Source organism: Vigna umbellata, chromosome 3 (genome assembly GCF_029865625.1).
Source record: "Vigna umbellata cultivar VRB3 chromosome 3, Vumbellata_1.0, whole genome shotgun sequence".
NCBI lineage: Eukaryota > Viridiplantae > Streptophyta > Magnoliopsida > Fabales > Fabaceae > Vigna > Vigna umbellata.
In genome coordinates this window covers 20510580-20714602 of record NC_142167.1, presented here as the reverse complement: position 1 = coordinate 20714602, position 204023 = coordinate 20510580, and the positions used below count along the sequence as shown (strand labels likewise).

Below are 204023 nucleotides of genomic sequence, written 5' to 3'. Positions count from 1 at the left end.
GATACTAATCACTAATCAAAGTAGTTAAAATTAATATCACTGTTAGAATAATGAAGAGTTCACATCATAACGCCACAATCAATAGGTTTTCCTTTTTACAAAAATATAATATAAAGATATTAGCTTAATTAGTTCGTTAAGGACGTTATTAAAATATCATTTTTTAATTTTTTTTTCGTCTTCGATTTAACATGAGCACGTAGCAATTTATCATCTCAATATTTAGGTTATAAATGGATTTTGTTTTGTTAAAAATCATAGATGATGATGTGTTAACAGAATCTGATTCTTTAATTGTTTTCTTTTTTTTGGAAAATGTCATTTTTATTGTCAATATCTTCTAGAATTCACAACAACTATTCACCTCATAATATATATGAAAAGTTCACCTCATAATATATATGAAACAGTTTTCTAATTCACTGATATACTAAATCTTATGAAACAAATTTTTAAGAAACGTTACGATTTTTTAAAAGATTATTTTTAATATAAAAAGATTGACCAATGATAATTTTTTTAATATACATATATAATTTTTTTTTGCTTTTTTTATATATGAAATTCAAAATATAAAATAATTTTTGTGAAGAAATATTCGAATTCATTATTATCCGTCTATATTTTTACTTAATTTTTTATAATAAATATTTTGTCCAATTTAATCATAAATTTAATATAATTTTCTTTATCTTTCTATTTTTTTATTTTTAATAAAATACTTATATATTATTTGAAAAAAAGTATACTTCAAACCAATTTCCTTTTAACGAACCCAAATCTTAAAATTTTATCTTCTTTTAATCTCAATATTTTCAATTTATCTCTAAGTAAGCTGTTTTCAATGGATTCAAATCAAAATTCTTTGAATATAAATCGGTGGTTTATTTTCATGAAAAAATATTTAAGTTCCCGGTAAACCAAATTGCAAACAATTTAAAATCCACAAAAGAATCCAAATTAAAATATGGAAAGTTTTCAACCCATATTCTCATCTCATCCCTATAAATTTTCAGCATATATTTGTAAACCGCACCAATTACCATGGTTCATCCTTTTAAATCAAAGGTGTTTTAACTATGTTTTATCTTTCTTATATTTCAAGCATCAGCAAAAAGTATTTATCAAAACACTGATCAAAATTCTATTACTATAATCCAAAATTTTATAAAAAAAAAGTTACTAATAAAATATTATGACACGAGCTTTTGGTGAGACTCGTTAAAACAATCAGTTTTATTGCTTAAAGTTGTTTGTAATGGAAAAGGAAAATGAAATATATTACACAAGATTTTTGTTCGAGTCTAATCAAGCATTCCCGATAATACTAGCAAATGAAAATACTTCATTCAAGTTACACAAGAAATTAGGTGATGACAACTAATGGTTCGAGCTTTTGCAAACATTCTCAAACAGCAACTTGTCCTTGTGAAATAGTCAAAAGAAAAATGCCATAAGTTGTACAAAATCTCCATGCCCAAGTAAAACGGGCATTAATATCAGACTGCAGGAAGTTGTCACCAAATTTAAGGATTTAATTTAAAGCAATTGAAATCGTCCGACAAAGCATGGTAGCCAATACCTGAGTGCTACTATTTTTAATGTCTGTGTCTACTACGGTCCCGATCTCGTCCATAATCTCTGTCTCTGTCAACATAATCCCAGTCTCGATCTCGATCTCTTCCCCTGTCCCTGTCTCTGTCCCTATTCCAACTGCTTTGCCTCTCTTTGTCACTTCGCTCTCTGCTCCTGCTCTCCCCATCATTACGTTCTCTTCCTCTGTCTCTACTTTCTCTACCATCCTTGTCTATCCCTGTCATTGGTATCATATACAACAAGAACACGGTTACTGCCGGTCCAATCAATTCATTATTTCATATTAACGTCTTAAACGATTATATCAACAAGTACATCCTCACTAATTTGCATATCCACGTCCCAATAAACCAGGAGAGCTTAAAAAACATGGCAATATCAAATGTATAAAATAGTACAAAACTAATGACCAGCTCATTATAATAAACCATGAAACCTGATGCGTACAATGTAATAAACCATGAAACTTGATACGTACAATGTAATAAACCATGAAACTACTACATAAATAGATGCACCAAGACAACCAATAACCAGTTTGATTTAGTATGCAGGATCAGAAAGCAAAAAGTCAGACAGTTAACTAGTTGCATAGGCCGAAAAGGAACAATGAAAAGATATAACTAGAGAAAAGATAAATTATATGCAACTATAATTCTAAGAGAACATGCAACTCTAATTGAAAACGATAATTCCATCAGACCTATAACTATAATGATTATCCAGAAATGTATGTGTTATGGAACGTGTGGGGGAAAGAGTGCAGGTGGGAGCTTCACTAGCTCAAAAAGTATTAGTGCAGGTTGAGGTTGCTATATAATAATAAATTATGGAGTGCAAGCACTCTAGATATGCAGTAATACCTAGTTCTTCAACCTCCCAACCAGCACGTCCTGAACCAGGAAGCCCACGCGCAGCTTCAGCTTGCTGTGTTTTGGCGCGGAATTTTTTCTTTAGATTTCCAAATTCATCATACAACTCCCCATCATCCTGACAGTAAAAAACAGATTATAAGACAAACGTGGTATTTAAGACAGAGGTAGTATATGTTACTCTCAACCAATCTTACTTCAGCTTCCCTCCTACGACGTCTGGTTTCTTCTATTTCTTCTTCATCAAGCTCTTTGTAACCTCCACCACGTCCTCCTCTGTTAATCAGACAGTATAACCTTAGGAGAATATTTGAAGTAACATTTTAACTAAAATACAAAATATGATTGGTAAAAAGATACACAAAATTGAAGTATCAACTTCAATGCAACATATGAAAAAACAAAGGGGCAAATTATGATGAAGGAAATCCAACATTTTCAAAAATGGAAAATAGTGGTTAATCCATGCTTAAAGCATGTATACTTCAGTTAATTTTACAACTAAGTCGAACTTTGGTTGCCAAGACATCATAAGTTGAAATTCTCCCAGTCTCCCAAAATGAAATACTTCATGATATTTCACATGAAACAACACCATGCAAGACATTCTACAGGGACAGACCTCACATTTCATTGTACGGTGCTTTTATGCTGTGAAAAGATCGTAAACATCTGCTGATATTTTAATGAATGAAAGCCGTGCTACATTTCTATTTAAAAAACAAATTGGTGACTTTGTGTACTTCGATATAGAGAAAAGCATGATGCAATAATTTTCTCCTTGCCCCATGGACACTGATATACAACTAGGACACAGCCATAATCATGCAGAGGCGGCATCAAATGATTATTCAATTTTCCACACACGTACAAATTGCTAAATGAGATTTGAACAGATAAAAAATAAATAATATACAGGCATCAGCAACCAGCATTTATATGGCTATACTAGACTTCTAAAATTTAATTTCTAAAATCTGACTGGATTAAAAGTGCAATGCCACAAAATGACAAGGGCAATGCTCAAATGATATATAAAGAGACAAATCAAATTACATTTGTACATAATGCGTGATAATGTGTACATCATAATTTGCCTTCAAATATAACTACCACATTATGACATGACATGCATGTTTGGTTTACCTTTTTTCTGGAAAAATAATTGCTTGCTTTTCAAAAGTTCTAGTAGAAAGCTGGCAAAAAAATGATGATTTCTCTAGAATAAGCTGAATCAATCATGCAAACAAGTATCTATCTATCACAACGGAAAAAAAAAAGCATTTTCTCCATAAGCCCCTGTGTACTTAATTAGAAATAGAAGGCATAAAAAAATCAAAAAATACCTTACACCACCCTCATTATGCCCAGGCTTATTTGTATTGCAAATATTACATTTAGTCCGCTTCGCCCAGTTGATATTGCCACACCTAAGAAAAAAGAGCATGATAAAGGCAATTCATTACACTAATTTTATTTTAAAAAACACAAAGTGTACACAAGTGACATGCAAGTTGAAAATCAGGTATAAATACCTCAAACAGGTGTTAAGTAAAATATGACTCTCAAGAAATGAAGAAACTTAGTTGATACAAAAATTAGTAGGGACGGAACAGAAATTATTCCATAAACCATAGCCAACAAGTAATGAATACCAAAATCACAGAAGTATGTAATGTTGCCACACATTATTGTAAGAAATGGAATTAAAATTTATGAAAACACAAAGCCAATCACCACAAGGACCAAGTAAGGACAGGTTCAAGAGCTGGTGTTGCAACCTAAACCCAAGAAAGGATTACAAAATAGTCAAAGAAATTAACAGTGATTATTTTCAAATAAAACCCCATGCCAAAGTTCTAATCTATCGTTTTAGTATCAACAGTCTCTTGAAAACCAAATTGTCCATAGCAGTAGCATAATGATCTGATCTCTTGTGACTCGAGTTTGGAAATGCCACCAAAGTAATACTCGATCAAATGATGGTTGCTGGACTGCTTTAAAATTGACAGACAACTTGAATAGCAGCAGACAGGATGATATATTTGGCTGGAATGTGATAGAATAAGTTAAGACAAAAGCTAACACACTCAGGAATAGGATCATAAATGTGGGTATAGCTAATTTATTGCAAATGTTTAACAAACCTCTTGAATCCAACCAAGTGCAAAAGAAGGATTTTTTTATTGCGTCAATTAAACAGGAACTGGTAACTTCTGTTTGGGCCCTCATAATGCATGCATATAGGTTAGGTTTGTGTACCCCATGCACATAAACATACATTTTACCATAAAAAATCAATTTGAAGATGTTTTAAATTGTTTGCTAACAGTTCTTCAAAAATAACATAACACAAAAGTAATCCAATTGATGTAGCTAAGCAGCAAGTTTTGTAAAATTATTAGAAAAGTGTATGTGTTACCACTAAAATAATGACATTCAAATGTAAACAAAAAAGTAAAACAAAATATTTATAAGGAAATCAGATACAAAAGAAAAAGCACACAAGGCCAATGCAACACAATCATACATTGGACAGGGCCAATCATTGGGACCAAATAGTCCTCCACCAACTGGCCGGCCAACACCCCCTGGTTCTTGTCCAGCAGCACGTCCCTTGCCACGGCCACCAGCCCCTGAAATTCCAGAAGCACCAGCAGGACGAGCAGTTCCACAGCGGTTACACGCACCACGGAAAGCAAAGTTCACATTGGAGCAACTGCTATGACAAGAAAGTAATGTTATTCTATCTGCACTAAATCATCTAAAATGGCTGAATAAGTGAGTACAAGAGCAAGAAAGAGCTGCTCACCAATTTCATATCACAGACCTTGTATTCGGACACAACCAATCGCCATCTTGTTGCCATGCTTTGCCTGAAGGATCATTTTGGCCTCTACCTCTTCCACTACCACCATTAACATCCTTGGTAGTTTCCTCTAATCCAACAACAGTACCAGCAACTACTGGTTCTACTCCTGCTGAATTATAAGTTTGATCATCCTTGTTTTTTGACTCTGCTATAAAAACGCCAATTATATTGCCATGAAAATCTTTGTTGTTAAACCATTCAACAGCCGCTATAGCAGCATGTGGATCTTCATACGTCACAGTAGCATCTCCCTTTGGTTCATTAGTCTCTTTGTCTCGATATAACCATATTTTTGGTCTCCCAGTACGTTTATCTTTCTGCATAGCATGAATTATAAATGAAATTGGACTAAAAGTTGCAAAACATAATGCAACACAGAAAAAAAAAAGGAGAAGAAAGGGAACGAGACAGAAGTGGAAAAAAGGGCAAATCAGTTATGAAACTGAAAATTTTAAACTATTCTCAAGTAAACCTCATTTTGCAAGGACAAAAACCAAAATTCGAATTCAAATGAACACTCATTACATAAAAATATAAGATTCCAACCCAGCCAAGGTAAAAATATTTATCATCTTTCTTTGAGTAGGAAAACAGTTTTGAAAACATGATAACGTAAATTTGAATGATTGGCATGCTTGATGCAGAGACCCCATACCTTCACTAATCCAATGGTGCCAAAATATTCAGCCAACATATTTTCGTCGGTCCCGTAGGGCAAGTTGCATACATAGACAGACCCATTCGAAGGAGCTTGTTTTCCAGGATGGGTTGCCATGGGGCCTTAATCTCATGAAACAGAAGCAACCAGAACCGAACCACCAGAGCTCTGAAAAAGGAGCAAGCCAAGTTAGTTTTCCTTACGCACACATACGAATAAAGACGGTTTCCCGACCAGTAATTGACTAACCTCTGAGGAAAACACAAAAGCTATCACAACCCTAACCTAACCAAGACTATTCGAGAAGTTCGACAATTAAGTGAACAAAAAATTAAAATTAGTAACAGATATCGGATTTAAGGGATGAAATTAAGCAATATGATGAAAAACTTCAAACTAGTTTTTCCAAAAAAAAAAAAAACAGCGTGGTAATCGAAGGGGCGCAAATCACAGGACAAAAGGCATGATAAGAGATTGTTGAGTTGAAACGCATGCTTAGGGAAGTTTCGTCAGGCTGAAAATTCGTACAGTGCGCAAACTCGTAACATGATAACAATTGAAAAACAAAACGGTGGTGTAACAATCGATAGAAAAAGGTGAACGTGGAAGAAAAATGAGAATTGAAAGGTTTTGGTCGAAGAAAATGAAATTATGGGCAAATGAACGAATAGAGAAGAATGATAGAGAAGTGAAATGCTCGTACCCGGAATCGGAGGAAAGAAACAGCACTGTGTTGTGTTGTTGGTTAGATCTGCGATTTATCGCTTCTCCTCACTCCTTCAACACTCTCACTGTTCCTCTTCTTCACCTCCAATGCCAATCCTTAATATCTTTTTTTACTCACTCCAAATTCTTTATTTTTATTTTTATTTTTATTTATGTTACTTTTCGTATTTCGTATAATAACAAAATTTGGTATTAAATTTAGGGTAAAGTAATATTTATCTATTTTTTAAGTTAAAAATAAAATAGAAGAAAAATAAACTTGCTTTCGTCTACGATGCTTAATAAATTATCATTAATTGTGTTCAAAGTAGCTATTTATAAATAATATTCATGCTTTTATTAATTTAAAAAAAAATATTTTTTCGTACTTTATTTAGTGATTGTAAAGGAGTAGAATATGGTATTTTAGAATTCACGGTAATTTAAAAATGATAAAGTTTATTTATTTTAATATTAAAATAATTTATGAAAATAAAAAAATTATAAACAAATTTTATTGATTTAAAATACATTATTTTTTACGAATTATTTTTAGTGTTTTTTTATTTGTTTTTTTTATTTTTCTGATTGAATATTCGAGACCAATTAATTCTGTTAATCAAGTAATTAGTTATTTTTTCTTTCTTTTATGATTAATTGTTTTTGTTATATAGATGAGGTTTTTTTGTTTACTTGTGTTTTTTGAATCATTGATATAATTTTTTATTTATCAATGATTCTTGTGATAGGTGTTAATCATTTTGTGATGTCATTTTATGTAAATAGAACCCATGTAAAATAGAAGGTGTTTTAGACAGCCAAAGTTGTTAAAAGTTATTTTCACACGTGATAAAAACTAATTGTACTTATTTTAAATTAATCTATTTGGTTAATTATATGTGCTCGTGTTGAATTGCGATTTAATATAATATGAACTTTTGATTAAATATGCTTTAAATATGTGTACTTACGATATGTTTGAAAATATTGAGTTTTATTTGTGAGTTATAATGCTTTTTGATATTCTTTAATTATGTATTTTCACTAGTTTTAAATAGACTAAATATAAATAACAGTTTAATACAAACATAAAAAGTATAAAATTATTTTAAAGTTAAAACATTGTTGGAGTCGTTTAACATAGTATTATTTTCTCGTTACGAGGTAGTTTTTTATGTACTGCGTAGAAATGAGATTGAAGTTTTAATAGTTTGTTTTTTTTTTGTTTTTTATTTAAATCTTAATTTTGGTATGATAAATTTCAACCACTCATTACTTTGAATGGAACTTTATTCAAAATTATGGAAAATAAAATTCACTTTGACAATATTTAGTCATATTTTTGCATTTTCCAATGATGTTCACTATTTTTTTCGTTTGATAAAAATGAAACGTTGTAAATCTTTTTCTTGCATTGAGAACATGTTTTTAAGGTTGAAAAAAAAAACGAGGGTAAAATGTTGTCTAAATAAAAAAAACTGTTAACTTCTGCGTTAAATATTTAACTTTTACGAATTTGTTATCACTTCAAAAGATATCTTACCAATAGATATTTATGTATATATAAACTCATATTCAACTCTTTTTTAATCGATGTGGGACTTTGTTTGTACTCCAACACATAAGTCTCATTCGTTTATGGTGATAGTTTAAAGAGAAATAGAACAAAAATCTCTTATCTATTGTATAACATTTTTTAGATTTGAATTGTTTATAATGTATTTTTTTTATAGCCAATTATTTATAATGTATGATACAAAATATATCTATTTAATGTCTCGGTTTTCCTTTCGTTGGAATTAAATTAAAAAAAAATGTTATTAATTTGTATACAAAAACAAAGGAAATATGTGCAACACAATTGTATAACCACTCTACTGCTTTAAAGTATTTCAAACTTGATATCAAACAAAACGTAACATAATATATAATCTATGTATTGTAATATTTCTCATAAATTACATTAATCACTTAGTTTTATATAAAATATAATTGTATTCTAAATTATAATAAATAAGATAAAATAAACTAAAAATAATTTAAAACTTTAAGTTTTAAATAAAAAATAACAAAGTAAAAAAGAATCTATGAAAATAATCACTTAGTATTTTCAAATCATACAATTAACATCATGGAAATTCTTGTAACTTATTCACATTCTAATAACCATAGTCAAACCCTGGAACAAACAGATGAATAGGCTAGTATCATGAAATCATGTAGATTACTTAACCTCCTAAAAGCTATATTTATAATGTCTACAAGTGACTCTCCAATCTATTATTGACACTCTAGATTTGAACCTGTGAAGTCTCTCAAGTAATAATTTGTATCTATTTGCTTTCAATAACTAAAAAATTCAGAATAATCTTATGACAACCTTTATCATTTATATACCTCACATTAAGACACAAGTGATAGTTTTCCTTTGTAGAAAAGACTACTCTTCAAGTCATTCCATTTGTATCGATCCAAAAGAAAAAGAAATACAAACACTATAACGTACATACAATATTTACACACACTTCATACATTATATTATTATTGTATGGTCTTAAATTATCACATCGTCGTGCATATAACTTTTTTCCATCCAAATTCATCACATATAATTTAATTTAATTAAACATTAACATGATGCTGTTTAATTTTTGAAATAGATGAAAATGAAAAATGAAATCGAGACTAGAATAAAGAGGAATGAAGTTTTAAGAAAGGAAAAGCCGAAGAACGAGAAAAATCAAGTACCACTTGTCTTCTTTCTCTCCCAATAGTTAAGAAATGTAAAAGTGTATATGATTAGAAACCAACATTACACTAAAATCAGATATAAATAATTTTATGATTTTATTTTAAATAATTTATTTATTTTGTAAATATTTTTATAATAAAAAATATATTAAATTTTTAAAAACATTCAAATTAAAAAATAGATTAACTTTTTTTAAAAATATCACTAAAATTAATAAGATAATTATTTAAGTTTAAAAAATATTAAAAAGGTAAAATTGGGAAATAATGTGATAGAAAAAAAAACCCTTTATTTATAATATATATATATATATATATATATATGGGGTTTTACGCCTGTTTTTCAATTGGTACATTTTAGCAATGTGTATCGGGTTTTAGTAAACAAAAATATCCTTATATACCATGGATTCTAAGTTTTAAGGTTAAGGGTATTTTAATAATTTACTAAAAAAAAAAAAAAGAAACCCCCCAAACCCTGAAAAAAATCAGAAACACCCTACTGTAGCCCCAATTGAAAAAAACACTTGCCCTTAAACAATCTTACAAAAAAATGATTTTATAATGAGTTTTGATCTTATAATTTTTGTCTCATCTAATTTTATCCAATTTTCAGAAGCATAAAGGAATTGGTAATTGACCTGGAAAACATCAGAAATACTTGTTGTTAAACAATTTCTTACAAAAAATGATTTTATAATGAGTTTTTATTTTATAATTTTTGTCTTATATAATTTTATCTAATTTTCACAAGCATAATGACATCAGAGGAATTGGTAATTGGCCTGGAAAACACCAGAAACACTCGTTGTTAAACAATTTCTTACAAAAAATGACTTTATAATGAGTTTTCATTTTATAATTTTTGTCGTATATAATTTTATCTAATTTTCACAAGCATAATGACATTCGAAAGAATTGGTAATTGGCCTGGAGGATTTTTTTAGAGATGATGATTCAACATATGCAGATGATGAAATTAGAGAAATTAGTGAAGATGGTGAAATTGAAGAGATCTTGAATGAACCTTTGCCTGAAGGTGAATATATCAATGACTCAACTCTTTACAAAGGCAAATTGTTTAAAGGCAAGTGTTTCTGATTTTTTCAATTGGGGCTACAGTAGGTATGACAGAGAAAAGGTTGGAGTGAGAGAGATGAGAGAAAGGATTGAGAGGAATGAGAGAGGTCAGTAAGGTTTGATTGCATGTAATGTAAATTATAAATGGAATTTTTGTAAAATAATTTAATTTACGTTTGATAAATGCGATTGTTTTTAAGAACTTTGTTTGTTTCAGCAAACCACTCATATGATCAGTCTTTCAAAATAATTGATTTAAATAACAGTCTTATTTTTGTAAATAACAATAAGAAAATATTTCATTTTACAAACTTTGTTTATTTGTAAAATTTATGGATTTAGTAATACACCCTTTTAAACGAAATATTTAATTTTCAGTTACTTTTTCTCAGCTAGTTCTTCTACAGTCTGAATCCCTACTTTAAAAGGAGAGATGACGTGAATCTCATTTAGGATAATTTTCCCTAATTTAATTTAATATTTTTTTAGAAAGTGAGTTAGATCTTCTCTCCGGTGTGAGCTAAAAAAAAAACCCTGGTAGAAGAGAGGAGTTCCGCAACTTCCACAGGTAAAGGCAAAAACACAAAGCAAAAAACATGAACGTGTGAGTGGGGGCGCCAACAAAATGGATCACAGAGCCCAACGAACTCAGAAACCCTAACCGAGTCATCCATCAGTCATATACCCGAAGACGGTTCAGAATGATTGATGGTAGTGATCATGCAACAGCAGCAGCAACAACAGCAACAGCAGAATCCTTCTGCACTGGTGCCGCACTTAAAAATTCCCCAATCCTCCACCTCCACCGTCGCCGCCGCCACCACAACCCCCGCCGCCACTTCCATTAGGTCGCCTTCCTCGCAGTCGCCGCTCTCCGTCGTCGCTCCCCTCCGCCAACCCCCGCTCACCTCGCATCCCTTGCCGGTTACGGCGGTGGAGTCTGCTTTGACGGCGGTACCGACGTGTCCGCTGGTGAGAGTCCGCCTCTCGGACATTGCCTCCTATGACGGGGCACCGGCGGGGTCGTATCTGAGAGCAATGGAGGCGCTGTGTGGGTCTCTGCTGCGGCACAATGCCGCGTTGATCCAATTGGGGAGCGAGGACACTGCTCTGATGCGATGCGGCTTGGAAGGTGCACGGTTGTTTTTCAGAAGTAGGGCCCAACTTGGTGTTGGAAAGGGTAGCCGTGGGGTTTACATGTACAGAGCAGGAAGGTATAAATAAATTTCTCCCTTGGCAATTACAGTAGACGGACATAAGAGAGATAAATTGAGTTGAGGTTCCTCAAATAAGCTAAAATGAACTTATCTACTCTGTCTTTGTTTGGGTGAACTCCAGAAGTACTTGTAGGGGAAGATTATGTAAGCACTTCTTTGTAAGATTTACTTATACATAAGTTATGTTGAAGAAGTTCTCTTACATTAGTTTTTTCTTAAAAATGATTTTGACTTCTGTACAAGTTAATTTAAATTTATGCACAAGTTAATTTCAACTTTAGAAGTACATCTCCTAAAAGTACTTGTGGGGAACCTTATTTAAATAGATCCTCTAGCTTTTTGTTTAATTTAGATTTGATGAGAAAGTTTCTGCGAAAGTTAAGTGCTTCTAGAGAAGTTGATTTTGACATACCAGGGAAGCTTAATTTTATAAGTGCTTACAAGCTTAAATTAATTTTTAATCTCTTCATGAATTTAGTGCTCAAATGTCTCTTGCATAGTTATTTTTTTTTATTCAGTGATTGTGATGGAGAAGTTTATTCAGACAGGGTACTAGTAGTTATTGCTTGATTGGTCTGGAGCTTTGGTATTTTGACGGAAAATTATTGTTTTGAGATGAATTTTGCTTAATCCTTTTTTGTTACTTATACATAAGTTAACTTGAAGAAGTTCTCTCACATTAGTTTTTTCTTAAAGATGATTTTGACTTATGCACAAGTTAATTTTAACTTATGCACAAGTTAATTTAAACTTAAGAAGTAATATTTAGTTTTTTACCGTCTCCTAAAAGTACTTGTGGGGAACCTTATTTAAATAGATCCTTTAGCTTTTGTTTAGTTTAGATTTGATGAGAAAGTTAGGTGCTTCTAGAGAAGTTGATTTTGACATGCCAGGTAAGCTTAATTTTATAACTGCTTACAAGCTTAAATTAATTTTTAATCTCAATTCATGAATTTTGTGCTCAAATGTCTCTTGCATAGTTATTTTTTTATTCAGTGATTGTGCATGGAGAAGTTTATTCAGACAGGGTACCAGTAGTTATTGCTTGATTGGTCTGGAGCTTTAGTATTTTGATGGAAAATTGTTGTTTTGAGATGAGTTTGGCTTAATCCTTTTTTGTTACCTTTATTTTATGGTTTCAGGGCTTTGGAGGATTGGGATTATTCTCCCCCCTGCATGGCTGATATTTATCGATGCATGGGAAAGGTGTCTCGATCTGCCTTGAGTGCCATTGCAAGATATTTACGTCTTAGAAGCGAGTAAGGAACATATATTTTGATGGATTGCCTTCCATTTTTAGTTTAATTGTTTCGTTGTTGTGTATTGGCTTATTGTTCATTTCTTTCCAGTTTTTTTATCATGTGTGTTTGTTCACAAGACAGATTTGCTTTGTGCAGCGTTTTTAACCATTTGCTTGATGATTCTCCGTTGCCTGCTAATGAGGTGTCATCGTCAGTTCTTGTTGCAACATACTCAAATTCTTCTTTGCAAAATGGAAGAGGTGCCATTGGAGGTGGTAAGCCTACCATGAATGGTGAAGTTGAAAAGGGATTGTTGACGTTGATTTCTTCTGACACTCCTGGTCTTCAGGTGTCTTTTACATTGTTTTGTATAGATGAACAAGTAGAGAGTGCAAGTGTCTTAGTTCGATAAAGAAAAAATAATTAGCTTTAGGTCCCACAAAATTTACTCTCTCGTGCCATTGTCCAATATTTATTTTCTAACCGTTGGGCAATTTTGTTTGGTGTCAAGTTAAAGATTGGTGGGTTTATGAGTTGATTTATCTTCCCAGTTTTATAAACAATCTCTGTTTTCTTCTCTAGATATGTGACCCCAGTGGGCGCTGGTATCTGGCAGACAGTGGTTCTGGGCCTGGAGATCTTTTACTGATAACAGGCAAGGCACTTAGTTATGCTACTGCTGGTCTACGACCTGCAGCATCATATAGAGCTTCTCCTGATTATTTTCTGAGTCCTAATGGTGGAGGAAGGTACCAAATATAACTATATATATATATATATATATATATATATATATATATTTAAACGTTTTGTATTTGTGGTTGATAAGATTTCGAAGGAACTTATTCAGGTACTTTCTTACGCTTTGTGTAGGACTTCTCTTGCATATAGACTCATGCCACTGGGCAATGCTATATTAGATTGTTCCCCAATAGCAGCAGCTGGCCATATTATTCCCCAAAGTTATGTTCGAATTTCTGTAAGCCAATTTATGGATGACCTTGCTGCTGAAGAATTGATAGGCAGCAGATGTGATAATGCTGATGTAAGTTATCTCTCCTACTATTTTATTTAATATGCATAATGGAAGTCCTCCCACACGGGTCATGATCTGATAAACAAAAGAAGATTCTAACCATAACATATGGAAGTGTAAAGTGGTACCTTTCAAGATACCGAATTCTTTTTTACCCAAACAAATACTTCAGATATTTGTAAAACTATAAACTAATCAAAATCTTGTCATTCATATTCTTGCCAACTGTAAGCTGCAAAAACCACTGGAGTTCCTCTCTATCCAGACCCACCGAGATTCTTTCTAATATGAAATATCTTAACAGAAAGCAGAATACAGTTTACAGCAAATTAATCTAAAACAATGTCTACACTTCATTTTCTTTTGTAATATTGTTTTCGCTTGGATTTTACTATAATATGCCTAATAAAATTTTTTGCAATTCAATTTCAATTTTCTACACAAAATGTGGAATATTAAGATCATTGGATTACGCTGTTGCTACTTCCGTGTTTGTTTGCCAGTGTTCTTCTGTGAGACCAAAACTGAAAATTAAGCTCTTGCAATGGGATGGTATACCCACACACACACACTAGTCCTTTGTGTAAGCTGTCCTGTGTCCTATGCCTAGTTGCTGACTGCATTGATCTTTTAAAGTAATTTGAGTGTAGTTCTCGTGTTTCACTTATTTGTAAATGAAGTTTACATGTCTAGTATTTTTGTCTGTAAGCTTGTTGGCATTGGAAGATCTGGTTAACCATTGAGGCCAGCTAATCAGAAAATTGTAATGGTCTTGTTCTTGTGTCCCTGTCATTTATAAGAGCTCTTGCATAAGTAATGATTCTTCTCGTAAAACTTCTAGCACTATTTCCCTGTTTTTTTTTTTCTTTTTTTTTTATGTATGTGGACACTTATAATCCTTCTATTTTCAGGTTGCTGCTCAAAACAGTATGAACAAGGAGCCATCATTAAGAAGTGTTCTATCAGATCCTTTATCGTAAGTGTAGTTTACCACATTAATATCAACTCCCCAACTGATTTAGCAGTTTGTTTGAGAGGCATGATATTAATGCTATGTTGCTATATGATTTGTTATTAACGCTGTTGTTGCATGAGATGAGAGAGAAAAGTTTGAGATTCAGATTGGAGGGAAAGTCAAAGGAAAGAAGAGTTATAATGTTTTTGTCTGTTTAAGTCAGCTATTTTTCTCTTTTTCCTTTCACTTTCTCTCAAACCAAACAAAGGAAAAACATCGTTATCCATGTTTTCTTTCTCTTTTTCGTTCCTCCCACTTTTATTGCTTGCAAACATATAGTCTCACAGATCTTTCTAAATTTCTTGAAAAATAAAATAAAAGTTGCTATAACATGAAAGTTTATTAAAACTTAAAAGTTAATAAATCCACTCTTTGACAAATACATAAAAGCATTATGCTAAGTTTTATAATGGTCGTGTGTAGTGTAATTGCAGAAATACATGAAAGTGACACCATGCTGTTTGAGCATTGTATGCCCAAAGCTTTGGCATTGACTACTTTTTTTTTTTTTTTTGAAATCTTATATTCTGAAATTTGATGTAGTGCACATTTCCTCTGTTTATTGTGATTTGTGTGCAATAAATTTAACGGTGTAATATACATGATATTATCAATGGCATCAATCAAAATTTCACGATATAATATGGAGAAGAGAAATTGGTCTTTGATATTTGACTTTCCTATGTTGCACAATGAAGCTATAGATAACACTGGATTAAGAAAAACTGCAGAGTTGGAATTTGAAATTTTGGGTTGGTTTTTAAGTCACTTGACTTGTTTGTTACAGCAATTTTAATTGTGGATCTTTTAATATCTAATGCAAAATTTGTGTTTTTTTGTTAGCATTTTCTGGTCATATGTTAAGCTTTTCTTCTCTTAACTTGCATTTTGGGCTATTGCCTCATTTTGCGTCCTTTTCATTTATTATGATTATGTTTAAGGATGTACTAAGATCTAATCTAACTCTGATATCTATTTTCCTTTCCTCTTCCAATTTTGTTTTCCAGTGGCACATTCCTTGAAGATGCCATGTTTGTCTCATGTGGACATTCTTTTGGTGGTCTCATGCTGAGGAGAGTTATTGAAACAGTAAGCAGGACTCTTTCCTATCTCTGTCTTCTAAAACATATATAGGTTATATCTCTGCATTAAGAAATATGGTCCATTGCCCATGAAAGCCGCATTTATGCATTTGAACCATCTGTGGACATAGTAGGACTTACTTGCAAGCAGTCAATAGCAGCATGAACATGACGTGATACTGGCATAATGACACAATTGCACATGTTTTTCTTGATACTTGCTTGAGTGCAAAGATTAAGTCTATGATGCTCTCTATATAATAATTTGTAGATGTTAGGAATAAAAGGTTGGTCTAAAATTGGAATTGATGGGTCAGCTGCTTACAATATTGTGAATAATAGTCATGAATTCAGTGTACTGAAGAGAATCACTAGTTAATACTTAGATTTGAAGTATCTGAAACCTTGTGAGTTGTGGAAATTATGGAGCTGATATAAGATTGTAGAATCTTTGACAAATCTATTGGTAGTCACAATTGCATACAGATACATCCAGCAAATATCAAAGTTACGGGAACATCCCAAGTTAATAAGCTTAAATATTACATTGGTCTTCTAAATGTTAACATTTAATTTTTATAACAAAATGTTAACTACTTTAAGCTAATTAACGCTGTCAATTTTGCAATCAAATCCAGTATCAAATTCTACCAGATTATGCTGTGTATTTAAACTTGTTTTCTCGGTATTTGTACCTCCATACATTTTGTATTCTGATTTTGGTTGTACTAGCATCGTCTCGTTTTTATTACTTTTCATTCTCATTATGTAATTAAACTTTTAGATGGGGAGAGACAAGAATCATACTTACAATTATTGTTTCTGTCACAGTCCAGATGTACTCTCTGCAATACAGAAATTGAAACTGGTTCTTTGATCCCTAATCTTGGTATTTTCCATTTTCTTTTGTAGTTTATATCTTATCCATCTGCACTATATACACTAATACACATGTTATATATAGCCTTATTTCTGGTTTGCTATATCTTTTTTGTGCTTTTTGCTCACTGCTATATATTTATTTAGTTTTTGTGACAAAGTAATTTGAATTCCTTTTCAGCTCTTAGAGCTGCAGCTGCTGCTGTCAAGCATGAGGATGAACGGAGGTTATTTCGTAATGCTGCTCTTCGAAAGCGGCGGAAAGAAATGGGTGACCAAATGGATTCAATGAGAAGAGTAAACAGGGTATACAACTTAAGATCATGTGATTCTTTTTCCTTTTCAACCAAAATATTAGCAAATGTTCAAAGAAAAAATAGTGGCAGAAGAAAACATTCTTATATCTTAGAATAAAAAGTAGTGTCATAAGAAAACATTCTTATGTCCTAGAAGCTATACATTAAATGTGAGACAACTTACAAATATACAGCGACCATTTTTACTTAACAGTGATTAGGAGACATCTTAAGTTGACTGTGTATGGTATGATTTGCCTAGAATGATGAAGTGTTTTTTAGCTTCTTTTGTTGGTGCGCTATGTTTTATATACTACTTCAACAATGTCTAAGAGAAAGCATGAGGTTGACTGGAATGCGATTGTTCCAGAAATGTACTTTGTAAAAATGTTATTCAGCTTTTGTTAGTTCCATTTCTTAAAATGATATTTAGAAATGTCTTGTTTTATTCAAATATTCCAGATTTGAGATTCAAATTTTACAGTGCTTTTATTCACTAAGGTTATCGAAGGTTTGATTTGAAATTTAACAGTAGGGACTAGATAATGCCATCTTTGTGCAGATATTTCTTGTTTTCATATCTTATGTTCTTTATTAGTGGCAATTTCTTTTTGAATTCCCTGCAGTCGGAGAGAATGGAAAAAGTGTCTCACTGTTTTTCTTATATTTAAAAGATAATAAAATGTAAGATAAAACAAAATTTGGGCCACTGGATTATGAATATAGGAGCTTGCAGTCATATAGCCAACCTGTGGTTATGAATATAGGAGCTTGCAGAGAAAATGGTTGGAGGAGTGAAATAACACTTGAGATTGAAACTGTAAGATAATCCTAGCTGCAGACCTAGGTACTGCTATATATATATTAGACACAATATAATGATGATAAATAGGGTAAATATTTTAACAATAACTAAATTACCAGTTTGGACAACTGGAAAAGGATATTGGAGAATTGTGAGGGGGACTATAAGAGGAAAAAGGCAGGGGTGTGACTGGAACTTGAGGAAATAATCATATAAGGATTTTAGTGGGAAGCAGAGGCTTTTGGCATGGAGGAGTGGTTGTGTATCTGGTTTGATATCCTGTTTTCTGTGTTCTTCTTTGTTTGTCTTTTCTGATTTTGTTCTAGAGAATATCTCTAGTATATGGAGCTGAAGTGCATTTTTCTTAGTGATACGTTGAATATTAAGTTCTATCAGATTACAGTTGGGGTTATATTTTTATCGGCATCAGTATAGGACAATTATGACCCAGAAGCACTTTTTTCTCAGAAAATTTAGGACAATTATGACCCAGAAGCTTGGAATTGTGAGAGATTGTATATCGGATGTGCAAGTGGTTTTTTTTTTTTTTGGCCCCTTTATTTCGCAATTCGTTCATCTGATGTTGGTTATTCGGGTAATCTGAGAATTCAGGGCAGGTAGTGAACAAGCTTTATAAGGGTATAGCTTATAAGCACATTTACAATTTCAGCCCTTTAATCTTTATCTTGGTCTGTACCTTAAGTGACGACCCTATAATTTTCTTCAACTTGCTCCTATTCTGGGGTTCACTATGGCATGAGTGTAGGTGGTCTTAACTAAAACCTTTATTTGATATTTAGTTTAATGCTTACCAAATTTCTATCTTCTTGCCATTAAGTTATTACTATTGTAATACTTCTAGATTTATAATATAACTTATAAATTGACTGACTCAAACCCATCAAACAAGTAGTGTGGTGTAGAAGCAATAATTAAATATGGTTTCTGATATTTTCAGGAGAAAAATTGTTTATTGACTCTCAAATGTTTCAGGAAAATGGAGATTATAGTGCTCCTGATGGACTTCAGCGGGGGGTGCAATATCCATTTTCGGTAAACGAGAAAGTTATTATTAAGGTAAAAGTTTTCAGTGTTATAATTTCAATTTTTTGGCAATTAATATATTCAAGGGTCAGTAGAATAATGAACAATCAATTTCCACAGGGTAACAGAAGAACACCAGAAAAATTTGTTGGGAAAGAAGCTCTGATTACATCTCAGTGTCTCAATGGCTGGTGAGTTATCAAGAATGAACTTGTTAAAGTGTCTGTAGGTTCGATATAATTTGTGATATAAGCTACCCTTAATGTTGAAATGTTTAAATAAAAGCTTTACTTGCAAACTACATAATTATTAGGCTTCTTTTTATGCCTCGGCGAATTTTCCCATTTAGGTGTCCAATGGTATAGAGGTTTTTGCTTGGTTTCATTGTATCTCATGCTGTCTTCGTCACCAACCAAAATCACCGTCGCAGGTTCCTCGGTTTATGGATAATTGTAAGGATGCTGCAGGAAATAGAAAAGGGTGATGGCAGAGGAAAGAGAATATTCAGAGATGAAGAGAGAAAATTTCAGAGGGAATTTTTCTGTTATCTATTGTCCTCCCCTCTCTATTACAATACTGTATTATATATGCGCTTGGCTCTGCCTTGCAGTACTGATCATGTGCATATAACAAATAAAGGAAAAATTACAAAATAATTCCAATCATTTCTTGCTAACCGAATTCCCCTTCTTACTGGTTGCTGGACACGTGACCATATAATCCTTTAGGTAACGTGGCTGTTTTATGGTTCTTTTGACTCTCTCCTCTAACGGTTTCTCAACAGCTGGAGCTGGAGTAACAGCTGTGTTTGGGCTTCTGGAAGGAGTGAGGGGAATGGGCCCTTCAGCCCTTACATCTCCTCCTGGTTCGAGAAACACCTTGTCCTCAAGGTCGAATTGTTGTTGAATCTGTAGCCAAGGTTCCCAGCTTGCTTCCTCAAGAGGTAGGCCTTGCCACTGAATCAAGACTTGAATTTTTGGAGGAGAATTAGAATTATCCCATTTCCAATCCAGAATGGCAGCTGGTTCTAACACAGGCTGATTATCCTCAATGTCAGGTGGGAGTGACAAGGGGGAAGAAGGTAGTGGCCCTTTGTGAGGACGAAGGATGTTAACATGGAAGACGTTGTGGATCTTGGCAGTAGGGGGAAGGTCTACTTCATACGCAACCTCGCCAATTTTCCTCGTGATTTTGAAAGGGCCAAAAAACCGTTTTGTAAGTTTCCCATGGGTAGTGCCTGTCACAGAGGATTGACGACGAGGGCGAAGACGAATATAAACCCAATCATCTACCTCAAACTGTAAGTCTCGTCGGTGTCGGTCTGCCCATTTCTTCATTGTCGCTTGAGCCTTTTGCAAATTAGAGGCAAGCTTTTGAAGAATCTCAGCACGGGTGGAGATTTCGTGTTGCACCGCTGCATTAGAAGTTTCTTCTGGAAGGAAAGGAGGCATGAGTGGGGGCTTGCTACCAAACATTACCTCAAAAGGTGTGAATCCAGTTGACGCATTGACTGAAGTGTTGAAACTCCATTCTGCCCAAGAAAGAAACTTGCCCCAAAGGGACGGCTTGTGGTGGACAAAGCAGCGAAGGTACTGCTGCAATACCTTGTTGGTGACCTCGGTTTGACCATCCGTTTGGGGGTGGTAGGCAGTTGACATACGCAACTTAGTGCCACTTAGGCGAAACAGTTCCTGCCAAAAATGACTCAGGAAAATGGGATCACGATCAGAAATGAGGCTGTGTGGTAAACCGTGATGTTTGCAAACTATGTCAACAAATAATTGTGCCACATTGGATGCGGTGAAAGATCTTGGGAGCATTCCAAAATGAGCGCCCTTAGAGAACCTGTCCACGACAACCAGGATAGTGGTGAATCCCTTGTAAGGAGGAAGGCCAATGATAAAGTCAAGTGAGAGATCTGCCCAACAGCGAGAAGGGGGGGCAATTGGTTGAAGTAAACCAGATTGGCCGTGTGTAGGGAGTTTAGTTTGCTGACATGTGATGCATTGTTCAACAAATGCCTTAACATCTCTGCGAATGGTGTGCCAATGGAAATTAGTCATTAGCTTACTCAAGGTCCGTGAAATCCCCGTGTGACCAGCCATTGGAGTGGAATGAAACTCGTGTAGTAAGAGTGGAATGAAAGAGCACGTATGAGGTAGCCATATTTTGTCTTTGAAGAAAATGAGATCCTCCTTTAATGAAAAAAGAGGGAAATCTTGTGGGGCAGCCGTGATCTTGTCTCTTAGAGTGATAAACTCGTGATTACTTTGTAAGGATGATTTGAGATCGGACAAGAATTTTGAATGTGGGATAGACAACACCATAAGCGAATTTGTGGCTGGATGAGTAGAAGCATCAAGTCGAGAGAGAGCATCAGCTGCTGCATTGCTTTTTCCAGGTCGATATTGAATTTCAAAGTCAAAGCCCAACAATTTGAAAAGATACTTTTGTTGCTCCGGTGTGAGAAGTGTCTGAGATAACAATTCCTTAATGGATCGTTGATCTGTTTGGATGACAAAATGGCGACCTAGGAGGTATTGGCGCCATTTCTGAACGGCAGTAGTTATGGCACACAATTCGCGTATATATGTGGAGGAATTGCAGAGTTTAGGACAAAATTGCTTACTAAAATAAGCAATTGGATGACCCTGTTGTGAGAGAACTGCCCCCATGCCTATTCCTGAAGCATCTGTTTGAACAGTGAACAGAGAGTCGAATTTTGGAATAGCCAAAACAGGTGCAGCTAGTAATGCATTCTTCAGATGTAAAAAAGCCTCAGAAGCTATATCATGCCATAAAAATTTATCCTTCTTAAGGAGCTCAGTGAGGGGATGGGCAATGGATGCATAGCCTGAAACAAATTTGCGGTAGAACCCTGTAAGGCCAAGAAAGCCACGTAAGGATTTGACTGTAGTAGGGGTAGGCCAATTCCTTACTGCGACGAGCTTTTCCGGGTCTGGTTTAACACCCTCATGGGAAACCATATGCCCAAGGTACTGGATGGATTGGTGCCCTATAAAACATTTGTTTCCCTTGAGTCTAAAACAGTTTGAAAACAGTAACTGGAAAGTGGTCTCCAAGTGGCTGACATGCTCAGAGAGAGTCGCGCTATACACAAGGATGTCATCGAAGAACACTATGATGAAGCGGCGTAAATGAGGACGAAATAAATCGTTCATAGTAGCTTGAAAAGTGGAGGGTGCGTTACATAAGCCAAACGGCATTACTCGAAACTCGAAGTGTCCATTGTGAGTTCGGAATGCAGTTTTCTCAGAATCAGCAGGTACCATGAGTATTTGATGAAAACCCGAGAAAAGATCCAACTTAGAAAACCAGGATGCATGTCCCAATTCATCGAGTAATTCGTCGACGGTGGGTATTGGGAATTTGTCCTTAACGGTAGCCGCATTGAGGGCCCTGTAATCCACGCAAAAACGCCACGTGCCGTCTTTCTTTTTGACGAGAAGGACTGGAGAAGAGAATGGACTGTTGCTTGGTTTGATGAAACCGGAATCCAGCATTCTCTGAACTTGGGTTTCAATTTCTTGCTTCTGGAAATAAGGATAGCGGTATGGTCTCACTGATATAGGAGCTGTGTTTGGGTTTAATGTAATTGAGTGGTCAGTGGCGCGTGGTGGAGGAAGGGCAGTGGGAATGGAGAATAATGTGTGGTATTGGGAGATTAGGGATTGTAGTGTAGGTTCAGGTGAGGAAGGAATGGGTGCACTTGAAGGGGATGAAGTTGTGATGATTGGAGGAAATGGAAGAGGGTGGGAGTCCATGGTGAGTTGAAAAAGGGCTTCAACCCTATTAGTGGATTGTAAACGTCGGAGCTGGTTGGCTGAAATGGGTGAGGGATTTGGACCCGGATCCCCTTGTAACTCCACAAGTTTGTTTTTCCAATTGAACCGCATAAATGGGCCGTTATAGTCCATCACAAACGGGCTTATCAATGAAAGCCAATGAACCCCAAGAACCACATCAGTGCCAGACAATTCAAGTGGGTACAAATCAATAGGAAATTCCTGTTTGTCCAAAGTGAGTAGAACACTGGGACAGAAAGTAGAACATGGCAAAAACTCACCATTACCTACCATTACACGTAATGGGCTTGGTGTGGGTTGTGATGGTAAACGGAGGAATTGGGCTACTTTGTGTTGGATGAAGTTATGTGTTGCCCCACTATCGACCAAAATCTGGACAGCATAACCTTGTATGGATCCTGTGACCCGAAATGTTCTAGGAGTCCATTGACCCGAAAAGGCATGAAGACTGATGAGCCCCGCTTCTTGTGAGGTGTCCTCAACAGCTATCGAGTTCTCAGAAGAGAGACAGTCCTCTTGGTTGTCACTGTCGAATGCGGTGAGGAGTAGAAATTGCGGTTTGCATTTATGGCCCCGTGTGTAGCGCTCATCGCAATTAAAACAAAGGTTTTTCTCTCTGCGGGCCTGCATCTCTGCCTCAGAGAGGCGTTTAATGGGAAGTTTGGTGGGTGGTGTGGGTAGTAGAGGAGGGAGAGGTTTAGGTTGTGTATGAGGGTTTGTGGTCAAGGGCGGAGGAGGTATGGTTGTGCGGCCGAAACGGTTGGGTGGTGGAAGGGAGGAACGAAATTTGTCTTCATGTAGTTTAGCTAAAGCAATAGCATGGGGTAGATCAGGGGGTTGGAAAGCGGTGACCTCGCGGCGGAGAGAAGGTTTCAAGCCAGAGAGGAAACAACTTAGGTAAAAGCTGGGTGGATAATCAGAGATGCGATTGGCCAAAATTTCAAACTCGGATAGATAATCTTGTAGGCTTTGAGTCTGGGTAAGCTTGCACAGATCTGCAATGGGGTCATCGAACTTAGAGGGAGCGAAACGCAACTCGAGAGCTCGTAAGAATGATTCCCAAGATGAAAGCAGTTCATTGTTAAACATCCATTGAAACCAAGCTAAGGCTTGACCCTCCAGGTAAAAGGATGTGATCTTGATGCGTTGGTCTGTTGGTGTTTGGTGATAGTCGAAGAATTGGTTGACCTTGAAGATCCAACCAAGGGCATCGGAGCCATTGAAGATAGGGAGGTCGAATTTTAAGGGGCGGGTAAGAGAGGGGGAGTGGGTTTGGTGAGGTTGAGTTTCCAGTATTGTGGTGCGGTTGGCGATATCGTGGAGGGTGTTGGAAAGGTTAGCATGGGAGAGTAAAAGTTGTTCAAGCTTTATATTTAATTTGGTGAGCTCATCATGGGGAAGGGAAGATTCTGCCATGGAGTAAGGGTCAACGAAAGCACCAATGTAAGGATGCTGCAGGAAATAGAAAAGGGTGATGGCAGAGGAAAGAGAATATTCAGAGATGAAGAGAGAAAATTTCAGAGGGAATTTTTCTGTTATCTATTGTCCTCCCCTCTCTATTACAATACTGTATTATATATGCGCTTGGCTCTGCCTTGCAGTACTGATCATGTGCATATAACAAATAAAGGAAAAATTACAAAATAATTCCAATCATTTCTTGCTAACCGAATTCCCCTTCTTACTGGTTGCTGGACACGTGACCATATAATCCTTTAGGTAACGTGGCTGTTTTATGGTTCTTTTGACTCTCTCCTCTAACGGTTTCTCAACAGCTGGAGCTGGAGTAACAGCTGTGTTTGGGCTTCTGGAAGGAGTGAGGGGAATGGGCCCTTCAGCCCTTACAATAATATACTTGATATCTTAGATTGACTTATAAAGTTTTTGTATACCCGTTTGAAAGCAAACAGTCTCAATCAAGTGAATCAACTCTTTATTTTCCTACTTTTCTGAAAGTTTTTACTCTGTTCCGATATGCCGTTTTAAATGATCGAATGTGAGCGGCCTTGATATCCCATCTAGTTTTAATAGCATTGTAGCGTTACATGTATACATTTGAGACAATTATAATGTTCTATTTCTGAACGTGTAGAATATTATTTAGGTTCTGCGTGGGGGATTTTGCCATTTATAATGTTTTTTACACTTTTCATACTTAATTTCTATCATGTATCTTATCTACTTCCTGTTCATTTTTTGCAATATTAATTTGAGCAGGAAAAGAGTGGAAAAGTAAAATTCTCATTTAATGTTGAACTTTGATACCAGGTATTTGCTCAAGATTATTGAAACTGGAGAGAATGTCCGCCTGCAGTACCGTTCTCTTAGGAAGCTCTTAACAGCGGACCAGTGTCCCCCACAACCAATTCAAAATAGTAGCTCTTAAAATGGATTTATTATTATAGGTTTTCTTTCTTTTTTCCTCCACCAGAAAAAAAAAAGAGAGAAACTTTTGTAGTGTTTGAAGCAAAGAATGACTTGTCTGGTCTTGATCTGTGATTGTAAAGAGGTAATATGACTGGTCCGGCTCCTTACAGCGCGTGATAGAGGTTTATGTAACTTTTGATGTATCAACGAGGTTATTTGTGTAGATGGTAATGCTAGGTCGGCTTATAAGTATTGTAAAGAAAGCAGGCAAAGATAAATTAGACAGAATGTAAATTGTAGCTGTTATTGAAATGGATCATAAGTTTAATTTTTTGTTGCCATAATTCAGTTTTTGTAGAATGAGTTGTTTCTGTCTTCTGTGTTTTAATATCTACGAACTCGAAGCTGTGAATACCTAAATTCTTATTTTATATCACGCAACTTAACGTGGACAATTTTTATAATTTGGATTGGAATCTATCGAGAGTAGTCTGCTCTTATTTTTTTGCTGCTGAAAACTTTCTTTTAGGAAAATTTTCGATAAAAGTATCTTTGAAAAGCGTATTCTCTATCAATCAGTTCAATGTCAATGCCTATATTCACTTACTGACAAATTATTCAAACTCTACAAAGGAACGTGCTTACAAAACATTAACAACCATTAAGATCAATATACCCCGTAATTTGAAACAAGTTTGTTATAAATTTAATATGAATGTTTTTCTTACATTAACTAGTATGAATGCTTTTCTTATATGTACTAATTTTACATCAATATGAACAATTGAAAAAAGAAGGGAAGAACCAAAATTATTGTTGCCTAGCCCTGATGCCAAGTTGCCATCAGAAACGTTAGAAAATGCATCTGGAGATGTTAAAATCCAAGTATAATAAAATTCCAAACTAACGAAATTCACAAAAAGTGGTGGTCCTGCGGCTGTGGACTTTTCCCAAGCTGTATCTGAATCCAGTGACTAGCTTAAACTCACCAATGCTTTCCATTCTATTTGTAGATCCACTCGTTGGCACGAGCACCTGACTCATCCATATCTATAAAAATGCTTACTGCCTGCAGCAAATAATTATATATTACAACATGCACATACCAGTTTTTCTTGTCTTCCCAGCCAAAACTTATGTATAGGATTATTGTCAGTGTAAAAAAACAAAAATCTCGATTCAAAATTGCACATCCTTCGGAGTTTTTCATTTTTTTATAGATCTTCTTATTTATTCATTACCAGTGAGCTTTGCATCGAGCAGCCACTGTTTTATTGTTTTTGTTATGTGTGTCTTCTGTCTTTTCTAAGGGTGTGTGTGTGTGTGTGTATATATATATATATATATATATATATATATAATCCTTTCACCATACAAAATCTAGGTAATAGTATAAAAAAGAAGAGCATAATTTTACCTTCCCTATTCGAGGTCGTTCCTTTGACTTTTCTAGGCTGTTCCGAATATGTGAGACAGCTCCCCAGCATTTCAAGGTGTTTGCAACATCGTCAAGCCTCAAAATATACTCTTCTTCAGTCAATGGGAAAGATCTCTAATAGAAAAACGATATTGGACATACCGAAATACATTATTACGTGGATAACTTCATCGTATACAACCACTTCCATAGTAATACAAAAAGCTTTTAATAACCATTTACTTTAGAGCACAACCAAATGCATGGTTTGAGTACTAAAACTACTTTATACCAATACTATCTATGAAATTGAAATGGTAGAAACTTTTGCCTCTTTTTCTTCTGTGCCCCTTTATAAACTAATATAAGGCATAATAAGCTGTTTTCATTTGATTATTGCAACATGGTCAGCTTGAATGAATTCCCTCAGAATTAGTTAGTGTGGCTGTTGGGTAAGCGAAAAGTGCAGGAACCATTCTTTATGCAAGAGAAGTCAATAACAACATCAACTCATTATGACAAAAATTATAGGGAAAAAAATTGTGTCTAGTATTTTCCTTTTTCTTTCTTCTTAATATCCAATGAATCGTACATTTCATTTTTTGGAATCTACTCAAGTCATGTATTTATGCCAAGAAAACACTGGATAATACATAGCACAAAAGTTCAAATACCTGCTCCATGTACTTCCACATTACATTCATTGCAAGGAGATTTCTTCCCATGAATTCCTAGCATAGAAGATCAAACTATGTCTTAGTTCAGCAATTTATCCAATTTCAAAGAATCAAGCAAACACCAAATAGCTGATATAATGCTCCAAGGACTTCATAAGTAAAATGTGAAAGTAGGAAACAAACATCAAATACGCATATGAAGTTTCAAGAACAAGGACAAAGATATAATTTGAAGGAAACAGATAATGCAACAAAATTCAAGAACAAGGATGCCAGTAACTTCTGAAATTGGTTCATACATGGCAGGTAAGCATATCCAACTCTTTTAACAATACAATTTCCTTTCTCCCACTCTAAAGGAAGGTGGGATGGAATGAACCTACTTTTTAATTAAACATACTGCAGGATATAATTATTAATTACAAGATTCAACTCTTTACCATCAGAATTTTTTCAACCGCAAGCATTTTAACAGATAAATAGAAACATACATGCTGTAAAGTGAGAAAAGGTGGAAATGTGCACTGTGATTTGATCCCTATCTGCATGTCTATGAACAACACCACCATGCATGTTTCAGTATTTCGAAGTGTATGCCTGATAAACAAATGCAATCTGGATGGAGTTGACAAGAGGATATATCAGCTCGTTAATGGAATTTTTCCTGTTGGCAATTCTATGCAAGAAAAAACAGCAAAATGCTATTACCAACTACGTGTGCTGGATAATTCTCTTCATTTCTCAATAATTGTACTTCGGAATAAAAAAGCTATTATATATGTTGCATTTGTCATGCAGGACATGAAAATCTCACACACAATTCCACCTGTTTAGAAACTTACCTTCTTTATCAACTGAACATCATAAGACCTCCCATATTTGTTCCTAATGAGAGTAGCAAGGTCAAATCCACTAAAAGTGGAATCATCTCTTCCAACTATTTTCTCGAGGTTCTCTCTAAGAATTTCACTGTTCACCTGATGCATATTTCAAAAAGAGCCAGAATCAGATGTAGATACAGTAATGGAAAGTTAATACTTAATCATTATTCTTAGGACTGAGTCTGGATTTAATCAATTGGAAAACAACTCCTACATAAATGTAAATTCATCAAAACATAAAATCAAGGATACGAGAAAGAATTTGCTTAAATATACAACTATATTCCATAAAGAAAACTAGAAAAAGGAGAATGAGGTAAGAAATATAGGAACTAAGACAGAAAGGTTGACAAATTAAACGATAGAAAAACTGTATTTCTAACATATAATTTCATGAGTAATGATACTTTAGAGGAACGGAAAAGAATGAAAAGGATAGAGGCAAAGGAAGAGCAAATGCTTTAGGTGCCAACATGTTGAAATAGAGTAGAATGTAATGAATTACATGTATAACAGAAAACTGAAAAGTGTACATACTCCACCCATTTCACTGTTCTGGGGTTTGTTCTTATCAATTTCATCTGAATCAGAGGCATCCATATTGTTGCTTCCTGAACTGGAAAAAATGGGTCTGCATTTTCTGGCACTGTGACCATATTTTTGAGCATGGTATCCAACATTAAGCAAGTCCAATCCTCTACAAAATGGAGCCTTATTAATGCTTGTTTTGTCAGGATGATCTTGAATTCTAAGGGGCCAAGAACACTGGTGGGTGGACATAATGTTCATCGTGTCCTGCACTGGCTGTTATTCAAAAATACATGGAAAGAGGGAAAACTGTCAGCAGACACAAAAAAAGAAGAGAACAGACATACTTGTTTTCAAATCTAAACCCTACACAAACTTCTTTTTCTTCTTTTTTTAGACAAATGACAAAATGGGTATTTAAAAGTAGATCAGAAACATCATGAAGCAGATACAAAATTTGATAAGACCAGTTGACGATTATAGCAACAAAAGGCAGGGATAATAGTAGACAGACAATTTTTCGTCTGATCAAATTGACCAGCTTATAAGCAGGAATTTAGTTAACTAACATCATCCTGACTCCGATTAAAGAGATCATCTTATGTTTTTCCCAAATTCTACTTTAAAACCAAGACAGTCATATTACAGATATGAATAGAAAATGCTAGTTCGATATGGAAAGTTAATATGTTTTGGTCTTTTCCTTTCACAAGGCAATACTAGATTTCCAATGGAAGATTACAAAAACTCTGTAGTACAAACCAGAAATAACACCTATATTCCTTTACATCTACATGTGGTAAATCATCAATAGCTTTATCGAACATGTAAAGTGCATGTAGAGAGCAAACCTGGTAGTGTTCGTGAAAGACAGAAAAACAGAAATGTTTTTTAAAAGGGTTTGTGTTTGTTGGTGTTGATGGAATATTAACAAAAGCTTAAAAATGTTAATGACCTGAGAGTGTGAAAGAGATAAACTAAGAAGAACATAATGTGGATATTGAAGGTTGTTCTGGAATTAAGAGAACAAGCACCTCACGTTTTGGTTGTAAGCAAAGCCAACCACAAGTTGCCATGTGCAAACCTCGTGGTTGCTTACGCATTCCTAACACTGCACGGGAAAAAAACATGTCTTACGTTTAATAAGGAGCCACGTCTCCTCACAGTCACGCGCCTCCACGCCACAACATATTATTTTGCCGAATGATATTTTCACACCAAAAAGTAAGTTTTTAATTATTATCTCCAGTTTCGCTGGACAATGTTAAATTAGTCTATTCTTTAAAAAATGCGTCAATTATGTCTTTACAAAATGCGTCAATTACGTCCTTACTTATTTATATCAATACTTCCACCTCAGTACGAATTTAACGGAAGAGATTTCATTGATATAAATTTTATTAAATAAGGACGTAATTGACGCACTTTTTAAATGATGGACTAATTTGACATTGTCGAACAAAACTGGAGACAAAATAGGGTATTAAGCCCTTAAGAATTTAAGGATGATTTAAGTTTCATATTTCATATTAAATAAAAATAAAAAAAATCAAGAAAGTAGAACATCATATCTATAAATTTATTATCTTAAAATTTTGAATTAAAAATAATGTCAACATTTTTCATTTCATGATAATATTAAATTTAACTTTTTTTTTCTTGTGATTTCCTTTTACGGTTTTTTTATGATAATTCCACTCCTATATTAAATTGTCAAATAGTTCTTTGTTTGGATCAGATAATTTTTTTATACATGAATTTATCCATTAAAAAATCATTTTAAATTAGGGTTAAATATGTTTTTAGTCCCTAAACTATTGGCCATTTCTGGTTTTCGTCCCTCTTCCAAAGTAAGGTACACTTTAGTCCTCATACTTTTCGAAACTTTGGTTTTAGTCCTCCAAAACTAACACCGTGAAAAATATGCTGACGTGGCTAACGGTAGACTGAGACACTTTTTTTTTTTCAGAGTTTATCAGCTTTTCTTCCTTTCTCTCTCCCTCGTCTCTTCCTTCAATTTCAAAACACAACAAAAGCCATGGACTTTCTGCGAACAAGCTTCAGAAACTTTTTGGCATCAAACAGTGGAAGCTCACATTCGTCAGGTTTCCACCTCCATTTGAGGAAGTCCCTGTCGGGTCTCCCATTCGTGAAGCAGTTTGGGGATATGGATGTGCTGCTTTTCTTTTAGGTCTGGGTGGCGGAAGATGTTCACTTGCTCCACTCTTCTGAACTTTGAGAAAGTATTTCTGTGCATGACTACGTATCTACAAACCCAGTAGAAATTATAATTAGTCCTTAAGCTAAATTATAGTGAATTTGGATGAGGAATTGAAAGAGGCATTCAAGTTTTAAATGGATTTAAAACCATATAGCATATCAAAATGAGTTACTTGGATATCAAATGCAAATAAAATTCATAATGCTGGGAATTTTAAAGAGGTTTTATTTTCAAGTAAAATGAAGGGATTTCAAATTGTTATAATTATGGAAATTATAGAAATAAGGAGTTGGTCTTATATAATCAGGAATATAGATTATATATGTATTATTAGGAATATTTTTATTTATTTACAAATCATATCTTTGTTATTAGAGGATATCAAAGCTCCTCTGTTTATTGTATTGAATTACTCTTTTTTCAATATAAATAAAGCACCTACGATGGCTTAGAAACACAAGGTTTCAGCTTAATGTTTCTCTTTCCCTAGAGTTTCACACGAATAACATCTAAAATAAAAGCATTTTGTAGTTCCTCTTCTCTATCAGTGTCACTGCAAACTCTCATCTCTGACCTTTCTTTCGTATGTGCTGTCCATGCTGCTCCTCCCTTTCTATCCCTTTTCTAAGCATCTCTTTCTCTGACCTTTTGAAATTGAAGGAAGAGACGAGGGAGAGAGAAAGGAAGAAAAGCTGATAAACTCTGAAAAAAAAAAAGAACTGTGTCAGTCTACCGTTAGCCATGTCAGCATATTTTTCACGGTGTTAGTTTTGGAGGACTAAAACCAAAGTTTCGAAAAGTATAAGGACTAAAGTGTACCTTACTTTGGAAGAGGGACGAAAACCAGAAATGGCCAATAGTTTAGGGACTAAAAACATATTTAACCCTTTAAATTATTACTTAATAATAAATGTGATGTTTTTATTATATGTATAATTATTTAGATATCGTATTAAATAAATAAGTTACCTCGACTTACCAAACAACACAATAGTTAAGGAATGAGAAACAAAACTGAAATTTTTTGGAAACTTTAGGACTAGAACGAAAGAATAAAAATTATATACAAAATTAGAAGAGACACCAAATGACACTTTAGTTTATTTTGGTCGTAGCCACTCTTTATAAAAAAAATAAAAAAAAAGCTTAATAATATACATTTCATAATTATAATTTTAATGAGAAATAATAACTTTGGTAATTTTATTTTAACTTCACTACAATTAAAATATTTTTTTATATTTTAGTAATTATTGTGTATCTTTATTACAAAAAATAATATGAAAAAGTAAAGATAAAATAATTTTACAATTTTATATTAATATTAATATTTTCTTTAATAAACGTATCATCCTCACTAAATATTAAATGTGTTAATTTACACTGATGTAAATTTTTATATAATTAGATGTAAATTTTATTCAACCATTTTACAAGATTAAGTTATATTTAAAATTTTACTTTAAAAAATTATTTTATAAAATTGAGTTGAAAAGTAAAATCATATTTAACCTTTTTTTTATCAAATGAAAAAAAAAAAAGAAAAACATTTAGAAAATAAGAAGTAAAAAAAAGTCTATTATCAAAATATATTAAAAAAAAAGTTGTTAACGAAAAAATAGCGAGCGAACTCTCGTTATTGTTGTGTGCAGGATTATTAGGCGGGAAGAGGTGTGCTTTGAGTGAGACTGAGAAACGGTGAATTGAGTTTTGAAGAGTAAGAAGAGAAATGAAAGAGAAAGAGAGAGAGGAAATTGAAAAGTGGATCGAGGGAGATGAGAGTGGAGCGGAGATGCTGAGCAGAGTGAGCAGCGTGCGGCCGTTCGTGTTTCCTCCGCCGCTGCATAGGGTTCCTCTCCGCGTCGGCAACGTCCTGGAGCTTGTGGGACCCTCGCCCTCCGCCAAAACCCAAATTCTCATTAACGCCGCTATCACTTCCGTTCTCCCCAAACCCTACGGAGGCCTCGACCACTTGGTCCTCTTTCTCGACCTCGATTGCCGCTTCGACATCACGCGCTTCTCCCAATTGCTCATTCATCGCATCACGCAACACGGAACGGATTCTTATGATCAGTCCTTGTACCATCTCTGCATGGCCCGTTTTTTGTATGTCCGTTGTTACGATAGCTTTGAGTTTCTTCACACTCTCAGGGTAAACCATTTTTCACTTTTATCATTTTGTATGCTTTTGTGATACAAATCATACAATTGAATTGTACTTTTGCATTGCATTACCTGTACTTCCTTGTATCCTAATATGTTTGTTTACCCGATACTCGGCATAAACTTTAGGTTTTAGATGTACGTGCATTTTTTAAGTCCAGAATTGTAGAACTAAAACAGATTATAAATTACATGACTAAATCTAATTCAAAAGTAATTCTTAGGCAGGGATGAACACTGCCCAACTTGGCTAGCTAGCCCAGCCCAGAGGTTGATTTGGATGCGTACAATATTTATTATAAATTATACCATAATTTAAGTTTTATACTTCTTTCTATTTTATGATTTAGTTATACATACTGATACCATCTATATATTACATTCAAAAAGTTGGGTTGACCCGGTTTATTCCATTTATTTTTGGGTCTTGATTGAATTTTGTTTAAATTTAAATAGATGATATACTCAAAATTTGTGGTCAGATTAGGAAAATGATAAGCCGAACCCAACTCTTGCTCACCCTTATTTGTAGGTAGAGACTACTCTTAAAGATTGTGGAGGTATAAAATCAAATGAGTAATATTCAAAGTTTCACATCCACTAGAGATAAAGTCGGTTTTATATATTTCGGCCTATTGGAAGTCTCATATCGACTAGAAATAAAGTTAATTTTAGAGTATATAAGTGAATACAAACTTAATCTTATAAGCTAGTTTTGTAGGGTTATGTTAAGTTTAAAGTCTAACTCTTAAAAAGTAATTAAACCATTTTATTATAACTGTCATCTCTTTCTGCACTACTACCCTAGTGTTATTATTACTTCTGTTAATGTATCTTATTCCTCTTGTTTTTCAACAGACATTGCATTGTCGTTTAGAGAAGGAGAAAGAAGTTCAAGGAGTTGGTGTTCACGTGCTCATGATTGATAGGTTGGTTTCTTGCTTTTTTCTTGAATTTGTTATGATTTGTACAATAAAGCTGCTCTTATTTTTGGGTACCTTTTCTATTTGTCGAGTATAGTTGGGATCTTTCACTATAAAAAATCATATTGTTGGAGTTTTAATGTGACAGTTATTTAAAACTGTTGCTTTTACATTATAACACAACTGTTAGAGAACTGTCATATTTTTCATGTAAATTATGACATTTTTAAGTGTCAATTTTTTAATTGTTATACTATTGTTGAAAAGTATGACATTTTGTAATGTCATGTTTTGATAAATAATTATTTATACTAGAGTATCCTTGATCCATAGTGCAAAGAAGATGGAACGATGTAGAAACAAACACTGAAAACCTCAATGATGTTGAAAGAGAGGAAAGGAAGAAAAGAAACAAAACTCCTTTATTGAAGCGAATGATACCAAGATACAAAAAGGTATTCAACTCACTGAAAACAAATACAAAGAGGATATATATAGAAAAAACAGAAAAGGGAAAATGTGTAGCAGAGGAAAAGCGCTAAGCAAAAAGCTAGACACTTAAGTGTAAACATCAGAGAATGATTTTGAATTTGTTATCATTCAACCATATTTTTCCGGTTTCTGATTTTCTAGTTGCATCTATTTTTTTTTATTCTGGTCAAAGTCAATTCTCCTCTTTTTCCATCCATAACTGTTACCACTTACACGATTTTTTTAGTGTTTATACTATTCTTAGGTGGGCTGGCTCATTTACTGTAAAACATAAAAGTCTTTTCTTTTCTGTGGTCTCCTTTGATATATTGGAATGCCATGTGAATAACTTTTCACTCTAAAAATCCGGAGATATTGTGTATAGTTGTGGGGAATGATGCGGCTGTTTCATAGGTTCCAACTGTTATTTTCAATGTTGCTGCATCGCTTTAACTATGGTGGCATTGGCTCTGAATAAATTATGCAATGAGTAAACTTGGACTGAGTGAACTGTGTTTGGCAGCATCGGAGCTTTTCATTGGATGGATCGTGCATCAATGTTCTTGTCTCAAAGAGAAACCAGCAAGTAAGTTATAGTTATGTTGGTATTTCCTAGTGGGTGGTGCTGTGTTTCGGCCTCATGTTTTAAAGTTCTCAGAGCATCAATTTAATTCTGAATTATCGGTCTCAAATGATCAAATTGTCCCTCTTTAACTTTCTTAAGGTGTGAAAACTTGTAGATACAAAGCAAGGAGAAAAAAAGTGTGTATCATTGGTTCAGATATATGTTGATTTTAATTTGCAGATATCATGTGATGCAGAAAAAAACTTTTCCTTCAGACTGTGTCAGAAGCTGTAGTACAGAATATTAAAAAACTTCTTCAGGTGCACCCTATGCTTATTATGGCCACAAAGTCAGTGATTTTTGGGAATAGATATTCTACAGCTTCAAATGAGGTCAAAGGGTGAGTTCTATAATGGTTGTGGAATTTAAAACATGATCCTTTCAATTTCTGAAGAGAGAAGCTTGAAGAACTCTTGAATTTCACCTAAAATCTTGTATGATCAGAAAGATATCTTTAGATTGGTTCAAGGAGGTTGATTTTGATAACACCTTGCAATATGTGGAAAGCATAAAAAATTATTAGTAGAGTTGTGGGTTAAGGAAGAGTTTATCCATTTCAAGGGTTATTAGTGGAGAATCATTGTAATTGATTGGCTGCTATTAATTATTAGGAGGCTGGTCATCCGGTAACTGATTGAGAACAACACCGCCGTGTACTTTATCCTCTAATATAAATGTTGGAATGGATTTCTCATATTTTTGGAGCAGGTAATAGGTGTGGTATAGTTTAGTTAACCATTGTATTAGGGGTTTAGCATTCATTCGGTGGTGCTACTCCTCCTTGCATGTCTTATGAGTATTATAGAGATAGACATGGTCTTCTACATTTTAGGTTTTCCTAATGGGTTTGCTTTGGTCTACTTACTTTTGTATTCCCCTTTCTTTTTTTTAATAATATCAGAATTTTGCATATAATTGGTACAGGTTGTAATGTTAACCTGCTTAGGATTATAACCTGTATTGTGATGCAAGAACGTTCTCATCTTTATTTTAAAAAAGTATTTGTGGTCTCATAAGTTTCCTTCCTTTTTACAGTGTCCTTTTATCTCTTATAAGTATGTTTCTCATGCCTCTATTCCCTTATTTTCTCTCTAATATTTTTCAACACATTGTAAAGCCAAGATAATTTAGTGAAACCCAATCGGCTGTCATAGTTTACTTGTCCGGTTCTTTGCATTTGCAATGTCCCAATATTTTTGTATCCTTGTTTTGCTATTCATTGATCAGCCACTAATAAAACGTAGGCTGTATCATCTGTTCTAATCCCAGTTGTGCTTCTTGATTTTTGTATGATGATACCTATAACAGGAACATGGAAGAAAGATGTTCAAAAAATATGACAAGAAACCATCAAAATTTTCAGTATCGTGAATACATGCCATCTGTCTGGCAGGTAGAAGTTTTGCTACTAGTATATCATTTACTTTTGTCATGCGTGTCCCATTACAAAAATCTACTAAGATCTTATATTTTCTAGGTGAAGACCTAAAAATGAAATGATATATGAAATATCAATTAAAAATTATAGAAGTGGAAGGACACTAGAAAATAATAGTAGTGGTGGGAGAGATGGGAAAGGAGGAGAAATTGAGAGTAATTATCCGAGATATTGATTTAACAATTATATAAATAACCTGACGCCTTGTATCTGGCAAGCCTCTTATATAAAATAAAGATATTCTTAAACAATTTCTGGGAAAAGTTTACGATAGATAACTACCCACAATTATCTTTATTCGTACTATAGATAATATATTCTAACAGGACCTGGATGTGAGACTATCACTGGTTTCTGCTTTTGATTATAATTTAATTATGTATGACAACATTAAATGTGAAAGCAGTTGTTTAGTTATTAAATTTCAGGTGCTGCTTCAAATAATCTTCCCTTGTACTTTATGTTTATTTATTTGATGAAATAACAGTTGTTTACAGAAAGAACCTTTTCTAAATATTGAGTATGAATTAAAAGTGAAACAAATTTATGAACTGGCTGCTGTTATGGCTTCTCTAATGCATTTTATTTTCCTGGATGGAGGAAAGGGGCCAAAATTAATCCCTAATGCTTTCTTTTTGTTAATTTCTAATGTGTGCTTAATTTTGAAATTCAGTCTTAAGATTTCTAATTTGATACTGCTTCTTCAACTGTCTCAGTCCTTTGTTACACACAGAATACTTGTCCACTCTTCAGGTTTGGATTCCATTGTTACTTTTTTAATTGAGAATTGCTTTTGTCATCCGCCATGATATCAGCGTATTCTTGCCTTTCAGATGAGCATCCTGGTACAACCAATCATCAAAACTCCTCAGCCTACTTGTTGGAATGGTTATTGCCAAAATTGAGTTTTCCAGACAGGATTGTAGTGAAAGATGTAAGAACATGATGTGTGGATCATTGTTTTTGAACAACTCTAATATTATTAATTAAACTTGAGTTTTTTGTTGGACTTAGTTTTTTTATTTGTCGAGCTTGTAGGCTGGTGTCTTTGTCCAATCATAAGTACTTGTTGCGAAAGGATGTCTATGTAATGATTATCCTTGCAGTGGCAGGTAACTAAATTACCGTGTCAAATCTTCTGAACTTTCTAAGTATATTATCGCTATCATTATTACTTTAGTAGTCCTCATACTTATTTGCTTTCAAATTTTGTATTGTTTGTGTTATATAGTTGATGTAGTACAGATTCACTACAAGAACAAAGTTTGACTTCTTGACTGGAAATATTATAACATAGATGGGATCAAATCAAGTTTTGTGAAGTTTACCTGTGATTAATTTTATATGTCGCATGAGAAACTGAAGAGGAACTCCGTTCTACTTAGCTATTCCAGAAAGAATGACCATTTTTCAAACCTATACAATGGGACAAAAGCACTGGGACAAAAGCACTGGCTGAAGATATTTCATCAAACATCAAACATCAAACATTTTCTATAACATAATTATTGTGCAAAGTTCAATCACACCAAATACTGGAAGCTTCAAGGGTTTTCTGCTGATGGTGACTAATTTGTACTCCTGGATAGCATGAACTCATGCTTGATAGTTGAACTTCATTTGTCTTCCATATCCTTTTCCTGCTTATTTTGCTTACATTTTTCATATGTGCGCTACTTATCAGCATCTGCACCGTTGAAATTCTGATGCTTCATAATTCATATCATGAGTATTTTGGAAGCAAATATATTATTTGTTTAGGAGAATATCTTTCTATTGTTATTTGGTGAACTCCTTAAATAAAATTACTTTTGTGTTTTTATGTGATCATTGCATTGTTGTTAATCTTTATACGTACCAATTATTCCTGGCTTTGTTTGTTATGTGCTTTTAGGACATAGAGAAAATGATAAATGTTGAATTGAGAGGCTGAAGTTCATCCATATTTGAGCATATTTGCAAAAGATGGGAAATGATTGCAGTGATGATAGAATTTCCATATGCCCCACCATTCTTATATTCTTTTGGAAGGAAAGGAAGTAGTTTGGTGGGCACCACTCACCACATACTTACATCTCATTCATTCTATTGATTTTTTCATTCTTTCTCATTGTAAAAGCCAAAGGAAATTAGGAAAGGGTTTTCTTTTCATACTCTTTTGGAAGGAGGGTAAGTAATTTTGTGGTCTCCACTCACCACATATTTACATACACTCCAACCATTCTATTTGCGTTTCGTTCTTTCTCGTTGTAAAACCAAAGGAAATTAGGAAAGGCCTTTCTTTTTAAGCACTCAATACCAATCGTGAGTGATAACTCCTCTACTTTTGTCTATCTTCTTTCCTTTCCTTTTTCCCTTTGTGGTATAACCAGAGGCTAACAACTTTAGGAAACAAGGACAGCCAGATGAATTTTCTTTCTCTACAAACTAAAAGGTAGTGGGCTATTTTACAGAGTGCAAAGCTAGAAGTTTGACTAAAACTGGAGCACTTTTGGATTAAAAAGGGTTTGTTCTGAAACATATTATCATTCAGAACTGTTAACATCTCTTCCTGCACTCTTTCATTATTGTTTTATTCCTATTATTCAGAAAATATCCCAAGCTTACAGATGGATTAAAACAACGAAGTCCGAAGCAATCAAAACTTTACTACCCTTAGAACGTAATACACAATAACATTATTTCTCTTGTTCGCAGAAAACTATCCAATAATATTGATGTATGCAACGAAATCTCTACTATTTGATTCCATGTACGGCGTTGAAATTCTAAAGCAAATAGAAGATAAAATTACAATTACAGCTTTTTACAATTCCAGAAACACTATAATATCTTGGATAGAGGTGGAGAGTTACACAAGATGAAGAAAAGACACTCAACAAAATCTTGGTGAGGATGAAGAACGAGGAGGATCAAGCAAGATCAACTTCGATACGTGACCGTTCATTTCCTTATGTAATTTCGCAAGTTCAATTACTCCCCATTGCATCTTGTCTATGTTGTGTTCCATTTCTTTCTTCTCTTTGGTGAAGCTGTTTCTGGTTTTTTCATTGTACAAAACTAATTGGGAAGGTTTCACTCTTGGACTCTCAGTTACATAGTCAATTGTTGGAACCTTTGATTGTTGAGAAATAAGAGCCTGCATTGCAACCCTGGGAGGTATTCTGGGGTTCTTGGCCAGATCTTTACTTGCTTCAAAGGTGAGCTTGGTGTAATTAAGACATCTACACAGTCTCGATCTTTCCTCAAATGTGATAATTGGATGAGCCTGCAAATCATTATCGGTTCAGAAAATAATACTTAGTAGTACTAGTCAAATACGGCAGTATAAAAGAAAGAACAAAATTTTATGTAGCAGCTAATGCTGTCATGTTCAGTTGGAAGCAAGAATTCAGAATATTGAGATGAATGAAACTTATGAATAATAGTTTTTTTAATCATGAACACTCTGTATATTAACAGTGCAAAGGAAATATATATTATCATCTATTAATAGTATATTTTCCATAAATTTTTATTGTAAGGCAATATATATACATATTTATTTATTTATTTATGGTGAGATTGTATAAATTAAAATCTTTTTTCACAGTAATTTCCTGTTCTAAATTACTTATGGATTTGGGGATTTATTATTATAAATGGGGTTCAAGAATTTCCAAACCCGATCGCATGCCTTGACTTTATTAGATTTTTTCCCACTCCCCGTGTTTTGTAACAGAAAACAACAACAAAAAAAGCCCAATATACGGATTAAAATATTTTTAGCATGAAATTTTTACACTACAGCATCCAATATAATATAATATAATATATTTTTGCAATTGAAGCTCCTGATAATGACAGTTGATGCTCTTAGAAAAATGGGGGAAATAATTTGAGAATCTAGAGAAATGTTTAAATAAGATTGTATGTATCCTGGTCCCTTCCTTCTTCTTTCTTTCTTTCTTTTTTGGTTGATTGCATATGGCACATAATACAGTCATGTGTATACGTTTATATAATAAAAAGAATATGTATACAAGTAAGTATAATAAAATTAATTAAAAAGAAAAAAAAACAAATTGAGAATAAAATAATAAGGGATCTTTATTGTTTTTTGTACAAATTTTAGTGTCAGAAAGCAAAATAAAAACTATATATTGTACCATTTTTGTAGTTATTTATAGAAAAACTGAAATAAAAACCAAAAATTTGCTTTCTCAAGTAAAACAATCATCTCTTTGATCTTTTTCATTCCTATGATCATTGAGGAAGATGATGCATATGAAAAGCAAGGGAAAGGGTATGTGTTATTCACCTGAAGATAGATGTCAATGGCTTTATAGACTCCATCATAACAATCCCTTGCTGAGTCTGGCAAGCATTCTGCTACTCCAAGAAACTTAGAGATCTTGAGGTTCTGATCAGGGGATATCTCTCTCAAATACTTGTCAATTAATCTACCAACCCTTTTCAGTTTCTGTAAACACATTCCATCATCAGAGCCATTCATATCAACAAATACCTTAACCAATCTTATCACCAAATTAATATCATAATAAACTCCCATGTCATGCCCAGAAACCAGAAGATCATCCAGTGTAGCTTGCTCAATCACCCCACCAATCAGTTTCTCCAATTCTGTTCTAACATCTCTACCCAGCCCAAGCTTTGATACAATCCTTAAAACCCAAAAAAGGCCTCTGCAAGAAAATATCTCTTTTCCAACTGATATGACTCCATAAGTTGCAGTTTCTGCAAGAGCAGCATATTCACTGTTGTTGCTGCTATTAACTACTCTGGTTTGAGTAGCTAGTTTCAGATAATGCAGCAGAAATCTTGTGAGGACTAAATCTTTGTTATCAGCTTTGTATGCTCCTATAGCCTGGACAAGTTTCTCGATGATATTTGGTGGTAAAGTTGCCAAATCATCAAACCACCATGCCTTGCGTGACAAAGTTGACTTTATTTTTTCTGGGGTAGTTTTCTTGGATGAAAAAGAGAATCTTTTAGCAGAATTGGTTTCTGGTGAAGAAGATGATGATGATGCTGAAGGTGAGGACATGAGGAGGTTTGAATCTGAATTCTGCACAAACTTGGCTAAGACACTGATGATCTTCTCCAAAAGACCATAACCATCTGCATATGCATAAAACCGCTCGCAACTCTTGAGAATCACAAGTGTTTCACTCCATTTCCAGTTGAAGATTCCCTGGAGAAAAGCTTCTGTTTGCTGCAACAGATTGTTGCTGAGTACCTCCTCAGTCATTCCAAGATAAACAGCACAACAGTGTAGGAGACACACATTAGCTTCAGTGATTTGTATTTTTCCATTATTGTAACAGAACATTGAAACTAGCTCAAACCCTTCTGGTCCTCCAGGAAAATCATTGATCCTAATCCCCAACTCCTGCTTCACATGACCTCTTCTCTTTCTGTGATTCAAGATTTTCTTCAACCCTCCACAGTATTTTGAAATAACCTTCTGCAAAATACATAAACCAGAGTCAGATCACCTTACACAATTGTATATTCATTCGGATTGAGTGTTGACAACAACTAATGTTTATAGTTTTCCTATGAAGTATATCAAACTAGAAAGCATATAAGTGAATACCTCTTTCAATAGAAATATCTGCTGACCATCGATGTTGATTTGCAAGTCACAAGGCTTCGGCATGGCTACTTCTGCATTGAAGGAAAACAGATAAAAAAATTGTGCTTTTGGATATGATTATGCACCCCTTTTGACAAAAGAGAAAGATAAATCTTGTTATCATCCTACAGTGGTCTGGTTTTATGTTATTATTCAATATTCTAACCCAAATAGGTGGTTTAATTTTTTATATGCTGCACAAGCTTGCATCATTCCCAACTCACCCAATTAAACTATGAACAAGTTTCAGCCACAACTCTGCAACATCATTCATACCCTTCTTATTAACTTCAACCTTGCTTCCTCATCTCTCTCTCTCTCTCTTTTATTGTTTATATAATGATTTTGTTTATTATTAAATACACTTTTTGTGCCGTGAGTGTACAGTGTCATTGATAATGTTTTAGTTTTGGCTATTTTATGACAGATCCCATGTACATGTCCCCATCTGTGACAAATTTTTGGTGTTATTGTAAACGTGGAGGCACAGGAGCTAGGTAGCTGATACCCCTATGTATTTATTTTCCTAATCTGCCCTATTGTTCCATGCAGTGAACAAGTTGTTGTAGCTTGTGAAATAATTGAAGAAAATCACATAAATGTTTTGGTGTATGTGTGTTGGTGGAAGGAATAGCAAAAGCTTATGTGAAGATTTTGTCTGGTGCAGAAAACAGTGTTTTGAAGTGAAGATGTGGTAAGCAAAGTATATTTGCTGATATTTTAGTATTTCACATTTGTGTTTGTCACATAATGCAATTTGAGTTCTCTGCTTCATGCTTTGGTAACACGTGAACATGTACAACCATTATGGTAGTTAATGATAAAGATACTATACATCTAATATCCAATTACAATGACAAAAATGTTATCTTACCATACTTTTACTCACTTTTTTAATGTCATTGAGAAGTTTCTTTCTTTGTTTATTAGCATTTACTATCAACTTAGATGTTTAAAACTGGATTTTAACAAATAGCATTGTAACAACCTCATTAACAAACTAATGAGTACTGAGTAGTTTATTTTATTGTAAAATGATTAAATATATTTTTGGTTTCTTAACTTTATGAGAAAATTGGAATTAGTCAATTTTTAAATTTTTTTATTAATTTAGTTTCTCTTTTCTATAACTACATGGATTTAATCATTTATTTGACCGTTTTAAATGTGTTTCTCACTTAATATTAAAGTAAAAATGTGTTAAATGATGTAAATAAATCAAATATTATCATAAATGTGTTTGAAATGTCAAATAAATCTAACAGAATTTGGTTAGAATGATTAAACAATATATTTCTAAAGTTGGTAGACTAGAATAAATAAACGTTTTGAAGAGAGATTAATTTTTTTTTTCTAAAAATTAAGGACACTTAATAGTCATACCATTTGGTTAATAAAAAATTAAATAGTGAATATAAGAAAATGAGCTTAAGCCTAATTCAACCCCACAAACCATCTTATAAGATAAGGTTTGCACCTCACTTATATATTAATTTATCTCTAGTTGATGTGAGACTTTCAACATACTTAATTAATTTTTTTTAGTGCCAGATGAACCATCAAAATTTAATTAAAAATTCTCAAATTTATCTTGAAATCTACTTAATCTTTAAGATATATCAGTTTTTTTGTTGTTATTCAATATTGTCCTAAAGAATGTAATTTTTGTTCAATTTAGTCATTTTTGCAAACGGCGTTTAAATCGTTAACGATAGACAGTTCAGGTGTGCACAAGACTAATGAGATGACATTTAACTACTGCCACGTCAAAAGTAGAGTCTTCGTGGCAGCCCCTTTACCACCTCAAAATTAGGGTTCTACATTTGGGGGAAATCTTCCTGCGCCGCGAGAAGAAGGAAAACGTTGCTTGCGATTTTGCTTCAATGAGGATGATTTCGTGAATTGTGCGGCTCATGATAGCATGAAGAAGACGAACCTAGTTGTGTAAGAAAGCACTCATGGTGGCCGATGGAGGCAAGCAGCGAGTTTCTTTGATTTGGGATTTTCTGGATTTCGTTGTGGTTCTCTGCAGGTTGGAGAAGATGATGGCCCTAGAGCTTTGCGCGACAGCAACAAGGATTGTCGCGTTGACGATAAAGCTCTTGATTTGGATTATTCATGGCTGATGTGCGAGAATGAAGATTTGAATGGAGTTCAAGATTAGGGTGGCTTGCGACATTATTGACGATGAAGACTTAGCGGTTTAGGTGGTGCGATTCAGCTTTCTCTGTTTCTGGGTGCTTGTGTTTGATTTGCAAGTACAAGATGCTGACAGTGGCAGCTTGAGAAAATCCTGTAATGGCGGAGGCACGAAGGTGATCTGGGTAGCGCGGCGGCCTGAGGAGAGTTTCGTGGTTTGGGGGAGATCGCGACTTTGATGGTAGTGGCCATGGAGGTTGCGCGTGATGGCTGCCATGGTTCTTTGCAGGTGCGACTTCACAGCGGCATGATGACTTTGGATGAGGTTTGTGGTGGCGGTGGCGTTAGGGTTCAGTGGCGGTGCTAGGGTTAGGTGACTAGAGAGAAAGTAGGGTTTCAGTATCTGTTTAGGCAAAAGGATGAAGAAGATGGTGACCTGACAGTAGTTAAATGTCATCTCATTAGTCTTGTGCATACCTAGACTATCTGCCATTAACGATTTAAACGCTATTTGCAAAAAGGACTAAATTGAACAAAAATTACATTCTTCAGGACAACATTGAACAGAAAAAAAAAACTGGGATCAAATCGAACATACCTAACAAAAATAGGGACCATAAGAGGTATTAAGCCTACTTTAAATTTAAAATTACTACAATGATATTTAACATTTTCAACCTTAAATTTAAAAACATTATTTTTTTAAATTAACAAGATAAATAGGAATTGAGTATGTACGGGCAATGTATATTAAAAAGAACATTAATTCTCTTTTGATATTTAATACAGAAAGTTTGATAAGAAAAACCTCCCATAAAATTGCTGTCTACTCATGTACGTACGATGAGAAAAATAAATCATGTCTAATGTGAAAGAAAAAAAAAATATATATATATATATATACACTAAAATGGTAAGTTACCAAAATTATTTAATTTTATATATAAAAATTATCATGTATTGAAATTTCAAAAGTACTTTTTGGTTGGTTTATTTTCCTTTTGTTTTGAATAATTGAATTAGAAACGTCGGTGCCTCCTGCCAAACTATTAGGCAGCAAAGAAAGAAAATGCAGAGTACTTTTAAATATATGGTACAATTTATTAATTAAATTAAGAAAATAGAATAATCAATCACGGGTTTCTCTCCGACCGATGCAACGCATCTTTCAATATTCAAATGTTTTAGATATATTACAAGTTTTGTGTCAACTTGCTCACATACAAAACATTTAACGATAATTTTTTATTTTTTGTAACAACAATTTTTAATTTTTTGTTGTTTGTTAGCAATAATTATTATGGCTTAATCCATTTTCCGGAAATTAATTATGTTATTTTAGTTCGTATTAGATAAAACAAATGTGTCCAAATATGAATTATAGAAAAACTGGTATATTTATTTTAGTATAAGACTGAATTAGAAAAGTATAAAAATTTGCACTAAATGTTTTATAAAATTCATGAACTTTTTTATATTTATTTATTTTAAATATTAAAAAAAATTTAAAAAAAAGGGGAAAAAAGTGATACGTTATGATTTTTTAAAAAATAGGTAAAGTGAGAACTTTTTATTGGCGGTAACCAAATATTTTCAAACTATGTCCGAAAGAGATTTTGGATTTGTCTGGTTTTCTGTACGTAAAAGTCAATTTTACTAAAAGAAAAGAATTAGAGATAAATTGTTTAATGTATTACGAGGATGTTTTAAAAATAAAATAAAAAATAAATAGGAAAAATTATGGAAAATGAGGAATATTTAAATTAATATTATTAATTGTATTATATTATATTGAATATTAAAAGAATAACAAAAGTATTTTAATTTTTTTCAATTTATGGAAATAAATTATTAAATTGTAACATGGATTCTTGCCTTCTTCACTTGAAAATTACTTCCTGCGATCCATCATTTTCTTGCAGAAAGTTTTGATAGGGTGAGAAAAGAAATTTGATGAGGTGAGGAAGTAATTTGCCTTCTCACTTTTCTGTCGGATTTGTTAAATTCGGGTCTTGTTTATGGGTCCATTCAGCTGTGAGTTTTTTCTCTTCTCGATTTTAGTATGTTATGATTTTTAAAAGAAAATTTGTTCTTGCATTCTCATTTTTTTTTTCTGCATTTTATATTTTTCAAAATTCTAATTATAGTCCGATTGTAATTATAGTTTTAGATTATATGATATTTAGATATTTTAGATTATATAATACACAATTTAAAAATATTATTGTGAAATGCCATGCCAAAATAAATATTTTAGCACGATCCAAATTGTGAAAACTATCATTATGAAACTCATTAGTATCTTAAGAGTGCTTCTCCTTGCACTTCACTGATCTTACCCTACATTTTTCTATTTTTCTATTATTTCAATTGTACTCCTGTCAGAACCACATAACCACAGAAAATCTTTTGACTGCTGTTTGTATGTGGTATTTGTATGTACTGTTTGTATGTGCTGGGATGCATTTCTGGATTGGAAGGGATGAAGGTCAAGGCCTTAACCGCAATGGTTGAGAGGACACCGTGCTGGGTTGGATGCATTTCTAGGTTTGATAGAATGAAGGTTTGGATTTGATACATTTTTAGGTTGGATTGGACAAGATCGAGTCAATACCTAGTGGTTGAGAGCACGCCGACGAGCAGAGGTTGCCGCATTTGGAAGTGCAGTTGAACATCCACCATAATCGCAATTAGAAGTGCGATTCATACCGCGCTGCAGTTGGAACTGCGGTATCCGCACTTGGAAGTGCGACTCATTTAAACCACAGTTCGATCTGCAGCGAAGGAATTTTTTAATGCTCCTTCTTTTTATTTTGATTTACTATAACGTTTTTCAATTTGATTTGTTTTTTAAATTTTTATTAGTTTACTTAAATATTTAATATTTTGAATTTGTATTTTTTATATCTGATATTTATTTAAATATTATTTTTAATGTAATTAAATTTTTTTAATTTCCAAATTTAAATACGTTTGTTAATTGTTTGAATCTATACTTATTTATTAATATTTTATTTTTTAATATGAATTATTATTTAATTATTTATTGTATTTTTTTTGTTTTTGATTAGTTTATTAATTTAAATTTAATTCATTGTATTTTATGGTTTTCAATTAAATCATCATTACACTTTTTTATATTTTATTAAATGAACGGTTAATTTGGAGGTGCAGGTAAAACAGACAAGGTGTAGAAAAAATCACTATCCTAATTACATGATCAATGAAAATCGAAAGAAATAAAATTTTATTTTTATTTGTTTTTATCCTTACTTTTTTCTTTTATTTTCTCTTAATATATATTTGTTTTCTTTTTACTTTGATTCATTATTATTGTTTTTTTTTTCTTTTTTAATTTTGTAGTTCAACAAAAAAATTAAACAAATTATTTTTCAAACACCAAAACTCATGTAAAATCCAATAACAAAAAACATAAAAAACAAATAACTTTTTCAAATCAAAAGTGGAAAGGTACAAATTAAACGAAAAACACGAAAATTTAAAAACTCAAAGAAATTTGATAAATCTTCACGAGTTTTACTTTTTGCAAAGTCCTAAGAAAAATAAAATCGAACAAAATTTCAAAACAGGATGCACAATACAAACATTTTTCTGTGTTTTCTTTATATAGCAGAAAAATTAGAATAAAAAAAATTCAAATCAAAACCTTGTTATTTTAGTAGATAATACAATTCGAATGCAAGATGATAAGATACTATCGTAAAAAAAAATCATTCTGAATATGTACATAAAAGACGTCACAATTTAACAGATAGATAAAACAATAAAGATTCAGCATAATAAAAATCACATTTAGAAACTTCACAAACTTCATAATCAATATATCAATAAGTCAAAAAAATTCGCAGTAAATAAATTCATCATTATTAAAAATAATAGTTATTTGAAAAATCCTCCTAATGAAAATTATTTTTCATACGATCATCTGTTTATATATATTTAGTATTCTTATATATAAACATAGATATTTAAAACACTTAATAAATTAAGAGAAAAAAAAAGTCTAAAAACATTGAATCCCAAAATAATTTGAGAATTAAAAAAAAATATTACAATTATTTTTAACGATCTAAAACTATTTTATAATTATCTTCATAACATAATATTAATGTATCAATGCCCTTAAAATTACAAATACTCCTCTCGAAATTCTACTTTATTGAATAAACAGATTAAATAAAATAACTATTCTCAGTTTATATGTAAAAGAAGAATTATTATCATCAGTGTGTATTTCCTCACACTTTTAACATACAAAGAAAAGTAACACAAAGTGGTGGAATTAGATAAAAGTGAAATTAACCAATTAAAAAAAAACTTTGAATAACATAAAATAAATTAAAAAATAAAATTTTATAATGCTTAACATAGCAAATTTTGTAACAAAATATAAACTAAAAACACTTAACCAAAAACTTAATTAAGACTACATTAAATCATGAAATAAGTAAATAAATGATTTATTTAAATAATTTGCAAGTAGTAAACAAGCATAGTTTAACAGCAGGGACAAAATAGTCACTTTACATAGCTGCATCTCCGTCTCCGTCTGTAGAAGTGTGTGCATAACATAACACAACATTGACATGCGATCTCAACTGTAACGTAACAGAGCTTGAGCCACCTCGCCACACAGACCAACGCAACAATGGCATCGGCCTTCGTCAAGCTCGACGATTCCCCTATGTTCCAGAAACAGGTATTTTTTCCCAATTTCAATCACACTTTTCGCTTTCTATTGTCCTTCAATTTTAGCTTCGCTTCAGATTTGCCGTGCTCACAACACTCCTTTCTTCTACAACATTATGCTCTGCACTTGGTTTTTCAAGATGATTTGTTTTCCCTTTCCTTTCCCTCCTAAATCTTCAAATTGCTGCTAAGACAAGCTTGGATTCAGAGTTTACATATGCCTTTTTGAAAAATACTGTCTATGCTCTGTATGATTAGTTACTTTAGGGATTTGATTGGAAGTCGTGGAGTGAGGCTTTAGTTTGGGATTGCTTTGGAATTTCTGTTTTTGTTGATTTGGATTTGAGCAAGGAAATGGGAATTTATACGAGATTTCTCTGAAAGGTAGATGTCTTCCACTGACACTTTTGTAGGATAGATTTGTCTTCTTGGCGCTTTAAGATGCTCAGCCAATGTCCTTATATGTGTGTGTATATGAAGACGTATTCTTCCTGTTGTTGATGTTGTTCCTTTTGTGTCCAGCTTGTATATTCCTTAATGTTTACTTTGTACTTCTTTACTCTCTTCAATTTATGTAACTTTTCCCGTTTCTCCCCGAAGTAAGTGTGTGCATATGCATTTCCATTTATTTATATTGGTGAAGATTCTTGGATTAGTAACTCTCTTGGAAAATTAGTAGTTCATTACCATTTTTGTCAATATGATTTCTTGCTTAATTTATTTTTATCTTCCATGGGACAGTTATTTTCTCTTGAAGAAACAACTGATGAGTTACGGGATCGATGCCAGAAGCTATACAGTGGGTGTAAGAAGTTTATGTAAGTGTTCCAGGGCATTCCTATATAGAGTGTTGGATCTATTTTTTATTTACCGAGTCAATTCTACTTTTTTTATCTGTGAATGTCTTTCTTCAGCACAGCTGAAAAAAATATAGAGACGCTTTTTCACCTCTAGTCATGGTTATTCCTAAGGGATTGCTATTGCTGATCACATATGCTAAGGAACTAGATAGCTCCGTTGCATATGTGAGCTGTGTTGCCTCACCATTATCTTTTAAGTTGTTTGACACTTTTTAATTGGTTTACTAATTTAATGCAAATGTGTTTGAACCCAAAATTTATGTTAACTACCAAACTTGGCCATGAACTTGTATATGTTGAAAATCTAACTATAAATGTTCATCGAGTTTAATTAAATGAAAAGAGTTAGTTCTTTTAAAATAATGATTTTTCATCAAATTGTAACTGTGGATGGTTATTGATTAGTGAGTGTGGTGTGGTAGATAAAAGATGTGTCTTTAAACATACAACCACATTTTAATAGAAAATTTCACTAATCAATTTTTGCCTAAAAACCATATGTTGGAACCACATCAGCGGGACATTATTAATTCTTTATTTTGTAATTCCTCAGGACAGCTTTGGGGGAAGCATATAATGGAGAAATAACCTTTGCTGATTCATTAGAAGCATTTGGTGGTGGCCAAGATGACCCTGTTAGTGTATCGATAGGAGGTTGTTGAAATTTATATTCATTTTTTGTTTTGTTTTCACTTCTATATTCAAACAAGCCAACCCAAAAAGTGCTTCTGAAGCACAAACTTTGACATGGACACTGGGAAAACAACACTCTATGTGTATGTCAAATAAATTAAATATAAACAACCTTAACTAAAAAAATAAAATGATCTTTTTATCATAATAAGCCTCACCATGACTTTATTTTTTTTTAATATTTTATTTTACATCAAAAGCTATTTTTTCTGAATGTTGTAAAAAAACTAGTGTCCTTGAAGTGTCCATCTGTATGGAGGTGCATGTGTAAGCTCAAGTGTCGGAATTAATAAACAATGATTTTATAAGAAAATACTTATTGAGGAGTGTTGAACATATGCTGGAGCTCCATATATTCTGGTCTGGGGCCTTATGATAACATAATAAGTGGGATACCTTGTATCATGAAGACAGCTTTGACCATCTACTAAGTGTAAGGTGTATTTTTCTTTCCAACTGTTTTTTTTTGTAGGTCCTGTCATAACTAAGTTTATTACCACATTGCGTGAGCTAGCTTCTTTCAAAGAGCTTCTTCGTTCACAGGTAAGTCCATTAACCAGCCACAGTATTTTTCTCTGTTAATAGTGACGAAGCTACTTGTTACTTTAGGTGTTTTATCTTGAAGGCAATGGATTTTTGCTCTTCTTATCGTCCTAAAATTTTTCTAAAATAAACATTAAAAGAATCTCATATTTTATCTCACTTTGAAGTTAATCATAATCAATTGACAGGATATAAGCTTGTTTAATGTATTGAGTGCCCATTTGCTGATGTTGTTCAAAGATTTTGTAATGATAGTATAAATCATACGTTTATCATGTATATAGTAGTAAAATGATAATTATGTGACCTTTTCTCTGTTTCCCCTTTTACATTGTTTTGCCTGTGTTAAGATACACAAAGAAGAGAATTAGTTAACATAGTTAGAATATCCATGAGTTAGTTACTTTGAGGTATTATTTAGATATACATAGGAAAGGAGAGGAAAGGGGAAGAGGGGTGAATTTTTGTAGATTGAGCTTTAGCTCTTTGTGAAGGGGAATTCTATTCAATAAAAAACCTTTCTTTTTCTTTCTCTTTTCAATTCTTGGTTCCTAACAGTCTGTGAATTGTGTCATGTCAAAAGCAGGCTAATTTAAGAAAAAAAAAGGTTAATAAATTAAGCAGTCCATTCCTCTAGAACTCTAGAAAAACCAAATGGAACACCAAGAACAGTTTCCATATTTTGAAAAACTGAAACAGTTTGTAAATGACAACTAAACCTATGGAAGTACACCAATGAAGAATAGTTTGAAGGTTTAATCTTTGTGTGTAATAAAAATCAAACTTTTGTTGGAAATTCTTTCCTTGTTTAAGGTTTTCTTTTCATGAATGTTTGGTTGCATAGTAAAGGAAAGAGAAACAAAAATTAAAGTGCAACACATGGTGGGCAATTTCCAAGGCCGTCTTACTAAATGTCTTTTGGCATAGATTTTTTTATTTGAGTAATTAGGTGACAGATTTCTTGTATAGGTAGAGCATGTGTTAATTGACCGGCTGACGGAGTTTATGAACATTGATTTGCAAGATACAAAGGTATTTATTTTTCTAGGTTACTGTTTCTTTCGTAAAATTTCTGTTTTACACAAACATTACATTTATAGATTTACTTTATGCTTGTTTGTATCAGGATTCTCGTCGTCGTTATGACAAAGCTGTCCAATCTTATGATCAGGTATTGTTTTCACATTCTTATGATCAATTATGCATTCCTTGTGATGTTTAGAAATTCTTACTACTGTTCAATGCTTTTGTTGTACAGTGTCTAAGTGATAATCCTTTTCTTTTTGTGATGCCTGAATATGTTTTTTCGTGATGTCTGATTTGGGTATTCACCCTATATATTACTCATTGTTGCTGCTGTTGAAGTCGTTAGTTATTTATTAACTTTTAGGATTCCTTTTACGAGAGTTGTTCGGATGATTTTAGTCATTTGATTGTTAAACTTGTGTTTGTATTGGTTCATAATTTTAGACTTTAAAGGTAATTGACTGTTGTTAGTAGGATAAGTGTCTTGTCAGAAGCTGTTAGGAGATTCTAGATATCTCTTTGTAATCAATAATTTAGGGTTAAAATTCTCTATATGTAGAGGTTGATGCATTGTTTCAAAAAATCAATTAACTAAAATCTTCTCTCATTCAGATTAATCATTTTTTAGTTTGTAATAGCTCCCAATCTTGGGGGCTTTGCTTCTGCATTGCTTCTTTTAGTGACGGTACTTTTCTAGGGTTGCCTGAAGTGCACCCATTTCCTTTGATTATTTCGATTGCTTGAATTGCACTCAACTTGTGATTCAATCACCTGTTGTTTCTGCTGCCACTTATGTCATTGGAGTTGCTCAGAGGTGGTAGTTTCAAATTTGACGCTATTTTTCCCTTTCACCTTGGGTTACGTATCTCTTCTTTGAAAGGAGCACCGTTTAGAATAACACTGTTCTGTTTTGTTGTCTTACTATTATTCTCTGTTTTATTTATGAGGAGGGTTAAGGAATCTGTTAGGCAGGGAAATAATGAGAACGAGTGGGAAGTGTATTATAGAAAGAAATTTAGAAATATAAGTAGTTAAGAAGTTAGTTGAGGTGAGGGTTTTTGAGAAAGTCTATATATAGTCTTATCTTGTAGGGTGTGGGGGAAGGAGAGTTTTAAGTTGTTAGTGACAATGTCCTGTGTAAAACGAAGAGATTCCCTTTGTAAGTTGATGTTTTTGTTCAGAGTTTATAACTGCTGAACTAATACAGAAAGAAGAGTCTTAGTCTATGTTTTTCTCTATCTTTTTTCTATTCTTTGAGGATGCTCGTAACAATATTGGTCTGACCTGCCAAATACATCTTCTAGGGGACAAAATGAAGAGTTGACTAAGAACATTTGAAAGATGGGCTAGTGAACAAGGAATAATTATTGCTGAATTGAAAGCATATATGGCTAATAATATGAAGTCTTGATTACATTCTCATTTTTCATGTGTGCTTTTGAAAGCAGTAATTTGCTTACATCATTGATTTCAGTATCATAGTTTTTCATTTATCTTGTGTTTTATGCATATCTGGGTTATATTTAAACCAAAATACACAAATGTTAATTATGTTCTCTAACATATTTGTTATCTCTTTCATTCAGTCACGAGAGAAGTTTGTCTCTTTGAAGAAGAATACACCACAAGATATTGTATCTGAATTAGAAGAGGTTTGCCATTTCAATTTCTATACGATTAGTAGCTTCTCAAAAGTTCTAGTCTTATCTGAGGTTTCTTAACTTTCTTGTACTTTGTCAGATTTCGGATTATGATAAAAATCTTCTCATTTGACTTCAGAAGATACAACTTTAAAAGGACACTACTACTAATATAATATAATATCATGTGAAACTTGCAATAGCCAACTTTCTTGGGTACTGCCCAGTCTTCCATAGGAATTTCGTTACTCATGGACTTTAAATTGTTGTTGTGCGCTAATACCACCACATCCTGAAATTAGCTCCTTTCTGAGTTTGAAAGCAAACAAAAGTCTATGTTAAGAAAATAACTTAAGTTTATGTTAAGAAAGAAAAGGAGTGGCATTGTAGGGGATAAAAAAATTTATGAAAGAGAACGAGAAGGATTTTTACATATAACTAATTAGATGCAAAGGTGAAAAAAAGGGGTGATTTGTTGTTAGGGTGTAAGGCTAGGGAGTGAGAATTGAGAGGGTAGGCTGGACTTTGGGAGAGACTAGGCACTCTAATTTCCTCGAACCTTTTCCTTTTCTTTGTATTCTTTCCTGCTAGTTATCATACGATCAGGTCCTGTATCACATTTGAGCAGGTCTGATAGGATCAGTAACACAGTTAGCATTCAACACTGCTCTGTTATAATTATGGCACCTATGAATTCATTGAGTTTTAGTGTGAATAGTGCATATATTAGCACTTGGTATCGTAATATCTCCATTGATTCTGAGTCTGATAGTATAACCAGCCTGATTTGGAAGGGATAATATGCAGTCTGTAGTACCAAACTTAAAATTATAAATTTAAGGGACTATTTGGTTAGGCCAATATGTGCACCTTGTTGTTCAGATACCTATTTAAAGTCGTCACACATTGCAGGGTCTGCTGTCTGTGGGAACGACCTTTGATTTTATTTTATCTTGATTCATGAATGATTCTACATATCTGTTAATATGATCTTGAAATACATTATGTTCTATTTTATTTTTGAGTAAAACTATGATTTATGGTCCCTATAAATACAGGTAAAATTGATGTTAATTCTTCTCCATTAATGGTGGTTCGGGCCCTCATAAATTTTGAAACTTTTGAAAACAGTTTGTATCATGATTTATAATTAGTGACGTGACATACATCTAGACATGTTAATAATACATCACATGCCATGGACCATGCCTGACACTAACAAGGTTTAATTTTAAAATCACAATTTTTTTATTAGGACTAAAAGCAACACTTCTTTCAAAATGAATTTAGTCATTTTTCTACAGAAACATTGTTAAATCTTATGTTCGTTAATTTTTAGCATATTTTTTTATGACTAGCTGTGAGTCATTATCTGATTATTAATCTCATACTCTGATCCATGGCAGGATCTACAAAATTCCAAATCAACATTTGAAAAAAGTCGCTTCAATCTAGTATGTCTTCTATAATTATGAATCTTTTTTGCTGACATCTCCTCAGTGTTTTTTTATTACGAAACTGGCCATTGGGTTTTAAGGAGTGCAGGTAAACTCACTCATGAATGTTGAAGCGAAAAAGAAGTATGAGTTCTTGGAGTCGATTAGTGCAATAATGGATGCTCATTTGAGATACTTTAAGCTGGTATGTGAATTGGTGTCAATTCTGCATAATTTTTGTTTTATGTTTTCAATTATCACTTTGCACTTAACATGTTACCTTTTTTCTTTAGGGTTATGACTTACTAAGCCAAATGGAGCCCTATATTCACCAGGTATAATGTGTAGTTTCGTTGTTTCTTACAAGTATGACAATTGACATGTTTTCTCTTTTTTAGTAGCCAAACTGACTTTATCAAGTTGAAGCTAGAGCATTTTATTTACTAATTTCAAACGACACCATTTAGCTACTGAAAGGAACAAGTATATGAAGTGTTCTTTATAAGTGTTTGGAACATTAGTATCAATTGCACTCTTCCTCCACTGTCTGAGTGTCAACAATAAATTTCCAAGTATGGTTCAGTCATATTTGCAATTTTGTTGCCCATGGAGAATCGAGTTGACTAAGGATAGGGATGACACTTATTTGTGATAAAATGTAAATAAGATTTGTTACAAGTCACACATTGACTACATATAAGGCCAATTCATAATATATAAGTGGATGTAAACTTCACTTTACAAGCTGGTTTTGTGAGGTTGAGTTAGATTTAAAATTCACTTTTTAATATGGTATCAAATTCATGGGTTAAAATCTATCATAGCAAAATTTGATATTGTTGGGTCTATTGTTTCATCTATTATCGAGCTGTTATCGAACCACCAATTAATGTCTAGTCCCGTACTCGAGATGTATATGCCTCGGCGTGAGGGGTGTGTGTTGGAAGTTTTATATTGACTAGAAATAAGGTAACTCACAATATATAAGTGAGTGCAAACCTCACCTTATAAGACGGTTTTGTGGGGTTGAATTGGGTTTAGAGTTCACTTCTTAACAAAAACAATGTGCGTTATGAATGCATTTGAGTTCTTTAAATGTTGCCCACTCTATGTGGGAAAAGGGAACTACATTTCTATTGTATGATTCTTTTCATGTATCTCTTTAGTGAATGCATATTCTTTGTTGATTCATTCTTTAGTATAGTGTATTAATATTCTGGTGATTAGTCAGCATTAAATAATCTAATATGATACTTTGTGTCTTTATTGCGAGGCTCCTGTCCATGATAGTGCCTAAGTGCTGCTTGTGCAAATATGGCATAAAGAGCCTTTAGCTCCTAGTTGCAATACCACTTCTATTATCATTAACTTCTTTTCATAAATTGACTACTCAAGACTAGGAATGATCATATTTCCACATCCAAACAAAATAATTTTCTTGGAGCATTTGTCTCTGTTATCTTATATCTTATTTGTTCTCAACTGTGCTTGGGATTGCTAGGAGTTTTGATTAATCAACCTTAAAAGTTTATTTGATTAAAAATTAAAAGTGTTGAGGGTGAGTCTTGACATAGCAGTGAGGTCTGTGGCCTTATGACGTGGGATCACAGAGTCATATCCCAAGAAAACCTCTTTGCTTATGGGCAAAACACAGTGTACATTTACCCTCTTGTGGGCCCACCTGGTGGGGAGTCTTTGTTAGATTTATCTAAAAGCCAATTGACATTAAGTGACGTTTTCCAGTAGTTATTTAAATTAAACACCAGTATCTTAGGCAGTAACATGGAACTTTCCAGCATGCACCTTCCTCATATGCTTACTAGAGCAATGCCTGTCAGAATAGGTGATACATGAAGATGAACTATAAACTCTGATAGCGTGATAAATTTCATCTTAAAAGTATGGAGTGAAGTTGTTCATGTATTTAAACTGCACCTCAGTATTGAGGTAGGCAATGTGGGACTTTGTAATAGCTATTTGCGTAGGACTAAAATTATTATGCTGGCATATCTTATCTGCATTTGATTTAGTCGCAGCTTGAGAAAATACGTCCTGCACTATCTTATACTGTTACTTCGATTGTATAACCCTACCATTGTTTCACTTGTGTTACGCTATAGATTCTTATACCGGATCTAAGGATCGAATCCCGGGATATGTATAAAGAATGGGTTTTTGTAATTATACATTGTGACACTTCGAGATTTTATCTTTGACAGTTTTATTTTATAATGATCAACTGTGAAGTAATGTATTTAATATTTGATAATAGTGACTTTCCATGGCTCAAACCTAGATTGCTGCATGAAAATTCTGACTTTGTTGTTCTTTTTGGTACTTTTGTTAAATTAGGTGTTAACCTATGCACAACAATCTAAAGAACTTGCTAATGTTGAGCAAGATAAGCTTGCAAAACGTATTCAGGAATACAGAACACAGGCAGAGTTAGAGAATATACGAGCTTCTAGCAATTTTACTGAAACTATGTCAGGTTCTGAAGGCATCCATGTTGTAGGCTTGAATTCCTACAGGAGTTTAGATTCAGGGATGCTGTCTGCAACCAAAGGGGAGGCAAGTAATTGGCCTTTTACCAGTTAATTGGTGAAAGTTCTTCAGTATAAGACTTTATGTTAAATAGATAGGCTTTATTGTTTTTTCCCTTTTTCTTTATTTTGATGTCTTCTTTTAACTTTTGGCCTTGCTTACAGCTTCAAACAGTTAAACAAGGTTATCTGTTAAAACGGTCATCAGGCTCGCGTGGAGATTGGAAACGGAGGTTCTTTGTACTTGATAACCAAAGGAGTTTATATTATTACAGAGTCAAGGGTGTCAAACCCACGGTAGTTATGTTTTTTCTTATATTTGTTTCGACTTATCAAGCAATCTCCTAATGTTTACTTCCATCCCCAGGGCTCTCAGTCATATAATTATGTTCGTTCTTATGAACAAACTAGTGGAATGTTTGGTAGATTCCGTTTAAAACACAACAGGGCTGCATCAATGAATGATGATATTTTAGGTTGTTACACTATTGATCTATGCACATCTACTATAAAGATGGATGCAGAAGATACAGATCTACGACTTTGCTTCCGAATAATTTCTCCCTCAAAAACGTTCACACTTCAGGTGGCTGATCTACCTATTACATATATTTTATTGATTCATAAAATGAGACACCACATTGTGTTAACTGGGTGACAACCAAACATTTCTTATTTTGTACGGATCCTTGTCTGTGATGCAGTTTTTCTATTTAAGGAGAAAACAGACATTTAGGTTGAAGTTGTAGTTTTTTATCTTTTAGATTGAGCTTCTTTGTTTTATCTTAGCAAACTCAGTGTGCGTACTTAATGTAGTTCTGGATTGGTTTTTAGTTTGCTGATTTTCTATCACTTTCATCAGGCCGAAAATGAAGCTGATAGGATGGACTGGGTTAACAAAATTACTGGAGCTATAACATTACTTTTTAATTCACAGTTTCTTCAAGAGGTTATCTATTCAAACTTTTTGAAATATATCATTGTGCCAAGATGTCCATATAAGATGTTCCCTCAACACTATTTCATCTATAAATGCTGCAGCCTCAATATGGTGGAGCGAATTCTGAGAGTAAAAACATAGCAACTGGTGCTTCTTTGTCATGTCATTCGGAGGATGGTCAGGAATCATTGAGTAATGACTTATATTCCACGGAAGTGGGTAGTGTCTCTAAGATTTTAAGGGGAATTCCAGGGAATGATAAATGTGCTGAGTGTAGTGCTCCTGAACCAGAATGGGCATCTCTAAACCTTGGCATATTGTTATGTATTGAATGCTCTGGAGTGCATCGAAATCTTGGTGTTCATATCTCAAAGGTGCATTCTTTCGGATATAAATGCTAACCATTTACTTGTGTCTATGGCCGTTAGAGATTCTCTTTGCTGTTCTATCAATTGTTGTTCTATCATGTAAGTTATAACTGACATGATTGATCTGTTACATCTACTTGTTAGCAATTCTCTGTTCTATAAATAGGATTCTGTAACATAATTACCGACAATTCAGAATGTACGTAATCTAGAAAGTTGCACTTAGTAATATTAGCTTAAGAAATACACTCCACTAAGTCTATTAAGAGCCTATATATACAGATTCCTTGCATAAGCTATCTATTACGTTCTAGTGAATAAGAAAAGCATTCCCGTTCACTAAATTTTCTCTAACATATGGTGGTGTATTTTTCTCTAAATCTTCCCGTGAAGTGCTTGCATTGTTTTTGCCACTCTTTCTTTATTGCCAAGGGCATTCATTTTAAGAATTGATTAGTTTTGACATTTGAGAAAAAGCGTATACTTTTTTTGTGTGTGTTTATAATATAACTGAATCAATTTTCTTAAATTATGTGATTTCTGATTAGGTATTAAAATTTGATTACCATTTTCTTGAGGTATATTTTGTGTGACATGCAGGTGAGATCTATAACATTAGATGTCAGGGTTTGGGAAAATACCATTTTGGAGTTATTTGATAACTTAGGTAATGCCTACTGTAATTCTATATGGGAGGGCTTGCTTCTTCCGGATCATGAAAGGTAAATTACGGATTTCTTGTAGCAATGCATATTGAGCCTGCGAGGAGAATCTTCTCCAAAAAGTTTTAGGAGAAAAAAATACGAAAAGATAATGAAACAAGTTTCTTCATAAGTTAAAATTAGCTTATGCATAAATTAATTTGTAAAAGTTCTCTTATATAACTTCTTTATATTTTTATTTTTTAACTTATGGAGAAACTCATTTTATTTTTTTCTTAATTTTCTCTTTTAAAAGTTCGTATGGAGAAGTTTGTTAAAAGCATCGGTGGTTATGCTTGTAATCCTTTCCTTTTGGGAACAATTATTTGCAGGGCAGGTGAATTAAGTGTGCCTATTAAACCTTGTTCAACAGATACCTTCCAAATCAAAGAGAAATACATCCAAGCAAAGGTAAACAGTTTTGGTTGAATTTCTCTATATATAAATGGAAGCTTTCGTGGTTTACTGCTATAAAGGCAGCTTGACACGTTAAATTTATGTCTTCATGTTTCCATGCGACAGTTTACGGAACTCTTTCAGTTTAGATTTATGTCTGTTAAATAATGATATTCTATTCACTTCAGATTTCTCAAAAGAATTCTGTTATTTATGAGTTCATTGAGGTATTTGTTCATATTCTTTAATTATAAATTATTTTGCCATTTAAATAAGTTGGAACGTGGAAATGTTTTTAAATTATAGAAAGTCGTAAGGAATATTCAGGTTTTAGTTATGAACAAACAATTTAAGAAGTTATGTAGTTTGGTCTTCAATTGGAATTGAGGAATGTTTTCTTACTTCACCTTTCTGGTGGCTAAGAGTTACTTGCTTTCATTGCTAATAGAATTTGAAATAGGATAGTTGATGTTTGCTTCTATGGAGAGATCATGTACCCAGATCACTGCACTTTAATCAATAAATTATGTGATAATCTTTTATTATCAGGTTTCCATCTTTGGATTCTCTTATTTTTTATGCTCTCTCTCTCCCTCTACATTTTGTTTCTGCTGCTCCTGTGTCAGTTTTGCATTTTATGTCAGTTTTACATTTTGGCATTTAATATTATGTATTGCTGTATTATGGCATTATCTTTTAGGAAGACTCTTCTTTCTTGACAGCTTTTACTGTGACGTAAATATTGTTGTCATCCTTGTTTTTCTTAACCAGTACGTAGAGAAATCACTAATAATCCGAGAAGAGGATATACCCAACAATCCTTCAGTTTCCGTACGAATTTGGCAAGCAGTTCAGGCTGTAAATGTAAGAGAAGTGTATCGGCTTGTTGTTACCTCAGAATCAAATATGATAAACACAAAATATGGTGATGAGGTTCCCCATGCTGCTGAGGCGGAAGGGCAGCAGCATGATCCCGAAGCCTGTCTGAAGGTTGAAGAGACTATTGAGACTGAGAGGTGTTTCCGTGGATGGTCATTATTACATTTGGCATGTCATACTGACAGTACACTGATGGTCGAGTTGTTGCTCCAATTTGGTGCTGATGTAAATATGTGTGACTATCATGGAAGAACTCCCTTGCACCATTGCATTACAAGTGGGAAAAATAAATTGGCAAAGTTTCTATTAAGAAGGTAATACTTTTACCTTAAGCCAACTGTTGTCTTTGGGCTTTAGCGACTAGTTAACAATCATACAGGCTTCCTCTTTGTCTCCCTATTTTTTATTCTTCTAGGAGTTGTGTCGGAAAGAATTAAGAAGGAAGTGGGAATACGTCTTTCCTCTTTGTTTTCTACCCATATTCATTTCGAAATCTCGTAATACTTAATTATCCCAACAAATACCTTCCATTGTTTCTATGAAGCCTCACTAATTGGATCGTTCATCAGTTCCCTATTTTGGGTGTATCACGAGATGTTTTAGACTACTCATCACTGCACAAACAGCTAAGAATTTTCATTTGCCAAGCTTTTTGTGTTCTATTTGGCATCAATTATATGCTATATATATATATATATATATATATATATATATATATATATATATATATATATGTATGTATGTATGTATTTATATATGTTTGTGTCTTTATGCACACAAATATAAATGAGGGTATGTGTGAAGGAAATCATGGGTTATTTTTCCTGTGTAAGTATTATGTAATTTAGTGTGGTCTCTCATGTTTTTTATTTTTATTATTTTTTAATAAAATCTTCAATGATAACGATGTCTATAACTTATTTGAAAAGATAAACATTTGTATGAAGTTTGTACACATGCATCTCTAACCAAAACTTCCAATGAAAGCATAAACTAATATATAATTTCCCCAGGGGTGCAAGGCCGTCAATTAAAGATGCTGGAGGGCTCACTATACTTGAAAGAGCAATGGAGATGGGAGCAATAACTGACGAAGAGCTATTTATCATGCTTGCTGAATGCTAGAGAAGATGGATCTGGTATATATTTATTTATATATATATATATATAGATATATATATATATTATGAGTGTTGAAGATATGCTGTTGTTCATTAAGTAAAGAAAATTTGATTACATATTTTTGAAGGCCTGATTCATCGAAAGGAATCTCAGATTTTTTAATTTATTTGGCTCCATATTTGTTGCAGTTATTATAGAAAAGACTCTAACATGTATCTCTTAAATTAAATTTCAAAGGGATATATATTCATTAAGATACTTCTACAAGAAAAACCTCATTCATACAGTTTCATTATTTGTTCGTCTCACTTCTATTTAGAATAATTTTGAAAGTATTTTTTTTCATTATGCAATATTAATTAATGATACACGGTTATATAATAAGGACATTTTTGTGAGATTAGATGTTTGTTGATAATTTGATAACGAGTGGCTTAACGAATTAGTTAAAATAGAGTTTGATAATATATTAAAAATGAAGTCTAATTTATTTTCATAAAAATGTTTTGTAAAGCAAAGTTTGATTCTACCTATATATTATAATTTTATTTTATATTTAATCTATTTGTATCTCCCATAACACTTTAGGTAAATGGTATGTTCAACTTCATTATTGTAGTCTCAAAGAGATTTTGGGTTATACATGAAAATTAAGTTCAGTTTACTGTACATTTGTTTAGTTTACTGATCCCAATATTTATTTTGTCTACCGTAAATGTGTCCGTCTATATTGTCTTTTGGTATTCCTCTCCAAAAATACACGAAGCACGAAGGATAATGTACGTTTAAAGATATAAGCATTAACCACTTTCATATGGATTAATAAGGCTTTAATTTAATTTGATTTTATTTTACATATACACAAGTATATAGAATGTGTGCCTCAGCCTGTGTGAAAAATACTCAATCCATGCATAATCCGGAACTATATTTGTGTTTCTTTGAGTATATTATATAGTTACTCTTTCATATTCATCCACTTTTAAACATCAACTACGTTATCAATGGAACTTACTGTCGAAATTCACATCAACTCGCTCATCGAGTTTCTCTTGCATATGTATAGTCTTTTGCATTATTATACAGCACGAAAATGGTATAAAAAATACTCTTAGACCATCCATGACATATTCTAATCATTTTTACTAATTTTTAATACTCCTAAATTGGATTCTAAACTATGTACCTAAACAAATGTGTATAACTTATTTTAAATCAATTATCAAATGTTTACAAGGTATTAACTCAAAAACAACTAACTCCTCGTTTTAGAGGCCAAAATTTAATTCCACAAGTTCTAAATCATTTTTGATCAACTTAGGGACCCTAACAAGTCAGAAATGACTTTCAATACTTTAAAAAGATTCCATTTTGACATAGAATTTCTGATTCACAATATTATTATACAAAACCTCTAAAATGCACCAAAACTTCATTTCAAAACATAGTATATTATTTAATTTACCTTCCTAAACAAATTCTTTGTACATTCATTACTCCCACAAAGTTTCAAATAATAATAAAATAGTTCATAATACACCATCTATTCATCTATACCATTATTTCAACGAATCCCCTAGTGAAATCTCACTTTTAAATTGACTTACAACTCAACTTAACCTTCTCTTCCTCAATTTCTTAATTAAATATCATTATTAACTTCACTATCACAACAAATTCACAAACAAGATCCATACCAATCACGAATCAACAAAGAAAATCATTTCATCACATTTTTCTACTAAAGCAATTAAACTTTTCACATTTTAACCAAATTCAACAGACTAACTAAAAACATCAAGTTAAACATTCATTATTTTAAAGCACTTATCAATTCTAATACTCAAATTTCTACATTCTTACACTAGGTGTATATACTTATATTAATAATAATAAAAAAAATTTATCTCCATTATTGAAAATATTAAGATATAAAATAAATAATTTTATGATTTTATTAAATAGAATTTTTTATTGTAAATAGTTAATCCAATTTATTAGAATAATTATAAAATATAAAAGATAAAATAATAAAATAATAAAATAATTTATATTAATAGAAGTAAAATTAATAACAAAATGCGTATTTAAAAATAGTAATGAAATGCTTACAAAACTAATAGTAGATTACAATATAATTTTTTTTTGTAATTTTATTGTATTATTGTGTAGATGTTTTTTTATTAAGGTGGTTATTTTAATAATAATATTATAATATTAATAAAGAGATTCTCTTTATAATGTATACAAAGTTTTACTAATTTTATTCTATTATTTTTTTATTTAATCATTTTCATAAATTTAACTATTTTTTAAATTAAAAATAATTATTATAATACAAAAAATTGCTTACAAAATAGATAAAATTAATCTATAAAGAAATTATAAAAAAATCCGTATTCATTTTTATAATTATTTAATAATAATTTCATTATTTGTTTATTATCTTAAAAAATATACATTCTAATTATATATGTATTTTCATTAGTATTAACTAGTAAAAAACATGAGGATTATATTTTTTATTCTAACAAAGATTTATCAAACTATAAAATACTTTATACTAAAAATAATTATAAAAATAAGTAATTTGTATAATTTTTTATTATTAAATATTTATTATAAATAAGAAATTAAATTTTAAAAATATTTTAAAAAAATAAAATAGTAAAATAATTACTTTAAATTATAAAATAATTAAATTTAGATTACAATCTTTAAAAAAATGGAAATGTAATTAGTTTAATTTAAAACAACAGTTACTCAAACAATAAGTTGGAAAAAAAAAATTGTTTATACAATCGCCTTTATTTATCCATATAGATACATTTGTGTATGGAAGTTGTTATTGTTTTACCTTTTAATTAGTTTTTTATTTATTTTTTATTTAACATTGTAAAATTTACTTATTGTCATAGTTATTATATAAAAAGAACTTTCTAATTTAATAACATTTTTATTTTAATAATTACTATTATATTATATTTTTGTTTCCATAAGAAAAAGAAATGTACACACATAGAGACCCATTTGTTTTCACCGGTTTAAAGGAAATTACCTGAAAAGTAAAATTAGAAGAATTTTTGTATAACTAAAAAAAATACTTAAAGACAATTTTTTTATTTATGTTATAAATTATTGATAAAATAATAAATACACATACACAAAGTAAACACATTTTTCATTTTCACTCAATTTAAAATTATCTGTATCTTCTGTAAAGCAAATGAATTTAAAACAAATAATTTTAAAAAAAAAAATCATAAAGAGTGTGTATGATCTTGACTAGTTGAAACCTTCTAGCTTTCCATCTCTTCTCTTAGGTTTCGAAAATCCCTTTCATACAACTCTGAATTCGGTACCCTGACAATCCTAGGTATGGAGCCATGGTTCTTCTTTTCCTTGTTTTTATGCTAATTGCATTTTCGATAGATATGAGGTTTGGTTTTCTCTATGGAAATTAACAAAAACCCTCCTTTACAGTGAAACCCTAATTTTACCCCCAATAGAACTTGTTCTTGTATGTTATTTTGTACAAACTTTATGATTGAATATGTTTGTCCTTTTGATCCCAATTGTTACACGTCTTAGCCTTCCTTGCGGTGTTATAGAAAATGATTAAACTTTTAAGTCTTTAGTTCTGCTTTCATTGTAAATGAAAAGGTTCACATTATTTATAGGAATGCATACATGTGTTGAGGGAAGTAAGCGTCAGTTACCATCATGGATGATGCAGAAGGTTGGTGCCACTGCCATCCATGTGAGTGACTCTGACAATGCTGTTGAATCTAATTGCTCTATGAAAAAAGTAGACGACATTGCAGCTTATGCAACCGAGAATGATCCTAAGAGCAGACCTTCCAGGAGGAAATCAAACTTAAGAGCCAAGTGTGATGATGGAAGCCTCAGTAAGGCTACTCAAAAGAAGAAAAAAAGTGCTAAACCTATTGATAGAGATCAGAGATCTTCTACAAAGAAAAGAAAAAAATTAGAGGATCCGAGCCATGGTTGTGATGATATTTATCAAGTTCAAGCATCTAGTGATGATGCTGTGGACCTGACGGTTGAAGATTTGTTGGTGATAGCAGAACAGGTAATATTGTACTGTTCTTCTATCTATCAATATATTTTCCATATAGTTCAGTGATTATGGTATATAACCTCCCCAGTAAAAGTTGATGGTGGGGGCATTTAATATTCATTTTGCCTCTATTTGGACTTGAACTTTTTGTCTTGTGCATTCAGTGTGTCAACGAGTATGAGAACAAGGATCGAAAAGAAATATCAAGTAGACAGAGTGAATCAAAATGGGAATTTCAAGTTACACATGAAACAGGAACCACTCTTGATTCCCCTTGTGAGAAAAGAAATCCATTCTACACTAGAAAGGATGTTTTATCTAATTCTGCATCACAAACTGGTGAAGTAATTGATACGAGCACCTCTCGAATAGGTGATCCTGCCCAAGACATGCTGAACCTGTTCTTGGGGCCCTTGCTAAGTAAAACTCTTGAGAAGGAGAAGAGCAAACATATTGTTGAAAATGCCAAAATTACCCATGAGTTCACTAGGCAAAGTCAAGATGAACTTCGTGGAGAAGAAAGAGTCCCCTTAATGAAGAAAAGATACACCTTGAAAGATAAGGTGACAATGTTTCTTGAGCAAGATTTGTAGATTCGTCAAACCCAGCATATGCATATCACAGCAAAAGCAACCAGTTATTGTTCTTGCATGACCTATAACAGTAGTTTCACACCTGTGAATCATTTGATAATGTAGTGTTATCCTAGTTGGGCAAAGTCCTCTGTAATGATGTTATTGTATATAGTTCTTTATAAATGTAATCACCATGCCGGGGGGATTTTAAAACCCATCTTGACACTGCCCTTTGGGATGTTACATTAACATTACGATTATATCATATGTAGAAGAGGAGCAAGCAAGCAAGCAAAATGTCTGAGCTTTTGTATTCTCCAATGAAGACTTTATTTTTAATATTGATTGATGGAAGAAGGAAGGATGCTTAAAAATAATAATTGAAATAGTTAGGGAATATGGATGTTTATGTTTGTTTTGTTGTTTTCCAAGTAGGCCTAATGGTTGCCCTTATAAATTTTGGGGTTTGGTCAGAGAAAGGAAGGCGATTTGTAATGGTAGTTGCTGCCTAGATTGTTCTTTTGTGCCTTTTGGCTGCAGAAAAAATGCTTGCTCTTTCATGGAAAATCTTTGTCCATATACTTGCTTTTGGACTTGACTGAATTAATAGCCTTTATATATGGTTTCGGCATTTGTATTTATGCAAAGATTCCATTAACTTGCGTGGCGAGGGTGATTAACTAGCTCTTTTGTTTTAACGCATTTGTTGGATTTTTAAGCATGTTCTCGCTAGCTTTCTGAAAGGAGAATATCAAAGTTATCCTTTTTCTTCTTGTCAGGTACTTAATATTTTCCACCTTATCCCTTGAGGAGCACAATGAATCGTCCCATAACCTTCATTTTTAGAGACCTACTTGTATGTTTTTAGGTCTTCAATTTACTTCACCATTTCGACAAGCTGTGTTTTGGGGAATCTTATGAAAAAGTTCACGTGTTTGACAACATTATTGTGTCGACAACTATACGATCATATCTAATTGGTAGAAAGTGTGTTATTGTTCAAGAGTTTATGATATCAAAAGGGAAAGGCAAAAACCCCACTGAGGGACCATTTTTTTAGTTTGGTGCTTCCAAGCTCCCACCACCTTTTTTGGGGAATATCTCGTTTTCTATTTATTCGTACACATTGCATAGGAACAGAAACTTTATTTAGGTAAAAAAAAGAATATTAGAGCTGCCTCTTTTTTCTACTACTACATATGCAAAATAGTATCAGTGCCAGTTCAGTACGTAGGCATCTTAAAGTTTAAATCTTGATAGTCCAATTTTATGCCCTATTTTCTTGACATCTTCTTGAATTTGGTGTCTGTATTCTCCGAAAGTGAACTTTCTATATACAGAAGGTCCTTTGCAGCCGTTTATGACAGTATTGTTAAAAGGGCATAGGAAGTATGCTACGGAGTATCTTTCCATTTTGTCATTGGCCACAACCTTGTGCTCCACGCTTCTGTACTCATCGTTACTCCAAGCCTGTATTTGAGTTTTCCAATACAAAGACCTATTGTTAGTGGATAAACCATTGACATGTAACCGACAATTTAATAATGCTTCATAAAACCAAAGGTTTTTAGTAGAAAATCGTTGTGATCATGCATGCATCTTCTGTAGTAGGGTTGTGTCAATAATGGATGCTGCAATGGCCATTCTACCATTGATTCTATTATAGTAGTCACTGAGACTAGGTTTTAAGACTTAAGAGAAAACAACGGAGCTGTTTTGTGTAGTTTTCTTACAATTATCATTTGTTGCTTTCGAAACAGCCACAGTTTAGTTGAAGAATGATACAAATAGCCCTTTTATTCTCTTCTATATGGAATCTTGCTTCGTTGACTCATTTGCTTATAATAGAATATATTCCTTTGAAAAAAGAGGTTGGCATGCCATGCTCCATTATATGATCATTAGTTTAAGAAAGAACCCTTGAATTTGGAAATTCCTTTTTGGCACTACTGGTCATTTTCTTTTTCTCCACTATGGCTGTCGTTTAGACTTTAGAAAAATGATACATATTCATATTATTCATATTAGTCAAATGACACCTAATAATTAACTTGTTTCATTGTATGTAATACCTAATTCATTAAGTGGCAGTCAAGGTACATTCCCAACTAATACCTTTTCAGAAATGCTACATGTATTATTTTTTCTTGCACATTATCATAAAGGATAGATAAAAACAAAGAGTTGTTGTATGTATGTGTCTGATATCTGATAAGTTTTTACCTGAAAAAGGTCTCCAATGTTAACAATCAGAGCATCTGGGTTTGGTTTTACAGCAACCCATTTGGAATCTTTCATGAGTTGGAGTCCACCGACCTGATCTTGATAAAGAATTGTAAGGAAATCACTATCAGTATGAGGCACTAATCCAAAAATTTCTTCTTTAGATTTTGGGCAGCATGGATAGTGATTTAATCGCAGAAAGCATGTGCCTGCATCACACAGTTTTTCAACTGCATCTTTTGGGTAGCCCAAGTTTTGTGCTAGAATGCTTGCCAACAACCTAGACACTTCTAGCATCGCTGGTGCAAACTCATTTATTGCTTCTCTGCAGAGACAGCCAGAGTTAGAAACAAATTAACGTGCAGTGTTTGTGGGGATGAAAATCTGAAATCATGCATGCCACAACCAGAACCTTCATTCCAGACAAATATTGCTCAGAACCATCAGCTCTTGTCTCACCATCAATTTTACAAGCCAACCTGTCAAGATATGGAATAACCCGACAACTTCTTTTTTTCCCTTTAAATTACTTATTACTATTCTTCTTCTCATATTTTTAAAATATTACCATTACATAAACATAAACATAAACTCTCCTATTTTCTACTCAACACTTACCCATCAATAATAAAATAATACTTTTATTTTAAAATGAATAAAAAATTAATTTTTTTATTACATATATTACAAAGGTGTAGAAATATTATGATACTTCTGTTATTCAGAAATACTTGCTTTACACTATGTATACTTCTTTAAGGGAGTTATTGTTTAGGTAATAATATTAAGGGACGCTGTGTGAAGTTAAAACAAATTGATTTATGTATTGATATTATTAAATATTTGTTTTTTTTATGTAAAAGTTTATATTTTTTACTCCTTATTACGAGTTGAAATATATTATGACTCACAAAATAACGAGTCCCACTCTTTAGTTAACAAAGACTCGGACATGATTGAAGTTTCGATCAAATAATTAATAACTAGATGTGTATTGAAAAGTGCATTAAAGAGTTTATTATATACATAGAATCTTAAACATGTATATAATAGCATTTTTTATAATTTGAAGGGTTTGACAGATGAATATCTTAAACATATTAGTTAAAAAAATGTTATCGTGACATTATTATTATATTTTCTTACTAAAAATACCCTGAATTTCTTAACTAGTAAAAGAACTTAGTAGCATTTACCAGTTTAAGAATCTACGCGTGCGTACCCATCTTCAAATGTTTAGTTATATGAAGACAAGGGTAGCAGAGCATGTGTGCAGCGAAAATTTCAATGACATTCAGAAAGAGTAGTGTCATCTGCATTAGAAAAGTCTGAGGAGAGCCGCCAAGTGTGATTTTCTTTTTAAGGAAAAAGAAAAGGAAAGAAATTAATGACTATGTTTAATCATTTAACTCATTGTTAGTGCCATGCCTACAAATCACATTATGTATATGCACTTTAAACAGTGAAAATATATAACACTTCGAAAGAGGGTGGACTGGTGCACCCTAAGACAGACACACTTTTGTCTTTGTTCTGCATTCATTAGTCTTTTGTCATTGTTCTGTAATATTGTAATATTGCAGTGTTGTTATCAAGGATGCATTGATCACAGAAAAGGAAAGATTTCAACTAAGTAAACAATGTGAAAAGTGGAATATATATATATATATATATATATATATATTCTAAGACCAAGATACCTCAAAGAACTGAATTCACCCCAGGAAGCAGCTTCTGAGATCATTGTGAGAGGAATGTGGAATGCTTCGGACCATGAGAAATGACTTGAACGTGTAGCTGTTGGTGTCCCCCACCTATACGGGTTATTGAGAAGCCCGCAAGTGATCTTCTTCTCAAAGGGTACTTCAAACAACTTCATTTGTTCATTCCTCATTTTTCTGAGCAAGTCATGGCTTATACCATGGTTTACCACTTGGAAAAATCCCCATTCTGATGCAGCCTTGCATATTGCTGCAGTGCAAGCCTTTTTGTCTCTCTCATTAGAACTTTTGAGAGCACCAAGGTCTATAAGAGGTAGGTCACATGCATCCACTGCAGAAGGGTTTTGAAGATTAAAACTTTTAGCCTGTTTGGGTTCTGCAGAGTTTCTGACAAGTGCTCCATAATGGTGCATGAGTGGTGGGTTTGATTGTATCATTGTTGAAGCAAAAGTAGTTGTGTGGGAAAGAGGGTGGTGAAGGAGATGAAGTGATTGTATTGTGATTGTGATTGCATTTATATGGTTGAATTGGAGAGTGGAGACAGAGTGGTCTAGAAAGTCCTGAAATGGACAATAAGTGAGGACAAACATGGGTGTCCAGATGATGACAAATGTCAGAAGGACACCAATTTGGAACTCTCTCTCACAGGCCATGGCTTCAACCGATACTCTAAAATATTCATGGCAAGGAAGTTGCCATATAACAACGAAAAAGGGTTCAAACCTAACTTCACCTTTTGACTTTGTTCATTACACAAAAAATAAATGGTTCTAGTCAGCATTAGCCTCAACTTAGAATCACTAACGATGATATACATACACAAACTTGCGGTTTATGTGCACTTTTGACCATTATGAACGAGTATAGACAGAAAACAAGAATGACAAACAGGATGTTCCAACACTAGTGCAAAAATATGAAAGTTGCATTGTCCTTTAGTAGTTAAGAGTCTTATCATTCTTAAACTCAATGTTCTGTGACATCTATTGACATGTTTAAGGTTGCTTCTGGTTCAAATAAAGTGAATTTAAGTTTCATATTAAATAAAAATAAGAAAATTATATATAAAAAAGAAGACTCGTTACATTGTATATGGATTAGAGTGATGTATTTTTAGTTTATATACAATATTGTATTAACGATTGATAACATATTTGTGTTTTGGTTACTACTTCCCCGACTTTTCGCTGATAAATAATATTTAGTAGGTGTTGTAATATTATATATACAAATACTTTGAATAACATTGAGATAGAAGTCATTTATATACTTAAATTTAACATGATAACTTATTATTATGATACTCGTTCAATCTAGACCTATCAAGTGTTGGGAGAAGTGTTGTGGTACGAGGTGAATCAATTCTTTTGTAACAATAGCTCAACATAGAAGTTAGATAAGTCAAATTACAATTGGATCGTGACATTATATATAAAGAGTTTTACTCAATTATAACTTTTTTTTAGTGATAAATATTAGATTCAATAATTAATATTAGAACATACGTTACAAGTTAATTTTTATAATATGTTAAAAAATTGTTGTATGTTGCATCAATTATCGTATGATGAAAATTACAATCAATTTGTGGCGACTTGGATTGTTGGAACTATAGTTTTTTTTACTTAAAGTTGAGTTTTTTATCTACTTTAAAAAATATATTTTTTCTAGGGTTATGCAAGACATGTAAAATGGTAATTATTATTGTCAAATAGACTAAAAATTTAGCCTTCTAAGTCCTTGTTTAATCTATTCTTGGATCCTAAAAACATACTTATTGATAATAGTATACTTTTGAAAAAAGAAAAGTAGAGTAAGCCACTAATTTTAAATTTGAATTTTGGAGACAAACTTCGTAAACAAAAAAAAAAACTTAGGACTTTGTCAGGAGACAAGAAAATACAAGTAATATATCTAAAATGAAGGAACATATTATTTATGAGTGCAAAGTACTTATCAAACTCAGACAATTTTATAGTACTGGTAGTGAATGTTGAACTTTAAAGAGACAACAGAAAAAGTGAGTAGCAAAAATGAGATGGGTGTGTTATCATACAACACAACACAAATTTCACAATGGTCATATTTGTGAAAATAGTGGTGTAGATTGAAGAAAAAAAACTGAAAAAGACAACTTGGACAAGAACCAAAAAAGCCACAGGAGATTCCAATGATAAAAGTAGAATGTATAATTTTTAGCCTTGTAGAAATGATGAGAGGAGACAAAAAAAACTTTAGAGAAAGTAATTATGATAATAAATAATTTTAAAACTTTGGTTTTTAATATAAATGAATATATTTATGTGATCCATGTAGCCAACATCAACTATTGGGATAAGACTACATGTGATGTCAAAAGAACTTTTCAGAAGTTGGATGAGTTAAAATGAAGGAAAATTACGACCGTTTCATACTATATTATTACAACCAAAAAGAAAAGCAACATTAATCACACAAATTACGAAAGAATATGAAATTTACTTTCTTGTGGAAAATTTCCAACCACCATTTGAGTGTCAAAGTTGCAAAGGTTTTATGCTTGTCCATTACGTTAAAATATTCAGTTATCTGCTAGATACGAAATTAAAGTTTGTTTACTACAATGAAAAATATTCTGCAGTAACATTGTGAGATTTGTAATATGGCTTGGGATACTAGGACACTAATTAAGAACTAGTACTAAAAATACATGACATGAAATACAAAAACACTTATGACTTATTTTTTAATCTGTATGATAAATATTTGTCTAAGTTAAACGAATGATGAGTGAAGATAAGGTGATGAATGTAGAAGCGAAGGAAGATAGAAAATGGTGTAAATAATGATTTAGTTTCACACATTACACAACAGGTATCAAGAGTTAAATATGATAATTACTTAAATTTGAAGTCGATGGCAAACTAGAATATAGATCTACAAATAGTTGGTATGGCATGAGAAAAACACCTGCACTCTGGAATCCATAACGGTGCATTCATCTCAAACCATTGTTATATTAATTGCTTTCCTATTTTCTCTCCTTTTTCTTTGCAAGGAAAATGTTTTGTTTATACAACAGGAGTTGCAAGGCTTCCTTCAAAAGAAACAAATAAAGGAGGGAGCAATAAGATGAATGATGGATGGATTAGAAAGTGTGGAAAGTTCTGAGATCCTCAATGCTTTGTACCACCAAAAACAGTTGTTGCAGCTAACACTCTCTACACTCATCATCATGCACTTTCATTGCCAAATCTGAGTGGACTCAGCACTCTGCCAGCTTCATTTTGTCAACGTACAATAAACCAATCAACTTTCATGTCACATATTCTATACTTCAATTTACAAATACTACATATCATCAAATAGTATTGCATTTTAGGATAGCCATTGTAGAAATTTAATTTCTTTTTTGTGAAGTTTTATACAAGGAATGAGTTAAGTTTAGCAAGAGCTTACCTATGTTCTATTAGGCAAAATACTGCTAGCAAGATCGTCGTTGATGGCGACAGGCAGTGGTGGCATTTGGCTCATAATCCCAGGCATCCCTCTCATACTGCACAAAATTAAGTGAACTTCACAATGTTGTTAGATATCAAAACCAAATTAAGAGTTACAAAACATTAACAGCAAAGTGAGTAAATGTTCACATACTCATTAAGAATGGTATTAATATTGTGCCTAGTGTGGCAAAAGAGGTCGATGTTATCCTGCAACTGTTTGACAAAGAAAACTATCATTATCACATTTAAATGCACCATAAATATAATGACAATGTGAGAACGAAGTCATAAAGTTGTCGATGAATGTCATTAGCAAATTGAAGCAGAGAGCCTACGGAATTTGGAAAATGCATGAGAGTAATTCCATTCATTAAGAAGTTTAATTAAAGTAAGGAGACAGACAAAAACAATTATATCACCATCTTATATGAAGTATCAAACTAGACTCCAATAACATGACTGACGATGACTTTTTAATGCCACAGGTGAATGTGATGCTTTTCTGCTATTACTGATAAATTATCCGTCCATCATAAAATTGAGGCAGGTGAAATGCCACATAGAGTTAATATTTCAGGCCTACAATTTGTTGAACACGAAGATTTTCCTTACTAGTGGAGTGCATAAAATCACCAGCTGCAACAGTATTTATAAACAAATAAAAAACTAAAACACGTGACCATTGAGGTAGCATGTGACCATTGAGCTATTTACCTTGTAAGTAGACAAATTGGCAGTGATTTGATTAAAAGCTTGAGCATTCTGCTCCATGAGTTGCTTCAAAGGACTACAAATTCCTGATTGCTCATAAGGAAAAAATATTTTATGAAAACAGGAACACTGATTCTAGTGACAAAACAAGAGATACCATAAGAGCTAACGAGGGGGAACTATTCTACTTTATGCTGACAATATAAATCAATAGGGTTTTGTACATAAATTTTCAAAGATGAACAGTGACAAACAAAAATCTTTTAATTCCATTTACCTAACAGAATAACAGAATGACAAAACTAAAAGCTACCACAACTTCATCAAAATATAACAGAACACTAACTGAACAGAGTTACACAGTAGCCTACCAAAAAGATATGCCACCAATAAAGAAATGTACAATTTTTTTTCTTCTTTAGATTAGCATAGATAAAGCTGGCTTGCCAACAGGGATAAAGGGCATTGAACTGGTTTCACCACAATTTGGGGACAACTTAAGACCACGTCAGACTCTAACTATTGTATTTGATATTTGATGCAATAAGTATTAGTGATCAAAGTTTCTGGATTCATGATTAGTAATTAGGATAGTAATGTAAGATATTAGAGTTTAACACCATGTTTGAACTGTTTTCAAAAACTTATTTTCGATAATTAAAAAACAATAAAATCCTTTTAAAAGATCCATTTCACTCTAAAAATATTAAAAACAGTTAATGTATTTTAACTCAGGGATGAAATGTGTTTACATACATAGATTATTGGGTTGACAGTCAAGAGCTAAATTTTAGTTTTAGCTGAAAAAAATGTTTAAAAATGATGAATAATATGGTTACACACAAGAAATAGAAAATGATAACAACTTAAATATTAATTGATACTTCACATGATTTTTGTAAGAAAATTATATACTAACCATCATATTGTATCCGTTGACTTTGGTCCATATGGTGTGACATGCGAGAATATGTAGCCATGGTTGGAGGCAGAGTCGAATGTAAATTTGACTTTGATGCTAACTCCACAGGCTTATCCTGAAGAAGCAGGACTTTAGAATACTGGTTCTTCAATCAACATTAGATCCTAAAGACATTATTGATTCAATATATCAAAACTGGAATCCCATTTATGGGATGCAACGTAATCATATTTTGTTATTTACTTCGAGTTATCAACATCCTTGACAAGATAGTTAAGCAGGTTGAGAGAACTCAAAGCAACTTATTTTACACTACAGTATGTTTGGACAGAAACAACATTAACAGGGAATTTGCTAATGATTACCCTGAGTGCATTGGTAATAGATAATAGAAAATAATAAATTAAATGGTCAGATGTTTAAATCTTGGGTACCCAAAAATATTTAATATTTTTATTCTTTAAGTGCTTAGGTTAGGATGACTTACTGCATGTTATTAAATGCTTCTTCAGCAGTGGATAGCATGACCTTGATTGCATATGAAAGGTAGAAAAAAATACAAAATTTAATACCAAGGGGATAATTTAGGATGGACAAACATGGGCTACAGGTTTGAATCCTAACCAAGAGTCCGAAACAATTTACCTTCTTTGTCCCAATACTTGCCTTTGACTGGATCGGGGCAATGGATTAGTCAAAGAAGCTAGCCCACATACCACTTTACCACAATACCCAAGAGAATGCCAAAATTTACTCGAGAACTGAATATGATATGATGGAATTATTATATCTAGAGAGATTGACTTCCAGTTTTTGATTCTATGGTACAGACTAGAGTTTTAGCATATGCACCGCCCAAGATAAATGTTCATTTTTTAGTTAAGTTGAGATAACTAAAAACAAGTTTTCTAGTCTAACCAAATCAGATAAGGTGCATAAGAAAATAATAAAACAGCTAATCTAATCTCCACAGTAGCTACAATCTAGGCTAATCTCAACATATTTAAAGGGAAGTGTGTGTGAATTTTAATCAACAAATTGCATATAAAATGAGGCAACTTGGTATAATACGTAAGTATTGGGGATCTTATGCATGGATAAAACTAGGGATGATGCAAAGGTAGGCAGACATGAGAGGATTCATAATAGAAATTTCATTTTTCAATGTTGAGTTTAATATGAATTTTCATACATCTTCAAATTTAGAGGTCAAATATGTTTGAATTTTTTCTAAACAAAAAATATATTTGAAATCCAAGACTTTCATGATACATAAAATATCCAGTACAGAATCGGGGGAAATTACTTAAGATTAATTTCAAAACGTTTCAACACACTAAATTACAAGAAACAAAGCATGTATATACTAACTTCCAGATCTCAAGTACCTTTCTGTTATGGACCTTCTTTCCCAGATTGTGTTCTTCTGATTTCCTTCGCTTTCTCTGCAAAATATTTTAACTGTACTTTAAGCCTCCATAACAGGTGTAAAGGAGCAAGCTACATAAAGAAATACCCAAGTCCAATCTTAACACTATGTTCATAAAGTGCACAACTTCCTATTTTCTGTATAAAATTTAATACAGAACCCTAATCACTTTTCAACTTTTACATGAAAAGGTAAAGGGCAAGGAAAGTTAACTCGGTTTATTTTATTAAAAGTCCATTTGATCATGAGATGAAACATAACCTTTAAATAGGGTTCTAAATTGTGACCACCAGTGGCAATTGCAGCCACAACAACCATATTTTGGCCAAATTGAAAGTTCCATCAGAGCTTTATTTTCCTGCAATTGCTTGAACTGCTACCATGACAACACCCAAAATCTAAAACCCTGCCTTTTAAACCAGTGATATCATTATCGCTATACAACACTTTAGCTACACAACCATGCGAAAACTTGAGCCATTACAACAATGCCAAAAACTAAGGTGTAGGAGGAACCGACAAGACAAGTAAATTACTAAATTTTGAATGCATCGGGAAAAGGAAGTTCCACTATGCATGTTCAACTTTCAAGTAATCAATCACAACATATTCAAGTGATTTCAAATTAATTTTTTTTTTCTTCTATAGTTTGGTATAAACAAGTAACATAATTGGCAGCAATAAAAAATGGAGCTTGGAGAAACTATTGAAAGAAAAAGTGCTTACTGTCAACCATCTACACCTCAAAGCAACATCTCGAACAGTTTTATCAGGCAACAGGGCAGCAATTTTGATATACCTCATGATACTTGGTTCATCAGCATATCTGGTCGCAAAACGGAAGAAGAATCACAAACAACTCAGGACATATAAACTACATAATGAGAATACCAGCTCTTTAACATAAAATATATCGCACAACAACAAATTCAGCATAGCCACTACAACCCATGTAATTCTAGAGAAAAGATAAATGGTTTATTGGTTCAATAGTGAAGGGGGTAGGATTTTGATAGATGGTTAGAAGATGAGATTACTACTATACCCTTTCAGTGAACAAATAAAACCATTAAGCCCGAGTAGTCAAATTTGGAATAATTTAGTCAACACAATTCACAAACTTCTAGTATTTTTCCCTCCCTTGTAAATTCCGTACTAGTGGAGAGCAGGGATACGGGGGGGCACTTATTCCCCCTCCATTTCTACTTCCATCCAGACAATGTAAGCAATTAGCAAAGAAAAAAATAGTTAGCATCATTTTAACTAGGAATTAAAGTGTCAAACAAAATAAAAACAGCATTTGGAGATTGAAAATATCATTATCAGAGAAATAAAGATTGTAGTTCACAGATACAAAGAAAGACAGCGTGTTTGCTTTATATTTTATGAAATGGCTTAGGGATAGACAGCATGATTATTTCACTGATAAAAAGGGGGGGCAACAGCAATTGCTTCATCTGACAAAAAAAAAAAAAAAATCATGGGCATCTAAGATTCGAAATTATTATCATCATGAGAAAGTAAATTGAAAATGAGCTACCGTGGACCAATGCAACACAGAGGAGCCATAATGACCAGGGTAAAATAAAAAGCTAAAAAAGACCTGACCTGGCCAAAACAAACAACTTACTTGGCAAGGCCTTCCTCCAATCTGTACTGCTCATCAACAGACCACTCAACAGCTAAACCTGTGTCATGCTTCAATCCTGGAACCGAATCGAGAAGAAGCGAAGAACTTGATGGGTTACCGGCTTGACTCATGACAGGATTACTGTTAATGATGGTTGAATTCCCAGAATATATCATCCCAGATGAACTACTTAGCCCAAAATAATTACCCATTGGAACCATCTCTGACAGGCGGTTAATAGCAACACCAGGCTGGAATGATATGGCCCGCCTGTTAAAAACAGAATCTATATCTTCACTGTGAAATCCAGCGTTTGACTCTGCCGCCATCCTTACCCCTTTCTTACCAAACAACTTCCCCAAAAATCACCTTAAGCCACAACTAGTACCAACAGCCATCTTCAAGCCAAAACAACAGCGCCAATTCACCGATTCAGAGCACCCTCTAAGATCAAAATCATTCAGATTCCATATATATTAAAAGCAAAAAAGGAAATACCCAACAGGAATCAGAGGCGAAATACCCAGAAAAGGTTCAATATTTAGTTGATGAAGGCGACTTGGTGACACCCCAGAAGAAGCAACCAGAAATCCCACAATCAAAATCCCCAAAAAATCAGACTTTAGCTCAGAAATGGAGATCCCAGAAAAGTAAAGAGTGACCCAGAAGACAAGACCTGAAGTGAAATCCCAGACAAACCCAAGTCAGTGTTTAGAAAAGAGAAGAAAGGTTCATCTCGAAGAGAGTCAATTATAGAGCTACAAAGCAAAGGAAAACGATAAAAGCCCTAATAACAGCAAATCAGACGTGTCGTAACAGAACAACAGGGAGTGGATAGAGAGAGAGAGAGAGAGTGATACCTTTTTTGTAGCAACTTTCCGACCGAAGCCTAGTTGGTTGTGGTGACGGTAGTGCCTTTTTTTCTCTCTCTCTCTTTCTCTCACTAACACTACGCTACAATGCTATCACTGCACTACCATTTGGCATTTGCTACTTTCTTTCTGGGTTGCGGGGTACGCTGCTTTGCGTTGTGACACACACACACACTCTCTTTCCCTCTCGAGAGAGACAAGAGATGGCTTAGAGCTCCGCCAACAGGGAAGCAGAGAAAGGGAAAAAAAGGAAAATCTAGTTTTATTTTTCAAATAATTTTCCTCTGTTTTATACATAAAATTATATAAAAAAAAAAAGAAAAGAAAGAAAGAAAGATAATAACGGATGGTTGTGGATCTTGGAATTCAGCAACAGTGCGAATCCCAATAAGCATTTGATGCTGATCATTGTGGACTCCACCTCTCCTTTCTGCTTAATTTTTCTGCTAATTTATCTTTTATCATTTGTTTTCTTATGCAAAGTATGAATGTTATTTTATACAAAAGCACAGCCATTAAGTACATTCATCCTATGCAAAGACAACATCCAGTCACAATCCCATTCAATTTTAATATTACATGCTTCATCAAATTAACTACAACAACTAGGGTATTTATGCAACACAATACTAATCTCTTTTCCTAATTAATCTCACTATTTTCTATCATATTATTACAGATGCACTGTATTTATCAATTTTATTAATTCTAAACACGTTTTAATACTCATCTTATTAGTTGTCATACACATTATAAAATGTAATGTTTAAGTAAAATACAAGTCATGGATTTAAATATAGAAGCAGAAGTATACATATATATCCTAACAGATAAGAATACAGTGCTGAAATTATTACTCATAGAGACCTGAATTTAAATAGAGATATTTTTTAAAATATAAATAGAAAAACATAAAAACTACAACTTCTATGATCCCTATGTTGAGAATTGTCAAACCACTAATCATCGTTATCAATGAGGTCCTCCCACTTCCCATGTTGGGCTAGACACATGTGCACTTTCATCTACGAATAGTTTGAAAATTCTGCCAAGGAATTCCGTAACAGCAAAAGGAACGAATACTTTATTTAACAGAAATTCACTCTAATTATTTAAAACAAAACGAAAAAAAAAATGTAGAAATTTGTTAGGTCTATAAGAAGAAGGTTTACCACGAGACACAAATATCAAAGAGATCTGGATCCAATCATACAAGAGATTGATATTACTGTGTATTCAAAATCTTAAAATAATGGATTAACGAGTCTTTTATATTTAAAAAATATTTTTTAACAATTTTTTTACAATCGTCTATGTACTAACCTATAATTGATCCATTTCAAATATACGAACCAATAAAATAATAACACATAGTTTATTGTCAAAAAATTATTAAAAAAAATTATTAATATATCATAGTATTTCATATTTATAACATAGTACTTAGACTTACGCTTGAATTCAAAAACATTTTCAAGCCTCAAATGATATATTCTCTGTAGTGACTAGCCAGTCAGTAGCAACCTCATTTGATTACGAAATTTCACAACATACCCTGCATCAGGTTTGACAGCAATTCTCATTGTTTTACTTCATATTTTATCCTTGTTGAGTTTTCATTTGTTTCCACAAACATGTTGCACAGAATATCTCAAAACTAACCATCACAGCACAAAGACAAGTAAAAACTAAAAGCAACTACGAAAACCAACACAAACCGTGTCCATACTTAGGCGTTTAAGAATAAAATACTCTTTCAATTTGCAGAGGAAGCCCATGCTTAACAAATACGTCAGCAACTTTAATTGCTTCCCAAAAGAACATGCATCCAAATCGATTCTTCTCCTTGCTAAAGTTTAGTTTTTTAAGCCTTGTTCATTAACTTCAAAACGTAAAAATCTCACTTTTTTTTACTGTGACGGTTATTTGTTATATATCACACCAGAGCAAAATCATATGAAGAAACAAACAGTTTAAAACTTATGCATTCGTAAAAAAAGTTGTTTATAAACAGTGATTATAGTATAGTAAACTCCTTGAGAAAGCGCAAACATTATTAAAACTATCAGATTTAAAGTTGTCTGCTTCAGGAACCGGTTGTTTTGTGGGGATAACGTACGTTCTAAACAAGATTTCAGGAGATGTCATGAGATTATATAGTTTTATAAGAAGAAAAAAATGAGATTTATGTCGGGCTCTGAAAGATTATGACAAGACAATGGTATCGTGAGTTGTGAAATGTAATGAAACACACTAACATGATATTAAGATTTGATTTGAAACGGGAAAACATAGGTTTGTTTTGGAGTGTGAAGGTGTAATAGAACTGGGTAGATGTTTATCGATTGGGTCCAAAGGCAATGGGTCCCTAACTTCTGGGAACCTCTTTATTGCAACGTGACAGCATCATCTGTTCTGTGCACACACACACACACACCAACCTAACAAACCATCTTCCTTCACATTTCACACTTCACACTCACGACAACCTTCGTTTTGGCACCATGTTGCTGCCAAGAGGACGAGAGACCCTTCTGCTTGTCGCTGTTTTTTCTTCATCATTCATACAACTTTGTTTTTAACTATTTTGTTTAACTCATCGTCATCATTGGTTCGGCTTGTTGTACAAAATTAATGGAGGAATCAAATTATTATTTTGGTTAACTCGTCATAATGGAAAAAAGAAAATTAATTATTGTTTTGTTCTCGATTTTTTTTGTATTTATTCGGTGTTCCTATTTTTTTTTTTAAATTAAGAGTCATTTTGTGTTAAATAGATTTGCTTTAGCTTTTTTTTTCCTTATTTTTCTATAAACATGTTAATGTATATTTAAAAATGTCTCGTGTTTTTGTCATATTTTTGTTTTTTTTCTTTAAATATTTTTAACATATCAAAGATTAGTATTGTTATTATTATAATGTGACACGACATTACTCCAAATATAGGAAAAAACCTTAAAGAAAATAAAAATAATATAACATTTACAAATATAACATTTACAAAAGTAATATTAATGTCATTAAAAAATATTAACAATATTTACGAAAGTAACATTAGTATCGTTTATACAAATCTAATGAAAGTTATTGTATTAAATTGATTTATCATCTAATAAAATTTAATTCAACAAAATAAAATTAGAAAATCAATCTAGAAAGGAAAACAAAAATAGTAATTAAATATTAAAAAATAAAGAATTTTAAACAATAGAAAAATAAACAGATTTGGTGTTGGCATTTATCTTAATAACACCGATGAAAAAAATATATAAAAATGGTGAAAATGTTTTAAAAATATATAAAATAAAGTATTTTTTTATATATTTTAATATGCGTTCTCTCTTTATTATCTATCGTGTAAGTGATTTTAATATTAATTGTGATTTTTATCAGAAAATTACAAATTCTATTTTTAAAAAATAAAAACTAGCTGTGGGTGAATATAATCCATAGCAGAAATATATTAATAAATAATAAATTTCGTATGCAAAACGCAAGGTTCACTGAAGAATGGGTTTAGGTAAGAGCAAAAGTTGATGGCACGAAGATGATTCTAGAAGGCTTTGCTTTTGCTTCCTTTGTATCCAAAGCAACATAATATGGAAATTAAGATAAATGATACCATGATGCTGCTTTAGATTTCCTAAAATTAAATGGATTTCAAGTTTTTTAATAAATGTATTCAATTATGATATTATATGCTATTTTCTTTTTTTTTATAACGATGACAAATAAAATTATAATAATAAATAAAATAATTTTTATTCAAAGTTTAATATTCTTACTCCAATAAATTCTTCGTTTTAGGAACATGAATCATATGCTTTATGTCAACTCGTTGAATTTAACATCGATATTAGAAACAATAAGAATATTAAATTTGATAGATATGTGTATACTATACTATTTTTCAATGAAAATTTTTACTTTATGGATATTTTTATTTTAATTTCTTACGAGTTATTAAGGTGAAACTTCCATTATTGATAAACAGTACAAGTTAACCTTGAAATATTATGTCTGAATCTTGACATTCTATCATTCAATAAAATTATTTAAAAAAATATGGTCTCTTGAGATATTTTTACCAAATAATTTTTATTCATGATTTTATAATTTAATAAATTTTAAAGAAATATTATTCAAACATAAACTTTTAAGAATAAAAATAGAAAGAGACGTGAAATATAATAAATCAGGTGATGGAGATAGATGGTCATAATAAGGATGTATAAATTGTTATAAATAACACATCAATTTTGACTAGTATTGCATTTGTTTCATTTTATTTGACATTTATGATTTTTAAACATAAATAAATAAATTATACCTCAGAGATTTTTAACACTATTTAAAATCATTATTTCATATATATATATATATATATATATATATATATATATATAATCAACTTAAGCTCACTAATTTATTTTAAAATATTTTTATTATCAATTATTTTGTCTGAAAAACCATTAAAATCAAATAAAAAAAAGTCAAATTCACTGAAGATTAAAAAAAAAATTGAAATGTAATTGGTATCTATAAATGTTACTTTTTCTTAGTCATATGAAAAGCTATTTGTTAGTTTTAGATCCCTATCGTCTTTTATCTCTATTTTTCGTCATATTCATAAATAAATAAAATTATTAATTAAAGTAATTAAAACAACAAAAAATATTTCAAAATAAGATGATTAAAAATTTTATATACTTAATTTAACCCAGTAGCATATTAAAATATTATAAGTGATTATATTCTTCATAGATTTATTAAATATATTACTTAATTGAATAATTAACTTGAAATATTATATAAATTTTTTTGCATAGTCTTTTTTTAACTCATTTGATATATTATATAAAAATAAAATGATCATAAGAAATAAACTTTTATATTTAAAAAAAAAATAAATAAACAATATTAAATAAATGTAAAAAATTTACGTATTAAATTAATATATAAATATGTATTAAATTTTGTGTATTTGTTGAAGATAAGACATTAAATATTATAATATCAATACTAATATATACAAAAGTAATTGTAAGCTCCAAGTAATGGTTAGAAAATGTAAAAACAATGAAAATTAACAAATATTCGTATAGACGTTACTAGAAAAGATTTAAATCATTTTTAATCACATAATAATTCATTACTTACATAATAATTCATTACTTTCTGAAAAATTGATAATTTGTAATTATAAGAGTGGTGGATCTAATTTAAATTGAAATCTTAAAATATATCTAACTAAAGAATTGTTAAAAGTTTCTCATTATTAGAGATAAAGTTAATTTACAATATAAATATGTGCAAATTTTATCTTTCAAACTAATTTTATGAAATTAAATTAAATTTAAAATTCATTTTTTTAATATGTGAGAGTGAAAAAAGTGTGTTGGAAATGACTTATTTATTTCAATTAAAGTATAATTCAATTTTAAAAAATTCATTAATTATTCAATTAACCTTCATCCTTGTTAACTGCATCCCATAAGAATGAAGAAATAATAATAAATAATAATAATAATAAGATTATGGGATTCAGACTAATGAAAACATGAAGAAAGTAAAAGAATGTAATTGAGCTTTACACCAAACTGCAATTAATGGATTATGACAAAGTTTTGATTTGATTAGTTGTGACTTAATTAATTCTCCAGGTTAGTGACAGGTGACCCACTTCAAAGACACGCCATCCATTCATCCATAAATCATATAAACACACCTACTAAATCACCCTTTATTTTTATGCTCACATCAAACTCAAAACTGCTTTTTTCTCTCTTTTCTTCTCGCATGTATAAAAAATTATCACACGCGCGAGTTGTTTTAAGTTAAATATAAATTACTTTAAGTTACAAAGTTTTCAAAATTCATTTTTTTAAAACACAATGTAATGGAATGTATAATTAAAAAATACATCTTTAAAGATGAGAAAAGAATCAAGCATACCCTACATTTTCTCGTTTATAATTCATATTTTGCAATTTAATTACTTAAGCCAACTTGAGAGCACCACGTACCTACTCGAGCCTTCTTTCACAAGCTTCAAATTTTATCGTTCACTGTTCCTTAAAGTTTGCCAATTTATAATCACATATTGTAATAAATTTAAAGGTTATCCAATCAGATGAACTGCATCTACTGGGTAGTAAATCATATATATAATGCTTCACCCCTGTATACTAATGTCTTTAGTGTTGTTAAATTTATTTTCTTTTCTTTTCTTTATACTTACAATTTTTTGTACAAGTATTTTAACTTCAATTTAAAACCATTAATTGATGAAAATACATACCTTGTAATATTGGGTGTTTTTCTAATATATGAATTTTTCTACTTTATCCAAATTTGAAAATATTGGTGCAACACTCCCATGGTTGGTAGTTTTCTAAAAATTCCAACGTCGTTTATCGACAACCTCACAAGTCACGACCATCAATTCGGGACTGACACATTTATGCTTGAACAAAAAGGCAAAGCTAGATTTTAGCATCAATGGTCCTTGAGATAAAAAGTTAATAGAGTTCAATTTGAAATAATTAACTTAGTTACGGGTCTAAACTAATCTGAACCCCATGTTTTTATGGGAAAGTTTGTTTTACAAGACTAACTTTTGAAAAAGAACTTATCTAAAACTAAAATAACTGTCGTGCAAATCTTAGACAAGGTGAATATTTGATGACTCTACAAATGAATCCATTGATTACCTTTAAAATGCATTTACTCACAGAGCAAGAGATTAAAATGTAGGTCTTTACCGCATGATTTTCGTATCACCTAGTTTATGCATGGAATCAATGACCAATTCAGGAAAAATCAGAATGCATAGTTTCAAACTATGAAGCTATCAAAAAAGTTACCAATCATATGCTCTGGTGTTCTTCCCTTGGAAAGCTTTGAACAGTATCTGACCATCTTCCAGGAGAGTGATCACTACTGTTAGATGAGACATGCGCCTCCCCTCTTGCATCTCTTATCATCTTTAAAACCTCTCTCATTGTAGGCCTGTTCTCTGGCACCAGTGAAACACATGCCATGGCAATGTTCAGAAGAGCCTGAAGCTTCTCTTCTGATGCTTCATTGCCTGAGGCAGGATCATCACCGGACTCTGTCTCTTCTTCGCGCACTGACCGGACCCACCTAGGTATGTCTGAACCATACGTCTGAACAAGGTCTTGGAAGGGTGTTTTGCCAGTTAAGAGCTCTAGAACAAGGACCCCAAAGCTGTATACATCAGCTGGTTGAGTTTGTGACCTTTGAAAGTTGCGGCATTCAGGTGCTCTGTAGAATAAAGATGTGGCACTGGGCTCGTCCATTGAGTCAGGATTTAGGAAAACAGTTAGACCATAATCAGTAAGACATGACTCAAAATCAGAACCAAGCAACACATTAGAAGATTTTAGGTTTCCATGTGTCATGCCGGGGTTCTGGTGGATATAGAGCAGGCCTGTTGCTAGATCTTCGGCAATCTTAAGGCAGGATGTCCAGTGAAGAGGTTTTCCCCCACCGGATGTTTTTGATCCTGCATTATAGTCATCGCAACAGCTCTTCTGTCAATCATTGGTTTGATAGTGATGTTAATATGCAGAAAGTTTCAGTTTAGTTCTTAGCATTTGGAAATTGTATAAGTGGTGTTCTTTAATTCCATGCACAGTGAAATGTGATGCCACTAGAATGTTACTGGTTTAAAATTCTGACAACTCTAAAAGGCTCAATTAACAAATACAAACAACTTCAATCATATCTAGGAAAGATCACTTAAACAAAATGACGATGGTGATAAAGTATAGCTAAATCCAACATATATGCCAGTCTTACTAGCATAATTTCAATAACTAGAGGCTAGCTCAAAGATAACATCACTTTATTGGTATTATCACTTGGATTCTCCATTTGTGCCATTTACTTTACTTTACATTCATGCAAGTATTATCACCATGTAAATTTTGTATTACCAAGACACAAGTCAGTGATGGAACACTGTAATTGCTTGAAGACTAAGGTTCACAACGATTTGCTTAGAAAATAAAGCAGCACAATGCATGTGATGAGAAAAACAATAGTTTCAAGACAGCAGAAATACACGTGAGGATCCAGGAAAAATGACAACTTGGAATGATTGACTACTTTCTACCCTCGGATACTATGGTTCCACAATAAAGAAAGGCTGACTTCTTGATTAGTTAAATGCTCTGCAAGAAAGCATATTATCTTATTCTTATATAATTGAAATTGGGGTTGTTCCCTAGGAATAATAAAGCTTAAACTTTTTCTCACAAATGCTCAACTTTTTACATCATCAAGTGAAGATAAAACTTATCTTCATATATCCACAGAATAATGTAACCGCTTTTATAGTTTAAACAGTTGCAAACACTGTTGTTTATCCAGCATCTTCCTTCGTATTTGAATAGAATTCCCATAAAAAGGATTAGGGCTTCTAGAAAGGGGATTAATGCTGGCTCCTAAATTCTTTAAGGGGCAATTCCAAAACAAAAAGATCTAATTTGCCATGCTCAAGATCGACGGGTAACCTAAATCCTTATTACTGAAATGCATATTTCAGCTATCATAACGAAAGGAATTCAACTGTGTTATTTTATTTTAAAAACAAAACAATCTTAAAAAGAACAGAACATGGGAACGTTCTAACCACTTTCTCCAATCTACGAATCCCGCTGGTAGGTGAGAGCAGAAAGTGTTGACCTGATAGATAGACTCTGGAAGAAAGGGAGAGAATTTACAAATGAATTATGAGATTTAAAAATCTGTATGACCTAATTTAACACCGAGCAATTCCTATAGAAAAAAATACTTGACACCGATTAAAGTGGATTTGAGATCACTGTAGAAGTACATGGCAGTACAGTAAAACACGAACTCCACTCTGTATAGCTGTGTAGTAATCTTTCCATGGTGGAGGGCGACAACACTAACATGGGGGTCACGCTATAAATGAGTTGTCAATTTAAGAGCACACACATATTTATAAAGTCTGAAATTACATCAAACAGTTTGAAAGAGAAAGCAGCAACCTTTGTCTTTATTTAACTAAATCTGAGGGAGAGGGAAAGGTTTAGTGCAAGGCATAATTGGAGGTCCCATTATTAAAAGATAATCATCTTTTAGGTCACTCTCAGCCCCCCTTTTCAGGAGCAAACTGCATTCTTATAATAATAGTTTTATCATTCAAATAATAAGCCATTCACACTAAACACTAAACCAATCATACAGACATGTCACTATTTTCAATTGAGCAATTATACAAACACCTGTGAGACAAATAGATTATTGTTAGAGAGTGGAAATATGCATTAATGAGTGGCATTGGTTATTGAGGAATGAGTGTAATGGAAGTTAAGTGGGAGATAGATACCGTGAATAAGGGAGAAGAGGCTGCCATTGGGGAAGTAATCATAAACGAGAAGACGTTCTTCTTTAGCCTGAAAATAGGCCCTGAGTGGGACCAGATTAGGGTGAGTGAGCCTTCCAAGAACATGAATGTGAGCTCTGAATTCTTCCAAACCAGGGTATCTTGCATCCTTCAACCTCTTAACAGTAACAATGAACCCTGATTCCATAACTGCTTTATACGTACTTCCGATAATACCCCTCCCCAAAGTCTCCGCGGACGCTTTCAGCAAATCTTCCAAACTATAACTCATCTCGCGATCACCTCCTCCGCAGAACACCAACTTCCCTAGACCCTCACCTTCCCACGCAAAACCCCCTTGTTTAGCACTGTCCCCGCCCTCGCCGCCGCCGCCGCCGCCTCCCGCACTCCCCGCCGCACCAGCCTCCCCCTCTGCCACGTCACCACCGCCCTTGCTCCTCGTTCCGGAACCCACCCTTGTCTTCCGCTTCCTGCAAATCGCCCACACCACAACCATGCACAACAGTATGAAAACAACGCCACCAACGCACCCTCCAATTATCTTTATCAGTTTGGTGCGGTTCGATGACGTCCGCTTCGACGCCGCCGCGGTGCCTCCCGGGATCAGCGGATAGCTGGGGCTTATCGGCGGCGCCGACGGAACGCTGCCGTTTTTGCACGGTTGGAGGATGTTCTCCCCGCAGAGCCCCGGGTTGCCCAAAAACGACGAGGCATTGAACCGGATCAGTGCGGCGGTCACCGGAATCTCGCCGGAGAGTCGGTTGTTGGAGACATTCAAATACCTGAGGCTGGTTTGGTTGAAAGGCGGGATGCTTCCCGTGAACGCGTTGTCTTCCAGGTAGAGGATGTAGAGTCGCCGGAGATTCAGAAGCGACGCTGGAATGTCGCCGGAGATGTGATTTTGCGACAGGACAATGACTTTGACGCGGTGGAGCAGCGCGACCGAGGAGGGGAACTCGCCGGAGAAGTTGTTGTCGTTGAGGAAAATCGATTTGAGGTTGATCAGGGCGGAGAGGTCAGGGACTTGGCCGGAGAGTGAGTTTCCTTTGAAGCTGAGGACTCGGAGCTGGTCCAAACGGTTCAAGATCTTGTCATCGAGAGAACCGGTTAGGTTGGAGTGTTCCAGAACGAGCTTTCTGACTCTTCCGTTGAAGCAGTCTTTGATCCCTTTCCAGGTGCACACGTCGGTTCCTTGCCGCCATGGGAGCTTGTGGAGAACGTCAATGGAGGATTTGAGAGCGAGTAGTGGCTGGGAATCGTCTTCTGCTCTGGTGGGTTCGGACAGGAAGAGACAAAGCACGGAGACACAGAGAAAAACAAAAACATAGGATCTCTCCATGTTAGGGACCAACCAACCACAGTTGAAGTTACAAACGAGGATTTCCAATTTCAACTGTTTTGGTTTCCCATTATGAGAGCCATTGAACACTTTAATGCATTTGAGGGTTAACAGTTAACTGACGTACATAAATTACAGCTGAAAAACGGTTGAAGTTGAGACAGATCTTTGGTTTTCTTAGCTGTTTCACTCACTCACTTTTAAGTCTTCAGATCTACCATTGACATTGACAAAACCCTCTCTTTCTATGATCCACTCGTGTGTCATGACATTCTTGTGGTAGAGTGGAGTAGAGTAGAGTAGAGTCCTCAACCACTCATCTAACCCAAAAGCTTGAAATGAGATTGAAGTTTGAAGTATGAAGCAATAACCATAGCAGTGGAAACAATAATGGAAGAGAGAGCTCTGTTTGGAAACTCAAGGGATCCATCAAATTGGAGACACCTACCGTTGTTAAAGTGGTTGCCTTTGCTGGGGCTGCCCTTGGTTTCTCGAAACTCCTCCACACTCGCAACACTCACGGACACAGTGGCAGAACTCTCACGTGAAATCATCCCAGTACCCGCAGACCACAAATAACCATTCTTTTCTTCTCTCTATGATTTATATATTGCTACACTGCTGCAACATTATTAAACAAAAGTGAACAACTTTGCAAGCAAACAAAAACAAGTACTGTTCTTTTTTTATCTCTGTAATCTAATCTATTATATTTGTATTTGATCCGTTCTGGCATAAACAAAACCAACCATGCATGTAATTTTATACTTACTTTCTTGGGTTCCTGACACTCGTGGAATTTAGCATTCTCAGAGCTTGCCGGAGGTGGGATCCAGCACTCTTCTCTTTAGAATCATTGCAATTGCAGCACCCATTTGAATGGAATGATGGTGGCTGAGAAAGTTTGAACACTTCCTCCAATTTTTTCCTGTTTCACAGGAATTGAATGTCTATGTCGAAAATAATAATATATTTACTACAGTGGTGGCAGTAGAAACACACATGGTGCAAGTGCAGATTCCAGCTGCTAAAACCGCTATGATCGAAGATCCATCTGTACTCTGAATGGGTTTGGAGCAATAATGAGAGAGAGAGAGAGTGTGTGTGTGAGAATTTCCCTACTTCATCTATGTGTATTATGCGTGTGTCTGACTGTTTCTGTCTGATCAGAGAGAGAGATGACAGAAAAGAACATGCTCCCCTTCTTCCTCTCCCAAAGGCAAAGGCCCCTCTTTCCTCTCAGGAAATTGGTGAACGAATTGAAGGCTAAAGAGAAGAACAATAAATGAAATTTCACAAAAAGCAGAAATCAGAAAATTGTTAAAAAAAACTCCAACACCTGCCACGTGTTGCAATTAAATGGCCACTGGAAGAGTCAAAGCAAAAAAGTGGACTGGTGCAGTTGAGCTCGTGTATTACTGATCATTGACTATTGCCAGCTGTCATATTGTATGTTATATCTCTTATCCTTTCTTCTGCTCCATCATATCATGTAGTATATAAGCAATGTACATTAACATGTTTGCTCAGAAAATTATGTCATTGGATTAAGAAATCGGAAGAAAAAAATGGAAAGATGGAGACTGAGAATGAACACATTAGGCCATGATTTTGTGGCTGTCTTGAGTTTCTCAGAGACCAAGCCGAAAGCGTAGGTAGAGATATTGGTTCTTTGATTATGAGTGGTCATCGAAAATCATGGTAACAAAATCCATTAATGTGTGGTCACAGTTAACAATAACAAAATGGGACTGATTTTCACATCTCTGTCAGCTCATCCACTCGATTAAAAATAATAATTTACATCAAAATTAATTTAATTAACATTAAATGTTGCCTTTCGAAAACATGTATTTCCAAATAACTGAGTTTTGATATAGGAATGTCAATTTATCAGAAGTAAGCGTTTTGTTGTGAAAAACTTGTTTTCTCTGATGTTTCAAGTATGAGGATAAAATAAGGTTATCCTTAACAAAACGCATGTTCTAAGAGTGTGCAAAGACTTCAATTACGATGTGGGACCAACCTTTGCTGAATTTTTATTATTTGACTGAGATTGGAAGCAAAACCTGCTTGAAGTTAAATGTAAGAGTAAGACAATAAACAAAGAACAATGGGAAGAACAATACGCAATATAATTTATTATCTTTGAATTTGGAAGGATGAATCCAATGAAAAATTTAAAGTACAAGGCATGCCATAAAGCTTTCGGTCATGTTTAATATAAGAGAAAAAAGAAAACTAGGGAGTTCAGTCTTATTAATTTTTACTTAATAGTTTAAAATTAGAGTAACTATGAGTTACTAAGGATTTATTGTGTAAGAGATATCTAACTTATGTCATTATTGAATGATTAATTCTCCAATGGTAAATAAATGCAGCATAAATTGTACAGATGAAAACTTCTTTTCTTGTTAACTAAAATTCATGTGACTCAGTGATTCTATAGGAAATTCACTTATAAGATTCACATGGATTCCACCTAATAGGATAAAGTGTATAAATAAATTAGAATGTTTTGATAATATTTTTCTTCCATTTATTCAATGACTAATAGATACCTTTTCAATGCTTTGATATTGATGTGACTTCCATTCCTTGTTTGTGAATGATTGCAAAGAAACACTGTCTATCCTAAAATCGACAGAAGAATTATTACCCTACAACATTCGGGAATTTGGAAAAACATAAGTAAAAATACAAACTCATAACTTCTATAAAATAAAAATCACCCTTCACTTCCACAATTCATCAACATATTAAAAAAAAACAGATTGTGAAAAAAAAAATTACCTCAACAAGGTCATGAAATTTCACCATGAAATCTCATGAAATTTGAGAATTTATGGTCAAAATGATATTAGATTTTCTTAGACGAATATATTTATATTTCATAAGTGGTCACTTTTTTCAATCTATTTCAAAAGGAAAATATAATAAAATATAATTTAAATATTTTGTAAAGAAATTAAAATAAATTCAAATTTCAAAGTGAATAACATCGTAGTACAGTACTACATAGGTTTCCCTTTATCACTTGTACCAATTCAACCTACAGTCACAAATGAAGAATAGTGGTTGTGGGTTATTCATTTTTTTTAATTTAAAATATGATAAAATAATATTGAAAGAAAAACTATCCATATTTTATAATATTTGAGTATAAAGTGTAATGGTTATCCTTTTGAGACACGCTGTCATTTGTTTGATTTCTGCTTTTAGCTACGACGTATTTGTTGTTTAATGATTCTGTGTTCTATTTTGCATTCGAGGTTTGGGATAATTCCTCCATTATACTGACATTGAAAACATGTATCTAATATATTTTTAAAGAAAATAATAAAAAGTATGAGCTATTTTATATTAATCGTAATATTCTTATATATTTTTAGTTTCAATATTTAAGAAGTTTATTAAATGTGATTCTTTATTTTTTGTCTTAATTTAATTTTCTATTTTATTTAAAATAAGTTAATATGGACTATTCTATTAAATTTTTGTTCGTTGAATTTATGTTGACATCATTTCAAATGTGACTATGTTAGTGATTTTAGATTTCTTCAATTCTTCCCGCTTCGTTTCTACTTATCACATAGTCTATTCTATCCCGAGATAGTCATGAAAGTGCAATAAATAAATAAATAAAAAGGAGAAAATAAAAAATTAAATAAATAAAAATAATTGATAAAATATCACATTAAATAAATATCTCAAATATTAACACAAAAAAAAACTTATTAAACCTGTCATTTTTACCATAATCACATAACAACATACTTTTTAATACACAGATAAACAAGAAAGAGCAAAATAACATTCAAATCATATAATTAAGAAAGAAAATTAAATAAAAGTAACTCAAATAAAAAATATAAAAAAAATTATTAGAGTCTTTTAATCAAAACCTAATTAAAAATATATTTTACATATAATTAATTCACATACTAATTCTATTTTGGGGTTTTAGATATTAAAAAAAATTGACTTAAGTAAGATATTAGAATAAAAAAAACAAATTACTCAACTGAACTGCAAATTAATCTTTCAAAAAGCTATTTATTGCAATTAAATAAACGACTTATTTAATTATACTAGTCGTCTTAAATGTGTCTATTTAACGTGCTAACTGTATTATGTCCTTCAATCAAATTTTAGATTCTTGAAAATCGAAAGAAATTTCTAAAAACATAATTTATAAAAAATGTTTAGTTTTTTTTAATCCGTGAAGTACACCCTATATATATTAAAATTATCAACAATACTGTTGAGGCTATCATCTTTAATAAAATTTATTATTATTATTATTATTAATAATAATAATATAAAAGTATCACTCTTATTTTCTATCATGCTCTAACTATTGTCACCCTTATCGCCCAACAAAATAAGAAGTAGCGAGGGAGTCGTGATTACATTAAATAACTCTTAGAGAAATTAAGAAGTATATTTTAATAAATAACAGACTATGGATTTATTTGAAGAATGAAATAAAAATTGTAATTAGCAATTGGGATTTAAATAGTTACTTAATTTATTATATTCATGTATATTTAATTGTAATATAATTATTAAAGTATAAATTAGCCACTTTATGAATACGCCTTTAAAAAGTATATTCGTGATTTTGTTGTCATGTTGTGTGTGATCCTTAGCGTGCCAGGTTGTCAGGGTTTTAAGTAGTGGGCCATTTCGGATTGCTGAATCTACAGGTTGGTCTTGGGCCATTTGTTTTGTTCACTTCGGATTGCTGAATCTTTAAGTGGGCCTATATATATATATATATATATATATATATATATATATATCAATTGAATTAGAAGGTATCAAAAGGTGAAAACAATTCAAACGTGAAACTGAAATATTATGTGACACATACAAAAATTTAGCACAATTGAATTAAGGTTATTAAGTCTATTTATTTTAAAAATTTGATAACCAAACTATAACAGTACCATAAACAAATTATAATTTTACATTAAACTTTAAAAATTAAAAAAATATTTAACCATATTTATAATGCATATAATAAAGAAACTAGTATTCAGAATATACAATAAAAAATTGTCTTTTAAAATTATCTTTCTTTTTATAAAATTATATTTGGTTTATTAAAAATAAGCATATTCCTTTTAAATCTCACGTTATCTACAAATAAGATTAAATATGTTTCTTTTGTTTTTCTCTAAACTATTATAAAAAAAATTATACTTCATTTCTAAATTAAACTATAAAGTATTTAGTTCATACACTTTACAAAAATTATGTAAAATATCCTTTCAACAAAAATTATATATAGGTTATATTATAGTTTATTGTGAAACTCTTTTTGACTCATGGAAAACACTTCACTTGTTTATATTTTACATAACGGGTAAGGACTAAATACTGTATAATTTAGTTTTAAAATGAAATACAATTTTTTTTGGGTAAAATTTGAGTACGAAAAATCCATTTAACTCATTTAAAATATATATAAGTAATTACATGTTTATATAAGTAATTACCTCAAATCAAATTAGATTTTATATTTATTATTTAAGAACTTTTCATGTTTAAAATCATTCAACCTAAAAAAACCTATCTCAATTAATTAAGTTTTAGTTCATTTTCCACCAAATCACTTTTTACCAAATCTATTCAAATGAATAAAGTCACGACGAAATGATAAAAAAAAATTGAAGTTATGCAATCCTAGGACTACTTTTAATTATTTCTACTTTTTTATTATAACAACTATATACTCTTGATGGCAATGTTGTGTTATTAAAACTGACAATATGTTAATATGAATGTAACTTAAAGTGAAAGAGTCAGACAATGAACAAACAACAAAGAAAAAGTAATTTGAGAACTTTTCACTTTTCATTAAGTTTTATTAAGTTACATTGTAAACTAAAACTATATAAAATGAAAAAATAATTACTTCACAGAAAGCTTTACAAATTGTTTTATTGTGTTTGATTGATTTTGGGGAGATACGTTTAGGAGTTGTGAGAAAGAGCTATTGTTTTTGACAGAGTGACTTATCTTCATTTCGTAATCACCATGAAAAAGAGAGAGCTCAAGGTATCCATTTTTATCTGTAACTCCAGACAAATTCTTTGGTTTCCACTGAGCAAGAAATCTGTCCACAACCTTCCCTGCTGCTAAGTTTTTGAAATTGTTATCTGTTAAACAAATTCTGTAGCAACCTTGTGGTGACAAGGCTGTCCACATCACAATACCTTTAACCATAGGGTGACTATGTAGCTCTTTAAGACCAAGCTCAAAGTATTGTACCTACACAGATCATAGGTTTAAATATTAAATATTCATTATGTAAATAAAAACTTAAATGATAATAAATATAAGTGGTGGAAGTCCTACATTGATTAGACATAAGACTAATTTATAATATATAAGTAGGTGCAAACCTCTTACAAGTCAATTTTGTGGAGTTGAATTAGGCTTAAAGTTCATTCTTTAACATGGTATCAGAACTATGGTTAGAGCCTATCCTACTCGCTATCGGACCGTTATTGGACCACCCGTTAATGTATAGTCTCACCATCAAAATGATTTGTGTTGGAGTCCCACATTGATTATAGATAAGGTTAATTGAATTCAAAATTTCGAAAAAATACTAATTCGAAATTTTTGTTAGAGTTAAGAGACTAAAAACACATTTAACCTAAAAACTATGATATGTTAACAACTTTTTTTAATAACTTTTTAACAATAAACTATATATCAGTGTTTATTAGTTTGTAAATATCAATCATGAAGTACCACACATACTGTTATAAAAAAATTGTAAAAAAAAATGTTAAAAAAACATTTTCTTTAACCTAAATACCTTAAAAATATAACATGAATTTGTTGCATGAAGATAAGAATTTGATTGAAATAAAATGCAAAGTTGGTAGGGTCGAGTTATACCTGTCTAGGTTGATTTGCAACATCAAATTCTGTAATCCAAATGGGCAAACGAGTGGCACCAAGAAAATCTAAAGATGCTCTAAGGTATGGAAAATTGATACCCTTATCACCGAAGTGGGACTCCAACCCAATTCCCAAACGGATTGCACTATTCTTTTTATAACTCCGAATTTGTTTAATCTTCTGGACGTACCTTCCTGGGCTTGCAACACTATCTCTATTGTCCTCAATGGTGTTATACTCGTTCAGAAACAAAGTGGTTCCTGCGTCAACATTATGAATCTCCTCGAAAATTTTGCTGGAAAAGTCTGGTCCAAGTTTACTTTCGTAGAACGAAAAGTGTAGATTTTCATTGACAACATCCCATGCAATAACCTTGCCCTTGTATTTTGACACGACAGATTTGAGCCTCTGTTCTGTTGCAGAAGTTAGTTGGGTTGGAGACAGTGAAGGAACCCAACCAGGTTGGAAACTAGGATCGTCCCAGAATACGTTGTGGCCTCGAACATCTATGTTGTGGTTCTTAGCAAACTGCAACATAGCATCGGCTGTCGTGTAGTCTTCCTTACCTTGCACACTTTCAGTGCTGTACCATTTCATTTCGTTTTCAAACGCTGTCACTGTGAATCTAGAGGCGAACCAGTTTTGGTATAATGCATTGTTTAGGATGTATTTATTCATCGAACTCCCAAACGGAAAACTTGCCTTCTTCATTTGAAATGATATCTTTGCGTTTGCTAATGGCTTTCCTTGTTCATCCTGTGCTTGGATTAATACCTTCCTCTTACGATTCTGCCAAATCCAAATCAAAGTTAATTATAATAATTTTTTAAGAGTAACTAGTCATACGAAAATTAATAATATCAAATAAATATAAAAAATATATATGTATCAAAATAGATTTTTTAATTTTTAATTAATAAGACATATGTAATATTCTTCCCATATATGTAACTTACAATAACGAGACATGAAATCAATTTATACCATATAATCAGGACTCAAACAGATAAAACCTTTACTTTAAATGTCAGAGAAAGATTTAATTTTCTTTTGTAACTAATTGCTTTAGACTAAAAAACAAAGACTGAACAAATTTTCTTTTAATACTCATTACTTTAATATGATAAAAAATGTGAAAAAATATATATTTTATTATTTATTCAATAATTAATATTTACCTGCTCAGTGCTCTGATCTTGATGAGAACTCCATTCTTTATCTGTGAATGGCTGTAAGGAAACGCTGTCTATCCATATTTCGACAGAGGTATTATTGCCCTACATGATTTTGACAGTTAGAAAATTGGAAGGAAATTTCACATCGATTAAAAATAAAATTAATTTATATTACATAAACGAGTGTATCAGACATCATCAAATTTTATGTAAAAGGTTTTATGAAAATTTTACAAAAACACATTTATCAAAAGTCATGGTACCTCAAAATAGAGCTCTGCTGGTCCTGAATCTTGAGCTGTGAAACCACCCTTAAGCATAGACCAACACTTACTCTCAGCAAAAATGGCACCAGCAAAGTTGTATTCTTTGCTTGTTTTCACAATTGCAGTTACAAGGACATTCCCTGTACTTACTTGTATCCAAGCTGTAAAGGACAATGCTTTCTGGTTATTGATGTTTCATGTACCAATGACCTTATAAATGGGAAAAACATTGCATGATTTATGCAGTTTGAGAACAAATTTTACCAGACAAAGTATAATGTTTTCCCTTTTCGATAGAAATCTTTTGAGAGACACTGTCATGTGCATGTTTTCTGCTATGTGCTACCACATATTTGTTGCCTGATGATTCTCTGTGTTCTATTTTTGCATCCCCAAATGAATTCCATCCTTCAAGTCCATTATTTAGATCTGGGTTTCGGATTATTCCTCCGTTGTATTGAGGCTTCAATGGTTGTGTAAGACACTGAAATTGAATTCATATATAACCCATTATAAAGTAAGGAAAAAAACTATATATTAATATTTGTAATGTAAAAAACCTTTGAAAAAATAAATATTTACTTCGATACTTGCAGAATAATCATAGGATAATGCATCCACTTCAAAACCTGTGGTAGCAGCAAATGATATATTTTAGTTCTTATTTTATCAGATTTTCGTTAACATGAATGAGATTTTTAAGAATAAAAATATGAGATTAATGTTTGTAGCATCAATGTCCGTGACAAAAAGTGTCAATACACGAACCTGCGAGAAGAAAGGCACAAACCAGAAATATGAGATTCATGTCTTTTGTTTTAAACATTCAATAATTTGATTCCAAAGAATGAAAAGAAACAGAAGAAAATGAGAGAAAGAGCTTCAATGGTAACAATATGGATTTAAACTTAAGGAAAACCACTGTTTTATCAGTGCTATAATTAATGTGCACACAAATTAATAAATGGCTGTTTTTAATTCAAAAGTTACCATTTAATGTCTTCACATTCCAGCAAAAGGAAAAAAAATTATCCATTTATAGAATTAGATGTTTTTATTTTATTTTTTCAAATCATTTAAAACTAATTTTGTTGGTTTTCGAAAAAAGAATCATGTTTTGGTTTCTCTATAAAAATTTTAAGAAAGTCGCCAAAAATAATTAAAAAGAAGGAAAGATAAATATAAGACAGATGTTTGTCGATAAAAAAGAAGAAATAAAGTGAATTCTTTCATAAACCATTTTGGCATGTAAAACCACTCATTAATGGTATTTGAGATAAATGATTACATGATTTTCTTTTTAAGAATGATGATAATTGAAAATAAATAAAAATTTAGATCATGAGAATATATTTTTTTACATATGAATGAGATATTTAAAAAATAAATAAAAAATGAAAATACCATATAATTAATTACTGATGAATTTTAATTTAGTCCTTTAAAAATAGTAACTAATGTATAATTAATCACTGGAACTTTAATCTAATTGTACATAAATTAGAGAAACTTTTTTTTATTCCTTTGGTTTTGTTTTAAAACATGACACATTCAAAAGTATTTTTTTTTTTCTTTTTAAAAAAAGATCAGATTGTGCATTGATACTGCAATGTACTAATTTCAAATATTCCAGAATTGTGATCGAATATCTATCAACAAAATCATAATTATTAAATAACATACAAAATAAAATTTTAAAAATATAATATCATATTAAAATCAATATCTATAAATAATGCATATTTTTATATATATTTTTCTTATATTAAAATACATAAACAAATAAAATCAAATATATAGTAACGTTTTTGCATAAGTTTCAAAAAAAAAACTGTTTTCTTTATAACATTTATAAAGATAACGTATTCAAATCAATAAAAGAAATACATAAATTTTAGACACTATAAGAAATCTAAAAAAAAGAAGGACTTGTTTTCTTCACACAATAAATTTCCATCATGATTTTTCTTTTTGAACCGAGCAACACAATGTCATTAAAATATATAAAAAAAGTGATAAATAAAACTGAAATTTATTATCATTTCTGCAACCAAATCCTTAAAAAAAAGATGAATATAACTTAGTATCAATCAAACTATTTTTTTTTACAAAACAACTTTAAAAGACAAACTGTGTTCCTTTTTGCATGGCAAAATGATTGCAGTGTGCTAAACTACTATTGAAAAAATGTGTTATGGTTTTATAGTTTTGGTACATAAGAAAAGTGTGAGAATAGAAATGTAAAAGAAGAAGATAAACCTCTCAAAAGGATGACACATAGCAGAAAGATGAGACTCATGGTTTTGGTTCCAACCTGCAAAATTTTTTGAAACCTGTTTTTTGAAAAAATAATTACTCTTATCTAAAGCTGTTAAATGGAACATTTGAGGAAAAGATCGACATGTTTGGTGTGATTTAATTCATATTTTAAATAGGTTAAACTTTTCCTTTTCCTTTTCAGCATGATCACATCATGATCCTTTGGGCTAAAACTCTTCTATTTTTTATCCATTTTAGATTCATTTCTTTAAATTAAAACTTCTTGTCTATATTTTTATAATATTTTTAAATCAATTTTCCATTTTGTTTATAAAAATTCTAAAAACGGAAAAATCCAAATTTTCAATCTAAATTATACTCAAATTCCGTTCGAGAACTTAATGTTGTTATGGGCTTAATTGTTTCCTAGACATCAGTGTCAAATATCTAAATTAAATCCGTCCATCTTTTACGTCATTATTATCATACCATCTTTTTCTCTTAATTGTATTATTTGGTTTTAAAATTACTATACCCAAAATGAAATATATTTTTATTTATTCCTTTATTTTAATGTAAAAATATTTTTTTTTCTTTTTAAATTACTTTTGAATTGTTTTGACTAGACTAGATTATCAAAAATTCTTTTTCAATAATAATACAAAAAGTCTAGATTAGGAAATAAATTTTCTGATATATAATCAAATTAATAAAGTTCAAAAGTATTATAGAACAAGAAAAAATTCTAAAAACGTATCATATATTAACACAATCAAAACATTTTGTTCAATTTTAATATCATGCATTGAACAATCTTGAGAATAATTTTTTTTAAAGCAATGTCTTTTAAAAATAAAACTTCATAATAATAATTTAATATATATTTATTGATATTATTGAGATGATAACATTATGATATTATGATATTGATAGTTTTCTTTTTTATTTTATTTAGAAAATATATATTCTTAATTTAAATAAATATTTTTTGTTACTATAATATTGTCTTAACTTGTTATAATATTATTTTAATTTATATAATAATATTTTATAATAATTTTTATTAACAAATGTTAATTGTTAATATTTAAAAACAATGGAAGTAACAATTTTTACGATTGAATCTATTTTTTAATTTCATTGTAAATTTCGTGATTGATACTTGTAATCGATCTTATTTCCCCACCTAGTGTTATATTGTAATGAATAATTTTATTTTCTATTTTATTATGGTTAAATATTTATTCTTTTCCAAAATTTATATAATATTAAACAGTTTATTTATAAGTATTAAAAAATTACATTAAATAAAAAATAAAAAATATATATTATACTTATATATTGTGACATAAATATTAGACAACGATCCGGTTCTATGATATGTCACAATAAAACTTACAAACCTCGATAATATGCATGAAATTTAAAATATAAACATAAACATAAAAAAATTGAAAGTTCTTTTTCTTTTGTGGTATTTTTTTTAAAAGAAATACATCGAGATAGTCCAATAGCTATAAATTATGAGTAAATATATATACAAAATTATGATACATCTCTAATTTAAAATCTTAAAATTATATCTATATGTGTTTTCTATATATATTACTTTCCTTTTTTATTTATAGTAATTTATATTTGGATTTATACTAGTTTCTTAGTCAAGTATGAGTTAAGTTTTACCATAATCTTTTATCATTTTATGATTTTTTTAAAAGAAAAAAAAAGTTTTACCATAAACTTTTACAACATCTAATAAAAAAGCTATTTCATAAAATTTGAAATTAAAATATATTACAATTGTTCAAAGAAGTAAGAAATGTATTTTACTAAATAATAAATGGTGGAAATATATTAACCGTTTTGAATATTTTTCTTTAAAAATTGAAATCATGATTTTATTGTCATGGTGTTTGATCCAGAGTGTGCCAGATTGTCAGCATTTTATATAGTGGGCCATTTGGGATTGCTTAATAGATATTGGGCCTTGGATCTTTTGTTTCTGAATTATTTCAGCCCAGATAAAATAAAAACGAAAATAAAATAGTAAATAATAGTGTCATTTTAAGCGTGCACGATGTTACACGTGCATGCCACGTAAGAGAGACGCAAGGAAGCTTCCTTGGACACCAAATACTATAATGCAAGCTAAGATTTTCTTCATTAAATTATTCGACCAAGTTTACAAGCTTTCATTATATTTTTTAATTGATTTCTCAAATACTCCAAGAGTTTAATAAGTAATGTTTAATTATAATTAAAAGCAGCTAAAACACTGGTACCTTAAGTTAAATTGCATGAATTAACTTTAATTAATTCCTGATTAAATTTTAACTTGCCATGTTCATATGTGATTACTCAATGATGATTAGAGCATATAATATTGATATCATATTGATCCTAAATACTCACTCTCAATTTTACATTTTTCGTTATTTACTTGACTTCTACTACGTATATTATTTATTATTGTTTTTTATTTATTTTAAATGGTATTACTTAAATTTATAGCTTGAATATATATGTAATAATGATGACAACACACGAGAGTTTAAATACACTTGTTTTTAACGTAAAATATCTTGTATTTTTCTCATTTGTGCCTAGTAACGTGTATATCTTTATTTGCACTGATATTCTCTAATATTTATAAACTAATAGCAAAAAACAAATATAATGTTATCAAGAATTTAAGGTGAAAAAGACACATTTTATTAAATAATAATAATGACAATAAAAAAAATATTAAATAACAATTATAACAGTTAGTGGAAGTGTTTACTTTCATTAGATAATTAGATAATTATCAGTTATCAGCAACGGATAAAAGACAAGAATATCACACCCAATTGCAGAGAAAACCAAAAAACCAATAGCCAATGGCAGAAGAGTGAAAATATCCCACTTTCTCAATCCGTGTAGCGTGTGAAAGGAATCGGCCACGTCATCACTAGTGATGTAAGCAAGTTAGAGCGAAAGAGTAGAACCAATACTTATCTGACACGTTGCAGCTCGATTAGATGTAAATATCTCATCGCACGGATCAGCAGCGGGCGCATGTAAGGGCTAGTTTCTCGCGAAGCACGGGATTACTCCGCGCGGAAACTTCTGCTTAGTCAAGGACTCTTGATATTGTTATTATTTATTATTAATTAAAATTAAAGGGTCTCGCGACTTTGATAGAGTGTTCAGCGACGCCGCGTTAAGCAAGCTTGCTCCTCTGAAAAGATAACCAACAGAACGCAGCGTTTAATCGAATTTGATCTCTCTTCTTCTTTGAAGGGGAAACGAAGGGTTTCTTCTTGTAGCGTTGCAGCGATTGGAGAGAATGACAGAGATGGGGGTTTCGGATAATTGCAAGGGGTTAATACTGGCGATGAGTTCCAGTGCATTCATCGGTTCAAGCTTCATCTTGAAGAAAAAGGGTCTTAAGCGTGCTGCTGCACGCGGTACTCGTGCAGGTAAATTCTCTTTCTTCATTGTCAAATCGCTCAGCTCTGTTTTTACAAGTTGCTGTTTTCTGATTTTCTTCCTTGTGTAATCAAGTATTGACATTATGTAGTATATGGTGTTTTAGATCAGATCCATGCATGTTTCTTGGCTTGCGATCCAGGTTTTGATGTTTTGATTTTTGAAAATTGCAGGAGTTGGTGGTTATACTTATCTGCTAGAGCCGCTTTGGTGGGCTGGCATGGTAACGAGTGAGTGTGGCAACTTTATTTCTTTCTCTGAGGTTGTACTCAGGTTATCTACTGTTTTGAAATGAAATTTAATTGGATCTTGAACTATGTGCTTGCAGTGATTATTGGGGAAATTGCAAATTTTGTGGCTTATATCTATGCTCCGGCAGTTCTGGTGACTCCCCTTGGTGCACTTAGTATTATAGTTAGGTACTCTTAGCTTTCAATGCAATTTTGATAGTTCTGGTGAATTTTGTATTAGTATGGTGGAACTAACATATGAAGTGTCGGTCGCTAGCGCTGTTTTGTCGCACTTCTTGTTGAAGGAGCGGCTTCCTAAGATGGGCGTGATGGGATGTGTATCCTGCATTGTGGGTTCAATTGTTATTGTCATCCATGCTCCACAGGAGCAGACTCCAAGTTCTGTCCAAGAAATATGGGATCTGGCTACTCAACCAGGTTGGATTTTATCCTGTTTTAATTTCACTTCGTTGCATACCTATATTCTGGTATCCTAACCGATGTTCTCTGTCCCCCAATTTCTTTCCTGCAGCATTTCTGATTTACGTGATGGCAACAGTTTCAGTAGTTTTGGTCTTGATCATACACTTTGAACCTCGCTATGGACAGAATAATATGCTGGTTTACCTGGGAATTTGTTCATTAGTGGGCTCACTTACGGTAATTGAATCTCTTTGTGATGAAGTTTCATATCAATATTGCAGTGGTTAGATAACTGTTTGCTACTTTGTACGTTAATTTTGTTACATTTTCAGGTTGTGAGCATAAAAGCCATTGGAATTGCAATAAAGCTTACACTTGATGGAATCAGTCAAGTAGCTTATCCTCAGACTTGGTTTTTTCTTAGCGTGGCAACAATCTGTGTTATTACACAGTTGAATTACCTTAATAGGGTGAGTGATGGAACTTATGACCAAGATTATAAGCTTTGTTTACATATATTGAAGGGGAATTTTTCTTCTTTGGCCTGCATTTGATGCATGATTTATGGTTTCTTATTTTTATGTTGTTCCCTGGGGGCAAAGGCTCTTGGACTGCATTTGATGCATAGTACATTGTTTCTTATTTAGGAAAACCAATTAAAAAGGCCGATCTTCTAGTTCTGGTAATTAGATTAAAGGTATATTTAGATTAACTCTCCATAAGCACTTTTAAAATTAGAAGAAATGAAATGAGTTTTTCTGCATGCTAAACTTAGTTTATGTGCAAATTAAAAATTTTCGTCTAAAGATGCTGCTGATACGATAGAACTTCTAAAAAGTAATTTATGCGTAAAATAAATATTTTGATACATTTCAGCTTAAATGTGGTGTGAAGTAATTCATATTGCTCAATGATGCATTGCAATTGTTAGGAGTTCAGGAAAGAATTGATTTACTTGGTTGTGGGTCAAGCATTCTGAAATTTCATATTTGAATATGAACTGGGAAAATTTTGAAGTTTGAACTGGACAGATCTTGAAATAAGACCCACTAAAATTTATACATAGAAGTATAAAACACAATGTCGTGACCAATTCTATCCTCTATATATGTAATTGTACTTAATCTCGCGAGCTTTGCTTTCCACATCCTGATTCAAACATTCTTTTTATGCTACTTGCAACAGAATTCCACTAATCTTTTCTCCATTGATACAGTTCTTTAGGTTCCCATTGATATAAACTTTTCTTATCATCAATGTATGATATATCTGTATTAGTATAGCCCAAATGCTTTTATCAAGTCTTGAGCTTATTTCACTATTAAACCATTTCAGGCTCTGGACACATTCAATGCTACAATTGTTTCTCCTGTATATTATGTAATGTTCACAACTCTTACAATAATTGCCAGTGCTATAATGTTTAAGGTATGATAATGGATTCATTTTTCTTTGATTGCTTTGGTTATATCTCAACTTTTCTTTTTTGTTGAACAATAGGATGTGATAAGCTTGATTATTTACTTTCAGGATTGGTCTGGTCAGGATGTCAGCAGCATAACCTCTGAGATATGCGGATTCATCACCGTTCTTTCAGGAACAATCATATTGCACATGACTAGAGAACAGGAAGATTCTAATATGCAAAGTACATACATAATAACATATTCCTTTTAGTCTTTTTCATGCCAGTTTCCATTTGTTTGTTGATGCATTGATAGACTGTTACAACTCATAAGAATTTGGCTATTGCAATTAAACTTAAATGATGGTATGTTCTCTATTTGATGCAGAGACCTCCAGATGGTTCACTCGTGAGGATTCGATGAAGGGTGTGGAGGATGAACACCTCATTTTCATTCACGATTCAGACTATCCCGAACGTTGAGTTTTCCTACGATGTTAGGTTGATGGAGCCGATACAATGACGTGAGCTGCCCATGGCCATATGGTGTGGTGCTTCTGCAGTGTGGATAGCTTGTCCTGGAGTTTAATGAATTCAAGCATCCATGGTGCTATAGTTCTATAACCATTGCTTTCCATGCTGTTGACTGGGGCCACTCAGAACTTGCGAAATACTATAATCGTGATTGAAGTGCCGAACCATTTCTAACTGAAATGGGATTGCTGTCTCATTACAACGAAATTTTTGGAGCGATCATATGCCATTGTTCTATTCTGCGTCTTAGCCAGTGTAATATTTCTTCACACACACACATTGATATGTTACTAGGAAGTCAGCAATTGTTTATATAGTTCCGTCTATATTTTCTCATTTAATTAATTATTAGATTTATCGTTTTATTTCTTGAATTAGGTAAAGGAAAAATCTATTGGTTTGTTAATGGTGAAGATATTTATTCTTCCGAACTTCTGATGCAAAAGTGGATTATTTTGTTTATTATTTCTTTTTACCTTGTTTTATTTTCTTTCTCAATGCTTGAGGGCTCTATCAAATATAGAAGATTTTGAATACAGTTATTCGCATCAAAGAATCTGCTACTGGTTGCGAGTTTGGGGTGCTTTTGCTTCGCATCTATCTTCGAAAAACTTCCTCCTATCTCCATTTCTCACTTATTGCGGTTTAGATACAATGATTCTTAAATGGTTGCTTCAATTCAACGCCAACTTGGTGTAAATCTTAATGTCCTTGAAGTAAGTAGAAAAATATGTTTTCTTATAAAACACAAATTTACGAATTGGAGAAAATTGGTGAGTTTCAAACAAATTATGTAAATGGACAAGTTGGATGACTTTTAGACGTAAAAGTCTTATTTTATATTATGACTTATTTTGAAACAAAAGCTAAAGTCATTTTATAAAACATTATTTCATCGGAGTCACTTTTGAAAATTGTATAAAATAATGTTAGAATCAACAATTTTGTTAGTTAAAAGATTACATACGAATAGTTAAAAAATAGAATAAAGTACTGCATAATTTTTTTTCTCTTTTCCTATCTTTCTAGTTCAGTGTTTACTAGTGCATTTTTCTCACTGCCATTAAAACACAAACCCATATTATACACACGTAATTAACTCTTTAAAAATATCTCTCAACATATACAATACGTTAATATAATATACAACAATATTTAATGATATCTCATAATATTTAACCATGTTTTTTAAATAATTATTAAATTATTTTTATCTTTTACTTAAAATACATGTTTAATCTCGTTGATTTATTTGTTTTTAATTATTTTAATCTTCCAAAAGACAATCGCGTTTCCCTTTTTATCATAAATAATTAATTTATTTTAAAAATATTTAATTGTTCTTATTTGCACACTTTTAGTCCGATCTAAATAACCCCTAGTGTTTTAAAATATGACTTATCCATTTTAGTGTTATTTCATATGCAAATAAAAATATAACTTGCACAGAAATAATGAAAACTCTAGACTATCATAATACAAATTATAATATAAAAAAATTAGAGATAAAAATAATGATAAAAAAATCTTACTAATAAATGAATAAATAAATAGATAAGATTTTTTATTTAATTTATTGGCCATAATCTCACTTGTTAGATATAACAAATAATAGTAGAAATCTTATTAAAAAAATATCATTATATGACAGTAGTAAAGAAAATAATCAGGTCTGTGGATATTAGAAATTAATTTGAAATAGTTAGTTTTGATTAAAAGATAATAATGATATTATGAAAAGAATAAGGTAAGGAGCATCACAATGGTGGAGTGTGGCTATATAAATGTCCACCGTGTGACAGTGGGTGGCTGAAGAAAAACGCAAGGTGCTCAAACAGAGAACAAAGAAAAGAGAGAGAAAAGAAAAGAAAGTGCGGTGGTGAAGCAAATCAGAGAATGGCGGCTACTGTGTCTGCGTGGTCAAAGCCCGGCGCGTGGGCCATCGATTCCGAGGAACACGAGGCTGAACTCCTTCAACAGAACCCCACCAGCGACACTGTCAAACCTCTTGCCGACTTCCCTTCCCTCGCTGTCGCCGCCGCCACCAAGCCCAAGAAGAAGAAGGCCCAGACCTACTCCCTCGCGGAGTTCACTGCCAAGCCCGACACCGCCTTCGCCGACCAAGATCCCGTCGTCCTCCCCACCGGCCCACGCCAGCGCACCGCCGAGGAGCTCGACCGCACCCGTCTAGGTGGCGGCTTCCGCTCCTACGGTGACCGCCCTAACAGGAATTCCTCGGGGGACGACTCGTCGAATTCCCGTTGGGGTTCATCTAGGGTTTCTGACGAGCCCAGGAGAAACGGTTCCTTTGGGGCTAGGGATTCCAATCGCGAGCTTCCCCCTTCTCGCGCTGACGAGACTGATAATTGGGCAGCGGCAAAGAAACCTTCGGGAGGGTTTGAGAGGAGGGAGAGGGATAGAGGAGGGTTCTTCGATTCGCAGTCGCGCGCTGACGAATCGGAGAGCTGGGTTTCGAATAAGAGCTTTGTGCCGTCGGAGCGGCGATTCGCCTCCAACGGTGGAGGGTTTGAGAGAGAGAGGAAGGTTATTGGGTTTGGCTCCAGCGGCGGCGCTGATTCAAATGACTGGAACAAGAAGAAGGGCGAATCCAACGTTGGTAGCGAGAGTGTTGGTGCTGGTGGAGGGAGACCAAGGCTTGTTCTGCAACCTCGGTCTCTGTCGGTGTCCAATGAAGGGGGGGATGGGAATGTGGGGAAACCTAAAGGGGTTAATCCATTCGGAGAAGCGAGGCCAAGGGAGCAGGTTTTGGCGGAGAAAGGGCAAGATTGGAAAAAGATTGATGAACAGCTTGAGAGCATGAAGATTAAGGAGACAGGTGGAGGTGAAGCCTTTGTGAAGAGGGGTTTTGGGTCTTCCAATGGAGGAGGACGAGCTGCTTTGCCTGAAAGTCGCACTGAGAGGAGTTGGAGGAAGCCCATTTCTGATGATGAAAGTCCTACAAGGTTTGTCACTGATACTATTTCTTCTTGGCTCCTTGTTTTCATGGTTGAGATTGTGCTGTGTCTTTTATCATATTGGATGTTTCTTGCTAGAATTAGCTTCTTTAGATACCGATTGATTCAATGTGTATTCTTAGCTGATGCTTAAGTGTGAAAAAAAAAATGAACCAAGGGCTCAGAATTGTTAATTAGTCTGGTTAAGATATGCTTAGGAATGTTAATTTACACTTTCATATCTGTTCTCAAGAGTTTATTTTTGTGTGTATCGTGGTACTCTATCTAATGCGGTCCATGTCTAATGCTATGTACTATTTTTCTGGTCTTTTGTAAATCTTTAGTACTGTCTTTTGTAAATATTAGGTAACACTTTGTATTGCCGACTTTTCTGTATTTTCCATGCCAATATGATTTTGAAGCATATAGTAGTGCTGTTTCTCCTGGATTACATGAATGCTATTAGGCTTTGAGTCATTTAGCTGGCTTAATTCTTGATTGTCGGAAGATCTGCAAGCAGAAATTGTTCCATGTTCTTAATTTCTGTTGGAATCTACTCATTTCCTGATGTACTTATCATCTAAGCATTATTTTTATTAAAAAGATGATAAACTGGTGGACCCCATCAGTAGTTAATCAAGCTTGAAATATCATGATTTGAATGGAACTGAACACAATCCTGCTTAGTGCTTAGAGCATGCCAACATTTATATTTTCTCCTATGTGGAGTCTGTTTGTTACATGTATATGATTTGTTCTATTTATACTGCTACTGCTGTTGAGCTGGTTGTTGTTGATCGCAGTGCTGAAAAAGTTGAAGATAAAGCCGTAGAAGAAAATTGAAGATCTATCAATTACTTTAGGTCTCTGCAGATTGATCGACGAGAGTTGGATATCAAAAAACTTATTTTTTTGTTTCCCATTGAAGTTTTGTCCGTCCTCCTATCATTTTATGTTTTATTGTGAAATTAATACTGGAACAGTCAAGTGACATTTTTGATAGAAGTGTTGGTAGCTTAGGCAGTCGTTTTTATGAAATGTTTGTCAGAAAATGTTGCCGTAATCTATATAAGCTTGGTGGTGAATTTGGGATTTTGCATTGCTTTAAAACGTTTTATCAAATGATGTTTTTGTTCAACTCAATATATATATATATATATATAGACACACACACACACGTATGCCATTTGGATATTAGAGAGCCGTAATGTTAATTGTTACAGATGGCACCGTTCTCTGCCTGCACGTTACCTAGATTTTTATTCAACACAACTTATGCTTAAAATCTGTCCTATTCCAATAAGTTCTAACGTTTTATTCGGTTATTTCATTAGCAGCAGGGTATAGAAAAAGTGTTTTAAACTTAACATTTCAACAAATTTCATTATTCTGTGTTTTAAACGTTTCAGCAAGTTTACCAAAGTGCATCTTTATTAATAAATTATAACCCTAATCATGAGCGCTGATCCAATTTCAACAAGTTCATTTGATTAGGATAAAACTTTTCAAATGTAGTTGGAAAATCATTGGTCAAATACTGGTGATTAAGTCAATCCAATACAGAAACCATGCTTTAGATTTAAAATTTTCTGTGAAATTTAAGTTCAAAAACTTAGATTTTCTCATGCTTTAAATAAAACTTAACATCCCAATTTAAAGAATATAAAGTGAAGTTATACACATATATACAGTCATATTGAATATAAAGGTTATTTAAAATAAAGATAAAACTATATCAAAGAGAACTTATACTGCACAAAACATTTATATACATATAAAATTACTAAAAGGTACTACATCTTCTATAAGTCATTTCAACTATCTATCACTTGCTCATGCGTAATCATAGTAGAAATAAACCAGACAACAACAATAAAAAATAAAATTGTGTTACCATATCTATAAATTTATAAGATTCAAATTGTAATTCCCTATTCAAACTGTATATACAAAATCATATACCACTCCCAATATTTCTCAAATCAGATATAATTCAACTCATCCTTTATATTTTTCAACACTTCACAATCAATTTTACTAAACAACGTTCAGCGTATTTTTGAATTAAGTCAATCAATTTAAAATCAAACAATCAAATCATTTCATCAAATATAAAAACACACACAGATTAAAAGTTTAATCAAATGTAAAAATATTATTCACTTTCCTGACATGCATGATGTCAGAACCATTAAAAACACACTAAAAACTCCATTTGAGTGGAAGACAAATGTCGAGAAAGGGGAGCTGGAAATCAAAAAGTGGAAGACAGGTGTGAGCAGTCGAGTGGCCATTCAGTTTTGGAAGGTAGAAGTAAAACTTAGTTTTTCAAAATTCATGCCACTCTCTGCATGCAGTCATCTTCTTCAATCTTCTGAAACTCTATTTTTCTCCTCCTTCTCTCTAAAAAACTCTTACTTCTCTCTACAAAATCTCACTCTTTTCTTCTTCCGATCATCAAACAGACCACACCTGAACATTTCCGGCGTCGAGGACGTTCGTTTGAACCGATCAGTTCCGGGTTCTAAGTTGGTAAGTTCTCTCTTCATTCAGTCGGTTAGCTTCTTGGTACATGCAAACCTAGTTTAAGGGTTGCATGAGTCAATCATCTTGTTCTGAGAGTTTCTGGATTTCTGTTTGGTTTAGTTTCTTAAGGCGTGACTGTAGAACGCTAAGGTCTCTTGCAAAGGTGAACCCGTATTCTGAACTGTGAACGTTCGGTCACGCTTAGAGGTAAGGAAAGCTTATATAATTTGATTAAGATTCTTGTTTGAATGGATGAATGTTCGTTGATTTCTGAATGAATATGAAGTATGATTGTTGATATGTTTTGACTGTATGAAGTGTGAATATTTACTATGATATGGATGTATGAATGTATGAAGATAGATGTTGAGAAATGTATTGATAAGATTATGAATTCTAAGTCTAGAGTTTTATGTGAAAATTTATGTTCGTCACTGAAGATCTTTGACCGTTGGGTTTTCCTGTGGACTCGGTTGGAACTGGATTCTTTCATTTGGAAAGAATTCCAGTTGAGGACCGAGCATCTTCGTTCTGTAATATCTGTATATAAGCGTTCAACCAAGGATATTCGTTCCTTGGTGTTTGATGGTAAACTTAAGTATATCTATATGTATTTGTATATTTTGTTCGTTCGTGAACACTATTTAAATTGTATCTTATTATATTTATCAAGCCTTTCTTCTATAAGTTTAGTAGTGCTCGGTCTTACACCAAGCGCTCGTACTAAGTAGTGATCGGTCTTACACCAAGCGCTCGTACTAAGTAAGTGTTCGGTCTTACACCAGGCGCTCGTTCTCGTTTCCGTAATCTATCTTTATAATAAGAGCGTTCGTCCAAACTCCATAGAGTTCGCTCTCTACAATGCTCAGTCTTCAACTGACATTCGGTTTCCTTGAGGTTTAGCTCATTAAGAAGCTAAGTATTTATTGGCGATCGATTTCTTCATATGATTCTGTCAAGTACTATTATTTGGTGTCCTATAGTACCTGTCTCAATTGGTTTCGGCCTAGAGTCCTAGTACTCGGCCTAGGCTTTACGGTGTTCGGTTTGAACTCTCAAGAGTCAGTTCATTAAATTGGCTCACTTGGTAAACAACATTCAATTATATTAGTCTCTGAGAAGTATTATTATATTCGGTCCTTTTCACAACTAGTGAGTAACTCTCTCAATTTGATTATGTTTGAGTTGGAGACATCTCGGTCTCACTTCAAGTGTTCGGTCTTGTTCTGGATTAAAAACTAACGTGCGATATTTGGTATCCTAAGGGATCATTATTCAAATTGGTTCAGTTGAGGTTTTAATAATGAAAGTGGATAGAATACGATATGGATGAAATTACTTTGGTTATGGAAGAGTGTTCCGAGGAGGAATATCTCATGATTTGATATTGGAATGGTAAAGTATGAATGTGGGCACGCTAAGCTGGCGGTTCATCCTGATATTCCGTGATTACTCGTTTCTCACGTAAAGAAGGGTAAGTCATGTGTGGGAATGGCAGGAGGTCCTCGTCCTTATGGTTAATTTGGACGGAACGGACTAACCTCAGGTGGCAGCTGTTGAGGGTATCCCAGTTACTACATCACCCGGGTGAACGAACGTCGTAGCTACACATAATTCATACAGTCCGGACGGTCAGAGTCTAGTATTAGGCTTTGCATGAAAGAGTTAATGAGTTATCTTGTTTAAATTGATTGAGTGAGATATATGTTGATAATTGAATTAAATTACATAAGCTTACCCTATTTCCTGTCTTGCCCGTTTTGTACGTTCGGTGGTTGTCCTTCTGTTGCAATGATCATCCGTGTGGATGTGAGCAGAAGGAGAAGCTTTGCTGGAAGAGGCGCTGGAAGAAGAAAGTTTGGTCGAGGTAGAAGTTAAGACCGAACAGTAGAGCCGTTCGGTCAGTAGTTAGTTTCTCTGTGTGATAATCGTTCAGTCATCTGTTGTTTTCTTCTTTTGTATGACCGTTCGGTACGTCTTCTGTAAACCGTTCGGTCTAGATTGCATATTTGTACAGTTTTAATTTCCCCGTTATCTTGTAAGACCGTTCGGTCATAAACGTACTTCTCATCTTTTGTAAGACTGATTTGAAATATTATTAATATGTGATTATTTCCTTATATAGTTTTTATACTGTATTTTTGGGATGTTACAAATCTGAGTTAGAAATCTAAACACATTTTTATGACCTTTAAGCTATTTTAATCTTATGTGTTAAACTATGATTACATGTAACTTAATAATAAAAAAATAAAAAGTGAACTTATTTTATCTTTAATTTTTAGTCGGGTAAATGTGTGAAATTTCCCGTCATGATAACTTTTTGCAGTCTCTATTATTTCAAATTAAGAATTATGAAATAAAAAAATTAGAAAAAAAGGAAATAATTCTTTTAGAAAAAAGTTATATAAAAATGATGATTTTCTATAAAAATAAACTCTATAAATATAAATTTTATTTACAGTATAATATTTTAAAGTATAAAATAGTTAAGGTTATCTTTTAAAAAATATTTTTATTCCTAAAATATTTTCTAAGTCAAATTCCGTAATATATTATTTTAATTATATTATTGGAGGATGTGAGATATTTCAGAAACTATTCCCACGTTGATATGAGATTGTATATATATATATCAGTCAATGTGACATCTTTGACATTCTTTTCTCACAACCAAACAGTATTTAAGCATGCAGTATATGCAACTGCTAATCTGTAGTATTGTTAATGTGAAATATGTATATTAATATGTATAGTATTTTTCACAGGCCAATATTCAGGATGGTTTCAGATGCAGTTAATGTGGTAGTTGGGTTCGACCCAAATGATATACTTAGTAGTGGGCTTCAAACAGATGGGCTTGGGGAAAGAAGTTAGGTATTGCCAGGGAATCCATTTTTAAGTTGGACATTTTCTTTCTACACCCTATCACATTTCTTTCTACACTCCTTCATTCCGAATTTTATTTTTCAGAACACACTAAATTAATTAGAGAAATAACTTTCAAAATACACTCACTACTCTTATTCGGGATAAATTTTCCAAAATTAATTAAGTCGGTTCGGAAAATGAAATCCAAAATTTGATAGGTGCAGGAAGAAAGTACCTTTAAATTGTTATACAATGTCGCTTTCCATCTTTGAGACTGATCTTAATCACCCTCGTTTAGTATTAGTATGTATAGAGTGTCGCTTTCAGATTAATATTAGTACGAACCTTACGTCCACTTCATCGTCTTCGTAGGCCAATTATACAACAGAAATTTATTCATTAAAAAGAGACAAGTAATGAATTGCATAACCTGTGTTTATTTTTTTATTTCAATGTACTCTGTTTTTGGGTCAAACACGTTTCTTAGTTGAAATTTGCACTATACTCCAATTTGTTTTTTGCATTCCTTATTAGTTTACTTTTAATAATTTTCTATTTATGCAATTTCGTCCTCAAGTATGACTTCTACATAAATTAGATTCTAGCATACTCATCGTATCAAATGTCGAAAAAATCAAAGCAATTGCAATTTATCAGTGTACGAAAAACAAGCACAATTCTTAAAATGAATTTAGGCACACATTACTTTTAAATTTTAATTCGATTGATATTTAATTTAAAATTGAGTAAATTGAATTACAGAGACTTCGAAGAGGATCGGTGGAGCAATTATCACAAAAGTTTTGAAGTACCGATTGGCTTCTTTTTTTTTCGACAGAGTGTATAAATGTCTGTATACTTTCTGTCGTTTGACCTGAAAAATACAAGGCTATATAACAATGGAGTAGGAAAGGTGTTTTTGATAAAGTATGGCAGGGGCGATGATAAGTCATTTTAGAGGATTGAAATTTCACATCGACATGTTTCACAAATCCCATGGCATATGCGTAGTTGATAAGTAAAATTAAAAGGGTACAACTTTTCTTTTCCCCAAAGTTATATCGGTAAATGTGCTTTATTCATGGAGATTTGCATGCTGCATGAATATTTTAAAAAATAATAAAATTACTTTTTAGCCGCTGCCCCTGGTCAAATGAAATATAAAAAATACAAGCACCAGCCGATGGTTTAAAATCAATGGAATTGCCATTGTCGTCTAGGGCTTTTTGCTATCCAACTTGTCATGTAGTTCTTGTATCACAGTTTTCAAAGTTTTGAACTATTTTGCAGCAAGAACCGCCACAAAAGGCCGAGGAAAAAAATGGCCCAACACAATCAATAATTCATGAAAATTAAATAAAAAATAACTAAAGCATTATATCATGGAAGGGGCAAAAATGTATGACCCCAATTGAAACTTCGTTGGCAGAGTCCCAATGACACTTTCTAATAATTTAAATAGCAGTTATGTTGATTTAGATGGATGATAGACACATACTTAAAAAGGTACTGCAATGGGGCAAAGACCAACAAGAAAATTTTAAGGGAATAGCACCGAGAGCACAAACTGCTATCTGCTATTAGAGTATGGAGAAACCGAAAAGTACAAATGACTAACATTCTAAGAAATAAATAAGAAAAGAATTTACAAGGCATCAAGTATATCCGCAGAAGACAAGAATAAAAATGATGTAATTCTTGGAGTTCAGCAGCATAATTTAACAAAAACACCGAAAGAGAATAGCTAACGAAGAAAAGTACTATATGATCAAATAAGACAAACTTGAGTATGAAAAAACATAGCGAATTTCAGTATCACCTCAATTCATGAAAGATGCCAACTTGAAGTCATTCCCTATTACCATGCAGGTGTTGCAGCTGAAGTAAACTAACACTATCATCGTTAATATTGCCCATACTGCAATTGTTGAGGATAACCAACTAGCTTCTTTACGAGAGGAATGAGAGCAACCAAAGCAATTTGAAGCTGTTCCGAACTGTTTAATCGAACACTTATTTGTCCTGCCCCTCGATTGTTCAAATTCGCCCGGGCAACCAGGTTCGTATGTCGTCCAACTGGGATTTGAGATTGCACATTGCACCCAACAGCAAGATCCCCATGCCAATCCATAACAGAGAGCCCGAGAGTAGATAGGAAACGACCCAAAGGATAATCTTTATCTCTTAACTGGGCCTCCAAACTGCCACCATATGCAATGTCGTTGCGCCCTGCCATTGCACCACCACTGATAACCACCCTGAACCGCTTACTGGCAACCAATTTGTCTTCAATCTTAACTCCACCTGATAAGGCATCACCAAGCAAAGTAAATGAAAGACCAGCGGTTGCCTTATTTCTTCTAAAATTAGTAAATCTTGTCTCACTGCGTAATGTATAAGCCAAGTCCTTGCCCACAGTCTGCATATCAAATCCTAATGAAGTTGCTTTCCCTTCCCCGTGCTTAACTGAGCCGGCTATTTCCATCTGAACATTAGCATCCTTTTTATCTTTAGTAACCTGACCCGTGAAAGACAAAGGTATCCTGTCCTTGACAACGAACAACCTTTCTACATTCAGGCCTTCATAACCCACATCATGATCCCATCCATGAGTTTCTAGAACAGGTCTAACAAGCCACTGGTTTGATGAATCAAGATAACGATACCGGTGAGTGGGGTTATCAGAATCAAAAGATGCAGGAAGGGCCAAATCTGGCATCGGAACAGGAACAGAAGCTGCACCACCACCTTCTTCTTCCGCATTTTCACTGTAATCACTAGGTAGATCTTTTGCTGCTTCTGCCATTTTCTTCATCAATTTCCGTCGCTTTCTTTCTTCCTTCAATTGTTTCTTCATCAAAAGCTTTTCCCTATACTCTAACTCATCAAAATATGCTTTTTTATGAGCCTTAGACAGCTTTTCCACCTGAGCCTTTGTTAAAGGTTTAAATGGCGGCAGGTCATCATGTTCATTCTCATCATCAGACTCTGATGCCTCATCAAGGTCATCATCAAGACTGTCCTCGTCACCAAACTGCTCCTCCGGCAACTTTAACTGTGGTCGTGATTGGAGAAGGGTTGACAAAAGAAAAGGTAATGGAGGCGCTCGTGCTCGAGCTATATAAGGCTTCCCAGGTGGACTATCTTGTAACTTAAGAAGAGCATTTGCTTCGGCCAGAATTTTAGAGGCAAAAGATAGAAGTAACAAATGAGGCTTCCAAACCTGGCCATTTGGCAATACTCTCTGGCCAGCCCTGTTTGTTCGGCAAGCAGAGTGGTTCTCTACCAAGGATACAGGATTCATGAGACGCATGTCACCAGCTGCTTGGCGAATGGCTTGCTGCACGACATGAGAACGCTGAGTAACAAACATGTCGTAACTGGAAGCAGTGCCATTGGGACCTTCAGGAGGGGCAGATGCTGCATGAGTCAGAACCACAATGGCATTGAACCAAATGGATGGCCCAAAAATTTCCGTAATTGTGCGTAAGAGTGGCATGTCACTAAAATCCCTGCTTTGCATATCTAACCTATCAAGATACAACACAATATCAGGAGGAGTTTTCTTTATGAAGTTCTTAACAGAGAGGAGGATCTTCTCGTTGCTTCGCTGGTCTGACCAGGAAGGTAGAAGTCCTGGTGTATCAATGACCCGTACCTTAATACCCTGGACTGTTCCCACGACATCCTGAACCTTCTTGGTTCCCATACTAAAAGCACTGGTATTAAACTTAACCTCGTCAAAAATAGAATTGATGGTAGCACTTTTACCAACTCCAGTCTTTCCAAGGACCATTATTGTACAAGAGAAATCAAGTGGCTCCTGACCTGCAGCTTCAAGCTGCTCCGCCATTGCACTTGCACGGTCAAAGCTAAAAGCACCAACACGGCCCCCATTCCTTCCTCTTAGTTGCTCAGCTAGTCCTAATCTATATAAAACTTGAGCTACAACAACATTATGGGGAGTTTGCCCAAGCCTATGAGCCAACCGTAAAAACTTCACCCTGATCATCTGAAGTTTCTCCCGTGTCTCGTCATACTCCTCAGCCTCCCCACTCGAGGAGTCATCCATTTGCTGGGCTTGAGCGTTAGACACAGTACCATTAGCACGAGGCTGCTGCACCACCCGAGATGCAGGTTCCAGCAATGGAGCTGCACGACCAAGGCCGGCGGGACGAACAGGAATGGGTCCAGCACCCACAGAATTTTCAGATGAAGGATGAACAGGAAGAGGCCCAGCATCAGCAGACCTTTCGGTCGAAGAAACAACTGTGGAAGGTTGAACAGGTTGCTCTCCAGTCTCTTGTGTGGTTCCTATCTCTTTAATAATCTTCTCATGTATCCTTTCAGGCTCTTCAACCACACAAGAGTTCTCATCATCTCTATGATTTTCATCTGAAATCTGAGCTTGATCATCCTTATTACTTCCGTCGTTTGGATCAGCCGCACTACCCTCCTGAATAGGCAATGTCTCCTTAGTTGAGGGAATTTCCAAAGAGGATGAGATTTCATCTTCGGCATCACCATTTCCATAACCAGTTAATTCAGCATTCTGAATGCTAGGGGCACTCGTTTCTTCTTCATTTTTATCCTCATGGCTTATATCAGTGCCCAGAGTAGCATCCTTCACATCCCTAGTAACTTCATCCTGTTGTTCTAAAGTCGTGTCAGCTGAAGTGGCATGTACTTCTTCATATGTATCATCGTGAATCTCACCCGAAGAATCAGCTGAATCATTTAACTTCACCTCTGTATTGCCATCTCCAATTTCAGGATCTGCGTCACACTCCTTCAAATCCCCATCGTCAGTACCTTCAGCTGGAATCACGACACCGGATTCAGATTCCATAATAACTTCAGTGTCCAAACCGTCCTCCTTGTCTGTGTTTACATCATCCAACGTTGTACCACCATTTTCTCTAGGAGTTTTGAATTCAGTATCATCAAATTCAGCCTTATCACTCGTCAAACCAGAGTTTTCATCCACCACAAAACCATTTTCCTTATCAGACACCTCTACGTCAGAATTTAACCCAGACTCTTCCTTTCCACCTATCTCATCATTATGCTCCAAATTATCCTCCTCCACACCATTAGAACCATAAAAAAAATCATCATCTCCAGACACTCCAGAATCAACACCATCCAGATGAACAGTATCATTTCCCGGCCCATCCCATTTCGAATCCTGATTAGCAATTAAATCAGTTTCACCCAGCTTCCCATACTCAGAATCAGCCCCAATGGCCTCCTTAGAGGAATCAGGCTCCTGAACGACATCTGAACTTTGTTCATCCACCAAAGCTGAAGTCAATGAACTACCAGCGTTGGTATCATCCAGTTTATCAACTACGGCCTCCTCCGGACGGAGTTCCGATCCTTGATCACGAACCTGCTCCCGTGGCTCCATTGCCTCCTGAAAATCCACCTCTACATCTAAACTCTTCAAACTGTCGGACCCCACCACAATCTCCTCAGAAACGCCTTCACCCACTCTCTTGCTCTCTCCCTCGCCATTGGCACCAAAACCATCAGCCTCATAATCCATTACAAATTCTCAACGTCACTCGAAAACCCTAGATTCATCAAAAAACGGGGAATCAGAAAGCCACATAACCGACATAACCGGTACGAAAATATACAGGCGGCGGGGAACAAAGCAAGCAGACACAGACGAACGCACGCACCGAATCGTTAACATTTGTAATTCGTGTTAGAATTTACAGGTTTCAACAACAATAAAAAGGAATTAAAAGTAAAACCTTTAGAATAAAAAAAGAAGAATGTGGAGAATGGAGAGTGATAAGATAAGGGATCGAATGAAGTAATGAGAAGCATTGGATTAGGGTTTAACATTAAAATAACAAAGCAAAGAGAGGAAAGAGCGAATAGAAAAGGAGAAACGCTAACCTGCGCGTGAGGGTTGGATTAGAGAGAGGGCGAGTGAAAGAGGAAGAGAGTGAGTGAGTTTGTGATGAGTTGGGGTGAAACGAAACGGAGAGAAGAAAGTGTAGCGTGTTTCATAAAATGAGATGAGAGTGTTGTGTTGCGTTGTTTAGTTTTGGGTTAGCGATGTAGCAATTGCAATTGCAACAGAGTAGTAGTAAAGAGGTGGAGTGAAATGTAGAGATAAGGATAGATGAACGGTGAGAGATTAGAGTGAGGGATATGGATCGGAGGGTGGAGAAGGACGCATAGGGATCGTCGTCAAATACGAAAATCACGGTGACGTGGATGAAAAGTGGAATAGGGGTTTCCTGTTATAGATTTGATTTGATCATGTGGCTTGCGTTTCACGTGGGTGACCGCGGACCTTTACCGTCCCTAGATGTCGACACTCGCAACTTTGATTTTCGGCAATAAACATCCCAACACTATTATTATTATTATTTAATTATTTCGACTAATCTCTTATTTTTAACTACTATTAGTGTGCTTTTTCTCACTAATGTAATTAAAGTAGGCATTATTTGCAATTATCATGTACTATAAATTTTCGTTAAATGTGATCATTGAATGTCACTGAAATATTTTTATTTTACTGGTGAAAATCACAGTATATATATAGATATACTATGATGATTTGGATCAAATAAGGTAATTACACAATCATTCTATAAATAAGGGTGATTAAATTATTTTAAGTTGTATAAAAAAAGTAAATGGTATGATTGACATTTATATGGAGTTAAAGTAAACTGGTGGGTCAATAAGGTACGCGAATTTTTTTTAATGATTTTAAAAATTGTTGAATTATAATGAGTAATAGAATAAATCATTTTTAAGAAATATTTTATTGAGCTGATTTTACATGTATATACGTTTGGAAACTTCTATTCGGATTATATTGTATACTTATATGTGTGTGTGTGTGTATATATATATATATATATATATATATATATATATATATATATATATATATATATATATATATATATGTGTGTGTGTGTGTGTGTGTGTGTGTGTGTGTGTGTGTGTGTGATTTTTTCGATGCGTGAGTTTTTTGAATGCTTGGAAGGTATAAAAGAAAGGGAGAGGATACCAAATGGAGAAAGAAAAGGACTGAAACACATGTATTAGTTGGATGAAGGGAGATAAAATAAGAAAAATGATATTATATTATTTTGTTGTTTATATTTTTATCTGTTATTTATAAATATGTTTGTTATTTTTTTATTTTTTATCGTTATTATAACTGATTTAATTGTTAAAAAATATTAATTGTTAAATGAGATGAAGAATGAATATTTGATTATTTAAATTAAAAATTATAAACAGAAAAGTGAATTATTTAAACTTTATTTCATAAAAATTATTATCTCTTTTGTTTCCTCTTTAAATGCGAGTTAATTACTTTTATTTTTTAATGTTTAAATTAGTTTTGGCGGAGTGAATAAAGCAGAGAATAAAAACTTTGGTTGAAATGTTTAAAATAAGTTTTTTTTTCTATGTTTGTTTGCATGTTTGGATTGTGTGTTTGTATTTATAGTACGATAGACAGAGATAAAACGTAGTTTAAAGTTGTAACAGTTAAATATGATTTTAGTTTTTTAATTTTATTGTAAAATTGAAATTTGAATTTATTTAAAATATACGTGAAATATTTATGTTTAGTAGAAAACTTTATGAATACTTTGAGTTAATTTAGGTACTTTCGTGGAATTATTATTATTATTATTATTATTATTATTATTATTATTATTATTATTATTATTATTATTATTATTATTATTATTTATATAACACTATTGGTGGTAACAAGCATTCGACAGCTATGTCAATGATTAATTTCATTGAAGATCTCTACTAAAATCTTTATTGATTGTTTTTTAACCATGTTTTTTCATCTATAAGATTTAAATTAAAATCTTAATTAATATAAGGAGGCTCAAGTTAATACATTTTTATATCTTTCATCGTCTTCTGCCACCACTGAATCTTAGTATAATACTTGAATGACTATAATTTAATTCAATATATTAATTATATAAACGAAGTTATGTATGAAAAATTGGTTGGCAAAATATTTCTCACTTTATATTAAAAAAGGTATAATTATTACACATATATTAATTACTAAATTGAAACATTAATCTACTATTAATTTATAATTAATGAAAATTCAAATTATTAATAAGCCGTATAAATAAATTAAAATATAATGTCGATAAATAGAAAGTAACAATAAATCCTTAAAAGTTGAAAACATTTTTAATCATTACTTATTAATTTTTATCGAATGTACATTTATATTTACTTAAACAATAAATGAGAACATTAAACTAGAACCAGAAAATAATAATATTTTTTTTACTAATATAAATATTATTTTTTAAATATCTATTTTTTTTTATGAGTTAATATATTTCTTTGCTCTCAAACTATTTTAAAAGTATGCGTTTCACCTTTAATACGAAATGTTTTTTATGTAAGAAATAAAATTATACAACACACTACAATAATGTTAGGAGAATGTTTTATATACATAAAATATGTATATATTTAATATATAAACAATTTTTTATAATACCTTAAGAATGAAAAAAAGTTTTATTTTTTTACATGTAATATTTTCGTATATATCATATTTTTAATGTTTTCTTTTATATATATATATATATATATATATATATATATATATATATATATATATATATATATATATATATATATATATTATTTTTGTTTATATATGTAAGATCTATGAAAAATATTTATCTTAATTGTAACAATTTTATTACTAGTAGTAATAAATTTCTTTGTGAATGGAAAATATAATTAATAAGTTAAATATAAAAATTTTGGTAGCTTAAATGGTAGAAAATTGTAGTGATTTCAAGAACATGGGTTCAAGCTCTTTTCTACCTTCTTGTAAAAAAAAGACAAATTTAAAAAAAATTAAAAAAAAATTAATATTGATAGTGGATAAAGCACTTCAGATTTGAAGGCATTATTGAGGAATCCATTATGTAAGTGGTGATTAGGATATTAATATAATAAAATAATATTAAAATAATAAATAATATTAAAAATTTGATAAATAGTAAAATTTTTGGACTATAAATAGTCATGAGAGGGGAGGCTATTTTGCACAAAGAGAGGAAGAATCAAGTGAGAAACCTTTAGAAATAGAGAAAAAAGAATTAGGAAGAAATTTTTAGTTGCAAGAAGAGTAAAGGCTCTGGAGGGTTTTCGGGGAAAACAAATTCGAAGCAAGAGAAGTCTGAAATAGAGGTAGGGGAGCTAACATTTCTAAGCTTTTATATTATGATTTAGTATTGTTTTATTACTATTCATGTCTTGAACTTCCGTGTGAATATTGTTAATGAAAAACATAGGTGCTTACTGTATATCTTATATATAGTGAATTTCTGTGCTAATATTATATGATGTTGTTTTGAATCTGTAAATAAGAAATTTGTTAAAAATAGTTGAGGAACACTTTGACTAAGGAAAGACTTGGTACTTAAGTTGTCCATTGTGAGACACCTCTCTTTCCTGGAAGTCTACTCGACAAGTTTTTAACTTAAATCTTGTTGAACAGATTGAGTACTGTTAAATTATTGTGCAATATATCTTGTTGGAATAAAAATTTCTGATGAATTCATGTTATTGTGGTAGATATCGAATTATGAATTATAATTGTGATGGTGGGATAGAGGAATCTTAAAAACCGGAGTTAATACATCCTTGATCATAGAGCAGCCCTGGTCCAATCCAGTAAGTTGTGACTAGTCATATGTATCAGCGTTTATGGTGAGTTTGATTCGTCAAACATTTGATTCTTCTCCGGTGACCATTTATGGTGATATTTTAGTATTGTTAATTTACTTTGTGATATATTCATTTTGTATGATTTCTGTGATGATTGAATTTTATTATATTGGATTTGAATTTACGCGTCTGAACATGATATGAGTATTATGGGGAGATATCATAAGGGTATAATATGAGTTGAGGAATGTAAGCATGGTATGAGTCTCGCAGAGATTCTGTAATGCCATGGTATGTGTGTATATGTTGATGTTGATGATCCTGAAATTGGAGGTTATCCTGATACTCTAATAATCATCCAGTCTCAAATAGAGAAGGATGAATTATGTGGTGAGAGGGGCAGGAGGTCCTGATCTATGTGCCGATTTTGGACATAGTGTTGAGGACTAACCTTGTGGATAGTATGGAAGGCAAGAGGTCCTGGTCTATGTGCCAGTTTTGGACATAGTGTTGAGGACTAAGAAGGCATCACAAGTGCGGAACCTCCCGTTGACCGCTCATCAACATATCGTCGGGGACTAACCTTGTGGATGGTATGGAGGGCAGGAGGTCCTGGTCTATGTGCCAGTTTTGGACATAGTGTTGAGGACTAAGAAGGCATCACAAATGCGTAACCTCCCGTTGACCGCTCATTAACATATCATCGGGATGAGTGTTTATTGGGCATTGTGGAATCATTGTCTATTGAGTATTGTGGGACGAGTGTCCATTGAGTATTGTGGGACGAATGTCTATTAGTAATTGTGGTATGGTGGGATGAGTATCTATGATGCGATTGTGGTACGATGGTATAAGTATCTATGATGCGATTGTTGTATGATGGTATGAGTATCTATGATGCGATTGTTGTATGATGATATAAGTATCTATGATGCGATTGTTGTATGATGGTATGAGTATCTATGATGCGATTGTTGTATGATGGTATGAGTATCTATGATGCGATTGTTGTATGATGGTAGGAGGGTGTCTGACATAATTATTATGAGGTTTGTTGAGTAATGAATGAGTATCTATGATGCGATTGTTGTATGATGGTATGAGGGTGTCTGACATAATTATTATATGAGGTTTGTTGAGTGCATCAAAGTAATTATGCATGTTTTATAAATGATTGATTACATGTTAGCTCACCCTACTTGTTTGTGTTTGTGTTTGAATATATGCGATGATCGTATAATTCGTTATACGGGAGGAGATGAAGGAATGTCGTCTGACTCAGTGCCAATGAAGAGAAAGATAGAAGAATAAAGTAGAAGAACTCAAGTTATAATTTTCTAGTTGAAATCTCAGTTTAAAACATGTATAGACATATATCAACTATGAATTTTTAAGAGTGAGATTACGGGATGTTACCATAAATGTAATGTTACAATATATAAATTATGAATTATCAATTGTGAAATTTTGGGATGTTACAATATACACATACATTTTGTCAAATATAAATAATAGTTTTAGTTTCTTTAAAATTTTACACATAAAAATTTATGTCAAATTGTAAACATTGCATCTTGATATGATTCTGTTCTCAATATTATATTTTAGTTAAGTTTTGGAATTCTTAATCATACGAATATATTTATAAAAGTTATTTGTGATTATTTGTTAAATATTTTTGAACATATTTAAAGAAACAAAGAATTCTAAAATGGGTAAATAAATATTACTTTTTTTATTTCAAGTATTTATAATTTTTTGTTCTTTAAGTTTAATTTATATTTTAGCTTTTTATATTTTATTTGTAGTTAAGTTTTTGAATTATCAATCACAACAATATATATTTTAAACATATTTTGGACTGTTTGCTAAATAAACGTTAAGATGTTCATTGATAAGTTATTATATATTACAGGAACAAATTGAACGACAAATGGAAATTTTAAAATATTTATATTCTGCAATCACTAATTAAATTTCTTGAATCAATGGTATATATAATTAAAAAATCACTTCTCTAAATTTTAATTTTTAATTAAGCAACTTATTCACACCTGAAAATCTGACATTATTGAAAATTAATTTGAATTATTGTTATTCATTTATTTATTTTAATTTTTAATTTGAAAATAACTGTGTGATTAAGAAAGAAGAAAAGAAAAATCAAAGTAAAAGAGTGTTAATTTGGTTTTGTTAAAGCACGGTTCGGCCAATGTGCCGCTGAACCATATTGGTTTGGACAAAATCTGCCGTCCATGGTGGCCGGAGCTGGTTCAACGAATCCACCATCGAAGTCTTCCTCCAATTTCTTCTCATATTCCCATTCATCGTCGTTGGCATAGATGATGAAGTTGTTCAAGTCTAACTTTCACCCTTCAAATTCACGAGGTCTTTCTCTACAATGCCAATGCCATCTCCCTTGTTCCCAACCCGGAAATCCCCCCCTAACATCTGCATCGTCAAACCCCTTTTCTCCAACACTTCTCTATCCGACGCCGTTTCTTCTCTCGACCTATTGCGCCTCAAGGGCATTCGCTTACCCTCTCACATTCTCGCCACCCTCTTGCGCCACTGCTCCAAAACTAGGTCTTTTCGACAGGGCAAGTTGATTCACCTCCACTTGAAGCTCACCGGTTTCAAACGCCCCCCTACGCTTCTAGCCAACCACTTGATCGCTATGTATTTCAGCTGCGGCGATTTCGTTCAAGCACGCCAGGTGTTCGACAAAATGGACGATAGAAATTTGTTTACTTGGAACAACATGCTTTCTGGGTATGCTAAATTGGGTATGATGAAGCAGGCTAGGAGCATCTTCTATAGAATGCCTCACAAGGATTATGTGTCTTGGAATTCAATGGTGTCTGGGTATGCGCATCGTGGCAGATTTGACGAGGCTTTGAGATTTTATCGACGGTTTAGAAGATTGGATGTGGGGTATAACGAGTTTAGTTTTGCCAGTGTCTTGATTGTTTCTGTAAAGTTGAAGGAATTTGAACTTTGTAGGCAGATCCATGGGCAGGTTTTAGTAGTTGGGTTTTTGTCCAATGTGGTTATATCCAGCTTAATTATTGATGCTTATGCAAAATGTGGAAAGATGGAAGATGCAAGAAGATTATTTCATGACATGCCTGCGAGGGACGTTCGTGCATGGACAACACTAGTTTCCGCTAATGCCGCATGGGGCGACATCGAATCGAGCGCCGAGTTGTTTAGTCAGATGCCTAAAAGCAACCCCTGTTCGTGGACATCTTTGATTAGAGGTTACTCTAGAAATGGTATGGGTCACGAAGCACTTGGTGTGTTTAGAGAGATGATCAAGCACCGAGTTAGACCCGATCAATTTACGTTCAGCACTTGCCTATTAGCTTGTGCTACTATTGCTTCACTGAAGCATGGTAAACAAATACATGCAAATTTGGTGCGAAATAGCATCAAACCTAATACTGTTGTAATTAGTGCTATTGTTGGCATGTATTTGAAGTGTGGAAGGTTGGAAACTGCCAGGCGAGTCTTTAATTCCACTGGAAATAAGCAGGATCTAGAGTTGTGGAACACGATTTTATCAACACTGGCTCACTATGGCTATGTCACAGAAGCAATTATGATGCTTTATAATATGCTAAGATCAGGAGTGAAGCCAAATAGGACCACTTTTGCCGTCATTTTGAATGCTTCTAGTCATTCAGGTCTTGTACAGGAAGGGTTTCAGTTCTTCAAGTCCATGCCTAGTGAGCATGGTGTCGTCCCTGACCAACAGCACTACGCAGGCTTAACTAATCTTTTTTATGAAGCTGGGTGTTTTAATGAATCAGTGAAGGATCTGCAGATGATGGATTCTAAGCCAGATGACCATGTTGTATGTCGATTGCGTGGGAATATAGATCATGGGAGAGAAGTGGCTGTACTCCTTATCAAATTGCAGCCACAATCCTTTGAAACCTACAAATTACTTTCAAGTATTTATGCTGCACTTGGGAAATGGGATTTGGTTGAGAAAATAAGACACATTTGTCGTGAGAGACAGGGGAGAAAAGAGCAGGCCATTAGTTGAATTGACATTGATAATAAGGCTCACACTTCACTGTATTGGATGTGTCACCCTCTGAACAAATCAATGTGCTCACCTCTGTGGCACTTAATTAGGTAAAAACATTGGAAGACCATGTACCAGTGCCTAACTTGAGAATGTGAAAGTTAGGGATTTTTTCCAGTGGATCAATTTTTGTAGAGAGCAGGAATATATATTCCATTGACTAAGTCACTATTCTTTTTCATTTTCACTTTCTTTTTTGCTGACACCAGATTTTGCCCAGTTGAACTTCCACGGTGTTATACTTATTAGATGTTGCCTCCATAAATACCGAGGAGGTATGAGAACACTGGTAAGAATTTTTTATGAAAGATTTTTTTTGGCCCATTGTTTCATTTGTATTTTCCCCTGAATAAAAAAAGAAAACAAAATTACTCCACTTTTAATCTAAAACTTTAAAAACATGAAGAATTGACATTATTTTTAACTTAAAATTTTAAATTAATGAATTTTCATTGAGTTTTATTTTCTCATTTCTATTTAATTTGTGATATAGACTTACACTCAATATATATTTTACATGATAGTTTGTTTATAAAAAAAAGGTGTGAATGATTTGTTTATGAATGGCTGATCAAGAATTAAAATTGGTCATTTTTTTTTTACTCGTGATCGTTTAGAATTGGTCATACTAAGCGAATAAAAAAGCAAATACTTAGTGAGAGAAGCTTCATGAGCCACCCAAGTGGACCAGAATATATCTCGATCATAACTCCTTACCAATAATTAGAGCGAAGGTTCCCACCACGTTAAGACAACAATAGGCTAATACTAATAGAGGAGTCCTTCCTAATCCAAAGCCAAATTTCTTCGAGACAACCAAAAACAATTGAGTGAAGAAAGCACAAGAATCATTTCATATTTCTCAACCTTTGTCCAATTCAGCAACTTAACTCTCATTCATTAAAAAAACAATCCATTCTTACGCCACCATGCCTTATATTAAATTCCACTACCACCAACAAAGTCATAACCTGCAACAGCAAGAGCTGACTCCAGCAACAGCGAAAGAAAGAGGAAGAAGAGCTAGGAATTCGTCTTCCTTTTGCTGTTGTTGTCCCTCTCCTAATCTTTGATGGGTTCCGAGGTCTCCAAACAGGTTGAGAAAAGAAAAGCAATCGAAAGAGAGGGAAAAACTCTCTCTGATCTCAAAAACTCTGGGGAAGACTACCCTGGCTCAACTTACCATCCATCTGACAGAAAAAATTGGATGTCCGAACTCAACCCAGAGAAACTTGTCATAAAACAAATTGTTTGGCCTGGAACCCATGATTCTGCAACCAACAAGATTGGCATCCCATGCATCACTCGCCCTTTTGCTCAATGTCAATCCTTGTCCATCTACCATCAGCTTTTGATGGGGACAAGGGTCGTTGACATTCGGGTGCAAGAGGATCGCAGAGTATGCCACGGAATCCTCGTTACATACAGCATCGACGTTGTCATCAAAGATGTCAAGAAGTTCTTATCAGAGACCCAATCGGAAATCATCATCCTTGAGGTTAGAACTATCGTTGATCTGCATCATGCATATCCAACATTGATATTATTGTATATGAGAAGTATAAGGCCTTAGACAAAATCACACATCATATTATACGCATTTTTGGAATCATCGTTTAACATGTATCAGATACATCGTCAACGTTATATGATTGTATTTGTATCTGACATGCATGTCTTATCTTTGCACAGATTAGAACCGAGTTTGGGCACGAGGATCCTCCCGAATTCGACAAGTACCTTGAGGAACAACTGGGGGATTACCTAGTTCTCCAGGATGATAATGTTTTTGAAAAGACCATAGCTGAGGTGTTACCAAAGAGAGTTATTTGCGTTTGGAAGCCAAGCAAATCGCCACAGCCTCCAGCAGGAAGTCCTCTGTGGAGTGCAGGGTATCTGAGGGATAACTGGATCAACACTGACATGCCGTCAACCAAGTTTGATAGCAACATGAAGCATCTCAGCGAACAGCAATCTGTCACGTCCAGAAAATACTTCTACAGAGTGGAGAACACCGTCACTCCTGTGGCGGATAACCCCGTTGTGTGTGTGAAGCCTGTCACGGAACGCATTCATGGCTTTGCAAGACTCTTCATCAGTCAGTGCTTTTCCAAAGGGTATGCAGATAGATTGCAGGTATTTTCCACGGATTTCATCGACCACGATTTCGTTGATGCATGCGTTGGACTCACACGTGCGAGGGTAGAGGGTCAAGCATGAAAAGATGAAATCATCCACCTCGTCTTGATAACTCAGTTTGTTGTTTCCTTTTCTTGTTCATGGTTTTTAGCTGGATCACGTAAAGTTAGAATATTTTTGCTTTTCTTGAAGTGGGTGTTTGATGAAAATTTCTGGTATGGAAAGAAGCATTGGCTTGGGCTGTGCTGTCATTGAATCTGTACCTCATTACGATGAAATTAGAAGACAGAGAATGGAAATTACAAGATGAAAAGTTTGTTCTATTGGATTTTGTCATTGAAAAAATTCTAGACGTGCACTCAAATGCTTGCGACCTCCGTGTCTTGTTTGGTTCGTTTTGGTCCACGAATTCAACAAAATAAGCTGCGACAAGTCAAATTTACAGCTTAAAACGGTTCTTCGATCAAATTTAGGAATCATTATCAATAATTTTTTTTGCAGGTGAAATTATTTGAATTGTTTCTTATTCACTGTTATGTGTTGTTTGCATGTTGGAAGTCTCACATCTGTGAGATCAATCTAAAGTATATAATTTGGTACAAATCTTATCTTACACTCACATCTTGCGTGGTTGAGTTAGATTTAAAGTTTAATTTTTAATATGGCATCAGATTTTGTTGGATAAAAACAAAAATGGGACCCATCCACATGTTGAAAAGAAGGGTCAATGTTTTCATATACCATATATTAAGGAAGAATGTCTTCCACCTTCGCTAAAGCTCTGTAAATTGCTACAATGCACCAATCATGTTTTTTTTGTCCTTTCTTCCTTCATTCATTATAAAATGAATGCAAAATGTGCAGCAAAACAACTCACCAAGAATCAAACGGTGAAGAAAGAATTCAAGGGGAGAAAGAGAGAAAGCCACGGGTACTACCGTGAAGAGAGAAACATCACCGAGAGGTAAAAGACACTGTGTAATAGAAACTGTGAGTGTGTAAAAGAGAGTTTTTTTTATACCATTCGAGAGGGTGAGATTTATTGAGAGATCCTCAGAGAGTGAGAGAAACACTATAATCCTACTTTCATAATGAAGATAATTTTCTGGACTAGGTTCCGTGGTTTTTCCCGAGAGGATTTTCCACGTTAAAATTTCTGGTGTTATTTTTTCCTACGCATACACTTTTATTTTTACGCTTCCGCATAGTGCCCATTTTGGGTTAGCAAAGAAAGGAACAAATACCACTGTTTTCCAACAAATTTATGGTTAGAGTCTGACGATTAACCGCGTCCGTACTGAAATGGAGGACAAAATTAGAAATGATGAAAATTTAGAAAAATAAAAAAAAATATATGTTGGTTAAATTGATATAAATAAGAACAATTATTCATTCTTTAGTTTTAGCTTTTTAATGAGCCAAATAACAAAAGTGAAAGAAATAAAGATATATTTTTATAACAATTAAAAAATAATAATGTAGTTTTTGTGAAGGTTTAAGTATTTATACTATAAATTTGAAACTATACAAAAAAGATGAAAGAAAAAGAAAGGCATTGTTTCCCTAGCTGGTATTTCATTCTGATCTAGGAAGAGGTATAAACATTTTCTAGTGATTAAAAACACTTATTTTCCTCTGTTTTTTAAAACAAAACAGAACAAAACTAAGTCTTCTTTTCCATTTTTTTTTCGAGGTTTTCTATTCGAAACAAAGAAGGTAGAACTAAGAAAAGACACTGTTAAATATAACTTTGTTTTAATATTTCGATGTGAAATTAAAATTAGATTTGATTTTAAATTTATATTTATTTTGGTTTCTAAATTTCAAACATGAATGTTTTTAATCTAACACTTTGGATGAGGTTTGTTATATATTGTTCCGTGTTAGTCTCATGTAAATAATTGTCAATCAAATTTAACACAATTAGATTAAAGAAGTATATTTATTAATTTTTAAAAATTAAATATCAAAACAAATCAAATTTTGAGATATAAAGTATATTTAATATTAAAAAATAAAGTATAAATTTGAGATGTTTATTAGAAGAAATGAGTTTACGTTTCGTTTTCTCTCTCAATAGTAATGATGTATGTAAGGAAATTGGAAGTAAAAAATGTTATACACATTTTCCTCTTCGATATCTCATATATGAGATTTGTCTTCATTTTCATCATGTAATAGACTAAAATTAGCACAAAAGACAAACTGCACAACCCCAAAAGGAGTTCATATGTTTAGTGTGTTCAATACAGAAAAAAAGAAAAAAAAATATAAATAACAACACAACTTATGAAATAAAAATATCACATATTGGAACGATACCACAGAATTATGAGTGAAATAATTCGACGGTATTAAATCTCTAATGATTTATTTATTGAGCGAGAAGAAAAAAAATATAAAAAAAAATATTCTAATAATATATTTTAAATGAATATCGAATAATTAATAAAACGAATGATAAAATGAATATTTGTTGTGACGATGGATCACAGAAAAACCCAACAAAAGCAAGTGTTGGGCTGCCCTGGTAATGGGCTAATATAAATAGTTGTTTGATAAGTAATTATTTTAATAATAACTAGTTTTAAATATTATATATATATATATATATATATATATATATATATATATATATATATATATATATATATTATTGTAGTGTAACCTTTATTTAACAAAAACATACTTAACAGGGCTGCGAGAATTTATGCCGCTAAAACTTTAAGATTGATTTAGTTCAATAGATTTTTGAAGTGTCGTGTTACCTTTTTTAAGAAACTAAAAAATGCAAAAAGATAATAATAAAATATTTATAAGATTCTATATTTTATTATTTGAATAAGTTTGTATATGTAAATTAATTAAAATCTATATAACAATAATAAAACAACTAACATTATCTTTAAATTTTAAATCTTTCGAGAGTTTAAAAAGAGAGAGTAATTAATAAAGAAAATACGAAGATTAGCAAGCCAAAGGGATAAGGATAAACGTTGATTTGCTGACTCGTTCAATTAAAAAGAAAAACTTGAAATTAAACCTAATGGATGCGTCCAGGAATGTGTTTGAAGATTCACTTCCTCATAGGTGAAGTTATAATTATTGTGATCAGTTGATGACATAAGCAATAAGTTAACATATTAATCAATTTAAATATATATATATATATATATATATATATATATATATATATATATATATATAAATATATTTTTTATTTGTATCAAAAAAATATTATGTTACAAACAATGAATTAAACGACGAGTTATCCCACAAGTTATATTATCTTCTTCCTGTAACATGAGACACCTTAATGCTTCCAACATGATAAATAGACTTAATTATAGTTATTTTATTGTGATTAGGTCAAATCTAATCAATTCAATACTTTAAAGTTAATCGAAGTTTTATATTTAACTAAAAAAAATATTATCTATTAATATTATAGCGAATTATATTTTCATATTCGAGTTACAAGAAAAACAATTTAATAATAAGTAATAATAATGTGAGACATGTTTATATTTATTTGATACATTTGTTATTATACTTCATAAAGGCTAATAAACATATCTAAACTTTTGAAGAACACGAGTATAAATATGAAAATTGAGTTGTATATTAATATAAACATGTAAGTATAAGTATGACACATATATATTATTTTCTGATAATAATAATAGTGAGATTTTAGAAAAATAATTGTTGGTGATGGTTTTTGTGGTGTAGGAATCTTTTAATTTTCTGTTAGATCATTATCTCTGTTTGTCTGTTACTGTGACCCTTTTAAATGTAGCAATGTAGCATAAGTGTCATCTGACTGTTCTCGGGAAGGAAAATGAATGATGCGTCAATTTCACCATATGTAAATATAAATTACATTATTCTTATAAAAACTTTCACTCTATATACAAGAATATCATGTTTATATCACAAATTAAAACATATAACTTTTAAGAGTTTTTTATTCGATGGACACGTGTCATCTTAATTTATGACGTGCCTTATGAATTTTGTATATGGAATAAATTAAAAGTATAGATGAAATTAGGCAGATTAAAGAAATTGCGGTTGGGAACATTGATTTTAGGTTTTGGGTCCATTGCAGCATTCAAGAACAGCATAAATGCGTGGACGATTACTGTAGAAAAAGTGATTCTAAAGATTTTAGATTCTCTGTAATTTTGGACTGAAATTTGAAGGTGATGTCATTAATTTAGTAAGGCGTTCATCATAATATATAAACAGGCAACATAAATTGTATATTAAAATTAAAAAAAAATCAATCAAGTTTAGTTTGAACAAGAAACAATCTACATTAAATAATAAAATTGGAACAGTTTAGCTGAAAGTTATGTATGTGTATATCTATATTTGAGAGACTTAAGTTTATCCACAAAATGCATTGAATGACATTGAAAACTTACCATCTCCACTCTCCACTGAATGTTTAACAAATATACACCAGAAAGTTTATTTGTTAACCCTTTTTTCCCTCACTTTGGTATCAAGGCAAGTTTGAAACTGCAAATATTCAACACAAAGTTAAGAACAATGTAAAATCAGTTAGGACCACATAGCAAAATGGTAAGTCTATCCCTTTGAACAGTTTGATGAGTCAGCAAAGAACAGGATCCAACGTATAAACAAACTTTTCACAACATTGACTCTTACAACCTCGTTCACAGGTATACGTACACTATTGTTATCACAAAAACTTTCCTTTTTCATTTGGATACACAACACTACTGTTCTTCTCTTCACGTGTTCTATATAAACACATTCACCATATCAGTCTTCTTAACTCAACCCTTAACTGCCTTTAATCTTTTTCCTACCCCACAGTTTCACATTTTTTTCTGTTGAAGCCTTGATCCAATCCTGGTTTTTATCCACTGATATCTTAGCCTCTAAAACTCAAAGTTCCAATTTTTGTAAAAAAATTGTTTCCACTTTAGAACTGAAAACAGAGGATCCTGAAAACAGAGTACCCTGTTATTGTGCTGCACAAATGGCTTCCCTCTATGATGTGCTTGGAATTTCAATTGGCGCAAGTTGCGTGGAAATAAAGGCTGCTTACAGAAAGCTGGCTAGAACTTACCATCCTGATGTTGTAGCCATGAATCAGAAGGAAAGCTCGGCTCACCAATTCATGATAATCCAATCGGCTTACTCAACTTTGTCTGACCCAGAAAAGAGAGCACAATATGATAGAGATAACAGATACAGAAGATCATCGGCTATGGCTTCCATGGCAGCAAGAAATCACACATTTTCCTGCGCTGGAGGAAGTGGCAGGAAATGGGAAACCGACCAGTGTTGGTAGTCATGTCAAGATTATATTATTGAACATTCTGTCCTTCTTCTTCTTTAAGCAGTCGCATTCAGGAAAACTTACTTTTGTAGAATTGATGCTCTTGGACTCTGGAAGATGATCCATTTGTTTATAATAGTTTGTTTTCGTGTATGAAAATCTGTCAGCTGTTGTTAGCACATCCTAAAATATTCATTTTTTAAGGAAAAAAAATACGAAAATATAAGAAATGTCTGGTCTAATCAACTCATTCTAAAGAAAAGATAGGAAGCAACAACATTTCTCTCACGCATCTTTCTTTTCCAGCAGTCAGAAAGAGATTTGAAAAGATATGCTTTATTGCAAGTGTTCATATTTAGTATTTGTATTTTAAAATAAAAATATTTTAAAAATACATGTACGAGAAATAAAAAACTTAAAAAAAAAACTCATTAAATATAATAGTTGTATACCTGTATGACCTGCAAATTTTTAAGTACAGTTAAGATAAAAATGAAGTAGCTATAGGTAGGTTTCTTAGGTCTGCCCGTGTTCAAACAAAAACACTTGCTGCTATGATCTTGCCTAAGAAAACAGAGGAATTGGAATTTGTGAAAGGTGAGAATTGAAGCAGAGGATAACGACATACACAGTGGTATAATTTTCTTTTCAAGGGAGTGGGACATGATCATCATCATGCACTATTTTCTGAAAAACAAAATTAGGGTGAGGCTATCTATAAAAAAGAAGACAAAAACATGGACAGTTTTGTATGACAAGGTAAACTGTTGTGAGAAATGTTCGTTTCATATAACACTTCCTCACGTAACTCGTACATTCTTTTTATATCATCACCATCATCTTTTTTTTTATTCTTGTTTTGTTTTTACATGTTTTATAGTAATGGTTTATTTGATACTTGTTTATTCCTCTGTGTTAAAGTTATCGTAGTCGTACATATAAGTAGGGTTGCTCTTAATTGCACTTGGCAAAGCTGAAATCATTATCCTTGGGAAAAAACTTGAACATACTTTAAGTACAATTGTTGTTGTTTTCAATTAAATATAAAGTTTTTATTTTTTGTTATATACGATAAATATGTCCTCCTTATCCATTTTGCAGGCAATTTCAGGTTTTAGGGTTAAGAGACTGTAATTAAACTTGTAATCCTTACTATGGATAGGTTATCATCACGGCCCAAATGTTAAAGGCCCACTTACAGGGATTTATGCTTCATATATTTTAAATCAATTATATAGTTGTTGATTAACTTCCTTTCAAAATTCAATGTCTTGATCAAGTAAAAAAATATTACCAAAAAGAAATTGTAACAAATACCATTAATTTATGATGTCACCGTAAGTGCGCGCGCGCATATATATATATATATATATATATATATATATATATATATATATATATATATATATATATATATATATATATATATATATATATATATATATATATATATATTTATTGTACAGTCCCTTATTACCGTACACTCCTGATGCATCATTAATATCTCGTCAAATGTCCAGATCGATCTTTCAGGTCGATCTATCATCCGATCAACCATCCCGGCCGACCAATCACCAGGCTGACCGTATGGTTGGATTATAAACAATAATAACTCATTAAAATCCCTAATGAAGATTAAGACGTGATTGGGTCATCATTAGGCCGACGAAAGGTAAAAGTTCATTACAACCAGTATAAATAAAAGTCTCAGGTATGATTTCTGCGCAGATTGCACACGCTGCATATTATGCATTACTTGCATCCTTCATAATCGTTTGGCCATTTTACTGACTTGAGCGTCGGAGCACCTTTAATAGGTATGCCCCTACCCGGATTGGAGAAGGAGGGAGAGCGAGATACGTCCGACCAGGCCTCAACACCCGTCCATCGACTTCAACGTTCATCCAGCTTCCAACGGTCGCCCGCTTGGAGAAAAGCTCGCCCGGTTCATCCTGAAGCGCTTTGAACAAGGCTTGATCCGTTCGGTTTGCAAGCTTCACCCTAGTCTTTGAGATCCGTCCGGCCGTCAACATAATCAGGAGTGTTTTAGCGAGGTCCCACCAAATCCGACCGAAACATTTTGGTGCACACCGTGGGGCCGAGCGTGCATCCTCATTCATAGCCATAAGGAAAGGATGAACAGTGCTATCAGGAACCTCAGGTGAACATCCTCAGCCGCTCGGCCTCGGCCATCAAGCCTCAACCTTTTAGCCAAACTTGGCCTCCAACATTCTCATCATCTACCATCCGGTCATTTCGGCCGTAACTCGGCCTCTGCTGGACTCAATCACTCGGTTACATCTTTACCGCTCGGGTACTTTCCTAAACTGTCTCAGGTACTCGGCCACACGTTGGCCTCAACCGTTCGGTCATATCTTGACCTTTCAGGTACTCTCTAAAACCTGACCTCACAAGTATTCAACCAACCATTTGGTCCATAGTATTCACCCCCGACCGATCGACCATACTACGAGGAATCTTGGTCGAAACGTATCAAAATCCAAGTTGCTGAACGGAGTTTTGCTCCTGTCAGCTTGATCGGGCGGTGAACGGCAAGTTCCCAAGAGGAACCCCTACCCCCCGGAACGAATCAAAACCAAAGTTGATGAACAGAGTTTCACTCCTGTTAGCTTGGTCGGGCGGTGAAAGGCAAGTTCTCGAAGGAACCCCTACCCCCCGGAATGCATCAAAACCCAAGTTGATGAACGAAGTTTCACTCCTGTTAGCTTGGCCGGGTGGTGAACGGCAAGTTCCCGTAGGGAACCCCTACCCCCCGAAACGCATCAAAACCGAAGTTGATGAACGGAGTTTCATTCTTGTCAGCTTGGCCGCCAGGCGGTGAACGACAAGTTCTAGAGAGGAACCCCTACCCCCCGGAACGCATCAAAACCCAAGTTGATGAACATAGTTTCACTCCTGTCAGCTTGGCCGGGCGTTGAACGACAAGTTCCCGAGAGGAACCCTACCTCCCGGAACTCATCAAAACCCAAGTTGATGAACGGAGTTTCACTCCTATCAACTTGGCCAGGCAGTGAACGACAAGTTCCCGAGAGGAACCCCTAGGCCCCGGAATGCATCAAAACCCAAGTTGATGAACGGAGTCTCACTCTTGTCAGCTTGGCCGGGCGGTGAACGGCAAGTTCCCGAGAGGAACCCCTACCCCACAGAACGCATCAAAACCCAAGTTGATGAACGGAGTTTCACTTCTGTCAGCCAGAACGCATCAAAACCCAAGTTGATGAACGAAGTTTCACTTCTGTCAGCTTGGCCGGGCGGTGAACGACAAGTTCACGAGACGAATCCCTACCCCCCGGAACGCATCAAAACCCAAGTTGATGAACGGAGTTTCACTCCTCTCAGCTTGGCTGGGCGATGAACGACAAGTTCCCGAGAGAAACCCCTACCCCTCGGAACACATTAAAACCCAAGTTGATGAACGAAGTTTCACTCCTTTCAGCTTGGCCGGACACCCTGCCGTTCGAGGCGTTTCAAAAGGTCTATTTCTCAGCCTTCATATGACCTCAACCATTCGGCCACCGCTTGGCTTCAAGTCATTCAGCCTCTATAGGCCTTAACTTATCGGCCTCCATAGGCCTCAACTTCTCGGTCTTCTAGGCCTTAACTTATCGGCCTCCATTGGCCTCAACTTTTTGGCCTTCTCGGCCTCAACTTATCGGCCTCCATAGGCCTCAACTTCTCGGCCTTCTTGACCTCAACTTATCGACCTCCATAGGCCTAAACTTTTCAGTTTCCTCGGCCTCAACTTATTGGCCTCAACTTTTCGGCCTCCTCGGCCTCAACTTATCGGTGTCCACAGGCCTCAACAACTCGGCCTCAATAGGCCTCACCCACTCGGCCTCAATAGGCCTCACCCGTTCGGCCATTTCTTGGGCCTCCACCCTCGGCCATTCGGCCTCCATTTCATTGGCCTCCACAGGCCTCAACTCTCGGCCTTTTAAGGCCTCAGCTCTATTTCATTAGCAAAACAGGAAATCCCGTCCGCGTCAGGAAGGCCATGCACAAAAACCCCTTCGCATCATTAACATCATGCTCGGGCTTGGGGGGTTGACAGTTCCTTGATGCATCATTAACATCCCATCAAACGCCCAAACCGACCACCCAGGTCGACCTACCACCCGACCGACCATCCCGGCCGACCAATCACCAAGCCGACCGTATGGTTGGATTATAAATAGTAATAACTCATTAAAACCCCTAATGAAGATTAAGGCGTGATTGGGCCGTCATTAGGCCGATGAAAGGTAAAAGTCCATTACAATCAGTATAAATAAGAGTCTCAGATATGATTTTTGCACATATTGCACACGCTGCATATTATGCATTACTTGCATCCTTCATAACCGTTCAGTCATTTTACTGACTTGAGCGTCGGAACACTTTTAACAAGTACACCCCCACCCAGCATGGAGAAGGAGGGATAGCAAGATACGTCCGAGCAGGCCTCAACACCCGTCCGCCAGCTTCAACGTTCGTCCAGCTCCCAACGGTCGCCCGCTTGGAGAAAGGCCTGCCTGATCTTCATCCTGAAGCGCTTTGAACAAGGCTTGATCAAGAGTGTTTTAGCATGGTTCCACCAAACCCGACGGAAAGATATATAATTATATAATTATTATTACAAGCGAGAGAACATTTGAGTATAAATATCTAAACAAATAGCTTATATGGTTGGAAGGACAACTTTCAAATGTTTGGGTTAAAGAGTCTTTCTTTTTTTAACGTTTTACTGGTTTTTTAAATGTTTTCCGCAAGAATATAATTGTGTTAATAAGTTATTAATTTGACTTTGATTTATAAAGTAGTATAAATATTTTAATATTTTATCTTAATGTATTTATTTATATTTTTTTATAATAGATATAGTTTGTTTATGTTTTATAGAATGTAATTTTATTCATGTCGTTTTCATATTTTGTATTCTTTTAAAATGAACAATGAGCTTTGAATGTCAGTATAATTGAGATGGTAAAATTTTGTTTAATAATATTTTATTTGGAAACTAAAATGTAAATATATTTATTTTTTTATAAATATGATAATAATATTAAATAAAACATCTTATTGTTTTTAAAGATAATATTTGTTAATATATGTTCATTTGTTAACAAATAGTCATCATAATTACAACATATTAAAGACATAAAATTAAGTTAGTAGATAATGTTTGTAAAAAACATATTAGAAATTTAAAACTTTCACGTGTTAAAACACACATCCAGATAAATTTTATCTCAATCTATCATTATACAGTCAGGGTAGTTTTATTTTTTTCATGTATATAAGCAATATTCATATAAGCCATTTAAAAGTGAATTTTGGTCACCATTTTTCATTAATGACTCTAATATCTTATACTCTAAATCTAAAATAGGTCAGTTATCATGTTAGAAACTATCACTCACATAAGTCTAAAACATTCTATCATAATTATTTATTAATTTAGGTAAAAAACTTTTGAGAAAATGAAAATTATACATGTAAGAATAAAATAAATTTAATTTTTAAAATCAATGAAAATGATTAAATGAAATATATGATAAAAATTTCACCAAATTGAATTTGTTGATCTAGTTTAATATAAAAATATTAAAAAATATAATTATAATTCGTATTTTAGTATTCACATAATTATTTAACAAATCATAATTTTTTATAAACAAGTCTAAACTTTACTAATAATTATTATCTTTTAAATATTGTCATCATATTTTTGTCATAAATTTGTATTATTTAAATATTTTAAATGACTAATGATTAAATTTTTATCTCTAAAGTTAAATTTATTAGTTGCTTTATCATAATTTAAGTTTTCAAATAATGTAAAATAATTAAATATCCATCAATATGTCATCGTTAAATTTAAAATTAAATTTAAAACACCGACGATATATAAACATCTACCAAACTTACTAATTTTAGGTACAATCTTTATAACAAAACAATGCAATTTAAACAAATTACAAAATTATAATAAATGAATAATTTAATTTTTCTTTTCTCACATTTTGTAAAATTCAAAAGGTTGAATAAAAAGTCACTCAACTGCTAACTGACTCTAAAAACATTTAATTTAAAAAAATTAAAGAAAATAGTTACTCGATAGTTGAGCTTATATCATGTGTAGTGTAGTAGATTAATTAAGTGATCCAGTAAAAGATACATACACACTATTTTCTCTTTCAATAATGTTGTGCTCATCTCCTAAAAACATAAGAGATATTTTAGGAAAAGGTGAAGAGACAAGACATAAAAATTAATAAAACTCAGATTTTTTGTTTTCATTTTAATAAAAATTAACACGCATATTTACTCTATAATAAATGCTGCCTCTGCTATTATTATTATTATTACATTTAAAATAAAAAATAAATGCTATGATTGAAATAATATTTAATGCTGTTGTTATATTATTTATTATTATTAAAGTTTTCAGTATTTTGAAAATAATACATACATTTAATAATTCGTTTTGAAATAACTAATTTCCCCCCAAAAAACAATTGTAGAAACTGGTTATTTAAAAAAACATAATTGTTATTTTCATCATGTAAAATATTTGCAACCCATTTCACTTCTCAAAAGAAATATAAGACATGACAATCTAACCTAATTAATAGCACCTCTTACTCACTGAGTTAAATCTATCTTTTAGAAAAAACAAAAATTTTATCCAATTTTCTCATTAACATTAGGATAAAATAAGAATTTACAAAAGTAAATTAAAAATGAAAATTGATACATTTAGTTATAAATAATTTATTTTACTATGAATTCACTCGTTAAAGGCTACATGTAATTAATCTGAAAAATAATCTTATGAATGCCAATTATTATAACTTTAACTAATAGGTAACTTAGATATACGTTTTGATTGAGGTTACTTAAATTTTTGTTGGATAACAATTTAAGGTAATATTTGTTAGTGTCAATAAAAATATATGTTTAGTTTTTTTTAAAACATATTATTTAATGTTAAAATAAATCATAAACACAAAAAACATAATGATAATATAAAATGTTAAAATAAAGAAACTTTCCTGTTGACATAATTGAATATATATATATATATATATATATATATATATATATATATATATATATATATATATATATATATATATATATATATATATATATATATACATATATACATATATATACATATATATATATATATATATATATATATATATATATATATATATATATATATAATATTAGTACTACGCGTATATGTTCACTTTTTAATTATATTAAAATATAATAAAAATATTATTATTTTTTTATAATAGTAAAATCAAATACAAGTCATTTTATAATTTTATTGTAAATAATTTTATTTATTTTATAGGTAATTTTATTATTATAACAGTGGAATTAAAAAAATCAAATAAATTTACAGAAACAAAAAATTAATAAAATAATGATTTTAATTTTAAAAAATATTTAAAAGATAAATTTAGAAAATAAATGTGAAAAAAATCCGTTACTATAAAATACTTATTTGAATTAAAAAAATATATTTGAAAGATAAATCTAGAAACAATCTTGGACACAAAAAAAGAAATCCGTATAAATTATTATTATTATTATAATAGGACATGTGTGCAGTTTAAATAATTAAACTTTATTTAATATTACGTTATATGTATTGATTTTGGTAAGAGAATTATACATTCAACAGCTCAATTTTTGAATTATAGCGGATAAATTATATTTAATAAAAACGTTATTAATTCTAGAGTTAAATACTTTCAGTTTTCAAACTTATTTTTTACAACACTTTATATTGAATTGGATAGATTAGACTAACATATTATAACCCATTTTAACGTCTTTAACAAATATTATTAATATAATTTAATTAATTATTTGTTAAATTTTAAAACCTGTTAATATTTTTCAAAGAATAATACGACAATAATATATATCATATTTTGAAATAATTTTACTAAAATATAGTTAACAGAGAGAGAAATTACTTTAAAGAAACATTTATTATTTTTCAAAAGTTTAAAGTGCATTTATTATTTTATAAAAGAATTAAAAATTTAATTAATTAATTTCAATTAGTTGTAACTATTGCTATAAAGTATATATTTTGAATACCAGTAGTAATGTCTGTTATCATATACAATTATTTCCGTTGAAGATTCTTTTATACATCTAATTATCTAACTTATAGTATATATATATTTATTTTCTAATTTTATCTTTAAATAATTTTAAAAAAAATTAAAACAATTAATTTATGAATATTATTTTTCAACCATTCATTTATTTAAATTTAATCTTTTTAATTTTTTAAGTTTAATTATTATTTTATAATTTTTAAATTTTTAAAAAAATTATTTATATTTAATTCTATAATTATAATAATAATAATTTTTATCATGAACACACCAGTTAAAATGATTACTTATGTATAACAAATATTAATAAATACAGTAATTTTGTTGGGAGAGCATTTGTGGGAAGCGTGACACTTTTTTCTACAAAAGTATTATTTTGAATGAGAAAAAAAATATAATTTAAAGACATTGTTTGATAAAATAATGTATTTGAATTTTTATAATAAAAGTGTAACGGTAACAATTACATTAAGAGAGGAAGAATAATGGAAAGTAAATAAAGTTAGTGAAGGGTTTTTGAGTTTTGAGAATTCAATTGACTGACCAGTAAAAATGGACACTGCATCTTCATTTTCAAGAATTTTGCATTGGCTAGTGGTAACGGCATAGAAGATATTTTAGGGAAAGGTGAAAAAAAAAAGAAACTAATAAATGAATAAAAATAAAAAAAATAATCATACAAAATGAGAGGAGAAGAGAAAAGATGTTGACCAGTCAACTTACAGTGAGAGAGATCCAACGGTGGATATTGAGAATAGAGAAAACCAGCGTCCCCCAACCACACGATTAGCAGAATTGTAATTGTTTTTGGTCAATGGAATTGTAATAGTGAGTTTGAAATAATTAAAAGGGTAGAAAAGGCGTGGCCCACAATGAAAAAGCCCAATAAAAAAGTAATTATATAAGGCACTCTTTCCCTTGGACGAAACCCTGAATAGAGTGGGTTTGTGTGCTGAGGGTTTGTGACGAAGGAACACAAGATGAGTGGGAAAGTGAGTGGAAAGGTGAAATGGTTCAACGATCAGAAGGGGTTTGGGTTCATAACCCCCGACGATGGTTCCGAGGATCTTTTCGTTCATCAATCGCAGATCAAATCTGACGGTTTCCGAAGCCTCGCTGAGGGAGAATCCGTTGAGTTTGCCATCGAATCTGACTCTGATGGACGTGCTAAGGCTGTTGATGTCACTGGTCCTGACGGTGCCAGTGTCCAGGGAACCCGTCGCGGTGGTGACGGTGGCCGTGGATATGGCGGTGGACGTGGTGGCGGAGGAGGCGGTGGATATGGAGGTGGATATGGTGGAGGTGGCGGTGGCTATGGTGGTGGTGGACGAGGTGGAGGCGGCGGCGGTGGTGCATGCTACAACTGCGGCGAATCCGGTCACCTTGCTAGGGATTGCTTCCAGGGAGGCGGAGGCGGTGGAGACAGGTACGGAGGAGGAGGCAGTGGTGGAGGAAGGTACGGCGGAGGAGGTGGCGGCGGTGGAAGGTATGGCGGAGGCGGCGGTGGCGGCGGCGGTGGAAGCTGCTACAACTGTGGAGAGTCAGGGCACTTTGCCAGAGAATGCCCAACTAATGCTCGTTGAAGTCTGTTTTAGGGTTTTATGTTTATGATTTGGTTTTAAGTTTTTACTTGAAGATGTTTAGGATTTCAGTGGCATGTGTTATGAATTTTCATTAGTAGAATAGGTGTGTGGGATTTTGTTTCTCTTTTGGCAATCAGATGTTCATGCGGTCTTACTACAAATCTGCAAGCAAGATCAGATCTGGCTGGATTTATATTTTGTTATGGACTTAAATTTTGTTGTGTTGCATGGTGAATTATTGCTGGTTTAATATGATTCTTTGGGAGTCTTGTTATGAAGATTGAATATTATAATCAGGCGATTTATGTTTGCATGTATGTTTTTACAGGTTCTTTGTCTTGTATCTTGTGATAGTCATTTGTTTTCAGGTAATGCGTTTAATAATTTTGGATGAACATTTAATATGTATCGCATTTCACAAGAAAAACACAGCTATGAGTCCTGACAATATTATGACTGATATCTCTTTGGGAAATGGTTGTAGCAGTGGCATTTGTCTTTCTTTTCAGTTTTTTAACATTATTTTTTCTTAGTTTTAATTGGTATCAAATACAACAAATAAACAAACGATTGCAAAAATGTTTTGGGGAAAATGTTCTGTTCAAAACATAATTTAGGTTAACATTAATGCAATTGGGTTCACAAATATTCTTTTGAAGTGCAGGTTGTGGCTCAAACCATTGTCATGATAGGATGACATGTTGAGTGTGTAGTCTGTGCTAACCAGTTATGAATGAAATTATAACATTTGAAAATTGTTGCCATAGTGGTATTATCTGATGGGTTTTTGAATGTCATGAACTTGTTTTGATGAGACGTTATTCCTTTTACATACAGCTTTGGTATTGTTCTTGCTGTAACTTCGTGAATCTACACAAAAATATTTCATTAAACGTCTTCCTTGCATCACCTATATTTAAACTCTAGTTAATTGAATCAGACACCGTTTTCTGTTGCTTGTGATCAAATAAACATCTTCCGTAGTACCCAAATAAACATCATTGAACCCCGTTAAAATGTTATTAACAGTACAAAGGTGGTTGAGGTCAGCCTATGGATAAGGCAGGTGTTTTCTTTTGACGAAGAAATGAAAAGGTAGGAGAATCAGAAAAGGTTTCGATTTTTTTCATATTTTTTAATTTCCTTTAATTTGGTTTCTTTATCGACTAAAGTAGAATCAAATTTCTTAAATTTTTAAATGCTGTCATTTTAAGGATTCACTTAAGTCTCTTTATCCTTTACAAAATTATTGTTATGATTTTTTTGTTAAGGTTACTGTAGTCAGTTTTGTAAATTGTCCCCTTGCTTTTATATTAATATTTATTTGCTAACAATTTTGCTTATAATCTGGTAAAATTATATTACACTTTTTGTGTTTTTAAATTTAAGAATCTTAAAATATTAAAATTATAAGAAATATTGATTTTACATAATATGTCGTGATCACAAAATACTGGTGATCTTACTTTATTTAATTTTGGTACTGTTATGCATTATAGTTTTTAGTATATTTTTTTCTTAAGTATAATGTATTGTAAGTACTCTCAATGTCCAGAACTTAAAATACAAACTGAACTTAATTAAGTTTCTTTTAAATATTATATAATTGAGTCTCCACCGTCATAATTTTATGAATATATTACACAATTTAATTAAAAAATTAAAAATACAGAAATTTATGATAAACTTAAAATTAATTAAGCTTTAATGATATATAATATTATTTATCATATTTTTTAATATCTCTCTCTTTCCCCCTCCCCCTCTCCTCAGTCTGTATATATTATGTATAATGGTATAAAGATCTTCCCTTTTATAAAAAAAATAAAAATAAAAGTATTGTAATCAATAAACAATATTTTAATTTATATTAATTTTATTGTGTTTATTTTGCAAACGTATAAATTAAAACTGTTATGCCATCATATAAAATAGAACGATGTGACAAATAGTAAAGTTTTATCATAAATTTTATGTATGAAAAGTTTGATACTAACATGATACATAAATTAAACTCTAAAACTAATTCATACTTCATTGTTCTAAGATTAAATAATACAATTTTTCAACATTTCAGATTGTGTCACGTTTTTCAACTAAAAGATGTAGGTGGTTTGGAAGGACGAAAATAACATCACAAATTTAAATGAAAAATATAATTTTTTGCACCCTTTGAAGAAAATGTTTATTGATTATTGAAGATAAAATCAATGACACAAGAAAAGAAGAAGCTGTTTTTGGTTGTAAATACAGGTGTATAAGATATAATATGGGTATCCAGGCCTTACACATGGGCCGTCTCTAGTCTCAGGTTAAAGTGTTGCAAAGTTGGGCTTCACCACTTTGTAAGCCCATTTTGGATGTTCCACAATTTCCCACTTCATTTATTCATCAAGCAAATTTTCTCTGGTCACAATGCTTTTAAATAAAAATTTCAAGAAAATGGAAAGAAAGTGATATGCTAAAAGAATAAAATAAAGTAAAAAAGGAGAAAAAAAGGAGTAGCAAGAGTGATTAATCCCTCATTTTAAAGAAAATAAATCACGAAAAATATATAACCCATGTATTGAATTCGTTTGGACAACTGAAGTTTCAACATTTCAGTGTTTTTAAAAGAAAATTAATGTTTTTTTATACTTCAATTGAAATTTTGAAACTTTTTTTAAAATAAATTTTCATGAATTTTAAAATATGTAGGTTATGATTATTTTTTTTCACCCATCAACCGTTCCAAAAGCCACTTTTTAGGAGCAATAAAATTATTTCAAAGTAGTAAAAAAAAATAAAGAAAAATATAAAATAATGACACTTCTATATTTATTTGACATATAATATAAAAATAAAATGATAAATTTTTATATATTTTTCATGAATAAAAAATAAAAAATAAAAAAAATTAATGTGAAATGAATATAAAAATTTTGTGTGTATAAAAATATCATATAAAAAATATATTGAGTGTATATAGTGCAATTCATTATCATAATATAGAAAGAATCCAATTTCAAATCTCAGAAAAAAACACGTCCGAGCAATGCAGGTTACCAATTTTTTTGTTAATAATTACAGATCATCATCTTATTTTCATCTTTGTGTTATCATCTGGTTATTATACAAATTTTTTCTACATATAAATATTAAAAATAATGAAGAAGTAAAATTCAACAAGGTGGGATTTCTGTCATCAGAAGTTATTATTCTTGATTTGTATCTTCTTAACAAGCTTTTATTTCTGTCTCCTGATTTGAATTGTGTTTTTTTCCAGTTCTCTGATACAGATTGTGCTGTTTAACCGTTAAGCATGCTTGTTAACGAAAACAGAGGAAAGTATTGGAATGAAAAGCTGTGAGAATTTTGCAAGCTTGCAAATAATGGTTGGATGGAATCTAAATAGAAAAAAAGGTTCCGAGTTCCAAGAAGAATGAAAGGGTTGGTTTGGTTACTCTTGTCTTATTCCATTCAATGAAAAGTAGATAAAGTTCACTTTTCTTTTGAAGAAGAAAGGCAAAATTCACATTGATCAAGGAGAAAAGAAGCAGGAAAATGTGCTAAAACGAAACTAAAAACGAATGAAGCAGAATGTCTCCAAAGTTGACAGCATCATCATCTTGTTCTGTTTGGGAGAAAAAAGGAGAGGCATTAGAGAGGATGATGACCTTTAACTGAAAAGTCTCATGGCTTTGTGATTATGGTTCTAACTTGTTCTTCTCTTTTGGTTCTTTGCATGCCTGCTGTTTGTATAAATGAAAAGCTGCATCTCATCTCAGAACTCAAATGAAAGGTCTGTTTACTTTAGATAGATTATACATTGCATAGTCACTGTTTATTCCACTACCATTTCGAGGGAAGGATATACACAATTATTAGATTCCCCACCCAAATTCATTTCTGCATGCATCTATATAATAAATGTGTGACATTATATTACATGAATACATGTATGTGTTGTGTCAATTACTACAGAGTGTAGCAGCCTTATTTTTTGGCAAAGTTGTTCAGTATAATGTTAATGTACGTGTAACAGAAGATACGCCAGCTAGCGTATACTGCTTGCTTTGCTTTTGTTTGATTTGGGTTCTGCTTTTTCTTTCATAAACTCATGTCTGCAATTTTCTGCTGCTCATTGAAAACGTCTGGGAAACTAGGTGGAAAGGAAAAGATAGATGCTGTGGATTTTGGAACTATTCTTCTCTTCTCTTCTCTTCTCCCATCAAACGACCTTTATTTCATCTCTAATCATTTTCAACCCTGCTCACTCATTGTTGTACAAGAAAAAGGGTGCTGGTTTTCATTCTGAGTTTGCATTTCCGAGGACATGGAACATGAGAGCTTCTTTTGCTTTTGTCACTTCAATTCTGGAAACTTTTCAGACTAGGGAAATTCAGATTTTATTATAAGATAAAACAACAGCATAAAATTTGCTTGAATTTCATGTTAGGAAAAATTTATAGGCTAAGTGATGAAGAGAAATGGAAACTGGGGTTGTGTTTTGGAACAAAAGATGCTCATTTATCATTCTCATTTGCGTTATATGAAGTGTGTTCTTGTTTGATAAAACGCCATATCAGTGTTTTAGAAGGACAATTATTATCTAAGTTACATAATGACATTACTGTCATCTGAATTACTTTTATGCTCTTTCGTTGCTTTCTTCCTTTCAGAAGATTGATTTTGCTACTTCTTTTATTTCTTTCTAGTTAATTGTAAATGAAAAAAGATATATCGAAAAGCGTATATGAAATATTTAAACAATATACACTCTTATATCAAGACATAAATATTTAAACATTAACAAGTGGTATAATAACTATTTGAGAGTATATGAAACAATAAACTAAATATATTTTAATATATTAATTTGATGTCATGTTAAAAAATAATTACAAATTAAATTTAATAATATAAAATTGATTTATAAGATTAATATTTATATAAATTGACTTCATTTCTAAATCACAAACTTCTAAGAATTGAAATTTTGACTTTTCAAAAATTAAATTTTAAGTGAATTTTTTGTTTCGGACCATTATTTTTCACAGCTAAAAACTTTGACTCTTTAAATATAGAAGTCCAATCAATTTTTTCATATCCATAATGTTTTTTCATATATATAAAACTTAGTTTATTTTATATTATTTCTTGCATGTACTTATTAAAATGCAACTTAGTAATTGTAGTTTTTAATTGGGAACGATTTAATCCACACCTAAAAAATAATTATAAAGGAAGGAGGGAAACAAATATGAATGTTGTAAATTTAGAGCTTTTATCAAAATTTGTCTTACATAAATTTTTTAAGAAAAAAAAAGTACGAAGAAGATAAACAAATACGCAACAATGGAAAGACAAATAAAGTAAATTTTTGAACAGTTTCTTTTAGACTTTGTTCACTTAAATAAATTTAGAAGAAAGTGATTGAATAAATTTGAGATGATTTGAAGGTAAATTTTTTATTATTTATTTGAGTAGATTTGGAAGTAAGTGAGAGTGAATTTGGAAATAAAATATGTGAGAATTAGTATAGAATTTGATTAATGTAACAGATTAAAAAATTTTACTTTGAAATCAACTCTCACTTACCTCAAAATTCATTCAAATAAATAACAAAATATTTACTTTCAAAACCTCGTTAAATCACTTTTTTTCGAAATCTATTCAAGAAAGTGTTAACATTATAAACAGTTCTTTCAAATAAATTATTTCAATAGTTTGTGGTGTATTTTGAAAGCAGACTTTTTAAAATACTTATTCGATCAGTGCTTTACCCTCTTCGAACAAGAACAATTTATTATAATTTAAGATACATGAATCAACCTAATGAAAATATGACACGTAATAATATAACAATTAACATTATATAATGGATTTTTCATTTATCGTTTTTGCAAAGATTTCATCTATCCAAGTCTAAATTTTTCCAAAAGGATTTTTATTTTACGTTATGGTCGATGGAATCTGAATCTGCATTCTGTGTCCGTGGAAATTCAAAAAGCTTTTCGTTTTATTTAACGTTTTTGTTCTTATGATAATTGTTGGTAACAGAGTGATGAAAACTACCTTAATGGCTACGAAGGGAAGCAAAATGGAAGAAGAATACATTATATGGTTATGGCATGGCAAGTACATTACTAAATTCAGAATGTGATCCAACTCTCATTTTATAATTCTTCACATCAACAATCACAGTCAATCATTTCTGCAGAATGTGATCCAAGTCGCAGCATGGCTTTGAGTTTCAACTTGCAGAGCTCAGTGGCCGAGATGAGGGTGGTGAAGCGGCGAAGGCGCGGTGGCATTGAGCTGCTGCGGCGGCATAGGTGGCAGAAGCGGTGGAGGGCATTGGTAACACTTTGTGAAGAGTCCAAACGTGTCGATCTGGTGTATGAAGTTAACCATGCTGGCCCACCCACCAAATCCAAACCCTACCACAAGCACCCATACCACTACAAACGAGTTGATGATAAAGGTTCCAACCCATCTTCCAACAAACTTGGGAGGTTGTTCCACCGCATTCTGCATCACACACACCACGTTAAAAAATTAACCAGTGTTACAAACACAATATTCTCTGCGCACTCCAATATTTATGCACTTGTCTTTACGTTACGCCTTAGTATATGAAGATAGTTCATCAAAAATAATGGCGATAAAGAATATAGAAAAGTGATTGGTTATCGAGAAAATCCCGGGTTCTGTCTGCTGGACGGTGACCATACGCTAACTCTTCATAATCATGATTTTCCTTTCCTCATCCCTATTCTTTGTGTTTGTTTTAGACACAGTGAAAGGAAACAGTAACTAACAAATTACTTAGAACAAAAACAATGAATGGAATAAATTCTAACAATGCTGCGGTGCTCACAAAGTCAAAACCACTGGGTTCTGACAGTGATGTTTCGGAGATTGGATGACCCACATGAGTCATGACTATCTTTCTCTCTTACCCTTCTTGAGTTTACTATAAAAATAAAACCTTTTTCTTGTTTGGTTTAACTACGAACTATGATATATGAAGATGAAAAATATGGTACCTGTCTGGCAGAGGATGATTTGAAGGTGAAGATGTGGGCGAGGGCGGGGATGATGTAAACGGTGAAGCTGACAAGGAGAGAGCCAACGGTGGAGTTGATGGGACCAAAGAAGGGGAAGATGATGGCCAAAAACCATATAGGGATCACCACTGGCAATCTCACCAAAGCACGTTTGCATAAGCTCTTGCACTCATGCATACCTATTGCTTTCTCCCAAACAAAGTACAATGGGGTGCATGCAAACCCGAATGTTATAAACTGCAAGTCACAATATTTAACCGTTCGATTCAATTACAATGGTACATAGCATAAGTATTATACTGATAGATTAAGAATGAAAATGTAAAAATGACTGCTATGATATGATATGCTTGCCTGGTGGATGAGCATTAAAATGACAGCCATGTCACGGAAGGGTGATTTTGGAAGAAGAGCAAAAGCATTGGAGTGATTTAGAAGCATGTCTCCGAATGCCCAATACACTGCTGCTGCAGATGGAAGCGTCAGTGTCAGCACATACAGGGTTGCCAATAAATATATAGCCTTGAACTTTTGAGGTTTCCACATCGCGTGCATTATCTCCCTGTATCAGTAGTACAACTTTCATTAATATACTCTCTCATTAACACAGTACTATATCATATCATCCTCATACTCATCAGAACCTATACAATTCTGCAATCAAAGTTACATTATTTGTTGTTCTTGTTTTATCTTTAACTGAATCATGCATTCTCTGCATTCGCTTTTTGTGAGACACAATTAATGTCTTTCTCGAATGTTGAAAAGTACACACACACTGATTAACTATAAGGGTGAAATGAGGAATGAAAAGAATGTGCTAAAATGTGAATGAAGAACAATGAGGAAAAATTCTTCATATAGGGAATAAAGGTGCTGATAAAGATACCATTTTTCCCAAGGTAAAAAGAAAAGGGAATAATTTGTTGGGGCAAGGTTTGATTTTGCTGACTTGTGAGAAGAGACCTGAAAGCTAAGAAGTAGCGTTCTCTGAGGAAAGCTGGATCTATAAGGGAGGGCCCTTTTCATGATATAAAGCAATAAAGCATCCAAACATTTAAGAGAAAGAGTCTAGGCTTTCTCCAAAACTCAAGGATAACAAAGAAACAAGGCACTTTTGTTTTTGCCTCCCACGCCTTCCAAGGGTATTTTAGGGAAAAAAGTGCTTCTTATGATGAGCAATGCAAGATATCTTTTGTTTTTTAAAACAACATAAAGCCCTCTACTTTCCACAATTTCCTTCACCCCAAAAACTTGTGTGCAAAATAAATATATTTTGTATTAGAATATTGTGTATTCTTGTCATAGGAAAGATCAATTTTTTAAGAAAATGAAGTGTAGATAACTCGAAAATAAAGCTTCTGGGTATTCTCAAATGAAAATAGAGAGAAAAAGAAAGAGACCTTAAGATGGGTCATTAATTAGATCTATGTTCAGATTATGTCGACAGAAGTGAAGGTTGAGTCACTAGCAAATGACGTTAAGGCTCAGTTGTTGCATTGTTATTTCGCTTTCCAATTTGGAATCATCTTAATTAGACAGTAGCAGCCAGTGATTCGTCCAAAGGCAAGGCCAAGTGGAAGAAATCAGCATGGGCAAATTTGCGAAAACGTAAATGACACGAATATATGTCTGAGATTGTCTTACACAGTAACAGCATGTCCCCCGAATGTGTAGAGAATGTTTGTGGCCCCCGTAAAATATAGAACCAATCTGGTCGGACCCGAATGCTTAACTCCTTCCATCTAATTAACCAAAAAACAATTGGAGAAGCAAACAATTACAACTACAATAATGATGAAATTAATAGTTTAGTGTCATAAAAAATAGTACTTTTGGATTTTAATAAACATAATGGTAACTTTGTGAACATTGTTACCTGACCGTGAAGGAGAGAGGCAGCTGTGAGGTACCAAGCAGTGTAAGTGGTCATAAGGAGGCCCAAAAAGGACCAGATTCTGTAGTTGTGAAAGGAAGGAATAAAGACAGTGGTGGCACAGCAAGCTCCGAAGATGTAAGTCCAAGTCCTCTTGTCCAGGTTGTCATTTATGTAATATATGTTGCTGAACAAAAACAACATTAAAACAATATTCAGACCCCGATGAAGTTGCAGCAGGTAAGGTTATTATGAGACATGCATGTGATGCTGGTTCCTTGGCTTAATATAGATAAAAAATATATTACTATAATAAAGAATTTATCTAATTAGCCTTAACTAATAAACAATGAAGAAGGAGTTAAAGGAAGGGTCAGAAGACTCAGATTAAGTTGGAGTAGGTACCTTGCACAAGCTATCAGTTGTATGACAGATCCAAACAGAAGAAATGTGCAGTTAAAGGCCAAACCCACGTTTCTCCAGTGCTTCCCGAGGAGCCCGTCAAGAACTTCAAACCACTGTCATTAAAACGACAATCAGGTTTAAAACTTAATTAAGAGAATGTACTTTGAACTTGTATTAAAATAAGCTGTGTCAATGTTGGTGAGTTGAACCTGGATGACATGGTTTCTGAAGTTAACTTTTTCTCTCTCTTTTCTTGTTCTGTATTCAACGTAGAGTATGCTAATAAGGTAAGCCGTCCAGCTACCAAGTATACCGTAGAAGAGTTGAAAAAGAATGCCAGAAAGCATTCCCAGCTGGGAAAATGAGTATGGCAGCGTAAGCAGCACTTGAGCCACCTGACACGTTAAGGATATATAGAACGTAAACATGGTTATCACATAAACAACATTAACAACAACATACAAACAAGGAAGCTCATGGTGTTGGAATAGAACGAAAGACAATGAGCCATGTCAAGAGCAGAATATGGAAAGGAGTATGTTCTTAAAACCAGCCACCAACCTGGTTGGAAGCACAGCTGAACCAAGCATCATAAACAGAACCACCGTGCCACAAGAAGCTAGACAACCTTGATTTTACGTCCTTCGATTGTCCTTCGGTTTCCATTTCCACGTAGTTCCCTGCTATTACAGTTTCCACCACCTTATCCGATGCCATTTTCTTGGCTTCTGGATCACTTTCACTTTCTTTCCACTCTCTCAAGTCTGAAACTCTTACTGTATTGACAGACTCTACCTCCTTGATGTGGTGACTTGTTGTTTGCGGTGATGGGGTTTGAGACTTAGAATAAAAGTAGGTTTCTGGGGTGAGTTGAGGTTGGAAAATGGAAGAGAAGATGGAAGGAGAAGAGGGTCGAGGTGGTGGTATATATACAGGACAGAACACAAAAGGGTTCTCGAAGGTTGAAAGAGAGAGAGAGAGAGAGAGAGAGAGAGAGAGTGTATGAAAGTTATTGTAGAGAGTGGTTTTGGGAAGCGAGTGAATCCACTTTTTGAAGAACAAAAAGTAAAAGCTCCCGAGGTGCTTTGACGAAAAATCCCTTGGTTCTTCTGTTCTGGAGTCCCTTTTTGTAATTACAACTTTTGTTATTTACCTTAATGCTCACGTTTTGGTTTGGATTGGAGCATGAGTTATGAACAAAATTCATATAAAAATGAGTAAATTGCTCTGAAATGACATATTTTACTAGCTACTTAGCAAGCGTGATGGCTTGTCCGCACGAGCGGGCCTCTCGATTCCCGAGCTAATGATAATTGCAATTTTCCTTTACCCAACTTCACTGTTCTTTGAATGTTCATCAATTTGCCAATTTGAGATCATTTTTTAATTGCACGTAAGATCAGAGAGAGCTCACTCGACACTATGGTTGTGCAGTTATTTGTAATTTTACTCCAATGTTCATGAACCAAAGTTTTGACCCTTTAATCCGAACGTTTTTATTTACATTGGCCAAAGTTGAATCTAGCACAGCATGCTCAGTTGATGGTTTTATAGCAGACACAAACAAAAGTGTGACCAACCTTGTCCACACCTTTGCCTTAACCTTAATCTTTGGCTCACATATTAATCCCTTTGGTTATGGTGTTTGAATGTGGAGGCTAAAAAGTACGTTTGTTGGAGAACAACGTCAATTTTGGAGGATGAAAAAAGAAATAAGCAAACGAAGGATGTAGGAAATAATAGCATTGTAGACCACATGATTGCAGCCAAACGGGCGTGGTCGCTTTGCAAGTCGAAGAAAGCTGCTTTTATCACATGGCCAACTCTTTGTAGACTCGAGAATCCCTTCCACCAAATTCCATGCTCAAACCCCAACTAGAACATATTCCACATGCAGCTTATTTGCTTACATTTCCAAATGCACAATAATATAATGCCATATGGGATAAATACATAGACAAAACATTGGTAGAACTGTTAGATCATGTGCCCTTGCCCAGCTGCACCTCTAAATTGTTAATGTTTATCTTGATTTTCTGTAGTACTCTAATATTCTCATGTGTCTCCTTGAAAGAAAAAAAAAAGTATTCTCTATATGTTATCTTCATCCTATAGATTCTCTTTGTTTTTTACCCTCCTCCGAAAGATGGAATTTTTTGGTCTAACTGCTATCATTAAGAATTTCTCATTCTTTTCTAGTACACCAGCACTTTTTACCTTGGAGTAAAACAAACAAATAGAGCCAAGTTTCTTCAGTTCTGTCAAATATTTATTCAACAATGTCGAACCTTTATGAAATACATTATATTTCATGGTGGGGTAAAATGGTTCGTTTCGTTTTCACTGTCATGAAATTTTCTGACAGTGGTCCAAACAGTGTGCAGGGAAAAGTTACCAGCCTTCATATTTGTCTTTTTTAAATTTGAATGCGTTGGCCAAAGAGCTCACTGATTATTCTCCTTCCGCTCATGATGATAAACCATGATGAGTTTGTCTTTTTTATGAATTAAGATAAGAACATCATTTACCCAGTGGTGCTGCTGATCATACTGAGGGTAGAAATTAAAATAAAAAGGGAAGCATGCACGACTTGAGGGTCCAAAAAGCATATGGTTTAGTGGCAACCAAACATATTCATGAAGAATGTTGGAAGCCCACTTCCCACTCCTTGTTTAGTCACACTTTCAACTCACTGGGACCAGAAACATTCTCTGTGGCTAGTGTCTCCTTGACCACCCTCATTCTAATGCCTACCTTCTAGTTTCTTCAAATATATTCTTAGCATAATCAAAACCTTTGCGCCTTTTATTACCATCAACTCTTCATTTTATTAAATTTTACCTTTGTTCTGTTGTTTCCAACGTTGGATCAACCAAGATTTCTAGTGACCTTCATTGTCAGCTGAATTGGTGGTTAACGTGGGTGTCTGCATAATTAGCACATTCAGCCTGTTCTGCACGTTTTCAAGCAATTTCCAAGCAAAATGATGTTAAGGAACGATTCCATTTTCTGCTTCAATTATGATTCTTCTCTAACTGTAGTATTTGTCATGAAACTTTTGCTTCATTTTTACGCTACGGCTGCTTCTACAACTTAATTGGCCATGTGACGAATTGGGATGCTAAATTGCAAATACTATAGACATGTCTGCAAAAATCAGTCAAAGTGACTCAGCAGAAACCAGAGAGGGAATCATGAACGATCTCAACAAATACAGTTTTTATGATGCTTGGATTATAACATTGAAGACAGGGCATGTCATGCTAGAGACAGTTCTTTTAGTTGAATCATATCACGGTCCAATACTGTGGTTGGGGACCATGGATGAAAAGTTGCATTTTTCATTCCAATGATAATGTTGAAACAGAAACAGAATTTGAAGTTTTAACTGAATGCTTGTACTGCGGAGTCAACAAAAAACTAACGATATCTGGTGTGCCTGCTAAAGGTGGTAGCATGCTACACCATTTAGTGGTGAACTTGCTGGAGATTTTGGGAAGTCAAACCTATAAAGAGAAATCAAAATCTATGACTGAATTTGGTTTGTCTGGAAAAGAGTACATGCTGATGTTTAAGTTTAACCACTTAGCTTACTTATATTAGAGTAGAACATGATCATACCATAATCATGTATGAATTTCAAGCAAGCAGCTATAGCTATAGCTATGAAATCTGATGTTATACTTAATTTATCTTAACTTGGCGAGAAAAAAATTACTTTCTTTATCTTTACTTCTAAAGATGATTAGGCACTGCAATGATTAAAACTCCTCGTGTAGGTCAATGCTAGATCCTTTTTGGCATCTATATCTCCTTTCTCGGTGTGGTATTTTTGATCATGGAAGATTGACGTTAGCACTTTTTGAAGCCTGCATTGACTTGTGATTCCACTGCATAACGTGGCTACTTACTATTGCACCATCAGTGCATGAGTAATTGTTGATGCAATGGTGGTCAACCTTGGTAGCAAAGATGCATGTCTATGTTTGCATATGCAATATAATCGGTGTGATGTAATTTATCCACAGACACCATCATGGTAGCTCATCTTTTTTGCATCCATGCTGGAGCTGGGCCTCTCCTGTCACCAAAAGAATCCCATCATCAAATAGAGCTTTTGCTTCACTTTAGTGCCTTCCTTTGTGGAGATCGAACAAATATTCTGCTATGTTTGCCAGCTAAATTGTTACAGTAATTGATACATTTTTCAACTTTGTTGAATACATGTTACAGGGCCTTGTCCTTTGATATTATTTCCTAATTAAAGTTGTGCTTTTTACGGCTGAATGAGAATAGTATTCGTTTTAAAAGAACATAGTTTTTCAGTTCACTGTTGAAATGGCCCATCTCTGAATTTCGTAACCATTTTTCTTTAGGACCATGATAACTTTACAACAACTAATAACAATCATCTGAATAAAAATCACTGTTTAAAAACCAATTTTTTTCTGCAATCAATTGTATAACGTCACAGTAATCTAGGATCAATGGTTGAATTGATATTTGTTCATAAGCTCTTTTATTGACAATCTCATTACTTTTTGTTCATTTTTGTGTTGTTCACTGTGGAAGAAATGAGCAAAAGAACAGATCAACATTTGAGTACAAAAATGAGACTGGTTTTTGGACAAACGTTACTGTGTTTTTTTCTGTACCAATCAAATTTCTTCATGCACCCTATCAAACCTATTTTGATTTCCGGAACAGTGGTTCAGGGATTTATTTTCTAGAAGACACTCATCCGGAAAAAAGTTTCCAGAAGCTTTTGATGGGGCCGCAGGAAGAAATTTGATGGGCACAGGAAGAAACAACCCATATGTTATCAGGTGTCATTTCGACCTGGGCCTTCACCAGTGTGACCCTTCTTTGTCCAATAATATACTTATAAGCCCAAACTTTGCAAGCCCAAACTTACCATTAGCTCGTATAAGTTAAGTTAAATCATATTATTCGTCTCATTTTTTTATGAAAATTTAAATGGGTTTCTATTTTTTTTAATCCATCTCAATTTAATTTTTATTTTAAGAAATTTGATGTAATAAATGAGTCCTAATTTTATGCATCTCAAATTTAGTTTCTATTTTAAATTTTTTTATACAAATAAGTTATTTTCTTTTAATATTAAATATAAATATAAATAAATTTAATCTTATTAAAAATATAAATTTTAATTTTAAAAAAATTAAGACCAAATGAAATTAAATATAAGAATTAAATTGAAACTAAAATACACGGACATGTGATGCTACCATTTCCACATCACACTGCCACGGTTACATGCACATGTCAAAATTTTGCTTTTAAAAAAAAGAACAAAATTCAAAAAACTCACAAAATAACAAGTAATACCTCTTTAATATTATTAATACAGTACTAATAAAATAATCTAATTACATCAAATTTTTCAAAATAAAAATTAAATTGAGATACCTAAAAAAACAATTTGAGAATTCAAAATTAAAAACAAAGACGATTGACATAATTTAATGTAAAAGTTATCAGAATTCTTGATTTAGTCACCTTGCTAAAAAGTTAAAAAGTGAGTAAACTCAACTTCAGTTACTATTTTATGTCTAAAAGAACGGTTAGCCAACTCAAAAGAGTTCATTTACGTAAAATATAATCATTTGGTTTATAATTGTATAGGATAGTTATCAAATAATTAAGAAAAAAGAGTAATAATACAGTGAATTTGATATTTTTTAAGGAACCTCCAAACTAGCAACTCTAGACTTTCACCACCTAAAAGAGAATACCTTAATACAATGATACATCTTGTCTGCTTGAGATTTTCCTCTATATTGGTGGCTTGTTTTGCCTAATATGATGATGTTATATCAGTATAGTGGAATTGTGTTTCACATGAGTTGTATTCCACAAGTGCATGAATTCCTGCTATGTCCCAAAGTTAAGAGGGAAACTGTATATTAAAAAAGAAAAAGGAAAGGAAAGCTTTTTCATTGATGGCTTAAGAAACAGTGAAGTGAAAGAGGTGGCGAAGAAAAAGAAAAGCAAAGCAAAAGAAGAACACAATCACGCACTCAGCTTCACAATAAAACTGAATCAATCTCTGTTCTCTGGTTATTCTCAGTCATCCACATGGGTCGCTGGCTTCTCTTTCTCATCATTCTCAGCCTTGTCGCATTAACTTTCCTCTCAGGTAATTTCCAAAATCACAGATTTATAGAAAACCACAAATTTTAAATATAAATCTCTTTGACCACTTTTCCGGTTGCTGAAACTTCCAGAGGTACAATCGGCATCCTTCAAGATTGTCAACAAGTGTCGCCACACGATATGGCCGGGATTACTCTCCGGCGCCACCTCGCCTCCGCTTCCCACCACCGGATTCGCCCTCCTGAGCGGAGAATCGAAGACGTTAAAAATCCCGAAATCTTGGTCTGGTCGGATATGGGCACGGACCCTCTGCGGTCAAGACTCGGACGGAAAGTTCTCTTGCGGCACCGCCGACTGCGGCTCCGGCAAAGTAGAGTGCGTCGGCGGTGCCAAGCCGCCGGCGACATTGGCAGAGCTCACCCTGAACGGCGCAGACGGGCTGGACTTCTACGACGTGAGTTTGGTCGACGGTTACAACCTTCCGATGCTGATCGTGGCGAAGGACGGCACCAGGGGCGGGTGCAGCCCCACGGGGTGTCTCGTCGACCTCAACGGCGGGTGTCCGGCGGAGCTAAGGGTGTCACGCGTGAACGGCAGCCACAAGAGCGTGGCGTGCCGGAGCGCGTGCGAGGCCTTCGGTGATCCTAGTTTTTGCTGCAGCGGCGCGTACGCGACGCCTGACACGTGTGGTCCCTCTCCTTATTCGCTGTTCTTCAAGCACGCATGCCCACGCGCGTATAGCTACGCGTATGATGACAAGACGAGCACCTACACATGTGCCTCCGCGAACTATTTGATCATTTTCTGCCCCTTGCCCTACACCAGGTACAGTTACTATTTCACCATCACCCGGCAACCTTACTTTCAGCTTCTTTTATCTCTAAAGCAAGGGTAATTATGACTTTATCTATGTTCTGTCTTTTTCTTTTGCTCTTGAGCTGTCCATCTTATGTGGTCCATATGATTTTCATGAGCTTCTATCATACCCATTAAATAAAGATAATATTTTTAACTTTTCAAGACATTTTTTTATGAATTGTTATAAGAAGCTGTTGCTGAAATTTAACCACACCTGCAGAAAATAGTGATCACTGGACTACATTTTTGTAGCCATGTCCCAATCAATGCACGTATTTATGTAAAAGTGAGCTTCTTAATTTCCACAAAACCCTCGCTTTTCCTTTTTGAGTTTGGATTTTCCTCGGTGTTTTTTCTTTCATGCCCGACATCTCACCCTTAAATCCCGTAACAAGACAGAAACAGATGGACGATGTAGATTGTTTCATCTTTTTGACATTCTTTTATCGGTACATGTTGTCGTCTTCTAGGTTTTTTGTAGGGGTTGAGTTTGTACTGCTTTTGAGTATTATATAATTGTTAATAACATGTGCATGTATGTTGAACAGCCAGAAAGTTTTGGGAGCACGAAAAGATGGAGCACAACTTCCTCTGGTAAACAAAACTATGATGTACTTATCAAGGCTTCAGTCAAGTGGTTCTTCGCCATTAGTTGTGGTTCAAACGCAGAGCATAGCTTATGTTGCCTCTGTTTTAGTGGCTCTGTTCCTGTTCTGCCCTCTCTAACACCATTTATGGACATTTCAGATAGATATCATATAGGAAAACACTGTAAATCCTTGTTCTTTTTGTTTATATTGTCTCTTTTTTCTCACTTTTAATACATCAACACTGCAGTAGTTGATCTCGGCGATCCTTCACTTCTTATTTTATGAACATGGAGGCATTACCAATTTGCAAAGTACTCTGCGATAGATAGATTGTAACGAGTGCAACAGTGTGTACATGAGAATAGGCATATCAAGCAATCGCTATGAAGCTTCGTGCACAATTTTGGTTTTGTTCTGCCCAACTGAATTATTTAAATTTTTTAAATTTTGGTTCTGGATTTCAATTCCCTCCCCCGAATTACAGGAATGGGCTCATTCATAAACTGAACAAGATGCTTCTTCCTGCACCTCCAAAGGATTTATCTGCACTTTCAACTTTTCAGAAAATATCAAAACTAACCTTGGTTAAAATATTGTTAACTTAGGTAAAAAAAATTAACTTTTTCTCTGACCTAATATAATAAATTCACTCGTAGTTTAAGAGGTCGATGAATTTCAAAATTCGTTTAATGTTAAACAAATTTTGAAATTCAAGATTTAAAGATTAAACGAATTTGAAATCACTTCAACTCTTAAATGAATTTTGAAATCGATTTAAATTTTTAAAAGGATTTTAAAATTCGGTTAAGATTCAACTAATATTGCAATTTTCATGAGTGAAATTGCTGGAACGTCTGTGTCATAGTGGTTGAGTGTGTAAGTTTATTAAGTCAAAGAAAAAACAAAAAAAAATTTACCAAGGTTAAAAGCATCTTAACCAAGGTTAATTTTAGTATTTTTTGAAAAGTTGGAAATGCAAGAAGAAGCACCCAAAGGAATAATGGGCTCACCAAACTTGGCCTTTCTGTTGGGTTGTATTTTCTTTTTCTATCAAGAAACTTAAAAAGTACTAATAATGTAAAGATAAAGTTTTGATAAATATAGCTATAAGAAGAAAAGGTGAAAACATATATTTTTTTTTTGAGTTAAAAACTTGAAATTAATCTCTAAGATTTTGTTTGAATCAGGATACTGATAACCAACAAAGAAAGAATGAAGAGAAAAGAGATAGGACAAGTTTGCTGCTTGATATTTGTGAAGAAATAAGAAGAAAATAATTGCATGGGACCGTCATTATTATTCTACACAAATAATGATAAACTTACCTTTATTCAAAATATGTTATAAAATAGTATTTGATAGAATAACTTAACCAAATAGGATAAGGTTCCAACACTGGTAATGACTTTAGATGTATAACAATTCGTATTACTAAGAAAGTATTGATCAAATTTATCATAATCATTTAATACAAATGACTTGTTTACTTATTTATGATTTTTTAAAATGCATTTGAACATCAGTCGTGACTTGAGAGTATTTAAATTATTCAATTCATTTATTCATCTTATTGTACGAGAGATGCTAAATTATATTATTATAATGTTATATTTTTAATAATTATACATTATTGGTTGTGGTTACTGGAGACGGGAAAGATGTGAACTAAAAAAATATTTTAATAATAAGAATAATTTTATCCTCTATTCCAAACATTAATAATCTAATAAATAAAGAAAACATTTAATGGATTGAAAATAGTTAAGAGTAGTAAGGACTTTATAAACTAAATATAAAATTTTTATTTAGAAAATTTTGAAAATTTAAAATCTAATAAATTCATAGAGAACGGGATAAGTCAAGTATTAGTTAAATAAGTATATCTTTAGAAGTGTCTCGTTGAGTGAGTAAGAATGTTCATTGAATAATGAAAAATGTTTCTTTAACAACTATTTTTTGACAACTTTTTAACAATAACCTATGTGGTAGCGTGTGATTGGTTCGTTTTAAATATACAAACCAATAAAATAATGATACATTGTCTGTTAAAAAATTGTTAAAAAAAGTTGTTAAAATATTATGGTCTTTAAATAATTTTTACTTTTCTAAAACTCTAAGTTTTATCTTGCTGGATGAGTTGGTGTACGCGTTAAGAGAAATAAAAAACTTTGAAAATAGGAATAAATTATTTTAAGCTTTTAAAATAAAAATGTGTGGGTGTGCATGAATAAAACTAAAGTATTTTCCAAAATCTACTAATGATGTGTGTAAGATAAATTAGACTCTAAATATTTGTCATTTTTTATTATAGGATGTTATGTTTTACAATATAGTTATTTTCAATAGGAAAAAAAATACTATATTGAGTTTGTTGTAGAATGTCTATTAAATAAAATTTTTAATAATGAAGTTATGTGAGTTTACTAATATTAGACTCAAAAGAAAAATATTTTGACGGATGTTTCTATAATTTTTAGGTGCACTGTGGAAAAGAATAATATTTTCTAGATAAAAAAAAAAAACTTATCCTATTATATAAAAATGACTTAATTCCCAACATGTAATTTGGGAGCGAAAGATCTTGTAATAAATGTCAAACATGAATTTAACTCCATGCATAATTCAAAAATAGAATAAAGTGTTTGTGATTATTTAAAGTTAAATATTTATGATGATACGTGGTCACTTGAACTAATATGTATAGACACTTGTTTTAATTATATTTTTTAAAATTAAGTTTTTTAATTGATATCATAAAAGTTTTGTCTTACAAAAGTATACTTAATGATAAATAAAGTATGACAAAAGGTTATTTTTTATGAAATACTGAATTTATATCATATACGATTAAATTTTAAGACGGATATATCAATTACTCGTGTTAAACTCCATGATCGATAAATTGAAATTAAGTATGAATTCAAGGTTACAATATAAATAAATGAACTTGTTTTAGTAAAGAGACGTGATAACTATATTAAATTATGGGAATCTGTATTATTCTCCAAAACTTATCTATAACTATGATTTTAATCCTGAACCGTTGCAACCTTATCTTTCGTTAAGTAATTATATTCTCCATCAGCTAAATACTTCTTTATGTTAAAAAAAAAAGTTAACTTTACACAATTAAAATTGAGAACAAAGTGGGGACTCTTTTCATATCTTGAACGTGAAAACTTATAACCATGAAGCAACTTTTTATTTTTTATAATTATTCTGTCTGTTTTCCATTTTAGCCAAACGGGCCATAAATCCATCATGCTTTTGTCAAGGAAAGATTGCTTAAATGGCCATTAAAATCATGTGTTTTAGAGTTTCCAATGTTTCAATTCCTTTTATGTCGCTGTCATTGGTGGCAAATATAAACCCACAGATCTCAATCACAACTTTTCTAATATCTGTTTTTTAGTTATCTATACTTTGATCGTTTGGTGGAGGAGGGTTTTTACATTCACCATGTATGTAAATTTTCCACCTTAATAAATTTTATTTTGAAAATTATACTTTTATATATATGTGTGTGTGAGAGATATATTATTTTTTCCACCTTTTCCTTTATTGGGTCGATGAAGGTTTGAAAGTCAACATTTTGCAGTTTACAGTGTGTGGCATAAAAAGAAGAGAGAAGAGAGTGGAATCCAATGCTTCTCACATAATTGCTACTGCCACTCTGGTAAGTACTGTATAGACAATAACAACAATAACAACCAGCTTTCAAACACTTCATTAGTTCTCATCTTACCTTAATTTATCCTTAAAACAGAATGGTAAAACATGGAAAACGCAATTAGTTGTCATGGGAACATGTGCATGTAGAAGAAGGTGGTAGGATGAATGGGATTTGACCAAAGTGATATATTCGGCAAAAAAATAACACACTTTTATATTTATTGTAAAATAGTTGTAAAAATGTATGTTTAAAAAAATAAAAAAAATAATATCAAACAAATATAAAAAAAAATTATGTGTGAATTCCGCAAATTTTAAACGATTTGAAACAGGAGCATACCGTTTGAATTCTGATGTCGCAATAATAATGGTTGAAAATTAGTTTCCTACACAGTTTTTACGTATTTCTGAAAAAGTTAAAGTTTCAATACTTTCATAAACTAAATTATGAAACAATGAAATCAAGCACGAGTATCAAAATAAGAGGAGACGGTTAAAAGAAACGAAAAAAAAAATGAAAAGTGAACCTCAGAAAAGATACTTTGTGCTTTTTTCCTAGATTAGAGGAATTTAATCTTTGAAATTAAGCTTATACTATCATTAAATATTTGTTCAACGTATGGTAGATCCGAGCATATATCAAGGATTGGTTGTTACCTTTACATTGTTCTGACTTTTACTCACTATGAGATGAAAATTATATGAAATATTTGTTGGAATTAAGTCGAGTTTGTTAGTTGGTCAGGACAGTTGTTGATTAATTGTCCAGTTGTTTTTCATTTTATAAATACTGAATCTCTGTTATTATAAAGTGTATCTTTTTGAGATCAGTGTGAATAATATATTTTTTGTGCGTTTGAGTTTTACTCTTTCTTTCTCTGTTCATCTCCTTGATCGTTCGGTGTAAAAGTCTTAAACCGATCGGTGCTGTTCATGTTTTTACTAGGTCGTTCGATCATTTACGTTGCAGTACTGTGTGTTCGTAGTGTTCGGCTAGGAACATTCGTTCTTCAGACTCTCGTTCTTCAGTCGCATACGACACTCATACCGTTCGGCTGTGACGCTCGATGCAAACCCTTGGTTTTCCTTCCGTTCCTAACAAGTATCAACATTTTGATATTGTGTTAAATCTTGCATGAAGAACATTCATTTATTGTAACCCTTATATGCAAGTTGATTAATGAAGAATTTCACAATGATTGGACACATCGTTGTGAAAAAAGCTTTCTAATTTTTATTTTAAAAGGTAAAGGAACATATATAATAAAGAACGTCTCACCTAAGGCATATCAACAGATAAGTAAATACATGTGATTGTGGATATATATCAATATAAAAAGAACAATTTAAAACATCGTTAAATTAGTTTTAAGTAAGACATATTTCAATCAACCTATAGCAGGATCAGGATATTTGTTGTTTATATTGAACAAGACATCTTTGTGAAACATTTATAACTTGAATTACACACTTAGTTAAGAATAAAAATTTATTTTAATTTGAATCAAATTTTGACTTAAAAAATATAATAAATTGTATCCATTTAAATAAAAATGGATTGAAATTTAAAAGAGAATTATTGTACACGAATGAAAACAGTTAACAATGTGTGTATTATGCTTGAATAGAATTTAGAGAATGTAAATGTTATTAATTAAAGGTTAAATATTTTTATTTGCCTCCACTTTTCTAAAAGAATCTTAAATAGATGATTTTATTTTCATTCGTTTTAATTTGGTTTCTATTTTAAAAATTTTGGTGCTATCAAATTAATTTTATTAGTATTGTACTAACATGATTAAAACATGTTATGTATAAGTGTTTCTTTAAATTGATTTTTATTTAACTTTTTTAAATTAGGAAAGAAAATACCACATATTAAACTAATATTGCGTTGACAGAGTTACGTATTACGTAAAGTGTTATTATATCTATCTTTATTTTCTCTCAATTCAGTTTTATTTTTTTTAAATTAAACAATTTTTTCTTTAAAAGATGAATTTAATTTTTATATAAATATTATACATATATTTTTATTAAAACTGATATTTTTATTAAATATTTTTTAAAGAAATATTTATATTTTATAATGAACTCTATTTAAAATTGTTAATAAAAAATAATAATCAATTTAAACATGTTAAACTTGTTTATCAATTGCATTTCATAAAATAAATTATTATCAACTTTTTCAATTCTTTTAAATCACTATATATTTATTAAATATTTAAAATTTAAACAATTTTACACAAATCTGAGTTAATTTAAAAATGATAAATTTTAAAATTTAAAATAATTTTAAACAATTTTATAACAAATTAGAAAAAAAATTAAAATTTAAAATTTAAAAATATTTTCAAATAAAGTATAAATATAGATATAAATATAAATAAATTTAATATTTTTAAAAATATTTAATAAAATATATTAATATAATATTTATATAAAAAATAAATTTCATTTTAATTTAGAAAAAACAAAATAATTTCATTTTTAAAAAATTAAAAGAATTGAGATAAAATAAAAATAAAAGAACTAAATTAAAATTAAAGCAACTATACCTAATATAAAAATGACATATGATATTGTTATAAATGATTAGCACGTGACACAATTTTACAAATAACAAATATATATTCTTTAAAATTAAATTAATTAAAAAATATCTAAATAAAAAACATAAACACAAATACCATCTTTTAATTATATGTCAGTGCAATAATAACTAAAATAATCTGATTGTTTTACATTTGTCAAAATAAGGATTAAAATGAGACATATAAAAATAAAAACAATTATTTGAGATTTAAAAAAATATACAAATGAAATTATTTACTTGGATGTGCAATTGGCAGCAAAAGAGAGGTCCCGTTGTTAAATCAGCCCGATTAATTAGAGATGAAATTATTGTGACCAACATGCTATATTTTATTTATTTATTATGCACCCCCTAAAAGACTGTGTTTTTGACACACACTGTCCTTGGTAAAACTCACTCTTCCACTTTTACCCCTAAGTCACTTGTCGTTTTCTGCCTCCTCCATACAAACAAACACTACCCCTCTTCTTCCCAGACCCTGCTCTTCTGCTACTCATTCACCAACACTCAGAGGAGGAACTGTTGGTGATCATAACATAACAAACACTCACAAACCATACCCAACCAAGAAAAAACCAGACACCAACTTATGGATCTCACACAACTCTCATGTCTCACTTTCATTGTTCTCCTGTTCTTCACTACCCCAGGTAAAAACGCCATCTTTATATCCTCACATCATGTTTTTCATTGTTAAACTACAAAAACAACACTTTTTTTTTTTACTAACTGTCGCTTCTTCTTCTTCTTCACGTTCTTCAGGGGTTATGGCTGCCACCTTCACATTCGTTAACCGATGCGATTACACGGTGTGGCCAGGCATTCTCGCAAATGCTGGTAGCCCACCACTCCAGAGCACCGGCTTCGAGCTTCCCAAGGACACTTCTCGCACCTTCCAAGCTTCCACCGGCTGGTCCGGTCGCTTCTGGGCCCGAACCGGTTGCACCTTTGACGGATCCGGATCCGGTTCCTGCCTCACTGGCGACTGTGGCTCCGGCCAAGTCGAATGCAACGGCGCGGGAGCCGCCCCGCCGGCCACTCTCGCCGAGTTCACGCTGGGCACCGGAGGCCAAGACTTCTACGACGTCAGCCTCGTCGACGGCTACAACCTTCCCATGATCGTGGAGGGTACTGGCGGGTCGGGTCTATGCGCCACTACGGGGTGCACGTCGGATCTGAACCAGCAATGCCCGGCGGAGCTGAGAGCCTCCGAGGGAAGCGCGTGCAAGAGCGCGTGTGAGGCTTTTGGTAGCCCCGAGTACTGCTGCAACGGCGCGTATGGCTCACCCGCAACCTGTAGGCCCTCCATTTACTCGGAGATGTTCAAGGCAGCTTGCCCAAAATCGTATAGCTACGCTTACGACGACGCTACCAGTACTTTTACGTGTACCGGCGCTGATTACACCGTTACCTTCTGTCCATCCTCTCCAAGGTTAACATTCTTCCCCGTTCTCTCTCTTTTCCTCTGCTTTGCCCTTCCGTTCATTCATTGCTCACCTCTGTTTCTGTTTCTGTTTCATGCTTACTCACTCCATCTCAATTTACCACCTAACTTTTTTCCTTATGCAGTGCTGTATTTTACTGATTCTAATTGTTTCATTTGCCTTGTTTCTCTGCCCTTAAAATCGCATCTTTGAAACTGCAACCTGCTACTATTTTTTGCAGACTACTTTTATGCACATTATTTAGTTGGTATTCCTATTAACTTGTTATCTCGAGAAGGGTAAATATCATAGTATTTTCCTGAAAAAAAAAATAGTTAACCCTACTTTAGTCGAGTGTGAAGGTCGTGTATTTGTATATATTGTCTGATGCAAGACATTTGTATAGTTTAATGTCACATAAACATCGTATTTAGTCTTTTTTTTATCGATATCAAACAAATCTGTCTCTGCTGATTTACTATTGTTTTAGTTTACTGTCACAAACATCATGCAATATATTCGTACTATGTTTATTTTATTCTGATCTGAGAATTTTTGCAGTATAATTCTAAATTATTCTATGATATTCTTATATTCTTTTGTAGGTTAAGGTTAAATTTGTTTCACATTCTCAAGTTTTTTTATTTAACACTTTCTTGTTATAGTAGGAAGATTTCACTATTTCCAGCATCAGTGCGTTAGGTGGGTTTTGGTATGGCCAAAGCAGAACTTTTTAATGTTCATGTTACTAATAAATAAATAGTAGATGATGGTTAAGTGAGCATTGATGATGGTTGGTGCTTGGTGCTACTTCCATTACCTAATACTATCCAATAAAATTCATATATGCAACAATCCCTTGTTGATGTTGCATTGACTATAGAATGTTAGCATTGAACAAGAATTTGAGGTTGTTTGAGAAATTGATGATGGTCTCAATGTGTGCATGATTTGATTTTGCAGTCAGAAATCGTCACGAGATACCACCACCAACCCCATGCCCTCAACATCATCATCATCATCACAAGGGACAGTGACAGGAACAGAAACAGGAACAGGAATGGGATCCGAAGGAGGAGCGGTGGTGTACACGGGTGCGGACAATGGAGTTGTGTATAACTCCGTTACGGATTCCGGGTCAAGTACAGGATCCGGAGGAGAAACAATGCTGGCAGATGGGTCATATTTAGCTGGGTTGGCGATGGGAGAGTCCTCCCCCAGAAGATCAGTTTCCATGGCGTTTGTGTCCTCAGCTAGCTTTTTGCTTATTTTCACCTTGCTTTAGCCGAACCAGCATCGTGGCTTTTGTTTGTTTGTTAAATGTAAATGGGTCTTAGAATTTGGGGTTTTTCGTGGTGGGTTCAAGAATTTTGGCTTTGCCAGTAAAGCTGGCAGATTCTCCTTGATTGTAAACCACCCGCCAAAAGATTCGGCAAAAAAAATATTCCGTGTTTCATTCGTTAAAGTTCTGGTTTTTATATTGTTAATTAATCTCTGGAGCATTTATCTTCCTCATCCAAGCTTTTCTGAGGTTCTATCTTCATGCTGTGAGCGAAAGCCTTTCAATTGGGTTTCTCACCGACGGACGACATAAGAGAAAAAACAGATCTTTCTGCTTAACAAGGTTCACTTTGCGGCTATTACAAGTAATTTGTTTGGCTTTTAATTTTTTGTTTGTCTGGTACGAGGGAGTTCTGTCTGAAATGCGTTTTTCTGGTTTTATCAAAGTAAATAAAAGGTTAATTATGGAATATAGCACAAGACTGGGTTCAATTATTAAAATGGTACACTGCAAGTGTCGTTTAATTTTTTTATCTATCTGTCATCAAGAACGAGAATAATGTTGAACAAGATCATATCTTATGGAAAGTGCATTGAGTGGCATGCCTTTGATTTGGCGTTGCAACTAATCTAATGAACTTTTTCTGTGCATTTTTCAAAAAGATGATCATATCGTCCAAATGCTGCCGTTTTGGGGACCCACCACAAAGACAGTTTCGAACATATAGTGACTGCAAGAATAATTTAAGTTCTTGTGGCATTTGATTACCATTTCATCATGTGAGTTGGGAACTTGGTGTTTGTATTTTACCTTTTTGTTAAATCGAGCTAATGGTGATTATGGTGTGTGATGCGTTGTTTCCCATTTACGACCATCGTTTTGGAACCCAACACGAATAATCAGTCCTAAAAAAACTTAATTTTAGTATGTTTTTCGTTTGATGTTTGAAATTTTGAATTTATATTTTTACAGGTAAGAAATAAATTTGTTTTAACTTCATCATACGCTAAGTAGTTCAATTAAGTTAAAAACAAATGAACATCTAAAAATGACACCAGTATTTGACTATATTTTAGATAAATTAATTTCATATTTAAATGTAAAATCCGTTGTAGTCTAGTTGGTCAGGATATTCGGCTCTCACCCGAAAGACCCGGGTTCAAATCCCGGCAACGGAATTTTCCTTTTTCTTTAGTTTTTTACTATTATTTAAAATGGAAATATCTGACAATAAAGGACAAAAATTATCTGTACTGCAATGATGGGAGGAAAATCTATTGATTAACCATACATCTTAACTTCTTTTTAATAAATTCACTTAAAACTTAATATTGTATGATTGAGTATTAGTCTGTATTTTAAATTTTAATATTGCATTTGAGCGATCTTTGTTGTTGTTTTTATTTCTTTTTCTAAATAAATGTATGAGGACGATGGAATGTTCTTTATTATGCTTGTGAAATAAATATATATAATTTTCAATTAATATTATGATGTTTTCCTTGACTAAAAATATTTTGTCAGATATTTTCAGGGACGAAAATGAAGCCCGCGTTTGAGCTCTCATCTTGTTCATTTTCCCTCCAAAATAATGGCGAAGCCACATTATCAGGATTTCTTTGAAGAACAGTGATGAGGAGGTAAATGGACAAGTATATTTTTGGGTCAAGTATGTTTTTAGGAGTCAGATTCTGTGCTGCACTTTTTGTGTTGTTTTTTTATTGGGCATTACAAATACTTTAATATTGATATTCTAAGAAAATAATAATATATTTTGAAACATTATCATTAGTTGTCATGAGTGTATTTTCAATCAAAGCAGAGAAACAACAGATAAAAACCTAGCAGTATTCAAATTTAAAGTATTAGTTTTCTTGACACAAAACTAAATTAGTTTATGTTAAAAATATTTACCTATTTTTGTTTCTAAGTTTTCAAAATAAATATATATAATTTTTTAATATAATTATGTTAATTCTTTTACTTTTCAAACACGTTTTTCAATAAACATGGAATTAAAAATATATTGAATGATATAAACAACTCAATTGTTTGTATGAAACGTGTTTGATACGTAATTAGATTAAATAATTAGTAAAATGTATTAAAATTTTAGAAAAAGAACAAATTTTATCTTCACTTAAAAATTTAGAAATTAAAAATATATTTAACTCACTTAATTTTTTTATTACGATACTAATATTATTCGATAGTTTAAGATTATTGTATGCATAATAAAAAAATAATAAATATACTATTTTTAAATATTTGTGTTAAAATAATATCTTTCTGACCATCGATGGGTTATTTTAGATACAAAATAAAAAGTAATTTTAATGTATGATCGTTTGGTCAATCATAGGACAAACACTCAAATGTATAAACAAACTACCTTTAAGATTGGACGGTCAAGAAGTTAGACTAATCAATTAATGGTTAAAGTAATTAATTTTAATGTGAAACAATTGAAAAGTAAAGTGGAATTAATAACAATTGAATAGTAATTAGGTTTGTTAAACAAAAGTTTACTCCAAAATATATAAATAGAAAGTAATTTTAATGCATGATGGTTTGGTCAGTCATAGGACAAACAGTCAAATATATAAACAAATTACCATTAAGATCAGATGGTCAAGAAGCTAGACTAATCGATTAATGGTTAAAGTAATTAATTTTACTATGAAACAACTTAAAAATAAAGTGGAATTAATAACAATTGAATCGTAATTAGGTTTGCTAATCAAAAGTTTACTCTAAAATCTATAAGTAAAAAGTAATTTTAATGTATGATATTTTGGTCAGTCATAGGACAAACAGTCAAATGTATAAACAAACTACCATTAATGTCGAACGATCAATAAGTTAGACTAATCTATTAATGGTTAAAGTAATTAATTTTACTGTGGAATAACCGAAAAGTAAAGTAGAATTAATAATAATTGAATCATACTTAGGTTTGCTAATCAAAAGTTTACTCTAAAATCTATAAATACAAGTTTAAAATAAAAAGATAAGTAGGATACATTTATTATACTATTGTCATCTAAAATATCAAATGTTAAACTCACTTTGATATCAAAATCTCTTTTGTATGTACTATTTCAATTTTTTAGATGAATAGTTACTAAAATACTTAAAGTTAAAGACAATTTTTGAATCTTTAGAGGATCTATTGGAGATTGAACCGGTTAACTTCAATCTTATATTCCAAAATAGTAATTGTTTTAAGGAAATATTAGAAGAAAAAGTAATAGGGTAGAAACTTCCGTCATCTTAGATGTTTTATATATAACTAAAAGTATCATTATTTTGAAACGAGAAATTAATTTATTTATCTCTCTTTCTTGTTTTTTACTTTATGGAGAATTATTTTATTGGTAATAATAGGAATTCCGGTGTAGTCTAGTTGGTAAGTAAGGACACTCAGACTCTCGCATGAGAGACTCGGGTCCCGAAATGGAAATGGGTTTTTACCATTTCAAATCTAAACCTTTTAGACAGTTTTTTTTTTTCATGAACTCTGTCATTTTGGAAATTTATTTTTTAGAATACAATGAACAAGTTTGAATTTTTTTTTCTGAAGCCAATGGATCCCTTCTTTTACGAAAAGCATTTTTTGATAGTATTTTAATGGGGTGGGAGTGAAAATTTAATGAGGTGCAGGAAGTAATTACCCACCTTCTAAGGTAAAGTTTATTTTCCTTTTACTTTTTTAAGAATTATGTCAAACCATTCTTCCTTTTCACATAAATTCTGACTCATCCTTCTTTTCATATAATTAACGATACACCTTAGATTATTTTCATTAAATTTTGTATTAATTTCACTACTGAAAATCTAATAAGGTATGAATGTGCACGAGTCTTAGTTTTAAGTTGAAGACTTAATATTGCGTTTGAGCTATCTTTTGTTGTTGTTGTTATTTAATTTTCTAAATAAATGTATGAATGAGAGTCATACGATGTTCTTTATTATGCCTGTGAAATAACTATATATTTTTTAACTGACATTAAAATTATTATAACAAATCTGAAAGTTGTATATTAGGTATGTAATTAAAAAATTTGCATCATATATTTGATCATTGAACTATTAAATTAATTTTTAAGAAACTAAATATAGTGGTACTATTAACTAAAATCACCCAGACATCACTGATCTTATTTTCATGTAAAATTTTAAAACCAGAACTTCACTGATCTTACTGTTCCTAGATATGTTGAAAGCATCTGTAGATTTGCAATTAATGTCTGAGATCTGTGGCAGGTTTTGTTTGGTTTTATTTGTTTTTGCAACAAAAGAAGACAAAGGAAAAGGACGATGGCAGGTTTTTGGAATGAAATATCTTCTAGCTGTAAATAGATTCAAAGATATAACACATGATACAATGCCAAAAGTTGCAACCTTAATACAGTGACTTTCATACTTTTAGTAACCAAACAACACTGGTTTAATGAATATGATAAAAAGAACTGATACCGCCATTCCTATTCATAGAACAAACAACATATGTAGTGTTTTGATCTACCAAAAAACCCATCACATCGATACTAAAGACACCTCTCTCTATTTAACAGTTCTAAAAACACATTGTAAAGGAAATAACAGCACACCACGGAGGCAAAAATGGAATAAAAAACAATCAGCCTCCTTTTTCTAAAAAATGAGTTAAGTAATTGAGCATATTGAGATATCATTTGAGCATAGAGTTCATCAATCCCAGGAATGTGATTCATAACGAATCAACGGCTGCTTGATGCTGATAAGGATTTCTTGGGTTTCTTGCTCATGGAAATCTTTGTGTAAACAGTTTTGGTTCTGAATGACAAGAGAATGTCTAAGAAGAAGCCAACGATACATGCTCCGGTCATGACAATAAAGACTAGCCTGTAACAGTGACCTCCGACACAGGTGTTGCCTCCTCCCTCGGTTGTCGTTGCTTCCATATCATACAGTATGCCAGCAAGCAAACCAGAGAAAAGGAAAGAGCCCAGAGGAAGGTTGAGAATCAGAATGTTGTAGATCAGACCATAGTATTTCAGACCAAATAACTCCGAGGCTGTTGGAACTGTGATTGCAAGCCTAACTCCATAACATATGCCAACCAAAATAGACCCTATGTATAGAGAACCTGGCATAGCCATGGCCATCAGTATGTAACCAACAGCCATTAGAAGCTGAGATGCTGCATTCCAGAGAGGTCTTGGTGTTGCTGCTCTCCTGCAGATCAATTTCCAAATTAAGAATGAGATTAATCTAATTTATAATATGTGAATGCAAACCTCAATTTAATATCTGTATACCAATTCCACTCACTTTCTTATGACCAACATTTAACAGTGCTTTTCTGGTTGCAAATATACGGCCTATAATAGATAATAAAACTCAAAAGACAAATTTGCAAACCGTGACAAATTGATTCTTACCATAATAGACAAAACATGCACAAAATCGAGTCTCTCATAAATTACTACCAAACTTACTATAATAGACTAACCATGCTCCAAATCAAATCAATCAAACTACTACCTAACTTTCTTCTGCCTTTAGGCACAAAATAAGCTCATTAAGACTGAGATCTATCCAAAAACAACTTTAATTCGAGCAATAAACAATTTGATTTTAACGCAACTGTATGCATATAAATAAATCTTGTATCATCGTCTGAATATTGTCTCGTTGTTGAATAAGTTAGGCCTATATTATACATCTCAACATTTTTTATTTTTTCATCGACAAAATATTGTTACGCTTATCAAAAGATATAATAATTCAATGTAAAAAAGTTTTAAAAAGCATTTAAGGAAATATTTAGAATCCAAATAGATAACTCAGATAAGAAAAAAATGTTATTCTTATATTTTATTTCGATATTTGTGTTTTATTTTTTATTAAACATAAAAAAGAACATCACCGATATTACCAATAATATTTTGAGAATCCAACAAGTAAAAGTAAAATGTATGATTAGACAAATGATCCACAAGATTATTTTCATATGCAATATGATTGCGACTAGTATATCCCACTTGCTATTCGTTTTACATTATTTGATTCATTTTTATTCCAAGTGCTATATGCTTTTTCTGCCGTCATTTTGCATATTAAATTTGATTTTTTCACAATTGAAGATAAAACCAATTCTTTTGTTTCGGTCATAGTATGAAAACATTTTAAAAATGTATGAAAATTGGTTTGGTTGAAGTGGAATGATAAGACTTACTTGATTGTGAACTCGGAAACGGTACCCGAGATGATCCGCCCAAAGAATCCGAAAATACTGGTCAAAGAGACAAAAAGTGAGACATCAGGGTACCCGAGAGCCAACCCGATTTGACCCATATTGTTCATCACAGCCAAACCAGTTCCAACCCCGCAGAGAAACGACACGAACAAGATCCAAAAATCCACGCTCTTCAGCACCTCCATTATCGTGTGCTCTTCACCCACCATCGGCGCTCTCTTCTCCACCAAAGCCTCCTCTTCAACCGCCGCCACGCTTTCGTTTTCCTTTTCCCCACCACCAAGCAACGGTTCATTCGCTCTCTGCCCCTCCACGTCATTCCCCTCTCCGAGCCGTCCCTTGAAGTACGTGTACACCGGAATCCCCAACGGCGAAGCCAGCATAACCAGCAGAACGGCGACGAAAACTCGCGACACCAGGACGCCGGGGCTGGGGACGAAGCCGTAGACCAAGAGGAAGAGCGCGACGAGGACGGCAACGACGTTGAAGACGCCGAAATACTTGACCTCCTCGGCGTTTCCGGCGGCGTCGACGGCGGGAGGAAGCTCTCGGAGGAAAAAGATACCGGTGAGACAAACAACGAGGGGAACGAGAGAGAGCATGACGAGGAAGTAGGCAGGGTCGTCGGCGAAAAGCGCAGAACAGAGCGTGGTGAATATCGCAGTGCTCAACCCTACAAAGCCTTTCAAAATCCCCGAAACGGGTCCTCTGTTTGTACGGAAGTTGCGTATGCACGTTACCAAAACGGCAGTGTTCATCCACGTCGTGCTGTTCCCTCCCATGCACAGAAACACGCACATCTGCATCGTTTTACCAAACACGACGAACTTATCAGTAAATCAATAACGGGGACTTTTAATTGTACCAAATTCAAATCTCGAAAACCTCTTAAATTTTCATACCTGCCAATAGGGAAGGGGCTGGATTTTCTGGCTCACAACGAGCCATTGAACTCCGTATCCAATCAGGCCTTCAACGGAGCCTATCAGGAGAATGGCCCAAGTCGGGAAGCGGTCGGAGGCGAGTCCCGCCAGAAGCCCAAAGGCTTTTCCGATGTCTTTAGCAACGGAGAGGTTGTTGAGTTGCACCTGCGTGAGATGCATGAGGGATTTGAGCGCATCGGAGTAATTGGAGAAGGTGTAGTTGTTGCCGGAGATGCACTGAATCCAGACGGCGGCCACGAAGCCCAGCCATTTACTGGTGGTTGAAACGGTGGGAGGCGAAAAGGCGGTTGCGGTGCCCATCTAATTAACCAGAATTAACGGTGTTGAGTTTTTGGATATGGAGAAACCGAAGACGCGTGTGATGTATTTATAGCAGTGTTCCCAGTCTGGGCAGGTTTTCTCAGTCCACCTTGACGATGAAGAGGGTGCAACCACTGTAGCTTCAATTGGACGGGAACTGTAGAGGATTTCTTAGTTTTTCTTTTCACTATTTAATTAATATTTTAATTAATATTATATAGGATATAAACGTGTGAATTAGAAAAAGGGAAAATGTACTCTTCCATGATCCTTGTCAGATTTAGATCTTTAACATTCATTGTTTTTTGTGGAGATAGACTGTGAGACCAACTCGTCCACTTGATCACACATTTTGTAGTTGTTGATATTTTCAAACTCAGAATTTAACAACATTACATGGATTAACTGATCCTCAACAGAGCCTCACCTAACTTTTTTCTTATTTTGTCGTAAACTCTGTTTTTTAAATAATACTTTCTGTACAAACGTAAATTTAATATTTTTAAAACAAAAAAATAAAAATAGACTTTTTTTAAAAATAAAACGTCATTTTCCTTCCTTAATGCTAAAGCTCCACTCATCCTCCATAAAAGATAAACAGGCGTTGTTTGGTTAATTTTAAATACATGACTTTCTTTTGATTTCAACGTCGTATACGGCTGATGTTGAACACGAATAGACTATAACGCTGTTTTTTTTATTATTATTAAAGTTGTTTGCTTTTTCATCACTGTTTACGTCATAACCTTTCATGGAAAACACAATTTAAATATAGTAATAGAAGAATTTAAAACCTCGGTACATCTACCAAGTATCAAAATCTAATGTAGAATAACTGAATTTCGTTGTTAGCAACCGTCGATAAAAAAACATTATAATACGTATTAGTGATCACTGTTAAGTTCATTCGTAATAAATTTGTCTATATCTTTTCAGCCACGTTTTCTCCGCAATAGAAACACTTTTAAGAATATGGATTACTTGAGTAAATCAACTTAAAATTGAAAATTGAAAAACAGTATATATATATTATTATACGTTAAAACCTTATGTCTTGATAAGTTTTTCTATATGTGGGAATTCTTGTATAATTAACATGCGAGTCAGGCAATGACAATTTGATAAATAGTTAATAATGTGATTATCACATTTTCTCTAAAATTGTCGTGAAAGTATGTGATGAGATTTCCCCATAAGTTACAATCAGTATTTTAATAAGTAATGGCATCCAGAAGCAATCTCGTTCTCCAAAAAATGGTAGGTAAATGTTGAATGATCGTTGTTTATTTCTACCATGAATATATAAATAAAAAAGGAATACACTTTATGGTAATTTAATATTTAAATTAAAAGTGTGTAGTGGAGTTAAGTCACACCAACTGGCATCTTATTTTTATTTTTAGGTTGATTATTTATTGTTAATTGTTCTTAGATCAATCGCCATTAGGTTGATCATCTTGATTGATCACAAGTAGATCGATTATTTTTATGGATTATCCTTTATACAACTAGTTTTACAAGGTTCGTCGTAACGGCTATATTCGACATTTGACATTAACTTTCTGTTCTGAATGACATGTGAAAGGTACGACCTTGATCAGAGTGTGGGTCCAACGTAATTGATCGTCTAATCTACCGTATAAGTGTATGTACTGTTTAAGTACTGTACAAGTACTTGTATTGAACCGTATAAATTTTAAGCTAGATTCTGTTTCATTAATTAATACTCCAGAAATTAATGATTAATCTTAACAAATCCTAGATAAAAGCAAATATTAATTTTCATCCTCATCAACAATTAACTGCAACTAGTATATGGAAAGAAGTGATGCGGAAATTGGTGGAGAAAAAGAGGGGAAAGTGAGTGAGTTTTTCCTTTTTCTTTTTTATGGAAATTAGGGTTTTCATTTTCAAAGTTTCAAAACGACGTGCAGCTTCGCATTTATTTACAAAGTCGACATATTCATTAAACGACAATTTCACCAGTGGACCCCATGGGGCTTTCATTTGATTAAAAAGTTTTTTTTAACCAATTGAATTTTAGACAATAAAATTTATATTTATTAATTTGGAAAATTTTACAAAAAGTCAATTCTAGGTTAAACCATTAAAACACGTATAGTTTAGAAAATTTAGTTTAATTAGCAATGAAATAATCCTTCAATTAGGAAAAACAAGTTTTTCAGAGTACAAGCAACGGTTTCTTTTTCTTTCTTCCTTTGTTGACAGAAGTGCAAGCAAGAATTTCTTTGTAGCGTTTCCTCCCCAAAGATTTTATCATCTGTGTTACGGATCTTCATCACAACCTTAAAAAAAATCAGTCATGACCTGTAATGATATGTGAGAAAGACATCTTTCGTGGAAACGTTAGCTGATGTTTGCTTAACGTAAACCTTTCCCACATATTTCTTGGTCTAAATTTTCTAGATGAGATATTCTTAATTTTTCTCATTTCGTTGATGTTGTGTTTGTGGACTTTTAATAATGTTATAAGTATATTAACAATTATGAACACAAGGAAGCATGAAATCCGTTGTAGTCTAGTTGGTTAGGATACTCGGCTCTCACCCGAGAGACCCGGGTTCAAGTCCTGGCAACGGAAGTTTCTTTTTTAATTATTAGAATATTGGTGATCTTTTTTCTTAAATTATATTATTCTTTTAAATTAAAATATACTATGTATTTAATTTTTTTTTTCTCTTTAATACAAACGAATCTAAAACTTTTAATGAGATTCAATAAGTTTTCTGACATGTTCATTCAAAATAAAATGATAATATTTTAACGTAAAAATCGAATCCCTGTCCTAAATTTAAGGATCCAAGTCACACGTATTTATTCTTCTTACGTTTCCTAATTGAATCTGGTTTGTTTGCTTGACTTTTGAAAGAGGAGTTATTTATTTTTATACTATTTTTTAAGATATTTGTTATTCTTTTAACTATATTGTACATTTTATTCTTTTAAAATACTTTTTAATATGAAAAGAAACACGGTATTACCACGGGGCAACTGTCGCCACGTGTCACCTCTTTTTTAAAATGTGTTATATAATTTTAGTAGAAGAAATAGAAAAAGAAAACAGCTGTCTTGGTACGGTATGGTTGTGAAGACAGCGCATGTGTTGTGTCAGATTTTGTCCTGCTGAAAACAATCAACACAAGTTCCACTGTTTCATAATTTGGTTTTTCAAAAAAAGTTAAATTGTTATTCCTTTATATATTGTAAGGAAAATCTCAAATTTTATGTGTTTTAATTTTATATATTCCTTTATACTTTTTTATGTGTTTTAATTTTAATTTTATTTTAAAAATTGATATATTAAAGTACTGTATTAATAATATTCAAGATGTATTAAAAATTGATGTATTAAAGTACTGTATTAATAATGTAATTTTTTAATATAACTTTTGAAAAATTAAAAAAAACATTGCTAACACGATGTTTTTTTAATACTATTAATACAATACTAAAGAAACAATATACTATATCAATTTTTTCAAAATAAGACACGTAACTTAAAGAATTTTTCATAAAAATAAAAACGAATGACGTAATTTAAAAAAATAAATATAATTTTTGTAATTAACGTGATATTAAAACTACTTTAAAAACATCTAATTCAATTTTAAAAAATGTTAATAGTGTAAACCCTAGTAATATGTTTGGTATTAATAAGATTGGCTCTTTTAAAAGTAAACGAATTAAAGCACGTAAATAAATTTTTGAATGTAGAGTTCATAAAGTAAAAAAGTTGAAATGTTTAAATTTAATCTTTAAAACTCGTGTAGTAATCCAATTCAATTACTATCATTTTAGTAAGTTTTGCTAAAATATAGTACGAAATTTTTTTATGTCTTTAATATTATTTTTCACATGATAATTTTTTTGTTAAATTAATAAACTACATAAAATCATTATCTATTATAAAATTAATTATTGAAATTACATATACATTTTTATTTTACGAAAAATATAATTTATTTAATTCATTCATTTAAATTAAAACAAAACAAAATATTTTTCAGAAAGTAATGGAATATAAATCATCATTTAACTTTAATAAGTTGTAATTAATTTGATAATAACCAAATATAAATCAAACTTGAATTTTAATAAGTTGTAGTTAATTTGATAAATGAAATTATTGCGAAGGAGACTCTAAACTTGACTTAATTTTATAAAAAAAGTTTATATAGTAAAGTTTACATCTATAGAGAAAAATAATATTTTATCTAATGTGAAATTTTCACCACAGATCATTTCTACAATGTTATGATATTAAATTCAAATTAGATGTTCACCAGGTTATACTAAAATTTAATTATTACTTTGGTCAGGCCTATAATTTATTATTCTTCACTTTGCTTCTTCATCAATCATTGCCTGCATTTTTCTCATGGCTTTTGATAACTGATAGGATAAGATGTCGTACCTATATGTCATATTCATCACATAATCATCACAAAGCTACAATTTCTTTTTAATCAATTAAATTTGTCCATTGTTTCGTACAGTTATTATTATGTTAACCTTCCATTAATGAAGATTTAAATTCATTTTTCTTTTTCCAATTATATATTTTACATGAGTGCCCATTCAATAATATCTCAAATTGATTGAAGCAAAAATAACAATCAAATGTACAGAGAGTGTAGAATCGAGGTTAACACTATATTTTATAAAAAATCTTCTAAGGATCGAAAATCAAAATCAATTTAATAGTTAACAGTTTAGATATGACACAATAAATACAATTGCATATATTTTTTATTTTAAACTTATATTTATATGTTATTTTAAGTTATTTAATATTAAAGTTAATAACTTTAACTTTTTGACATATATAATCAAATTTTGTGACTGTCTTATTCTTTTCATAGTAATTTGTTCGAGGAAAAAAATAATTAATTTCATAGTAAAATAAACGGTTAAATATATTTTTAGTTCCTAAACTATTGGTCGTTTTTTGTTTTTGTCCCTCTTTTAAAATAAGGTATCGAAACGTTCGTTTTAGTCCTCAAAAACTAACACCTTTAAAAATTTGGTCCTCATTTAATCAACAAAACGAGGACTAAAACCAAAGTTTCAATGACTAAAACTTTCGAAAAGAATGAAAATTAAATTGTACCTTATTTTAAAAGAGAGACAAAAACCAGAAACGATAAATAATTTACGGACTAAAAATATATTTAATCCTAAAATAAAAATAGAGTGAAAATACGACCACCGGAAAAATAAAGATAAGATGAGAATTTGTATGGTGCACAGATCATACATCAGCGACTTGTCTTATCACCAATCAAACGACAACGTTGAAGATAAGACGAAACTCGGTTCAGTGTTTGTTACGGCAGAAACGGAAAAAGAGATGAAAGATGATAAGAGAAAGATGCTTGCTTTACTTGCTCTGTGAGACCTATAATAGAAAACCAAAGCAAAAGAAAAATAATTATTAAGAAGTGAAAAAAATAAAACAATATAAATACTATCTCCTTTATTTATTTTTTCTTAACCCAATAAATTAGAGAAAATATTTTAGTATTGTTGCTTTTTCTCTTCTATACAAATATTTCAAATAATTAATGGATAGCTGAATGACAACACGTTATTGAGTGAGAAAGAGAAAAGAAGAATAGATGTAATAAATAGTGCATTATGAAGATAAAAACAAAAATGCTATCTGCATTAATGATACATAAAAGGCAAAATAACTTAAAAAAAGAGACAAAAAGATTTAAAAGTAAAAATAATTCGAAATAAATGAACAAAAAATATTATAAAATAATTAAACATTTATTTGAAAAGATACCCAGAATCTGTCATTTGAATAATAGCTCTTTCATGAGTATGGGCAGATTGAAGGTACAGGGAGGGCCCTTCTTAAACTCCGTCGGTAAGAATAACATAAATAATGATATTCTTTTTTTTTCATTATATTTAATCTTTATAATGTATTTTCTTCGTAATAGTCCCGTCACAAATAAAATTCGTATTTATAAATTATATTAAATCAATAAGGTATTTTTTGTAACCATATAATACTTTTGTTATACTAATTGAGAAATCACTTAACATTCGAAAAAATAAATATTTATGAAGAGATTTCAATTTTCTACGTCTTCTTCAACCTTTCGTTTTTTTAATAAAAACAGGAAACCATTATTTTTTTTTTCTTTCAACTTATTATAAACAATCCACTTTACGATTTGGGTTATGATTTGGAATTTGGAAATTTTTGATTTGGTGATGTATACGGTGATTGTAGTTAGGTTTCGTGCAATTTGAAAAGAAATAAATATATGTGGTGGTGCAAACTAACATTATTATTTGGGATAACGGATGTGATTTATGATTTTGAATGTGGACATGGTTTTGGTTTCTTTAAATTAGATTCAAGTTAATGAATATGTATTTAATAAAAAATTTTAGTGTATTAAAAGAGTCACGCTTAATTAATGATAACAAATTAACTACGTTAGTTTTATTAAATAATTTTTTTTATTTTTACTAAAATCGGTGAAAATATTTTCGTAATAGATTAAATTTTTTTCAAGATGTAAGTTATTTATTTCCTGATGATTGAATAAAAATAAAGAAAATATTTTTCTAAAAAAACTCTTCTACTCTTAAATTAGTATTTCGTTTTTTATGTTTGTGAGTGACTGGCAATTTTTTTTAAAGTGATAATTTTACCCTACCTTAAAAAAATGACAGTCCAAATAATATGACCATTTATATTAAAAAATGATCGTTTTAAATGGTTACATTACATCTACATTACTTGTTAAATGAATATTAAAATATTACCACTTATTTAAAAATTTGGGAACGACGAGCTCCTCATAATTAAAATAGAATAGTGATATTTTAATATATGTTAAACGAAAATTCCATTTAATAATACAAGATAATAACACATCAAATATATTCATTTTACTTTTAATTAAAATTATAATATACCTTATTGTATTTATAAATACGGGGTGAGGGTAATTTTTAAAGCTGTAAAAGTATTATTATTTTAAAAATTAAATAATTAATAAACATATTTTTGTAGTAGGTTCGCGTTGCGCACCGCCCTCTGTTGCGAGCTTGAATCATCTTCACCTTCAGCTACAGCTACTTTCGGTTTTTCCAAAGTTTCGTTTGCACTTCGAGGTCTGAGACAAACCCAGTATGCCATCTGCCATGGAGGATAAGAAAGCTTCAATTTTGCTTTGATTGGGCATAAGTGAGCAAAGAGGGTATTGAAGCAATGCCTAAAGCGATCGCCTTTCTCGTTCACCCACGACTTCTCCTTCTCTTCCTTGTTCTCTCAATTTTCCTCATTTTCGCATATACTGGTTCTACCGCTACTTATGGTTCTACTACTTCAAAACTGGTGCGCAATTTAACTCCTTATCCCCGTGCTGTTGTTATTTGGATCTGTTTTGGGCAATTAGGCAGGGTTTCAGGCGTAATGCTGTTATTAGCGTTAGTTTGAAGGTGTTTGGTACTTTTTGCTTTTAGTTTCTTTGCACTGATCTGAACTTTTGATTCCAATTGTTTGGCGCGTTGTTTGAATCTGTACTTCCAACTCTACTTTCTTTTTTCTGATAGAATGAAAATAAAATGCTCGTTTTTGTTTTTTTAATTTTGCTTACATTATCTCTAATGTCACACTGAGGAAGTGCGCCTCTTAAACAAAACTATTTAATGTAATATAGTGGTATTGCTTTTGGATGCATTTAATTTTCCATTTTGACTATTTTTGTTCTTGTTGGCTTCTTCTATACAATTTGATTGGTGATGAACTCTCATGGCTCGATTCTGAGGATTGTGCCGGAGCTGTGTTGCATGCATATGTATTGTGATCTGTTCCTTCTTCATTTTTCGAGTAAAAGTTGCTTAAGGATCTTTTTGGATGGGTTAGTGTATGCAGTACTACCAGGTGTATGAACCAAGGTAAAGTATTTCAACTTCCATCCGCAGAAAGAAAAATTAAGTTGCTTCATGAGCAAAATGGGGTTTAGCTGCGAAATTGCATCAAGGGAGACACATACAAATATTAGCTAGTTTGAAAAGGCATCCATCTCTATAGACCGATTTTGTTTACTCGTGCCTTGTTTGGTTTTAGAAAGAACAAGATAATGGACATTCAAATTGAGGGTCTAGACACGGAGGGTGTTATTTCACATGATTCCTTTAATTATTAGTGAAAGGAATCTATACTGTAGGTCCAAATCACGAGATGCATTTATTGCTCATAGAAGGCTGTGATCAGTAGAAATATGATAGAAATTGATGAAGACAGGGTACTTGGTTAGGATAGCATACGGTGGAAGAATGTGTCATAAATAGAAAGAGGTCGGTATTTTGTTGAAAAGAGCAATAGGAAATAATTTTGTAGTTCCAGGGCAAGCAATACTGCCTGAGTTAACTTTATCCTTTGATTTCAGTTTGAGTTTTCGGCTGAAATCAAACCATCATGTCTGGGTTCAAACTTCCTCGTTCGCAGCTTATTATGAACAGTCCCTGCTTTTGGTTTGTTATTCTCATTTATATTTGAACAATTTCAGTTTAGGCTTGTGTCTTTAAAACTGGAACTTGGTTCTTTATTTGTGGTGGTAGCTCTCTATTTGGTATAGGTTCATTCGTTAAAGCTGTATCTCGAATCACATTCTGAGTATATGAGGCTTTTTTTATCCACTTTAACATGTGTGGACCTGTGTTGAGAGCATTATTTATTAACACTAAATATCCATGAACATTATTAACCTATGACTCATGTATTAATGAGAATAATGTCAAAAACTATCTCATTTAAGAGTAAATCCTAAATACGTTCTAATGTAAGAATAGTATCTATAAATATTTTCATTCAAAACAATGATTTATATTTATAATACAGCAGTAGATTAGAAGTCTATTAATTTTTATGAATACATGTTACTACTTTAGTCTTTGAACAAGATCATTGTATCAAATTTTTATACTCATATTTCAAGGTTATTTTCTTTTTCTCATCTCTCTTTCTCTGTAAAACCTTGTAATTTCAACATAAGGTCATCTGTAAATTTTTCCAACTTATGATTTCCATCTTAACTGATAAACTTTTCCCTTTTCTAATGTAGGTTGTTGAGGAGAAAATAGAACAGGTCCCTGAAATTACACACAGAGTGTTCTTGGACATTGATATTGACAAACAGCGATTAGGTTGTCTAGCAATATTTCTAGAAATTTTACCCAATGCAATCATTTGAATCATTTTGACTCACAAAATAGCTCCTGCAGGTAGGATAGTGATTGGATTGTATGGCCAAGTAGTACCGAAAACTGTGGGTATGTCAATGTCCTTCTATTTCAAGTTCTCCTTTCTGAAGCTTAATTGTTTAAAGAATATGAATTTTCATTCTTCCTGAACCAAGCGTTAGCTTCTTTGGTAAAAATGTAATGTTTACTCATACTTTACAGCAGTGCAATTTCTAATGACCGAATTTTCTTTGTGCAGAAAATTTTAGAGCTTTGTGTACAGGTAGCTGTAGTCTCTTCTTCGTGTTTATTAATTTAATCCTGACCGGTCCTTGCACTGATTAGGAGTGTTCCATGTTGTGTAGGGCAGAAAGGAAAGAGTGAAAATGGCTTAAAGCTTCATTACAAAGGAACACCATTTCATCGGATAGTATCTGGTTTTGTGATTCAGGGCGGAGACATTGTTCATCGTGATGGTAAAGGGTCTGAATCTATTTATGGTGGCACCTTTCCTGATGAGAATTTCAAGATTAAACATTCTCATGCTGGTGTGTAAAAATTTTCTTGTTGCAAGCATTTCATTTTATTATAAATATTTTAGAACTTAGGCCTTGTTCACTTGAGTGAATTTGAGGGAGAGTAATTGAGGGGATTTGAGAGGATTTGAAAATAAATTTTTTTGTTGTTTATTTGAGTTAATTTGGAGGTAAGTGAGAATGAATTTGGAAGTAAAGTTTGTGAGAATTAGTCTAGGATTTAATTGACGTGACAGATTAAAAAAATTTACTTCCAAATCCAATCTCATTTACCTCCAAATTCACTCAAATAATCAACAAAAAAATTTATTTTCAAATCCTCTCAAATCCACTCAAGTGAACAAGGCCTTAATGTTTTTCTGTCATTTCTGAGATGTGTTTGACCTGTTTATATGAAATCATACTCCCATGATTTCAGGCGTTGTCTCTATGGCAAATTCAGGACCTGATTCCAATGGCTCACAGTTTTTCATTACAACGGTGAAGGCCAGTTGGTAAGTTATTTTTGTCCTGATAGTGCATGGTTTGGACAATTTCTAGACTGGGGAACAGATGCAGTTGGATTAAGTTCTCATAGGTTAAGCGCAGTCTTTTTCAGGTTTGCACACACACCTAAAAGACTAGTCTATTAAGAAGGAGAGTCTCAAGACTTAAATACTCTGCATCAAGTTGTTCATTCTACTTAATGCGAGATTCATAGCATTGTCACCCTTTTAAGGGGTCAGTTCACGACGACTTTCACACTACCTACACTTATTCATATATCAATTTTGGTTTGCACCTTAATTCAGGTCATAAATGACTATCTATAGCTCAACTCTTATGGAAACACTAATTATAAGGATTTAAGCACAACAGCAGAGCCTAACCCAAAATACTAGTCCATTTGGTGGGGGAATCATAAAGCCTAAGTAGCGGATCAGTTAGTTGATTTTGCTTAATGTGTGACTCCAACAAATAGACTCTAACTTTGAATTCGTTATTATAAAGGAAAAATACATGCTCATTGGGTCATTATCACTGGTTAATACTTCTTAGTTATGTTATGAAGTCAACTTATATGTAAATATTGCAGGTTGGATGGAGAGCATGTTGTATTTGGCAAGGTTGTACAAGGCATGGATATTGTGTATGCAATTGAAGGGGGAGCTGGAACCTACAGTGGAAAACCCAGGAAGAAGGTAGTGATAGCAGACTCTGGGGAGATACCCAAGAGCCACTGGGATGATGAAAGTTGAACTTCCTCATGCTTCGATTATGGTATTGTAAAACTATTATTTGGCTTCATTCAGGGTCTAAACCATGCTTTACAAAGTATAGTTCAAACATGCCAACTTGACTTGAAAGAGAATCGGTAGATTGTTACTGTTAAAAAATATACTAAAATCCAGTTTCTTTTATATGTAACGATCTCAGCAACATACTGTAATTGGTATTTTTTTAGTCCGTCTCATGTTTGTCTGTTTATTATAGTTTTCAAAGGCCATTCTTGTGTATTTAACAGAGCCGTCTGCAGTAGAACAAAGGAAGGAGTTATTTTATTCAAATATTTGTTTTGCCACAAGTTTTATAACTATCACATAGCTGATTTGATTCCATCCTTCTATTTCTCTTTCATTGTAAAAGAAAATGTACGAAAGTAACACACAATTATAAGTTATCTATTTCAGTTAATTTTCACTAGATCCCGAGTTGTTGTTGTCAGAGGCTAATGTTTGCTCTTAACATTTTATTTGACTAAAAAGTTAGATTGCCATGCTCAGCGTATTGTATTTAAAATTATTAAATATAACAAAAAATTAAAATGACGACTATTTTTTATTTATACAAATAAATAAACAAATTCATTAAATCTTAAAAGGCTTTTTAAGTTTTTCAAAACTCAACATTTGTAATTACATAAAATTTAAGATAATAACCTAACTTATACATTAAATCAATTTAGATTGACATAAATTACAAAATGTAATAGGGCGTATTCTTAATCAAAGTTTAAGAATCAGAAGTGTTTAACTACTCTGCCATCATTGATTTCGATGACTTTTGTTGTTGGCTTATGCAACAGGTGAGACAGAAAACTAGCATTACTAGATAACAACTTAAAGTCTAAAACCTCTGTTGAAATTTATGGAGGAAGATTAAGCCGTTCAGTAGAATCAGATCACATATAATTTGGTGTAATTTTAGAGTTCAAAGCAATGCAATTCAAGGCAACAAATGATTTGTATTATTTGAAGGGGGTGACATCAGTGGTAAAGTCTATTTTGATGAAATATTTTTAATGAGTATTGCTGATATAAATATTTCTCTTAGATAGATAATATAATAACTATAATCATAGATGAAAACACTTTTTTCAATATTCATGCGAGAGAAAAAATGGGATTTTAGTTTTGCAAGTGCTGTTTACCGTATCAAGCTGAACAGAGTCGAAGTAAAAAGGCATAAGGGCATGGAGTCTGAAAACATGGGATTGCAGCTCAGGTGTTTGAACAGAGTACGCCGTGTCTCTGAATCGAAGCTACTTTTGTCGTAATGCAAAACACAACACAACGATCAACCATGTGCTGCACGTGATCCATCCTTTGATTTGCTGTCTCATTTTCTATTGGGGTATGCATCTCCTTCCCATAATAATAATAATAATAAAAAAAAAACAGAGTTCTTTCACAATAACTAACATTCAGCATCTCAATAAACGTATATGAGAATATCCTTACAATCAATTAATACTATTGTAGTGACCAAGCACTACCAAGAGCAAACACTTGTATAATCTAATAATAATAACAATGATGTAAGGAACATTTCATTTCACCCACTTGCAAGAAAATAAAACATAAAACATGCTATTTTATGCTAAAAATTCGATTAAAATCCAGTTAGATTAATACGTAAGTGAAACTACAAAATTCAAACTTTATTCCACTTTGTTTTCCCCATCAGATCCACCAGCCTTTCCCAAATTACAAAACAAAATCTGCAGTATATTATTCGTGAGGAGAATTTCTCACTTCACACAAAATTTCATTTTGTGTATTTGGATTGAACATAAGAAATTAACAATCTACACATAGAAATTATGAGTTGAAAGAGTCCTGTTCTGAGAGTGCCACCAAACAGCTCAGAATTGAGTCCAAAAATACAGAACATCACCTTAGCCAGCCACCATTCAAACGTGCGACTCTCACTCTGTTTTTGTGTTCTCTGTTCCGTTTGTGTATATTGTTGGGGTGCATTATCATGATGGGTGGCAGCGAGGATCCGAACAACAAAGGCGATTCTCCATTCGAATCCTCGGCATCGCAACCCTTTCTGTCGAAACCCTCGTACCCTTCTTCGGCATCTTCGGCGGTGGAAGAAGAATCGGAGTCAAACCAGCAATACCTTCACATCACTTACAATTCAGGTCCTCGTTCCTTCAAGGACCTCCCTTTCCTCATCCTCTTCCTTCTCTTTGTCATCTCCACCTTCGCCTTCGGCATCTTCGCCGTCTTCCACCGGAACACCGACTACCCCTCTCTCTCATCTTTCTCCTACGACGCCTCCTCCTCCTCCTGCGTCCTAAACCCTTCTTCCACTTCTTCCTCCCTTTCCTCGTGGCTTTCCCTCGATTCTTCCTCGCACTTGGTCAAGGGTCTCATATGGACCCTCGTCATCACCTTCGTTCTTAGCATCCCCCTGTGCTGGGCTTTGCTTCTCTTACTCAAGCATTACACCAAACAAATTGTCTACGCTGCGATTCCCTTCTTCATCGCCATCCCTATTTTCCTCAACGTCTATTGGTTCGTCGCATGCACCCTCCGCTCGTCTTGCAGCACCGCCTTCCCCCTCGCGTATCGGGTTGTCGTGATGGTCTTCGTCTTCTTGGTGATTGGGGCCGTCGTGTGGATCTTGGTCGTGAATTGGCATCGCGTGGAGCTCACTATCAGCATAATCGGGGTCGCTTCCCACGCACTTTCCAGGAATTTGAACTTGTTCGGGGTGCTGCCTTGTTTGATCGTCGGGCTTCTCGCGTATTACGTGCCAATAGTGGTTTTCATGGTGTTTTCGAGGTTTAATGGGAAGATTGCGGTGAAGAATTTGGCGAGCGGACATGCTTGTGTGTGGAAGGAAGATTCATGGGTTCCTGCTTATTTTGCTTTGGCTATTCTCACCATGTTGTGGTCTGCGGCAGCTATGGTTGAAGCTCAAGTTTATGTCATCAGTGGCACCATAGCTAATTGGTATTTCTCTAAGGATCATGAAACTCCTAAGCGGAGTATTCGAACTTCTCTCAGGTCAACATTGTTGTTGTTTCCTTACATTTGTTCGCTTATATCATGTTTCATTTGGACTCCACTGTTAGATTGGTTAGTTTGGATTAAATTGCGTGCTTTGATTTGCTTACAGTACATCTTTTGTTTATATATAAATTTTCACTTCATAAATTCTTACTCCAGAAGCCTAGTGTTAGTGCTTGGTTTGAAATGTTTTCTTTGATTCCATTTTCAGTAATTCTTTAGCTCTTGCTGGTTGCTTTTAAAATTTCTTAGTTCAAGATTGCTCTTACCTGTTGCATGTCTTTGAGCTTCTGAGTATATATTATCGTGGTTCCCTCTGGTGTACTGCTTGATTGGCTGATAACGAAGTGTTCAACTGTGTTGAATGGTTGGTTGCTTTTCATTTAGGAAGACACTAACTGTGGAATTTGGCTTGCAGAAATGCTTTTGGTTCTTCTTCTGGCACCATATGTTTGTCGGGGTTGCTTATCTTTGTTGTTCGAATGGTGCGTTCTGCGGTTGACAGTGCAAGACAAGAGGATATTCCCGGGATAGTGAACCTTGTTCTGCGGTGCTGTGTAAACGCCTTACTGACAGCAGTTGATTTTCTCAACAAGTTCACCGTAAACTTTGCTGCAATAACTGGTGAAGCCTACTGCTCTTCTGCAAGGATGACATATGAACTACTGAGACGCAATCTTCTCTCTGCTGTTTTCGTGGAGACAATCTCATCTCGTATTCTGGCGGGAATCGTTTTTGTCTTTTCTGCAACATACACAATAGTGGTACGTGATGCTAATAGGAAATTTGTATTGCAAATGTGCTGTGATCTGTATGTTCTTACCATGGAATAATCTATGTAGTAACGAAAGTTAGGTTTTGGAATAAAAATATTATGAAATTGAAACTTCCTATCATGCCAATAGTAGATAGTTAGTAGAGTTAATGCGCATACAAAGACTGTGATAAGTGCTAATTACTACCAATGTAAACTATTTCAGCTAGTAATTCATTAAGATGGAAATAATTGAAGACAAAGAATTCTTGCAAGTGTTTAGAAAAATGAAAGAAACAGGGTAAAAAAACCCATTCTCTTCATCCTACAAATTTGAGTTCAATCCATGCAAGCCAATTGATGAATTATAGTTTGAACCTACGACATTAGATTAAGCTCAGTTCCTTGACGCAAGACCATGACTCAAATTAATATTTATAATTCCCTGACAATGTCTAACTTGATTAGGACTCAAAATCCCGTTCTTTTCATACTACAAATTTGAGTTCAATTCATGCAAACCAAATGATGAAATTATGGTTTGATTCTACGCAATTAAGTTAAGCTCAGTTCCTTGACTCAACCATGACTCAAAATTAATATTTATAATTCCCTAGACAGTGACTAACTTGATTAGGACTTAAGCACAAGAGAAGAGTCTAATCAAAGAAACTAGTCTATAAGGTGGGAGAGTCTCAAGATTTAAGCACTGTATCAAGTAGTTTATTTTACTCAATATGGGACTACATGAAATTTCACAAACCCTAATTCCTAGACTCGCCCATACAATTGGCAAACAATTTCAGTTCCAGTCTATGCCCAATGTTCCAGTTGCCACAACCTACGATCAATTGCTATACCCCAAAACTAAAGAAAACAATAAAAGTAACAAGAAAGATGCGAAAGTTTTGCGGAATAAACTTGTATAAACAGTTTCGGATAACATAAAGATTCATTTAAGTTCATCAACCTTATTTAGCCTAGAGTGGGTTACACAAGGAAAAACAAGTAGAAAACAAGACTATGGAAAGGGTAGAATGAATATATTTGTGCTCCTGGAGCCCTTCCCAAGAACTCTAGAGCTTGAATAATGTTTTGGAACTCTTTGGGATCTTATTACCTCTGTACCCTCAGGTAAAATCTAACCCATTGAGTTGGAACATATCAACCCCTGTTGTATACACTCTTCTCCTTATCAACTTGAAACTGAGAAGTTGTCTACCTTCTTGTAAAATCCAACCCATTGGGTTGGAACATACCAACCCATGTTGTATATCATCCTCATCGGCTCGAGACCGAGGACTGTAACTTCATAGGAATTGGGCTAACCTGTAGGAACCTGAGCTTTTACAAAACTACCACACTCACAAACAAAATGCCACTCAAAATGAATTGTTGACATATTGGAACTAATCTTTGATAAATTGAACCACCTTGATCGTGACTGCTTTGAGAACCAAACACTATATGCGTAACTAAAAGAAATGCTAAATGATAACTACTCTTGTGTTTATGATTATTACAAAAGAATTCTCAGAAAATGACAACTTATTCTGAATGCTCCAGTTAAGATCCCCTAGACTTTGACGAGAACAACGTCATATGCCTTCTTTTGGTCTAAAGATTCAAAATACATTCTTGGCCTTCAATCCTGAGTGCCTAGTGTTGGCACTGACTGGAATCTCTTGAACCTGACCCTGGGTGCTGGCGTTTTAGCGATTGGCACTCCATAATAGTTTATTTCTGTGATTTCATCAATTGATGCTATAGAGAGCACCTAATGCCGACTTTGTTGACCTTCTACTCCCAATGCTGAATCGCTGATGATCTGGTGTTAAACTACAGGTTATCTTTTACATTTAAAAAAAAAATACGAATGTAAAAGTCATTAAAATAACGCTAATAGCTTCTACAAATATAAAATACTAAAATTTCAAATAAAGTGTCAAAATATAAATATGCGAAGCTAATTTCCCTAATAAAACTGAGGACTACAAGTAGCTATAAATCTCCATTAATTGTAGATTTATGATATAGCTCTCATTTTTACTAGGTAGCCATAAATTGATGTCAATTTATACTTAATTTGTTGGAATTGTTTTTGAGGTTAAAGGGAGGTTGGGGGAGGATACAAGTCAGTTGATTGAACCTTCATTTTCTTATAAAACTCCAGGCTCCGGGAAAATAATGTCCTAAAAATTAATATGAACCGTTCTTTTCCGTTTTTGAGATAAAAAGCTCGTCGGTTATTTAATGGATGTGGTTATTCTCTCGATGTAATGCATTGTTAGTAGTTTGTTTTACGGTTTTATCATTATTTCATGTTTCTGATATGAATGTTTGTCTTGATTGTTTATGTATAACCAGGCCTGTGTTATCTTAAAAGCTGGTACCAATCTTGGGACTGATTCATATTTTGTGGCTGCAATGGCATGGGTGCTACTGATAGTAGTGTTGGGTTACCTGGTGCATGTGCTAGACAATGTAATCGACACAATTTACATCTGCTATGCGATAGACCGTGATAGAGGAGAGGTTTGTAAACAAGATGTCCATGAGGTTTACGTTCACCTACCCATCAGTAGAAGTCTCAGACAATCTGTTACCCCAAGAACTCTAGGTGTGTAAATAGTTATTAAGATTCAAATGTTTTTATTCCTGGGATTGCCATTCTATGGACAGTGTGGAGTTAGAAGTATCTGTGGCTTGTGAGCATATTGTGCATCCTCCTGAATGCTTCTATTAATTTTTGTTTTTAATTTTTTCTAATTTAGTTAATCTGAAAGTTGACTTCAGTTTTGTGTAACCTGAATCATGTATATTTTATTTTTGGGAAAGTGACACTCACACTGTTAATCAGAAAAATGTTTCGGAGGAGAACTATGGCAAAATTTGTATTGTTTGGTTCATTGATTTGCTCTGATCCCCTTTAGGCGTTTGTATAACTATAAAAGCTACAATTCTACAATTTCAAGTATTTATCTGTTACTTCTTCCTCTCGAAGATGTACTTGTTTGCTTTATACATGTAAAAGTGCTCTGTTTTGCTCTGCCATGTCAATCACTCCCTGTGCATTGAAATGATTCTGTTTTTTCTTTTGTTTTTTTTTTCACCTCTTTAAAGATGTGAAGTGATTTGGACATTTCCTTTCAGAGTACGTGGATAGATAACTCAAGGTTTATTTAGATAAATTATAGTTTTGTCATACCTTTGATAATGGGATTTGTTGCAATAAGGTAAAAAACGTTGCTTTTATAAGTTATATTAAAGTTCATTAAAATAAGTTTCCGAAGAACTTTTGAGAATTATAAGTTAATGTCATATGTTTCTTAAAAGAAAAAAAAAATCAAACAATTTCTTATTGGAGTGGCTGGTTAAAAACTCAGATTCTCCAAAAGAAAACACTGGATGTTTTTTATGATTCACTACCTGGTGCTCAGTTCAGTTACTCACTCATATATATAAAATGAAAAATCAATAAAAGATAGATCTTTTATCCAAGTATTATGTTTCTTTTCCAATATTAATGTAAAATGTAGACAATGTTGTATAATTAATCTATAAAAGAATACATTTATAATACAAATACAAATGAAATATATGAATTTTAACAAAAAAAAAAAGAAGAAAAGGATTTCACTTTGTAAGAGCAATGTAAAATTCTGAATTACAAGAACCATAATTTTGATTTTATTAAGATAACTTATAGAATCAATGACTTTTCATTCATTTAAGATCTTCTTATTTTCTCATGAGGTATATTAGAAGTATATTAGAATACCAATATCAAACTAAGCAGAGACTAATTTTTTTTTTTAATTTCTTAAATTCAAAGGTTCAGTGAGTAGTGCTTGCTCTAGTATATAAAATATTTAATTTGAGTTCGTGTTTTTTACTTTTATAAATGATTAAAAGTGTTACTTTATTTTTAAATTCTTATCTACAATTTGTATAAGTAATAAAATAAATTTAATATGAAGAAGGAAGGTAACTATATGTCAATACATATTTTTTTTATAATATTTTGATATAATACATATGTGTCTCTTTTTATTAAATTTTGAATATATCAGTACAATAACAAATATAGTAAAAAAGTGATACGTAACAAAATTTTATACAAAAATCTGTATTAAAATATTTGTTTTTGAATGATGAACAAAGAAGAAAGTTATGAGTTTCAGAAAGCAACTTCAAAAGGACAAAAGTTGTTTGATTCTTGGATCCCATCGCTGGCACTGGCAAAGTAGCAGTGTCAATTATTTATTTATATGTCTCTTTCTGGTCCTTCTTCACTCAGGAAAATTTGCCATCACGAAATAAGCCTACATCATCAAAATCTCGAATACATATAAACTGCTTTTTTCCAACCATGGCTTCTCTGCATAAAGTTTGATATGTTACAGAAGCAGTGCCAATTCCATAACTACATTTTCACTCACAAAGTTTCATATATAGGTAAACTATTTCAGCAACAAAAGCCTCTCTTTGCTTGGCATGCTGCTGAAGGAATATGATAAGCTGATAAAACAATCATCATTCCTCACCATACACAAGTTCACCAAACTCAAGACTGCAGATTATTATATGCTGAACATATATATATATATATATATATATATATATATATATATATATATATATATATATATATATCAAGCATGCATATGAACACAGGTCAGAATTCAGCTAAATGCTTTTCACTTTTGAGGACCGTTTTCTGAACACATATCTCTATCTGCTGTTCTCTTCTCTTCAAATACCATTTCCATATATTGGAAGCTAACGAAGGAGTTGCAAAATTTATATACAGCAATGGACGTATAGCAATGATAATCTTCAATATCATATAAATATCTTAATATTTTGAATTGAAATGGAGAAAAGATAAATATTAAGTAGGAAAAATAATAATATAAACACAATTTTAATGGAAACAAGAGATATAAATAAAAGAAAAAAGTATGATATAAAAAATAACGACTGTGTAAAAGTTAGAATTTTTTTACTCGGTGTATTATATCTATTTTTACGTTTTGAACTTTCAAATTTTATTTAAGAAAATTCAACATAATTTCATTTAGGTAAAGGTAATAATAATATACTATATGCAAAAACTAGTATGTAACTCAATTATGATAAAACATAATAGAAATTGTTTTTAAATTTGATTTGATTTCATGTTATTTATAAGATCATGGATGCACCAACTTTGCAGGTGGTTTAATGTGCAGAAAAAGTAATAATGCTCCGTTCATGTAATTTTTATAATATTATTATGTATCCTTTCTATCATAGTTTTTCAAAACCATTCCTTATTTTCTTTATACCATTTGTTGGTGACAGAAACCTTAGTAGCATACCACCGACAAATCACTCATTGTTCCACCATTTCTTTTGACAACTACGTGATCGATTTTTGTTTTGAATTCCTTTTCAATCTCGCTTTTTCGCCGTTACAATTGTTGTTTTATAATGCTATCATCATAAGGTTAAATTTTGGTAAAATTGTTGTTTTATAATTATATTGAATGGTTAAATGTGTAAATGAGTCGAAGAATAATTATATAGACTTAAATTAATTGCATCAGAACCCCCTTTTATATATAAAAAAAATATTACAAATCATTAAATAAATACAATGGACTCGTAATATATAACTTATAAATTATAAGAAAACATTGGATCAGTACACTTGTTACTAGTTACCCAAATTTTAAATAGTATTTATCAATACATAGTGTTACAAATCCATAAGCATATATCATAAATGTGATTTGGGAAGAACTGATTCGATAAAATATTTATCAAAGGTTTTGTAGACCATTTTGATATTAAATTTTCTGGTTTCTTACGTCTACTGAATTGATGAAATTATCTTCTGAAACAGTTCATTGATTGTAAAGAGAAATACTATTCACATACCATCTTCGTTAATCCAGATGCATCTATGTCAACAACATAACAGTATATATTTGTTTCATGGATAGGATCATGCCACTTTAGTCGAAAGCCAAGTGAGAGTCGTAATGTTTAAATTTTATCAAGTGAGAGTTTACTCAGAAATTTGTGATACTTTGTAATATTAAGAGCTCTGAAGCTTTGTGTCGAAGAAATTGAGTTTAATTCAATTCTATAAAATTAATTAAAAATTAAAATTTATATTAATTTATATATTATAAATTGTTTTTATTTTTAGTGGATAAGATTTCTAACCCTTCTTTTAATTTCTCAAAATCTAACTTTTTCAGTTTTTGGTATGAACAATGATAATAAAGTGAGTGTAGAGTTTTAGAATCGAATGAGATCAGTGTTGCCTAATGTTGACAAGTGAGATAAACATTGAATCAGAATATATGCATGCATAAGGTCCAACAAGATAAAGTTAGCCTATATTATTAGGTCTTGTTTTGTCAAATTGAAGATGATCATGCACCACAAGAGCGAGTGCTTCCATGCAGAAGAAGCTTCATCGATATATTAAAGTTGTTGAAGGTCTACCACACTTACCTAAGAGCAGTTAGACATCATGCGCAGCACAACCATCTTCCTGAGTTAAAAACTAATATTCTGGTAGGAACAAATCAATCATGCCACCTGAAGCTGTGGGCCTGATAGGGTGTTTATGAATTCAAAAGGGCCCTTCCTTCGATATACATGCTTCCCTGTTCAGCTGCAGAACTTATCTTTCTGGCTATTTCACTGGATTTTAGTGTTTGTAAATTCTTCATTATCCTCTCTCTCTCACACAACGCATGTGGGAAAATGCAACATGGTGACATGGAGAACTGAAATGTGTAGAAATAATGTGAAAACAAGATTTGAGTCACTGCATATGTCAGAATTTCTATCGCTGTCTCAATATCAAGTGACTGATATGAGACTGGTGGCGATGTTAACTCCATTGGCTTCTTTTTCTTAGACAAATGCATGGGAAACCTGAAAGAAGGATGAGGTGTGTGAGAAGAAAGGGATGATTACCAAGTTCAAGTTGGCAAGAAAACCGAATCATGATTGGAAAACACGTTAATAGTTTCACATTCTTTAGTATCCATTTTTTAAACCTTCATTAAATATCTAATTTTAGGTTTAAGATATATATATATATATATTATTTAATTTTCTTATTTGGAATTAAACTGAAATTTAAATTCTTAAGCCATGCAGACATGTTTATGATCGAAACTTTTATTTTTATGTATGTTTTCACCTTCTTATTATCTGCTTTGGTTTCACGCAAAGACTATTTTGAGAAAGAAAAATGGTAGGAATATGTGGGTGTGATCCGAGGTAAACAGTAGGAAGGTAATAGTGAGTCAACACTGGAAAACATTTATGGGCTAAAATACATTGAATGGTGGGTGTTTTTGTTTGCAGTGGAAACAATATATATTTAATGCACATCTTCCCAAGTAGGCTTCCATCAATTACATACATTAAATAACTTTCATTTCTTACATTCTGTGGTCCATTCGAACCCAGATACCAATACAACTCATAATGACTTTAGTAGAATTATTCACTTCAATTATAACTTTATTTTCTCCTATATTTTTTTTATTTACAGATGAAAAAAAAAATAAGACGAGTGAATTCGTATGAAAAACCGACCAAATCCGTTTCATTTAGTTTAACTGAGTTAGTTTAATATTTATTTTAGGTGTAGGGTGGAAAACTTCCGTTCACACTTTACTCTAAGCTAGTTTAATATTTTTTAAATCTTTTAATATTTTTTAAATAGTTCAATATATATATATATATATATATATATATATATATAAAATACTTTAACATTCAAATTATTGATTAATTCAATCCAAGTCATAGTAAAATCTTAAATTTGCAATAAATACAATTACTTATGTTTATAAGTTTTAAAATGGACTTGTGATTAGTCTGATCCTAATCATCTAATTACGATCTATTAAGTATTTTTTACCAATAACCTTGTTTAGAAGCGATATTTAGTGGTAATTGTTGTTGACAGTCGTCCATTCAGTCTCTCATTCTTTCATGACCGTCCAGTCGGCTAATAACGTTTATTTATTTTGGTGGCCTGACACGTGGTAGTACTGATCTCATCCTGTTCAATCGATCACTCCTTCTTGGTGATCCTATCTGGTCGATTCCTCTAAATGATCATACAATACAATATCACTAATTAGAAAATTTAAATATAAAAAAATATTTTGATAAAATTCAATATACTTATCTGGTACCAAATAAAAAATTTAAACGTAAATATAATGTTATATTCAAATAATAAATTGTTCAAGTATATACAGTTCAACATAAATTCATTTAAGCCTAATATTGTGACTAATCTATCAATCCAATCCAACTTCCTTCTATACATCAAAGTCCAAATTTAAACAAGTTGGATTGATTGTTTTTGTCATCACAATTTTTTTGGAAGTGTTTTTATTTATCATTTATTATTTTTTTTATCTCTTACTTTCCCTGTCACTCACAAGTCTCAAAAATAAAATACATAATAATATTAATTTTCTATAAGATAGAAGTATGCATGATAATCTAAAAATTAATCTAATAGAATTCAACTTAGATAATAGATTGAATTTAATATAGAGTACTACAGACACAGCACATCAGACCTTTATGAGAATCAATTAATAGCGTGACCAATTTGGGTTAAAACATCCAAAAAAAAAAAATCTTTTCTTTTGTTGTCACTTTGTGTTACAACCTTTGCATTCGTCCTTCTCACCACTCCTCTCCAATGTCTCACCGTGAAATAAATGTGAGCATCCAATGTATGTATGTAATAATACTTTCTCTTCTCACGCAAATAATGTCTTTTTTCAATAATATATATTTTTAGAGGTAATTGTAGGATGACGGTGGACGACATGTAAATTTAATTATCTCGTTTTTTATTCTTTATATGAAATAAATTTATTTATAAAGAGTATGAAAATTTTTTTCACCTTTGCTTTTAGGAGAAATAGATATACTTATATAATTATTTATATACTTCTTCTTTATTGTTTCAAATATTAATTAAATATTTTTATATAAAAAATAAAAATGATAAGAAATTATGTTATGAAGTATTTAATGTTAGAATATCAAATAATAATAAACATTCCCTC

General features: G+C 32.7%; 23 protein-coding genes, 2 non-coding genes and 1 pseudogene across 35 annotated transcripts; 16 read left to right on the top strand and 10 right to left on the bottom strand.

Moving 5' to 3' along the window:
- Positions 1–1325: 1325 nt before the first annotated feature.
- TAF15 (TBP-associated factor 15) lies at positions 1326–6853 on the bottom strand. The gene is made up of 8 exons (XM_047301150.2): positions 6702–6853; positions 5996–6166; positions 5299–5657; positions 4999–5187; positions 3815–3898; positions 2666–2744; positions 2460–2586; positions 1326–1813 (listed from the first exon to the last, which is right to left on the bottom strand). Exons 2-8 carry the CDS (start codon positions 6113–6115, stop codon positions 1599–1601), a joined length of 1173 nt encoding a protein of 390 aa, XP_047157106.2. The 5' UTR covers positions 6116–6166; positions 6702–6853; the 3' UTR covers positions 1326–1598.
- A 4141-nt stretch (positions 6854–10994) lies between these two features.
- On the top strand, positions 10995–25687 carry LOC124827961 (RING/U-box superfamily protein). 2 transcript variants are annotated; one of them, XM_088109033.1, is made up of 12 exons: positions 10995–11748; positions 12894–13010; positions 13149–13341; positions 13575–13741; positions 13866–14037; positions 14940–15004; positions 16051–16132; positions 16957–17014; positions 17186–17310; positions 19099–19182; positions 19270–19340; positions 19580–19805. In XM_088109033.1, the coding sequence occupies exons 1-12, from the start codon at positions 11243–11245 to the stop codon at positions 19803–19805; spliced, it is 1866 nt and encodes a 621-aa protein (XP_087965159.1). In that variant the 5' UTR covers positions 10995–11242. The 2 variants fall into 2 exon arrangements, with proteins under 2 accessions (XP_087965159.1, XP_087965160.1); XM_088109034.1 differs by lacking the exon at positions 19580–19805 and adding an exon at positions 25245–25687 and having other exon boundaries at positions 11002–11748.
- Positions 25688–26127: 440 nt separating this feature from the next.
- Positions 26128–29859, bottom strand: LOC124840966 (uncharacterized). Of its 2 annotated transcripts, none has more exons than XM_047317125.2 (6): positions 29698–29859; positions 28856–29122; positions 28280–28414; positions 27435–27491; positions 26761–26895; positions 26128–26412 (listed from the first exon to the last, which is right to left on the bottom strand). In XM_047317125.2, exons 2-6 carry the CDS (start codon positions 29105–29107, stop codon positions 26347–26349), a joined length of 645 nt encoding a protein of 214 aa, XP_047173081.1. In that variant the 5' UTR covers positions 29108–29122; positions 29698–29859; the 3' UTR covers positions 26128–26346. The 2 variants fall into 2 exon arrangements, with proteins under 2 accessions (XP_047173081.1, XP_047173082.1); XM_047317126.2 differs by having other exon boundaries at positions 29802–29826.
- Positions 29860–32673: 2814 nt separating this feature from the next.
- On the top strand, positions 32674–38517 carry XRCC2 (homolog of X-ray repair cross complementing 2 (XRCC2)). 4 transcript variants are annotated; one of them, XM_047317094.2, is made up of 9 exons: positions 32676–33219; positions 34089–34159; positions 35148–35210; positions 35446–35589; positions 36558–36642; positions 37404–37440; positions 37521–37621; positions 37726–37799; positions 37919–38517. In XM_047317094.2, the coding sequence occupies exons 1-8, from the start codon at positions 32797–32799 to the stop codon at positions 37747–37749; spliced, it is 948 nt and encodes a 315-aa protein (XP_047173050.1). In that variant the 5' UTR covers positions 32676–32796; the 3' UTR covers positions 37750–37799; positions 37919–38517. The 4 variants fall into 4 exon arrangements, with proteins under 4 accessions (XP_087965161.1, XP_087965162.1, XP_047173050.1 ...); XM_047317099.2 differs by lacking the exon at positions 35446–35589 and having other exon boundaries at positions 32679–33219; XM_088109035.1 differs by lacking the exons at positions 37726–37799; positions 37919–38517 and having other exon boundaries at positions 32674–33219; positions 37361–37440; positions 37521–37627.
- An 800-nt stretch (positions 38518–39317) lies between these two features.
- On the bottom strand, positions 39318–43085 carry LOC124840950 (BTB/POZ domain-containing protein At1g50280-like). Of its 3 annotated transcripts, none has more exons than XM_047317093.2 (4): positions 42550–43085; positions 42287–42354; positions 40988–42154; positions 39318–39955 (listed from the first exon to the last, which is right to left on the bottom strand). In XM_047317093.2, the coding sequence occupies exons 2-4, from the start codon at positions 42347–42349 to the stop codon at positions 39563–39565; spliced, it is 1623 nt and encodes a 540-aa protein (XP_047173049.2). In that variant the 5' UTR covers positions 42350–42354; positions 42550–43085; the 3' UTR covers positions 39318–39562. The 3 variants fall into 3 exon arrangements, with proteins under 3 accessions (XP_047173049.2, XP_047173048.2, XP_047173046.2); XM_047317092.2 differs by having other exon boundaries at positions 42287–42357; positions 42550–43084; XM_047317090.2 differs by having other exon boundaries at positions 42287–43083.
- Positions 43086–49026: 5941 nt separating this feature from the next.
- LOC124840985 (ADP-ribosylation factor GTPase-activating protein AGD2-like) lies at positions 49027–62629 on the top strand. Of its 2 annotated transcripts, none has more exons than XM_047317145.2 (19): positions 49027–49184; positions 49916–49992; positions 50588–50688; positions 51200–51270; positions 52240–52302; positions 52397–52441; positions 53883–53948; positions 55343–55390; positions 55482–55577; positions 55666–55707; positions 57725–57943; positions 58081–58212; positions 58283–58501; positions 58778–58864; positions 58957–59229; positions 59824–59945; positions 60257–60335; positions 61092–61513; positions 62213–62629. In XM_047317145.2, exons 1-19 carry the CDS (start codon positions 49134–49136, stop codon positions 62322–62324), a joined length of 2325 nt encoding a protein of 774 aa, XP_047173101.1. In that variant the 5' UTR covers positions 49027–49133; the 3' UTR covers positions 62325–62629. The 2 variants fall into 2 exon arrangements, with proteins under 2 accessions (XP_047173101.1, XP_087965165.1); XM_088109039.1 differs by having other exon boundaries at positions 49028–49184; positions 50593–50688.
- Positions 62630–65578: 2949 nt separating this feature from the next.
- Positions 65579–67316, top strand: LOC124840976 (uncharacterized). The gene is made up of 3 exons (XM_047317135.2): positions 65579–65697; positions 66002–66414; positions 66567–67316. The coding sequence occupies exons 2-3, from the start codon at positions 66004–66006 to the stop codon at positions 66993–66995; spliced, it is 840 nt and encodes a 279-aa protein (XP_047173091.1). The 5' UTR covers positions 65579–65697; positions 66002–66003; the 3' UTR covers positions 66996–67316.
- Positions 67317–67663: 347 nt separating this feature from the next.
- Positions 67664–71574, bottom strand: LOC124840975 (gibberellin 2-beta-dioxygenase 8-like). The gene is made up of 3 exons (XM_047317134.2): positions 70901–71574; positions 69201–69525; positions 67664–68447 (listed from the first exon to the last, which is right to left on the bottom strand). Exons 1-3 carry the CDS (start codon positions 71572–71574, stop codon positions 68217–68219), a joined length of 1230 nt encoding a protein of 409 aa, XP_047173090.2. The 3' UTR covers positions 67664–68216.
- A 2148-nt stretch (positions 71575–73722) lies between these two features.
- On the bottom strand, positions 73723–80235 carry LOC124840954 (uncharacterized). Its single transcript, XM_047317107.2, has 10 exons — positions 79956–80235; positions 79619–79771; positions 79096–79539; positions 78192–78291; positions 77425–77481; positions 76034–76151; positions 75118–75200; positions 74555–74616; positions 74360–74456; positions 73723–74180 (listed from the first exon to the last, which is right to left on the bottom strand). The coding sequence occupies exons 3-9, from the start codon at positions 79422–79424 to the stop codon at positions 74360–74362; spliced, it is 846 nt and encodes a 281-aa protein (XP_047173063.1). The 5' UTR covers positions 79425–79539; positions 79619–79771; positions 79956–80235; the 3' UTR covers positions 73723–74180.
- Positions 80236–86481: 6246 nt separating this feature from the next.
- LOC124840953 (inactive leucine-rich repeat receptor-like serine/threonine-protein kinase At1g60630) lies at positions 86482–92248 on the bottom strand. 2 transcript variants are annotated; one of them, XM_047317103.2, is made up of 3 exons: positions 91479–92248; positions 89350–91327; positions 86482–87495 (listed from the first exon to the last, which is right to left on the bottom strand). In XM_047317103.2, the coding sequence occupies exons 2-3, from the start codon at positions 90704–90706 to the stop codon at positions 86837–86839; spliced, it is 2016 nt and encodes a 671-aa protein (XP_047173059.1). In that variant the 5' UTR covers positions 90707–91327; positions 91479–92248; the 3' UTR covers positions 86482–86836. The 2 variants fall into 2 exon arrangements, with proteins under 2 accessions (XP_047173059.1, XP_047173061.1); XM_047317105.2 differs by having other exon boundaries at positions 89350–91324.
- Positions 92249–96625: 4377 nt separating this feature from the next.
- LOC148201876 (endo-1,4-beta-xylanase 5-like) lies at positions 96626–101367 on the bottom strand. 2 transcript variants are annotated; one of them, XM_088111108.1, is made up of 7 exons: positions 101328–101367; positions 99651–99697; positions 99333–99552; positions 99066–99229; positions 98806–98904; positions 97625–98416; positions 96626–96985 (listed from the first exon to the last, which is right to left on the bottom strand). In XM_088111108.1, exons 1-7 carry the CDS (start codon positions 101365–101367, stop codon positions 96626–96628), a joined length of 1722 nt encoding a protein of 573 aa, XP_087967234.1. The 2 variants fall into 2 exon arrangements, with proteins under 2 accessions (XP_087967234.1, XP_087967235.1); XM_088111109.1 differs by lacking the exon at positions 101328–101367 and adding an exon at positions 99837–99876.
- A 3108-nt stretch (positions 101368–104475) lies between these two features.
- Positions 104476–107855, top strand: LOC124840972 (putative magnesium transporter NIPA6). Its single transcript, XM_047317130.2, has 9 exons — positions 104476–104788; positions 104972–105028; positions 105127–105217; positions 105306–105466; positions 105561–105688; positions 105784–105921; positions 106787–106879; positions 106982–107099; positions 107245–107855. The coding sequence occupies exons 1-9, from the start codon at positions 104656–104658 to the stop codon at positions 107337–107339; spliced, it is 1014 nt and encodes a 337-aa protein (XP_047173086.1). The 5' UTR covers positions 104476–104655; the 3' UTR covers positions 107340–107855.
- Positions 107856–109178: 1323 nt separating this feature from the next.
- On the top strand, positions 109179–111439 carry LOC124840960 (eukaryotic translation initiation factor 4B3). The gene is made up of 2 exons (XM_047317117.2): positions 109179–110353; positions 111148–111439. The coding sequence occupies exons 1-2, from the start codon at positions 109287–109289 to the stop codon at positions 111185–111187; spliced, it is 1107 nt and encodes a 368-aa protein (XP_047173073.1). The 5' UTR covers positions 109179–109286; the 3' UTR covers positions 111188–111439.
- A 5906-nt stretch (positions 111440–117345) lies between these two features.
- Positions 117346–121826, bottom strand: LOC148201875 (translocase of chloroplast 120, chloroplastic-like). The gene is made up of 2 exons (XM_088109181.1): positions 121652–121826; positions 117346–121317 (listed from the first exon to the last, which is right to left on the bottom strand). Exon 2 carries the CDS (start codon positions 121287–121289, stop codon positions 117645–117647), a length of 3645 nt encoding a protein of 1214 aa, XP_087965307.1. The 5' UTR covers positions 121290–121317; positions 121652–121826; the 3' UTR covers positions 117346–117644.
- A 5821-nt stretch (positions 121827–127647) lies between these two features.
- On the top strand, positions 127648–129738 carry LOC148201874 (pentatricopeptide repeat-containing protein At2g21090-like). The gene has a single exon (XM_088110631.1). The coding sequence runs from the start codon at positions 127860–127862 to the stop codon at positions 129507–129509; it is 1650 nt and encodes a 549-aa protein (XP_087966757.1). The 5' UTR covers positions 127648–127859; the 3' UTR covers positions 129510–129738.
- Positions 129739–130193: 455 nt separating this feature from the next.
- Positions 130194–132013, top strand: LOC148201873 (uncharacterized). The gene is made up of 2 exons (XM_088110632.1): positions 130194–131049; positions 131244–132013. Exons 1-2 carry the CDS (start codon positions 130624–130626, stop codon positions 131769–131771), a joined length of 954 nt encoding a protein of 317 aa, XP_087966758.1. The 5' UTR covers positions 130194–130623; the 3' UTR covers positions 131772–132013.
- Positions 132014–136251: 4238 nt separating this feature from the next.
- LOC148201872 (chaperone protein dnaJ 11, chloroplastic pseudogene) lies at positions 136252–137255 on the top strand (annotated as a pseudogene).
- Positions 137256–146070: 8815 nt separating this feature from the next.
- On the top strand, positions 146071–147018 carry GRP2 (glycine rich protein 2). Its single transcript, XM_047317136.2, has one exon. The coding sequence runs from the start codon at positions 146138–146140 to the stop codon at positions 146738–146740; it is 603 nt and encodes a 200-aa protein (XP_047173092.1). The 5' UTR covers positions 146071–146137; the 3' UTR covers positions 146741–147018.
- Positions 147019–152813: 5795 nt separating this feature from the next.
- LOC124840948 (auxin transporter-like protein 5) lies at positions 152814–157098 on the bottom strand. Its single transcript, XM_047317088.2, has 8 exons — positions 156635–157098; positions 156283–156468; positions 156074–156186; positions 155672–155855; positions 155440–155537; positions 154147–154354; positions 153772–154029; positions 152814–153253 (listed from the first exon to the last, which is right to left on the bottom strand). Exons 1-8 carry the CDS (start codon positions 156788–156790, stop codon positions 152990–152992), a joined length of 1467 nt encoding a protein of 488 aa, XP_047173044.1. The 5' UTR covers positions 156791–157098; the 3' UTR covers positions 152814–152989.
- Positions 157099–161800: 4702 nt separating this feature from the next.
- Positions 161801–164048, top strand: LOC124840949 (Pathogenesis-related thaumatin superfamily protein). The gene is made up of 3 exons (XM_047317089.2): positions 161801–162233; positions 162322–163015; positions 163597–164048. The coding sequence occupies exons 1-3, from the start codon at positions 162173–162175 to the stop codon at positions 163772–163774; spliced, it is 933 nt and encodes a 310-aa protein (XP_047173045.1). The 5' UTR covers positions 161801–162172; the 3' UTR covers positions 163775–164048.
- Positions 164049–170371: 6323 nt separating this feature from the next.
- Positions 170372–172824, top strand: LOC124840973 (Pathogenesis-related thaumatin superfamily protein). Its single transcript, XM_047317131.2, has 3 exons — positions 170372–170559; positions 170672–171341; positions 172297–172824. Exons 1-3 carry the CDS (start codon positions 170499–170501, stop codon positions 172616–172618), a joined length of 1053 nt encoding a protein of 350 aa, XP_047173087.1. The 5' UTR covers positions 170372–170498; the 3' UTR covers positions 172619–172824.
- An 896-nt stretch (positions 172825–173720) lies between these two features.
- TRNAE-CUC (transfer RNA glutamic acid (anticodon CUC)) lies at positions 173721–173793 on the top strand. Its single transcript has one exon. It is a non-coding gene; the product is annotated as a tRNA-Glu (tRNA).
- A 3219-nt stretch (positions 173794–177012) lies between these two features.
- Positions 177013–180342, bottom strand: LOC124840969 (protein NUCLEAR FUSION DEFECTIVE 4-like). Its single transcript, XM_047317128.2, has 3 exons — positions 179762–180342; positions 178839–179659; positions 177013–177835 (listed from the first exon to the last, which is right to left on the bottom strand). Exons 1-3 carry the CDS (start codon positions 180101–180103, stop codon positions 177358–177360), a joined length of 1641 nt encoding a protein of 546 aa, XP_047173084.1. The 5' UTR covers positions 180104–180342; the 3' UTR covers positions 177013–177357.
- Positions 180343–182632: 2290 nt separating this feature from the next.
- TRNAE-CUC (transfer RNA glutamic acid (anticodon CUC)) lies at positions 182633–182705 on the top strand. The gene has a single exon. It is a non-coding gene; the product is annotated as a tRNA-Glu (tRNA).
- Positions 182706–187166: 4461 nt separating this feature from the next.
- LOC124840965 (peptidyl-prolyl cis-trans isomerase CYP21-1) lies at positions 187167–191326 on the top strand. Its single transcript, XM_047317124.2, has 7 exons — positions 187167–187487; positions 189220–189301; positions 189380–189427; positions 189597–189620; positions 189703–189885; positions 190292–190367; positions 190949–191326. Exons 1-7 carry the CDS (start codon positions 187362–187364, stop codon positions 191109–191111), a joined length of 702 nt encoding a protein of 233 aa, XP_047173080.1. The 5' UTR covers positions 187167–187361; the 3' UTR covers positions 191112–191326.
- A 1484-nt stretch (positions 191327–192810) lies between these two features.
- On the top strand, positions 192811–197819 carry LOC124840955 (Plasma-membrane choline transporter family protein). Its single transcript, XM_047317110.2, has 3 exons — positions 192811–194153; positions 194575–194920; positions 197278–197819. Exons 1-3 carry the CDS (start codon positions 193117–193119, stop codon positions 197536–197538), a joined length of 1644 nt encoding a protein of 547 aa, XP_047173066.1. The 5' UTR covers positions 192811–193116; the 3' UTR covers positions 197539–197819.
- The last annotated feature ends 6204 nt before the right edge of the window (positions 197820–204023 follow it).

Coding starts and splice junctions, on each gene's coding strand:
- LOC124840948 (XM_047317088.2), bottom strand. CDS start 156,790: ATGGCATCGGATAAGGTGGTGGAAACTGTAATAGCAGGGAACTACGTG. Junction 155,538..155,671: donor CCTCTCTCCTTCACGGTCAG/GTAACAATGTTC, acceptor TTGGTTAATTAG/ATGGAAGGAGTTAAGCATTC. Junction 154,030..154,146: donor TTTTAATGCTCATCCACCAG/GCAAGCATATCA, acceptor TGTGACTTGCAG/TTTATAACATTCGGGTTTGC.
- LOC124840949 (XM_047317089.2), top strand. CDS start 162,173: ATGGGTCGCTGGCTTCTCTTTCTCATCATTCTCAGCCTTGTCGCATTA. Junction 162,234..162,321: donor CGCATTAACTTTCCTCTCAG/GTAATTTCCAAA, acceptor TGAAACTTCCAG/AGGTACAATCGGCATCCTTC. Junction 163,016..163,596: donor TGCCCCTTGCCCTACACCAG/GTACAGTTACTA, acceptor TATGTTGAACAG/CCAGAAAGTTTTGGGAGCAC.
- GRP2 (XM_047317136.2), top strand. CDS start 146,138: ATGAGTGGGAAAGTGAGTGGAAAGGTGAAATGGTTCAACGATCAGAAG.
- LOC148201874 (XM_088110631.1), top strand. CDS start 127,860: ATGCCAATGCCATCTCCCTTGTTCCCAACCCGGAAATCCCCCCCTAAC.
- LOC124827961 (XM_088109033.1), top strand. CDS start 11,243: ATGGTAGTGATCATGCAACAGCAGCAGCAACAACAGCAACAGCAGAAT. Junction 13,342..13,574: donor CTGACACTCCTGGTCTTCAG/GTGTCTTTTACA, acceptor TTTCTTCTCTAG/ATATGTGACCCCAGTGGGCG. Junction 13,742..13,865: donor AGTCCTAATGGTGGAGGAAG/GTACCAAATATA, acceptor CGCTTTGTGTAG/GACTTCTCTTGCATATAGAC.
- LOC124840965 (XM_047317124.2), top strand. CDS start 187,362: ATGCCTAAAGCGATCGCCTTTCTCGTTCACCCACGACTTCTCCTTCTC. Junction 189,302..189,379: donor TATTGACAAACAGCGATTAG/GTTGTCTAGCAA, acceptor TAGCTCCTGCAG/GTAGGATAGTGATTGGATTG. Junction 189,428..189,596: donor AGTAGTACCGAAAACTGTGG/GTATGTCAATGT, acceptor TTCTTTGTGCAG/AAAATTTTAGAGCTTTGTGT.
- LOC124840954 (XM_047317107.2), bottom strand. CDS start 79,424: ATGGCGGCAGAGTCAAACGCTGGATTTCACAGTGAAGATATAGATTCT. Junction 78,292..79,095: donor TTGGAGGAAGGCCTTGCCAA/GTAAGTTGTTTG, acceptor TTTTGCGACCAG/ATATGCTGATGAACCAAGTA. Junction 74,617..75,117: donor CCAATTTGTCTACTTACAAG/GTAAATAGCTCA, acceptor TTTGTCAAACAG/TTGCAGGATAACATCGACCT.
- LOC124840960 (XM_047317117.2), top strand. CDS start 109,287: ATGGCGGCTACTGTGTCTGCGTGGTCAAAGCCCGGCGCGTGGGCCATC. Junction 110,354..111,147: donor GATGATGAAAGTCCTACAAG/GTTTGTCACTGA, acceptor TGTTGATCGCAG/TGCTGAAAAAGTTGAAGATA.
- XRCC2 (XM_047317094.2), top strand. CDS start 32,797: ATGAAAGAGAAAGAGAGAGAGGAAATTGAAAAGTGGATCGAGGGAGAT. Junction 35,590..36,557: donor GCTTCAAATGAGGTCAAAGG/GTGAGTTCTATA, acceptor TACCTATAACAG/GAACATGGAAGAAAGATGTT. Junction 37,622..37,725: donor ACAGGATTGTAGTGAAAGAT/GTAAGAACATGA, acceptor TCGAGCTTGTAG/GCTGGTGTCTTTGTCCAATC.
- LOC124840985 (XM_047317145.2), top strand. CDS start 49,134: ATGGCATCGGCCTTCGTCAAGCTCGACGATTCCCCTATGTTCCAGAAA. Junction 55,391..55,481: donor AAAAAAGTCGCTTCAATCTA/GTATGTCTTCTA, acceptor TAAGGAGTGCAG/GTAAACTCACTCATGAATGT. Junction 60,336..61,091: donor AGAAATACATCCAAGCAAAG/GTAAACAGTTTT, acceptor TTTCTTAACCAG/TACGTAGAGAAATCACTAAT.
- LOC124840950 (XM_047317093.2), bottom strand. CDS start 42,349: ATGCCGAAGCCTTGTGACTTGCAAATCAACATCGATGGTCAGCAGATA. Junction 42,155..42,286: donor AGATATTTCTATTGAAAGAG/GTATTCACTTAT, acceptor TGTATTTTGCAG/AAGGTTATTTCAAAATACTG. Junction 39,956..40,987: donor CCATTGACATCTATCTTCAG/GTGAATAACACA, acceptor AATGATTTGCAG/GCTCATCCAATTATCACATT.
- LOC124840953 (XM_047317103.2), bottom strand. CDS start 90,706: ATGGAGAGATCCTATGTTTTTGTTTTTCTCTGTGTCTCCGTGCTTTGT. Junction 87,496..89,349: donor CCTCTTCTCCCTTATTCACG/GTATCTATCTCC, acceptor ACTATAATGCAG/GATCAAAAACATCCGGTGGG.
- LOC124840973 (XM_047317131.2), top strand. CDS start 170,499: ATGGATCTCACACAACTCTCATGTCTCACTTTCATTGTTCTCCTGTTC. Junction 170,560..170,671: donor CCTGTTCTTCACTACCCCAG/GTAAAAACGCCA, acceptor CACGTTCTTCAG/GGGTTATGGCTGCCACCTTC. Junction 171,342..172,296: donor TTCTGTCCATCCTCTCCAAG/GTTAACATTCTT, acceptor TTGATTTTGCAG/TCAGAAATCGTCACGAGATA.
- LOC124840972 (XM_047317130.2), top strand. CDS start 104,656: ATGACAGAGATGGGGGTTTCGGATAATTGCAAGGGGTTAATACTGGCG. Junction 105,029..105,126: donor GTGGGCTGGCATGGTAACGA/GTGAGTGTGGCA, acceptor ATGTGCTTGCAG/TGATTATTGGGGAAATTGCA. Junction 105,467..105,560: donor GGATCTGGCTACTCAACCAG/GTTGGATTTTAT, acceptor TCTTTCCTGCAG/CATTTCTGATTTACGTGATG.
- LOC124840955 (XM_047317110.2), top strand. CDS start 193,117: ATGATGGGTGGCAGCGAGGATCCGAACAACAAAGGCGATTCTCCATTC. Junction 194,154..194,574: donor AGTATTCGAACTTCTCTCAG/GTCAACATTGTT, acceptor TTTGGCTTGCAG/AAATGCTTTTGGTTCTTCTT. Junction 194,921..197,277: donor CTGCAACATACACAATAGTG/GTACGTGATGCT, acceptor ATGTATAACCAG/GCCTGTGTTATCTTAAAAGC.
- LOC148201875 (XM_088109181.1), bottom strand. CDS start 121,289: ATGGATTATGAGGCTGATGGTTTTGGTGCCAATGGCGAGGGAGAGAGC.
- TAF15 (XM_047301150.2), bottom strand. CDS start 6,115: ATGGCAACCCATCCTGGAAAACAAGCTCCTTCGAATGGGTCTGTCTAT. Junction 2,745..3,814: donor CATAATGAGGGTGGTGTAAG/GTATTTTTTGAT, acceptor TCTGATTAACAG/AGGAGGACGTGGTGGAGGTT. Junction 1,814..2,459: donor TTGGGAGGTTGAAGAACTAG/GTATTACTGCAT, acceptor TACCAATGACAG/GGATAGACAAGGATGGTAGA.
- LOC124840969 (XM_047317128.2), bottom strand. CDS start 180,103: ATGGGCACCGCAACCGCCTTTTCGCCTCCCACCGTTTCAACCACCAGT. Junction 179,660..179,761: donor AGCCCCTTCCCTATTGGCAG/GTATGAAAATTT, acceptor AAAACGATGCAG/ATGTGCGTGTTTCTGTGCAT. Junction 177,836..178,838: donor GTTTCCGAGTTCACAATCAA/GTAAGTCTTATC, acceptor ATTGATCTGCAG/GAGAGCAGCAACACCAAGAC.
- LOC124840966 (XM_047317125.2), bottom strand. CDS start 29,107: ATGAACATTATGTCCACCCACCAGTGTTCTTGGCCCCTTAGAATTCAA. Junction 27,492..28,279: donor ATGTTCAGTTGATAAAGAAG/GTAAGTTTCTAA, acceptor CTTCTATGCTAG/GAATTCATGGGAAGAAATCT. Junction 26,896..27,434: donor TGTGGAAGTACATGGAGCAG/GTATTTGAACTT, acceptor TTTTTCTATTAG/AGATCTTTCCCATTGACTGA.
- LOC148201873 (XM_088110632.1), top strand. CDS start 130,624: ATGGGTTCCGAGGTCTCCAAACAGGTTGAGAAAAGAAAAGCAATCGAA. Junction 131,050..131,243: donor CGGAAATCATCATCCTTGAG/GTTAGAACTATC, acceptor ATCTTTGCACAG/ATTAGAACCGAGTTTGGGCA.
- LOC148201876 (XM_088111108.1), bottom strand. CDS start 101,367: ATGAGTCTCATCTTTCTGCTATGTGTCATCCTTTTGAGAG. Junction 99,553..99,650: donor ATTATTCTGCAAGTATCGAA/GTAAATATTTAT, acceptor ATTCAATTTCAG/TGTCTTACACAACCATTGAA. Junction 96,986..97,624: donor TTGCAAATCAACCTAGACAG/GTATAACTCGAC, acceptor TGATCTGTGTAG/GTACAATACTTTGAGCTTGG.
- LOC124840976 (XM_047317135.2), top strand. CDS start 66,004: ATGCATACATGTGTTGAGGGAAGTAAGCGTCAGTTACCATCATGGATG. Junction 66,415..66,566: donor TGTTGGTGATAGCAGAACAG/GTAATATTGTAC, acceptor TTGTGCATTCAG/TGTGTCAACGAGTATGAGAA.
- LOC124840975 (XM_047317134.2), bottom strand. CDS start 71,574: ATGGCCTGTGAGAGAGAGTTCCAAATTGGTGTCCTTCTGACATTTGTC. Junction 69,526..70,900: donor GGTGAATTCAGTTCTTTGAG/GTATCTTGGTCT, acceptor CTGTCTCTGCAG/AGAAGCAATAAATGAGTTTG. Junction 68,448..69,200: donor ACATTGGAGACCTTTTTCAG/GTAAAAACTTAT, acceptor ACTCAAATACAG/GCTTGGAGTAACGATGAGTA.